Source organism: Anomaloglossus baeobatrachus, chromosome 7 (assembly GCF_048569485.1).
Source record: "Anomaloglossus baeobatrachus isolate aAnoBae1 chromosome 7, aAnoBae1.hap1, whole genome shotgun sequence".
Lineage (NCBI taxonomy): Eukaryota > Metazoa > Chordata > Amphibia > Anura > Aromobatidae > Anomaloglossus > Anomaloglossus baeobatrachus.
In genome coordinates this window covers 18,846,503-19,128,074 of record NC_134359.1, presented here as the reverse complement: position 1 = coordinate 19,128,074, position 281,572 = coordinate 18,846,503, and the positions used below count along the sequence as shown (strand labels likewise).

Genomic DNA, 281,572 nt, shown 5'->3' with positions numbered 1-281,572 from the left:
CCCACGGCTCACCTCAGTAGAGGCCTGACAGGTGGAGGACTCCTGCGGTTTTTTTTGGTTTTTTTTTAGGCCAAAAACGCTGCTCTTTGTGGTCAAAAAAAGAAAGATGCAGCGTGCGCACATAGCCTTACATTGTGTCTGCAGTCGCGGACCCTCAGCTGTGAGGAGTCTGGGTTTTCTGCGGTCGGTCGTCGTCCAGGCCGGGCGGTCGCAGCTTCTCGCTCTTCACCTTTTCTTACATTTTGTCTTTTATACTTTTTTTTTTTTCCTCTTGTTTTTAGATTCTACAGAAATGTTGAAAGCCGTTCTCCTGATCGGGGGCCCTCAGAAGGGTGAGTGCTTCATGTCCCCTGTAGTGTACTGCACCCCCATCACTTGCAGGGTGTGTCGACTTCTGCAACCATTTCACCCATGCATTGAAAATCAAACAATGAAGCCGCTCTATAAATGGTCCTGATGAAAAGTCCCTGAGCGTTTTGTGTATACAGCTCTGTGCACTCCAGTGTGTAACCATGGAAACGTCATCTTCTGCTGTAGACTCTTCTTTTTCTGCCCCAGACAGGTGTGGGGTATGGCACGACTGCAGGATCTGACTACACAGGAGCTTGTTTGTAGTCTGTAGTCATGGAGACACATTGGGCTGCATACACAAAACGGTAGAAACCTTTTTAATCAGGACTTACTAGCAAAGTTACTGAATTTTTTTTTTTCTTTTTTCTGATTCACAACTGTCTTATGACAGACAGTGCCTGGAGGGTCCGGTTATTTTTGGGGACAGACGCTAGGACCCTCATTGATTTTTAAGGCCGGTTTCACACATCCGGCATTTCCCCCACTGCTTTGCTGGATACGTCACACTCCAGTCCAGTGTATACAGTACAATGGCATCGCGGCATGCTCCGGTCACATGCTCCGGTCACATGACAGCATGTGACCGGAGCTTGCCGCGATGCCATTGTACTGTATACACTGTAATGGAGTGTGACGTATCCAGCAAAGCGGGGAAATGCCGGATGTGTGAAATCGGTCTAAGAATACTGTCCGAAGTTAGTAGTGCGCTAGTGTTTATGGGGAGGTCTCTTCTCTTGTTTTGCAGGTACCAGGTTTCGGCCTCTATCTTTTGAGGTTCCCAAGCCCCTGTTCCCCGTTGCCGGAGTCCCCATGTTACAGCATCACATCGAGGCGTGCAGCAAGGTAAGATCTGCAGGACGGGCGCAGTCTGCGCCGCTCACTATGGCATTCGGAGGCAGGCGGCACTGATGATGTCACTTCTGCCCGGACTGGTGAGGTCACGTGTGCACTTTCTGTGGATCGTGCATACAGACACCACGTGATCATTGAGCTGCACTGGATGAACCCTTTAGAGGTTTTCTAGGATTTCACATCTATGGATTAACCTGACGTTTGGTCACCGGTGTGTGACAGGTCGGGCTGGGGAGCGTCACTGCTGGGCGCACCGTCGTACCGTCCTCTTACATATGGCTGTGTCTGGTCGGGCTGGGGATCGTCACTGCTGGGCGCACCGTCGTACCGTCCTCTCACATATGGCGGTGTCTGGTCGGGCTGGGGAGCGTCACTGCTGGGCGCACCATCGTACCGTCCTCTTACATATGGCTGTGTCTGGTCGGGCTGGGGATCGTCACTGCTGGGCGCACCGTCGTACTGTCCTCTTACATATGGCTGTGTCTGGTCGGGCTGGGGAATGTCACTGCTGGGTGCACCGTCGTACCGTCCTCTTACATATGGCTGTGTCTGGTCGGGCTGGGGAATGTCACTGCTGGGCGCACCATCGTACCGTCCTCTTACATATGGCTGTGTCTGGTCGGGCTGGGGAATGTCACTGCTGGGTGCACCGTCGTACCGTCCTCTTACATATGGCTGTGTCTGGTCGGGCTGGGGAATGTCACTGCTGGGCGCACCGTCGTACCGTCCTCTTACATATGGCTGTGTCTGGTCGGGCTGGGGAATATCACTGCTGGGCGCACCGTCGTACCGTCCTCTTACATATGGCTGTGTCTGGTCGGGCTGGGGAATGTCACTGCTGGGCGCACCGTCCTCTTACATATGGCTGTGTCTGGTCGGGCTGGGGAATGTCACTGCTGGGCGTACCGTCCTCTTACATATGGCTGTGTCTGGTCGGGCTGGGGAGCGTCACTGCTGGGCGCACCGTCGTACCGTCCTCTTACATATGGCTGTGTCTGGTCGGGCTGGGGAGCGTCACTGCTGGGCGCACCGTCATACCGTCCTCTTACATATGGCTGTGTCTGGTCGGGCTGGGGAATATCACTGCTGGGCGCACCGTCGTACCGTCCTCTTACATATGGCTGTGTCTGGTCGGGCTGGGGATCGTCACTGCTGGGTGCACCGTCGTACCGTCCTCTCACATATGGCTGTGTCTGGTCGGGCTGGGGAGAGTCACTGCTGGGTGCACCGTCGTACCGTCCTCTTACATATGGCTGTGTCTGGTTGGGCTGGGGAGAGTCACTGCTGGGTGCACCGTCGTACCGTCCTCTCACATATGGCTGTGTCTGGTCGGGCTGGGGATTGTCACTGCTGGGTGCACCGTCGTACCGTCCTCTCACATATGGCTGTGTCTGGTCGGGCTGGGGATCGTCACTGCTGGGCGCACCGTCGTACCGTCCTCTTACATATGGCTGTGTCTGGTCGGGCTGGGGATCATCACTGCTGGGCGCACCGTCGTACCGTCCTCTTACATACGGCTGTGTCTGGTCGGGCTGGGGAGCGTCACTGCTGGGCGCACCGTCGTACCGTCCTCTTACATACGGCTGTGTCTGGTCGGGCTGGGGAGCGTCACTGCTGGGCGCACCGTCGTACCGTCCTCTTACATATGGCTGTGTCTGGTCGGGCTGGGGAATATCACTGCTGGGCGCACCGTCGTACCGTCCTCTTACATATGGCTGTGTCTGGTCGGGCTGGGGAGCGTCACTGCTGGGCGCACCGTCGTTCCGTCCTCTCACATATGGCTGTGTCTGGTCGGGCTGGGGAGCGTCACTGCTGGGCGCACCGTCGTACCGTCCTCTTACATATGGCTGTGTCTGGTCGGGCTGGGGAGCGTCACTGCTGGGTGCACCGTCGTACCGTCCTCTTACATATGGCTGTGTCTGGTCGGGCTGGGGAATGTCACTGCTGGGTGCACCGTCGTACCTTCCTCTTACATATGGCTGTGTCTGGTCGGGCTGGGGAGAGTCACTGCTGGGCGTACCGTCCTCTTACATATGGCTGTGTCTGGTCGGGCTGGGGATCGTCACTGCTGGGCGTACCGTCCTCTCACATATGGCTGTGTCTGGTCGGGCTGGGGAGCGTCACTGCTGGGCGCACCGTCGTACCGTCCTCTTACATATGGCTGTGTCTGGTCGGGCTGGGGAGCGTCACTGCTGGGCGCACCGTCATACCGTCCTCTTACATATGGCTGTGTCTGGTCGGGCTGGGGAATATCACTGCTGGGCGCACCGTCGTACCGTCCTCTTACATATGGCTGTGTCTGGTCGGGCTGGGGATCGTCACTGCTGGGTGCACCGTCGTACCGTCCTCTCACATATGGCTGTGTCTGGTCGGGCTGGGGAGAGTCACTGCTGGGTGCACCGTCGTACCGTCCTCTTACATATGGCTGTGTCTGGTCGGGCTGGGGAGAGTCACTGCTGGGTGCACCGTCGTACCGTCCTCTCACATATGGCTGTGTCTGGTCGGGCTGGGGATTGTCACTGCTGGGTGCACCGTCGTACCGTCCTCTCACATATGGCTGTGTCTGGTCGGGCTGGCGATCGTCACTGCTGGGCGCACCGTCGTACCGTCCTCTTACATATGGCTGTGTCTGGTCGGGCTGGGGATCGTCACTGCTGGGTGCACCGTCGTACCGTCCTCTCACATATGGCTGTGTCTGGTCGGGCTGGGGAGAGTCACTGCTGGGTGCACCGTCGTACCGTCCTCTTACATATGGCTGTGTCTGGTCGGGCTGGGGAGAGTCACTGCTGGGTGCACCGTCGTACCGTCCTCTCACATATGGCTGTGTCTGGTCGGGCTGGGGATTGTCACTGCTGGGTGCACCGTCGTACCGTCCTCTCACATATGGCTGTGTCTGGTCGGGCTGGCGATCGTCACTGCTGGGCGCACCGTCGTACCGTCCTCTTACATATGGCTGTGTCTGGTCGGGCTGGGGATCATCACTGCTGGGCGCACCGTCGTACCGTCCTCTTACATACGGCTGTGTCTGGTCGGGCTGGGGAGCGTCACTGCTGGGCGCACCGTCGTACCGTCCTCTTACATACGGCTGTGTCTGGTCGGGCTGGGGAGCGTCACTGCTGGGCGCACCGTCGTACCGTCCTCTTACATATGGCTGTGTCTGGTCGGGCTGGGGATCGTCACTGCTGGGCGCACCGTCGTACCGTCCTCTTACATATGGCTGTGTCTGGTCGGGCTGGGGAACATCACTGCTGGGCGCACCGTCGTACCGTCCTCTTACATATGGCTGTGTCTGGTCGGGCTGGGGAGCGTCACTGCTGGGCGCACCGTCGTACCGTCCTCTCACATATGGCTGTGTCTGGTCGGGCTGGGGAGCGTCACTGCTGGGCGCACCGTCGTACCGTCCTCTTACATATGGCTGTGTCTGGTCGGGCTGGGGAGCGTCACTGCTGGGCGCACCGTCGTACCGTCCTCTTACATATGGCTGTGTCTGGTCGGGCTGGGGATCGTCACTGCTGGGCGCACCGTCGTACCGTCCTCTCACATATGGCTGTGTCTGGTCGGGCTGGGGAGCGTCACTGCTGGGCGTACCGTCCTCTCACATATGGCTGTGTCTGGTCGGGCTGGGGAGCGTCACTGCTGGGCGCACCGTCGTACCGTCCTCTCACATATGGCTGTGTCTGGTCGGGCTGGGGAGCGTCACTGCTGGGCGTACCGTCCTCTTACATATGGCTGTGTCTGGTCGGGCTGGGGAATGTCACTGCTGGGCGCACCGTCGTACCGTCCTCTTACATATGGCTGTGTCTGGTCGGGCTGGGGATCGTCACTGCTGGGTGCACCGTCGTACCGTCCTCTTACATATGGCTGTGTCTGGTCGGGCTGGGGATCGTCACTGCTGGGCGCACCGTCGTACCGTCCTCTTACATATGGCTGTGTCTGGTCGGGCTGGGGATCGTCACTGCTGGGTGCACCGTCGTACCGTCCTTTTACATATGGCTGTGTCTGGTCGGGCTGGGGAATATCACTGCTGGGCGCACCGTCGTACCGTCCTTTTACATATGGCTGTGTCTGGTCGGGCTGGGGATCGTCACTGCTGGGCGCACCGTCGTACCGTCCTCTTACATATGGCTGTGTCTGGTCGGGCTGGGGAGAGTCACTGCTGGGCGCACCGTCGTACCGTCCTCTTACATATGGCTGTGTCTGGTCGGGCTGGGGAATATCACTGCTGGGCGCACCGTCGTACCGTCCTCTTACATATGGCTGTGTCTGGTTGGGCTGGGGAGAGTCACTGCTGGGCGCACCGTCGTACCGTCCTCTTACATATGGCTGTGTCTGGTCGGGCTGGGGATCGTCACTGCTGGGCGCACCGTCGTACCGTCCTCTTACATATGGCTGTGTCTGGTCGGGCTGGGGATCGTCACTGCTGGGTGCACCGTCGTACTGTCCTTTTACATATGGCTGTGTCTGGTCGGGCTGGGGAGAGTCACTGCTGGGCGCACCGTCGTACCGTCCTCTTACATATGGCTGTGTCTGGTCGGGCTGGGGATCGTCACTGCTGGGTGCACCGTCGTACCGTCCTTTTACATATGGCTGTGTCTGGTCGGGCTGGGGAATATCACTGCTGGGCGCACCGTCGTACCGTCCTTTTACATATGGCTGTGTCTGGTCGGGCTGGGGATCGTCACTGCTGGGCGCACCGTCGTACCGTCCTCTTACATATGGCTGTGTCTGGTCGGGCTGGGGAGAGTCACTGCTGGGCGCACCGTCGTACCGTCCTCTTACATATGGCTGTGTCTGGTCGGGCTGGGGAATATCACTGCTGGGCGCACCGTCGTACCGTCCTCTTACATATGGCTGTGTCTGGTTGGGCTGGGGAGAGTCACTGCTGGGCGCACCGTCGTACCGTCCTCTTACATATGGCTGTGTCTGGTCGGGCTGGGGATCGTCACTGCTGGGCGCACCGTCGTACCGTCCTCTTACATATGGCTGTGTCTGGTCGGGCTGGGGATCGTCACTGCTGGGTGCACCGTCGTACTGTCCTTTTACATATGGCTGTGTCTGGTCGGGCTGGGGAGAGTCACTGCTGGGCGCACCGTCGTACCGTCCTCTTACATATGGCTGTGTCTGGTCGGGCTGGGGATCGTCACTGCTGGGCGCACCGTCGTACCGTCCTCTTACATATGGCTGTGTCTGGTCGGGCTGGGGATCGTCACTGCTGGGTGCACCGTCGTACCGTCCTTTTACATATGGCTGTGTCTGGTCGGGCTGGGGAATATCACTGCTGGGCGCACCGTCGTACCGTCCTCTTACATATGGCTGTGTCTGGTCGGGCTGGGGATCGTCACTGCTGGGCGCACCGTCGTACCGTCCTCTTACATATGGCTGTGTCTGGTCGGGCTGGGGATCGTCACTGCTGGGCGCACCGTCATACCTTCCTCTTACATATGGCTGTGTCTGGTCGGGCTGGGGAGCGTCACTGCTGGGCGCACCGTCGTACCGTCCTTTTACATATGGCTGTGTCTGGTCGGGCTGGGGAATATCACTGCTGGGCGCACCGTCGTATCGTCCTTTTACATATGGCTGTGTCTGGTCGGGCTGGGGATCGTCACTGCTGGGCGCACCGTCCTCTTACATATGGCTGTGTCTGGTCGGGCTGGGGAATATCACTGCTGGGCGCACCGTTGTACCGTCCTCTTACATATGGCTGTGTCTGGTCGGGCTGGGGAGCGTCACTGCTGGGCGCACCGTCGTACCGTCCTTTTACATATGGCTGTGTCTGGTCGGGCTGGGGAATATCACTGCTGGGCGCACCGTCGTACCGTCCTCTTACATATGGCTGTGTCTGGTCGGGCTGGGGAATATCACTGCTGGGCGCACCGTTGTACCGTCCTCTCACATATGGCTGTGTCTGGTCGGGCTGGGGAATATCACTGCTGGGCGCACCGTCGTACCGTCCTCTCACATATGACTGTGTCTGGTCGGGCCGTGTTATTGCAGATGTGTATGTTTTTCACTGCAGTATTTCAGAAAAGGCAAACTCTGAAAACCGTCTGGGCCGGTGTCTCTGGTGGTCTGAGGCTGATAACTGCGCAGAGACCTGTCTGTCCAGGGCAGGGGTGGGCAAGTAATTTTCCCAAGGGGCCACTCGAGAGACGGGGACTGCTGTGGAGGCCGAACCAAAAAGCTGAAATTATTAATATTAATTGTATCACTTAATGTTGCGCAGAATGCATGCTGATGCCCCCCACATAGCCCCTCTGTATACAGCGCGAGCAGCCACACACAGGAAACCTCTCCAGATACCGGTTTCGGTACCGGTCCATGGCGCTCTGCTCCGACGTCCAGTGCACGGCCCTCCCTTCATACAGCAGACGCCTCATTATGACATCATTGCGTCTGATGACCTCACATGCTGATTGTAGAGGAACCCGGCCTTCCCTCCTCCACCGATGTATTCACCGCTATCCTCGTGATGCAGATGGCGGTGACATCGGGCTGCGGGCGGGAGGTGGAGGGCAGAGTGTCGCCTCCACTGGTTTCACTCCTCTTGGGGTTAGACTGTAACAGTCAGAGGGTCACCTGCGGGCTGCACTTCTCCCCACCTCGATACCCTAGACCAGGGCTGGGCAAAGACGCCGGGGCCCAGCTTATTGGCCTTGGCATCAGTCATGTCGTCCCCGGCTGACTTTTCAATTTATATATTCTCTAAAATGCCAGATGGTAAAATAGACAACTGCAATAACACGTCCGGAAATGTGCAGCGGGAATCAGCTGAAAGCTTCACATTAATGTCACTGACTTGCATGGAGCTGCACTACCAGGCACAGTCACATGGGTATAGGTGGCGCTGTTGTAGAGCACTACCCTGTTATACAGTGTCTTATCAGTGTCAGGTCTGGAAATCTTGGCTCTGTACAGACTCGTTCTGCTCTTTCCCTGATGAGTAACAAGGCAGGAACAATACACCCGAGGGCCTGGAGGTAAAGTGATGCAGAGACTTCACCTGTGTGGCTCCGTTGTACCCCTGCACTATAACCCTACTGGTAGTGACCCCTGCGCCGCACCCTTCCTGTCTTACAGGTGCCCAACCTGAAGGAAATCTTACTTATCGGATTTTATCAGCCCAATGAGGCCCTGAGCCGCTTCCTCGTCACAGCGCAGCAAGAGTTCAAAGTCGCCATCAGGTGAGACGATGGGCGGAAATGAGTGCAGCAGATACAGAGGATGCGGGGGGCTGGGGGAGCTGAGATGGTGGAGGAGGAAGCAGAATTTTGAATGCAGCTCTGGATGTGAGTGAAGCATGGTTTGACTTTTTGTACTGTGTTAGTTTGAGGAGTGGCGTTATATGGTATAGAGATCACACAGTCCTGTCCTCTCGGCAGATATCTGCAGGAATTCTCAGCCCTGGGCACTGGAGGGGGCATCTATCACTTCCGGGACCAGATCCTCTCTGGGGGGCCACAGGCGTTCTTTGTGATGAATGCAGATGTTTGCTGCGAGTTTCCTCTGCACCAGATGCTGGAGTTCCAGAAGCAACATGAAGAGACGCACCGATACATCATGCTGGGAACCACGGTAAGTGATGGACAGCGCATGCATCGCCGGCCAATCGCCCAGCCTGACGGACAGCTGCAGCTTGTGCTGAGCGGCGTGAGATCTCAGCAGGGAGGAGGGACACTGAGGGGCTGTCAGTCCGGCTAGGTGGGGATTTCTGACATGGGGTTTCACAGCAAGTACACCGGCCCCATCAGGTATGGGAGGTTTATTTAATAATGCATGCAGCCTTTATAGTCACAGAATCTCTGAGGGGTTCAAGATCTCTGCTTGCTGGACACCCTCTTGTTGCTATCTACGGACTGATCATCTTTCCTGGTATATTGAGCTGTAAGATGCCAGGATGGTTTTCAGCTTCTGGATGTACACCAGATGGAATTCATTTACTGGCAGCAAGCAGAGATCTTATATTGGTGCCGAACTGCAGGATAAAAGCGCTACAAAGAAATCCTTTTTCTTATGCTCTGATTAAAGGTGTCGGCCATTTTTGTTGCCAAATTTTGACACATTTCTATCTGCTTTGAATGCCTGCGCAGTGGTTGTATAATAATAATAATTAATTTATTCATTTATATAGCGCTATTAATTCCATAGCACTTTACATACATTGTGAGCCCCAATGGGGACAGTGTTACCAATCTAGATTCCCTATGAGTATGTTTTTGGAGTGTGGGAGGAAACCGGAGAACCCGGAGGAAACCCACGCAAACACGGGGAGAACATACAAACTCCTTGCAGATGGTGTCCTTGGTGGGAATTGAACCCAGGACCCCAGCGCTGCAAGACTGCAGTGCTAACCACTGAGCCACTACAAGACTGCAGTGCTAACCACTGAGCCACTACAAGACTGCAGTGCTAACCACTGAGCCACTACAAGACTGCAGTGCTAACCACTGAGCCACTACAAGACTGCAGTGCTAACCACTGAGCCACCACAAGACTGAAGTGCTAACCACCGAGCCGCCCGTGTATGAGTGAATCACTCGCCGCCGCCACCATCTTTATTGCTGAGGACAAGACATTGCCACCATCTATGTTTACTTCACAAAGCGGCAGGCAGCCGAGCGGTAGGGTGCGATATTATGGTCACTCGGGTCAGAAGATGGCGGTTTTGGGCATTGTAGGAAGTGGCAGATCCCTTTAAGCCTTATTTGCATATTTTTGCTTTCATTAAGGGCAATGATCACAGCTATCTACTGCGTATAATTAAGTACAGTTTCCTGTTTGCAGGCGAATAGGACTCAGTCTCTGAATTACGGCTGCATCGTGGCGAAAGCGGAAACCCAGGAGGTAATGTGGTGACGCTAGTAAGATATCGTGGGGTAATGGGGTGATTTCACGATGTGATCTTGGGTGAAGGAGCATATTCCCTGCAAATAAGAGGATCACCCAGTCCTGGAAGCCAGTGTTTGGGGACGGCAATCTGAGCCCAAAATCCAAAATGATTGCAGCCTCCTGCAGCTGCCACCAGATGGCGCTCCCAGCTCCTGTGCACATTGGGCTCCCCCTAGTGGTGACAGGCAGAGTCTCTCTCCATGGATTTTGTCTTCGGCAGGTTCTGCATTATGTGGAGAAGCCGAGTACGTTTGTCAGCGACATCATCAACTGCGGCATCTATCTCTTCTCGCCTTCCATATTCCAGCACATCGCCGAGGTTTTCCAGCGCAACCAGCAGGACGTGCAGCTGTGAGTCGCCCCCTCCTCTCGGGCATGGACACCCCCTCATCCCCTCTCTTCCGATGCTACGGTGTCTCCTTATTTTAGTTATCATTTCCTCATGTACACTCATTCATTCATTCATTCTTCTTTTTTTCCCCTCCTCTTCCTCTGTGCCTTGTGCTACCTGCATGTGCGGCCAGTTGTTCCTCCTGCATCAGGTGAGTGCTGTGTGTGGCACCGGCACATGGCATGGGCACCGCGGTGATGGCACTGTAGACGCACCTCATCTACGCACTCATCACCACCACTTCTTCTGCACCTCCTCCTCTTCCTCTTGTGTCGTTCATCTCTGACCTTTAAAGGGAATGTTTCTGCCAGAAATTGACACGACCTCTAGTTTTTGTCAGGCTTATTTGTTTAAGAAATTAGAGGGAACTTGTCAAGAGATTTTTTTTTTTCCTTTGCAAGCAATGCATTACATGACCTGCCCAGGGCAGAGGCAAGCGATTGCTGCATTAAAGTCTGTCTCTGCGGATGAGGCAGAAACCCTGCGCATGCGCAGCTGCCTAATACTTCTGGTACATGAGTAATTATACGCGGAGATTTGCACAACGCACCAATGAAGCAGGACAAATACAAATACTGCCCATACATTGCTATGCAGTTAAGCTAGTTCTTAAAGGGGCTATCCAGGATTACAATAACAGAAATAGCACCACTCCTGTATGCAGGTGGTGTCTGGTATTGCAGCTCAGCTCCACCCGTAGTGACAGACATGAAACTGGCCACGAGAGCTGGGTTTCTACTGATCTAATTGCCACGCCAGCCTCCATGGAGGCTCCTGATCACCCTGCTAGTGATGCTGCACCTATGGTGCCTGCTGCACACTCTCAGTATAATGTGCTGTTTGCACACAGAGCCAGCAGGTGGCAGCACTGAGATGTCAGGTGCTGCCAGAAAGCAGTGAACTCCTGAATGCTGCAAATATGGTGGAAGAAATGAACCTTGTATTACTTTGTGTTGCAGTGAGGAGAACTCGAGCTGGCAGCGGACGGAGGTGATCCGGCTGGAGCAGGATATCTTCACCGCGCTGGCCGGACGGGGGCAGCTGTATGTCTACAAGACCGACGGCTTCTGGAGTCAGATAAAGTCTGCGGGGTGAGTGTGCGCGGGCTGGGTGAGTGTGCACCGCTGCACAGGACAGAGCGCAGACACTGAGCGCTCATCTCACCTGTGTATTGTATCCTCGTCCTCCAGCTCTGCTATTTATGCCAGCCGCCTGTATCTGGACCAGTATCACATAACGCATCCCGAGAGACTGGCACACAACCAGGAGGGGGCGCCCATCATCCTGGGTACGGACTCACATTGTCTTTTTTTTTTTTTTTTATCTGCCGCGTGTTGAAACCCCTCCAGCCCCCTCCACTGCTGGCATCGTATACGGGGTTTATATATTCCTGACACTCCATAATAAGTATATCCTCTAAGGCTTCTTTACGTGTTTTTTTTTATTTCCCTGCAGGAAATGTGTACGTTCATCCCACAGCCAATGTGGATTCAACCGCGGTGGTGAGTAATTGTATCTGGCAAGATGAGCGCTCTACAAGGGGTTATTTACCAAGTTCACTATTGTCTCCATGGCCACAGACTACAAACAAACCCTGTGTAGTCTGCAGTTTTCACTCCGGTCCCTTCTCCTTAAACCAGTTGTCTCCTTTCATAGAACTTTCTGCCATAGAAGCAAAAAAAAAAAAAAAGAAAATTCTTATCAGGTTTAGCACCGGCTTTACATGGCCGCATCTGTAACATGACCGCTGCGGCCAAACTAATTGGGGCAACAGGGTAGAGACTGTGCTGAATCCGGGAAGAGTGAAAGATGAAAGGAGTTCTATTACTGAGGCCTAAAACACACTTCCGCAAAAAAAACGTACGTGTCTCACGGTCCGTTTTTCGGGACTGTGTTCCGTTTTTAGGGGCGTTTCTCCGGTACGTATGGCATCCGTGTGATGGCGTATGCGAGCCGTGTGTGCGTGTGGAATGTCCGTATTGACATAAAATACGTACGTGTGCTGTCCGTTTATAAAGGCCCGCATTCTTACCCAATTAACGTTGTTAATCATTCATCATGAGATCCTGGTGTTGTGGTTTGCTTTCAATTGACCTGATAGATTGGTAACAAGTGTTTCAGATTTTGTGATTAAAAACGCACACGCACGAAACGTGCTGAACACGGACATACTCCGTGTGCGGTCCGTGCATAGACTAAAGCGGGTCCGGGCCTGCGTGCTGCCGGCCAAAAAACGGACATGTCGTCCGTGTAGAAAAGCGCACACACGTACTTACCACACGGACACACGTTCCGTGTGATTTTATGTGCGTGTGCCATCTACCATTGAATAACATGTGTCTCCGGTACATGCAAATACGTACCGCACACGTACAAAAAAAACGGATGTGTGTTGCGGGTCTGAAAGATGGCGGTCTGGGCTAATACCTGCACGATTAGACTTAACGGGGTTTGTTTTTAGTACTCTGCACCTATGGAGACACCTAGGACTGCAGAAGTGCTGTATACACAGATTTATTTTTTAATTATTGCGATTTGCAAAAGTTTTTGATACAGATTAGATTTTGATAACTATAATATAACTACACTGTTGGTACATGTAGAAAAAACAAAAAGCAGCACCAAATGTGCACTTCAGCACTAAACATTCCAAACTGTACTTATTTTAAAAAATTTTTGAGATTTTTGGCAAAAAATTGCAATTTCTTGAGCTGCTTCGCCACGTCACGGCAAATCTCATTTGAAGCAGTCCTACACTAAAATATTTTTATAAAATGTGCCATACGGCCTCACATATGAATAGTAGAACTGCTCTTAGCAGCACTCACCTGGTCTATTTCAATCCCGTACCCATGACTGAGTCATGGCTGTGGGCGGGACAGGTCCAAGCAAATGCTGCATGAAGTAAATAGCCTATTTTGTGATTAAAAACGCACACGCACGAAACGTGCTGAACACGGACATACTCCGTGTGCGGTCCGTGCATAGACTAAAGCGGGTCCGGGCCTGCGTGCTGCCGGCCAAAAAACGGACATGTCGTCCGTGTAGAAAAGCGCACACACGTACTTACCACACGGACACACGTTCCGTGTGATTTTATGTGCGTGTGCCATCTACCATTGAATAACATGGGTCTCCGTGTCTCCGGTACGTGCAAATACGTACCGCACACGTACAAAAAAAACGGATGTGTGTTGCGGGTCTGAAAGATGGCGGTCTGGGCTAATACCTGCACGATTAGACTTAACGGGGTTTGTTTTTAGTACTCTGCACCTATGGAGACACCTAGGACTGCAGAAGTGCTGTATACACAGATTTATTTTTTAATTATTGCGATTTGCAAAAGTTTTTGATACAGATTAGATTTTGATAACTATAATATAACTACACTGTTGGTACATGTGTAACACATATTAAAATTAGTACAATCTTTGTTTCTTTTCTCCACTTGCCAGCTGGGTCCCAATGTGTCCATTGGTATGGGGGTGACAATCGGAGCCGGCGTCCGGGTGCGAGAATCTATCATTTTACATGGCGCCGTGCTGCAGGTAAGAAGCGGCGTCCGGCACGCCCCGAGAGCCGCACACCACCGCCTCACACTCTCTCGCTGGTTTGCTCTGTAGGATCACAGCTGCGTCTTAAACACCATAGTCGGCTGGGACAGCAGCATTGGCCGATGGGCTCGGGTGGAAGGGACACCCAGTGACCCCAATCCAAACGACCCTTACTCCAAAATAGACAGCGAAACCCTGTTCCGGGAAGGGAAGCTCACGCCTTCAATCACAATTCTGGGTAAGAAACTGATTAGAAATAAGAGATGGAAATTATTAATGGGGTCTCATTCTTCTCCGCAGCGTTCTACTGGCTCTAACGACGGACCCAGACCTGCTCTTCTAAGGGGTACTTTGCACGCTGCGACGTCACTAGCCGATGCTTGCGATGCCGAGCGCGATAGTCCCCGCCCTCGTCGCAGATGCGATATCTGCTGTAGCGAACATTATCGCCTCGGCAACTTCAGACGCACTTACCTGCCCTGTGATGTCGCTCTGGCCGGCGACCCACCTCCTTCCTAAGGGGGCGGGTCGTGCGGCGTCACAGCGACGTCACACGGCAGGTGGCCAATAGAAGTGGAGGGGCGGAGATGAGCGGGACGTAAACATCCCGCCCACCTCCTTCCTTCCTTCCGCATAGCCGGTGGAGGCAGGTGAGGAGATGTTTCTCGCTCCCGCGGCTTCATACACAGCGATGTGTGCTGCCGCAGGAACGAGGAACAACATCGTATTACCTATTGGTGCGACATTATGAAAATGACCGACGCTGCACAGATCGCCGGTTTACGACGCTTTTGCGATCGTTTATCGGCGCATCTAGGCTTTACACGTTGCGACGCCGTTACCGGCGCCGGATGTGCGTCACTTTCGATTTGACCCTGACAATATCGCAACGTGCAAAGTACCCCTTAGATTGCAGGCGCTTTAACCCGCATGACAAACATTTATAACACTTGTTCTCATAGTTTTATCTCCATAAGGATCAATATATGTTTGCATGAAAGTATAACAAAGCCCTTGTGGGGGAGGGAGGTATGAGTCTCCATCCAGATCAATGTCCACATCTACCCACATGTATAGGATTGTGGCTGATTTAGATCTGAGCCTAGTTTGATTCACTACAATCTGCATTTTCTGAAAGTCAAGTTTTCTTTGTAGTTTTGTATCCGGTGAGGGCGGCTGGCCGGGGGGACAACACTCGTCATAGTTGTATCCATTGTGTTCTGCATATTCTGACCCTTCTGCTTTCTCCGCAGGATGTAACGTCTCCATCCCTGCAGAAGTCGTAATCTTAAACTCCATCGTCCTCCCACACAAGGAGCTGAGTCGCAGCTTTAAGAATCAGATTATCCTGTAGTTTGGGGACATTGAGCTGCGCTCAGGGCATGGACTCATCTCTGTGTACGGCGGCTCCTCCAGCAAACAAGGATCTGAGGTCCAGGTCATCGCTGTAGATTCTGCTGCGGGGAAAAAAAAATGGCCTTGGAGCAGCCGGAGATCAGACATCGTCCTCCTTTCAGGCAGAGGGATCGGAGCAGAGACAGGACTAAACCCTGGCGGCCGCGTGCTGCAGCCCTCCGCCCCGGGGTGTGATTTCACTGTTATTTATATCACACATCCAGAACGTCTGCGGCCAGAGACACCGTCATCCCATCTCTGGTCATAAATTTATTAAAAGTTACATTGGGAGAAGTAATTTGTTCACTTTTTGTAAAATTTGTGTATTCTCTGCACAAAGATACATACGTCCATATTCATTCTTCTTAACCAGTGATTATTAAGGTTATTTAATCACAAAAATATTAAATTGGTGCATTTTCAGAATGTTCAGCTGCTACAAAAGAAAAGGGAGGGTACTGTGTGCTCCAATTAAGGCTAGTTTCACACTTGCGTTGAACGGCTTGCGTTGTGTGATGGATGCGTTGCATATAATGGCACAACGGATCGTACAAAAGAACAAAAAGCTTTTATTTTTTTTCTTTATTTTTTACAGTTTTAACGGCAGCAGACTATTGTGAACGATCAGCTGATCACCCTCAGCTCAGCTGATCGCTCTCGCATGCCGGCGGCCGGGCGCTCAGCTGATCGCTCTCGCATGCCGGCGGCCGGGCGCTCAGCTGATCGCTCTCGCATGCCGGCGGCCGGGCGCTCAGCTGATCGCTCTCGCATGCCGGCGGCCGGGCGCTCAGCTGATCGCTCTCGCATGCCGGCGGCCGGGCGCTCAGCTGATCGCTCTCGCATGCCGGGCGCTCAGCTGAACATTCTGCCACCAAGAGACAAAATAAAATTTTGTGATTTTTAAAAAAAAAAAAAAAAAAGCATGTGCAGTGAAAAAGAGGATTCTGCCGCTCAAAAAAACGTTACATGCTGCGTTCCTTCCGGCGGACGCAATGCAGCGTCGGCCAGCGGAAGCAACGCAGGTACTTTTGGTACAATCAGTCATCCATACAAGTCTATGGGAAACAGCGGAATCCGTTAACGGATTCTGCTGTTTTCCAAAAAGGCGGATTGTGACTGAAGGAAATTAACGCAAGTGTGAAAGTACCCTAAGGCACCAATAGATTTCACAGCACAATTCTCAAAATCCTCTTTTTTACTATCCCTTTATTGGGGGGGGGATGATACAGGAAGACCATGAAGCACTTCTGAGGATGGGAAAAAGGTAACAATTGGTAACATGAAGATATACCAACACTATCTTGAAGTTTATCTAACTACTGCTTGCATCACCTTTCTGTTTACACTGGGTATAGGTATGAACCCGGTAAAACTGAGATTGTGTGTACAGAATAGCAAGTAGCTGCCTCGCAAACCTGCAATGCAGAGGCCCGAGAAGCCTCCACTGACCGAGTGGAATCAGCCAACACCCTGGAGGGAAGAGTTCTGTTCTTGATCCGGTCAACTCAGAAATTGTGCAGCGAATCAAACGCGCAATGGTAGCCTTAAGTCTCTTCTACGTGCCTTCAGGAATGGTTAATAAGGAATCTGTGAGCTTAACGGAGTGGTGCTGAAAAGGTAGATGAGAATTATGGCTCTAAGGAGATCTAACCTGTTTAGAAATCATTCCAGAGGAGCTCAAGGAGCGGGACAAACTGAAGAACAAATATCATTACGGTGGAGGCTGAAACTAACTTGGGAAGAAAGGAAGGGACTGGCCACAAGAATACTTGATCCTGAGTAAGGAGGAGCAGCCCAAGCTCAAAAAACAATCTAATGAACATAATGGCTACTAGGAAAGTAAACTTCCAAGAGAGAAAGGACAGCGAGGTTGAAGAGATGTCATAGGGTGTCTAAACCAAAACGAGATCCCATGGTTCCCCTGAAGGTCGGTAGGGGGAACCATGTGAACCACGCACTGAAGAAAAGCCCAATTTTGAGGAGAGGCCAGAGTTTTCTAGTACAGAATTGGCAAAGCAGAGACTTAAACCTTGATGGAACGGAGGTCAAGACCAGATTCCTGACCTGACTGTAAGGAGGCCAAGAGATGGAAGCGAGGAAGACATGGAAGCGATGTGATTGGACTCACACCAATGGAAAGCCTTCCAAAGTAACATAGGGAAGAAGGGCATTTTGTTACTTACCGTAAATTCCTTTTCTTCTAGCTCCAATTGGGAGACCCAGACGATTGGGTGTATAGCTACTGCCTCCGGAGGCCACACAAAGCACTACACTAAAAAGTGTAAGGCCCCTCCCCTTCTGGCTATACACCCCCCGTGGGATCACGGGCTGCTCAGTTTTAGTGCTAAAGCAAGAAGGAGGAAAGCCAATAACTGGTTTAAACAAATTCAATCCGAAGTAACATCGGAGAACTGAAACCGTTCAACATGAACAACATGTGTACCCGAAAAAAACAAAAATCCCGAAGGAAACAGGGCGGGTGCTGGGTCTCCCAATTGGAGCTAGAAGAAAAGGAATTTACGGTAAGTAACAAAATTGCCTTCTTCTTCGGTGCTCCATTGGGAGACCCAGACGATTGGGACGTCCAAAAGCAGTCCCTGGGTGGGTAAATTAATACCTCAAGTTAGAGCTGCAAAACAGCCCTCCCCTACGAGGAGGCAACCGCCGCCTGCAGGACTCTTCTACCTAGGCTGGCGTCCGCCGAAGCGTAGGTATGCACCTGATAATGTTTGGTGAAAGTGTGCAGACTCGACCAGGTAGCTGCCTGGCACACCTGTTGAGCCGTAGCCTGGTGTCGTAATGCCCAGGACGCACCCACGGCTCTGGTAGAATGGGCCTTCAGCCCTGATGGAACCGGCAGCCCAGCAGAACGGTAGGCTTCAAGAATTGGTTCCTTGATCCATCGAGCCAGGGTGGATTTGGAAGCCTGCGATCCTTTGCGCTTACCAGCGACAAGGACAAAGAGTGCATCCGAGCGGCGCAGGGGCGCCGTGCGGGAAATGTAGATTCTGAGTGCTCTCACGAGATCCAACAAATGCAAATCCTTTTCAAACCGATGAACTGGATGAGGACAAAAGGAAGGTAAGGAGATATCCTGATTGAGATGAAAAGAGGATACCACCTTAGGGAGAAACTCCTGAATGGGGCGCAGCACTACCTTGTCCTGGTGAAAAACCAGGAAGGGAGCTTTGGATGACAGCGCTGCCAGCTCGGATACCCTCCGAAGAGACGTGACCGCTACCAGAAAGGCCACTTTCTGTGAGAGTCGAGAAAGTGAAACATCCCTCAGAGGCTCGAAGGGCGGCTTCTGGAGAGCAACTAGTACCCTGTTCAGATCCCATGGATCTAACGGCCGTTTGTACGGAGGGACGATGTGACAAACCCCCTGCAGGAACGTGCGTACCTGAGGAAGTCGTGCTAGACGCTTTTGAAAAAATACCGATAGCGCTGAGACTTGCCCTTTAAGGGAGCCGAGTGATAAGCCTTTTCTTTTTCGCTCCTAATTGGGAGACCCAGACAGTGGGTGTATAGCTACTGCCTCTGGAGGCCGCACAAAGAACTACACTTAAAAGTGTAAGGCCCCTCCCCTTCTGGCTATACACCCTCCCGTAGGAGTACGGATTCCTCAGTTTTAGCTTTGTGCGCAGGAGGTCAGACACGCACGCATAGCTCCATTGTTTTTAGTCAGCAGCAGCTGCTGACTATGTCGGATGGAAGAAAAGAGGGCCCATACAGGGCTCCCAGCATGCTCCCTTCTCACCCCACTGTATGTCGGAGGTGTTTGTAAGGTTGAGGTACCCATTGCGGGTACGGCGGCAGGAGCCCACATGCTGATTCCTTCCCCATCCCTTTTTACAGGGCTCTGGGTGAAGTGGGATTTACTGGTCTCCAGGCACTGAGACCGTGCTCCATCTACAGCCCCTGGAGAAGATGCTGGATGGAGCGGAGTACATCAGGGACATGGCCCTGCTTCCTCAAGGTACTCTGTGTCCCCGTGCATTTGGCGCTCACACCGCAGCATGCTGGGTGTTGTAGTGCGCCGGGGACATCAGCGCTGCGGCGCTTGTGCCATGGCCTCATTCAGCTTCGCTGAAGCAGGCACACTTCTGGGAATCGGTCGCGCCGGCCGCTGGGACTGCGGCGCGGCTGGCACTTGTGGTGCGCCGGGGACTTCAGCGCGGGCCGCGCTTTTACGGCGGCCGCGCTGATAACTCGAGTCCCCGGCTTTTGCGGCCTGCTTCCGTTCGTTCCCGCCCCCAGACCTGCCAGTCAGGAGAGGGGCGGGACGCTGGTCAGTGCATCAGCGCCGAGGGCTGGAGTCGTTTTTACATACTCCAGCCCTCACAATCGGCACAGAGGGGACACTGTTTCCCGCACTTTTGTTTAGGAACTCCCACGGACCGCCCCTCTCCACAGACGCCGGCAGCCATTCCTGCTGACACGCTGAGCTGCAGAGGGGAGCCGGGGAGACCCAGACAAGGAATTCTGCGCCTCTTACCCGCTATTCAGCGGGCGGTAAGCAGCCCTCAGGGCTCACCCCCTCTTGTGCCAGTAGTATTCTTAGTATTTTGTTTCTACAAATACTTTGTATTGCATAGCGCTGGTCGCCCTTTGGCTATAGACTCTCTCACATTGCAGAGAGCCAGCAGCATGTCGTCCGTAAAACGCAAGGGTGCCAAGGCACAGACATTATATGCTTCCTGCACCGCATGTGGGACTTTTCTACCGGCAGGCTCCACGGACCCCCATTGTGTGCAGTGCTCGGCCCCTGCGGCGCTTGCACAGTCGGGACCTCTGCTGGACGTGACCCAGGGTGTACCACCTGTGAATGCTGTCCAGGTGACAGGAACTGAGTTTGCAGCTTTTGCTGACAGAATGTCTCTCACTATGTCACAAATTCTTGACACATTGCGAGCTAGGCCTGTACTTCAGGCCACGGACACTGTGCAATCATTGCCCCCTGGTCCCCCTCAGCTGAGTTACCTCCAAGCTCCGGGACGGGCACATACACCTCAGGGTGAAGACTCTGACTCGGACGATGGCCCCGGGCAGCCTAAGCGGGCTCGCTATGACGGGCCTTCACATTCATCTCAATGGTCAGGATCCCAGCGAGATGAATCTATGGGTGATGAGGCGGACGTAACTGATCAAGATTCTGATCCTGGGACCGCTCTCAATCTAGATACACCAGATGGTGACGCCATAGTTAATGATCTTATATTTAACATCAATAAGATGTTAAATATTTCCCCACCAGCTCCTCTTGTAGAGGAGTCAGCTTCGCAGCACGAGAGAATCCATTTCAGATACCCTAAGCGTACATTAAGCACTTTTCTGGACCACGCTGACTTTAGAGACGCAATCCAGAAACCCCACGCTTATCCTGAAAGGCGTTTTTCTAAACGGCTTAAAGATACACGCTATCCTTTTCCCCCTGAGGTGGTCAAGGGTTGGACCCAGTGTCCAAAAGTGGATCCTCCAATTTCCAGGCTTGCAGCTAGATCCTTGGTTGCAGTTGAAGAGGGAGCGGCACTTAAAGATGCCACTGACAGGCAGATGGAGCTCTGGCTGAAATCCATCTATGAAGCGATTGGAGCGTCATTAGCGCCATCTTTTGCGGCCGTATGGGCACTCCAAGCTATCTCAGCCGGGCTTGCGCAAGTCGACTCAGTCACACGTGCATTTGCCCCGCAGGTAGCACCATTGACCTCGCAAATGGCGGCATTCGCGTCGTACGCGATTAATGCTGTTCTTGACGCTACAAGCCGCACGGCAGTGGCGTCAGCCAACTCCGTTGTTTTGCGTAGGGCCCTGTGGTTGAGACATTGGAAAGCAGATTCTCATTCCAAGAAGTGCTTAACCAATTTGCCTTTTTCTCGTGACCGATTGTTTGGATGAAATCATCAAACACTCCAAGGGTAAGGACTCATCCTTACCGCAACACAGACAAAACAAACCCCAACAGAGGAAGGGTCAGTCTGGTTATCGGTCCTTTCGAGGACCGGGCAGGTCCCAATTCGCCTCGTCAAAAAAGACTCAAAAAGACCAGAGACGCTCAGATTCTTGGAGGTCTCAGTCACGCCCAAAAAGGACAGCCGGAGGAACCGTTGCCAAGACGGCGTCCTCCTGACTTGCAGTCTCCGATTCCCACACCCGCGGTCGGTGGGAGGCTTTCCCACTTTGGCGACATTTGGCTGTCACGCGTCAAAGACCGTTGGGTGAGGGATATTCTGTCTCACGGGTACAGGATAGAGTTCAGTTCTCGTCCGCCAACTCGTTTCTTCAGAACTTCTCCACCACCAGACCGAGCCGATGCTCTGTTGCAGGCGGTGGCCGCTCTAAAGGCGGAAGGAGTGGTGACCTCCGTCCCTCTTCAGGAACAAGGTCACGGTTTTTACTCCAATCTGTTTGTGGTCCCAAAAAAGGACGGATCGTATCGAACCGTCCTGGATCTAAAGTTGCTCAACAGACACGTAAAAGTCAGGAGGTTCCGGATGGAATCCCTACGCTCCGTCATAGCCTCAATGTCTCAAGGAGATTTTCTAGCATCAATAGATATCAAAGATGCGTATCTCCACGTGCCGATTGCACCAGAGCATCAGCGTTTCCTACGCTTCGTCATACACGACGAACACCTGCAGTTCGTAGCGTTACCTTTCGGTCTGGCAACAGCCCCCCGGGTCTTCACCAAAGTCATGGCAGCAGTAGTAGCTGTTCTGCACTCGCAGGGTCACTCGGTCATCCCGTATCTAGACGACCTGCTTATAAAGGCACCCTCTCAAGAGGCATGCCAGCACAGTCTGAAGGTGGCACTAGACACTCTCCAGAGTTTCGGGTGGATTATCAACTTTCCAAAGTCTCATCTAACCCCGACCCAATCTCTGACTTATCTTGGCATGGAGTTTCATACTCTCTCAGCGATAGTGAAGCTTCCACTGGACAAGCAGTGCTCGCTACGGACTGGAGTGCAATCTCTCCTTCAGAGCCAGTCGCACTCACTGAGGCGCCTCATGCATTTCCTAGGAAAGATGGTAGCAGCAATGGAGGCAGTCCCGTTCGCGCAGTTTCATCTGCGCCCTCTACAATGGGACATTCTACGCCAATGGGATGGGAAATCGACGTCCCTCGACAGGACTGTCTCCCTCTCTCAGACTGCCAAGGACTCTCTGCGTTGGTGGCTTCTCCCCACCTCATTGTCACAGGGAAAGTCGTTCCTTCCCCCGTCCTGGGCAGTGGTCACGACGGATGCGAGCCTATCAGGGTGGGGAGCGGTGTTTCTCCACCACAGGGCTCAGGGGACGTGGACTCAGGAAGAGTCCACCCTGCAGATCAATGTTCTGGAAATCAGAGCAATCTATCTTGCCCTGCGAGCCTTCCAACAATGGCTGGAAGGCAAGCAGATTCGGATTCAGTCGGACAATTCCACGGCGGTGGCGTACATCAACCACCAAGGGGGAACACGCAGTCGCCAAGCTTTTCAAGAAGTCCAGCGGATTTTGACGTGGGTGGAAAGCAGAGCGTCCACCATATCCGCAGTTCACATCCCAGGCGTGGAAAACTGGGAAGCAGACTTTCTCAGTCGCCAGGGCATGGACGCAGGGGAATGGTCCCTTCACCCGGACGTGTTTCAGCAGATCTGTTGCCGCTGGGGGACGCCGGACGTCGATCTGATGGCGTCACGGCACAACAACAAGGTCCCAGTTTTCATGGCACGGTCTCACGATCACCGAGCACCGGCGGCAGACGCCTTGGTTCAGGATTGGTCGCAATTCCGACTCCCCTATGTGTTCCCACCTCTAGCATTGTTACCCAGAGTTCTCCGGAAAATCAGGTCCGACTGCCATCGAGCCATACTCGTCGCTCCAGATTGGCCAAGAAGGTCGTGGTACCCGGATCTGTGGCATCTCACGGTAGGCCAACCGTGGACACTACCAGACCGTCCAGATTTGCTGTCTCAAGGGCCGTTTTTCCATCTGAATTCTGCGGCCCTGAACCTGACTGTGTGGCCATTGAGTCCTGGATCCTAGCGGCCTCAGGTTTATCTCATGAAGTTGTTGCCACAATGAGACAGGCTAGAAAACCATCCTCAGCTAAGATCTATCACAGGACGTGGAAGATATTCTTAGCGTGGTGCTTGGCTCAAGGGTTTTCTCCCTGGCCATTTGCATTGCCAATTTTTCTTTCCTTCCTGCAGTCTGGGTTGGAAAAAGGTTTGTCGCTTAGCTCTCTTAAGGGTCAAGTCTCCGCGCTATCCGTATTCTTTCAGAAGCGCTTGGCACGGCTTTCTAAAGTACGCACGTTTCTCCAAGGAGTTTGTCATATCGTTCCTCCTTACAGACGGCCATTGGAACCCTGGGATCTGAACAAGGTTCTCATTGCTCTCCAGAAGCCGCCTTTCGAGCCTTTGAAAGAGGTTTCCCTTTCTCGGCTTTCACAAAAGGTAGTTTTTCTTGTGGCGGTCACGTCTCTTCGAAGAGTGTCCGAGCTAGCGGCGTTATCTTGCAAATCTCCCTTCCTGGTGTTTCACCAAGACAAGGTAGTACTGCGTCCAATTCCAGAGTTTTCTCCCAAGGTGGTTTCTTCCTTTCATCTCAATCAGGATATCACTTTGCCATCTTTGTGTCCGCATCCAGTTCACCAATTTGAAAAGGGTTTACATCTGTTGGACCTGGTGAGAGCACTCAGGATTTACATTTCTCGCACGGCGTCTCTACGCCGTTCTGATGCGTTCTTTGTCCTAGTCGCTGGTCAGCATAAGGGATCGCAAGCTTCCAAATCCACCCTGGCGCGGTGGATCAAGGAACCAATTCTTCACACATACCGTTCTGCTGGGCTTCCGATTCCATCTGGACTGAAGGCCCATTCTACCAGAGCCGTGGGTGCGTCCTGGGCATTGCGGCATCAGGCTACGGCTCAGCAAGTGTGCCAGGCGGCTACCTGGTCGAGTCTGCACACGTTTACCAAACACTATCAAGTGCATACCTACACTTCGGCAGATGCCAGCCTAGGTAGACAGGTCCTTCAGGCGGCGGTGGCCCACCTGTAGGAAGAGGCTGTCTGACAGCCCGTTCATGTGGTATCTTTTTACCCACCCAGGGACTGCTTTTGGACGTCCCACTGTCTGGGTCTCCCAATTAGGAGCGAAAAAGAAGAAGGGAATTTTGTTTACTTACCGTAAATTCCTTTTCTTCTAGCTCCAATTGGGAGACCCAGCACCCGCCCTATTTGTTCTTAGGGTTTCGTTTTTCGGGTGCACATGTTGTTCATGTTGTTTCTTAAGTTCTCCGATCTTGTTATCGGATTGAATTTGTTTTTGAAACTGTTATTGGCTTTCCTCCTTCTTGCTTTGGTACTAAAACTGAGGAATCCGTACTCCTACGGGAGGGTGTATAGCCAGAAGGGGAGGGGCCTTACACTTTTAAGTGTAGTTCTTTGTGCGGCCTCCAGAGGCAGTAGCTATACACCCACTGTCTGGGTCTCCCAATTGGAGCTAGAAGAAAAGGAATTTACGGTAAGTAAACAAAATTCCCTTCTTTCCAAACCAGATTGCAGGAAGGAAAGAAAAGTAGGCAATGCAAATGGCCAGGGGGACACTCCCTGTGCCGAGCACCAGGATAAGAAAATCTTCCACGTTCTGTGGTAGATCTTAGCAGACGTGGGCTTCCTAGCCTGTCTCATGGTGGCCACGACCCCTTGAGATAATCCTGAAGATGCTAGTATCCAGGACTCAATGGCCACACAGTCAGGTTCAGGGCCGTAGAATTCAGATGGAAAAACGGCCCTTGTGACAGTAAGTCTGGCCGGTCTGGTAGCGCCCACGGTTGGCCGACCGTGAGATGCCACAGATCCGGATACCACGACCTTCTCGGCCAGTCTGGGGCGACGAGCAGGACGCGGCGGCAATCGGACCTGATCTTGCGTAGCACTCTGGGCAAGAGTGCCAGAGGGGGAAACACATAGGGCAGCTGGAACTGCGACCAATCTTGCACTAAGGCGTCTGCCGCCAGAGCTCTGTGATCGCGAGACCGTGCCATGAAAATTGGGACCTTGTTGTTGTGCCGGGACGCCATTAGGTCGACATCCGGCCTTCCCCAGCGGCGACAGATTTCCTGAAACACGTCCGGGTGAAGGGACCATTCCCCTGCGTCCATACCCTGGCGACTGAGGAAGTCCGCTTCCCAGTTTTCTACGCCGGGGATGTGAACTGCGGATATGGTGGAGGCCGTGGCTTCCACCCACATCAGAATCCGCCGGACTTCCTGGAAGGCTTGCCGACTGCGTGTCCCGCCTTGGTGGTTGATGTATGCCACCGCTGTGGAGTTGTCCGACTGAATTCGGATCTGCTTTCCTTCCAGCCACTGCTGGAAGGCTTGTAGGGCAAGATACACTGCCCTGATTTCCAGAACATTGATCTGAAGGGTGGACTCCTGCTGAGTTCACGTACCCTGAGCCCTGTGGTGGAGAAAAACTGCTCCCCACCCTGACAGACTCGCGTCTGTCGTGACCACCGCCCAGGATGGGGGTAGGAAGGACCTTCCTTGTGATAATGAGGTGGGAAGAAGCCACCATTGAAGAGAGTCCTTGGCCGTCTGGGAAAGGGAGACTTTCCTGTCTAAGGACGTCGACTTCCCGTCCCATTGGCGGAGAATGTCCCATTGAAGTGGGCGCAGATGAAACTGCGCAAACGGGACTGCCTCCATTGCTGCCACCATCTTCCCCAGGAAGTGCATGAGGCGTCTTAAGGGGTGCGACTGGCCTTGAAGGAGAGAGTGCACCCCTGTCTGTAGTGAACGCTGCTTGTCCATCGGAAGCTTCACTATCGCTGAGAGAGTATGAAACTCCATGCCAAGATATGTTAGTGATTGGGTCGGTGACAGATTTGACTTTGAAAAGTTGATGATCCACCCGAAAGTCTGCAACGTTCAGGCTGTGTTGGCATGCCTCTTGAGAGGGTGCCTTGACAAGTAGATCGTCCAAGTAAGGGATCACCGAGTGTCCCTGAGAGTGCAAGACTGCTACCACTGCTGCCATGACCTTGGTGAAAACCCGTGGGGCTGTCGCCAGACCAAATGGCAGGGCTACGAACTGAAGGTGTTCGTCTCCTATAACGAAGCGTAGAAAACGCTGGTGCTCTGGAGCAATCGGCACGTGGAGATAAGCATCTTTGATGTCTATTGATGCTAGGAAATCTCCTTGAGACATCGAGGCAATGACGGAGCGGAGAGATTCCATCCGGAACCGCCTGGTTTTCACGTGCTTGTTGAGCAGTTTTAGATCCAGAACAGGACGGAAAGAGCCGTCCTTTTTTGGCACCACAAAGAGATTGGAGTAAAAACCTTGACCTCGTTCCTGAAGAGGAACAGGGATCACCACTCCTTCTGCCCTTAGAGAGCACACCGCCTGCAGAAGAGCATCGGCTCGGTCGGGATGTGGGGAAGTTCTGAAGAACCGAGGCGGAGGACGAGAACTGAACTCTATCCGGTACCCGTGAGACAAAATGTCTGTTACCCACCGGTCTTTGACCTGTGGCAGCCAAATGCCGCAAAAGCGGGAGAGCCTGCCACCGACCGAGGATGCGGAGAGAGGAGGCCGAAAGTCATGAGGCAGCCGGCTTGGAAGTGGTTCCTCTGGCTGCTTTCTTTGGGCGTGAGTGAGTCCGCCAGGAATCTGAGCTCCTCTGCTCCTTCTGAGTCCTTTTGGACGAGGAGAATTGGGCCCTGCCCGAACCTCGAAAGGACCGAAACCTCGACTGTCCCCTCCACTGTTGAGGTTTGCTTGATCTGGGCTGGGGTAAGGAAGAGTCCTTACCCTTGGACTGTTTAATGATTTCCGCCAATTGCTCACCAAACAGTCTGTCTTGAGATAATGGCAAACTGGTTAAGCATTTTTTGGAAGCAGAATCTGCTTTCCATTCCTTTAACCATAAGGCTCTGCGTAAAACCACAGAGTTGGCGGACGCCATTGACGTACGGCTGGTAGAGTCCAAGACCGCATTGATAGCGTAAGTCGCAAACGCAGACATTTGCGAGGTCAAGGACGCCACTTGCGGCACTGATGGACGTATGACAGAGTCCACCTGCGCCAGACCAGCTGAAATAGCTTGGAGTGCCCACACGGCTGCGAATGCTGGAGCAAACGACGCGCCGATAGCTTCATAGACAGATTTCAACCAAAAGGTCCATCTGTCTGTCATTGGCATCTTTAAGTGAAGCCCCATCTTCTACTGCAACTATGGATCTAGCCGCAAGCCTGGAGATTGGGGGTCCACCTTTGGACACTGGGTCCAGCGTTTGACCACGTCAGGGGGAAAGGGATAACGTGTATCCTTAAGACGTTTGGAGAAACGCTTATCTGGATAAGCATGGTGTTTCTGGACTGCTTCTCTGAAGTCAGCGTGGTCCAGGAAAGTACTCAATTTACGTTTGGGATACCTGAAATGGAATTTCTCCTGCTGTGCTGCTGCCTCCTCCGCTGGAGGAGAAATATCCAGCAGTCTATTGATGGCCGCTATAAGATCATTCACCATGGCGTCACCATCAGGGGTATCCCAGGTTGAGAGCAGTCTCAGGATTAGACTCCTGATCACCCTCCTCTGTCTCATCATACAGAGAATCCTCTCGCTGAGACCCTGACCAGCGTGATGACGCCGAGGGTCTCTCCCAGCGAGCTCGCTTAGGCTGCCTGGGACTGTCGTCCGAGTCAGAGCCTTCAGCCTGTGATGCCTGGGACCCCCTTGGAGCACGGATTAGTTCCAACTGAGGGGGACCGGGAACATTGAATCAGCAGTACCCATGGTCTGAGTGACCGGCCTGGACTGGCAAAGTTTCTAGAATTTTTGTCATAGTCACAGACATCTTATCAGCAAAAACTGCAAACTCTGTCCCCGTCACCGGGGCAGGGTTCACAGGCGTCTCTGCCTGGGCCACTACTAGCATAGACTCCGGCTGACGAAGTGGCACAGGGACCGAACATTGCACACAATGGGGTCAGTGGAACCTGCCGGTAGATCAGCCCCACATGCGGTACAGGCAGCATATGAAGCCCGTGCCTTGGCACCCTTGCTTTTTGCGGATGACATGCTGTTGTCTCCTCAGAGCAATATAGGGGTATAAGCCAAGAAGCGACCGTTACAGTGCAACCAGCTCTGTCCTCACCTATTGTACCATCACCCATTCCCTGTAGACTGTGAGCCCTCGCGGGCAGGGTCCTCTCTCCTCCTATACCAGTCTGTCTTGTACTGTTAATGATTGTTGTACATATACCCTCTTTCACTTGTAAGCGCCATGGAATAAATGGCGCTATAATAATAAATAATAATAATAATAATAATAATAATAATATATAGGTACAGACAAAAGTACACAAAACAACACTGTGGCACTAGTGGGGGTCAGCACCTAGGTGCTGCTTACCGCCCGCTTACAGCGGGTGTGTGGTCGCCAGAATCCCTTGTCTGGGTCTCCCAGGGCTATGTCCGTTCTCCCAGCTCAGACTGCGTGCAGGAATGGCTGCCGGCGTCCTGTGAAGAGGGGGCGGCCCGTGGGCGTGCTGCAGACAAAGAGCGGGAAACTGGCGTCCCACTTGTGCCCAGTGAGAGGGCTGGAGTATGTAAATAAGACTCCAGCCCTCGGCGCTGACTATTGTACAGCGTCTCTCCCCCTTCCCTGACTGACAGGGCTGGGGGCTGGGAACGAAGCGTAACTAGGCCGCAGAAGCCGGGGACTAGATTTATAAGCGCTGCCGTCGTAAAAAGCACGGTCGGCGCGAAGTCCCCGGCGCACCACAAGTCTCAGCCGCGCCGCAGTCTCCATGGCGGCCGGCGCGGTAGTTCCCCACACATAAACTCACTCAGCAAAGCTGCAGTGAGTATAACCCAAGCGCGCAGCGCTACTGTCCCCGGCGCACTAGAACCCCCAGCAACGCTGGAGTGTGTCTGTGCCTGTCTGTACGGGGACAGAGTACCTGAATGTTGCAGGGCCTTGTCCCTGACGGTACCCAGCTCCGTATCCAGCAGGATCTCCGGGTCTGTGGATGGAGCCCGGCCTCAGAGTCTGGAGGCCGGTAAGATCCCACTTCACCAGAGCCCTTCAGGGGGATGGGGAAGGAAAACAGCATGTGGGCTCCAGCCTCCGTACCCGCAATGGGTACCTCAACCTTAACAAACACCGCCGACAGAAAGTGGGGTGAGAAGGGAGCATGCTGGGGGCCCTAGTATGGGCCCTCTTTTCTTCCATCCGACATAGTCAGCAGCTACTGCTGACTAAACAGTGGAGCTATGCGTGGATGTCTGACCTCCTTCGCACAAAGCATAAAACTGAGCAGCCCGTGATCCCACGGGGGGTGTATAGCCAGAAGGGGAGGGGCCTTACACTTTTTAGTGTAGTGCTTTGTGTGGCCTCCGGAGGCAGTAGCTATACACCCAATCGTCTGGGTCTCCCAATGGAGCGCCGAAGAAGAAGGGAATTTTGTTACTTACCGTAAATTCCTTTTCTTCTAGCTCCAATTGGGAGACCCAGACGATTGGGTGTATAGCTACTGCCTCCGGAGGCCACACAAAGTATTACACTAAAAAGTGTAAGGCCCCTCCCCTTCTGCGTATACACGGTAAGTAACAAAATTCCCTTCTTCTTCGGCGCTCCATTGGGAGACCCAGACGATTGGGACGTCCAAAAGCAGTCCCTGGGTGGGTAAATTAATACCTCAAGTTTGGACTGTAAAAACAGCCCTTCCCTACATGGAGGCAACCGCCGCCTGCAGGACACTTCTACTTAGGCTGGCATCCGCCTAAGCGTAGGCATGCACCTGATAATGCTTGGTGAAGGCGTGCAGACTCGCCCAGGTAGCCGCCTGGCACACCTGCTGAGCCGAAGCCTGGTGCCGTAATGCCCAGGACACACCCACGGCTCTGGTAGAATGGGCCTTCAGCCCTGATGGAACCGGAAGCCCAGCAGAACGGTAGGCTTCAAGGATTGGTTCCTTGATCCATCGAGCCAGGGTGGATTTGGCAGCCTGCGACCCCTTGCGCTGACCAGTGACAAGGACAAAGAGTGCATCCGATCGGCGCAGGGTCGTCGTGCGGGAAATGTAGATTCTGAGTGCTCTTCACCAGATCCAACAATGCAAATCCATTTCATATCGATGAAATGGATAAGAACAAAAAGAAGGTAAGGAGATATCCTGATTGTGATGAAAAGGGGATACCACCTTAGGGAGAAACTCCGGAATCGGGCGCAGCACTACCTTGTCTTGGTGAAGCACCAGGAAGGGAGCTTTGGATGACCGCGCTGCTAGCTCGGACACTCTCCGAAGAGACGTGACCGCTACCAGAAAGGCCACTTTCTGTGAAAGTGGAGAAAGTGAAACATCCCTCAGAGGCCCGCAGGGCGGCTTCTGGAGAGCAATTAGTACCCTGTTCAGATCCCATGGGTCTAACGGCCTCAGTACGGAGGGACAATGTGACAAACCCCCTGCAGGGACGTGCGTACCTGAGGAAGTCGTGCTAGGCGCTTCTGAAAGAATACAGACAGCGCTGGAACTTGTCCTTTAAGGGAGCCGAGCAACAAACCTGTTTCCCAACCCGATTGCAGGAAGGAAGAAAAGTAGGCAATGCAAATGGCCAGGGAGACACTCCCTGAGCAGAGCCCTAAGGTAAGAATATCTTCCACGTACAGTGGTAGATCTTGGCAGACGTCGGCTTCCTAGCCCGTCACATGGTGGCAATGACGTCATGAGATAATCCTGAAGACGCTAGGATCCAGGACTCAATGGCCACCCAGTCAGGTTCAGGGCCGTAGGATTCAGATAGAAAAAACGGCCCTTGGGACAGTAAGTTTGGCCGGTCTGGTAGTGCCCACGGCTGGCCGACTGTGAGATGCCACAGATCCGGGTACCACGACCTCCTCTGCCAGTCTGGGGCGACGAGGATGGCGCGGCGGCAATCGGAGCTGATCTTGCGTAGCACTCTGGGCAACAGTGCCAGAGGGGGAAACACATAGGGTCGCTGGAACTGCGACCCATCCTGAACTAAGGCGCCTGCCGCCAGAGCTCGTTGATCGTAAGACCACACCATGAAACTCGTGACCTTGGTGTTGTGCCTAGACGCCATTAAGTCGACGTCCGGCCTCCCCCGAAGGCCCCAGATTTCCTAAAACCCGTCCGGGTGCAGAGACCATTCCCCTGCGTCCATACCCTGGCAACTGAGGAAGTCTGCTTCCCAGTTTTCTACGCCCGGGATGTGAACTGCGGATATGGTGGATGCTCTGTCTTCCACCCACATCAGAGTCCGCCGGCCTTCTTGGGAGGCTTGCCAACTGCGTATTCTGCCTTGGTGGTTGATGTATGCTACCGCTGTGGAGTTGTCCGACTGAACTCGGATCTGTTTGCATTCCAGCCGCTGCTGGAAGGCTTGCAGGGCAAGAGAACGTTGATCTGAAGGGTGGACTCCTGCTGAGTCCACGTACCCTGAGCCCTGTGGTGGAGAAAGACTATTCTCCACCCTGACAGACTCACGTCTGTCGTGACCACCGTCCAGGATGGGGGTAGGAAGGACCTTCCTTTTGACAATGAGGTGGGAAGAAGTCACCACTGAAGAGAGTCCTTGACCGTCTGAGAAAGGGAGACGTTACTGTCTAGGGACGTCGACTTCCCATCGCTTTGGCGGAGAATGTCCCATTGAAGTGGACGCAGATGAAACTGCGCGAAAGGGACTGCCTCCATTGCTGCTACCATCTTCGCTAGGAAGTGCATGAGGCGTCTTAAGGGGTGTGACTGGCCTTGAAGGAGAGACTGCACCCCCGTCTGTAGTGAACGCTGTTTGTCCAGCGGAAGCTTCACTATCGCTGAGAGAGTATAGAACTCTATGCCAAGATATGTCAGTGATTGGGTCGGTGTCAGATTTAACTTTGAAAAGTTGATGATCCACCCGAAACTCTGGAGAGTCTCCAGCGCAACGTTCAGGCTGCGTTGGCATGCCTCTTGAGAGGGTGCGTTGACAAGTAGATCGTCCAAGTAAGGGATCACAGAGTGACCCTGAGAGTGCAGGACTGCTACCACTGCAGCCATGACCTTGGTGAAAACCCGTGGGGCTGTCGCCAGACCTAAGGGCAGGTCTACGAACTGAAGATGCTCGTTTACTATAACGAATCGCAGCAAACGCTGGTGCTCTGGAGCAATCGGCACGTGGAGATAAGCATCCTGATGTCTCTTGATGCTAGGAAATCTCCTTGAGACCTTGAGGCAATGACAGAGCGGAGGGATTCCATCCGGAACCGCCTGGTTTACACTGCTTTTTGAGCAGTTTTAGGTCTAGAACGGAACGAAAGAGCCGTCCTTTTTTGGCACCACAACCAGATTGGAGTAAAAACCGTGATCTTGTTCCTGAATAGGAACAGGGATTATCACTCCTTCTGCCTGCAGAAGAGCATCGGCTCGGTCGAGAGGTGGGGAAGTTCTGAAGAATCGAGCCGGAGGACGAGAACAAAACTCTATCCTGTACACGTGAGACAAAATGTGTCTCACCCACCGGTCTTTGACCTGTGGCAGCTAAATGCCGCCAAGCGGGAGAGTCTGCCACCGACCGCGGATGCGGAGAGCGAGAGAGAGAGAGAGAGGGCTGAAAGTCATGAGGAAACCGCCTTGGTAGCGGTTCCTCCGGCTGCCTTCTTTGGTCGTGATTGAGCCCGCCAGGAGTCTGAGCCCCTCTGAGCCTTTTGAGTCCTTTTGGACTAGGAAAATTGGGACCAGCCCGAGCCTGGAAAGGACCGAAACGTCGACTGTCCTTCCTTGGGTTTTGTTTGATCTGGGCTGGTGTAAGGAAGAATCCTTACCCTTGGCCTGCTTAATGATTTCATCCAATCGCTCAGCCAACAGTCTGTCACCAGATAATGGCAAACTGGTTAAGCCCTTTTTGGAAGCAGGAGCTGCCTTCCATTCCCTTAACCCCAAGGGTCTGCGCAAAACCACGGAGTTGGCGTATGCCACCGGCGTACGGCTCGTAGAGTCCAGGACAGCATGAATAGCGTAAGTCGCAATGCATGCGAGGTTAAGGACGCCACCTGCGGCACAGATGTACGTGTGACAGTGTCTATCTGCGCAAGACCAGCTGAAATAGCTTGGAGTGCCCATACGGCTGCGAATGCCTGAGCAAACGACACGCCGATAGCTTCACAGACAGATTTCAACCAGAGGTCCATCTGTCTGTCAATGGCATCTTTAAGTGAAGTCCCATCTTCCACTGCAACTATGGAGGATGTCGCGGTGGAGGAAAGCTTGTCTGGATAAGCGTAGCGTTTCTGGACTGCTCCTCTGAGTCAGAGAGGCCCAAAAAGTACTGAATTTACGCTTGGGATACCTGAAATGGAATTTCTCCTGCTGAAGCTGCCTCCTCCTTGGAGGGGCTGAGGGAGAAATATCCACCAGTGTATTGATGGGCGCTATGAGATCATTCACCATGGCGTCCCATTAGGAGCATCCAGAATGAAAGCGGTCTCAGGATCAGAAACCTGACCAGCTACCTCATCATACAGAGAACCTCTCGCTGAGACCCTGACCAGTGTGTGAAGTCGAGGGTCTCTCCCAGCGAGCTCGCTTAGGCTGTCTGGGACTGTCGTCCGTGTCAGAGCCTTCAGTCTGGGATGTATGGGACCCCCTTCCAACTGAGGGAGACCGGGGATCCTTGATTCAACAATGCCCTTGGTCTGAGTCACCGCCTTGGACTGCAAAGTTGCTAGCATTTTGTTCATAGTCCAAGACATTTTATCAGCAAAAAAACTGCAAACTCTGTCCTCTGGACAGTTTCACAGGTGGCCCTCTCTGGGCCACCACTAGCAGAGACTCTACCCATTAGGGGTTAGTGGAACCTGTCGGTAAAACAGCCTCACGTGCGGTACAGACAGCATAGAAAACCTGTGCCTTGGCCCCCTTGCTCTATGCTGACGACATGCTGTTGTCTCCTCAGAGCTATCTAGGGGTATATCGCCAAGAAGCGACCGTACAGCCACAAGTCTCAGCCGCGCCGCAGCCTCCAGCGCGGCGGTTTCCCACCGATAAACTCACTCAGCTAAGCTGCAGTGAGTATAGTCCAAGCGCGCAGCGCTGTTGTCCTCGGCGCACTAACACGCCCAGCAATGCTGGCGTGTGTCTGTGTATGGTCTTGCAAATATAAGCACAAGAATAAAGTACACAAAAAAAACCACTGTGGCAATAGTGGGGTCAGCACCAAGGTGCTGCTTACCGCCCGCATAAGCGGGTAAGTGGTCGCCAGAATCCCTTTGCTGGGTCTCCCAGAGCCTGTGTCCGTTCTCCAGCTTAGATTGCCTGCAGGAATGGCTGCCGGCGTCCTGTGAAGAGGGGCGGGCCGTGGGCGTGCCCCAGACAAGAGCGGGAAACTGGCGTCCCCCTGTGCCCAGTGAGAGGGCTGGAGTATGTAAATAAGACTCCAGCCCTCGGCGCTGATCATTGTACAGCGTCTCGCCCCTTCCCTGACTGACAGGGCTGGGGGCGGGAACGAAACGTAACTAGGCCGCAGAAGCCGGGGACTAGATTTATAAGCGCTGCCGTCGTAAAAGCGCAGCAGCGCGAAAGTCCCCGGCGCACCACAAGTCTCAGCCGCGCCGCAGCTCCAGCAGCGGCTGGCGCGGTAGTTCCCGACACATAAACTCACTCAGCTAAGCTGCAGTGAGTAAAGCCCAAGCGCGCAGCGCTACTGTCCCCGGCGCACTAACACACCCAGCAACGCTGGAGTGTGTCTGTGCATAGACTGTACGGGGACACAGAATACCTTAACGTTGCAGGGCCTGTCCCTGACGATACTCCGCTCCATTCCAGCAGGATCTCCGGGTCTGTGGATGGAGCCCGGCCTCAGAGCCTGGAGGCCGGTAAGATCCCACTTCACCAGAGCCCTTCAGGGGGATGGGGAAGGAAAACAGCATGTGGGCTCCAGCCTCCGTACCCGCAATGGGTACCTCAACCTTAACAAACACCCGACAAAAGTGGGGTGAGAAGGGAGCATGCTGGGGGCCCTAGTATGGGCCCTCTTTTCTTCCATCCGACATAGTCAGCAGCTGCTGCTGACTAAAACAGTGGAGCTATGCGTGGATGTCTGACCTCCTTCGCACAAAGCATAAAACTGAAGCAGCCCGTGATCCCACGGGGGGTGTATACGCAGAAGGGGAGGGGCCTTACACTTTTTAGTGTAATACTTTGTGTGGCCTCCGGAGGCAGTAGCTATACACCCAATCGTCTGGGTCTCCCAATGGAGCGCCGAAGAAAGAAGGTTTTAGTGCTCTAATCATGGTCTAAATTACTTGAGAAATCAGAGGCCTTGAGAACCGCAGCTTCAATAGCCGTGCCTTTAAATGGAGAGACCGTGAATTCTGGTGGAAGAAGTGGCCCTGGTAAGGCAGGTCTGGACAATCTGGGAGTCTACACTGGATGTCTTGTGAGCAGGTTGACCAGCTCTGCTTAACATGACCACCTGGGGCAATCAGGATGACTGGAACAACTTCCACCTTGATGTTGATCAGCCTGGTTAATGGGGGAAGAGAAGGAAAGAGATGGGGGAGGCAAAACAGACCACGGGATTGCTAGTGAGTTGGCCGAGAATGGGTCGCGTAACCTAGACACGGATTAGGGAACCTAACCTCAGTCTACATGCTATCAGATTGATGTCCAGAGAGCCCCGCTGAAGTCAGATCTGCTTGAATATAGCTGGGTTTAGAGACCATTCTCCTGCGGTTAGACCTTTGCGATTTAGTTTGTGGCCCAATTGTCCACTCTCGCAATGTGGACCGCTAAAACGGCAGGAACTCTGTTCAGCCCAAGAGAGAAATCGAGAAGCTTCTGTCATGGCTGACCGGCTTCACGTACCTCCCTGGTGATTGATGGTACGCCATCGGTGTGGTGTTTGACTGAATGTAAACTCAGAGGCCCAAGAAAAGGTCCTGCCAATAAAAGGGACAGAAGAATGGCAGGATGTTGCAAGGATGTTGATGGGTTGAGAAGACTCCTATGTGCTCCACCGAACTTGCACTGTGAGGCGGCTGAAGAGAAGGATGGGGCTTTGATGAGAGTCTAGGTGGGGGATGATAGCGATTCATCTGGCTTGTAGTATAATATAATAATAGTATGGCCATTACCACCAGCCATCAACTACGGGAACACCCTGGGAGCAGTGGCCAGGCCAAAGGGGAGAGCTACAAACTGGAAATGATGCGGTTGACCTGTGAAGAGGAAAAACGTTAGGTGTCTCTAAAAAAAAAAAAAAATTATGAGAACATGAAGATCGGAGTCTTGAAGGTCCATGGAGCAGAAGAATATGTATGGATCCATGGAGGCTATCACAGAGAGAAGCGACTCCATTCTTAAATGAAAAAGACAAGAGTTCAGCAACTTGATCTAGGATGGGTCGAACCTTTATTTTGAAAATAAAAAAATAATAGACTAGAAACCCTTGGAGGGTTTGTGTAGAAACAGGAATAACACCTAGCGGAAGAGAAGAGATGGCCTTGAAAAAGTTTGGAATAAGAACTACAAGTTTCAGTGACTCCTACGTGAGGGGCTGCAGCGCAGAGAGTGAGGGGCTGCAGCGCAGAGAGTGAGGGGCTGCAGCGCAGAGAGTGAGGGGCTGCAGCGCAGAGAGTGAGGGGCTGCAGCGCAGAGAGTGAGGGGCTGCAGCGCAGAGAGTGAGGGGCTGCAGCGCAGAGAGTGAGGGGCTGCAGCGCAGAGAGTGAGGGGCTGCAGCGCAGAGTGTGAGGGGCTGCAGCGCAGAGTGTGAGGGGCTGCAGCGCAGAGTGTGAGGGGCTGCAGCGCAGAGTGTGAGGGGCTGCAGCGCAGAGTGTGAGGGGCTGCAGCGCAGAGTGTGAGGGGCTGCAGCGCAGAGTGTGGGGGGCTGCAGCGCAGAGTGTGGGGGGCTGCAGCGCAGAGTGTGGGGGGCTGCAGCGCAGAGTGTGGGGGGCTGCAGCGCAGAGTGTGGGGGGCTGCAGCGCAGAGTGTGGGGGGCTGCAGCGCAGAGTGTGGGGGGCTGCAGCGCAGAGTGTGGGGGGCTGCAGCGCAGAGAGTGAGGGGCTGCAGCGCAGAGAGTGAGGGGCTGCAGATAAGGGCATAGTAAACCTAACACAAGAGCACAGTTTGGTGTTTTCCATGGATTTTCTGCTTTTATCCGTACGGTTTATCCCCATTTAATCTGTGCTCCATGAACAATGCTAGGGACCAGGTGTGCATCTTGCAGGATGTATTCATGCCTTGAACAACTCTGTCAATATTTATATATTTGGAAGCCCAGGAAATAGATCTAAACATGCAACACTCAGGAGAACTGCAAACCTGGAGAAGAGTTTAGAGCTCACTGAGCAGCTCTGCATGAGGCCAGCGATCTGGAGAAGGGGGAAGGTTCGTGTCAGGGAGCCTAGTGCTGATCTGGTACAGCCTAGTAAATCTGCCCGTTTGGCTGATATCAGTGATGCAGGCCCAGGACTAGGATCACTACAGCGGGACGTTACTGCTAGCAACCGGGAAAATGGCTGCTGTAAGAAGGAAAAAAGATAGGAGAGCAGCAAAGGCCAGACAGATTCAAGTGGGGGACCCTATAAATAGGCAAACAGACAGGGTTATCTGCTGCCAAGACCATGAATGCCAAACAGTGTGTAATCTGCCGGGTGCTCAGGTTCGGCATATTGCGGATCGGATAGACAAGATTGCTGGGTGGCAAATGGTGCACATTGGTACTAATGACAAAGTTAGAGAGAGGTGGAAGGTCCTTAAACGATTACAGGGAACTAGGAGAGAAGCTGAAGTCCAGGACCTCCTCCAAGGTGGTGTTTTCAGAAATACTACCGGTGCCACGAGCGTCATTAGAAAGTCAGCGGGAGCTTAGTGAGATAAATACGTGGCTTAGAAATTGGTGCAGGAAGGAAGGGTTCGGGTTCATGGAGAACTGAGCCAACTTCTGTCGGCTACAGGCCCTATGGTAGGGACGGGTTGCACCTCAATGGGGAGGGGGGCAGCTGTGCTGGGGGAAAAATGGTAACACGGATGGAGGAGCTATTAAACTGGGATCTGGGGGGGTGGGTAGTTGTGCAAAAAAAGGGGATAGACAGAATACATAGAGACAGTGAAAGTTAAAGTTAATGAATATTTGGGGGGGCAGGGATATACAAGGAAAGTCGAGAGGCAAGGTGTGACAAATGTGTTAATAGTATTAAACGTCTACTGGCAAATGCAAGAAGTCATTCATTTTGTTTGCAGAGTTGGAGACTCATGTCAGCCATGGACCCATGTGTGGTGGAGACTACGGAAACCCGGCTGGACGAAAGCCATGACTGGGTGACAGATGTAGAGGGTTACACCACATTCGGAAACACTATATTCTGCCAATCGGTGGGGGTCTGACCCCTAGGATCCTGCACCAGTCAAGTTTAAATGGCAATAGGTGAAGAGGGGAGGGGGGGGGGGGAAGGCACCCGTTCATGGGATCCATTACTAGCCGCTTTAAATCTGCAAACTTTTTTTTTATTATTATTTCATATCCCACCACCACTTTTTGTTCCATCGATATAATAGTTTTAGGATTGTTGCTTTTTTGTGAGGCCAGTTGTTGTTTTGAATGAAACAATTCAATTTACAATGCAATTAGACAATGGGGGGGGGTGAGGGGGAGGGGGGGGGTGCAAGTGACAGTTGAACCCCTCCCCTTAAAAAAAAGAAAAAACCAAAAAAAGCCAGCACTTGCTAACAAATAAACTGGAAGACAAAAGGAGTGAAAATAGGGTCTTATCCGTGTGGAGTCAAGGAAAAACAACACTAAAGGGGGGGGGGTCACAACCACTAGATGCACATGTCACACCCCACGTGGTCCTGGATAAATCGCATAAGAAGGAGTTGCGCCGCTGAAACAAGAAGAAAGTCACTGAAAAAAAAAAAAAAAAAAAAAAAAAGAGTCCTCTGGATTGTTCCTTGCTTCAGCAGCGCAGCATTTACCCCATTCTTATGCAATTTATTTTATATATTATTTTTCTTTTTAGTGGGGGGAGGGGGGGAAATAAATTCAGAAATTTGTAAAAATATGAAAGAAAAAAAATTTGATTTCTGTTGAAATTCTGAGCTCCATCACGTTTTATTTAAAGTCCATTGAGCGGTGTGAGCGGACGCTGTTATTGATCTCCAGAAGTACTGACATGGGGGTCGTCAGTAAGACGCTGGTCCTCATGGCATCCCATGAGAACTCTGCCGTTGTGTAATGAGGTGAACGGAACGGCGCGTCACCGGACCTGGTACCTTAAAAGTCGCCATTAGGAGATTTTGGCAGGGTGGCACGGTGGCTCAGTGGTTAGCACTGCAGTCTTGTGGTGGCTCAGTGGTTAGCACTGCAGTCTTGTGGTGGCTCAGTGGTTAGCACTGCAGTCTTGTGGTGGCTCAGTGGTTAGCACGGCAGTCTTGTGGTGGCTCAGTGGTTAGCACGGCAGTCTTGCAGCGCTGGGGTCCTGGGTTCAAATCCCACCAAGGACACCATCTGCAAGGAGTTTGTATGTTCTCCCAGTGTTTGCGTGGGTTTCCTCCGGGTTCTCCGGTTTCCTCCCACACTCTAAAAAAAACATACTCATAGGGAACCTAGATTGTGAGCCCCAATGGGGACAGTGTTGCCAATGTATGTAAAGTGCTGTGGAATTAACAACGCTATATAAATGAATAAATATATTATATATTATATTTTGCCAGTAGCAGCCATCATACGCCCGGTATGGTGCATGCTCACCTCCTGAGCCCGCGCCCTGCTCCTAGTTCACTCCTAAGCTCTCTCTGATTCGTATTTTAAGGACGGACCCTTCGTCTTCTTACATCTAAGAAAGACAAATCGATTTCTTCTCTTTGAACAGTTGCCTTAAGTTCCACTTTAGGACGCTGCAAGAAATCACGTCCAGTCTCTAACATTTCTACAGGGAGAGCGATGGCGGAGAATATTCTACCCATCGTTCTACTGTTGACAGTGAAAAGGAAGAAACACCGAGCGTCACCTCTATAATTTATTTCCTATAAATATATATATATATAATATTCACAGCAGTAACACGTGTCGGGGGTCGTCAGCACAGACAGACATACACAAGTGACAATGTAAAGGAACAGAATACGTGCACAGTGAAAAAGTGACAAATCCGGTAACCACGTCATCAGGCGTTGGGAGAAGTGAAGAACCTTCCCGGCTTCTTCGGCAGCTCGCCTTTACTTGTAGATCCAGCTCTGTGAGTGACGAGAAGACAGGACACGGGGCTGAACGCATACAAGGTCTGAACGCATACAAGGTGTGAACGCATACAAGGTGTTAACGCATACAAGGTGTGAACGCATACAAGGTGTGAACGCATACAAGGTGTGAACGCATACAAGGTGTGAACGCATACAAGGTGTGAACGCATACAAGGTGTGAACGCATACAAGGTGTGAACGCATACAAGGTGTGAACGCATACAAGGTGTGAACGCATACAAGGTGTGAACGCATACAAGGTGTGAACGCATACAAGGTCTGAACGCATACAAGGTCTGAACGCATACAAGGTCTGAACGCATACAAGGTCTGAACGCATACAAGGTCTGAACGCATACAAGGTCTGAACGCATACAAGGTCTGAAAATCTGTGCCCCTCTCTATTGATTGAGCCAAGGGAGAGTGATAATAGGTGCAAAACAAATAGAAAGGAAGGGCCTGAACTACTCGCCCCTGTACAGAGGCCACGGAGCATTGTGCTAGGGCCCAACAGTCATGTTATACTCACAGGGAAGGTCCAACTTCACAAATATTGTTTCAATGCATCTGAAACTGGAAATTAAGGAAGCCTACCTGTGTGGTCTGCTCCGGCACTCTCACCTGCCCCCCCCCCTGCACTCTCCCCCTTGCCCCGGCACTCTCACCTGCCTCCCCCCCCCTGCACTCTCCCCCTTGCCCCGGCACTCTCACCTGCCCCGGCACTCTCCCCTGCCCTCCCCCGCAACTCTCCCCTTGCTCACGCACTCTCACCTGCCCCCCCCCGCACTCTCCCACATGCCCACGCACTCTCACCTGCCCTCCCCCTGCACTCTCCCACATTGCCCACGCACTCTCACCTGCCCCCCCTGCACTCTCCCCCTTGCCCCGGCACTCCCACTGCCCCCCCCCGCACTCTCACCTGCCCCCCCCACACACACTCTTCCACATGCCCACGCACTCTCACCTGCCCTCCACCTGCACTCTCCCACATGCCCATGCACTCTCACCTGCCCCCCCCCCCTGCACTCTCCCACATGCCCACGCACTCTCACCTGCCCCCCCCCCACACTTCCACATGCCCACGCACTCACCTGCCCCCCCCCGCACTCTCCCACATGCCCACGCACTCTCACCTGCCCTCCCCCTGCACTCTCCCACATGCCCACGCACTCTCACCTGCCCTCCCCCTGCACTCTCCCACATTGACCACGCACTCTCACCTGCCCCCCCTGCACTCTCCCCCTTGCCCCGGCACTCCCACTGCCCCCCCGCACTCTCCCACATGCCCACGCACTCTCACCTGCCCCCCCCCCACACACACTCTTCCACATGCCCACGCACTCTCACCTGCCCTCCACCTGCACTCTCCCACATGCCCATGCACTCTCACCTGCCCTCCACCTGCACTCTCCCACATGCCCATGCACTCTCACCTGCCCTCCACCTGCACTCTCCCACATGCCCACGCACTCTCACCTGCCCCCCCCCCACACTTCCACATGCCCACGCACCCTCACCTGCCCCCCCCCGCACTCCCCCACATGCCCACGCACTCTCACCTGCCCCCCCCTGCACTCTCTCCCTTGCCCCGGCACTCTCCCACATGCCCACGCACTCTCACCTGCCCCCCCCTGCACTCTCCCCCTTGCCCCGGCACTCCCACCTGCCCCCCCCTGCACTCTCCCACATGCCCACGCACTCTCACCTGCCCCCCCCCTGCACTCTTCCACATGCCCACGCACTCACCTGCCCCCCCCCTGCACTCCCCCACATGCCCACGCACTCTCACCTGCCCCCCCCTGCACTCTCTCCCTTGCCCCGGCACTCTCCCACATGCCCACGCACTCTCACCTGCCCCCCCCTGCACTCTCCCCCTTGCCCCGGCACTCCCACCTGCCCCCCCCTGCACTCTCCCACATGCCCACGCACTCTCACCTGCCCCCCCCCCTGCACTCTTCCACATGCCCACGCACTCACCTGCCCCCCCCCTGCACTCCCCCACATGCCCACGCACTCTCACCTGCCCCCCCCTGCACTCTCCCCCTTGCCCCGGCACTCCCACCTGCCCCCCCCTGCACTCTCCCCCTTGCCCCGGCACTCCCACCTGCCCCCCCCTGCACTCTCCCACATGCCCACGCACCCTCACCTGCCCTCCCCCTGCACTCTCCCACATGCCCACGCACTCTCACCTGCCCCCCCTGCACTCTTCCATATGCCCCTGCACTCTCCCCTTCAGCCATAGACCTCACTAACCTGATGAATAAATGTCACTAAAGGGTAAGTGAAGGAGATACTTACAAGTAAGGAGAGGGCCTTGTGGGCTTCAGGGGATGAGCGACGGTGCTGGTGATCTCCGGAGAGGTGAGAGGACGGAAGAGACGCTCTGTAGAGATTGGAGAAGACACTGTGGTCACTGGCATAACAGACCTGTACAGCACAGGAAAGTCAGGAATCTATGTTTGGACCCCAGAACCCTTCACCAGGCACAACTTGGAGACACTCGATAGGGGCAACAACTACTGAGATGCTAAATCATTTGTGTCCAGAAAGGATCTAAAAATGTGAAACTGGGGCCATACTCTGTGGTATTCCTATGGGAATCTGTCAGCGCTGTAATGGTGCCATATCCAAGCAGCGCTTACGGTGCCATATCCAAGCAGCGCTTACAGTGGAGCCCAGGACACGGGGTCAGTGATAATGTTACAGGGCAGCGAGTCCCATCCAAAGGATCAGAGGTCATAGGCTCCAATCTTCACAACTTGGCACAGCTCCCTCAGTGATGGACACCGCTCACCATACTGCAGATACATCCCGACCGCTACCAACGTCATGATACAAATCACAGTATGGAAGATTTCATACTGATCTGTACAAATGTCGGCAATTTCATTATTTCTCCTAATTTAATATGTCTCACCAATACCTTTAATTGAATAAGATTCCTGATCAATAAAAGAAAACCGCAAATTACATTAATGGCCTCATTCAGCGTCCCTGGCAAGATTACAGACTGACCACAGACATCGCACCAGAAATGATACATGTCCATCTCAAGCCACAGATGGGTATGATCTCCAAAAACTGCAGTCACTGTGCACATACATTACTGATCCTGAGTTACCTCCTGTATTATACTCCAGAGCTGCACTCACTATTCTGCTGGTGCAGTCACTGTGTACATACATTACTGATCCTGTATTATACCCCAGAGCTGCACTCACTATTCTGCTGGTGCAGTCACTGTGTACATACATTACATTACTGATCCTGAGTTACCTCCTGTATTATACTCCAGAGCTGCACTCACTATTCTGCTGGTGCAGTCACTGTGTACATACATTACTGATCCTGTATTATACCCCAGAGCTGCACTCACTATTCTGCTGGTGCAGTCACTGTGTACATACATTACATTACTGATCCTGAGTTACCTCCTGTATTATACTCCAGAGCTGCACTCACTATTCTGCTGGTGCAGTCACTGTGTACATACATTACTGATCCTGTATTATACCCCAGAGCTGCACTCACTATTCTGCTGGTGCAGTCACTGTGCACACACATTACATTACTGATCCTGAGTTACCTCCTGTATTATACTCCAGAGCTGCACTCACTATTCTGCTGGTGCAGTCACTGTGTACATACATTACTGATCCTGTATTATACCCCAGAGCTGCACTCACTATTCTGCTGGTGCAGTCACTGTGTACATACATTACATTACTGATCCTGAGTTACCTCCTGTATTATACTCCAGAGCTGCACTCACTATTCTGCTGGTGCAGTCACTGTGTACATACATTACTGATCCTGAGTTACAGCCTATAATATTTGCCAATCCTACTGTCTCGTGTAGGTTTTCAGTCTCTGGAAATCCTGAGCATTAGGACCCTTCATTTTGGCCACATTTTTGGGTCCCACCTCCCAGAACACATCAGAATGATATAAGTGCATGACCTCGCATTCGGACCCACCTTGTGCGGTGCTCACAGAATCACAGTTTTGATTTTCTTGGTTATTGGACAAGAACTGGTTCCAGAATCCGGACGGCAGCGAGAGCAGCAGAGACATCACCTGCGGAGAAGTCTCGGGGGTCAGCGATGTGACTACTGCAGGACACAACCTTCTGTCACTTCCATGAATCACTGACCTTGGCCTGCCGGGGGGTGTCCTGCATGATCACCAGAGGGCTGGGGTCTGGCACTGAATGACCGACGATCGTTGGACCGAACACTCGAGACAAGTTCATCTTGTCCATCTGACAATCAGGACTCCGCATCACCCTGTGGGGACACATGAAGGAGGGTCAGAAGTCTTAATAAGTGGAGACCCCCAAACAATCGCTGAAATAAAGGGGAAGACGTGCTCCGCTGAGTGCTGCGCCTACTTTTGGTTAATCCTTGAGAACTGAAGCAGAGAGGTATGGACGGTATACTTCCTATGGATCCTCTGCTCTGGTAACTCCGCCCCTGAGGATCAGCAAATTATGGAAGAAGGTGCTAAGCGATCAACTGAGCGCTTCTGCCTATTCCTTTCAGTCATTGATGGATTTCTGAATCACAACTTCCAACATGTCAGCTGTTTACTGAAGCCACAGGAAAGATTTGAAAACTATTTTTACATCCATCATTTAAGACAGACCCAAGTGATAATTGGTGACATCCGGCAAATCCAACACCGCCAAGTCCTGACACGGCATTCATTGCTTTGTAGCAATTTACAATTTTTCCTTGCTTTAGAAGAGAGGTGCGGGCTCTCACAGTAATATAGCCTGGATGTGAGGTCTGTGTGTCTCTCCCAGTAATATAGGCTGGATGTGAGCTCTGTGTGTCTCTCCCAGTAATATAGGCTGGATGTGAGCTCTGTGTGTATCTCTCCCAGTAATATAGGCTGGATGTGAGCTCTGTGTGTCTCTCCCAGTAATATAGGCTGGATGTGAGCTCTGTGTGTCTCCCAGTAATATAGGCTGGATGTGAGGTCTGTGTGTCTCTCCCAGTAATATAGGCTGGATGTGAGCTCTGTGTATCTCTCCCAGTAATATAGGCTGGATGTGAGCTCTGTGTGTATCTCTCCCAGTAATATAGGCTGGATGTGAGCTCTGTGTATCTCTCCCAGTAATATAGGCTGGATGTGAGGTCTGTGTGTCTCCCAGTAATATAGGCTGGATGTGAGGTCTGTGTGTCTCTCCAGTAATATAGGCTGGATGTGAGCTCTGTGTGTATCTCTCCCAGTAATATAGGCTGGATGTGAGCTCTGTGTATCTCTCCCAGTAATATAGGCTGGATGTGAGGTCTGTGTGTCTCTCCCAGTAATATAGGCTGGATGTGAGGTCTGTGTGTCTCTCCCAGTAATATAGGCTGGATGTGAGCTCTGTGTGTCTCTCCCAGTAATATAAGCTGGATGTGAGGTCTGTGTATCTCTCCCAGTAATATAAGCTGGATGTGAGGTCTGTGTATCTCTCCCAGTAATATAAGCTGGATGTGAGGTCTGTATCTCTCCCAGTAATATAGGCTGGATGTGAGCTCTGTGTGTCTCTCCAGTAATATAGGCTGGATGTGAGCTCTGTGTGTCTCTCCCAGTAATATAGGCTGGATGTGAGCTCTGTGTGTCTCTCCCAGTAATATAGGCTGGATGTGAGGTCTGTGTGTCTCTCCCAGTAAATATAGGCTGGATGTGAGCTCTGTGTGTCTCTCCAGTAATATTGGCTGGATGTGAGGTCTGTGTGTCTCTCCCAGTAATATAGGCTGGATGTGAAGTCTGTGTGTCTCTCCAAGTAATATAGGCTGGATGTGAAGTCTGTGTGTCTCTTCCAGTAATATAGGCTGGATGTGAGGTCTGTGTGTCTCTCCCAGTAATATAGGCTGGATGTGAGCTCTGTGTGTCTCTCCAGTAATATAGGCTGGATGTGAGGTCTGTGTCTCTCCCAGTAATATAGGCTAGATGTGAGGTCTGTGTCTCTCCCAGTAATATAGGCTGGATGTGAGCTCTGTGTGTCTCTCCCAGTAATATAGGCTGGATGTGAGCTCTCTGTGTCTCTCCCAGTAATATAGGCTGGATGTGAGCTCGGTGTGTCTCTCCAGTAATATTGGCTGGATGTGAGGTCTGTCTCTCCCAGTAATATAGGCTAGATGTGAGCTCCGTGTGTCTCTCCCAGTAATATAGGCTGGATGTGAAGTCTGTGTGTCTCTCCCAGTAATATAGGCTGGATGTGAGGTCTGTGTGTCTCTCCCAGTAATATAGGCTGGATGTGAGATCTGAGTGTCTCTCCCAGTAATATAGGCTGGAAGTGAAGTCTGTGTGTCTCTCCCAGTAATATAGGCTGGATGTGAAGTCTGTGTGTCTCTCCCAGTAATATAGGCTGGATGTGAGGTCTGTGTGTCTCTCCCAGTAATATAGGCTGGATGTGAGCTCTCTGTGTCTCTCCCAGTAATATAGGCTGGATGTGAGCTCCGTGTGTCTCTCCCAGTAATATAGGCTGGATGTGAGCTCCGTGTGTCTCTCCCAGTAATATAGGCTGGATGTGAGCTCTGAGTCTCTCCCAGTAATATAGGCTGGATGTGAGCTCTGTGTGTCTCTCCCAGTAATATAGGCTGGATGTGAGGTCTGTGTGTCTCTCCCAGTAATATAGGCTGGATGTGAGCTCTATGTGTCTCTCCCAGTAATATAGGCTGGATGTGAGGTCTGTATGTCTCTCCCAGTAATATAGGCTGGATGTGAGGTCTGTGTGTCTCTCCCAGTAATATAGGCTGGATGTGAGCTCTGTGTGTCTCTCCCAGTAATATAGGCTGGATGTGAGCTCGGTGTGTCTCTCCCAGTAATATAGCCTGGATGTGAGCTGTGTGTGTCTCTCCCAGTAATATAGACTGGATGGAAGCTCTGTGTGTCTCTCCCAGTAATATAGGCTGGATGTGAGGTCTGTGTGTCTCTCCCAGTAATATAGGCTGGATGTGAGCTGTGTGTCTCTCCCAGTAATATAGGCTGGATGTGAGCTCTGTGTGTCTCTCCCAGTAATATAGGCTGGATGTGTGGTCTGTGTCTCTCCCAGTAATATAGGCTGGATGTGAGGTCTGTGTGTCTCTCCCAGTAATATAGGCTGGATGTGAGCTCTGTGTGTTTCTCCCAGTAATATAGGCTGGATGTGAGCTCTGTGTGTCTCTCCCAGTAATATAGGCTGGATGTGAGCTCGGTGTGTCTCTCCAGTAATATTGGCTGGATGTGAGGTCTGTGTCTCTCCCAGTAATATAGGCTAGATGTGAGCTCTGTGTGTTTCTCCCAGTAATATAGGCTGGATGTAAACTGTGTGCTTCCAGGGTGCTGCTGTCTTTACTTGCTTTCATGTATCAGCACAGTTTCTAACCTGAACTTAATTCTTCTTCATTTGCTTTAAACCTTATCTGTAGAATGCTTTTAATGAATATTATTTAAAAAAATGGCTAAACTTTGCATTTAGGCACCACAATAGCAATTTTAAGGCTATGCACAACTAGTTGCCTGTATCAATTGGGAACACTATTTCTGTTTCAAGCAGCAGGACAATTCCATCACGAAACTTTTACATGGATTTTTTCCGTAGGAATATTTGCAGCTGAAGTCGGCAGCAGAAATACCAAGTTAACCTTTGGATTTCTGCAGCAGATTTCCACTTTGCAGATATGGAAATTCACTGCAGTTTCCGAATGGAATTGGCTTTGATTAAATCACAGGTAATTTTACATTTGCGTCAGAAAAACGTGGTGGTAGAATATGAACATACCCTGTTTCCCCGGAAATAAGACACGGTCTTATATATATTTTTTTTGCCCTGCAAAAAGCACTAGGTCTTATTTTCAGGGGGTGTCATTCTCGAGGAGACACGGTTGGGGGTAAGTTTAACCCCTTAACGACCGCGGGCCGTAAAATTACGTCCTAGCGGTCATAATGTTACTGCCCGCGGTCTGCCGGCGGCAGCATGCCGCGATCGGCGCACATCTCAGCTGATTTTCACAGCTGAGATGTGTGCCTGCTAGGCACGAGCAGAATCGTTATCTGCTCGTGCCGTTTAACCCCTTAAATGGCGCTGTCAATATGTGACAGCGCCATTATAAGCGCGATCGCGGTAAACTTTTACTTACCGCCCAGTACCGGAAGTCACGTGACGCAATCACATGACTTCCGATAGTTGTCATGGTAGCACAGGGTCATGTGATGACTCCTGTACTACACATGAATTGCTTTCACTTTCGCTGTGCCAGCAGCACAGCAAAAGAGAGAGCGTATCTGCTGTTTAGAGCTGTATAGCTGTGATCAGCAGATTGTGCAGAGCGATCGGTTTGCTGATCGCAATGACCCCCTAGGGGGGACTAGTAAAGTAAAAAAAGTTTTAAAAAATTTAAAAAAAAAAACAAAAAAAACCCCTAAAAGTTCAAATCACCCCCCCCCATTCGCCCCATTGAAAATTAAAGGGTTAAAAAAAAGAGAATTTTGTTTACTTACCGTAAATTCTTTTTCTTATAGTTCCGTATTGGGAGACCCAGACATTGGGTGTATAGCTTCTGCCTCCGGAGGACACACAAAGTACTACCTAAAAAGTGTAGCTCCTCCCTCTGAGCTTATACACCCCCTGGAGAACCAGATCTAGCCAGTTTAGTGCAAAAGCTGAAGGAGAATAGCCACCCACAAGTAAAAACAGAGCAAGAACCGGAACAACCGGAGACTCTGCCCACGACAACAGCCGGTGAAAACACACGGAACAAGAAAGTGCCAACAGGCAACAGGGAGGGAGCTGGGTCTCCCAATACGGATCTACAAGAAAAAGAATTTACGGTAAGTAACAAAATTCTCTTTTTCTTTATCGTTCCTATGGGAGACCCAGACCATGGGACGTCTCAAAGCAGTCCATGGGTGGGAATAAACAGAAAAACTAAGAAGTAGGCGGAGCCTAACTTCACAAATGGGCGACAGCCGCCTGAAGGATGCGTCTGCCCAAGCACTTGGTAGTGCTTTGAAAAGGTATGCAGGCTAGTCCAAGTGGCAGCCTGACAGACCTGCTGAGCCGTAGCCTGGTGCCTAAAAGCCCAAGAGGCACAGACAGCTCTGGTCGAGTGTGCCTTGATCCCCGGCGGGGGGGGCACCTGAGTACTCTGGTAGGCCTCTGAAATGGTCGATCTAATCCAACGGGCTAAGGTCGGCTTAGAAGCAGAGAGGCCCTTGCGCCGACCTGTGGTTAGCACAAAAAGAGAATGGTGCACCGCCTAAGAGCAGCGGTGCGAGACACATAGATCCGGAGCGCCCGCACCAGATCCAGAGTATGCAACGCTTTTTCAAAGCGATGAACAGGAGTTGGACAAAAGGAAGGTAGGGTAATGTCCTGGTTAAGGTGGAAAGGAGAAACCACCTTAGGGAGAAAGTCCGGAGTCGGACGGAGAACCCCCTTGTCTTGATGAAAAGAAGGGAATTTTGTTACTTACCGTAAATTCCTTTTCTTCTAGCTCCTATTGGGAGACCCAGACGATTGGGTGTATAGCACTGCCTCCGGAGGCCACACAAAGCAATTACACCAAAAAGTGTAAGGCCCCTCCCCTTCTGGCTATACACCCCCAGTGGGATCACTGGCTCACCAGTTTTAGTGCAAAAGCAAGAAGGAGGAAAGCCAATAACTGGTTTAAACAAATTCACTCCGAAGTAACGTCGGAGAACTGAAAACCATTCAACATGAACAACATGTGTACCCGAAAAACAACCAACAATCCCGAAGGACAACAGGGCGGGTGCTGGGTCTCCCAATAGGAGCTAGAAGAAAAGGAATTTACGGTAAGTAACAAAGAAGGGAATTTTGTTACTTACCGTAAATTCCTTTTCTTCTAGCTCCTATTGGGAGACCCAGACGATTGGGTGTATAGCTACTGCCTCCGGAGGCCACACAAAGCATTACACTAAAAAGTGTAAGGCCCCTCCCCTTCTGGCTATACACCCCCAGTGGGATCACTGGCTCACCAGTTTTAGTGCAAAAGCAAGAAGGAGGAAAGCCAATAACTTGGTTAAACAAATTCACTCCGAGTAACATCGGAGAACTGAAAAACCGTTCAACATGAACAACATGTGTACCCGAAAAAACCCAAAAATCCCGAAGGACAACAGGGCGGGTGCTGGGTCTCCCAATAGGAGCTAGAAGAAAAGGAATTTACGGTAAGTAACAAAATTCCCTTCTTCTTCGGCGCTCCATTGGGAGACCCAGACGATTGGGACGTCCAAAAGCTGTCCCTGGGTGGGTAAAGAAATACCTCCTGTTAGAGCTGCAAAGACAGCCCTCCCCTACGGGGAGGCAACTGCCGCCTGCAGGACTCTTCTACCTAGGCTGGCGTCCGCCGAAGCATAGGTATGCACCTGATAATGTTTGGTGAAAGTGTGCAGACTCGACCAGGTAGCTGCCTGGCACACCTGTTGAGCCGTAGCCTGGTGTCGCAATGCCCAGGACGCACCCACGGCTCTGGTAGAATGGGCCTTCAGCCCTGATGGAACCGGAAGCCCAGCAGAACGGTAGGCTTCAAGAATTGGTTCTTTGATCCATCGAGCCAGGGTGGCTTTGGAAGCCTGCGACCCTTTGCGCTTACCAGCGACAAGGACAAAGAGTGCATCGGAGCGGCGCAGGGGCGCCGTGCGGGAAATGTAGATTCTGAGTGCTCTCACCAGATCTAACAAATGTAAATTCTTCTCATACCGATGAACTGCATGAGGACAAAAAGAAGGCAGAGAGATATCCTGATTAAAATGAAAAGAGGATACCACCTTCGGGAGAAACTCCTGAATGGGGCGCAGCACTACCTTGTCCTGGTGGAAGACCAGGAAAGGAGCCTTGGATGACAGCGCTGCTAGCTCAGACACTCTCCGAAGAGATGTGATCGCTACCAGAAAAGCCACTTTCTGTGATAGTCTAGAAAGTGAAACCTCCCTCAGAGGCTCGAAGGGCGGCTTCTGGAGGGCAACTAGTACCCTGCTCAGATCCCATGGATCTAACGGCCGCTTGTACGGGGGTACGATATGACAAACCCCCTGCAGGAACGTGCGCACCTTAGGAAGGCGTGCCAAACGCCTCTGAAAAAAGACGGATAGCGCCGAGACTTGCCCTTTAAGGGAGCCGAGCGACAAACCTTTTTCTAACCCAGATTGCAGGAAAGAAAGAAAGGTAGGCAATGCAAAAGGCCAGGGAGACACTCCCTGAGCAGAGCACCAGGATAAGAATATGCTCCACGTTCTGTGGTAGATCTTAGCGGACGTGGGCTTCCTAGCCTGTCTCATGGTGGCAACGACCCCTTGGGATAATCCTGAAGACCCTAGGATCCAGGACTCAATGGCCACACAGTCAGGTTCAAGGCCGCAGAATTCCGATGGAAAAACGGCCCTTGGGACAGTAAGTCTGGTCGGTCTGGTAGTGCCGACGGTTGGCCGACCGTGAGATGCCACAGATCCGGATACCACGCCCTCCTTGGCCAGTCTGGGGCGACGAGTATGACGCGGCTGCAGTCGGATCTGATCTTGCGTAGCACTCTGGGCAAGAGTGCCAGAGGTGGAAACACATAAGGGAGCCGGAACGGCGACCAATCTTGCACTAAGGCGTCTGCCGCCAGAGCTCTGTGATCGCGAGACCGTGCTATGAAGGTTGGGACCTTGTTGTTGTGCCTGGACGCCATTAGGTCGACGTCCGGCCTTCCCCAGCGGCTACAGATATCCTGAAACACGTCCGGGTGAAGGGACCATTCCCCTGCGTCCATGCCCTGGCGGCTGAGGAAGTCTGCTTCCCAGTTTTCTACGCCGGGGATGTGAACTGCGGATACGGTGGAGGCCGTGGCTTCCACCCACATCAGAATCCGCCGGACTTCCTGGAAGGCTTGCCGACTGCGTGTCCCTCCTTGGAGATTGATGTATGCCACCGCTGTGGAGTTGTCCGACTGAAGTCGGATCTGCTTTCCTTCCAGCCACTGCTGGAAGGCTAGTAGGGCAAGATACCCTGCTCTGATTTCCAGAACATGGATCTGAAGGGTGGACTCCTGCTGAGTCCACGTACCCTGAGCCCTGTGGTGGAGAAAAACTGCTCCCCACCCTGACAGACTCGCGTCTGTCGTGACTACCGCCCAAGACGGTGGTAGGAAGGATCTTCCCTGTGATAATGAGGTGGGAAGAAGCCACCATTGCAGAGAGTCCTTCTGTGAAAAGGATACTTTCCTGTTCAGGGATGTTGACTTCCCGTCCCATTGGCGGAGAATGTCCCAATAGGAGGACGCAGATGAAACTGCGCAAACGGAACCGCCTCCATTGCCGCCACCAACTTCCCGAGGAAGTGCATGAGGCGCCTTAAGGAGTGCGACTGACCTTGACGGAGAGTCTGCACCCCAGTCTGTAGTGACCGCTGCTTGTCCAGCGGAAGCTTCACTAGCGCTGAGAGGGTATGAAACACCATGCCAAGATACGTTAGTGATTGGGTCGGTGACAGGTTTGACTTTGAGAAGTCGATGATCCACCCGAACGTCTGGAGAGTCTCCAGCGCAACATTTAGGCTGAGTTGGCATGCCTCTTGAGAGGGTGCCTTGACAAGTAGATCGTCCAAGTAAGGGATCACTCCCTGTGAGAGCAAGACTGCTACCACTGCCGCCATGACCTTGGTGAACACCCGTGGGGCTGTCGCCAGACCAAATGGCAGAGCTACGAACTGAAGATGGTCGTCTCCCATCACGAAACGTAGAAAACATTGGTGCTCTGTAGCAATCGGCACGTGGAGATAAGCATCTTTGATGTCTATTGATGCTAGGAAATATCCTTGAGACATTGAGGCAATGACGGAGCGGAGGGTTTCATCCGGAACCGCCTGGCCTCCACGTGCTTGTTGAGCAGTTTTAGGTCCAGAACGGAACGGAAAGAGCCATCCTTTTTTGGCACCACAACCAGATTGGAGGAAAACCGTGTCTTGTTCCTGAAGAGGAACAGGGATTACCACTCCTTCTGCCTGCAGAAGAGCATCGGCTCGGTGGGGACGTTCTGAAGAATCGAGTCGGAGGACGAGAACAGAACCCTGTCCTGTGCACGTGGGCACAATGTCCCTCACCCACCGGTCTGTGACCTGTGGCAGCTAAATGTCGCAAAGGCGAGCGAGTCTGCCATCAACCGCGGATGCGGAGAGATGAGAGAGCTGAGAGTCATGAGGAGACCGCCTTGGTAGCGGTTCCTCCGGCTGCCTTCCTTGGGCGTGATTGAGCCCCCGGAAACTGAGCCCCTCTGAGGCTTTTCAGCTCTTTTGGACGAGGACAATTGGGACCTGCCCGAGCTTGGGAAGGACCGAAACCTCGACTGTCCTTCCAGGACAGCATTAATAGGGTAAGTCGCAATGCAGACATTGCGAGGTTACGGACGCCCCTGCGGCACAAATGTACATATGCTCAAGACCAGCTGTGCAAGAACAGCTGAAAAGCTTAGGGTGCCCATACGGCTGTAAATGCCGGAGCAACCGACACGCCGATAGCCTCATAGACAGATTTCAACCAGAGTCCATCTGTCTGGCATCTTTAAGTGAAGTCCCATCTCCACTGCAACTATAGCTCTAGCCGCAAGCCTGGAGATTGGAGAATCCACCTTTGGACCCTGGGTCCCACGCTTGACCACGTCAGGGGGAAAAGGATAACGTGTATCCTTAATACGTTTGGAGAAAACGCTTATCTGGTAAGCGTGGTGTTCCTGGACTGCTTCTCTGAAGTCAGCGTGGCCAGAAAAATACTCAATCTACGTTTGAGCTACTGAAATGGGACTTCTCCTGCTGTGAAGCTGACTCCTCCGCTGGGGGAGCTGAGGGAGAAAGATCCAACATTCCATTGATGGACGCTATAGGATCATTCCTTATGGCGTCACCATCCGGTGTATCCGGATTGAGAGCGTTGTCAGGATCAAAGTCCTGATCAGCTACGTCTGCCTTATCATACAGAGAGCCTCCTGGGACCCCCCCCGGAGCACCGATTTTATTCCCAATGAGGGTGGCCAGGGAGCAATGATCCAGATTGCCCATGGCCTGTCCGGACTGCAAGTCTCTATCCCATTGCAACTCCATCCCTGTCCTTGGACAGGGTTGACAGGTGGTTCCTTTGGCCACGTCTAGTAGAGACCCCAGCTGACCAAGTGCTCCAGGGGAGCATTGCACACAATGGGGTTCAGTGCCGTGGAACAGTATCATATGCAGTAAAAACAGCATCGAAGAAGGGAATTTTGTTACTTACCGTAAATTCCTTTTCTTCTAGCTCTTATTGGGAGACCCAGACGATTGGGGTATAGCTACTGCCCTCCGGAGGCCACACAAAGCACTACACTAAAAAGTGCAAGGCCCCTCCCCTTCTGGCTATACCCCCCCCCGTGGTATCACGGGTTCTCCAGTTTTAGTGCCAAAGCAAGAAGGAGGAAGCCAATAACTGGTTTAAACAAATTAACTCCGAATAACGTCGGAGAACTGAAAAACCGTTCAACATGAACAACATGTGTACCCGCAAACAACAAAAAAATCCCGAAGGACAACAGGGCGGGTGCTGGGTCTCCCAATAAGAGCTAGAAGAAAAGGAATTTACGGTAAGTAACAAAATTCCCTTCTTCTTCAGCGCTCTATTGGGAGACCCAGACGATTGGGACGTCCAAAAGCTGTCCCTGGGTGGGTAAAGAGATACCTCATGTTAGAGCTGCAAAACAGCCCTCCCCTACGGGGGTGTCACTGCCGCCTGCAGGACTCTTCTACCTAAGCTGGCATCCGCCGAAGCATAGGTATGCACCTGATAATGCTTGGTGAAAGTGTGCAGACTCGACCAGGTAGCTGCCTGACACACTTGTTGAGCCGAAGCCTGGTGTCGTAATGCCCAGGACGCACCCACGGCTCTGGTTGAGTGGGCTTTTAGCCCTGAAGGAACCGGAAGCCCCGCAGAACGGTAGGCCTCTAGAATTGGTTCTTTGATCCATCGAGCCAGGGTGGCTTTAGAAGCCTGCAACCCCTTGCGCGAACCAGCGACAAGGACAAAAAGTGCATCGGAACGGCGCATGGGCGCCGTGCGGGAAATGTAGATTCTGAGTGCTCTCACCAGATCTAGCAAACGTAAGTCCTTTTCATACCGGTGAACCGGATGAGGACAAAAGGAAGGCAAGGATATATCCTGATTAAGATGAAACGAGGATACGACCTTAGGGAGAAACTCCGGAATGGGGCGCAGCACTACCTTGTCCTGGTGGAACACCAGGAAGGGAGCCTTGGATGACAGAGCTGCCAGCTCCGACACTCGCCGAAGCGATGTGATCGCAACAAGAAACGCCACTTTCTGTGACAGGCGACAAAAGGAAACTTCCTTCAGAGGCTCGAAAGGCGGCTTCTGGAGAGCAACTAGTACCCTGTTCAGATCCCATGGATCTAACGGCCGCCTGTACGGGGGCACAATATGACAGACCCCCTGCAGGAACGTGCGCACCTTAGGAAGACGTGCTAGACGCTTCTGAAAAAACACGGATAGTGCCGAGACTTGCCCTTTAAGGGAGCTGAGCGACAAGCCCTTTTCCAACCCCGATTGCAGGAAGGAAAGAAATTTGGGCAATGCAAATAGCCAAGGGGATACTCTCTGTGCAGAGCACCAGGATAAGAAAATCTTCCACGTTCTGTGGTAGATCTTAGCAGACGTTGACTTCCTAGCTTGTCTCATTGTGGCTACGACTCCTTGAGATAATCCTGCGGACGCTAGGATCCAGGACTCAATGGCCACACAGTCAGGTTCAGGGCCGCAGAATTCTGATGGAAAAACGGCCCTTGGGACAGTAAGTCTGGTCGGTCTGGCAGTGACCACGGTCGACCGACCGTGAGATGCCACAGATCCGGATACCACGACCTCCTCGGCCAGTCTGGGGCGACGAGTATGACGCGGCTGCAATCGGATCTGATCTTGCGTAACACTCTGGGCAAGAGTGCCAGAGGTGGGAAGACGTATGGGAGCCGGAACTGCGACCAATCTTGAACTAATGCGTCTGCCGCCAGAGCTCTTTGATCGCGCGACCTCGCCATGAATGCCGGGACCTTGTTGTTGTGCCGGGACGCCATTAGATCGACGTCCGGCACTCCCCATCGGCGACAGATTTCCTGAAACACGTCCGGGTGAAGGGACCACTCCCCTGCGTCCATGCCCTGGCGACTGAGGAAGTCTGCTTCCCAATTTTCTACGCCTGGGATGTGAACCGCGGATATGGTGGAGGCTGTGTCCTCCACCCACATTAGGATGCGCCGGACTTCTTGGAATGCTTGCCGACTGCGCGTCCCTCCTTGGTGGTTGATGTATGCCACCGCTGTGGAGTTGTCCGACTGGATTCGGATCTGCTTTCCTTCCAGCCACTGTTGGAAGGCCAGTAGGGCAAGATACACTGCCCTGATTTCCAGAACATTGATCTGAAGGGTGGACTCCTGCGGAGTCCACGTCCCCTGGGCCCTGTGGTGGAGAAACACTGCTCCCCACCCTGACAGACTCGCATCTGTCGTGACCACTGCCCAGGATGGGGGCAGGAAGGATCTTCCCTGAGACAATGAGGTGGGAAGGAGCCACCATTGTAGAGAGTCCTTGGCCGTCTGGGAAAGAGAGACTTTCCTGTCCAGGGACGTTGACTTCCCGTCCCATTGGCGGAGAATGTCCCATTGAAGTGGACGCAGATGAAACTGCGCAAAGGGAACTGCTTCCATGGCTGCCACCATCTTCCCGAGGAAGTGCATGAGGCGCCGTAAGGGGTGCGACTGGCCTTGAAGGAGGGATTGCACCCCTGTCTGTAGGGACCGCTGCTTGCTCAGCGGAAGCTTCACTCTCGCTGCTCGAGTATGAAACTCCATGCCAAGATACGTTAGCGACTGTGACGGTGACAGATTCGACTTTGGAAAGTTGATGATCCATCCGAACGTCTGTAGAGTCTCCAGCGTAGCATGTAGACTGAGTTGGCATGCCTCTTGAGAGGGCGCCTTGACAAGTAGATCGTCCAGGTAAGGGATCACCGAGTGTCCCTGAGAGTGCAAGACTGCTACCACCGCCGCCATGACCTTGGTGAAGACCCGGGGGGCTGTCGCCAGACCGAATGGCAGAGCTACGAACTGAAGATGGTCGTTTCCTATCACAAAACGTAGAAAACGTTGATGTTCTGTAGCAATTGGCACGTGGAGATAAGCATCTTTGATGTCTATTGAGGCAAGGAAGTCTCCTTGAGACATTGAGGCAACGACAGAGCGGAGGGTTTCCATCCGGAACCGTCTGGCGTGCACATGTTTGTTGAGCAGCTTTAGATCCAGAACAGGACGGAACGAGCCGTCCTTTTTTGGAACCACAAAGAGATTGGAGTAAAACCCTCGCCCTTGTTCCTGAGGCGGTACAGGAACCACTACTCCTTCCGCTCTTAGGGAGTCCACCGCCTGCAGCAGGGCATCTGCTCGGTCTGGATGTGGGGAGGTTCTGAAGAACCGAGCTGGAGGACGAGAACTGAACTCGATTCTGTACCCGCGAGACAAAATGTTTGTCACCCACCGGTCTTTGACCTGTGACATCCAAATGTCGGAAAAGCGGGAGAGCCTGCCCCCAACCGGAGATGCGGAGGGGGGGGGCTGGAAGTCATGAGGTAGCCGCTTTGGAAGCGGTTCCACCATTTGCTTTCTTGGGGCGTGCGTGAGCCCGCCAGGAATCTGAGACTCTTTGCGTCCTCTGAGTCCCTTTGGACGAGGAGAATTGTGTCTTGCCCGAACCTCGAAAGGACTGAAACCTCTGCTGCCATTTTTTCTGCTGAGGTTTGTTTGATCTGGGCTGGGGTAAGGAAGAGTCTTTACCCTTGGACTGTTTAATGATGTCAGCCAATGGCTCGCCAAACAGTCTATCTCTAGATAAAGGCAAGCTGGTTAAACATTTTTTGGAACCAGCATCTGCTTTCCAGTCCTTTAACCACAAGGCTCTGCGCAAAACTACCGAATTGGCGGACGCCATTGAGGTGCGGCTGGTAGATTCTAGGACCGCATTGATAGCGTAAGACGCAAACGCAGACATCTGCGAGGTAAGGGACGCCACTTGCGGCGCCGCTGGATGTATGATAGCATCCACTTTTGCTAAACCAGCTGAAATAGCTTGGAGTGCCCATACGGCTGCGAATGCTGGAGCAAACGACGCGCCGATAGCTTCATAGACAGATTTTAACCAAAGGTCCATCTGTCTGTCATTGGCATCCTTAAGTGAAGCGCCATCCTCCACTGCAACTATGGATCTAGCTGCAAGTTTGGAAATCGGGGGGTCTACTTTTGGACACTGGGTCCAGCGCTTGACCACATCAGGGGGGAAAGGAAAACGTGTATCCTTAGAACGTTTAGAGAAACGCCTTTCTGGATGAGCGTCGTGTTTCTGGATTGATTCTCTGAAGTCAGAGTGATCCAAGAAAGCACTCAATTTACGCTTGGGATAGAGGAAACGAAACTTCTCCTGCTCTGCAGCTGCCTCCTCTGCAGAAGGGGCTGGGGGAGAAATATCCAACAGCCTATTGATGGCTGAGATAAGATCGTTTACCATGGCGTCCCCATCCGGGGTATCCAGATTGAGAGGGGTTCCAGGATAAGACTCCTGATCACTCTCTTCAGACGCATCACAGGGCGACTGATTGCGCTGAGACCCTGAGCAGTGTGATGACGTTGAGGGTCTTTCCCAGCGAGCTCGCTTAGGGTGGCTGGGGCTATCATCTGAGTCATAATACTCAGCTTGGGAAGCCGGGGACCCCCTTGCAGTCTGGACTAATTCCAACTGAGGGGGATTAGAGGACAGAGACCTCGCCGTGTCCATAGACTGAGCCCCAGTCATGGATTGCAAAGTTTCAAGGATTTTTGCCATAGTCACAGACATTCCATCAGCAAAAGCTGCAAAGTCTGTCCCTGACACCGGGGCAGGACTTACAAGCGTCTCAGCCTGGGTCACTACCCCTCCGGACTCCGGCTGGCGAAGCAGCACCGGATCTGAGCATTGCACACAATGTGGGTCTTTGGAACCTGCTGGTAGAGCAGCCCCACATGCAGCACACGCAGTGTACACAGCCCTAGCCTTGGCAGCCTTGCGTTTTGTGGATGACATGTTGCTGCCTCCTCAGAGCGATCTGGGGTATCCAGCCAGGAAGCGACCTCACAGTGCAAGAAATCACTAAATATATATATCTGGTGACACAGTACACCAATACACAGTGAGGCACTAGAGGGGCCAGCTGAAATGCCGCTTACCGCCCGCTTAAGAGCGGGTGTGTGGTATCCAAAAGCCCCCTAGTCCAGGTCTCCCAGAGCCTTGCGTCCTTCCTCCAGCCAGACTGCATGTAATGGCTGCCGGCGTTCTGAGAGAGGAGGGGGGCGGGCCCTGGGCGTTCCTGGCTAAGAGCGGGAAGCCTGCTTCCCTCTGTGCCTAGTGAGAGGGCTGGAGCATGTAAATCAGGCTCCAGCCCTCGTCGCTGCGGTGAAACAGCGTCTCTCCCCTACCCTGATTGACAGGGTGGGGGCGGGAACGAAGCGGAGCTAGGCCGCAAAAGCCGGGGACTGGATTTATAAACGCCGCCGCCGTAAAAGCGCGGTCGGCGTGTCCCCGGCGCACCACAAGTCACAGCAGCGCCGCCCGGTCCAGTGGGGGTCGGCGCTGCGTTCCCACACTACAAAGTCCCCCAGTAAACTGTAGGGACACTAACTCCCACGTCACGGTCCCCGGCGCACTACAACACCCAGCCAGCCCGGAGTGTGTCTGTGCCTGCCGGGGACACAGAGTACCTGTATGATGCAGGGCCATGTCCCTGATTGTACTCATGCTCCGAATCCATCAGGTTCTATGGGTCTGTGGATGGAGCCCGGCGTCAGAGCTTAGAGGCCGGCAGGATCCCACTTCCACAGAGCCCTACAAGGGGATGTGGAAGGAAAACAGCATGTGGGGCTCCAGCCCCTGTACCAGCAATAGGTACCTCAACCTTACAACACCATCCACGGGTGAGAAGGGAGCATGCTGGGGGCCCTATATGGGCCCTCTTTTCTTCCATCCGAAATAGTCAGCAGCTACTGCTGACTAAAATCTGTGGAGCTATGCGTGGATGTCTGACCTCCTTCGCACAAAGCTTGAAAACTGGAGAACCCGTGATACCACGGGGGGGGGTATAGCCAGAAGGGGAGGGGCCTTGCACTTTTTAGTGTAGTGCTTTGTGTGGCCTCCGGAGGGCAGTAGCTATACCCCAATCGTCTGGGTCTCCCAATAGAGCGCTGAAGAAAGCCCGAGTTGCTTATATGCTGCTGCCGACTAGCCATCTAGGACATAGCCAAGAATGGCGACCGTACAATGTAATGTATAGCATACAAGCATAAAGTACAATGAACACTGCAGCACATGCAATACAAGCAGCATAGAAAGCCTGTGCCTTGACACCCCTGCTTTTCTGCTCCTGTAGACTAGCCATCTAGGGGAATATAGCCCAGAATATCGACCATACAGTGCAATGTATAGCATACAAGCATAAGTACAAATGAACACTGCAACCCCTGCAATACAAGCAGCATAGAAAAAACCTGTGCCTCAGCACCCCTGCTTTTCTGCTGCTGTAGTCTAGTCATTCTAGGCGAAAATAGCCCAGACTAGCGACTGTACAGTGCAGTGTATAGCATACAAGCATAAATACACATGAACACTTCAGTACATACAAGCAGCATAGAAAGCCTGTGCCTTAGCACCCCTGCTTTCGTGCTGCTGATGTGTCGCCATCTAAGAGGGCATATAGCCAAAAATAGCGACCTATGCAGTGTAAGCATAAAAATACAAATGGACAACTGCGGTATTTAGTGGGGTCAGCACTTCAGGTGCCGCTTACCGCCCGCCTATAAGCGGGTGTGTGGTCGCCCTAGTCCTGTGCCTGGTCGCCCAGAGTCCGATCTCTCAGCTCGGACTGCAGGAATGGCTGCCGGCGTCCTTCTCCCGCTCGTGTGAGTAGGGGCGGGCCGTGGGCGTGCCCCCAAGTCAGAGCGGGAAACCGGCGTCCCACAGTGTCCAGTGAGAGGGCTGGAGCATGTAAATAAGGCTCCAGCCCTCGGCGCTGCTGATTGTACAGCGTCTCTCCCCTACCCTGATTGACAGGGTGGGGGCGGGAACGAAGCGGAGCTAGGCCGCAAAAGCCGGGGACTGGATTTATAAGCGCCGCCGCCGTAAAAGCGCGGTCGGCGCTAAGTCCCCGGCGCACTACAAGTCCCAGCCGCGCCGCCGCTCCCGGAGCGTCCGGCGCGGTAGTTCCCCATACATAAAGTCACTCAGCTAGGCTGTAGTGACTGTAACCCTTTACTGTCCCCGGCGCACTAGCACACCCAGCAAGTCTGGAGTGTGCTGTGCCTGTGTGTACGGGGACACAGAGTACCTGAATGGTGCAGGGCCATGTCCCTGAACGGTACCCAGCTCCGTATCCAGCAGGTTCAATGGGTCTGTGGATGGAGCCCGGCCTCAGGGCTTTGGGGCCGGTAAGATCCCACTTCCTCAGAGCCCCTCAGGGGGATGTGGAAGGAAAACAGCATGTGGGCTCCAGCCGCCGTACCAGCAATAGGTACCTCAACCTTACAAACCACAAGTGGGGTGAGAAGGGAGCATGCTGGGGGCCCTAGTATGGGCCCTCTTTTCTTCCATCCGATATAGCCAGCAGCTACTGCTGACTAAACAGTGGAGCTATGCGTGGATGTCTGACCTCCTTCGCACAAAGCAGAAAACTGGTGAGCCAGTGATCCCACTGGGGGTGTATAGCCAGAAGGGGAGGGGCCTTACACTTTTTAGTGTAATGCTTTGTGTGGCCTCCGGAGGCAGTAGCTATACACCCAATCGTCTGGGTCTCCCAATGGAGCGCCGAAGAAATTCCCTTCTTCTTCGGCGCTCCATTGGGAGACCCAGACGATTGGGACGTCCAAAAGCTGTCCCTGGGTGGGTAAAGAAATACCTCATGTTAGAGCTGCAAAGACAGCCCTCCCCTACGGGGAGGCAACTGCCGCCTGCAGGACTCTTCTACCTAGGCTGGCGTCCGCCGAAGCATAGGTATGCACCTGATAATGTTTGGTGAAAGTGTGCAGACTCGACCAGGTAGCTGCCTTGCACACCTGCTGAGCCGTAGCCTGGTGTCGTAATGCCCAGGACGCACCCACGGCTCTGGTAGAATGGGCCTTCAGCCCTGATGGAACCGGAAGCCCAGCAGAACGGTAGGCTTCAAGAATTGGTTCTTTGATCCATCGAGCCAGGGTGGCCTTGGAAGCCTGCGACCCTTTGCGCTTACCAGCGACAAGGACAAAGAGTGCATCCGAACGGCGCAGGGGCGCCGTGCGGGAAATGTAGATTCTGAGTGCTCTCACCAGATCTAACAAATGTAAATCCTTCTCATAGCGATGAACTGCATGAGGACAAAAAGAAGGCAAAGAGATATCCTGATTAAGATGAAAAGAGGATACCACCTTCGGGAGAAACTCCTGAATGGGTCGCAGCACTACCTTGTCCTGGTGGAAGACCAGGAAGGGAGCCTTGGATGACAGCGCTGCTAGCTCAGACACTCTCCGAAGAGATGTGATCGCTACCAGAAAAGCCACTTTCTGTGATAGTCTAGAAAGTGAAACCTCCCTCAGAGGCTCGAAGGGCGGCTTCTGGAGGGCAACCAGTACCCTGTTCAGATCCCATGGATCTAACGGCCGCTTGTACGGGGGTACGATATGACAAACCCCCTGCAGGAACGTGCGTACCTTAGAAAGTCGTGCTAGACGCTTCTGAAAAAAGACGGATAGCGCCGAGACTTGCCCTTTAAGGGAGCCGAGCGACAAACCTTTTTCTAACCCAGATTGCAGGAAAGAAAGAAATGTAGGCAATGCAAATGGCCAGGGAGACACTCCCTGAGCAGAGCACCAGGATAAGAATATCCTCCACGTTCTGTGGTAGATCTTAGCGGACGTGGGCTTCCTAGCCTGTCTCATGGTGGCAACGACCCCTTGGGATAATCCTGAAGACGCTAGGATCCAGGACTCAATGGCCACACAGTCAGGTTCAGGGCCGCAGAATTCCGATGGAAAAACGGCCCTTGGGACAGTAAGTCTGGTCGGTCTGGTAGTGCCCACGGATGGCCGACCGTGAGATGCCACAGATCCGGATACCACGCCCTCCTTGGCCAGTCTGGGGCGACGAGTATGACGCGGCTGCAGTCGGATCTGATCTTGCGTAGCACCCTGGGCAAGAGTGCCAGAGGTGGAAACACATAAGGGAGCCGGAACTGCGACCAATCTTGCACTAAGGCGTCTGCCGCCAGAGCTCTGTGATCGCGAGACCGTGCCATGAAGGTTGGGACCTTGTTGTTGTGCCGGGACGCCATTAAGTCGACGTCCGGCCTTCCCCAGCGGCGACAGATTTCCTGAAACACGTCCGGGTGAAGGGACCATTCCCCTGCGTCCATGCCCTGGCGACTGAGGAAGTCTGCTTCCCAGTTTTCTACGCCGGGGATGTGAACTGCGGATATGGTGGAGGCCGTGGCTTCCACCCACATCAGAATCCGCCGGACTTCCTGGAAGGCTTGCCGACTGCGTGTCCCCCCTTGGTGGTTGATGTATGCCACCGCTGTGGAGTTGTCCGACTGAATTCGGATCTGCCTTCCTTCCAGCCACTGCTGGAAGGCTAGTAGGGCAAGATACACTGCTCTGATTTCCAGAACATTGATCTGAAGGGTGGACTCCTGTTGGGTCCACGTACCCTGAGCCCTGTGGTGGAGAAAAACTGCTCCCCACCCTGACAGACTCGCGTCTGTCGTGACCACCGCCCAGGATGGTGGTAGGAAGGATCTTCCCTGTGATAATGAGGTGGGAATAAGCCACCACTGCAGAGAGTCCTTGGCCGTCTGGGAAAGGGAGACGTTCCTGTCCAGGGATGTTGACTTCCCGTCCCATTGGCGGAGAATGTCCCATTGAAGTGGGCGCAGATGAAACTGCGCAAACGGAACCGCCTCCATTGCCGCCACCATCTTCCCGAGGAAGTGCATGAGGCGTCTTAAGGAGTGCGACTGACTTTGAAGGAGAGCCTGCACCCCAGTCTGTAGTGACCGCTGCTTGTCCAGCGGAAGTTTCACTATCGCTGAGAGAGTATGAAACTCCATGCCAAGATACGTCAGTGATTGGGTCGGTAACAGATTTGACTTTGAGAAGTTGATGATCCACCCGAACGTCTGGAGAGTCTCCAGTGCAACGTTCAGGCTGAGTTGGCATGCCTCCTGAGAGGGTGCCTTGACAAGTAGATCGTCCAAGTAAGGGATCACAGAGTGTCCCTGAGAGTGCAAGACTGCTACCACTGCCGCCATGACCTTGGTGAACACCCGTGGGGCTGTCGCCAGACCAAATGGCAGAGCTACGAACTGAAGATGGTCGTCTCCTATCACGAAGCGTAGAAAGCGTTGGTGCTCTGTAGCAATCGGCACGTGGAGATAAGCATCTTTGATGTCTATTGATGCTAGGAAATCTCCTTGAGACATTGAGGCAATGACTGAGCGGAGGGATTCCATCCGGAACCGCCTGGCGTTCACATGCTTGTTGAGCAGTTTTAGGTCCAGAACAGGACGGAATGAGCCGTCCTTTTTTGGCACCACAAAGAGATTGGAGTAAAAACCTTGTCCTTGTTCCCGAAGAGGAACAGGGACCACCACTCCTTCTGCTCTTAGAGAATGCACCGCCTGCAGAAGGGCATCTGCTCGGTCGGGATGTGGGGAAGTTCTGAAGAACCGAGGCGGAGGACGAGAACTGAACTCTATCCTGTATCCGTGAGACAAAATGTCTGCTACCCACCGGTCTTTGACCTGTGGCAGCCAAATGTCGCAAAAGCGGGAGAGCCTGCCACCGACCGAGGATGCGGAGGGAGGCGGCCGAAAGTCATGAGGCAGCCGCCTTGGAAGCGGTACCTCCGGTTGCTTTCTTGGGGCGTGAGTGAGCCCGCCAGGAATCAGAGCTCCTTTGCTCTTTCTGAGTCCCTTTGGACGAGGAGAATTGGGGCTTGCCCGAGCCTCGAAAGGACCGAAACTTTGACTGCCACTTCCTCTGTTGAGGTTTGCTTGATCTGGGCTGGGGTAAGGAAGAGTCCTTACCTTTGGACTGTTTAATGATTTCCGCCAATTGCTCACCAAACAGTCTGTCTCCAGATAATGGCAAGCTGGTTAAACATTTTTTAGAAGCAGAATCTGCTTTCCATTCTTTTAACCACAAGGCTCTGCGCAAAACTACAGAGTTGGCGGATGCCATTGAGGTACGGCTCGTAGAGTCTAGTACCGCATTGATAGCGTAGGTCGCAAACGCAGTCATTTGCGTAGTTAAGGACGCCACTTGCGGCACTGCTGGACTTAAGAAAGAGTCCACCTGTGCCAGACCAGCTGAAATAGCTTGGAGCGCCCACACGGCCGCGAATGCTGGAGCAAACGACGCGCCAATAGCTTCATAGACAGATTTCAACCAAAGGTCCATCTGTCTGTCATTGGCATCTTTAAGTGAAGCCCCATCCTCCACTGCAACTATGGATCTAGCTGCAAGCCTGGATATTGGAGGGTCCACTTTTGGACACTGGGTCCAGCGTTTGACCACGTCAGGGGGAAAGGGATAACGTGTATCCTTCATACGTTTGGAAAAACGCTTGTCCGGATAAGCATGGTGTTTCTGGATTGATTCCCTGAAGTCAGAGTGGTCCAGAAAAGTACTCAATTTTCGCTTGGGATACAGGAAATGGAATTTCTCCTGCTGTGCTGCTGCCTCCTCTGCTGAAGGGGCTGGTGGAGAAATATCCAACAGCCTATTGATGGCCGCTATAAGGTCATTTACCATGGCGTCACCATCTGGCGTATCCAAATTGAGTGCGGTGTCAGGACCAGACTCCTGATCACCCACCTCTGTCTCATCATATAGAGACCCTTCTCGCTGAGACCCTGACCCGCGTGACGACGTGGAGGGTCTCTCCCAGCGAGCTCGCTTAGGCGGCCTGGGACTGTCATCAGAGTCAGAGCCCTCAGCCTGTGATGCCTGGGACCCCCTTGAAGTACGGATTAGTTCCAACTGAGGGGGACCTGGGAACATAGCCACAGCAGTGTCCATGGTCTGAGCAACTGGCCTGGACTGCAAGGTCTCCAGGATTTTTGTCATAGTCACAGACATTTTATCAGCAAAGACTGCAAATTCTGTCCCCGTCACCGGGGCAGGGTTCACAGGCGTCTCTGCCTGGGCTACCACCACAGTAGGCTCTGGCTGACGAAGTGCCACTGGGACTGAACATTGCACACAATGAGAGTCGGTGGAGCCTGCTGGTAGATTAGCCCCACATGCTGTACAAGCAGTGTATACAGCCCGTGCCTTGGCACCCTTGCGTTTTGTGGATGACATGTTGCTGTCTCCTCAGAGCAATATAGGGGTATACAGCCAAGAAGCGACCGTACAGTGCAGTATATATATATATCTGGTACAGGAAAAAGTACACCAATACACACTGTGGCACTAGTGGGGCCAGCACTAATGTGCTGCTTACCGCCCGCTAAACGCGGGTGTGTGGTCGCCAGAAATCCCTAGTCTGGGTCTCCCAGAGCCTGTGTCCGTCCTCCAGCCAGACTGCATGCAGGAATGGCTGCCGGCGTCCTGTGGAGGGGGGGGCGGGCCCTGGGCGTGCTCAGACCAAAAGCGGGAAACCTGCGTCCCACTGTGCCTAGTGAGAGGGCTGGAGCTTGTAAATAAGGCTCCAGCCCTCGGCGCTGACGATTGCACAGCGTCTGTCCCATTCCCTGATTGACAGGGAGGGGGCGGGAACGAAGCGGAGCTAGGCCGCAAAAGCCGGGGACTAAATTTATAAGCGCCGCCGCCGTAAAAGCGCGGTCGGCGCTAAGTCCCCGGCGCACTACAAGTCCCAGCCGCGCCGCCGCTCCGAGAGTGGCCGGCGCGGTAGTTCCCAGCACATGAATCCACACAGCTAAGCTGCTGTGACTCAAACCCCAGCGTGGAGCGCTACTGTCCCCGGCGCACTAACACACCCAGCAAGTCTGGCGTGTGCGTGCCTGTCTGTACGGGGACACAGAGTACCTGAAAGTTGCAGGGCCTTGTCCTTGAACGGTACCCAGCTCCGTATCCAGCAGGTTCACTGGGTCTGTGGATGGAGCCCGGCCTCAGGGCTTGGAGGCCGGTAAGATCCCACTTCCTCAGAGCCCCTCAGGGGGATGGGGAAGGAAAACAGCATGTGGGCTCCAGCCTCTGTACCCGCAATGGGTACCTCAACCTTACAAACCACAAGTGGGGTGAGAAGGGAGCATGCTGGGGGCCCTAGTATGGGCCCTCTTTTCTTCCATCCGACATAGTCAGCAGCTACTGCTGACTAAACAGTGGAGCTATGCGTGGATGTCTGACCTCCTTCGCACAAAGCAGAAAACTGGTGAGCCAGTGATCCCACTGGGGGTGTATAGCCAGAAGGGGAGGGGCCTTACACTTTTTGGTGTAATTGCTTTGTGTGGCCTCCGGAGGCAGTGCTATACACCCAATCGTCTGGGTCTCCCAATGGAGCGCCGAAGAAAACAAAATAGGTGACTCCGAAGAGAGCGCAGCCAAATCAAAGACTCTCCTGAGGGAAGTTATGGCAACTAGAAAGACCACTTTCTGTGAAAGACGAAACAAAGAAACCTCCCTAAGAGGCTCAAAGGGGGGTTTCTGCAAAAACGTGAGAACCAAATTGAGGTCCCAGGGATCCAAGGGCCACCGGTAAGGCGGAATGATGTGAGACGCACCTTGCATGAAGGTGCGGACCTGAGCCAGCCGGGCGATACGCCGCTGGAACAGCACTGAGAGCCGAGACTTGTCCCTTGAGAGAGTTGAGGGACAGGCCTAGCTGCAGACCGGACTGTAGAAAAGACAGAAGGGTCGGCAAGGAAAAAGGCCAAGGAGGATGGCCGGAAGAGCGACACCAGGACAGGAAAATTCTCCAAGTCCTGTGATAGATCTTGACGGAGGAAGACTTACGGGCCCGAGTCATAGTGGAGATGACTTCAGGAGGAATACCAGAAGCTGTCAAGATCCAGGACTCAAGAGCCATGCCGTCAATCAAGAGCCGCAGAATTCTGGCGGAAAAACGCACCTGTGAGAGAAGGTCTGGACGTTCCGGAAGATGCCACGGCACCTCTACGGACAGATGGAGCAGGTCTGGGTACCAAGCTCGCCTGGGCCAGTCCGGAGCAATGAGGATGACTCGACGGCCCTCCATTCTGATCTTGCGCAGAACTCTGGGCAAGAGAGCTAGAGGGGGAAACACGTAGGACAGACGAAACTGGGACCAGTCTTGAACCAGAGCGTCCGCGGCGAATGCCTGAGGATCGTGGGAGCGAGCCATGTAAACCGGAACCTTGTTGTTGTGACGGGATGCCATTAGGTCCACGTCCGGAGTGCCCCACTTGCGGCAGATTGACTGAAACACTGCCGGATGCAGGGACCACTCGCCACTGTCCACGGTTTGACGGCTGAGATAATCTGCCTCCCAGTTTTCTACGCCTGGGATGTGGACTGCGGATATGGTGGACTTGGAGTCCTCCGCCCATTGAAGGATGCGTTGTACCTCCAACATTGCCAGGCGGCTGCGTGTCCCGCCTTGGTGATTGATGTAGGCAACCGCTGTCGCGTTGTCTGACTGGACTCGAATGTGCTTGCCCGCCAACAGGTGGTGAAAAGCTAGGAGAGCTAGAAGCACAGCTCCGGTTTCCAGCACATTGATCGAGAGGGCTGACTCGGACGGAGTCCAAGTGCCCTGCGCTCGGTGGTGGAGACATACCGCTCCCCAGCCGTAGAGACTGGCATCCGTGGTGAGAATCACCCAGGATGGGGCCAGGAAGGAGCGCCCTTGGGACAGGGAGAGGGGTCGAAGCCACCACTGAAGAGAGCTCCTGGTCTGTGGCGACAGAGCCACTAACCTGTGCAAGGAGGAAGGCCGCTTGTCCCAACAGCGGAGAATGTCCAGCTGCAGAGGACGCAGATGGAACTGGGCAAAGGGAACAGCCTCCATTGACGCCACCATCTGACCCAGCACCTGCATCAGGCGCCTGAGGGAATAACGGCGGGGTCTCAGCAGAGAGCGCACCGCCAGTTGGAGGGACTGCTGTTTAATTAAGGGCAACTTGACAAGTGCCGGCAGAGTCTCGAACTGCATCCCTAGGTACGTGAGACTCTGGGTCGGAGTCAGAGTGGACTTGGGAAGATTGACAAGCCACCCGAATTGGGCTAGAGTGGCGAGAGTGAGCGAGACACTCCGCTGACAGTCTGCGCTGGATGAGGCCTTGACTAGAAGGTCATCCAGGTAAGGAATCACTGCCAACCCCTGGAGGTGCAGAACCACAACCACTGCTGCCATGACCTTGGTGAATACCCGAGGGGCCGTGGCTAACCCGAAGGGGAGAGCCACGAATTGGAAATGTTCCTCTCCGATTGCAAAACGTAGCCAACGCTGGTGTGAAACTGCAATTGGCACATGTACATAGGCATCTCTGATGTCGATGGATGCCAGGAAATCTCCTTGGGTCATTAAGGCAATGACTGATCGCAGAGACTCCATGCGAAAATGCCGCACCTGAACATGCTTGTTGAGAAGCTTGAGATCTAGGATGGGCCGGAAGGAACCGTCCTTTTTGGGGACTAGGAAGAGATTTGAGTAGAAACCTCTGAACCGTTCCCGGGCGGGAACCGGTACAATTACTCCGTTGGCCTGCAAGGATGCCACGGCCTGAGAGAAGGCGGCGGCCTTGGAGCAGGTGGGAGTTGACAGAAAAAATCTGTTTGGCGGGCTGGAAGAGAACTCTATCCTGTAGCCGTGGGAGATGATATCCCGCACCCACTGATCGGAGACGTGTTGGAACCAAGCGTCGCCAAAGTGGGAGAGCCTGCCACCGACTAAGGACGTTGCTGGCTCGGCCAGATAGTCACGAGGAGGCTGCCTTAGTGGCAGCAGCTCCTGCGGTCTTCTGTGGACGTGCTTTTGTGCGCCAGTTGGATTTTTGGTCCTTGGCTGAGTTAGTGGACGAGGCCGAGGGCTTAGAGGATGACCAGTTAGAGGAACGAAAGGAACGAAACCTCGACTGGTTCCTGCCCTGGACAGGTTTCCTGGTTTTAGTTTGTGGCAAGGAAGTACTCTTCCCGCCAGTAACTTCCTTAATAATTTCATCCAGTTGTTCACCGAACAGCCTGGACCCAGCAAAAGGGAGCCCAGCAAGGAACTTCTTAGAAGAAGCGTCTGCCTTCCACTCTCGAAGCCACAAAATCCTGCGGATAGCGAGGGAATTAGCCGAAGCCACCGCAGTGCGGTGAGAAGCCTCCAGCATGGCAGACATGGCGTAGGCTGAAAAGGCTGAAGCTTGGGAAGTTAAGGTAACCATCTCAGGCATAGATTCCCTGGTGAGGGAATGCATCTCCTCTAGAGAAGCAGAGATGGCTTTGAGAGCCCACACTGCTGCAAAAGATGGGGAGAACGAGGCCCCTGCCGCCTCATATACAGATTTGGCCAGAAGATCAACCTGGCGGTCAGTGGAATCCTTAAGAGAGGTGCCATCAGCCACTGATACAACGGTCCGGGCTGAGAGTCTAGACACCGGGGGGGTCTACCTTTGGGGAATGAGCCCACTCCTTGACCACCTCAGGTGGAAAGGGAAAACGGTCATCAGAACCACGCTTTGGGAAGCGTTTGTCAGGACAAGCCCTGGGTTTGGTCACAGCGGTCTGAAAACTGGAGTGGTTAAAGAACACACTCTTTGTCCTCTTAGGCGAGGTAAACTGGTGCTTTTCTGCCAGAGAGGGTTGCTCCTCTGACACTGGCGGATTGAGGTCCAGAACAGAATTAATGGACGCAATCAAATCACTAACATCTGAGTCACTTTCGGACAGATCAATGGGGCACATGGAGTTAGCCTCCGAGCCCCCTATAAAGGCATCCTCCTCGTCCCGCGAGTCAGCTTCTGAAACAGAGCCGCGGGACGAGGAAGGAGAGGGAGGCCCTGCGTCTCCTCTTAGGAGGACGGGGTCTGAGACCAGATTATGAATCCTCTGTGAGCTCCGCTGAGAGAGCCCTAGCAGCAGAGGCGCCCTGAGAAGGGGGCTGATGCATGTTCAGCAAAGTCCGGGACAGCTGTCCCATGGAGTCGGCAAAAGACTGGGAGATAGACCTAGATAAGGATTCTACCCAAGCCGGGGGTTCAGCCACAGGAGCCGGAGCAGCCGGAGAGACCACTGGGGGTGCGATTCCAGGCTGAGGCATTGTCAGGTTAGAGCAAGCAACACAATGTGGATAGGTGCTCGGCTCAGGCAGCACGAGCTTACATGCAGTGCATATTGAGTACAGCCTTGGAGCCTTGCTCCTCGTGTGAGACATGCTGCTGAAGTGGGGGCTCTGAGCCAGAAAGACCCCCAGAGAGTATATACAGAGGTCCACAACCAGAGGTTGTGGCTTACCAGACCGCTGGAGCGGTGTTGTGTGCCCTCCAGATCCCGAAGCCCGGAGCCCCAAGCACCTCAGCAGGGATGCTGCAGCCAGTACTGATCGCAGAAAAACCGCTGAGCAAATGGCGCCGGAGCGAAGAGAGCAGAGCTGGGCGGAGCCGCGCTGTCCCTCTGCATTAATTACATGCGAGGGCAGTGAAACCGAAAGTAGGCCTCCGGCGAAGCCGGGGCCTAAATTTGAGTGGTGCGGCCGGCGCGCAGGCACCATCGGCGCGGTTCTCGGGCGACAGCCAGAGAACCCGCCGGAAATGTCAGAAAAATCACTCAGCACACTCTCCCACAACAATAAAGTACAGGGACCCCCAATATATAAACGTCTCAGGTACTTAGCTTGCTGAGACGCAGGGTTCCAAGTCCCTGGGGATGAGTGCTCCGGTCCAGCAGGATCCTGAAGGGCTGCGGATGGAGACCGGTCTCCTGCCAAGCATGGAGACCGTGCTGGCTCCCACTTCAAGCCAGAGCCCAGGAGGGATGGTGAAGGAGCACGGCATGTAAGGCTCCAGCCTTGGAATCAACCTTAACAGCACCGCCGACACAGTGGGGTAAGAAGGGACATGCCGGGGGTCCAGGCTGGGACCCACTTTTCTTCAAACTCTTTCCAAAAATGAAAAATCAGATGAGAATGCATGTGTGGATGTCTGCCTCCTGAACACAAAGCGATAAACTGGCTAGATCTGGTTCTCCAGGGGGTGTATAAGCTCAGAGGGAGGAGCTACACTTTTGAGTGTAGTACTTTGTGTGTCCTCCGGAGGCAGAAGCTATACACCCAATGTCTGGGTCTCCCATAGGAACGATAAAGAAGAAGGGAATTTTGTTACTTACCGTAAATTCCTTTTCTTCTAGCTCCTATTGGGAGACCCAGACGATTGGGTGTATAGCACTGCCTCCGGAGGCCACACAAAGCAATTACACTAAAAAGTGTAAGGCCCCTCCCCTTCTGGCTATACACCCCCAGTGGGATCACTGGCTCACCAGTTTTAGTGCAAAAGCAAGAAGGAGGAAAGCCAATAACTGGTTTAAACAAATTCACTCCGAAGTAACATCGGAGAACTGAAAAACCATTCAACATGAACAACAACATGTGTACCCGAAAAACCACCAAAAATCCCGAAGGACAACAGGGCGGGTGCTGGGTCTCCCAATAGGAGCTAGAAGAAAAGGAATTTACGGTAAGTAACAAAATTCCCTTCTTCTTCGGCGCTCCATTGGGAGACCCAGACGATTGGGACGTCCAAAAGCTGTCCCTGGGTGGGTACAGAATACCTCATGTTAGAGCTGCAAAGACAGCCCTCCCCTACGGGGAGGCAACTGCCGCCTGCAGGACTCTTCTACCTAGGCTGGCGTCCGCCGAAGCATAGGTATGCACCTGATAATGTTTGGTGAAAGTGTGCAGACTCGACCAGGTAGCTGCCTGGCACACCTGTTGAGCCGTAGCCTGGTGTCGTAATGCCCAGGACGCACCCACGGCTCTGGTAGAATGGGCCTTCAGCCCTGATGGAACCGGAAGCCCAGCAGAACGGTAGGCTTCAAGAATTGGTTCTTTGATCCATCGAGCCAGGGTGGCTTTGGAAGCCTGCGACCCCTTGCGCTGGCCAGCGACAAGGACAAAGAGTGCATCAGAGCGGCGCAGGGGCGCCGTGCGGGAAATGTAGATTCTGAGTGCTCTCACCAGATCTAACAAATGTAAATCCTTTTCATACCGGTGAACCGGATGAGGACAAAAAGAAGGTAAGGAGATATCCTGATTAATATGAAACGAGGATACTACCTTAGGGAGAAACTCCTGAATGGGGCGCAGCACTACCTTGTCCTGGTGGACCACCAGGAAGGGAGCCTTGGATGACAGCGCTGCTAGCTCAGACACTCTCCAAAGAGACGTGATCGCTACCAGAAAGGCCACTTTCCGTGATAGTCGAGAGAGTGAAACATCCGTCAGAGACTCGAAAGGCGGCTTCTGGAGAGCAACTAGTACCCTGTTCAGATCCCATGGATCTAACGGCCGCTCGTACGGGGGGACGATATGACCAAACCCCCTGCAGGAACGTGCGTACCTGCGGACGTCGTGCTAGACGCTTCTGAAAAAAACACCAATAGCGCCGAGACTTGCCCTTTAAGGGAGCCGAGCGACAAGCCCTTTTCCAACCCAGATTGCAGGAAGGAAAGAAAAGTAGGCAATGCCAATGGCCAGGGGGACACTCCTTGTACAGAGCACCAGTAAAAGAAAATCTTCCACTTCCGTGGTAGATCTTAGCAGACGTGGGCTTCATAGCCTGTCTCATGGTGGCAACGACCCCGTGGGATAATCCTGAGGACACTAGGATCTAGGACGCAATGGCCACACAGTAGGTTCAGGGCCGTAGAATTCAGATGGAAAAACGGCCCTTGGGACAGTAAGTCTGGCCGGTCTGGTAGTGCCCACGGTTGACCGACCGTGAGATGCCTGTCGCCAGAGCTCTTTGATCGTCATGAAAACCGGGACCTTGCTGTTGTGCCGATTCGTGAAACCCGTCCGGGTGCAGAGACCATTCTCCTGCGTCCACGCCCTGGTGACTGAGGAAGTCTGCTTCCCAGTTTTCTACGCCCGGGATGTGAACTGCGGATATGGTGTATGCTCTGTTTTCCACCCCTAGCAGAATCCGGCGGACCTCCTGGGAGGCTCGCCGACTGCGTAGTCCGCCTTGGTGGTTGATGTATGCCACCGCTGTGGATTGTCCGACTGAATTCGGATCTGTTTGCCTTCCAGCCACTGCAGGAAGTCTTGCAGGGCCATATGCACTGCCCAGAGCTCCAGACAATTGATCTGAAGAGTGGACTCCTCTGAAGAGAGTCCTTGATCGTCTGAGAAAGGGGGACGTTCCTGTGTAGGGACATCGACTTCCCCTCTCATTAGCGAAGAATGTTCTATTGAAGTGGACGCAGATGAAACTGCGTGAAAGGGACTGCCTCTGGATGAGGTGTCTCCTTGAAGGAGAGACTGCACCCCCGTCTGTAGTGACCGCTGTTTGTCCAGTGGAAGCTTCACCATCGCTGAGAGAGTGTGAAACCCCAAGCTAAGATATGCCAGCGATTGGGTTTAACTTTGAAAAGTTGAGGACCCACCCGAAACTCTGGGAAGTCTCCAGCGCCATGTTCAGGCTGTGTTGGCATGCCTCTTAAAAGAGTGCCTTGACAAGTAGATGGTCTAAGTAAGGGATCACAGGGTGACCCTGAGAGTGCGGGAGTGGTCCCACTGCTGCCATGAACTTGGTGAAAACCCGTGGGGCTGTCGCCAGACCGAAGGGTAGGGCTACGAACCGAAGATGCTCGTCTTCAATAACGAATCGTAGCAAACGCCGGTGCTCTGGAGCAATCGGCACGTGGAGATAAGCATCCTGATGTCTATTGATGCTAGGAAATCTCCTTGAGACATTGAGGCAATGACGGAGTGGAGGGATTCCATCCGGAACCGCCTGGTTTTCACGTGCTTGTTGAGCAGTTTAAGGTCCAGAACGGAACGGAAGGAGTCGTCCTATTTTGTCACCCCGACCAGATCGGAGTAAAAAGTGTCTCTTGTTCCTGAGGAGGAACCGGGACTACGACTCCTACTGCCTGCAGAAGAGCCTCGGCTCGGCCGGTGAGGAAGTTGTTGCGACAAACTGTCTCTCACCCACCGGCCATTGACCTGTGGCAGTTAAATGTCGCTAAAGCGGGGGAGTCTGCCACCGACCGCGGACGCGGAGAGAGAGGGCTGAAAGTCATGAGGAAACCGCCTTGGTAGCGGTTCCTCCGGCTGCCTTCTCCGGGCGTGATTGAGCCCGCCAGGAACCTGCGCCCCTCTGAGCCTTTTGAGTCCTGTTGGACGAGGGCAATTGGGACGTGCCCGAGCCTGGGAAGGACCGAAACCTCGACTGTCCCTTCTCCTGATGGGTCTTGTTTGATAGCTGGGGTAAGGAAGAATCCGTACCCTTGGACAGTTGAATGATTTAATCCAACCGCTCACGAAACAGTCTGTCACCAGATAAAGGCAATCTGGTTAAGCACTTTTGTGGAAGCAGCATCTGCTCCAATCCCTTAACACTAGGAGCGTAACAACACGGAGTTGGCGGACGCCACTGACGTACGGCTCGTAGAGTCCAGGACAGCATAAACAGCTTGAGTCGTAATGCCGACATTGCGAGGTGAAGGACGCTACTGCGGCCAAGATGTACATGTGACCGCGTCCCTCTGCGCAATACTAGCTGAAATAGCTTGGAGTGCCTCTATGGCTGCGAATGCCGGGGCAACCGACCCGCCGATAGGGCTGTCTGTCAATGGCATCTTTAAGTGAAGTCCCATCTTCCACTGCAACTATAGATCTAGCCGCAAGCCTGGAGATTGGGGGATCCACCCTTGGAGCGCTTGAGCACGTCAGGGGGGAAGAGACAACGCGTATCTTCAATACGGTTGGAGAAACGCTTATCGGGATAAGCGTGGTGTTCCTGGACTGCTTCTCTGGAGTCAGAGTGACCAGAAAGAAGGGAATTTTGTTACTTACCGTAAATTCCTTTTCTTCTAGCTCTTATTGGGAGACCCAGACGATTGGGTGTATAGCACTGCCTCCGGAGGCCACACAAAGCAATTACACTAAAAAGTGTAAGGCCCCTCCCCTTCTGGCTATACACCCCCAGTGGGATCACTGGCTCACCAGTTTTAGTGCAAAAGCAAGAAGGAGGAAAGCCAATAACTGGTTTAAACAAATTCTCTCCGAGTAACAACGGAGAACTGAAAACCGTTCAACATGAACAACATGTGTACCCGCAAACAAACCAAAAATCCCGAAGGACAACAGGGCGGGTGCTGGGTCTCCCAATAAGAGCTAGAAGAAAAGGAATTTACGGTAAGTAACAAAGAAGGGAATTTTGTTTACTTACCGTAAATTCCTTTTCTTCTAGCTCCAATTGGGAGACCCAGACAGTGGGTGTATAGCTACTGCCTCTGGAGGCCGCACAAAGAACTACACTTAAAAGTGTAAGGCCCCTCCCCTTCTGGCTATACACCCTCCCGTAGGAGTACAGATTCCTCAGTTTTAGTACCAAAGCAAGAAGGAGGAAAGCCAATAACAGTTTCAAAAACAAATTCAATCCGATAACTAGATCGGAGAACTTAAGAAACAACGTGAACAACATGTGCACCCGAAAAAACGAAACCCTAAAAACAGATAGGGCGGGTGCTGGGTCTCCCAATTGGAGCTAGAAGAAAAGGAATTTACGGTAAGTAAACAAAATTCCCTTCTTCTTTTTCGCTCCTAATTGGGAGACCCAGACAGTGGGACGTCCAAAAGCAGTCCCTGGGTGGGTAAAAAGATACCACATGAACGGGCTGTCATACAGCCTCTTCCTACAGGTGGGCCACCGCCGCCTGAAGGACCTGTCTACCTAGGCTGGCGTCTGCCGAAGCGTAGGTATGCACTTGATAGTGTTTGGTAAACGTGTGCAGACTCGACCAGGTAGCCGCCTGGCACACTTGCTGAGCCGTAGCCTGATGCCTCAACGCCCAGGACGCACCAACGGCTCTGGTAGAATGGGCCTTCAGTCCAGATGGAATCTGAAGCCCAGCAGAACGGTATGTGTGAAGAATTGGTTCCTTGATCCACCGCGCCAGGGTGGATTTGGAAGCTTGCGATCCCTTATGCTGACCAGCGACTAGGACAAAGAGCGCATCCGAACGGCGTAGAGGCGCCGTGCGAGAAATGTAAATCCTGAGTGCTCTCACCAGGTCCAACAGATGTAAACCCTTTTCAAATTGGTGAACTGGATGCGGACACAAAGATGGCAAAGTGATATCCTGATTGAGATGAAAGGAAGAAACCACCTTGGGAGAAAACTCTGGAATTGGACGCAGTACTACCTTGTCTTGGTGAAATACCAGGAAGGGAGATTTGCAAGATAACGCCGCCAGCTCGGACACTCTTCGAAGAGACGTGACCGCTACAAGAAAAACTACCTTTTGTGAAAGCCGAGAAAGGGGAACCTCTTTCAAAGGCTCGAAAGGCGGCTTTTGAAGAGCAAGGAGAACCTTGTTCAGATCCCAGGGTTCCAATGGCCGTCTGTAAGGAGGAACGATATGACAAACTCCTTGGAGAAACGTGCGTACTTTAGAAAGCTGTGCCAAGCGCTTCTGAAAGAATACGGATAACGCGGAGACTTGACCCTTAAGCGAGCTAAGGGACAAACCTTTTTCCAACCCAGACTGCAGGAAGGAAAGAAAAATTGGCAATGCAAATGGCCAGGGAGAAAACCCTTGAGCCAAGCACCACGCTAAGAATATCTTCCACGTCCTGTGATAGATCTTAGCTGAGGATGGTTTTCTAGCCTGTCTCATTGTGGCAACCACTCCCTGAGATAAACCTGAGGCCGCTAGGATCCAGGACTCAATGGCCACACAGTCAGGTTCAGGGCCGCAGAATTCAGATGGAAAAACGGCCCTTGAGACAGCAGATCTGGACGGTCTGGTAGTGCCCACGGTTGGCCTACCGTGAGATGCCACAGATCCGGGTACCACGACCTTCTTGGCCAATTTGGAGCGACGAGTATGGCTCGCTGGCAGTCGGACTTGATTTTCCGGAGAACTCTGGGTAACAATGCTAGAGGTGGGAACACATAGGGGAGTCGGAATTGCGACCAATCCTGAACCAAGGCGTCTGCCGCCAGCGCTCGGTGATCGTGAGACCGTGCCATGAAAACTGGGACCTTGTTGTTGTGCCGTGACGCCATCAGATCGACGTCCGGCGACCCCCAGCGGCAACAGATCTGTTGAAACACGTCCGGGTGAAGGGACCATTCTCCTGCGTCCATGCCCTGGCGACTGAGAAAGTCTGCTTCCCAGTTTTCCACGCCTGGGATGTGAACTGCAGATATGGTGGACGCTCTGCTTTCCACCCACGTCAAAATCCGCTGGACTTCTTGAAAAGCTTGGCGACTGCGTGTTCCCCCTTGGTGGTTGATGTACGCCACCGCCGTGGAATTGTCCGACTGAATCCGAATCTGCTTGCCTTCCAGCCATTGTTGGAAGGCTCGCAGGGCAAGATAGATTGCTCTGATTTCCAGAACATTGATCTGCAAGGTGGACTCTTCCTGAGTCCACGTCCCCTGAGCCCTGTGGTGGAGAAACACCGCTCCCCACCCTGATAGGCTCGCATCTGTCGTGACCACTGCCCAGGACGGGGGAAGGAACGACTTTCCCTGTGACAATGAGTTGGGGAGAAGCCACCAACGTAGAGAGTCCTTGGCAGTCTGAGAGAGGGAGACAGTCCTGTCGAGGGACGTCGATTTCCCATCCCATTGGCGCAGAATGTCCCATTGGAGAGGGCGCAGATGAAACTGCGCGAACGGGACTGCCTCCATTGCTGCTACCATCTTTCCTAGGAAATGCATGAGGCGCCTCAGTGAGTGCGACTGGCTCTGAAGGAGAGATTGCACTCCAGTCCGTAGCGAGCACTGCTTGTCCAGTGGAAGCCTCACTATCGCTGATAGAGTATGAAACTCCATGCCAAGATAAGTCAGAGATTGGGTCGGGGTTAGATGAGACTTTGGAAAGTTGATAATCCACCCGAAAGTCTGGAGAGTGTCTAGCGCCACCTTCAGACTGTGTTGGCATGCTTCTTGAGAGGATGCCTTTATAAGCAGGTCGTCTAGGTACGGGATGACCGAGTGACCCTGCGAGTGCAGAACAGCTACTACTGCTGCCATGACTTTGGTGAAGACCCGGGGGGCTGTTGCCAGACCGAAGGGTAACGCTACGAACTGTAGGTGCTCGTCGTGTATGACGAAACGTAGGAAACGCTGATGCTCTGGTGCAATCGGCACGTGGAGATACGCATCTTTGATGTCTATTGATGCTAGAAAATCTCAATGAGACATTGAGGCTATGACGGAGCGTAGGGATTCCATCCGGAACCTCCTGACTTTTACGTGTCTGTTGAGCAACTTCAGATCCAGGACGGGACGATACGATCCGTCCTTTTTTGGGACCACAAACAGATTGGAGTAAAAACCGTGACCCTGTTCCTGAAGAGGGACGGAGGTCACCACTCCTTCCGTCTTTAGAGCGGCCACCGCCTGCAACAGAGCATCGGCTCGGTCTGGTGGTGGAGAAGTTCTGAAGAAACGAGTTGGCGGACGAGAACCGAACTCTATCCTGTACCCGTGAGATAGAATATCTCTCACCCAACGGTCTTTGACATTTGCTAGCCAAATGTCGCCAAAGTGGGACAGCCTCCCACCGACCGCGGGTGTGGGCATCGGAGACCGCAAGTCAGGAGGACGTCGTTTTGGCAACGGTTCCTCCGGCTGGTCTTTTTGGGCGTGACTGAGACCTCCAAGAATTTGAACGTCTCTGGTCCTTTTGAGTCTTTTTTGACGAGGCGAATTGGGACCTGCCCTGTCCTCGAAAGGACCGATAACCAGACTGACCCCTCCTCTGTTGGGGCTTGTTTTGTCTGTGTTGCGGTAAGGAAGAGTCCTTACCCTTGGAGTGTTTGATGATTTCATCCAAACGCTCTCCAAACAATCGGTCACGAGAAAAAGGCAAATTGGTTAAGCACTTCTTGGAATGAGAATCTGCTTTCCAATGTCTCAACCACAGAGCCCTACGCAAAACAACTGAGTTGGCTGACGCCACTGCCGTGCGGCTTGTAGCGTCAAGAACAGCATTAATCGCGTACGACGCGAATGCCGCCATTTGCGAGGTCAATGGTGCTACCTGCGGGGCAAATGCACGTGTGACTGAGTCGACTCGCGCAAGCCCGGCCGTGATAGCTTGGAGTGCCCATACGGCCGCAAAAGAAGGCGCTAATGACGCTCCAATCGCTTCATAGATGGATTTCAGCCAGAGCTCCATCTGCCTGTCAGTGGCATCTTTAAGTGCCGCTCCATCTTCAACAGCAACCAAGGATCTGGCTGCAAGCCTGGAAATTGGAGGATCCACTTTTGGACACTGGGTCCAACCCTTGACCACTTCAGAGGGAAAAGGGTAGCGTGTATCTTTAAGTCGTTTAGGAAAACGCCTTTCAGGATAAGCGTGGGGTTTCTGGATTGCGTCTCTGAAGTCAGCGTGGTCCAGAAAAGTGCTTAATGTACGCTTAGGGTATCTGAAATGGATTCTCTCGTGCTGCGAAGCTGACTCCTCTACAGGAGGAGCTGGTGGGGAAATATTCAACATCTTATTGATGTTAAATATAAGATCATTAACTATTGCGTCACCATCTGGTGTATCTAGATTGAGAGCGGTCCCAGGATCAGAATCCTGATCAGTTAAGTCCGCCTCATCACCCATAGATTCATCCCGCTGGGATCCAGACCATTGAGATGAATGTGAAGGCCCGTCATAACGAGCCCGCTTAGGCTGCCCGGGGCCGTCGTCCGAGTCAGAGTCTTCACCCTGAGGTGTAGATGCCCGTCCCGGAGCTAGGAGCTGAGGGGGACCAGGGGGCAATACATGCACAGTGTCCGTGGTCTGAAGTACAGGCCTAGCTCGCAATGTGTCAAGAATTTGTGACATAGTGAGAGACATTCTGTCAGCAAAAGCTGCAAACTCAGTTCCTGTCACCTGGACAGCATTCACAGGTGGTACACCCTGGGACACGTCCAGCAGAGGTCCCGACTGTGCAAGCGCCGCAGGGGCCGAGCACTGCACACAATGGGGGTCCGTGGAGCCTGCCGGTAGAAAAGTCCCACATGCGGTGCAGGAAGCATACAATGTCTGTGCCTTGGCACCCTTGCGTTTTACGGGCGACATGCTGCTGGCTCTCTGCATGTGAGAGAGTCTATAGCCAAAGGGCGACCAGCGCTATGTAATACCAAGTATTTGTAGCAACAAAATACTAAGAATACTACGAGCACAAGAGGGGGTGAGCCCTGAGGGCTGCTTACCGCCCGCTGAACAGCGGGTAAGAGGCTGCAGAATGCCTTGTCTGGGTCTCCCCGGCTCCCCTCTGCAGCTCAGCGTGTCAGCAAGAATGGCTGCCGGCTTCTGTGGAGAGGGGCGGTCCGTGGGAGTTCCCAAACAAAAGTGCGGGAACAGTGTCCCCTCTGTGCTGACTGTGAGGGCTGGAGTATGTAAAAACGACTCCAGCCCTCAGCGCTGATGCACTGGCCAGCGTCCCGCCCCTCTCCTGACTGGCAGGTCTGTGGGCGGGAACGAACGAAAGCAGGCCGCAAAAGCCGGGGACTCGAGTTATCAGCGCGGCCGCCGTAAAAGCGCGGGCCGCGCTGAAGTCCCCGGCGCACCGCAAGTGCCAGCCGCGCCGCTGTTCGAGCGGCCGGCGCGACCGAGTTCTAGACGTGGGCAGCGTCCCGCCCCTCTCCTGACTGGCAGGTCTGGGGGCGGGAACGAAAGGAAGCAGGCCGCAAAAGCCGGGGACTGTAGTTATCAGCGCGGCCGCCGTAAAAGCGCAGGCCGCGCTGAAGTCCCCGGCGCACTACAAGTGCCAGCCGCGCCGCAGTCCCAGCGGCCGGCGCGGCCTATTCCCATAAATGTGCCTGCTTCAGCAAAGCTGAATGAGGCCATGGCACAGGCGCCGCAGCGCTGATGTCCCCCGGCGCACTACAACACCCAGCATGCTGCGGTGTGAGCGCCAGATACACGGGGACACAGAGTACCTTGAGGAAGCAGGGCCATGTCCCTGATGTACTCCGCTCCATCCAGCATCTTCTCCAGGGGCTGTAGATGGAGCACGGTCTCTGTGCCTGGAGACCGGTAAATCCCACTTCACCCAGAGCCCTGTAAAAAGGGATGGGGAAGGAATCAGCATGTGGGCTCCTGCCGCCGTACCCGCAATGGGTACCTCAACCTTACAAACACCTCCGACATAAGTGGGGTGAGAAGGGAGCATGCTGGGAGTCTGTATAGACCCTCTTTTCTTCCATCCGACATAGTCAGCAGCTGCTGCTGACTAAAAACAATGGAGCTATGCGTGCGTGTCTGACCTCCTTGCGCACAAAGCTAAAACTGAGGAATCTGTACTCCTACGGGAGGGTGTATAGCCAGAAGGGGAGGGGCCTTACACTTTTAAGTGTAGTTCTTTGTGCGGCCTCCAGAGGCAGTAGCTATACACCCACTGTCTGGGTCTCCCAATTAGGAGCGAAAAAGAAATTCCCTTCTTCAGCGCTCTATTGGGAGACCCAGACGATTGGGACGTCCAAAAGCTGTCCCTGGGTGGGTAAAGAAATACCTCATGTTAGAGCTGCAAGACAGCCCTCCCCTACGGGGAGGCAACTGCCGCCTGCAGGACTCTTCTACCTAGGCTGGCGTCCGCCGAAGCATAGGTATGCACCTGATAATGTTTGGTGAAAGTGTGCAGACTCGACCAGGTAGCTGCCTGGCACACCTGTTGAGCCGTAGCCTGGTGTCGTAATGCCCAGGATGCACCCACGGCTCTGGTAGAATGGGCCTTCAGCCCTGAAGGAACCGGAAGCCCAGCAGAACGGTAGGCTTCAAGAATTGGTTCTTTGATCCATCGAGCCAGGGTGGCCTTAGAAGCCTGCGACCCTTTGCGCTGACCAGCGACAAGGACAAAGAGTGCATCCGAACGGCGCAAGGGCGCCGTGCGGGAAATGTAGATTCTGAGTGCTCTCACCAGATCTAACAAATGTAAATCTTTCTCATACCGATGAACTGCATGAGGACAAAACGAAGGCAAAGAGATATCCTGATTAAGATGAAAAGAGGATACCACCTTCGGGAGAAACTCCTGAATGGGGCGCAGCACAACCTTGTCCTGGTGGAAGACCAGGAAGGGAGCCTTGGATGATAGTGCTGCTAGCTCAGACACTCTCCGAAGAGATGTGATCGCTACCAGAAAAGCCACTTTCTGTGATAGTCTAGAAAGTGAAACCTCCCTCAGAGGCTCGAAGGGCGGCTTCTGGAGGGCAACTAGTACCCTGTTCAGATCCCATGGATCTAACGGCCGCTTGTACGGGGGTACAATATGACAAACCCCCTGCAGGAACGTGCGCACCTTAGGAAGGCGTGCCAAACGCCTCTGAAAAAAGACGGATAGCGCCGAGACCTGACCTTTAAGGGAGCTGAGCGACAAACCTTTTTCTAACCCAGATTGCAGGAAAGAAAGAAAGGTAGGCAATGCAAATGGCCAGGGAGACACTCCCTGAGCAGAGGACCAGGATAAGAATATCCTCCACGTTCTGTGGTAGATCTTAGCGGACGTGGGCTTCCTAGCCTGTCTCATGGTGGCAACGACCCCTTGGGACAATCCTGAAGACGCTAGGATCCAGGACTCAATGGCCACACAGTCAGGTTCAGGGCCGCAGAATTCCGATGGAAAAACGGCCCTTGGGACAGTAAGTCTGGTCGGTCTGGTAGTGCCCACGGTTGGCCGACCGTGAGCTGCCACAGATCCGGATACCACGCCCTCCTCGGCCAGTCTGGGGCGACAAGTATGATGCGGCTGCAATCGGATCTGATCTTGCGTAGCACTCTGGGCAAGAGTGCCAGAGGTGGAAACACATAAGGGAGCCGGAACTGCGACCAATCTTGCACTAGGGCGTCTGCCGCCAGCGCTCTTTGATCGCGAGACCGTGCCATGAAGGTTGGAACCTTGTTGTTGTGCCGTGACGCCATTAGGTCGACGTCCGGCACCCCCCAGCGGCGACAGATTTCCTGAAACACGTCTGGGTGAAGGGACCATTCCCCTGCGTCCATGCCCTGGCGACTGAGGAAGTCTGCTTCCCAGTTTTCTACGCCGGGGATGTGAACTGCGGATATGGTGGAGGCTGTGGCTTCCACCCACATCAGAATCCGCCGGACTTCCTGGAAGGCTTGCCGACTGCGTGTCCCCCCTTGGTGGTTGATGTATGCCACCGCTGTGGAGTTGTCCGACTGAATTCGGATCTGCTTTCCCTCCAGCCACTGCTGGAAGGCTAGTAGGGCAAGATACACTGCTCTGATTTCCAGAACATTGATCTGAAGGGTGGACTCCTGCCGAGTCCACGTACCCTGAGCCCTGTGGTGGAGAAAAACTGCTCCCCACCCTGACAGACTCGCGTCTGTCGTGACCACCGCCCAAGACGGTGGTAGGAAGGATCTTCCCTGTGATAATGAGGTGGGAAGAAGCCACCACTGCAGAGAGTCCTTGGCCGTCTGGGAAAGGGAGACTTTCCTGTCTAGGGATGTTGACTTCCCGTCCCATTGGCGGAGAATGTCCCATTGAAGTGGACGCAGATGAAACTGCGCAAACGGAACCGCCTCTATTGCCGCCACCATCTTCCCGAGGAAGTGCATGAGGCGTCTTAAGGAGTGTGACTGACTTTGAAGGAGAGCCTGCACCCCAGTCTGTAGAGACCGCTGCTTGTCCAGCGGAAGCTTCACTATCGCTGAGAGAGTATGAAACTCCATGCCAAGATACGTTAGTGATTGGGTCGGTGACAGATTTGACTTCGGGAAGTTGATGATCCACCCGAACGCCTGGAGAGTCTCCAGTGCAACATTCAGGCTGAGTTGGCATGCCTCTTGAGAGGGTGCCTTGACCAGTAGATCGTCCAAGTAAGGGATCACAGAGTGTCCGTGAGAGTGCAAGACTGCTACCACTGCCGCCATGATCTTGGTGAACACCCGAGGGGCTGTCGCCAGACCAAATGGCAGAGCTACGAACTGAAGATGGTCGTCTCCTATCACGAAGCGTAGAAAGCGTTGGTGCTCTGTAGCAATCGGCACGTGGAGATAAGCATCTTTGATGTCTATTGATGCTATGAAATCTCCTTGAGACATTGAGGCAATGACTGAGCGGAGGGATTCCATCCGGAACCGCCTGGCGTTCACATGCTTGTTGAGCAGTTTTAGGTCCAGAACAGGACGGAAGGAGCCGTCCTTTTTTGGCACCACAAAGAGATTGGAGTAAAATCCTCGCCCTCGTTCCTGAGGGGGGACAGGGATCACGACTCCTTCTGCTCTTAGAGAGTCCACCGCCTGCAGCAGGGCATCTGCTCGGTTGGGGTGTGGGGAGGTTCTGAAGAACCGAAGTGGAGGTCGAGAACTGAACTCGATTCTGTACCCGCGAGACAAAATGTCTGTTACCCACCGGTCCTTGACCTGTGACAGCCAAATGTCGCAAAAGCGGGAGAGCCTGCCACCGACCGAGGATGCGGAGGGAGGAGGCCGAAAGTCATGAGGTAGCCGCTTTGGAAGCGGTTCCTCCATTTGCTTTCCTGGGGCGTGAGTGAGCCCGCCAGGAATCTGAGCTCCCTTGTTCTTTCTGAGTCCTTTTGGACGAGGAGAATTGGGCCTTGCCCGAGCCTCGAAAGGACCGAAACCTCGACTGCCACTTTTTCTGATGAGGTTTACTTGCTCTGGGCTGTGGTAAGGAAGAGTCCTTACCCTTGGACTGTTTTATGATTTCAGCCAATGGCTCACCAAACAGTCTGTCTCTGGATAATGGCAGGCTGGTTAAGCATTTTTTGGAACCAGCATCTGCTTTCCAGTCCTTTAACCACAAGGCTCTGCGCAAAACCACAGAGTTGGCGGACGCCATAGCGGTACGGCTCGTAGATTCTAGGACAGCATTGATAGCATAGGTCGCAAACGCAGACATTTGCGAAGTTAGGGACGCCACCTGCGGCACTGCTGGATGTATGATAGCATCCACCTGTGCTAAACCAGCTGAAATAGCTTGGAGTGCCCACACGGCCGCGAATGCTGGAGCAAACGACGCGCCGATAGCTTCATAGACAGATTTCAACCAAAGGTCCATCTGTCTGTCGTTGGCATCTTTAAGTGAAGCGCCATCCTCTACTGCGACTATGGATCTAGCCGCAAGCTTGGAAATTGGGGGATCCACCTTTGGACACTGGGTCCAGCGTTTGGTCACCTCAGCAGGAAGAAGGGAATTTTGTTACTTACCGTAAATTCCTTTTCTTCTAGCTCTTATTGGGAGACCCAGACGATTGGGGTATAGCTACTGCCCTCCGGAGGCCACACAAAGCACTACACCAAAAGTGCAAGGCCCCTCCCCTTCTGGCTATACCCCCCCGTGGTATCACGGGTACTCCAGTTTTAGTGCCAAAGCAAGAAGGAGGAAGCCAACAACTGGTTTAAACAAATTAACTCCGATTAACATCGGAGAACTGAAAAACCGTTCAACATGAACAACATGTGTACCCGCAAACAGCAAAAACAAACCCGAAGGACAACAGGGCGGGTGCTGGGTCTCCCAATAAGAGCTAGAAGAAAAGGAATTTACGGTAAGTAACAAAATTCCCTTCTTCTTCAGCGCTCTATTGGGAGACCCAGACGATTGGGACGTCCAAAAGCTGTCCCTGGGTGGGTAACGAAATACCTCATGTTAGAGCTGCAAAACAGCCCTCCCCTACGGGGATGTCACTGCCGCCTGCAGGACTCTTCTACCTAAGCTGGCATCCGCCGAAGCATAGGTATGCACCTGATAATGTTTGGTGAAAGTGTGCAGACTCGACCAGGTAGCTGCCTGACACACCTGTTGAGCCGAAGCCTGGTGCCGTAATGCCCAGGACGCACCCACGGCTCTGGTTGAGTGGGCTTTTAGCCCTGAAGGAACCGGAAGCCCAGCAGAACGGTAGGCCTCTATAATTGGTTCTTTGATCCATCGAGCCAAGGTGGCTTTAGAAGCCTGCAACCCCTTGCGCGGACCGGCGACAAGGACAAAAAGTGCATCGGAACGGCGCATGGGCGCCGTGCGGGAAATGTAGATCCTGAGAGCTCTCACCAGATCTAGCAAACGCAAGTCCTTTTCATACCGGTGAACCGGATGAGGATAAAAGGAAGGCAAGGATATATCCTGATTAAGATGAAACGAGGATACGACCTTAGGGAGAAACTCCGGAATGGGGCGCAGCACTACTTTGTCCTGGTGGAACACCAAGAAGGGAGCCTTGGATGACAGAGCTGCCAGCTCAGACACTCGCCGAAGCGATGTGATCGCAACAAGAAACGCCACTTTCTGTGACAGGCGAGAAAAAGAAACTTCTTTGAGAGGCTCGAAAGGCGGCTTCTGGAGAGCAACTAGTACTCTGTTCAGATCCCATGGATCCAACGGCCGCTTGTACGGGGGCACAATATGACAGACCCCCTGCAGGAACGTGCGCACCTTAGGAAGACGTGCTAGACGCTTCTGAAAAAACACGGATAGTGCCGAGACTTGCCCTTTAAGGGAGCTGAGCGACAAGCCCTTTTCCAACCCTGATTGCAGGAAAGACAGAAAAGTGGGCAATGCAAATGGCCAGGGAGACACTCCCTGAGCAGAGCACCAGGTTAAGAAAATCTTCCACGTTCTGTGGTAGATCTTAGCAGAAGTTGACTTCCTAGCTTGTCTCATTGTGGCTACCACTCCCTGGGATAAGCCTGTTGACGATAGGATCCAGGACTCAATGGCCACACAGTCAGGTTCAGGGCCGCAGAATTCTGATGGAAAAACGGCCCTTGAGACAGCAGGTCTGGACGGTCTGGAAGTGACCACGGTCGGCCGACCGTGAGATGCCACAGATCCGGATACCACGATCTCCTCGGCCAGTCTGGGGCGACGAGTATGATGCGGCTGCAATTGGATCTGATCTTGCGTAATACTCTGGGCAAGAGTGCCAGAGGCGGGAATACATATGGGAGGCGGAACTGCGACCAATCTTGCACCAAGGCGTCTGCCGCCAGAGCTCTTTGATCGCGCGACCGCGCCATGAATGCCGGGACCTTGTTGTTGTGCCGAGACGCCATTAGGTCGACGTCCGGCACCCCCCAGCGGCGACAGATTTCTTGAAACACGTCCGGGTGAAGGGACCATTCCCCTGCGTCCATACCCTGGCGACTGAGGAAGTCTGCTTCCCAGTTTTCTACGCCTGGGATGTGAACCGCGGAGATGGTGGATGCTGTGTCCTCCACCCAATTCAGAATGCGCCGGACTTCCTGAAAGGCTTGCCGGCTGCGCGTCCCTCCTTGGTGGTTGATGTATGCCACCGCTGTGGAGTTGTCCGACTGGATTCGGATCTGCTTTCCTTCCAGCCACTGTTGAAAGGCTAGTAGGGCAAGATACACTGCCCTGATTTCCAGAACATTGATCTGAAGGGTGGACTCTTGCGGAGTCCACGTCCCCTGAGCCCTGTGGTGTAGAAACACTGCTCCCCACCCTGACAGACTCGCATCTGTCGTGACCACTGCCCAGGATGGGGGCAGGAAGGATCTTCCCTGAGACAATGAGGTGGGAAGGAGCCACCATTGTAGAGAGTCCTTGGCCGTCTGGGAAAGAGAGACCTTCCGGTCTAGGGAAGTTGTCTTCCCGTCCCATTGGCGGAGAATGTCCCATTGAAGTGGACGCAGATGAAACTGCGCAAAGGGAACTGCTTCCATTGCTGCCACCATCTTCCCTAGGAAGTGCATGAGGCGCCGCAAGGGGTGCGACTGGCCCTGAAGGAGAGATTGCACCCCTGTCTGTAAGGACCGCTGCTTGTTTAGCGGAAGCTTCACTCTCGCTGCTCGAGTATGGAACTCCATGCCAAGATACGTTAGTGACTGTGTCGGTGACAGATTTGACTTTGGAAAGTTGATGATCCATCCAAAAGTCTGGAGAGTCTCCAGCGTAGCATGTAGACTGAGTTGGCATGCCTCTTGAGAGGGCGCCTTGACAAGTAGATCGTCTAGGTAAGGGATCACCGAGTGTCCCTGAGAGTGCAAGACTGCTACCACCGCCGCCATGACCTTGGTGAAGACCCGGGGGGCTGTCGCCAGACCGAATGGCAGAGCTACGAACTGAAGATGGTCGTCTCCTATCACAAAACGTAGAAAACGTTGATGTTCTGTAGCAATTGGCACGTGGAGATAAGCATCTTTGATGTCTATTGAGGCAAGGAAGTCTCCTTGAGACATTGAGGCAATGACAGAACGGAGGGTTTCCATCCGGAACCGTCTGGCGTGCACATGTTTGTTGAGCAGTTTTAGGTCCAGAACAGGACGGAACGAGCCGTCCTTTTTTGGCACCACAAAGAGATTGGAGTAAAACCCTCTCCCTTGTTCCTGAGACGGTACAGGAACCACTACTCCTTCCGCTCTTAGGGAGTCCACCGCCTGCCGCAGGACATCTACACGGTCTGGATGTGGGGAGGTTCTGAAGAACCGAGCTGGAGGACGAGAACTGAACTCGATTCTGTACCCGCGAGACAAAATGTCTGTCACCCACCGGTCTTTGACCTGTGACATCCAAGTGTCGTAAAAGCGGGAGAGCCTGCCCCCGACCGGAGATGCGGAGGGAGGGGACTGGAAGTCATGAGGTAGCCGCTTTGGAAGCGGTTCCTCCATTTGCTTTCTTGGGGCGTGAGTGAGCCCGCCAGGAATCTGAGTTTCTTTGCGTCCTCTGAGTCCCTTTGGACGAGGAGAATTGTGTTTTGCCCGAACCTCGAAAGGACTGAAACTTCTGCTGCCACTTTCTCTGCTGAGGTTTGCTTGATCTGGGCTGGGGTAAAGAGGAGTCTTTACCCTTGGACTGTTTAATGATGTCAGCCAATGGCTCGCCAAACAGTCTATCTCTAGATAAAGGCAAGCTGGTTAAACATTTTTTTGGAACCAGCATCTGCTTTCCAGTCCTTTAACCACAATGCCCTGCGCAAAACTACCGAATTGGCAGACGCCATTGAGGTGCGGCTGGTAGATTCTAGGACCGCATTGATAGCGTAAGAGGCAAACGCAGACATCTGCGAGGTAAGGTGCGCCACTTGCGGCACCGCTGGATGTATGATAGCATCCACTTTTGCTAAACCAGCTGAAATAGCTTGGAGTGCCCATACGGCTGCGAATGCTGGAGCAAACGACGCGCCGATAGCTTCATAGACAGATTTTAACCAAAGGTCCATCTGTCTGTCATTGGCATCCTTAAGTGAAGCGCCATCCTCCACTGCAACTATGGATCTAGCTGCAAGTTTGGAAATCGGGGGGTCTACTTTTGGACACTGGGTCCAGCGCTTGACCACATCAGGTGGGAAAGGATAACGTGTATCCTTAGAACGTTTAGAGAAACGCTTTTCTGGATGAGCGTCGTGTTTCTGGATTGATTCTCTGAAGTCAGAGTGATCCAACAGAGCACTTAATTTACGCTTGGGATAGAGGAAACGAAACTTCTCCTGCTCTGCCGCTGCCTCTTCTGCTGAAGGGGCTGGGGGAGAAATATCTAACAGCCTATTGATGGCTGAGATAAGCTCGTTTACCATGGCGTCCCCATCCGGGGTATCCAGATTGAGAGGGGTTCCAGGATTAGACTCCTGATCACTCTCTTCAGACACATCACAGGGAGACTGATTGCGCTGAGACCCTGAGCAGTGTGATGACGTTGAGGGTCTTTCCCAGCGAGCCCGCTTGGGGTGGCTGGGGCAATCATCTGAGTCATTATACTCATCCTGAGAAGCCGGGGACCCCCTTGCAGTCTGGATTAAATCCAACTGCGGAGGATTAGAGGACATAGACCTCGCCGTGTCCATAGACTGAGCCCCAGGCATGGATTGCAAAGTTTCCAGGATTTTTGCCATAGCCACAGACATATTATCCGCAAAAACTGCAAAGTCTGTCCCTGACACCGGGGCAGGACTTACAAGCGTCTTAGCCTGGGTCACTACCTCTCCGGACTCCGGCTGGCGAAGCAGCACCGGATCTGAGCATTGCACACAATGGGGGTCATTGGAGCCTGCTGGTAGAGCAGCCCCACATGCAGCACACGCAGTGCACACAGCCCTAGCCTTGGCAGCCTTGCGTCTTGTGGATGACATGTTGCTGCCTCCTCAGAGCGATCTGGGAGATGCAGCCAGAAGCGACCTCACAGTGCAAGAAATCAATAAATATCTATGTCCAGTGACACAGTACACTAATACACAGTAAGGCACTAGAGGGGCCAGCTGAAAAGCCGCTTACCGCCCGCTTAAGAGCGGGTGTGTGGTCCCCCAAAGCCCCTCAGTCTAGGTCTCCCAGAGCCTTGCGTCCTTCCTCCAGCCAGACATGCATGTAATGGCTGCCGGCGTCCTGAGAGAGGAAGGGGGGCGGGCCCTGGGCGTTCCTGACCAAGAGCGGGAAGCCTGCTTCCCTCTGTGCCTAGTGAGAGGGCTGGAGCATGTAAATCAGGCTCCAGCCCTCGTCGCTGCCGTGAAACAGCGTCTCTCCCCTACCCTGATTGACAGGGTGGGGGCGGGAACGATCGGAGCTGCCGGCGTCCTAGGCCCAAAAGCCGGGGACTAGAGTTATAAACGCCCCCGCCGTAAAAGCGCGGTCGGCGTATCCCCGGCGCACCACAAGTCACAGCAGCGCCGCCGGTCCAGTGAGGGTCGGCGCTGCGTTCCCAGAACACAAAGTCCCCCAGATAACTGTAGGAACACCAGCTCAGTGTACGGGGACACAGAGTACCTGTATGATGCAGGGCCCGGTCCCTGATGGTACTCCTGCTCGGCATCCACCAGGTTCAACTGGGTCTGTGGATGGAGCCCGGCGTCAGAGCTTTGAGGCCGGCAGGATCCCACTTCCACAGAGCCCCCAAGGGGATGTGGAAGGAAAACAGCATGTGAGGCTCCAGCCCTGTACCAGCAATAGGTACCTCAACCTTACAACACCATCCAGGGGTGAGAAGGGAGCATGCTGGGGGCCCTATATGGGCCCTCTTTTCTTCCATCCGAAATAGTCAGCAGCTACTGCTGACTAAAATCTGTGGAGCTATGCATGGAATGTCTGACCTCCTTCGCACACAAAGCTAAAACTGGAGTACCCGTGATACCACGGGGGGGTATAGCCAGAAGGGGAGGGGCCTTGCACTTTTGGTGTAGTGCTTTGTGTGGCCTCCGGAGGGCAGTAGCTATACCCCAATCGTCTGGGTCTCCCAATAGAGCGCTGAAGAAAAGGGTAACGGGTATCCTTAGAACGTTTAGAGAAACGCTTATCTGGATGAGCGTCGTGTTTCTGGATCGATTCTCTGAAGTCAGAGTGGTCCAAAAAAGCACTTAATTTACGCTTGGGATACAGGAAATGGAACTTCTCCTGCTGTGCCGCTGCCTCCTCTTCAGAAGGGGCTGGGGGAGAAATATCCAACAGTCTATTAATCGCCGATATAAGGTCATTAACCATGGCGTCACCATCAGGGGCATCCAGATTGAAAGGAGCCTCAGGATTAGAATCCTGATCACCGTCCTCAGTCTCATCACAGAGAGACTCTTCTCGCTGAGACCCTGAGCAGTGTGAGGACGTGGAGGGTCTTTCCCAGCGAGCTCGCTTAGGCTGCCTGGGACTGTCATCTGAGTCAGAGACTTCAGCCTGTGATGCTTGAGACCCCCTTGAAGTACGGATTAGTTCCAACTGAGGGGGACCGGAGAGCATAGACACAGCAGTGTCCATGGTCTGAGTAACTGGCCTGGACTGCAAGGTCTCCAGGATTTTTAACATAGTCACAGACATTTTGTCAGCAAAAACTGTAAAGTCTGTCCCCGTCACCGGGGCAGGGTTCACAGGCGTCTCTGCCTGGGCTACCACCACATTAGGCTCTGGCTGACGGAGTGCCACTGGGACTGAACATTGCATACAATGTGAGTCTTTGGAGCCTGCCGGTAGATCAGCCCCACATGCAGTACAAACAGTGTACACAGCCTGTGCCTTGGCACCCTTGCGTTTTGCGGATGACATGTTGCTGCCTCCTCAGAGCAGTACAGGGTGTCCAGCCAAGAAGCGACCTTACAGTGCAACTATATATATATATGGTACTAAGAAAAAAGTACACTAATATAACACTGAGGCACAAGTGGGGCCAGCACTAAAGTGCAGCTTACCGCCCGCTTAGGAGCGGGTGTGTGGTCGCCGAAATCCCTTTAGTCTGGGTCTCCCAGAGCCTGCTGCCTCTCCCCAGCCAGACCGCATGTGTAATGGCTGCCGGCGTCCTTGTGGAGAGGGGGGGCGGGCCCTGGGCGTATACAGACGAAGAGCGGGAAGCCTGCTTCCCACTGTGCCTAGTGAGAGGGCTGGAGCATGTAAATAAAGCTCCAGCCCTCGGCGCTGCCAATTGAGCAGCGTCTCTCCCCTACCCTGATTGACAGGGTGGGGGCGGGAACGAAGCGGCGCTAGGCCGCAGAAGCCGGGGGCTAAAGTTAGAAGCGCCGCCGCCGTAAAAGCGCGGTCGGCGCAAAGTCCCCGGCGCACCACAAGTCGCAGCTGCGCCGCCGCTCCAGCAGCGGTCGGCCCAGTAGTTCCCAACATGTAACGTCACTCAGCAAAGCTGCAGTGACCTAACCCCAGCGCACAGCGCTACTGTCCCCGGCGCACTATAACGCTCAGCAAGCCTTGAGAGTGTCCGTGCCTGCCGGGGACACAGAGTACCTGAAAGTTGCAGGGCCTTGTCCCTGAACGGCACTCCCGCTCCAAATCCAGCAGGTTCTCTGGGTCTGTGGATGGAGCCCGGCCTCAGGGCTTGGAGGCCGGTAAGATCCCACTTCCACAGAGCCCTAAGGGGATGTGGAAGGAAAACAGCATGTGGGCTCCAGCCTCTGTACCAGCAATAGGTACCTCAACCTTACAAGCACCACCGCGGGTGAGAAGGGAGCATGCTGGGGGCCCCATATGGGCCCTCTTTTCTTCCATCCGATATAGCCAGCAGCTACTGCTGACTACAAACAGTGGAGCTATGCGTGGATGTCTGACCTCCTTCGCACAAAGCAGAAAACTGGTGAGCCAGTGATCCCACTGGGGGTGTATAGCCAGAAGGGGAGGGGCCTTACACTTTTTAGTGTAATTGCTTTGTGTGGCCTCCGGAGGCAGTGCTATACACCCAATCGTCTGGGTCTCCCAATAGAGCGCTGAAGAAAGTACTCAATATACGCTTGAGATACCGAAATAGGGATTTCTTCTGCTGTGAAGCTGACCCCTCCACTGGAGGAGTTGAGGGAGAAATACCCAACCTTCCATTGATGGACGCTATAAGATTATTCACTATAGCGTCACCATCCGGTGTCCGGATTGAGAGCGGTCTCAGGATCAGAGTCCTGAACAGCTACGTCTGCCTCATCATACAGAGAGTACTGTGATGAAGTCGAGGGCCGTTCTTAGGGAGCTCGCTTAGGCCGTCTGGGACTGTCGTCCGTGTCAGAGCCTGCACCCTGGGATGCATGGGACCCTCCTGGAGCCATGATTTGTTTCGAAATCAGGGTGGCCAGGGGCATTGAATCAACATTGCCCAAGGTCTGTCTGGACTGCAAAGTCTGTAAGATGTTAGTCATAGCCACAGACAATATATCAGCGGAAACTGCAACTCCGTCCCTGTCCCTGGACAGGGATCACAGGTGGTTCTTTTGGCCACCTGTAGCAGAGACCCCGTTGAGTAATTGCACACACTGGGGGTCCTGGAACAGTCGCATGCAGTACAAGCAGCATAGAAAGCCTGCGCCTTGGCACCCATGCTTTTTTTTTTTTTTTTTCTTTTTTTTGCTGTTGCTGTCTAGCCATCTAGGAGCATTAGCCAAGAATAGCGACCGTACAGTGCAATGTATAGCATACAAGCATGAAGTACAATAAACACTTCAGCACATGCAGTACAAGGAGCATAGAAAGCCTGTGCCTTGGCACCTTTGCTTTTCTGCTGCCGTTGTCTAGTTATTCAGGAGCATTAGCCAGAAAAAGCTACATACAGTGAATGTATAGCATACAAGCATGAAAATAACCACTGCAGCACATGCAATCCAAGCAGCATTGAAAGCTTGTGCCTTAGCACCCTTGCTTTTCTGCTGCTGTTGTCTAGTCATCAAGGAGCATTAGCCAAGAATAGCGACATGCAGTGAATGTACAAGCATGAAAATAAACTCTGCAGTACATGCAATCCAAGCAGCATTGAAAGCTTGTGCCTTAGCACCATTGCTGTTTGCTGCCGCTGTCTAGCCATCTAGGCGGGTAGACAGCCAAGAATAGCCCTTACAGTGCAATGTAAAGCATACAAGCATAAAGGACACATGACACTGCAGCACATGCAAGACAAGCAGCATATAGAGTCTGTGCTTTAGCACCCCTGATCTTTTGCTGCTGTTTCTAGGTCTGCATCCTGAATAGCGACCGTACAAAAGTACAACAGGACACTTCGGCATTAGTGGGTCAGCACTTTAGTTGCCGCTTACCGCCCGCACAAAAGCGGGTGTGTGGCGCCGGAATCCTGTGCTGGTAGCTCAGTGTCTCCGTTTTCCCGCTCTGCGTGCCGGAATGGCTGCCGGCGTCCAGAGGAGAGGGGCGGGCCGAGGGCGTGCCCGAGACAAGAGCGGGAACCCGGCGCCCACTGTGTCTAGTAAAGGGGGCTGGAGAATGCAAATAAGGCTCCAGCCCTCGGCGCTGCTATAGAACAGCGTCTCTCCCTGTCCCTGAGTGACAGGGTGGGGGCGGGAACGAAGCGGCGCTAGGCCGCAAAAGCCGGGGACTAAAGTTAGAAGCGCCGCCGCCGTAAAAGCGCGGTCGGCGCGTCCCCGGCGCACTACAAGTCGCAGCTGCGCCGCCGCTCCAGGGGCGGTCGGCGCGGCGGTCCCCACACGTAAAGTCCCCCAGTAATCTGCAGGGACTATAAGCCCAGCGCACAGCGCTACAGTCCCCAGGGCACTAGCACACCCAGCAAGCCTGGAGTGTGCGTGGCCTGCCATACGGGGACACAGAGTACCTGAAAGTTGCAGGGCCTTGTCCCTGAACGGCACTCCCGCTCCACATCCAGCAGGTTCTATGGGTCTGTGGATGGAGCCCGGCCTCAGGGCTTGGTGGCCGGAAAGATCCCACTTCCTCAGAGCCCCTCAGGGGGATGGGGAAGGAAAACAGCATGTGGGCTCCAGCCTCCGTACCAGCAATAGGTACCTCAACCTTACAAACCACAAGTGGGGTGAGAAGGGAGCATGCTGGGGGCCCTAGTATGGGCCCTCTTTTCTTCCATCCGATATAGTCAGCAGCTACTGCTGACTGAACAGTGGAGCTTATGCATGGATGTCTGACCTCCTTCGCACAAAGCAGAAAACTGGTGAGCCAGTGATCCCACTGGGGGTGTATAGCCAGAAGGGGAGGGGCCTTACACTTTTTAGTGTAATTGCTTTGTGTGGCCTCCGGAGGCAGTGCTATACACCCAATCGTCTGGGTCTCCCAATGGAGCGCCGAAGAAATAAAAAATATACACACATTTGGTATCGCCGCGTTCAGAAACGCCCGATCTATCAAAATGTAAAATCAATTAATCTGAGCAGTATACAGCGTAGCGGCAAAAAAATTCCAAACGCCAAAACGATGTTTTTTGTTGCCACAACGTTTGCGCAAAATGCTATAAAAGGCGATCAAAACGTAGCATCTGCGCAAAAATGGTACCGTTAAAAACGTCAGCTCGAGATGCAAAAAATAAGCCATCACTGAGCCATAGATCCCGAAAAATGAGAACGCTACGGGTCACGGAATATGGCGTAAAACGTGCGCCACTTTTTTCGGTCAAACGTCCGATTTTTTTTTTAACCCCTTATATAAAAGTAAACCTATACATGTTTGGTGTCTACGAACTCGCACTGACCTGAGGCATCACACCCACACATCAGTTTTATCATATAGTGAACACCGTGAATAAAATATCTCAAAAACAACAGTGCTATTGCACTTTTTTTGCAATTTTTGTGCATTTGGAATTTTTTTGCCGTTTTCCAGTACAATATATGGTAAAACTAACGGTTTCATTTAAAAGTGCAGCTCGTCCCGCAAAGAATGAGCCCTCACATGACCATATTGACTGAAAAATAAAAAGTTATGTCTCTCAGAAAGAATGGCGAAAAAAAAAAAACAGAAAGCGAAAAATCGGCCGGTCGTGAAGGGGTTAAATATGAGAGGTGTTATATTTAAGACTCCCTGAAAACTCCTGCTAGCTCGTATTTTCGGGGGAGGTCTTATTTTCGGGAACACACGGTAGGTTTCTACTTGGAGAATATGGTAGTGACTGGTTGTAGTGAGGGGGCCATTACCTGTACAGGTGCAGGATGAGGAAGGCCAGCGTGTCCCTGTTAGCCGGGGGAAGCTCCTGGATTGTCTGACAGATCTCACTCTTACTATCATGTTCATTGAGAATATCTAGACAAAGGAAAGAGACCAAAAAAAAAAAAAAAAAAACGTAAAATCAGCGATTTATAATTTTGCTAATTTTTATCTCCTCTCCCGAATTTACCGGCAGCGTCCAGGAACTGGGAGTGCAGCGAGAAGGTCAGGAGCGGCTCGCTCAGGTTTCGTAGGAAATCCTTTAAGACTCCGCACACGGCGTGAATATCTTCCTTCGCGAGTAGCTGAGACTTAACTTTCCCATAGAGCAGCTTGTGTTTTAGTTCTTTCACCTGTCGCTCGCCTCCGGAAATTCGATAGAGACCCCTCTGGTGACAAAAAAAAAAAAAAAGAAGAGCTGATTGATATCCATGTTGGATGCCAGGGAAATTAAAATACTTGCAATACACTGTATGTATTATCGCTTGGGTTGCTACATAACGTTTCCAGATGGCCGTCATAAAAACAACCCTTAGGAAATAAAAGGGACAACCCTGACGGCGGTCAGCGTTCTGCACAGGAGAACTACCCCGATTGTGGTCAGCGTTCTGCACGTGAGAACTACCCCGATGGTGGTCAGCGCCCTGCACGGGAGAACTACCCCGACGGCGGTCAGCGTTCTGCACGGGAGAACTACCCCGATGGTGGTCAGCGCCCTGCACGGGAGAACTACCCCGACGGCGGTCAGCGTTCTGCACGGGAGAACTACCCCGATGGTGGTCAGCGTTCTGCACGGGAGAACTACCCCGACGGTGGTCAGCGCCCTGCACGGGAGAACTACCCCGACGGTGGTCAGCGCCCTGCACGGGAGAACTACCCCGACGGTGGTCAGCGCCCTGCACGGGAGAACTACCCCGATGGTGGTCAGCGCCCTGCACGGGAGAACTACCTCGACGGTGGTCAGCGCCCTGCACGGGAGAACTACCCCGATGGTGGTCAGCGCCCTGCACGGGAGAACTACCCCGATGGTGGTCAGCACCCCACACGGGATAAACTACCCCAATTATGGTCAGCGCCCCGCACGGGAGAAACTACCCCAACGGTGGTCAGCGCCTCGCACGGCAGAAACTACCCTGGCGGCGGTCAGTGTTCTGCACAGGAGAAACTACCCCGATGGCGGTCAGCGCCCCGCAGAGGAGAAACTACCCTAACAGTGGTCAGCGCCCCGCATGGGATAAACTACCCGACGGTAGTTAGCGCCCCGCATGGGAGAAACTACCCCAAGGGTCTTCAGCGCCCCGCAAAGGACAAACTACCCCAATGGTCTTCAGCGCCCCGCAAAGGACAAACTACCCCGACGGCCTTCAGCGCCCCGCACGGGTGACGACTCTATTGGCGGTCAGCGCCCCGCACTGGAAACTACCCCAGTTGTGGTTGGCTCTCCGTATGCATTTTCCATAAAGCAAGCATGGGATGAAGAAAATCCACAGTGGATTTTGTTGTGACGCACAAGTAACATAGAAGTGTAAATTTAATTTCCACTGCAAAATTGAAACCGGGAAAACGCACAAAATGTCTAATTGAATTTTACATGTGAATGTGTTATGGAAAATCTCATCCACTTTCCAGTCGTCTGTCCAGTTCTGGATTTTACCTAGAAAAGTCTGCAGATAAAATTCACAGCAAATAATTCCTATGGACCTACTCACAGGAGACGCTCGCAGCCACCACTAGGAGGCGCACAATGCACATGGATTCATATAGAGATCAATGAATGTAAGCTGTGGACATTCTCAATAGACGCCTATGATCCCCTACCTCAATCAGACCCCTCTTCTCGATTTCATTTACACACTGAATGAGCAGACTGGGCACCATGGGAGGAGCGGCCGGGGCAAAGTCCGACAGCAGCACCTGCAACCAGGACAAGTCAGACACCAAACACGTCACACACCTAAAAAGCTAAAGCGGATCATCGGCCGCACCCCACGGGTCACCTGAGCCTTTTTTGGTGCAGAGTTGTGAGATGGCAGAGACGTGGACGTGCAGAGCGTGGAGCAGACGACACGGCACTCCGGATGTATCAGAATCCGACAGTTCCTGCACTTCAAAGACATTTTACCAAACCGCGTCTTCTGTCCACAAACGGAGCATTGCTCAGCGCGGATCATCTGCAGAGAAATCAAGAAAAGGGGAGCATAAAATATCATCTGCGATTGCCACAAAATAAAATGTACTTACCCACAAAACACCAGAATACAGAAAATATAATTAATGAATCCACAGGGAAAAAAATAAAAAACTAAGAGCATTTACATTACTTGTCCAGCACCAATCCCGTATTATACTTCAGAGCTGCACTCACTGTTCTGCTGGTGCTGTCACTATGTACATACAATACATTACTGATCCTGTACTGATCCTAAGTTACCTCCTGTATTATACTCCAGAGCTGCACTCACTATTCTGCTGGTGCAGTCACTGTGTACATACATTACGGATCCTGAGTTACCTCCTGTATTATACTCCAGAGCTGCACTCACTATTCTGCTGGTGCAGTCACTGTGTACATACAATACATTACTGATCCTGAGTTACTTCCTGTATTATCCTCCATAGCTGCACTCACTATTCTGCTGGTGCAGACACTGTGTACATACATCAGAGAAGAGTATAAATTGTTATATCTCATGCATTACACCTTACGCTGGTCGGACGTCTCACGTTTCGCTACATGGTTCTTGTTTTTTACTATACCATAATCAGATTATTTTTTGGCTCTCACAGTTTTGGAGAGGAAGACGTGCGCTTGGGCCGGGTTGTTGGATTTCGTAACTTCTGGTACAGTTTCTTGCTCGTCCTCATGAATTTTGGGGAGCACAACATTCTGGTCTGAAAAGAAATACACAGCCTCTTTATCCGGCTGACAATAACGGACACATCTTTCAGATCTGACAATTCAAAGGCTTAAAAAAAAAAAAAAAAAAAGGGAATTTTGTTTACTTACCGTAAATTCCTTTTCTTCTAGCTCCTATTGGGAGACCCAGACAATTGGGTGTATAGCTTCTGCCTCCGGAGGCCACACAAAGTATTACACTTTAAAAAGTGTAACCCCTCCCCTCTGCCTATACACCCTCCCGTGCATCACGGGCCCTCAGTTTTGGTGCCAAAGCAGGAAGGAGGAAACTTATAAATTGGTCTAAGGTAAATTCAATCCGAAGGATGTTCAGAGAACTGAAACCATGAACCAAAGAACAATTCAACATGAACAACATGTGTACACAAAAGAACAACAGCCCGAAGGGAACAGGGGCGGGTGCTGGGTCTCCCAATAGGAGCTAGAAGAAAAGGAATTTACGGTAAGTAAACAAAATTCCCTTCTTCTTTGTCGCTCCATTGGGAGACCCAGACAATTGGGACGTCCAAAAGCAGTCTCTGGGTGGGTAAAAGAATACCTCGGTAAAAGAGCCGAAAAACGGCCTCTTCTTACAGGTGGGCAACCGCCGCCTGAAGGACTCGCCTACCTAGGCTGGCATCTGCCGAAGCATAGGCATGCACCTGATAGTGTTTCGTGAAAGTGTGCAGACTAGACCAGGTAGCTGCCTGACACACCTGCTGAGCCGTAGCCTGGTGCCGCAATGCCCAGGATGCACCTACGGCTCTGGTAGAATGGGCTTTCAGCCCTGAAGGAATCGGAAGCCCAGACGAACGGTAGGCTTCAAGAATCGGTTCCTTGATCCACCGAGCCAAGGTTGACTTGGAGGCCTGCGACCTGCGGAAGCCTGGCTAGACGCTTTTGAAAAAACACGGAAAGCGCCGATACTTGTCCCTTGAGAGAGCCGAGAGACAAACCCTTGTCCATTCCGGATTGAAGGAAAGAAAGAAAAGTGGGCAAGGCAAACGGCCAGGGAGTAAAACCCTGATCAGAGCACCAGGATTAGAAGATCCTCCAAGTCCTGTGGTAGATCTTGGCGGACGTTGGTTTCCTGGCCTGTCTCATGGTGGCAATGACATCTTGAGATAACCCTGAGGACGCTAGGAGCCAGGACTCAATGGCCACACAGTCAGGTTGAGGGCCGCAGAATTCAGATGGAAAAATGGCCCTTGAGACAGCAAGTCTGGTCGGTCTGGGAGTGCCCACGGTTGACCCACCGTGAGGTGCCACAGATCCGGGTACCACGACCTCCTCGGCCAGTCTGGAGCGATGAGGATGGCGCGGCGGCAGTCGGACCTGATCTTGCGTAACACTCTGGGCAGCAGTGCCAGAGGAGGAAATACATAAGGCAGTCGAAACTGCGACCAATCCTGAACTAATGCGTCTGCCGCCAGAGCTCTGTGATCTTGAGACCGTGCCATGAATGCCGGGACTTCCACAGCCCAGGATGGGGGCAGGAAGGATTTTCCCTTCGACAAAGAAGTGGGAAGAAGCCACCACTGAAGAGAGGTTTTGGCTGCCCGTGAAAGGGAGACGTTCCTGTCTAGGGACGTCGACCTCCTGTCCCATTTGCGGAGAATGTCCCATTGAAGTGGACGCAGATGAAACTGCGCAAAGGGAACTGCCTCCATTGCTGCCACCATCTTCCCTAGGAAGTGCATGAGGCGCCTCAAGGGGTGTGACTGGGCTCGAAGGAGAGAGTGCACCCCTGTCTGTAGTGAACGCTGTTTGTCCAGCGGCAGCTTCACTATCGCTGAGAGAGTATGAAACTCCATCCTGAGGTAAGTCAGCGATTGGGTCGGTGTCAATTTTGACTTTGGGAAATTGATGATCCACCCCGAACCTCTGGAGAGTCTCCAGAGCAATGGTCAGGCTGTGTTGGCATGCCACCCGGGAGGGTGCCTTGACTAGAAGATAGTCTAAGTAAGGGATCACCGAGTGGCCCTGAGAGTGTAGGACCGCCACTACTGCTGCCATGACCTTGGTGAAGACCCGTGGGGCTGTCGCCAGGCCGAAAGGCAGTGCTACGAACTGAAGGAGTTCGTCTTTGATGGCGAAACGCAGGAAGCGCTGATGCTCTGGTGCAATCGGCAGATGGAGATAAGCATCCCTGATGTCGATTGATGCTAGGAAGTCTCCTTGGGACATCGAGGCGATGACAGAGCGGAGAGATTCCATCCGGAACCGTCTGGTTCTCACGTGTCTGTTGAGCAGTTTGAGGTCCAGAACGGGACGGAATGATCCGTCCTTTTTTGGCACCACGAACAAGTTGGAGTAAAAACCGCGACCACATTCTTGAAGGGGAACGGGGATCACCACTCCTTCTGCCTTCAGAGTGTTCACCGCCTGAAAAAGTGCATCGGCTCGCTCGGGGGGCGGAGATGTTCTGAAGAAACGAGTCGGAGGACGAGAACTGAGCTCTATCCTGTAACCGTGAGACAGAATGTCTCTCACCCATCGGTCTTGGACATGTGGCCACCAGGCGTCGCAAAAGCGGGAGAGCCTGCCACCGACCGAGGATGCGGTTTGGGGAGGCCGAAAGTCATGAGGAGGCCGCCTTGGGGGCGGTTCCTCCGGCGGTCTTTTTAGGACGTGACTTAGACCGCCATGCAGAAGAGTTCCTCTGGCCCTTCTCTGACTTGTTGGACGTGGAGGAATGGGACCTGGCTGAGGGCCGAAAAGACCGAAACCTCGGTTGTATCTTTCGCTGCTGAGGTCTGTCTGGTTTGGACTGGGGTAAGGACGAGTCCTTTCCCTTGGATTGTTTAATAATTTCGTCCAATTGCTCGCCAAACGGTCGCCAGAAAATGGCAAACCGGTTAAGAACTTCTTGGAAGCAGAGTCTGCCTTCCATTCGCGTAGCCACATGGCCCTGCGGACTGCCACCGAATTGGCGGATGCTACCGCTGTACGGCTCGCAGAGTCCAGGACGGCGTTCATGGCGTAGGACGAAAAAGCAGACGCCTGAGAAGTCAAAGACACAACCTGCGGAGTAGAGGTACGTGTGACCGCATTAATCTCAGACAGACAAGCTGAGATAGCTTGGAGTGCCCACACGGCTGCGAATGCCGGAGCAAAGGACGCGCCTATAGCTTCATAGATGGATTTCATCAGGAGCTCTATTTGCCTGTCAGTGGCATCCTTGAGCGATGAACCATCTGCCACTGATACTACGGATCTAGCCGCCAGTCTAGAGACTGGAGGATCCACCTTGGGACACTGAGCCCAACCCTTGACTACGTCAGGGGGGAAGGGGTAACGTGTGTCATTAAGGCGCTTAGTAAAGCGCTTGTCCGGAAATGCTCGGTGCTTCTGGACAGCATCTCTGAAGTTAGAGTGATCGAAAAACGCACTCCGTGTACGTTTGGGAAACCTAAACTGGTGTTTCTCCTGCTGCGAAGCCGACTCCTCTATAGGTGGAGTTGGAGGAGAAAGTTCTAGCACCTGGTTGATTGACGCTATAAGGTCATTTACTATGGCGTCCCCTTCAGGTGTATCAAGATTGAGAGCAACGTCAGGGTCAGAGCCCTGAGCTGCGACCTCCGCTTCATCCTCCAGAGAGTCCTCATGCTGAGACCCTGAGCAGTGTGATGAAGTCGAGGGAAGTTCCCAGCGAGCCCGCTTAGCCGGTCTGGCACTGCGGTCCGTGTCGGAGTCCTCACCGTGGGACCTAGGTGTCACCCCAGGAGCACTTTGCTGCGCCGACCGAGGGGGGCCTGGGGGCGATGAACTCACAGTGCCCTGGGCCTGTGTTACCGGTCTGGACTGCAAGGCTTCTAGTATTTTAGCAGACCATTTGTCCATAGACTGAGCCATGGATTGTGAAAGCGACTCAGAGTTTCTCAGCCAAAACTGCAAACTCTGTCCCTGCCACCTGGACAGTGGCAGCCGGTGGTTCTACCTGAGCCGAGGGTCCCACCAGTGCCTGAGGCTCCGGCTGAGTGAGTGCCACAGGGGCCGAGCATTGCACACAATGAGGGTAGGTGGAACCTGCAGGTAACATAGCCGCACAAGAGGTACAGGTTGCAAAATAAGCCTGTGCCTTGGCACCCTTGCTCTTTGCGGACGACATGCTGTTGTCTCCTCTTAGAGTAATCAGTGAGGGTATATAGCCAAAGGCAAATAATGCGGCCGAACAGAGAAAATGTATACAATATATATATATATATATATACACTTCGGCACCCAAGGGGGCCAGCACCTGGTAACCGGTGCGGCTTACCGACCGCCCAAAGCGGTTGTGTGTCCACCAGATTCCCTGCCTGGGCCTCCCAGCGCTGCAGAGCTCGTTCTGAATTCCTCCACCGGCAGAAGTGATTATAACAATGGCTGCCAGCGTTCTCAGAGGAGGAGGGAGCCGTGGGCGTGACTAATAAAGTGCGGGAATCTGGTGCCCCACAGTGCTCAGTGAGGGGGGAGGAGGATACCTAAGTATGCTCCAGCCCTCACTGCCGACGTCCAGTCGAGCGTCCCGCCCTTACCCCTGACTGGCAGGCCCGGGGGCGGGAGTTATGGTACTAGGCCCCAGAAGCCGGGGACTAAATTTAATAACGCGGCCGGCAAACAGGCGCGGTAGTCCCGGCGTCACAAAAACACACAGCAGCCGCTGCAGCGTCTGTTACACAGGCGCTCCATGCGCCGTCCCCAAGGGGACACAGAGTACCTCTTAGAAGCAGGGCCTGTCCCTGATGATATCCAGTCTCCTGTCCGTCAGATTCCCCCAGGGGCTGCGGAGGGAGCCCGGTCCCAGTGCATGGTGACCGGTTAGGATCCCACTTCTCCCAGAGCCTCTAAGGGATGGGGAAGGAAAACGGCATGTGGCTCCAGCCTTTGTACCCGCAATGGGTACCTCAACCTTAACAGCACCGCCGACATTAGTGGGGTGAGAAGGGAGCATGCCGGGGGCCCTGTGGGGGCCCTCTTTTCTTCCATCCGATACAATCAGCAGCTGCTGCTGACTAAAATGTGGAGCTTGCGTGAATGTGTGCCTCCTTCAACACAAAGCATAAAACTGATGGGCCCGTGATGCACGGGAGGGTGTATAGGCAGAGGGGAGGGGTTACACTTTTTAAAGTGTAATACTTTGTGTGGCCTCCGGAGGCAGAAGCTATACACCCAATTGTCTGGGTCTCCCAATGGAGCGACAAAGAAAAAAAAAAATTATATATATATATAATTTTTTTGTTATATATATAACTTTGCCAGGTGAAGCAGTCACCACACGTCGAGGTGAGGGGTGAATGGGGAGGTTTTGGAGCAGAACTTTCATATCTGCATTACGTCAATGTTACGTATTTCGCCCTTTGCAAAGCATCCATGGAAATCTGGAGCAAATTTCTTTCCATGTGGAATTAGCATTGTTCGCAATAAAATCTGCAGGCAGATTCTGGGCAGAAATGTCTGTTGCAGACCTGCCATGTGTGGACGTGTGAGGCGGGGATTGCCATGTAGGAGATCACCCAACACAACCTCACATGTGCTGCTCCTATGTTCCTGGGTCCGTGTACAATCCCTCCGGACTGTCAGGTGACTCCTCATTAACCCATTAGGGACAAAACATCATAACTGTTTTCCACATCGGCATTCCAGAACATAGGTTGTTATTGTTGCCAGTATGGATGCTTGCAAATTAGTTGGGTGTTTTTTTCCATTCAAGAGGCATCTTGGCGGAAACTTTAAATTTGCATTTAATCTTTGCTATTTTAACCTCTTATTGCAATATATGACATATGGGTGTGACACTCTGTGGAGAGGGCCCAGGAGCTGTGTGTGCACATGGTTGAGGTATTGTCAACATCTGTGTCAAACAGCAGTGACCGGAGCAGAGCTCTGATCGCTGCAGTGAACCGGTTAGACGTTGCCATCAATGTCTGACCGCAGAGAATAAATGGGCCGCTGGCACACAACGGCTTCCTTTGTCACCAGGTCAGCTGGAGGCCTGCTGAAAGCCTCGCTTGCTGCCATCCAGGTCTCCATCATGGGTCAACTACACAGGGGACCGATATTTTCACTATACACAAATCCTGTGGTATTGCATTATAACCTTGCTGCAGTCCTTTCCCAGAAAAATCTATGGGAAATCCAAAATGTTGCGCACACACACTGCGTTCTTTTTTTCCCTACAGGTTTTGCTGCAGAATTTCTGCAACAAAAAGCAGCAGCCAGTCCCTTCTTTTCTGCAGATACCTGCGTTTTTTGCCATAGATAATGGTTAAAAACCGCATGGACCAATCCGCGGAAAAACCGCACCAAACAGCATGCGGATTCCGGGTGCGTTTTTGATGCGGTTTTTCCCACGGGAGCGGAATTCTGCCGGAGGGTGCGGATTTTTCTTAAGAAACACAAATTTCCCAGTGCGCACAGACCCTAAAGGGTTTAAAATGACCCATAAGTGTTGGTGAGATGAAACTTCCAGATTCTGGTGAAGTAAAGGAATCCGCGTTCACCATGCAGATGCCCACCGTGCATGGCTGAGAGTCCCCGGCTTTTGCGCGATCGCCGTCGTGGGACAGACTCGATGCTGGCCGTGGCCTGGATGGGACCGGAGTCTGTGATCAACATGGTGGTTTTTGCAATAATCGCTTCCTTGATCTGCAAAAAACAAAAGAGAAACATCACAATTATGAATATTAGCAGTTTTGCCGCAAACGCGCAATACCTTCATACCGGGAAGAGGTAGGTTAGCTCCATGTCATTAGTTTAAGGAAATGGTCACGGGTGCACGTGGTCAGAGTAAGAGAAAGTCCAAATCCAATCTAACAAGAGAGAAAGAGCCATGGCACAGTCCAACCAGTATTCCAAAGTGCATTTGGTGCAAGTAAAAATAGCAGGGAAAGAGTCGGGTGCAGGCCCTTAGTGGGCGACGGCCGTTTCGCACCTCTTTGTGCTTCAACGGGACCCTTTGAAGCACAAGGAGGTGCGAAACGGCCAGGGGAGAGAGCCGGGTGCAGGCTTCCAGTGGACGATGGCCGTTTCACAGCTCCTTGTGCTTCAACGGGACCCTTTGAAGCACAAGGAGATGCGAAATGGCCGTCACCCACTGGGCACCTGCACCCAGCTCTCTCCCCTGGCCATTTCGCACCTCCTTGTTATTCAACGGGTCCCATTGAAGCACAAGGAGGTGCGAAACGGCCGTCGCCCACTGGGGGCCTGCACCCAGCTCTCTCCCCTGGCCGTTTCGCACCTCCTTGTTATTCAACGGGTCCCGTTGAAGCACAAGGAGGTGAAAAACGGCCGTCGCCCACTGGGGGCCTGCACCCAGCTCTCTCCCCAGGCCGTTTCGCACCACCTTGTTATTCAACGGGGCCCGTTGGACCCGTTGAAGCACAAGGAGGTGCAAAACGGCCGTCGTCCACTAAGGGCCTGCACCCGGCTCTTTCCCTGCACCGAATGAAGTAAATAAAGCACTTTGGAATACTGGATGGATTGTGCTGTGGATTTATCGTTTTATCATGCAGTCACAGGCTACTTAACCCCACTTATGCCCCTTTTTCTTGATTACCCTAAATGTAAACAGTCTGTAACATAGATTTGCACAGGGCCTGTATACACAAAACGGTAGGAGGTTTTAATATCATTACTTGCGAGAGGCTTGTGTGTGGAGAATAAAATCCGAGTGTAACGCGGGCCTAATGAGGAGCATGCAGTCTGTGTACAGCGCCTCATTTACATTATGCTGAGCCCCTCAGCCGCCCCCTCGATAAACCTCCTCCGCAGCGCCCGCACCGACTTTTACTTTGAAGTTGCAAATCAATTTCTTCGTCTTTCAAAACACATTTCATCACCATTTTAAAAAAAAAAAAAAAAAAAAGGGAAAGGAAAAAAGAAAATAAAAAAAATCTTGTTGCCGACACGCCGCCGCTCTACGAGACTGGAGAACCAATGGGAGGCAGCGACGAGGAGCGGGATACAGGTCAAATCCTTTTATCTTGCCAACCCGCGGCTTACTGACCTGTAATAGAGGATTACAACAACCAACATCCCTTCTTTATCCCTTCTCCACACGTTGTTATTCACAGCGCGCCTCGGCATTCACCGTGCCGGCAGAACAGCGCACGCAGCTCCGGAGCTCGCTACTGTGAGATGGGACAAAGTGGATTTCTTTTTTTTATGACATTTACCCCTTATCCTGCAGTCTGCGCTCCTTAGGTCCTGAGCGGGCGTCCAGAGATGTCCCTGGCCTGGGTGTGAATGACTGCCCATCTCTAATTTGGGGGTCCAGAGATACCTTACACTTTCATTTTTTTAACTCTTTGCAGTCAAGAGCGTGACCACTGATGATTAATCTTAAAAAAATGGCGGCCTTAACCAGCAATGTCAATGAAAAAAAAAAAAAAAAAAAAGTAAAAAAAGTTGTGGCGGCTTAAGAGGCGAACGTGGTGCATCATTAAAGGGGTGCCGTGGGATGTTTCAAAAAGCAATCCCCAAAAAGCTTGCGCTGATGTGTACGCAACATGAGACCGCTGATGATTAATCTTAAAAAATGGCGGCCTCAACCAGCAACGTCAATGAAAAACAAAAACAAAAAAAAAAAGTCGCGGCTTAAAAGGTGAACATGGTGCATCATTAAAAGGGTGCCGTGGGATGTTCCAAAAAGCAATCCCGAAAAAGCTTGCGCTGAAGTGTACGCAACATGAGACCGCTGAGGTCAGTCACTGGCTGCAGCGGTCATGTGAACGACAGACGTCATCACAGCAGGACGGGCACGGAGCTCCAGAGCTGGGCGACAGGCGTGGGGCCGGCTGTGATGACGACTACAATGGCGGAAGCAGAACTGACTACACATTTCTGGGGTCCCTATGAATAGGGGGTGGAGGGGGAAGTGGGGGGGTCAGTATCACAGAGGAACATATGTCCTCATGCAGCAGGGTCCCCTCTAGATCCGGGGGCCTGCTGAGACTGCAATATCTTTACATCACCAGTAAATAAGGGGGGGAACAACACCATGATGGAAATTGGCAGTCTCTTCCACTATTTACCAGTAGATGGCGCCCTCAGTCTTCGGCAGGCAGAGGACGGTCGCTCCACAGGCACGTACGCTGTAAATTGCGCTGCGATGTATATCAAGGATTAGTCACTTGGAATTTTAGCAGTGAATAGATTGTGGACTGCAGCAACTACAGAGCTGTAACTGGACAGATGACAAAATCCGGAGCGGCCAAATGACTGTGGTGTATGACAAAGCGCGAGCGTCTAATAGGAAAAGTAATGGCCAAAAAGGCGATAAGTTACAGAAATAATGCATCATGCAAATGACTGAATGTCACGTCTGCAAGAAGTCACATTTATAAAATAAGGAGATTATGAATTTGCATCTGCAGCCAAAGCTGCGAGGGCCAAGCTCCAGTATATACAGCCACCTACAGGGTATATTATTGTATACCGGGGGTGCGGAACATTTTTGCAACCATTTGGATATTTATAACCTCATCCGTGACTTTACAAAATTGTCAAATATAATTTATCCTGATTTATTTGGACAAACATTAAAATTCTCTTGCACCCCCTGAGCTCGCCCTAATGTGGTGTCTGGAGCCGCTTCTCTATGGGGAGACGTGGGATGTCAGGTGGGATCAGGATGGTAATATTTCCCTGCTCCGGGCTGGAGCGCAGGAGAAGCTTTCAGATAAGTATTGTACAGAACTCGCAGCAGTGAGTTGTAAGCACAGATGTATATTACACTGCAGCTCTCCTCACAGCGGGACATTCATCCCGCAGGAGGCTGCTGTCTACACGCATCCCGCAGGAGGCTGCTGTCTACACGCATCCCGCAGGAGGCTGCTGTCTACACGCATCCCGCAGGAGGCTGCTGTCTACACGCATCCCGCAGGAGACTGCTGTCTACACGCATCCCGCAGGAGACTGCTGTCTACACGCATCCCGCAGGAGACTGCTGTCTACACGCATCCCGCAGGAGACTGCTGTCTACACGCATCCCGCAGGAGACTGCTGTCTACACGCATCCCGCAGGAGACTGCTGTCTACACGCATCCCGCAGGAGACTGCTGTCTACACGCATCCCGCAGGAGACTGCTGTCTACACGCATCCCGCAGGAGACTGCTGTCTACACGCATCCCGCAGGAGACTGCTGTCTACACGCATCCCGCAGGAGACTGCTGTCTACACGCATCCCGCAGGAGACTGCTGTCTACACGCATCCCGCAGGAGACTGCTGTCTACACGCATCCCGCAGGAGACTGCTGTCTACACGCATCCCGCAGGAGACTGCTGTCTACACGCATCCCGCAGGAGACTGCTGTCTACACGCATCCCGCAGGAGACTGCTGTCTACACGCATCCCGCAGGAGACTGCTGTCTACACGCATCCCGCAGGAGACTGCTGTCTACACGCATCCCGCAGGAGACTGCTGTCTACACGCATCCCGCAGGAGACTGCTGTCTACACGCATCCCGCAGGAGACTGCTGTCTACACGCATCCCGCAGGAGACTGCTGTCTACACGCATCCCGCAGGAGACTGCTGTCTACACGCATCCCGCAGGAGACTGCTGTCTACACGCATCCCGCAGGAGACTGCTGTCTACACGCATCCCGCAGGAGACTGCTGTCTACACGCATCCCGCAGGAGACTGCTGTCTACACGCATCCCGCAGGAGACTGCTGTCTACACGCATCCCGCAGGAGACTGCTGTCTACACGCATCCCGCAGGAGACTGCTGTCTACACGCATCCCGCAGGAGACTGCTGTCTACACGCATCCCGCAGGAGACTGCTGTCTACACGCATCCCGCAGGAGACTGCTGTCTACACGCATCCCGCAGGAGACTGCTGTCTACACGCATCCCGCAGGAGACTGCTGTCTACACGCATCCCGCAGGAGACTGCTGTCTACACGCATCCCGCAGGAGACTGCTGTCTATACGCATCCCGCAGGAGACTGCTGTCTATACACATCCCGCAGGAGACTGCTGTCTATACGCATCCCGCAGGAGACTGCTGTCTATACGCATCCCGCAGGAGACTGCTGTCTATACAGCAGACAGCGACAACATACATACAGCTTCACGCTACAATGCTAACAATAAATAAGAGAACTCTGGTATTGCATTACTGCTATAGGAATATTTGAAAGAAAAAAAAAAAATTTAGCTTATGTATTGGCCAATGCATGTGAGCTCGGTCACCACGGCAAGGTAATCTCTGTATGCTGGAAACCTAACTTGAAATGACACTATCTGGGTTAAAAACCTCAATGTCTGGGCAGCTAGATGCTCAGTCTGAAAAAGCTGCACTATAAATATATCAAAAAGACTGAGCCTCACATCCAACATCCCTGCCGTGGTGACTGGGCTCACATGCATTGGCCAATACATAAGCTAAAAAAAGAGAATTTTGTTACTTACCATAAATTCTTTTTCTTATAGTTCCGTAATGGGAGACCCAGACCATGGGTGTTTAGCTTCTGCCTCCGGAGGACACACAAAGTACTACACTTAAAAGTGTAGCTCCTCCCTCTGAGCTTATACACCCCCTGGTAGCCAGTCCTAGCCAGTTTAGTGCAAAAGCTGAAGGAGAATAGCCACCCACAAGTAGAACCGAGTAAGAACCGGAACAACCGGAGACTCTGTCCATGACAACAGCCGGTGATAACACACGGAACAAGAAAATTGGCAACAGGGAGGGAGCTGGGTCTCCCTATACGGAACTATAAGAAAAAGAATTTACGGTAAGTAACAAAATTCTTTTTCTTTATCGTTCCTTTGGGAGACCCAGACCATGGGACGTTCCAAAGCTGTCCCTGGGTGGGAATAAACAGAAAACTAAGAAGTAGGCAGAACCTAACTTCACAAGTGGGCGACAGCCGCCTGAAGGATGCGTCTGCCCAAGCTCGCATCTGCCGAAGCATGAGCATGCACTTGGTAGTGCTTCGAAAAGGTATGCAGGCTAGTCCAAGTGGCAGCCTGACAGACTTGCTGAGCCGTAGCCTGGTGCCTGAAAGCCCAAGAGGCACAGCTCTGGTCGAGTGTGCTTTGATCCCCGGCGGGGGAGGCACCTGAGAACATTGATAGGCGTCCGAAATGGTCGATCTAATCCAACGAGCTAAGGTCGGCTTAGAAGCAGACAGGCCCTTGCGCCGACCTGTGGTTAGCACAAAAAGAGAGGTGCACCGCCTAAGCGCAGCGGTGCGAGACACATAAATCCGGAGAGCACGCACCAGATCTAGAGTATGCAGCGCTTTCTCAAAGCGATGAACAGGGGCCGGACAAAAGGAAGGCAAGGAAATATCCTGGTTAAGGTGGAAGGGAGAGACCACCTTAGAAAGAAAGTCCGGGGTCGGACGGAGAACTACCTTGTCTTGGTGAAAAAACAAAAAAAGGTGACTCCGAGGAGAGCGCAGCCAAATCAGAGACTCTCCTGAGAGAAGTTATGGCAACTAGAAAGGCCACCTTTTGAGAAAGACGATACAAAGAAACCTCCCTAAGAGGCTCAAAGGGGGGTTTCTGCAATACCGTGAGGACCAAGTTAAGGTCCCAGGGATCCAAGGGCCGCCGATAAGGCGGAATGATGTGAGACGCGCCTTGCATGAAGGTGCGGATCTGAGCCAGCCGGGCGAGATGCCGCTGGAACAGAACTGATAGAGCTGAGACTTGTCCCTTGAGAGAGTTGAGGGACAGTCCCAGCTGCAGACCGGACTGTAGAAAAGACAGAAGGGTCGGCAACGAGAATGGCCAAGAAGAATGGCCGGAAGAGCGACACCAGGACAGGAAAATTTTCCAAGTCCTATGATAGATCTTGACGGAGGAAGACTTACGGGCCCGAGTCATAGTGGAGATGACTTCAGGAAGAATACCAGAAGCCGTCAAAATCCAGGACTCAAGAGCCACGCCGTCAATTTGAGTGCCGCAGAATTCGGGCGGAAAAACGGACCTTGCGAGAGCAGGTCTGGACGGTCCGGAAGATGCCACGGCATCTCCACGGACAGTTGGAGCAGGTCCGGATACCAAGCTCGCCTGGGCCAGTCCGGTGCAATGAGGATGACTCGACGGCCCTCCATTCTGCTCTTGCGCAGGACTCTGGGCAAGAGAGCTAGAGGGGGAAACACGTAGGACAGACGAAACTGGCACCAGTCTTGAACCAGAGCGTCCGCGGCGAAGGCCTGAGGATCGTGGGAGCGAGCCACGTAAACCGGAACCTTGTTGTTGTGACGGGATGCTATTAGGTCCACGTCCGGAGTGCCCCATTTGCGGCAGATTGACTGAAACACTGCCGGGTGCAGAGACCACTCGCCACCGTCCACGGATTGACGGCTGAGATAATCTGCCTCCCAGTTTTCTACGCCAGGGATGTGGACTGCAGATATGGTGGACTTGGAGTCCTCCGCCCATTGAAGAATGCGTTGGACCTCCAACATTGCCAGGCGGCTGCGTGTCCCGCCTTGGTGATTGATGTAGGCAACCGCTGTCGCGTTGTCTGACTGGACTCTGATGTGCCTGCCCGCCAACAGGTGGTGAAAGGCTAGGAGAGCTAGAAGCACAGCTCTGGTTTCCAGCACATTGATTGAAAGGGCTGACTCGGACGGAGTCCAAGTGCCCTGAGCTCTGTGGTGGAGATGTACCGCTCCCCAGCCGGATAGGCTGGCATCCGTGGTGAGAATCACCCAGGACGGAGCCAGAAAGGAGCGCCCTTGGGACAGGGAGAGGGGTCGAAGCCACCACTGAAGAGAGGTCTTGGTCCGTGGCGGCAGAGCCACTAACCTCTGTAAGGAGGAAGGCCGCTTGTCCCAACAGCGGAGAATGTCCAGCTGCAGAGGACGCAGATGGAACTGGGCAAAGGGAACCGCCTCCATGGAAGCCACCATTTGACCCAGCACCTGCATCAGGCGCCAGAAGGAATAACGGCGGGGCCTCAGGAGAGAGCGAACCGCTAGCCGGAGAGACTGCTGTTTGATTAAGGGCAATTTCACAAGTGCCGGCAAAGTCTCGAACTGCATCCCTAGGTACGTGAGACTCTGGGTCGGAGTCAGGGTGGACTTGGGAAGATTGACAATCCACCCGAATTGGGCTAGGGTGGCGAGAGTGAGCGAAACATTCCGCTGACAGTCTGCGCTGGATGGACCCTTGACCAGAATGTCGTCCAGATAAGGAAGCACTGCTAACCCCTGGAGGTGCAGGACCGCAATCACTGCCGCCATGACCTTGGTGAATACCCGAGGGGCCGTGGCTAACCCGAAGGGGAGAGCCACGAATTGGAAATGATCCTCTCCTGTCGCAAAACGTAACCAACGCTGGTGTGAAACTGCAATTGGCACATGCAGATAGGCATCTCTGATGTCGATGGACGCCAGGAACTCCCCTTGGGTCATTGAGGCAATGACTGATCGCAGAGACTCCATGCGAAAATGCCGCACCTGAACATGCTTGTTGAGAAGCTTGAGATCCAGGATGGGCCGGAAGGAACCGTCCTTTTTTGGAACTAGGAAGAGATTTGAGTAAAAACCTCTGAACCGTTCCTGAGCGGGAACTGGGACAATCACTCCGTTTGCCTGCAAGGACGCCACGGCCTGCGAGAAGCAGGGCTGTGGAGTCGGAGTCGGAGTCGTGGAGTCGGAGTCGGAGCTCATTTTGGTGGAGTCGGAGTCGGAGTCGGTATAAAATGCACCGACTCCGACTCCTAAAATATATAATAAATTGGGGACAGGAGTGCAATGCAGAATGTGCTGAATATTTTACTAAATAATAACATTTAGTATAATGCTTATATTTAAGTGAAAAATTTATTGTAGTACAATGTGAACATCAGACATTTAATTGTTTTTATGATACAATAATCAAGATATTTGGATAGAACATAAAATATTTATTGGAATACAACTTTAGAACACAAAAAACTAATAAATTGTAAATATGTAAAATATATATATATATATATATATATATATATATATATATATATATATATATATATATATATATATATATATATATATATATATATATATACAGTGTATATACACACACAAGATATATATGTAATCTACTGTATATTACAGTGTATTACATATTTACAATTTATTACAGTTTTTTGTGTTCTAAAGTTGTATTCCAATAAATATATTTTATGTTCTATCCAAATATCTTGATTATTGTATCATAAAAATTATTAAATGTCTGATGTTCACATACACATATTCATGTACTACAATAAATTTTTCACCTAACTATAAGCAATATATGTAGGAGTCGGAGCCGGAGTCGGAGTCGGAGCCGGAGTCGGAGTCGGTGCAAGAGAATTTGAGGAGTCGGAGTCGGAGTCGAAGGTTTGGCTTACCGACTCCACAGCCCTGGCGAGAAGGCGGCGGGCTTGGAGCAGGGGGGAGTTGAGAGAAAAAATCTGTTTGGAGGGCTGGAAGAGAATTCTATCCTGTAGCCGTGAGATATGATGTCTCTCACCCACTGATCGGAGACTTGCTTTAACCAAGCGTCGCCAAAGTGGGAGAGCCTGCCACCGACTAAGGACGTGGCTGGAGCGGGCCGAGAGTCATGAGGAAGCCGCCTTAGTGGCAGAACCTCCTGCGGTCTCCTGCGGACGCGCTTTTGGGCGCCAGTTGGATTTCTGGTCCTTAGCGGAGTTAGTGGACGAGGCGGAAGGCTTAGAGGACGACCAGTTGGAGGAACGAAAGGAACGAAACCTCGATTGATTCCTACCCTGGGCGGGTTTCCTGGTCTTAGTTTGTGGCATGGAAGTACTCTTCCCGCCAGTAGCTTCTTTAATGATTTCATCCAGCTGTTCACCAAACAGCCGTGAACCAGCAAAAGGAAGCCCAGCAAGAAACTTCTTGGAAGAAGCATCTGCCTTCCACTCTCGAAGCCACAAAATCCTGCGGATAGCGAGGGAATTAGCCGAAGCCACCGCAGTGCGGTGAGCAGCCTCCAGCATGGCATAGGATGAAAAAGCTGAAGCCTGAGCAGTTAAGGCAACCATCTCAGGCATAGATTCCCTGGCGAGGGAATGCATCTCCTCTAGAGAAGCAGAGATGGCTTTGAGAGCCCACACTGCTGCAAAAGTCGGGGAAAACGCGGCCCCCACAGCTTCATACACAGATTTGGCCAGAAGGTCAATCTGACGGTCAGTGGAATCCTTAAGTGAGGTGCCGTCAGCCACCGACACAACGGTCCGGGCTGATAGCCTAGACACCGGAGGGTCTACCTTTGGGGAGTGAGACCACTCCTTGACCACCTCAGGTGGAAAGGGAAACCGGTCATCAGAACCACGCTTTAGAAAGCGTTTGTCAGGACAGGCCCTGGGTTTGGTCACAGCGGTCTGAAAACTGGAGTGGTTAAAGAACACACTCTTCACTCTCTTAGGCGAGGTAAACTGATGTTTTTCTGCCAAAGAGAGTTGCTCCTCTGACACTGGCGGATTGAGATCCAGCACAGAATTAATAGAAGCAATCAAATCACTAAGATCTGAGTCACCCTCAGAGAAATCGATGGGATACATAGCCTCCGAGCCCCCAGTGAGAGCATCCTCCTCATCTTGAGAGTCAGCTCTTGAGACAGAGCCGTGGGATGGGGAGGGGGAGGAAACCCTGCGCCTTCTCTTAGAAGGACGGGGTCTGGGATCAGATGATGAATCCTCTGTGAGCTCTGATGGACGGAGGTCAGAGGATAGGAGTCCTCTGTCAAGAGTATTAGAGGCACCCTGTGAGGGGGGCTGATGCATATTCAAAGTCCTGGACAAAAGTCCCATGGACTCAGCAAATGACTGGGATATGGACCTAGAGAAGGACTCTACCCAGGCCGGGGGTTCAGCCACAGGTGCAGCAGCAGCCTGAGAGACCACTGGGGGTGAGACTCCAGGCTGTGGCACCGCCAAGTTAGAGCAACCATCACAGTGTGGATAAATGCTCGGTTCATGCAGCGGGAGCTTACATGCAGTGCATGCAGAATAAAGCTCTGGAGCCTGCTCCTTGTGTGAGACATGCTGCTGGAGTGGGGGCTTTGCAGAGAATGAACCCCAGGGAGAATATACAGAGGTCCACAACCGGAGACCGGCTGTGGCTTACCAGACCGCTGAGCGCGGTGTTGTGTGCCCTCCAGATCCCGAAGCCCGGTCCCCCAGAGCGCAGCACCTCAGCAGAGATGCAGAATGCAGGATGTCCCAGGGCAGAGTGAACTCTGCCTGAGAAATAGCCCCCGGAGCGAAGAGAGGGGGCGGGACTAGGGGCGTTCCTATAAAAGAGCGGGAACTGGAGGGCTATGGAGACCTGCCGGGAAGGAGGGACACCCCAGCAGTGGGGAGTGTTCCTCCCCTGTGTAGAACGGCCGCCGGGAGGAGCCGAACCTGTCCCTCTGCATGAGTGACATGCGAGGGCAGGAAAACGAAACTAGGCCTCCGGCGAAGCCGGGGCCTAAAGTTAAGCGGCGAGGCCGACAAGCAGGCACCATCGGCGCGGTTCTCAGGCAAAAGCTGGAGAACCCGCCGGAAAAGTTAAAAACAATCACATACAGCATACTCTCCCCTTACAATAAAGAACCGGGGCCCCCAACATAAACGTCTCAGGTACTTAGCTGCTGAGACGCAGGGCCATGTCCCTGGGGATGAGTGCTCCGGTCCAACAGAATCCTCAAGGGGCTGTGGATGGAGACCGGACTCCTGCCAGGCATGGAGACCGTGCTGGCTCCCACTTCAAGCCAGAGCCCAGAAGGGATGGTGAAGGAGCGCGGCATGTAAGGCTGCAGCCTTGGAAATCAACCTTAACAACACCGCCGACACAGTGGGGTGAGAAGGGACATGCCGGAAGTCCAGACATGGACCCGCTTTTCTTCAAACTCTTTCCAAAAGTCAAACAATCAGATGAGAATGCATGTGTGGATGTATGACCTCCTGACACAAAGCGATAAACTGGCTAGGACTGGCTACCAGGGGGGGTGTATAAGCTCAGAGGGAGGAGCTACACTTTTAAGTGTAGTACTTTGTGTGTCCTCCGGAGGCAGAAGCTAAACACCCATGGTCTGAATCTCCCAAAGGAACGATAAAGAAAAATCTTTTTTTGAAATATTCTTATAGCAGTAATGCAATGCCAGAGATCCCTTCATTTATTGTTAGCATTTTAGAGTGCAGCTGTATGTATTTTGTAGTTGTGCGGTTTCAGCTAGCACCTGTTCACACCTGTTGGATGTGCGTCTGTTGATATATTTATAGGAGATAGTGAGACTGCTGTATACATCACAGACAGCGAGACTGCAGTATGCACAAACAATAGCAGACAATTGGATATACACAACATAGGAGACTGTAAAACTGCTGTATATACATCATACAAGAGACAAGTCTGATGTATATACATCACATAGGAAACAGACTGCTGTAGATACATCTCATAGACCCAGAGTCTGTTGTAGATACATCACAGACCCAGAGACTGCTGTATACACACACACTGCTGTATACACATCACATAGGAGACAGACTGCTGTACACTGGCAAGCAAAAGGGTAACAATGTTTTGATTTTTCACCATCCACTACAGCTTAGTACTTTACCATCATTTTATAGATAATCTGGGCCATAACACAAATTTTACTTTCTGCTATTTAGCATATAATTAGTTATGCAGATTCTCGTCATGTCACTGCAATTGTTACTGTTTTGCTCTTGGTTGTGAAAAAATATTTTTCTTAATGTATACTACAAATTACAACCTGTTCTCGCATTCCCTAATAATAGCTCAGTGTGTTATTAGGTTGATTCCCAAGTGAAAGGCACTAGTTCGAACAGAGGAGCCGCCGTGAAGAAGATTTCCCAAGAAAAGAGAATCCGCATCATCCAGCTCATGGATTGCGATCTCTCGAGCAAGAAAATTGCCAAACTGCATCATATGAGGCCATGACAGTTGGAAGAATAAGAAATAAAGTCCATCCATCCATTCAGAAGCCAAGAGGAGACATCTAGGCAAGATATCGGAGTCAACAAGTCGTCTCATCACAAGGTCTATCAGATCTGGTGACACCCGGCAGTGGAGGCGGCTCGTCTGCTCCATAATAGTGACATCACAGACGTCCATGCAAACACCGAGCGACGCGCGTCACACAAGTCTGGAATGGTGGCCCGAAAAAAGAGAATTTTGTTTACTTACCGTAAATTCTTTGTCTTATAGTTCCGACATGGGAGACCCAGACCATGGGTGTATAGCTTCTGCCTCCGGAGAACACACAAAGTACTACACTAAAAGTGTAGCTCCTCCCTCCGAGCATATACACCCCCTGGATGACAAATCTAACCAGTTTAGTGCAAAAGCTGAAGGAGGACATCCACCCACAAGTAGAGATAGAGTAAAACCCGGAATAACCGGAACCTCTGTCTACAACAACAGCCAGTGAAAAACACACGGAGCAAGAACTGCCAACAGGCAACAGGGAGGGAGCTGGGTCTCCCATGTCGGAACTATAAGAAAAAGAATTTACGGTAAGTAAACAAAATGCTCTTTCTTCATCGTTACTTATGGGAGACCCAGACCATGGGACGTCTCAAAGCAGTCCATGGGTGGGAAATAAACAGAAACTGAGAAGTAGGCAAAACCTAACTTCACAAATGGGCAACAGCCGCCTGAAGGATGCGTCTGCCCAAGCTCGCATCTGCCGAAGCATGAGCATGCACTTGGTAGTGCTTCGAAAAGGTTGTGCAGACTAGACCAAGTGGCAGCCTGACAGACTTGCTGAGCCGTAGGCTGGTGCCTGAAAGCCCAAGAGGCACCGACCGCTCTGGTCGAGTGCGCCTTAATCCCTGGCGGTGGAGGCACCCGAGAACATTGGTAGGCATCGGATATGGCCGACCTAATCCAACGAGCTAGGGTCGGTTTAGAAGCCGAGAGACCCTTGCGCTGACCCGTGGTTAGCACAAAAAGAGAGGTGCACCGCCTAAGAGCGGCGGTGCGTGACACATAGATCCGGAGCGCCCGCACCAAATCCAAGGTATGCAACGCTTTCTCAAAGCGACGTACAGGGGCCGGACAAAGGGAAGGCAATGAAATGTCCTGGTTAAGGTGGAAAGGAGACACCACCTTAGGGAGAAAGTCCGGAGTCGGACAGAGAACCACCTTGTCTTGGTGAAAAACCAAAAAGGGTGACTCCGAAGAAAGCGCAGCCAAATCAGAGACTCTCCTGAGAGAAGTTATGGCCACCAGAAAGACCACTTTCTGTGAAAGTCGAAACAAAGAAACCTCCCTGAGAGGCTCAAAGGGGGGTTTCTGTAAGGCCATGAGGACCAGATTAAGGTCCCAGGGATCCAAAGGCCGCCGGTAAGGAGGAATGATATGAGATGCGCCCTGCATGAAGGTGCGCACCTGAGCCAGTCGGGCGATACGCCGCTGGAACAACACTGACAGAGCCGAGACCTGTCCCTTGAGGGAATTGAGGGATAGTCCTAGCTGCAGACCGGACTGTAGAAAGGACAGGATGGTTGGCAAAGAAAACGGCCAAGGAGCATGGCCGGAAGAGCGACACCAGGACAGGAAAATCCTCCAAGTCCTGTGGTAAATCCTGGCCGAGGAAGACTTCCGAGCCTGAGTCATAGTGGAGATGACCTCGGAAGGAATGCCTGAAGCCGTCAGGATCCAGGACTCAAGAGCCACGCCGTCAATCTGAGAGCCGCAGAATTCTGGCGGAAAAACGGACCTTGAGAGAGAAGGTCTGGGCGGTCCGGGAGATGCCACGGCATTTCTACGGACAGACGGAGCAGGTCTGGGTACCAAGCTCGCCTGGGCCAGTCTGGAGCAATGATTATGACCCGACGGCCCTCCATTCGGATCTTGCGCAGGACCCTGGGCAAGAGAGCTAGAGGGGGAAACACGTAGGCCAGACGGAACTGGAACCAATCCTGAACCAGCGCGTCCGCTGCCAAGGCCTGAGGATCGTGGGAGCGAGCCACGTAAACCAGGACCTTGTTGTTGTGCCGGGATGCCATTAGATCCACTTCTGGAGTGCCCCACTTGCGGCAGATTGACCGGAACACTGCCGGATGCAGGGCCCACTCGCCGCTGTCCACGGTTTGACGGCTGAGATAATCGGCCTCCCAGTTTTCTACGCCTGGGATGTGGACTGCGGATATGGTGGACCTGGAGTCCTCCGTCCACTGAAGGATGCGTTGAACCTACAACATCGCCAGGCGGCTGCGAGTCCCGCCCTGGTGATTGATGTAGGCAACTGCTGTCGCGTTGTCCGACTGGACTCGAATGTGCTTGCCCGCCAACAGGTGGTGAAAGGCTACGAGAGCTAGGAGTACAGCCCTGATTTCCAGCACATTGATCGAGAGGGCTGATTCGGACGGAGTCCAAGTGCCCTGTGCTCGGTGGTGAAGAAATACTGCTCCCCAGCCGGAGAGACTGGCGTCCGTGGTGAGGATCACCCAGGACGGAGTCAGGAAGGAGCGTCCCTGAGACAGAGAGAGGGGCCGAAGCCACCACTGAAGAGAGCTCCTGGTCTGTGGCGACAGAGCCACTAGCCTGTGCAAAGAAGAGGTCCGCTTGTCCCAAAAGCGGAGAATGTCCAGCTGCAGAGGACGCAGATGGAACTGAGCAAAGGGAACAGCCTCCATTGACGCCACCATCTGACCCAGCACCTGCATGAGGTGCCTGATGGAATGACGGCGGGGCTTCAACAGAGAACGCACCGCCAGAAGAAGGGACTGCTGTTTGACTAAGGGCAGCTTCACAAGTGCCGGCAGAGTCTCGAATTGCATCCCTAGGTACGTAAGTTTCTGGGTCGGGGTCAGAGTGGACTTGGGCAGATTGACAAGCCACCCGAAATAAACAAGCGTGGCGAGAGTGAGCGAGACACTCCGCTGACAGTCTGCACTGGATGAGGCCTTGACTAGAAGGTCGTCCAGGTAAGGGATTACTGCCAACCCCTGGAGATGCAGAACCGCAACCACTGCTGCCATGACCTTGGTGAATACACAAGGGGCCGTGGCTAACCCGAAGGGGAGAGCCACGAATTGGAAATGTTCCTCTCCGATTGCAAAACGTAGCCAACGCTGGTGTGAAACTGCAATTGGCACATGCAGATAGGCATCTCTGATGTCGATGGATGCTAGAAAATCTCCTTGGGTCATTGAGGCAATGACCGATCGCAGAGATTCCATGCGAAAGTGCCGCACCTGAACATGCTTGTTGAGAAGCTTGAGATCCAGGATGGGTCGGAAGGAACCGTCCTTCTTGGGGACTAGGAAGAGGTTTGAGTAGAAACCTCTGAACCGTTCCCGGGCGGGAACCGGAACGATTACTCCGTTGGCCTGCAAGGATGCCACGGCCTGTGAGAAGGCGGCGGCTTTGGAGCAGGGGGGACTGGACAGAAAAAATCTGTTTGGCGGGCTGGAAGAAAATTCTATCCTGTAGCCGTGGGAGATGATATCCCGCACCCACTGATCGGAGACGTGTTGAAACCACACGTCGCCAAAGTGGGAGAGCCTGCCACCGACAAAGGACGTTGCTGGTGCAGCCAGATAGTCAAGAGGAGGCTGCCTTAGTGGCAACGGCTCCTCCGTTCTTCTGAGGACGCGGCTTTGCGCGCCAGCTGGGTTTTCGATCCTTGGCTGAGTTAGTGGACGAAGCTGAGGGCTTAGAGGATGACCAGTTAGAGGAACGAAAGGAACGAAACCTCGACTGGTTCCTGCCCTGGACAGGCTTCCTGGTTTTAGTTTGTGGCAAGGAAGTACTCTTCCCGCCAGTAGCTTCCTTAATAATTTCATCCAGTTGTTCACCGAACAGCCGGGACCCAGCAAAGGGGAGCCCAGCAAGGTACTTCTTGGAAGAAGCGTCTGCTTTCCATTCTCGAAGCCACAAGATCCTGCGGATCGCGAGTGAATTAGCGGAAGCCACCGCCGTGCGGTGAGAAGCCTCCAGAATGGCAGACATGGCATAGGATGAAAAAGCCGAAGCCTGGGAAGTTAAGGCAACCATCTCGGGTATAGAGTCCCTGGCGAGGGAATGTATCTCCGCCAGCGAAGCAGAGACTGCCTTAAGAGCCCACACTGCTGCAAAGGACGGGGAGAACGAAGCCCCTGCCGCCTCATATAAAGATTTGGCCAGGTCAACCTGGCGGTCAGTGGGATCCTTAAGTGAGGTGCCATCGGCCACAGATACAACTGTCCGGGCTGAGATTCTAGACACCGGAGGATCCACCTTTGGTGACTGAGCCCACTCCTTGACCACTTCTGGTGGAAAGGGAAAACGGTCATCAGAACTACGCTTTGGGAAGTGTTTGTCAGGACAGGCCCTGGGCTTGGTCACAGTGGCCTGAAAACTGGAGTGGTTAAAGAACATACTCCTTGCTCTCTTAGGTGAGGTAAACTGGTGTTTTTCTACCAGAGAGGCTTGGTCCTCTGACACTGGTGGATTGAGGTTCAGTACGGAGTTAATGGACGCAATCAAGTCACTAACATCCGCATCACCCTCGGATAGATCAATGGGGTACATAGAGGTAGCGTCCGAGCCCACAGTAAAGGCATCCTCCTCGCCCTGCAATTCAGCTCGTGAATCAGAGCCGTGGGACGAGGAGGGAGAAGAGTCCCTGCGTCTCAGTTTAGGAGGACGGGGTCCGGGAACAGATAAAAAATCCTCTGTGAGCTCTGCAGAGCGAGTAGGAACAGCAGAGGCGCCCTGAGAAGGGGGCTGATGCATGGTCAGCAGAGTCCGGGACAACTGTCCCATGGAGTCGGCAAAGGACTGTGAGATAGCTTTAGAAAACGATGCTACCCAAGCCGGGGGTTCAGCCACCGGGGCTGGAGCAGCCGGAGAGACCCCTGGGGAGGCTCCAGGCTGAGGCACCACCATGTTAGAGCAGGCATCACAATGTGGATATGTGCTCGGTTCAGGCAGTATGAGCTTACATGCAGTGCATATAGAGTAAAGCCTTGCAGCCTTGCTCCTAGTGAGAGACATGCTGCTGAGGTGGAGGTTCTGCAGTAAAGAACACACTCCTTCAGAATGACCCCCAGAGAGTACAAGAAAGTCCACAACCAGAGGTTGTGGCTTACCAGACCGCTTTTTGTGTGCCCTCCGGATTCCACAGCTCGGACCCCAGCAGATGCAGAAGCTGCAGCAGCCAGCGCCGATCAGTGTGTGAACGCTGATAAAATGGCGCCGGAGTGAGGAGGGGGGGCGGGGTTTAGTCCAGGAGCGGGAACCGGAGGGCCAAGGAGAAATACAGGGGAGGGGAACATCTCCTCAGAGAGGAGTGTCCTCCCCTCTGCTGAACGGCCGGTGGGCGGCGCCGCACTGTTCCCCTGCATGACTGACATGCAGGGGCACTGAAAACGAAACTAGGCCGCATCTGAAGCCGGGGCCTAGATTTTTCCATGCGGCCGACGAGCAGGCACCCTCGGCGCGGTTCTCAGGAAAAAACCAGAGAACCGGCCATAAATCACAGCAAAGTGAACAAAACATACTCTCCCCTCAATACATGTACAAGGGACCCCTGAATAACGTCTCAATACTTAGCTTAGGAGACGCAGGGCCAGGTCCCTGGGGGGTGAGCGCTCCGTCCGGCAGGAACCTGAAAGGGCTGCGGATGGAGACCGGTCTCCTGCAAAGCAGTGAGAACCGTGATGGCTCCCACTTCAAGCCAGAGCCTCAGGGGATGGTGAAGGAGCGCGGCATGTGAAGGCTCCAGCCTTGTAAAATCAACCTTAACAGCACCGCCGACACAGTGGGGTGAGAAGGGACATGCCGGGAGTCCAGATTGGACCCGCTTTTCTTCCAAATCTTTGAAATCAAAAATCAAAATTCAGATGAGAGTGCATGTGTGTGTGTGACCTCCTGAACACAAAGCATTGAACTGGTTAGATTTGTCATCCAGGGGGTGTATATGCTCGGAGGGAGGAGCTACACTTTTAGTGTAGTACTTTGTGTGTCCTCCGGAGGCAGAAGCTATACACCCATGGTCTGGGTCTCCCATAAGGAACGATGAAGAAAAAGGTGAAGAAGCCGAGACTTCAAAAGAGTCGGCTCGAGTTTGCAAAAAACTACAGAAAGTGGAAGATTGGAGACGGGAGATTTGGAACGATGAGATGAAAGTCAATAGATGGCTCTGATGGGGGAAATGGGTCTAGAAGAAACAAGGCTCTTCCAAGAAGAAAATAAGATCGAGAAATGGAAGGAACTGTCCAGTTCGGTGGAGGAACCATGATGACATTGGGGGTTTACAGCCAAAGTTGTTGGATACTTGACCAGGATGGATGGTGGTCTCATTGCTGAGCTATATGGGAGTATCCTACAAGACGAGTTACTTCATACACTCGAGTACTATGGGTATGAAAAGGACGACAGTGTTCTAGCAGGACAACGACCCGAAGCATACAGCGAGATTGAGGAACACATGGGTCAATGACAATGAAGTAGAGGAGCTGCATTGTCCCCACAGTCCCCAGACCTCAACCCAATCCAACACTTGTGTGTAGAGGTGAAGAAAAAGCTGTACACATCCCCAAGAGAGCGACCAGTATACACCAACACTGGGAACATGGAGAAGAGACCAGTATACACCAACACTAGGAACGTGGAGAAAAGAGATCTGACCAGTATACACCAACACTGGGAACATGGAGAAGAGACCTGACCAGTATACACCAACACTGGGAACGTGGAGAAAAGAGATCTGACCAGTATACACCAACACTGGGAACGTGGAGAAGAGACCTGACCAGTATACATCAACACTGGGAACGTGGAGAAGAGAACTGACCAGTATACACCAACACTGGGAACGTGGAGAAGAGACCTGACCAGTATACACCAACACTAAAAACATGGAGAAGAGACTGGACCAGTATACACCAACACTGGGAACGTGGAGAAGAGGCCTGACCAGTATACACCAACACTGGGAACGTGGAGAAGAGACCTGACCAGTATACACCAACACTGGGAACGTGGAGAAGAGACCTGACCAGTATACACCAACAATGGGAACGTGGAGAAGAGACCTGGCCAGTATACACCAACAATGGGAACGTGGAGAAGAGACCTGGCCAGTATACACCAACACTGGGAACATGGAGAAGAGACCTGACCAGTATACACCAACACTGGGAACGTGGAGAAGAGACCTGACCAGTATACACCAACACTGGGAACGTGGAGAAGAGACCTGACCAGTATACACCAACACTGGGAACATGGAGAAGAGACCTGACCAGTATACACCAACACTGGGAACGTGGAGAAAAGAGATCTGACCAGTATACACCAACACTGGGAATGTGGAGAAGAGACGTGACCAGTATACACCAACACTGGGAACGTGGAGAAGAGACGTGACCAGTATACATCAACACTGGGAACATGGAGAAGAGAGCTGACCAGTATACACCAACACTGGGAACGTGGAGAAGAGACCTGACCAGTATACACCAACACTGGGAACGTGGAGAAGAGACCTGACCAGTATACACCAACACTGGGAACATGGAGAAGAGACCTGACCAGTATACACCAACACTGGGAACGTGGAGAAAAGAGATCTGACCAGTATACACCAACACTGGGAACGTGGAGAAAAGAGATCTGACCAGTATACACCAACACTGGGAACGTGGAGAAGAGACGTGACCAGTATACACCAACACTGGGAACGTGTAGAAGAGACCTGACCAGTATACACCAACACTGGGAACGTGGAGAAGAGACCTGACCAGTATACACCAACACTGGGAACGTGGAGAAGAGAGCTGACCAGTATACACCAACACTGGGAACGTGGAGAAGAGACCTGACCAGTATACACCAACACTGGAAACGTGGAGAAGAGACCTGACCAGTATACACCAACACTGGGAACGTGGAGAAGAGAGCTGACCAGTATACACCAACACTGGGAACGTGGAGAAGAGACCTGACCAGTATACACCAACACTGGGAACGTGGAGAAGAGACGTGACCAGTATACACCAACACTGGGAACGTGTAGAAGAGACCTGACCAGTATACACCAACACTGGGAACGTGGAGAAGAGACCTGACCAGTATACATCAACACTGGGAACATGGAGAAGAGAGCTGACCAGTATACACCAACACTGGGAACGTGGAGAAGAGACCTGACCAGTATACACCAACACTGGGAACGTGGAGAAGAGACGTGACCAGTATACATCAACACTGGGAACATGGAGAAGAGAGCTGACCAGTATACACCAACACTGGGAACGTGGAGAAGAGACCTGACCAGTATACACCAACACTGGGAACATGGAGAAGAGACCTGACCAGTATACACCAACACTGGGAACGTGGAAAAAAAAGATCTGACCAGTATACACCAACACTGGGAACGTGGAGAAGAGACGTGACCAGTATACATCAACACTGGGAACATGGAGAAGAGAGCTGACCAGTATACACCAACACTGGGAACGTGGAGAAGAGACCTGACCAGTATACACCAACACTGGGAACGTGGAGAAGAGACCTGACCAGTATACACCAACACTGGGAACATGGAGAAGAGACCTGACCAGTATACACCAACACTGGGAACGTGGAGAAAAGAGATCTGACCAGTATACACCAACACTGGGAACGTGGAGAAGAGACGTGACCAGTATACACCAACACTGGGAACGTGTAGAAGAGACCTGACCAGTATACACCAACACTGGGAACGTGGAGAAGAGACCTGACCAGTATACATCAACACTGGGAACATGGAGAAGAGAGCTGACCAGTATACACCAACACTGGGAACGTGGAGAAGAGACCTGACCAGTATACACCAACACTGGGAACGTGGAGAAAAGAGATCTGACCAGTATACACCAACACTGGGAACGTGGAGAAGAGACGTGACCAGTATACATCAACACTGGGAACGTGGAGAAGAGACCTGACCAGTATACACCAACACTGGGAACGTGGAGAAGAGAACTGACCAGTATACACCAACACTGGGAACGTGGAGAAGAGGCCTGACCAGTATACACCAACACTGGGAACGTGGAGAAGAGACCTGACCAGTATACACCAACACTGGGAACGTGGAGAAGAGACCTGACCAGTATACACCAACAATGGGAACGTGGAGAAGAGACCTGGCCAGTATACACCAACAATGGGAACGTGGAGAAGAGACCTGGCCAGTATACACCAACACTGGGAACGTGGAGAAGAGACCTGACCAGTATACACCAACACTGGGAACGTGGAGAAGAGACCTGACCAGTATACACCAACACTGGGAACGTGGAGAAGAGACCTGACCAGTATACACCAACAATGGGAACGTGGAGAAGAGACCTGACCAGTATACACCAACAATGGGAACGTGGAGAAGAGACCTGGCCAGTATACACCAACACTGGGAACATGGAGAAGAGACCTGACCAGTATACACCAACACTGGGAACGTGGTGAAGAGACCTGACCAGTATACACCAACACTGGGAACGTGGAGAAGAGACCTGACCAGTATACACCAACACTGGGAACATGGAGAAGAGACCTGACCAGTATACACCAACACTGGGAACGTGGAGAAGAGAGCTGGGAGCAGATATCAGTGGGGACATGCTGGAATCTTATGGAGACAGAAGGATTCAGGCAGTGCTGAAAGGAGAATTTACAAAATATTCTAAAAAGAAGGGAATTTTGTTACTTACCGTAAATTCCTTTTCTTCTAGCTCCTATTGGGAGACCCAGACGATTGGGTGTATAGCTACTGCCTCCGGAGGCCACACAAAGTATTACACTAAAAAGTGTAAGGCCCCTCCCCTTCTGGCTATACACCCCCAGTGGGATCACTGGCTCACCAGTTTTAGTGCAAAAGCAAGAAGGAGGAAAGCCAATAACTTGGTTAAACAAATTCACTCCGAGTAACATCGGAGAACTGAAAAACCGTTCAACATGAACAACATGTGTACCCGAAAAAACCCAAAAATCCCGAAGGACAACAGGGCGGGTGCTGGGTCTCCCAATAGGAGCTAGAAGAAAAGGAATTTACGGTAAGTAACAAAATTCCCTTCTTCTTCGGCGCTCCATTGGGAGACCCAGACGATTGGGACGTCCAAAAGCTGTCCCTGGGTGGGTAAAGAAATACCATATGTTAGAGCTGCGAAGACAGCCCTCCCCTACGGGGAGGCAACTGCCGCCTGCAGGACTCTTCTACCTAGGCTGGCGTCCGCCGAAGCATAGGTATGCACCTGATAATGTTTGGTGAAAGTGTGCAGACTCGACCAGGTAGCTGCCTGGCACACCTGTTGAGCCGTAGCCTGGTGTTGCAATGCCCAGGACGCACCCACGGCTCTGGTAGAATGGGCCTTCAGCCCTGATGGAACCGGAAGCCCAGCAGAACGGTAGGCTTCAAGAATTGGTTCTTTGATCCATCGAGCCAGGGTGACTTTGGAAGCCTGCGACCCTTTGCGCTTACCAGCGACAAAGACAAAGAGTGCATCGGAGCGGCGCAGGGGCGCCGTGCGGGAAATGTAGATTCTGAGTGCTCTCACCAGATCTAACAAATGTAAATTCTTCTCATACCGATGAACTGCATGAGGACGAAAAGAAGGCAAAGAGATATCCTGATTAAGACGAAAAGAGGATACCACCTTCGGGAGAAACTCCTGAATGGGGCGCAGCACTACCTTGTCCTGGTGGAAGACCAGGAAGGGAGCCTTGGATGACAGCGCTGCTAGCTCAGACACTCTCCGAAGAGATGTGATCGCTACCAGAAAAGCCACTTTCTGTGACAGTCTAGAAAGTGAAACCTCCCTCAGAGGCTCGAAGGGCGGCTTCTGGAGGGCAACTAGTACCCTGTTCAGATCCCATGGATCTAACGGCCGCTTGTACGGGGGTACAATATGACAAACCCCCTGCAGGAACGTGCGCACCTTAGGAAGTCGTGCTAGACGCTTTTGAAAAAAGACGGATAGCGCCGAGACTTGCCCTTTAAGGGAGCCGAGCGACAAACCTTTTTCTAACCCGGATTGCAGGAAAGAGAGAAAGGTAGGCAAAGCAAAAGGCCAGGGAGACACTCCCTGAGCAGAGCACCAGGATAAGAATATCCTCCACGTTCTGTGGTAGATCTCAGCGGACGTGGGCTTCCTAGCCTGTATCATGGTGGCAACGACCCCTTGGGATAATCCTGAAGACCCTAGGATCCAGGACTCAATGGCCACACAGTCAGGTTCAAGGCCGCAGAATTCCGATGGAAAAAACGGCCCTTGGGACAGTAAGTCTGGTCGGTCTGGTAGTGTCGACGGTTGGCCGACCGTGAGATGCCACAGATCCGGATACCACGCCCTCCTTGGCCAGTCTGGGGCGACGAGTATGACGCGGCTGCAGTCGGATCTGATCTTGCGTAGCACTCTGGGCAAGAGTGCCAGAGGTGGAAACACATAAGGGAGCCGGAACTGCGACCAATCTTGCACTAAGGCGTCTGCCGCCAGAGCTCTGTGATCGCGAGACCGTGCTATGAAGGTTGGGACCTTGTTGTTGTGCCTGGACGCCATTAGGTCGACGTCCGGCCTTCCCCAGCGGCTACAGATTTCCTGAAACACGTCCGGGTGAAGGGACCATTCCCCTGCGTCCATGCCCTGGCGGCTGAGGAAGTCTGCTTCCCAGTTTTCTACGCCGGGGATGTGAACTGCGGATATGGTGGAGGCCGTGGCTTCCACCCACATCAGAATCCGCCGGACTTCCTGGAAGGCTTGCCGACTGCGTGTCCCTCCTTGGTGATTGATGTATGCCACCGCTGTGGAGTTGTCCGACTGAATTCGGATCTGCTTTCCTTCCAGCCACTGCTGGAAGGCTAGTAGGGCAAGATACACTGCCCTGATTTCCAGAACATGGATCTGAAGGGTGGATTCCTGCTGAGTCCACGTACCCTGAGCCCTGTGGTGGAGAAAAACTGCTCCCCACCCTGACAGACTCGCGTCTGTCGTGACTACCGCCCAAGACGGTGGTAGGAAGGATCTTCCCTGTGATAATGAGGTGGGAAGAAGCCACCATTGCAGAGAGTCCTTCTGTGAAAAGGATACTTTCCTGTTCAGGGATGTTGACTTCCTGTCCCATTGGCGGAGAATGTCCCAATAAGAGGACGCAGATGAAACTGCGCAAACGGAACCGCCTCCATTGCCGCCACCATCTTCCCGAGGAAGTGCATGAGGCGTCTTAAGGAGTGCGACTGACCTTGACGGAGAGTCTGCACCCCAGTCTGTAGTGACCGCTGCTTGTCCAGCGGAAGCTTCACTAGCGCTGAGAGGGTATGAAACTCCATGCCAAGATACGTTAGTGATTGGGTCGGTGACAGGTTTGACTTTGAGAAGTCGATGATCCACCCGAACGTCTGGAGAGTCTCCAGCGCAACATTCAGGCTGAGTTGGCATGCCTCTTGAGAGGGTGCCTTGACAAGTAGATCGTCCAAGTAAGGGATCACAGAGTGTCCCTGTGAGTGCAAGACTGCTACCACTGCCGCCATGACCTTGGTGAACACCCGTGGGGCTGTCGCCAGACCGAATGGCAGAGCTACGAACTGAAGATGGTCGTCTCCCATCACGAAACGTAGAAAACATTGGTGCTCTGTAGCAATCGGCACGTGGAGATAAGCATCTTTGATGTCTATTGATGCTAGGAAATATCCTTGAGACAGTGAGGCAATGACGGAGCGGAGGGTTTCATCCGGAACCGCCTGGCCTCCACGTGCTTGTTGAGCAGTTTTAGGTCCAGAACGGAAAGAGCCCCCTTTTTTGGCACCACAACCAGATTGGAGGAAAACCGTGTCTTGTTCCTGAAGAGGAACAGGGATTACCACTCCTTCTGCCTGCAGAAGAGCATCGGCTCGGTGGGGAGGTGGGGACGTTCTGAAGAATCGAGTCGGAGGACGAGAACAGAACCCTGTCCTGTGCACGTGGGCACAATGTCCCTCACCCACCGGTCTGTGACCTGTGGCAGCTAAATGTCGCCAAAGGCGAGCGAGTCTCCCATCCACCGCGGATGCGGAGAGATGAGAGAGCTGAGAGTCATGAGGAGACCGCCTTGGTAGCGGTTCCTCCGGCTGCCTTCCTTGGGCGTGATTGAGCCCCCGGAAACTGAGCCCCTCTGAGGCTTTTCAGCTCTTTTGGACGAGGACAATTGGGACCTGCCCGAGATTGGGAAGGACCGAAACCTCGACTGTCCTTCCAGGACAGCATTAATAGGGTAAGTCGCAATGCAGACATTGCGAGGTTACGGACGCCCCTGCGGCACAAATGTACATATGCTCAAGACCAGCTGTGCAAGAACAGCTGAAAAGCTTAGGGTGCCCATACGGCTGTAAATGCCGGAGCAACCGACACGCCGATAGCCTCATAGACAGATTTCAACCAGAGTCCATCTGTCTGGCATCTTTAAGTGAAGTCCCATCTCCACTGCAACTATAGCTCTAGCCGCAAGCCTGGAGATTGGAGAATCCCCCTTTGGACCCTGGGTCCCGCGCTTGACCACGTCAGGGGGAAAAGGATAACGTGTATCCTTAATACGTTTGGAGAAAACGCTTATCTGGTAAGCGTGGTGTTCCTGGACTGCTTCTCTGAAGTCAGCGTGGCCAGAAAAAATACTCAATATACGTTTGAGCTACTGAAATGGGACTTCTCCTGCTGTGAAGCTGACTCCTCCGCTGGGGGAGCTGAGGGAGAAAGATCCAACATTCCATTGATGGACGCTATAGGATCATTCCTTATGGCGTCACCATCCGGTGTATCCGGATTGAGAGCGTTGTCAGGATCAAAGTCCTGATGAGCTACGTCTGCCTCATCCTACAGAGAGCCTCCTGGGACCCCCCCCCGGAGCACCGATTTTATTCCCAATGAGGGTGGCCAGGGAGCAATGATCCAGATTGCCCATGGCCTGTCCGGACTGCAAGTCTCTATCCCATTGCAACTCCATCCCTGTCCTTGGACAGGGTTGACAGGTGGTTCCTTTGGCCACGTCTAGTAGAGACCCCGGCTGACCAAGTGCTCCAGGGGAGCATTGCACACAATGGGGTTCAGTGCCGTGGAACAGTATCACATGCAGCAAAAACAGCATCGAAAGCCTGTGTTGCTTATATGCTGCTGCCGACTAGCCATCTAGGACATAGAGCCAAGAATGGCGACCGTACAATGCAATGTATAGCATACAAGCATAAAGTACAATGAACACTGCAGCACATGCAATACAAGCAGCATAGAAAGCCTGTGCCTTGGCACCCCTGCTTTTCTGCTGCTGTAGACTAGCCATCTAGGGGAATATAGCCCAGAATATCGACCATACAGTGCAATGTATAGCATACAAGCATAAGTACAAATGAACACTGCAACCCCTGCAATACAAGCAGCATAGAAAAAACCTGTGCCTCAGCACCCCTGCTTTTCTGCTGCTGTAGTCTAGTCATTCTAGGCGAAAATAGCCCAGACTAGCGACTGTACAGTGCAGTGTATAGCATACAAGCATAAATACACATGAACACTTCAGTACATACAAGCAGCATAGAAAGCCTGTGCCTTAGCACCCCTGCTTTCCTGCTGCTGATGTGTCGCCATCTAAGAGGGCATATAGCCAAAAATAGCGACCTATGCAGTGTAAGCATAAAAATACAAATGGACAACTGCGGTATTTAGTGGGGTCAGCACTTCAGGTGCCGCTTACCGCCCGCCTATAAGCGGGTGTGTGGTCGCCCTAGTCCTGTGCCTGGTCGCCCAGAGTCCGATCTCTCAGCTCGGACTGCAGGAATGGCTGCCGGCGTCCTTCTCCAGCTCGTGTGAGTAGGGGCGGGCCGTGGGCGTGCCCCAAGTCAGAGCGGGAAACCGGCGTCCCACAGTGTCCAGTGAGAGGGCTGGAGCATGTAAATAAGGCTCCAGCCCTCGGCGCTGCTGATTGACAGGGTGGGGGCGGGAACGAAGCGGAGCTAGGCCGCAAAAGCCGGGGACTGGATTTATAAGCGCCGCCGCCGTAAAAGCGCGGTCGACGCTAAGTCCCCGGCGCACTACAAGTCCCAGCCGCGCCGCCGCTCCCGGAGCGTCCGGCGCGGTAGTTCCCCATACATAAAGTCACTCAGCTAGGCTGCAGTGACTGTAACCCTTTACTGTCCCCGGCGCACTAGCACACCCAGCAAGTCTGGAGTGTGCTGTGCCTGTGTGTACGGGGACACAGAGTACCTGAATGGTGCAGGGCCATGTCCCTGAACGGTACCCAGCTCCGTATCCAGCAGGTTCAATGGGTCTGTGGATGGAGCCCGGCCTCAGGGCTTTGGGGCCGGTAAGATCCCACTTCCTCAGAGCCCCTCAGGGGGATGTGGAAGGAAAACAGCATGTGGGCTCCAGCCTCCGTACCCGCAATGGGTACCTCAACCTTACAAACCACAAGTGGGGTAAGAAGGGAGCATGCTGGGGGCCCTAGTATGGGCCCTCTTTTCTTCCATCCGATATAGTCAGCAGCTACTGCTGACTAAACAGTGGAGCTATGCGTGGATGTCTGACCTCCTTCGCACAAAGCAGAAAACTGGTGAGCCAGTGATCCCACTGGGGGTGTATAGCCAGAAGGGGAGGGGCCTTACACTTTTTAGTGTAATACTTTGTGTGGCCTCCGGAGGCAGTAGCTATACACCCAATCGTCTGGGTCTCCCAATGGAGCGCCGAAGAAAATAAAATTTAGATTTTTAGGAGCAAAACAGTAACAATGCAGTGAGATGATAAAAATCTGCAGAACTAATAATCTGCTAAATAAATACAAGTCACATTTATGTATTAGATAGGCAAGATGATTGTCTATAAAATGAAGGTCGTGTCACGCTCAGAGCTGTAGAGGATGGAGACTGAAAGGAAAAAGTGCAAAGAAGGGAATTTTGTTACTTACCGTAAATTCCTTTTCTTCTAGCTCCTATTGGGAGACCCAGACGATTGGGTGTATAGCACTGCCTCCGGAGGCCACACAAAGCATTACACTAAAAAGTGTAAGGACCCTCCCCTTCTGGCTATACACCCCCAGTGGGATCACTGGCTCACCAGTTTTAGTGCAAAAGCAAGAAGGAGGAAAGCCAAGAACTGGTTTAAACAAATTCACTCCGAAGTAACATCGGAGAACTGAAAACCATTCAACATGAACAACATGTGTACCCGAAAAACAACCAAAAATCCCGAAGGACAACAGGGCGGGTGCTGGGTCTCCCAATAGGAGCTAGAAGAAAAGGAATTTACGGTAAGTAACAAAATTCCCTTCTTCTTCGGCGCTCCATTGGGAGACCCAGACGATTGGGACGTCCAAAAGCTGTCCCTGGGTGGGTAAAGAAATACCTCATGTTAGAGCTGCAAAGACAGCCCTCCCCTACGGGGAGGCAACTGCCGCCTGCAGGACTCTTCTACCTAGGCTGGCGTCCGCCGAAGCATAGGTATGCACCTGATAATGTTTGGTGAAAGTGTGCAGACTCGACCAGGTAGCTGCCTGGCACACCTGTTGAGCCGTAGCCTGGTGTCGTAATGCCCAGGACGCACCCACGGCTCTGGTAGAATGGGCCTTCAGCCCTGATGGAACCGGAAGCCCAGCAGAACGGTAGGCTTCAAGAATTGGTTCTTTGATCCATCGAGCTAGGGTGGCTTTGGAAGCCTGCGACCCTTTGCGCTTACCAGCGACAAGGACAAAGAGTGCATCCGAGCGGCGCAGGGGCGCCGTGCGGGAAATGTAGATTCTGAGTGCTCTCACCAGATCCAACAAATGTAAATCCTTTTCATACCGATGAACTGCATGCGGATAAAAGGAAGGCAAGGAGATATCCTGATTAAGATGAAAAGAGGATACCACCTTAGGGAGAAACTCCTGAATGGGGCGCAGCACTACCTTGTCCTGGTGGAACACCAGGAAAGGAGCTTTGGATGACAGCGCTGCTAGTTCAGACACTCTCCGAAGAGACGTGACCGCTACCAGAAAGGCCACTTTCTGTGAGAGTCGAGAAAGTGACACATCCCTCAGAGGCTCGAAGGGCGGCTTCTGGAGAGTAACAAGGACCTTGTTTAGATCCCACGGATCTAACGGCCGCCTGTACGGAGGTACGATATGACAAACCCCCTGCAGGAACGTGCGCACCTGAGAAAGTCGTGCTAGACGCTTCTGAAAAAACACAGATAGTGCCGAGACTTGCCCTTTAAGGGAGCCGAGCGACAAGCCCTTTTCCAACCCAGATTGCAGGAAGGAAAGAAAAACAGGTAACGCGAATGGCCAGGGAGATACTCCTTGTGCAGAGCACCAGGATAAGAAAATCTTCCACGTTCTGTGGTAGATCTTAGCAGAAGTGGACTTCCTAGCCTGTCTCATGGTGGCAACGACCCCTTGGGATAATCCTGAGGACGCTAGGATCCAGGACTCAATGGCCACACAGTCAGGTTCAGGGCCGCAGAATTCCGATGGAAAAACGGCCCTTGGGACAGTAAGTCTGGACGGTCTGGTAGTGCCCACGGTTGGCCGACCGTGAGATGCCACAGATCCGGGTACCACGACCTCCTCGGCCAGTCTGGGGCGACGAGTATGACGCGGCCGCAATCGGATCTGATCTTGCGTAACACTCTGGGCAAGAGTGCCAGAGGTGGAAACACATAAGGGAGCCGGAACTGCGACCAATCTTGCACTAAGGCGTCTGCCGCCAGAGCTCTTTGATCGCGAGACCGCGCTATGAAGGTCGGGACCTTGTTGTTGTGCCGAGACGCCATTAGGTCGACGTCCGGCATCCCCCAGCGGCGGCAGATTTCCTGAAACACGTCCGGATGAAGGGACCATTCCCCTGCGTCCATGCCCTGGCGACTGAGGAAGTCTGCTTCCCAGTTTTCTACGCCCGGGATGTGAACCGCTGATATGGTGGAAGCTCTTTCCTCTACCCACATGAGAATTCGCCTGACTTCCTGGAAGGCTTGCCGACTGCGTGTCCCTCCTTGGTGGTTGATGTATGCCACCGCTGTGGAGTTGTCCGACTGAATTCGGATCTGCTTTCCTTCCAGCCACTGCTGGAAGGCTAATAGGGCAAGATACACTGCCCTGATTTCCAGAACATTGATCTGAAGGGTGGACTCCTGCTGAGTCCACGTCCCTTGAGCCCTGTGGTGGAGAAAAACTGCTCCCCACCCTGACAGACTCGCGTCTGTCGTGACCACTGCCCAGGATGGGGGCAGGAATGATCTTCCCTGCGTTAATGAGGTGGGAAGGAGCCACCATAGCAGAGAATCCTTGGCCGTCTGAGAAAGGGAGACTTTCCTGTCTAGGGAAGTTGTCTTCCCGTCCCACTGGCGGAGAATGTCCCATTGAAGTGGACGCAGATGAAACTGCGCGAACGGGACTGCCTCCATTGCTGCCACCATCTTCCCTAGGAAGTGCATGAGGCGCCTTAAGGGGTGCGACTGACCCTGAAGGAGAGACTGCACCCCTGTCCGTAGAGACCGCTGCTTGTCCAGCGGAAGCTTCACTATCGCTGAGAGAGTATGAAACTCCATGCCAAGATACGTTAGTGATTGAGTCGGTGCCAGGTTTGACTTTGAAAAGTTGATGATCCACCCGAAAGTCTGGAGAGTCTCCAGCGCAACATTCAGGCTGTGTTGGCATGCCTCTTGAGAGGGTGCTTTGACAAGTAGATCGTCCAAGTAAGGGATCACCGAATGTCCCTGAGAATGCAAGACTGCTACCACTGCCGCCATGACCTTGGTGAAAACCCGTGGGGCTGTCGCCAGACCAAATGGCAGAGCTACGAACTGGAGATGGTCGTCTCCTATCACGAAACGTAGAAAACGTTGGTGCTCTGTAGCAATCGGCACGTGGAGATAAGCATCTTTGATGTCTATTGATGCAAGGAAATCTCCTTGAGACATTGAGGCAATGACAGAGCGGAGGGATTCCATCCGGAACCGCCTGGCGTTCACATGCTTGTTGAGCAGCTTTAGGTCCAGAACAGGACGGAACGAGCCGTCCTTTTTTGGAACCACGAAGAGATTGGAGTAAAAACCTTGCCCTTGTTCCTGCAGAGGAACAGGGATCACCACTCCTTCTGCTTTTAGTGAGCACACCGCCTGCAGAAGGGCATCTGCTCGGTCGGGATGTGGGGAGGTTCTGAAGAACCGAGGCGGAGGACGAGAACTGAATTCTATCCTGTACCCGTGAGACAAAATGTCTGCTACCCACCGGTCTTTGACCTGTGGCAGCCAAATGTCGCAAAAGCGGGAGAGCCTGCCACCGACCGAGGATGCGGAGGGCTGAGGCCGAAAGTCATAAGGCAGCCGCCTTGGAAGCGGTTCCTCCGGTTGCTTTCTTGGGGCGTGACTGAGCCCGCCAGGAATCTGAGCTCCTTTGCTCCTTCTGAGTCCCTTTGGACGAGGAGAATTGGGTCTTGCTGGAGCCTCGAAAGGACCGAAACCTCGACTGCCACTTCCTCTGTTGAGGTTTGCTTGATCTGGGCTGGGGTAAGGAGGAGTCCTTACCCTTGGATTGCTTAATGATTTCAGCCAATTGTTCACCAAACAGTCTGTCTCCAGATAGCGGCAAGCTGGTTAAACATTTTTTGGAAGCAGAATCCGCTTTCCATTCCTTTAACCACAAGGCTCTGCGCAAGACAACAGAGTTGGCAGACGCAATTGAGGTACGGCTTGTAGAGTCCAGGACAGCGTTGATAGCGTAAGTCGCAAACGCAGACATTTGCGAGGTTAGGGACGCTACTCGCGGCACTGCTGGACATATGATAGAGTCCACCTGTGCCAGGCCAGCTGAAATAGCTTGGAGTGCCCACACGGCCGCGAATGCTGGAGCAAACAACTCGCCGATAGCTTCATAGACAGACTTTAACCAAAGGTCCATCTGTCTGTCATTGGCATCTTTAAGTGAAGCCCCATCTTCCACTGCAACTATGGATCTAGCTGCAAGCCTGGAGATTGGGGGATCCACCTTTGGACACTGGGTCCAGCGTTTGACCACGTCAGGGGGAAAGGTGGAGAAACGCTTATCTGGGTAGGCATGGTGTTTCTGGACTGCTTCTCTGAAGTCAGCGTGGTCCAGAAAAGTACTCAGTTTAGGCTTGGGATACCTGAAATGGAACTTCTCCTGCTGTGCAGCTGCCTCCTCTGCAGAAGGGGCAGGGGGAGAAATTTCCAATAGACTATTGATGGCCCCTATAAGGTCATTTACCATGGCGTCACCATCAGGAGTATCCAGATTGAGAGCGGTTTCAGGATTAGACTCCTGATCCCCCTCCTCTGTCTCATCATGTAGAGACTCTTCTCGTTGAGACCCTGATCCGCGTGATGACGTGGAGGGTCTCTCCCAGCGAGCACGCTTAGGCTGCCTGGGACTGTCATCTGAATCAGAGCCGTCAGGCTGAGATGCCTGGGACCCCCTTGAAGCACGGATTAACTCCAACTGAGGGGGACCGGGGAACATTGCCGCAGCAGTGTCCATGGACTGAGTAACTGGCCTGGCCTGCAAGGTCTCTAGGATTTTTGTCATAGTGACAGACATCCTGTCAGCAAAAACCGCAAACTCTGTCCCCGTCACCGGGACAGGGTTCACCGGCGACTCTGCCTGGGCCACTACCACCATAGGCTCCGGCTGACGAAGTGGCACAGGGACCGAACATTGCACACAATGGGGGTCATTGTAACCTGCCGGTAGATTAGCCCCACAAGCAGCACAAGCAGCGTTCACAGCCTGTGTCTTGGCACCCTTGCGTTTTGCAGATGACATGTAGTCGTCTCCTCAGAGCAATAGGGGTATACAGCCAAGAAGCGACCTTACAGTGCAAAATATATATATATATGGTACAGTGAAAAAAGTACACAAATATCACACTGTGGCACTAGTGGGGCCAGCACTTAAGTGCTGCTTACCGCCCGCTAAACGCGGGTGTGTGGTCGCCAGAAATCCCTTGTCTGGGTCTCCCAGAGCCTGTGTCCGTTCTCCAGCCAGACTGCATGTAGGAATGGCTGCCGGCGTCCTGTGGAGAGGGGCGGGCCCTGGGCGTGTGCAGACAACGAGCGGGAAACCTGCGTCCCACTGTGCTCAGTGAGAGGGCTGGAGCATGTAAATAAGGCTCCAGCCCTCGGCGCTGAATAAACGTACAGCGTCTCTCCCTTGCCCTGAGTGACAGGGTGGGGGCGGGAACGAAGCGGAGCTAGGCCGCAAAAGCCGGGGACTAGATTTATAAGCGCCGCCGTCGTAAAAGCACGGTCGGCGCTAAGTCCCCGGCGCACTACAAGTTGCAGCCGCGCCGCCGCTCCAGGGGCGGTCGGCGCGGCAGTCCCCAACACATAAAGGCACTCAGACAAACTGTAGTGACTGAAACCCCAGCGCGCAGCGCTACTGTCCCCGGCGCACTAGCACACCCAGCAAGCCTGGAGTGTGCGCGGCCTGTACAAGCGGGGACACAGAGTACCTTCATGTCGCAGGGCCTTGTCCCTGAACGGTACCCAGCTCCGTATCCAGCAGGTTCCATGGGTCTGTGGATGGAGCCCGGCCTCAGGGCTTGGGGGCCGGTAAGATCCCACTTCCTCAGAGCCCCTCAGGGGGATGGGGAAGGAAAGCAGCATGTGGGCTCCAGCCTCCGTACCCGCAATGGGTACCTCAACCTTAACAAACACCGCCGACATAAAGTGGGGTGAGAAGGGAGCATGCTGGGGGCCCTAGTATGGGCCCTCTTTTCTTCCATCCGACATAGTCAGCAGCTGCTGCTGACTAAACAGTGGAGCTATGCGTGGATGTCTGACCTCCTTCGCACAAAGCAGAAAACTGGTGAGCCAGTGATCCCACTGGGGGTGTATAGCCAGAAGGGGAGGGGCCTTACACTTTTTAGTGTAATGCTTTGTGTGGCCTCCGGAGGCAGTGCTATACACCCAATCGTCTGAGTCTCCCAATGGAGCGCCGAAGAAACATTGTTACCCTTTTGCTCATCAGTGCATATACATCATATAGGAGACAGATTGCTGTATAGACACATCACAGACAATGCTGCATAGATACATTACATAGGAAAATACAATACAGAATACACACACACACACCTACCTACAGGAGACAGTGAGGCTGCTGTATATCCATTATATAGGAGACACAGACTGCTGTATACACATTCTATAAGACACACTGGAGTATAGCCGTAACATAGGAAACACAGGCTGCGGCATGCATTTCATAGCAGACAACCACTGTTGAGCAAAAAAAAAAAAAAAGGGGGAGGGGGGGGAGGGGGTGCAGGTAGCCAAGACCGCCCCTACAGAATCAATGTCCATGGGCCAGAAGATTACCCCCGCGGTGTACACAGACATCTTAGCAATAGCTCATCACTTTATAACATGGCAGAAAGCCTTTAGGCGGCAGACATAAGACAAGTGGCTGGCAGGGACTGGTGGACAGTTTATCAATCATAACCAAGCTGCCAGACAATATAGGGTAATATGGAAGGGCATGTGCACTTTTGCAACTTGCAATTTTTTACGGCTCTTATAAATACATCTTCATTGAATGAATTAAAAATAAAAAAACAAATAAACAACTTTTTCTGCAGCTCTTGCACTGCTTTGTCTCCATGGTAACAGACTACAAACACACCCCGTGTAGTCTGATCGTGCATGTGTTGCCCCGGCCCTGTGCACAGCTCTGCTGTAGAAACCCGGTCACTCACGTTCTCATTTACCAGAGCGTTGGTTAAACTCTGACGAGGCTTCTTCATAAATGGAGCAAACAGAGGAGCGAGAGAGGAGCGCTGCGGAGACAGAAAACATACGTCAGTACCTGACTCGTGGTCACGACTCCCAGTGCACCAAGAAACACTGTGCAAACTACTGCTCGGTGGTGAAAGGTATTGTGTCTGCAATTATGCAAAGTGCACTCAGCTAGGATATGCAATGCCTTAAAGTCTTGATGAAGTGTTTAGTTTAATTTCGGCATTTCTTAGCTCTCCGTAATGTGTGTACAGAGTGTGCAATAAAATACTTACTCATTGTTGTCATCTGCTGTTTCCAGCGCTGCTCCAGTTCTCACTCATTGTCGCCTGCTGTTTCCAGCGTCGCTCCGGTTCTCACTCGTCGCCTGCTGTTTCCAGCGCCACTCCGGTTCTCACTCGTTATCTGCTGTTTCCAGCGCCGCTCTGCTTCTCACTCATTGTTGTCGTCTGCTGTTTCCAGCGCTGCTCCGGTTCTCACTCATTGTCATCTGCGGTTTCCAGCGCTGCTCCGGTTCTCACTCATTGTTGTCGTCTGCTGTTTCCAGCGCTGCTCCGGTTCTCATTTATTGTCGCCATCTGCGGTTTCCAGCGCCGCTCCGGTTCTCACTCATTGTTGTCATCTGCTGTTTCCAGCGCTGCTCCGGTTCTCACTCATTGTTGTCGTCTGCTGTTTCCAGCGCCGCTCCGGTTCTCACTCATTGTTGTCGTCTGCTGTTTCCAGCGCTGCTCCGGTTCTCACTCATTGTTGTCATCTGCGGTTTCCAGCGCCGCTCCGGTTCTCACTCATTGTTGTCGTCTGCTGTTTCCAGCGCCGCTCCGGTTCTCACTCATTGTTGTCGTCTGCTGTTTCCAGCGCCGCTCCGGTTCTCACTCATTGTTGTCGTCTGCTGTTTCCAGCGCCGCTCCGGTTCTCACTCATTGTTGTCGTCTGCTGTTTCCAGCGCCGCTCCGGTTCTCACTCATTGTTGTCGTCTGCTGTTTCCAGCGCCGCTCCAATCATCACCTGGATCATGTGGCAGCAGTTGGGACCAGCCGGCTCACAATAGAGATTCTGTGTGGACCAGAACCACTTCCTCAGTGTAAGTCTGAGTAGTAGAACAAGGCTCTCATGGAAAGACATTAGGAAAGGAACAGTCGGCCATGTGAGCTGGCGAGAAACTGCTGCTGACACATGATGAAGATGACTGGAGCAGCGCTGAAAACGGCACAAAACAGTGTCCGATAAGTATTTTTACACGACTGCTAACTAATGCTAAAATAATATTAAAATAATAAAAAGGAAGCTTTGCTGTGCAGCTCTGTGTAAGCCAATGGGACTGGCTGCTGTTACCTGTGTAGAGAGCTGCACCCCTTTTTTCTTAGGATCAGTGGGGGTCCCATGGGTTGGATCCACAGCAATCATTAAAGGGTTTGTCTTACACATCTTCTCAGGGGTGCGTGGCTTTATTGCCTCAGTTTCCTGCTAGCCAGGGGGTGATCGATGCGTTTGACAGTCTGGACCACTGGCATTGTCATGTAGCTGCTCCCACACTGTGCGCTCTGCAATGCAGTGATATAAGGCAACTTTGTGTGGAATCAGAAGAGCGCAGTAGCTATGACGTTTGCTTGATTGGGAGCTAACAGCAGCACTTACAAGCTCTGCTGGAAAAAGCTTGTAAGCACTGTGGAATAACCCTCTGGGTGTTGCACATCCTAGTGATATTCCATCATTTGCCGAGAAGGTGGAGAGAACAACTTGTTTTTATGTAGTATCCAGGTCCTGGTGAGGTCACCTGTACCATTCATTATCCATGAACCTGAGCAAATTTGCACCCATCACTTTGCAAAAAGCAAATTACCCGCATGCAAAGGGAAAAAGCGTTTTATTCTCCATTATGCATTCACAACGTATATAAACAAGTATTTATTCTCCCCTCCACTAAATCACCAGCTGGTGGAGAAAACTCATCATCCGTGGAGCAGTAGTACTGTGCCCACTACCAGTGCTGGCCAGTAGGAGGCGCCTGCACACAGGGCAGGGGAGCGGCACCAATACCTGCTCCATGATTTATGAAACATTTCTGCCAAACCTGCAGGAGCCGGGCCTCCAAATAATGAACCTTCTATTGATCCCGGGCAAATTGCTGACAAATGAAGTCAGTTTGTCTTGTCTTTGGCATAAATAAAATCTGACCCGTCGTGTCCGAGAGGGAGGAGGACCGGCGAGGGGAGCCAATATTTACATTGTGTAATTGATATTATATAGAACATGTAAATTCATTTAACTCCTTCCTGTCCTGCAGTATACCAATATGGCAAAGCGATTGTGCGGGTAAATGAGAAATGTCTCCGTAGCATCACTTAGGGGGTGCTGGCTGCACTGTACAGCCAGCACCCCAGCTCTATGGCCAAATTCATGTATCAGTGTGGCTCGGTCCGTACACAGACAGGCCGATCGTCTCCTGACCCTGAACTCGACAACCTGAAATGTGCCCATGAGGCTGTAGATTTTGGGATCATGAGCGGTCCATGCTTGGACTGCAACACTTAATGATGCAAGTGCAGCCAGGGACCAGGAGAAAACGTTGCACCTGGTAGAAGTCATGGTTAATACCAAATTGGTGCCCCTAAGGAGAGTAAATAGGCTCCATGGTTCATATTTTGTCCTAGAGACCGGCTGGGGATGTTGCACTGAGCCTCGGTCCGGAAGGCATGCAGCGGACAACCCCATTAAGGCTTATAGGGAACCTGTCACATGGAAAAAGCTCTATTAATCTGCAGATATGGGGTTAATCTGCAGGTTAATATAGTTTGGAACCCGCCTGACACTGGCACTTTGAACCCTGCTGCTGGGAGGAAAAGAAGGTTATTCCTCCCGGGTTCAGTCCCAGCTCTGTCTATATAGAGAAGCGTCTGTAACAATGCCCTCTGCCCTGACTGACAGCCGCTCAGCATTACAACCAGCTGTCAGTCACTGTCAGGGGCAGTTACTATACACAGAGCAGTGACTGAACCCACATCACCCCTGTGAGTGAAATCCGAACACTACTGGGAGGAATAAACTTCGGTGTGTCGGCGCTGGGCAGGTTCCAAACGCTATTAACCTGCAGATTAACTCCATATCTGCAGGTTAATAGCACTTTTTCCCATGTGACAGGTTCCCTTTAAACTCATGTCCTCAAGGTGCTCTCTGGCCACTATAAGTAAAGAATCAGAGTCATAAAAAGTAACATAAAACACGTCAAAAATCCAATTGCAAAACAATTGCCACCACTGTAATCTGGGTTTTAGTCACAGCAATTTACTACACGCTCATGTTTTTGGTTGTGAACCAAAGGGGGCTTTACACGCAGCGATATCGCTAAAGAGACGTCGTTGGGGGTCACGGAATTCGGGACGCACATCCGGCCTCGTTAGCGACGTCGTTGCGTGTAAAATGTACGAGCGACTGCTAACGATCAAAATTACTCACCTAATCGTTGATTGTTGACATGTCGTTCTAATCCCAAATATCGTTGCTGGTGTTGGACGCAGGTTGTTGGTCGTTCCTGAGGCAGCACACATCGCTACGTGTGACACCGCAGGAACGACGAACAACCCCGTACCTGCGTCCTCCGGTAACGAGGTGGGCGTGTCTGTCATGCGGCTGTTCTCCGCCCCTCCGCTTTTATTGGACGCCTGCTGTGTGAGGTCACTGTGACACCGCACACACCGCCCCCTTAGAAAAGAGGTTGTTCGCCGCCCACAGCGACGTCGCTAGGCAGGCAAGTATGTGTGACGGGGCCTAGTGATAATGTGCGCCACGGGCAGCGATTTGCCCGTAACGCACAAACGACGGGTGCGTGTGCGATCGGCAGCGACATCGCTAGTGATGTCGCTGCGTGTAAAGCGCCCTTTAGGTTATGTGCGCACCTAACCATTTTTTGTGGCATCAAAAACGCTGCGTTTATGGCTGCTAAAAATGCACAAAAACGCAATCGCGGCAAAAACGCTGCGCTTTTGTTGCATTTCGCGGCGTTTTTCCAATGCATTTGATGGGTGCAAAAATGTGGCAAAAAGCAGAAAAGAATTGACATGTCCATTTTTTTTTTTCGCTTCAAAAACGCAGCTTTAAAAAGAAGCTGTGAGCGGACAAGCAAAAAGGAAAAGTCATAGACTTTGCTGGGAAAGCAAAGTCAACCACTTTTGAGTCCAAAAACGCAACGCAAAAAAGCGCGGTAAAAAAACGCCTAGTGCGCACATACCCTAAATTGCAGTTCTCTTCCAGAAACAAGTGCCGGATTAACAAACTTTCTGGATTATCTGATGCCGGATTGACAAGCGTTTCGCTATACATACACATGCTCTTTAGGCTTCATACCTACCCTGCGCTCCCGTGGCTTCAGCTTTACCGGTCTTCCCGATATCTCCTCCAGATCCTGAGGGGAATAAGAATCCAAAAATTAAAGACGTGAGACAAAACATTTCCGGAAAATGGAACTCTGACGACACTGGTAACAATGTAGCAACAGGTCAACATGGACTCTAATCAGAGAAGTTAAAAGCTACATAAAATAGTTAAATACTTCTAAAAACAAGAAGAAATGCATGTACTATATCATAGGGGGAGATGGTGCAATGATCATGGACCTAATTCAGAGAACCCGCCAGACTGGGGAGAGAGCCATCACTGCTGCAAAGCATCATGGTCCTGACCAGGTAGAGGGGGGCAACTGCAATGCATGATGGGCTTAATGCAGAAAACCCATCTAAGGTAAGACTTTCACATGCTATTACCACTGCAAAGCAGCACGATCTCAATACAGAAGACATACCCGGGCTAGTAGAGGTCTACAAACTATTACCGCTGCAAAGCATCATGGTACCAACCAGGTAAATGGATGACTGCTGCAATGCATCATGGTCCTAATTCAAGGGACCCGCCAAATGCTAATAGTGTACATCCTAAACCTACTGCAAAGCATCATGGTTCTGAACAGGTAAAGGAGCGTTTACACCAATGCATCATGGTCCTAACATACCCACCGAGGCTTGACATCTGCATGGTATTACTGCTGCAAAGGTTCATGGTACCACCTAGGTGAAGGGGTGACTACTGCAATGCATCATGGCCCTATTTTTGGATAACGCCCAAATAAAAGGAGCATCTAGACAATGCATCCTGTGGCTGATGCACAAGACCCGCCCCCGCTTAAGGAACAGTCTGAATGCACAGTGCAAAGCATCATGGTCCATTTAATAGTTTGTACAAACTTTTTACTGAAATCCCTTGAAGAGTTCATTGAACCATGTAAAGGGGGTTTCTTATCGAATGGACCTCCCCCCACCAAATTTAGCATGGTCTATCCCCTGTGCAGTGGCCACATACTGTGCAGGGATCTGCATGCAGGGAATGATGTGGGCTGCAGTTCCCTGTATAGCGCTGCTGTGCGGGATAGCCCCACATCCCGCTGTGGAGGCCTGACCACTTACAAGATGGGGACATCCCTTTAATACTAGAAACATAGAAAGATGCCCATTACGCCCAGTGCAGTGATCTGCTGGGAGGAAACTCCTCTGTTCCTTTCTTCTTCCGTGCATTTTACAGTACTGGGCCCTTCCATTATGATGCTACTTAATAGGAGCGTTTTAGAGAGTCTTGCTGTTCCATAAATGAGAACTATTCACAACCCAAAGTAGCTCTCGGCTGCTCGGTGGGGAAGAAATTCATCTTTTACAATTTCCCTTCCTGTGCAACATTTACTATAGTGAACACCCACGCCATGTAAAAAGCAGCACCTTATTGCACTGAAGTCCTAGGAGAGGGTGGAGACGGCTAAACAGAGCCTGAAACTGTTTGCACAAGTCAAGTTGTCGGCCGGTGCGGACTTTCCTCCGGATAGATACAGTACGTAGCAGCCCTGGATGTGCGACACCACCCAAAACTCCCAAGTGCACGAAGCAGCAGAGCCATCCAGCCAGCTAAATATTTATGCCGCCTCTGGGAGACACCGCAGGCAGCTCTGGACGGTTCAAAAGCATTAAGGAAAGCAAATTACAAACAGGATGTATTCTCAGGAGCACAGTGTGCGAGCGGGGAGGGAGAGCTAAACAGGGCGGCGGGGGGAGAAGGCTCCCTACAGGGACCTTTCTCGGCTGAACGCTCAGCGAAAGACTCCCGGTTACACCGAAAGGGACAGAAATTAGCATTTAAATTGGATGGAATGAGATTTTGTGGTTTTATTTTATTAATAAATATAAACCAGTTGTCAGAAGAGTGAAGAGCACAAGGGCATGGTGTTGGTAAGAGAAACAAAACGGATTTACATGGGTCCTATAACCCATCCAAAACACATGGCGGAGTGGAGAGGAAGGGGGGGAGGAAGGCTCACCAGGTCGTCCTCAGTCTGGTCGTAGCTGATGTCCGACAGGAAGGAACCGCAAGACTCGTCCACCATCGATAATCTGAGAAAGAAAAAAAATATTTAACATATTTCTTGTATTAAAAAGTAGTGGTGAGCGGAACCGGACTGGAAAAATAAGGATACGGAACCGCCCCGGAATTCCGGGTGCACGATCCGGATTCGGCAATATAATTATATATATATATATATATATATATATATATATATATATATATATATATATATATATATATATATATATATAATAAAGAGCTCTACACATTTCTGTACCATTCATTTGCTTAATCAAAAGAGTGGCGGACCACCCCTCAAGACCTCCCCGAACAGAGAGCGGCTCATGCTATGGCAGTAGAGTTGGGCAAAGTGATTGCAGGACCCCGGTTAATAGCCCGTGACAGTTGAACCACAGCCGGGGAACCTCCTTCTACCTGTGGAATCATTAAGTTTCACAGCAAGATATCAACAACGTCACTTTGGTCTACTCATCAGAGGGGGCGTCGGGCGGCCACAGGTAGAATGAGGTTCGCAGGGTTCTGGACTGATCGGTATGGAGTAGTATTTCTATATAGCAAACCTAGCTTTACACGGTCGTCCATACTTCTGGCTTCTAAGCTTTAGACCTGCAAAAGTGGTGCCGGGCAGCTGCTCATCTCCATCACTCTGAACTGGAAAGATTGGTGTGTAGGAAGTCATTAGACACTGAACGTTTAATTACTGACACAGCTTTCCTCCTGAAGGATCGGAAAGGTAAACATTCATCTGGTCAAATTCAGGGATGGGATCAGTGGGGGCAGATATGAGGGCGTATATCGTTTCATAAACATAAAATGGTTAGTAGACACCATCAAAACAAGAGGCACATAAAAAAATAAAATTCTGATTTAGAATAATCATATTATAATATATTGTAATAAGTGCATCACCCACCCCGACGTGCTTTTCGGTGTGCCTTTTTCAGGGGATGAGTGTTTACACTCACCGCCACTAGAAGGCACGCCGAAACGCACATCCGGGTGGGTGATGCACGACTCTGTAGGACATTTAATTCAACAGGTATTTAAATGCTGTCAATATATATTTTCTTTACCTAAATTAGTACCATTGCGGCTATTAACCAGGGATTATGTTTACATTGCACCTGTCACTTTCCTGAATACACTATCTTGCTGCTCAATAATCCCTGTCATTCATTGTGAAAGGGGATTGCCACACCAAGCTTGCTTTTTTTGAGCACTAGGAACTTCTCAATTTTGAGACATACCTTTCTACCAATTGCTGCTATATAGATATATTTAACCCTAGCCTTACCTTAAGCACTAGTTGTTTATATAGAGTACACATGGGAGATATTATTATTATTCATACTGCATAAAAAAAAACGCATTTTTTTTCACATGCGTTTTTCCATGCTTTATTTTTAGTCATGGCGATTGCGGGGGTTCAGGCGCTGTACCCCCGCGATCGCTGCCAGGTCTCCGGCTTCTGTTACAGCCAGGACCCGGATCTCACTGCTAGGAATGGTGCTCGCGCTGCTCCCGGCTGTTTAAGCCCCTGGATCAGGAGGCAGGGAGAGGGATCGATTACCTCTCCCTGACGATCGGGTCCCTTTAATGCAATCACAGGGACACAATCGCTGCCATGGCAAACCTGGGTTGTCACCATGATGACCCCAGGTTACTGAGCTATGCAAAGCCTCACAGACCATGCTGTATGCTTGGTGTGTGAGGCGATCTGTCAGGGCTATAATCAACTGCAGTGGATTATAGAAACGCACAAAAAAAAAAAAAAGCAGAGAATTGACATGCTGCAAGGAAAAAAGAAGTAGCGTGTGCACAGCAAGTCAGGATTCTCAGACACTTTGCTGGCATGCATTTTTCCTTGCAGTGTTGATTAAAATCTGCAAGAAAAAAATGCATGACAAAAAATATAAAAAAAGCAACGTACGCACGTAGCCTAATAGTGCAAACAATTCAAAACAGTCCTTCTGTAGGATGTCTGTTTGCTGCCCGTACGTATACCATACCTGTTTCCGACTCCGTGGACTGCGGCATTGGATCGTCTTCCCCCAAAGATGGCCAGGACAGAGTCGCTCAGGGGCCCCGCACTCTGACCGTCACTCTGGATAAGTTCCCCAATCAGATGCATCTGCCGCTCCTGTTGTAAAACACATTATTAGTGACTGCAGATTCAGAGACTTCCGCATCCAGATCTGCCGCTAATGATGAAGGGAGTGCAGCCATCACCAGTGGGAGAACTGCGCACCAGCAGCCGCCCTCCTGCAGGAATGGCCGGGATCAGGTGCTATTAACACAAAGCCATATCATAGTGCCGCAAGGAAGCCTGCTCAGTGGTTACCACCGTCTGCAGATCGGTCTCCGCTCTCTGGCGTCTCTTCATCTCCACGTCCACCTGGTTGCGGGCGTGCTTCAGCTTCACCTGCAGCGCCGAGCGCTCGATCTCGCACCGCAGCAGAGTCTCGCGTTTGTCCCTCAGCTCCTTCTCCGACTGCAGCCATCGCTTTCTCGACGACTCAAAACTCTGGGCAACCTGGATAAAATCTGAGGATGGGAAGAAAACAACAGAACAAAACACATAGAAAATGAACACGGACACATTATGTCTAGGGGGTCGTCCAGGACTTAGTGTCGGATGTTAGACCCCCGTAGATTTGTTACTTGATGACTCGTTATTCAAGAGGTCACCAACGTCTCAGCCCGAGGCAACCACTTTAAAGATGGAGCAAATCACTGTCATGAGTTTTGTAGACTTCCCCTTTAAAGAAGGCCCATCACTTGGCATAAATAAATATGTAATGATAATGTTGTGGACGGGGGCCAGCCCGCTGCAGGGGGTGCTCGGAGACGGGCTCGTTACTGTGGCTCGAGTGGCGGCCGGACCCGGGCTCGTGCAGCTGTCCATCCTCACAACCGTAGGAAGGGAGTATTTACAGGGGAATAGTTTGTCAGTGACGCCACCTGTGGGTTGCGGTGAGAGTTGGTAGCACCGCCGCATCCTGGTGATGGGACGCCCGGGGCTGTTAGAGCGGGGCAGTAGGATGGAATCCCCTCCACGGGTAGGGGAGGTGTCGTCCCGGGGCCCAGGTGAACGGGAGTAATGGCTGCGGAGAGTGTCATGCAGGGTTGGACTGGGGATGGATAGTAACTCAGTTCCCAAGAATTGCACACAGAGTCCAGTGGTAAACCAAAATTGCCAGTGACCGGTTGCCTCCGGCGGGTGTATTCGGGACCCACACGTAGCAAACAGGGGTCCCTTCCTCCTGCACTCAGTGTTTGTGTCTTCAATGGGACAACTCCGCTTGAAACGGGGAAGTCCACTCCCGGTACTTTGTATGTTGGGAGCTGTGGCCCGCGAAATCTGACCCTTGGGATCTGTGGGTTCTGGCGGACACCCTATCCCCCGCATTGGGCTTCCGTTTCGCTCTCTGGGCTCACTGTGGACCAAGGTCTGGAACCTTGTCCCCGGGCTGGTTAATTGACAAAGGGCTTGAAACCTTCCTCGCCCTAAGGTCCAGGCACCTCGATTATGCATGGCCTCCGAACCGGATTCCCGCTGTCGGCACCGGTGGGCTACAACCCTGCCCCGGTCCACTTAAAGTCTCCCGCGACCAGATTTCCGACGCCTGTGGTCCTGCTTACCATCTGCCACCTAGTCAGTAGTCTGGTAGTCCAGGGGCCACAACCCCTGACTCCGCTGTCACTCCGCACTCAACTGTCAGTACTGTTCTGCTCCAGACACTTGTGCTCCCTCCCAGAACACCTCATGACCCCTAGGTGGGCGCTCCCATCCGCCTGGTCCCGCCCACTGGTGTCCCTATTGCCATGGGGGGTGACTAGGCTTTACTGGCTGGTGTTGTGCACCTGGGTGTGGGTTTTGTGTTGGTATGCCAAGGAGGATGAAGTCTTGCACCTAAAAGATTTGTGCAACCTCTGTCACAACCTGGTTTTGCCAGGGCGTCACAATAGCGGTGTAAATGCTGCCATTTTCCTGAATTCGGTAATGTTTTTTCTTTTGTCCCTGCGCCTCTCCATTCTCGAGATACGGCCCCTTCTCTCCCCTATATAAATCTGGTCTTTTTTGTCAAGTGGGTGTGGTTTACAGACAAGAGTTGAGGACCACTCCCATTTGTTCAACAAGACTAGATTTCTATGCAGGTAAGAAGGGACCTTATCTCAGGAACGGAGAGGCGCAGAAACCAAAGAAAAACATCCCCGGATTCAGGAGAACAGAGGCATTTACACCAGGTGTAACATTTTTACAAGTTTTTTGGTACATGACTGGTCCTCTTTTTTTTTTTTTTTTAAATGGAAATTTTCCCCATTTACCTTCCTCTGCAGCAACGTTGAACTCTATGAGCTTCATTAAGCGGTCGACGTAGGACTGAAACGCTCGCTTCTGTGACTCCCCCATCCTGTTCCATAAAAAATAAATAAAAACATTATACTATACAGTTAGGTCCAGAAATAATTGAACACAAGTTTTGGTATTTTAGCTTTTACCAAAACATATTCAGGGTACAGTTATATAATCAATCTGGGCTTAAAGTTTAGGAATTACAGCTCTTTATTATGTCGCTGCCTCTTTCAAGAGACCAAAATCAATTGGGACAATTATCTCAGAAGATCATTAATGGGTGTTCATGGGTGATTCCCCCGATTAATCCATCATCAATTAAGCAGGTAAAAGGTCTGGAGCTGATTCCAGGTGCATGAATCCACAACATGCGGTCACAGGAGCGCTCAATGGAACAGAAAGACTATCATTAGGCTACAAAAAAAAAAAAAAAAAAAGGGAAGACATCAGAGAGCAGAAATGTTAGAACGGCCAGATCAACAGTCTGGTTAATTGTGCAAACAAAAAAAAAAACGCACACTGGTGAGACAGCTCAAAAAGGCCTGCACGACCCCAATGGTGGATGATCACACAATCCTTTCCAGGGTGAGGAAAAATCACAACATCCCTCAAAGTGAAGACCACTCGCCAGGAAGTCAGTGTTTCAGTATCTAAGTCCACCATAAAGAGAAGACTTCATGAGAGCAAATACAGAGGGGGGGGGGGGGGTGTCACCCTGAGGTGCAAATACAGAGGGGGGGGTCACCCTGAGGTGCAAATACAGAGGGGGGGGGGGGGTCACCCTGAGGTGCAAATACAGAGGGGGGGGGGGTGTCACCCTGAGGTGCAAATACAGAGGGGGGGGGGGTGTCACCCCCCAAAAAAGGTGCAAATACAGGGGGGGGGGGGTCACCCCCAAGGTGCAAATACAGAGGGGTCACCCCCAAGGTGCAAATACAGAGGGGGTCACCCCCAAGGTGCAAATACAGAGGGGGTCACCCCCAAGGTGCAAATACAGAGGGGGTCACCCCCAAGGTGCAAATACAGAGGGGGTCACCCCCAAGGTGCAAATACAGAGGGGGTCACCCCCAAGGTGCAAATACAGAGGGGGTCACCCCCAAGGTGCAAATACAGAGGGGGTCACCCCCAAGGTGCAAATACAGAGGGGGTCACCCCCAAGGTGCAAATACAGAGGGGGTCACCCCCAAGGTGCAAATACAGAGGGGGTCACCCCCAAGGTGCAAATACAGAGGGGGTCACCCCCAAGGTGCAAATACAGAGGGGGTCACCCCCAAGGTGCAAATACAGAGGGGGTCACCCCCAAGGTGCAAATACAGAGGGGGTCACCCCCAAGGTGCAAATACAGAGGGGGTCACCCCCAAGGTGCAAATACAGAGGGGGTCACCCCCAAGGTGCAAATACAGAGGGGGTCACCCCAAGGGGAAAATACAGAGGGCGTCACCCCAAGGGGAAAATACAGAGGGCGTCACCCCAAGGGGAAAATACAGAGGGGTCACCCCTAGGGGCAAATACAGAGGGGTCACCCCTAGGGGCAAATACAGAGGGGTCACCCCTAGGGGCAAATACAGAGGGGGGGGTGTCACCCCCAGGTGCAAATACAGAGGGGAGGGGGTGTCACCCCAAGGTGCAAATAAAGAGAGGGGGGGGGTGTCACCCTGAGGTGCAAATACAGAGGAGGGGGGGGGGGGTCACCCCCCAAGGTGCAAATACAGGAGGGGGGGGGGGGTCGCCCTGAGGTGCAAATACAGAGGGGGCCACCCCAAGGTGCAAATGCAGAGGGGGCCACCCCAAGGTGCAAATGCAGAGGGGTCACCCCCAAGGTACAAATACAGAGGGGGTCACCCCAAGGTGCAAATACAGAGGGGGTCACCCCAAGGTGCAAATACAGAGGGGGTCACCCCAAGGTGCAAATACAGAGGGGGTCACCCCAAGGTGCAAATACAGAGGCATCACCCCAAGGGGAAAATACAGAGGGGTCACCCCCCAAGGTGCAAATACAGGGGGGGGGGGTGGGGGGGTCGTCCTGAGGTGCAAATACAGAGGGGGCCACCCCCAAGGTGCAAATACAGAGGGGGCCACCCCCAAGGTGCAAATACAGAGGGGGCCACCCCCAAGGGGCAAATACAGAGGGGTCACCCCAAGGGGCAAATACAGAGGGGTCACCCCAAGGGGCAAATACAGAGGGGGGGGGGGGTCACCCCAAGGAGGAGCAAATACAGGTGTGGTTACCACAAGGAGCAAACCAGTAATCAGCCTAAAAATAGAAAGGCCGGATTAGACTTTACCAAAAAAGCATCTACAGAAGCCGCACAGTTCTAGAAAAGCAGCAGAGGACGGATGAGACCAAGATCAACCTGTACCAGAATGATGGAAGAAGAAAGTCTGGGGAAGGCTTGTAGTGGCTCCTGGTCCGGAGCACAGCACCTCCTCTGTAACACATGGCGGAGGCGGTGTGATGGCCGGGCATGCAGGGCTAACAATGGCCCTGGGGCACTAGTGGTTATTGATGATGTGACTGAAGACAGAAGCAGCCGGATGAATTCTGCAGTGCACAGGGCGAGACTTTCTGCTCAGATTCAATCAAATGCAGCAAAGTTGGTAGGACAACACTTCACAGACAGATGGACAATGACCCAAAACATCCTGAAAAGGCAAAGAAGTGGAATATTCTGCAATGGCCGAGTCCTCACCAGATCTCACCCAATCGAGCTACAATTCAAATGAAGATAAAAAGTTAAGGAGAAAGAGCCACAAAAAAAAGAAACAACTGAAGTCACCGCAGTAAAAGCAGCAAAGAATCACATCAGAGGAGACCAGCGATGGAGACGTCCATGGACAAAAGACTTCAGGCCACCATTGCTGTAAAGGATTTTCTACAAAGGGTTAAAAATTAACATTTTATTTATGGTAAAGTTACCGTACTTTGCCCATTTACTTTTGAGCCCCTGAAATGAGGAAGCGTTGTAGAACAATGGCTGCAATTCCTGAACGTATTTATGTGCAAACCTGAAAGTCTCCACTTCAATTTCATTTCAGTGGTTTCATTTTAAATAAAAGACAGTGGCCTGCAGAGCTGAAATCACGAAGATTCAGTCACTGGCCAAATGTTTCTGGACCTAACTGTTTCAGAATAATAGCAGCATATTTTCACTCCCGAGACTTTACACACGGGAGACACGGCGTAATAATGCCCAGAATATAATGTGTTGGGTGGCACTGCGGTGCGGCGCTATATGAGGTGTATACGGTCTTATTACAGAATATAAGAGCATTTCCCACCTCAGCAGGAGTCACTCGGCTCCGAGACGATTCAGCATGTGGATTTTTATCAACAGGTGTGAAGAAACCACGACAAATGTTCCTCTGGATTGGATTCCTTAATAACAGAACAGTGCGGAACGCTTTGTTTTCATTTCATCATTTTTCTCTTTTTAAACAGAGGAACTAAACTCCAAAGACCCCAAAATTCATAGAAACCTCCACCTGACAGCCGCACTTACACCCCGGCTCTATACAGGAACACTGCCCTGTAATGGGAAGGCACGGACCTGACGAGCCAGTGCGGGGAGGGTTCTCATGCAGATGGCTACTATAAAGCGATCATTAAAGTAGAGGGTGGGAACGCGTCCTCCTGCGGGAGCCGCGATATTCTGAGTACATACATAGGGGGCTAATGTACTTTTGGCAGGGGGTAGAAATGTTCACAGTAGCCGACGTGGCTCCTAGAGGCGCAGCAAACAGATCAGCAATCACTGATCACACTCGTCACTTAACCCCTTAATGAACAGGTCAGTTTGGGCTTAATGAAGCACTGCTGTATTTTTTCGTATTTTAATTAACTTGGTCGTCTGTAACCTTGTTTTATGCCCGCATATATATGTATATATATATTTAATTCAGGCTATAAAAAAAAAAATAAATAAAAAAACAAAACAATATAATTAATTATTATTATAATAATAATCAATATATATATATATATATATATATATATATATAATATATATATATATATATATATATAATTATTATTCACACATACATATATGTGTGTAATATATGTGTGTAATATATATATATATATATATATATATATATATATATATATATATATATATATATGTATATATACATACATACATACATACATGTGTAGAATATATATATTATATACATACACACTAATATATATACACACTAATATATATATATATATATACACACATATATACACACACACACACACACACACACACACATTCATACATATATACAGTCATATGACAAAGTTTGGGCACCCCTATTAATGTTAACCTTTTTTCTTTATAACAATTTGGGTTTTTGCTATTTCAGTTTCATATATCTAATAACTGATGGACTGAGTAATATTTCTGGATTGAAATGAGGTTTATTGTACTAACAGAAAATGTGCAATCCGCATTTAAACAAAATTGGACCGCTGCAAAAGTATTATTAATTTCTTGATTTGAACCCTCCTAACTACTTGTTACTGACTTACTAAAGCACTAAATTGGTTTTGTAACCTCATTGAGCTTTGAACTTCATAGGCAGGTGTATCCAATCATGAGAAAAGGTATTTAAGGTGGCCACTTGCAAGTTGTTCTCCTATTTGAATCTCCTATGAAGAGTGGCATCATGGGCTCCTCAAAACAACTCTCAAATGATCTGAAAACAAAGATTATTCAACATAGTTGTTCAGGGGAAGGTACAAAAAGTTGTGTCAGAGATTTAAAGTGTCAGTTTCCACTGTGAGGAACATAGTAAGGAAATGGAAGAACACAGGTACAGTTCTTGTTAAGCCCAGAAGTGGCAGGCCAAGAAAAATATCAGAAAGGCAGAGAAGAAGAATGGTGAGAACAGTCAAGGACAATCCACAGACCACCTCCAAAGACCTGCAGCATCATCTTGCTGCAGATGGTGTCAATGTGCATCAGTCAACAATACAGCGCACGTTGCACAAGGAGAAGCTGTATGGGAGAGTGATGCGAAAGAAGCAGTTTCTGCAAGCACGCCACAAACAGAGTCGCCTGAGGTATGCAAAAGCACATTTGGACAAGCCAGTTACATTTTGGAAGAAGGTCCTGTGGACTGATGAAACAAAGATTGAGTTGTTTGGTCATACAAAAAGGCGTTATGCATGGAGGCAAAAAAAACACGGCATTCCAAGAAAAGCACTTGCCACCCACAGTAAAATTTGGTGGAGGTTCCATCATGCTTTGGGGCTGTGTGGCCAATACCGGCACCGGGAATCTTGTAAAAGTTGAGGGTTGCATGGATTCAACTCAGTATCAGCAGATTCTTGACAATAATGTGCAAGAATCAGTGACGAAGTTGAAGTTACGCAGGGGATAGATATTCCAGCAAGACAATGATCCAAAACACCGCTCCAAATCTACTCAGGCATTCATGCTGAGGGACAATTACAATGTTCTGGAATGGCCATCACAGTCCCCAGACCTGAATATCATTGAAAATCTGTGGGATGATGTGAAGCGGCTGTCCATGCTCGGCGACCATCAAACTTAACTGAACTGGAATTGTTTTGTAAACAGGAATGGTCAAATTTACCTTCATCCAGGATCCAGGAAGCGACTAGAGGCTGTGATTTTTGCAAGAGTAAGATCTACAAAATATTAATGTCACTTTTATGTTGAGGTGCCCATACTTTTGCAGCGGTCAAATTTTGCTTAAATGCGGATTGCACATTTTCTGTTAGTACAATAAACCTCATTTCAATCCAGAAATATTACTCAGTCCATCAGTTATTAGATATATGAAACTGAAATAGCAAAAACCCAAATTGTTATACAGAAAAAAGGTTAACATTAATAGGGGTGCCCAAACTTTTTCATATGACTGAATATATATATATACACACACACACACACACACACACACACACACACACAAATATATGGTATATACACACACTCATATGGTATATACACACACTGAACAAAAATCTAAATACATTTTCACTATTTTTGCTCCCATTTTTCATGAGCTGGACTCAAACATGTAAGACTTTTTCTATGTACAGAAAAGACCTTTTTCTCTCAAATATCGTTCACAAACTTTTCTGAATCTGTGTTAGTGACACTTCTCCTTTGCTGAGATAACCATCCACCTCACAGGTGCGGCATATCAAGATGCTGATAAGACAGCAGGATTATTGCACAGGTGCGCCGTAAGGCCCTGTCTCACACACAGATAAATCTGCGGCAGATCTGTGGTTGCAGTGAAATTGTGGACAATCAGTGCCAGGTTTGTGGCTGTGTACAAATGGAACAATATGTCCATGATTTCACTGCAACCACAGATCTGCCAAAGATTTCTCTGTGTGTGGCGGGGCCTTTAGGCTGGCCACAATAAAAGGCCACTCTAAAATGTGCAGTTTTATCACACACCACAAAGCCATAGATGTCACAAGTTTTGAGGGATATAAAAGCTAAGTAACAAAAAGAGGAATTAAATTTTACCCAAAAAATACAAGAACCAAACACAGCAAAAAACAGCAATAGTACCGTATTTAACTGCCAAGGTCGAAGTCACTAATGCATTAATAGGACGCAGAATATACGTATAGGGCACTGCTCACACATGTAGGTGCACTATGAAACCAAACTCTCTAACCCAAGGGGATCACACCATGATCACCCCCCGTAAAAAGCAAAACTGAGACACGTTCTGCGCCATGACAGTGTTCACCTCCAGCGACACTGAGCCACCAGGGATCATACTTTTATCACCAATTGTATGGCCATGCGGCAGATGATGTTCATGAACATTTTCGTCACAGACTTAGGCTATGTGTGCACGTTGCGTTCTGTCCCTGCAGAAATTTCTGCAGCGATTTGAACAGCACACGTGCGCTTCAAATCGCTGCAGCAACACTGCGTACTGAAAAGCTGATTTCATGCGCTCTGGATGCAGCCCCTCCCATAGACAGAGCGGGGACTGCATGCAGAGCGCATGAAAGAAGTGACATGTTGCTTTTTAGAACGCAGCGATTTGGCAGCCTGCAAATCGCTGCGTTCTAAAACGCAACGTGCGCATGGATAATGCACAATCTTCATAGAGATTGTGCTGGGGACGCAGGACGCATGCAGTTATGCTGCAGTGCAGAATGCAGCGTAACTGCATGCAAATACGCAACGTGGGCACAGAGCCTTATGGTGCACGCCTTTGAGCAGAGTTCGCTTCATAAAAGGCAGGTGCCGCCTGTGTAACACAGCCAGAATCTGCAGTGACTATAGCTAGCGCCAATCACTGCCAGAGAAGGACGGCTGCATTAAATGGAAGTATAATAAAAAATCCAGCTCACCACTGAGTGTCCACCTTCTGTTCAGAGCTGGGAAAAGGGCTCCGCCATGCCCTGAATACACCATACACAAGTGAAACCTTCCAGCTCAATGTACAGGTTCTTTATTTCTTGAATATTCATACATGGGACAAAAAACGTTATGATCGCATCTGCATCCACGCGTTTCAGGTGTGTAACCAACCTTAGTCATGATCTAAGGGTAGCTTACGCACCTGAAATGCATAAATGTAAATACAATCATAGCATTTTTACAAATTAATGTAATGTCCCATGTATGAATATTCAAGAAATAAGGGATGAGATTGATGGAAAACCAGCAGGTGTATATTTAAATTATCAGCCCTGCCAATGATGCACAAGCAATGGTACGTGGTGAGAACAGTCATCCTGTGCGACAAAGGGGTTATCTCAAGATTTAGCCTGAGGAGCGCACCTCTCCAGGCTTCTTCTTGCTTTGCGTTCCTTTAGTTTGACAGTTGAGACCCGCCATCATGGTCGCGCTCCTGGTCCGAGCTGTACGCTCTCCTATTCTGCTAGTACACAGCGTTGTCTCTGCAGCGTGGGGGAAGCTCTGCGGGACTGATGCTGCACGGATCCAGTGATCTGCCCATCTTCAGAGTGGCAGGACATGATGTATGGTGGTCTATAGAGTATGGACGCTCCTCGTCTATGTAACCGGCCAGGCAGTGACTGCAGGGAGGCCGGTAAGGCTATGTTCACACATCAGATTTTTGGCATCAGGCACAATCCGGCGTGTGCCTGATGCAACAGATCCAGCGCAGCATATGCAAAAACGGATGCACCTGATCCTTTTTTTTTGATGGATCCGGTATACATGATCCGTCAAAAATGGGATCCTGGAGCATGCTCAGTTTAAAAAAAATGGATCCGGCGGCCGCATCAGTTTTTTGCCGCATTGCGCTGGATCCGGTGTCCATAGGCTTCCATTGCACATCATGCCGTATCCGGAGACAAAAAACGTTCAATGAGACATTCCATCCGGACGCCGCATTGAGTAATTACACCGGATCCAACGCAAGGCCATCAGGCACAATCCGGCGCTAATACAAGTCAATGGGGATAATACGGATCCGGAGCCGGATCCGTTCTATACTTTTTTTTTCTGGATTGTGCCTGATGGAAAAAAACTGGGACGTACACTATGAAATTAAAAATCCCTCTGTTCTTGAGAACAGAGAGGATATTTAATTAGCACAGATTGCAAAAATTGCACAAGCAATCTTAGGCTGCTTTCACACATCCGGTTTTTCCTGTGCGGCACAATCCAGCGCTTTGCAGAAAAACCGCAACCGTTTTGTTTTTTTACGCCAGTTGCGGGTTTTTTGCATACACTTACATTAGTGCCGTATTGTGCCGCATGGGCTTGCGTTCGGTCCGGTTTTTGCCGCATGTGGTAGATTTAGCCAATGCGACTGCCGGATGGAACGTTGCCTGGCACGTTTTTTTGTCCGGCAAAAAAGACCGCATCGCGCCGCGATTTGCAATGCATGCCAAAAATGAATGCATGCATGCATGCGGCGTCCTGCGGCAAACACCGCATCCGGCCGCCGCATGCATTTTTTCCACTGCGCATGCTCAGTAGCGTGCCGCAAGCGGCAAAAACCGGACGGGCCGCATGTCAAAAGCTTATGCAAAGGATGCGGTTTTGTCGCCGCATCCGTTGCATAGGTTTTAGAGCCGGATTGGCCGGCTCTGCTAAAACCGGATGTGTGAAAGCAGCCTAACCCATTTAAGAACTTGTGATAACCCCTTTGGGAGAGTTAAAGGGATATTCCGATAGATGCATTTATCATCCATAATCTGGACAGTTGGTAAATGCTGGACCCCGGTCACCTGACTCCACCCCGCTCCAACAAAAAGGATGAGGAGAGGGAAATGTATCGCATCTCGACTGTATACAAAAAGGTAATTAGTCCCCTTCCTTCATCTTTGCCTGTAATCTGTCCCGAGAGAGCAAATACGCCTGCACTATTATGCCCTGTGTCGGGAAAGGGTTAAAGGGGTAATCCGGCTCCGCTCCCTTCACCATCAGGTGTGAGGAGCCAGTGATGATCTCTACAGATATCCACGGTGTCATCGGTACCTCAATCACAAAGTGATGGCTTATCCCAGCAGTATGGGACCCCATTATAGAGTAGGAGTACCCCTTTACAGCGATGCTTGCTCACCGCCATGTCGGCCGGCTTTTATCCCGTGTGTGGCCAGCGTAACATTAATCCTAACCGTCCAGAAATGCATCAGCGACCGGAAAATCCGCCGCGCTCCACCTGCATACAAAGTGCACCAAGCCCTATACTTTGAATGTCAGTCTGCATTTGGGTAATTGGCCGGTGCAGGGACGCTATGTGGCTGCTTGATTGACGATACAGCGAGTCGGTTTAACCATTTAGCTGCTGAACAATAGGCCGCGATATCCAGGAGAGGCAGGACCTCCCCCATATCTGGCTGTGCGATAAACAGAGCCTGGAATAGATGGTTAATGCGCAGCTCCTATCTTCTCCGCTCCCCGAGTAATTTCATTCTGGATTTGCTTCCACAAAATGCAGTTAAAGCGCATTCATTACAGGCAGTTAAGATGAAATTGGACAAGTTCCTTGAGGAAAGCCGCAGGTGGAGTTATTGGATTCTGCTGATATATTAATGTACTAGATGAATAGTTTATCCAACGTTTCAAACTTTCTGATTTTGGCTGACTCCAAGTTAAAAAAAAAAAAAAACAACAAAAAACGTGTTTCACGCTCGGCTGATTTATCAACACACGGAGTATGCGGGAGCGTAAAATACGAGCCGCTGGGAACGCTAGGGGGGCCATATGCACCTCCCTTCGATCCATGAAATACAGCTGCCAACGATTTTGACAGGGGCACGTATACACAGGGCACGTATACACCAGCATAAATACATACGCTGCGGTACTTACATCACGCTGCTGGCTCTATTGGTATTTCTCAGGCAGTGTCTATAATCTGCCATCCATGTGGCCCCCCCCCCCCCCCCCAAGAAAAGGTTGCAGGTAGATGCAGTTGCACAATTTTTTTTTTTATCATTACAGCATTACTGCCATGTACTAACAATACGGCACAATCCCCTTCAAGTTATCTGCAGAGGCTAAAAGTCTACACATCTCTACATCAAAATGGCCCCCTTTCTGGAAATGTAGAAAATATTTTTTCACCACAAATGGATACTAGGTGGCGATATAGAGCACTTGTGACAACAGGAAGTATTCACTAGAGGAGAATTATGCTCCCTAAGGCCGTGTGTCCACGGGAGAATGTATCTGCGGATTTTTCTGCATCAAAATCCGCAGCTTTCCCGCAAAATCCGCACCTTTTCAAAAGGTGCGGATTTGCCGCAGATTTACCGCGGATTTTGGTGCGGATTTTTTTCCCCCCCCCCCCAATTTTAAAGCCAAAATCCGGATGAAAATCTGCAACAATAATTGACATGTTGCAGATTTTTCCGGATCAAAATCCGCAGGAAATCCGCTGCGGAAAAATCCGCAGCGTGGGCACAGCATTTCCAAAATGCCATAGAAATGGCTGGGAAGTGCCTGAGCTGCAGATTTTCGGGAAATCCGCGGCTTTTCCACGAGAAATCCGCGGCAAAATCCGCGCATTTTCCGCAGCGTGGGCACATAGCCTAAAGACAGCGGTCTGTGGCGTCTTAGCTTCCCTGATGAAACTTTGGACACAAGTTTACAGGGGGCTGCCACTATTATTTTTAAACATTCTTAAAAAAATGGCAAAGTTCAGTAAACTCACATTACTGACCCTGTTATTCCTTTATATAGGCTGCCCAGGTTTCCCAAACTCTGTACTTCCTGTTCCAGCTGGACAGCCATGTGATCGCTGCAGCCAATCAATGACTAACATGTCACCAGTGCAGCCAGTGATCGGCTGCAGCCATCAGCCCTGTCTAGAGCAGGTTGCACCGCATGTCTGAACCTTCTGCAGAGTAATAGGAGTACTAATCACTGGCTGCAGCGGACATGCTGTGATGGGCAAGGGACTCGGCAGCCACAAAATAAAATCAATAACGCAAGTCTAGTTTATTATTTTTAAAGAGTAACTACACTGAGGGTTTTTAGTTTTGTTTAGGTTTTTCCAGCACTGCAGATCATTGGGGGCTGGCTCCGGAGACCTCCACCAATTGCTCAAAAGACTACTAAGTGCGCAGCTCTGGAGGTGGAAGCACAAACTCCTGCCCGAGTGAGAACAGATCCAATAGAAATCCTAAGACACTAGTGAATCTGTATCTATGTGCGCTGCTGCCTCCTGTCCCGGACACTTCTTAATGGTCTTCTGACTGATTAGGAGGGGGGGGGGGGGGGATATCTGGATTCGAATCCCCATCGATATGCAGACAATTAAAGTAACTATTATACAATTTTACAAATATAGATAACTAGGTGGCACAGATTTTAGAGCCCTTGGTTTGCAGCGCTTCGGTCTTGTGTTCATATCTCAATAAAGACAACATCTGTAAGCAGTTTGTATGTTCTCCCAGTGTTTGCGTGCATTCCTCCCACACTCCAAAACTGATAGGGAATTTAAACTGAGTCCAGATGGGGACAGTGATGATCACATCTGTAAAATGCTGCAAAATATGATAGCACTGTATAAGCCGGATGCTGAGAACCCCACAGATTGCACAAGAAAAGAGCGCAATTCTCGGTGTATGGACGTGGTCCCAAATCATTCTTACCTTGAGAGACTCATTCAGAGCACACACCCCACAGTAGTGAAATCCAGGTCCTGCCCTTCCCACAGTACTGACCTCGGGAACAGCCATTACTAGGATGAGAGCCAAAGCCTCCCCATTGAAATCCCACCTTTGGTATTTTTGCTTCATGCAACCCCAACACACTATCACATCCAGCTTCCGCCATCTCCTCTGACTGGCAGTGGCTTCCTACACCAATGCCAGTATATGCTCCTCCAGATCTGCTCTCTTGTGCAGGGCTACTCAACAGTCACCGCATGGAAATGGTGTTCGGGATCAACAGTCTATAGGTCCGTGCGCTGCTCTGTGACAGGGACTGCACAGAACCATAGACTTACCATTGAGTCGGCGGTGTTTTGTGCAATCGGTGGGGGCTCAGAACCAGAGCTGCACAAATCAGCAATAAATTATTGCATAATAGTTACATTTTAAAAAGGATGCCAGTAAAAACGACTTATTACAGATCCATAGCGTAGGTGATAACTTATTGGTTGCGTCCTGAGCGCTGGGGCTGCAGCACCCGACAGAGCAGGGCGCTCTTAATGCCAGTATACTGCAGAAGACGTGTGAGCTCCGCTCCATTCATTCTCTATGGGGCTAAAAGAACAAGAGAAGCGCAGAACTCACTCAGCTGCCTCATAGAGAGTGAATGGAGTGGAGCTCACATGTGTTCTGCAGTGTACTGGAGATAATAGCACCCTGCTCTGCCAGGTGCTGCAGCCCCCACGCTCAGAGCCCCCTCATGTGTCAGCTTGCACTGCACAGATCACCGCCCAACTGTCAGCTCTCACCAAGATGACAGCCCCTTTAACCATCGCCCTGATTGGGCCAATCACCCACATGCCCCTATAGCCTGTATGGACGCCCCTCGATGGGGAAAACCCCTATACTGATGTACACCGGCCCAAAAGAGACAGAAGACCCCTCCGCCAGGAAACCGGAGGCACAAAAATAAAAGACGCAGCGTGAAAGAGGCTGAGGCCAAAAGTGGCCCAAAAAGAAGGCGTCGGGGACCTGACAGGACCAAACACAGGCTCTGTGGAACAACAGCAAAAAGTCTTTTTGGGGTTTGTTTGTTTTTCCACCATCCTGTAATTTCCCACATTTTCACCTTCTACTGATAAATCTCACAGGAAACACCGAGTGCAGCAGGTAATGTCCTCCACATAGCACAAAACTGACACCAGAGGGGCCGAGGGCTGCTCGTGTACCGGGAAAACCGACAAACGGCCCCGCTCTTACCTGCTGCCCTCACGGACGCACCCGAACATGGCTGCCCCAACTCCCACAATCCCCCGCAGGGGCCGGTTGTGAGAGATCACGTGACCTCCGCACACGTGATACGCGTCTTGCGCAGAGATACGCAAGGAGCCCGCTGCTGACGTCACCACGCACAGAGGGAGCTGAGACTCTTCTCAGGTCAGTTCGAGATACGTGTCCCCGCGACCAACACTGCACACGACGGTCAGACGGGAGCGCGCACCCATAGCAACCAATCAAAACAGTGCTTATACCGTGATGATAGAAGCTGGAGTCTGATTGGTCGTGAGTCGTGACATATAAGATCAGTAATGTATGTACACAATGACTGCACCAGCAGAATAGTGAGTGCAGCTCTGGAGTATAATACAGATGGTAACTCAGGATCAGTAATGTAATGTATGTACACAGTGACTGCACCAGCAGAATAGTGAGTGCAGCTCTGGAGTATAATACAGATGGTAACTCAGGATCAGTAATGTAATGTATGTACACAGTGACTGCACCAGCAGAATAGTGAGTGCAGCTCTGGAGTATAATACAGATGGTAACTCAGGATCAGTAATGTAATGTATGTACACAGTGACTGCACCAGCAGAATAGTGAGTGCAGCTCTGGAGAATAATACAGGAGGTAACTCAGGATCAGTAATGTAATGTATGTACACAGTGACTGCACCAGCAGAATAGTGAGTGCAGCTCTGGAGTATAATACAGGAGGTAACTCAGGATCAGTAATGTAATGTATGTACACAGTGACTGCACCAGCAGAATAGTGAGTGCAGCTCTGGAGTATAATACAGGAGGTAACTCAGGATCAGTAATGTAATGTATGTACACAGTGATTTGCACCAGCAGAATAGTGAGTGCAGCTCTGGAGTATAATACAGGAGGTAACTCAGGATCAGTAATGTAATGTATGTACACAGTGATTTGCACCAGCAGAATAGTGAGTGCAGCTCTGGAGTATAATACAGGATGTAACTCAGGATCAGTAATGTAATGTGTGTACACAGTGACTGCACCAGCAGAATAGTGAGTGCAGCTCTGGAGTATAATACAGGAGGTAACTCAGGATCAGTAATGTATGTACACAGTGACTGCACCAGCATAATAGCGAGTGCAGCTCTGGAGAATAATACAGGAGGTAACTCAGGATCAGTAATGTAATGTATGTACACAATGACTGCACCAGCAGAATAGTGAGTGCAGCTCTGGAGAATAATACAGGATGTAACTCAGGATCAGTAATGTAATGTGTGTACACAGTGACTGCACCAGCAGAATAGTGAGTACAGCTCTGGAGAATAATACAGGAGGTAACTCAGGATCAGTAATGTAATGTACACAGTGACTGCACCAGCAGAATAGTGAGTGCAGCTCTGGAGTATAATACAGGAGGTAACTCAGGATCAGTAATGTATGTACACAGTGACTGCACCAGCAGAATAGTGAGTGCAGCTCTGGAGTATAATACAGGAGGTAACTTAGGATAAGTAATGTAATGTATGTACACAGTAACTGCACCAGCAGAATAGTGAGTGCAGCTCTGGAGTGTAATACAGCAGGTAATTCAGGATCAGTAATGTAATGTATATACACAGTGACTCACCAGCAGAATAGTGAGTGCAGCTCTGGAGTATAATACAGGAGGTAACTCAGGATCAGTAATGTATGTACATAGTGACTCCACCAGCAGAATAGTGAGTGCAGCTCTGGAGTATAATACAGGAGATAACTCAGGATCAGTAATGTATGTACATAGTGACTCCACCAGCAGAATAGTGAGTGCAGCTCTGGAGTATTATACAGGAGATAACTCAGGATCAGTAATGTAATGTATGTACACAGTGACTGCACCAGCAGAATAGTGAGTGCAGCTCTGGAGTATTATACAGGAGATAACTCAGGATCAGTAATGTAATGTATGTACACAGTGACTGCACCAGCAGAATAGTGAGTGCAGCTCTGGAGTATAACACAGGATGTAACTCAGGATTAGCAATGTAATGTATGTACGCAGTGACTGCACCAGCAGAATAGCGAGTGCAGCTCTGGAGTATAATACAGGATGTAACTCAGGATCAGTAATGTAATGTAATGTATGTACGCAGTGACTGCACCAGCAGAACAGTGAGTACAGCTCTGGAGTATAATACAGGAGGTAACTCAGGATCAGTACAGGATCAGTAATGTAATGTATGTACACAGTGACTGCACCAGCAGAATAGTGAGTGCAGCTCTGGAGTATAATACAGGAGGTAACTCAGGATCAGTAATGTATGTACACAGTGACTGCACCAGCATAATAGCGAGTGCAGCTCTGGAGAATAATACAGGAGGTAACTCAGGATCAGTAATGTAATGTATGTACACAATGACTGCACCAGCAGAATAGTGAGTGCAGCTCTGGAGAATAATACAGGATGTAACTCAGGATCAGTAATGTAATGTGTGTACACAGTGACTGCACCAGCAGAATAGTGAGTACAGCTCTGGAGAATAATACAGGAGGTAACTCAGGATCAGTAATGTAATGTACACAGTGACTGCACCAGCAGAATAGTGAGTGCAGCTCTGGAGTATAATACAGGAGGTAACTCAGGATCAGTAATGTATGTACACAGTGACTGCACCAGCAGAATAGTGAGTGCAGCTCTGGAGTATAATACAGGAGGTAACTTAGGATAAGTAATGTAATGTATGTGCACAGTAACTCCACCAGCAGAATAGTGAGTGCAGCTCTGGAGTATAATACAGGATGTAACTCAGGATTAGCAATGTAATGTACTGTACGTACGCAGTGACTGCACCAGCAGAATAGTGAGTGCAGCTCTGGACTATAATACAGGAGGTAACTCAGGATCAGTAATGTAATGTATGTACACAGTGACTGCACCAGCAGAATAGCGAGTGCAGCTCTGTAGTATAATACAGGATGTAACTCAGGATCAGTAATGTAATGTAATGTACGTACGCAGTGACTGCACCAGCAGAACAATGAGTGCAGCTCTGGAGTATAATACAGGAGGCATCTCAGGATCAGTACAGGATCAGTAATGTAATGTATGTACACAGTGACTGCACCAGCAGAATAGTGAGTGCAGCTCTGTAGTATAATACAGGATGTAACTCAGGATCAGTAATGTAATGTAATGTACGTACGCAGTGACTGCACCAGCAGAACAGTGAGTGCAGCTCTGGAGTATAATACAGGAGGTAACTCAGGATCAGTACAGGATCAGTAATGTAATGTATGTACACAGTGACTGCACCAGCAGAATAGTGAGTGCAGCTCTGGGGTATAATACAGGAGGTAACTCAGGATCAGTACAGGATCAGTAATGTAATGTATGTACACAGTGACTGCTCCAGCAGAACAGTGAGTGCAGCTCTGGAGTATAATACACAAGGTAACTCAATGTAAATGTGGCTGCACTTTCTGCCTGTGTTTGGGGAAGTGGAGATATCTGGGGTGAGTCACGTGGGGTCTTATGAGTAGTGGTCTCCGCTCCCATGGTTGCTCCGTGTCCTCATTATACCAGTTGAGCTTCACCTCCTGTGACTCGGGCTCTCGGAGCGTCGCTCGGGGGCTGCTCTTTGATCCGTCACTATCACTCTATGACTCTTGACATTAAAAAATCTGATTGTGGTTTATTATGGCATAGGGCAAACGTAACGGCAAGAAAAGGGTTAATGATGGGTCTTCAGCAGAGTTGCTGCAGCTTCTCCAGAGCAGGCGGCATCTCATGGCCTCCAGGCTGTATCCAGGAATCTTCCTGTATAATATTCGGGCGAGGCGGTGACTTCAGAGCCTGTGTGTAGCAGAGCGGAGTGCGTCAGGGAACACAGCACATCCAAAGTCACATTTTATCACTGATTTCCCATAGAACTGCCCCACCCCTTTATATAGGACGCCGCCCCTTTAATCTAATTTTAATCTTATATTATTACTGGTATTTGTTGCATTTGTCCACAGACATTTCGAGATCGTTGGGCCGTGTACAGACCTCAGAATAGATTCCTGCCTCCACCATATACAGTCCTCAGTCTGCGGGATCAGACTACACGGGAATGTCTTGTAGTCTGTTACCATGGTAACACATCGCTCTGTATAGGAGCTGTGTACACAAAACAGGATGTCAAAATCTGAACCTAATGCAAAGTTACTTTACTTTTTATGTTCGATTTGAGGGGATTGTGACGGCTTCCAGCAGACTCCATGACGATATATCACAAGCCTCCATCTTGTACACCGCGGCTGGGACAGCCCACCCTCACTACACGCTACCGCTCCATGCACTGTATATTAGGGGTGGTGGTTGCACACGCTCATTACCGCTCCATGCACTGTATATGGGGGTGGTGGTTGCATGCTCATTACAGCTCCATGCACTGTATAGAGAGGTAGTGGTCACACACACTCATTACAGCTCCATGCACTTTATATAAGGGTGCTCCATGCACTGTATAGAGAGGTAGTGATCATACACGCTCACTACCACTCCATACACTGTATATAGGGGTGGTGGTCGCACATGTTCATTACTGCTGTATATAGGCGTAGTGGTCACTCCATGCACTGTATATAGGGATGGTGGTTGTATGCTCATTACCACTCCATGCACTGTATATATGGGAGTGGTGGTCGCTCCATGCACTGTATATATGGGATGGTGGTCGCTCCATGCACTGTATATGGGGTGGTGGTCGCTCCATGCACTGTATATATGGGATGGTGGTCGCTCCATGCACTGTATATGGGGTGGTGGTTGTATGCTCATTACCACTCCATGCACTGTATATATGGGATGGTGGTCGCTCCATGCACTGTATATGGGGTGGTGGTCGCTCCATGTACTGTATATATGGGATGGTGGTCGCTCCATGCACTGTATATGGGGTGGTGGTCGCTCCATGCACTGTATGTAGGGATGGTGGTCGCTCCATGCACTGTATATAGGGGTGGTGGTCGCACATGTTCATTACTGCTGTATATAGGCGTAGTGGTCACTCCATGCACTGTATATAGGGATGGTGGTTGTATGCTCATTACCACTCCATGCACTGTATATATGGGAGTGGTGGTCGCTCCATGCACTGTATATATGGGAGTGGTGGTCGCTCCATGCACTGTATATATGGGAGTGGTGGTCGCTCCATGCACTGTATATATGGGAGTGGTGGTCGCTCCATGCACTGTATATATGGGAGTGGTGGTCGCTCCATGCACTGTATATATGGGATGGTGGTCGCTCCATGCACTGTATATGGGGTGGTGGTTGTATGCTCATTACCACTCCATGCACTGTATATATGGGATGGTGGTCGCTCCATGCACTGTATATATGGGATGGTGGTCGTTCCATGCACTGTATATGGGGTGGTGGTCGCTCCATGTACTGTATATATGGGATGGTGGTCGCTCCATGCACTGTATATGGGGTGGTGGTCGCTCCATGTACTGTATATATGGGATGGTGGTCGCTCCATGCACTGTATATGGGGTGGTGGTCGCTCCATGCACTGTATATGTGGTGGTGGTCGCTCCATGCACTGTATGTAGGGATGGTGGTCGCTCCATGCACTGTATATGGGGGTGGTGGTCGCTCCATGCACTGTATATGGGAGTGGTGGTCGCTCCATGCACTGTATATGGGGGGGTGGTTGCTCCATGCACTGTATATGGGGTGGTGGTCACTCCATGCACTGTATATGGGGGTGGTGGTCGCTCCATGCACTGTATATGGGGGTGGTGGTCGCTCCATGCACTGTATATGGGAGTGGTGGTCGCTCCGTGCACTGTATATGGGAGTGGTGGTCGCTCCATGCACTGTATATGGGGGTGGTGGTCGCTCCATTCACTGTATATGGGGGTGGTGGTCGCTCCATGCACTGTATATGGGGGGGGGGTCGCTCCATTCACTGTATATGGGGGGGGTGGTCGCTCCATGCACTGTATATGGGAGTGGTGGTCGCTCCATGCACTGTATATGGGGGGGTGGTCACTCCATGCACTGTATATGGGGGGGGGGTCGCTCCATGCACTGTATATGGGGGGGTGGTTGCTCCATGCACTGTATATGGGGTGGTGGTCACTCCATGCACTGTATATGGGGGTGGTGGTCGCTCCATGCACTGTATATGGCGGTGTTGGTCGCTCCATGCACTGTATATGGGGGTGATGGTTGCTCCATGCATTGTATATGGGGGTGGTGGTCGCTCTATGCACTGTATATGGGGTGGTGGTCGCTCCATGCACTGTAAATGGGGGGGTGGTTGCTCCATGCACTGTATATGGGGGTGGTGGTCGCTCCATGCACTGTATATGGGGGTGATGGTTGCTCCATGCATTGTATATGGGGGTGGTGGTCGCTCTATGCACTGTATATGGGGTGGTGGTCGCTCCATGCACTGTAAATGGGGGGTGGTTGCTCCATGCACTGTATATGGGGTGGTGGTCGCTCCATGCACTGTATATGGGGGGGGGGTCGCTCCATGCACTGTATATGGGGGGGGGTCGCTCCATGCACTGTATATGGGGGGGGGGTCGCTGCATGCACTGTATATGGGGGGGAGGTCGCTCCATGCACTGTATATGGGGTGGTGGTCGCTCCATGCACTGTATATGGGGGTGATGGTTGCTCCATGCATTGTATATGGGGGTGGTGGTCGCTCCATGCACTGTAAATGGGGGGGTGGTTGCTCCATGCACTGTATATGGGGGTGGTGGTCGCTCCATGCACTGTATATGGGGGTGATGGTTGCTCCATGCATTGTATATGGGGTGGTGGTCGCTCCATGCACTGTAAATGGGGGGTGGTTGCTCCATGCACTGTATATGGGGTGGTGGTCGCTCCATGCACTGTATATGGGGGGGGGGTCGCTCCATGCACTGTATATGGGGGGGGGGGTCGCTCCATGCACTGTATATGGGGGGGGGTCGCTGCATGCACTGTATATGGGGGGGAGGTCGCTCCATGCACTGTATATGGGGTGGTGGTCGCTCCATGCACTGTATATGGGGGGGGTCGCTCCATGCACTGTATATGGGGGTGGTGGTCGCTCCATGCACTGTATATGGGGGGGGGGGTCGCTGCATGCACTGTATATGGGGGGGGGGTCGCTCTATGCACTGTATATGGGGTGGTGGTCGCTCCATGCACTGTATATGGGGGTGATGGTTGCTCCATGCATTGTATATGGGGGTGGTGGTCGCTCCATGTACTGTATATGGGGTGGTGGTCGCTTCATGCACTGTATATGGGGGGGGGTCGCTCCATGCACTGTATATGGGGTGGTGGTCGCTCCATGCACTGTATATGGGGGGGTGGTCGCTCCATGCACTGTATATGGGGGTGGTGGTCGCTCCATGCACTGTATATGGGGGTGATGGTTGCTCCATGCACTGTATATGGGGTGGTGGTCGCTCCATGCATTGTATATGGGGGTGGTGGTCGCTCCATGTACTGTATATGGGGTGGTGGTCGCTCCATGCACTGTATATGGGGGGGGGGTCGCTCCATGCACTGTATATGGGGGGGTGGTCGCTCCATGCACTGTATATGGGGGTGGTGGTCGCTCCATGCACTGTATATGGGGGTGATGGTTGCTCCATGCATTGTATATGGGGGTGGTGGTCGCTCCATGTACTGTATATGGGGGTGATGGTTGCTCCATGTACTGTATATGGGGTGGTGGTCGCTCCATGCACTGTATATGGGGGTGATGGTTGCTCCATGCACTGTATATGGGGGGGGTCGCTGCATGCACTGTATATGGGGGGGGTCGCTCCATGCACTGTATATGGGGGTGATGGTTGCTCCATGCACTGTATATGGGGGTGGTGGTCGCTCCATGTACTGTATATGGGGTGGTGGTCGCTCCATGCACTGTATATGGGGGTGGTGGTCGCTCCATGTACTGTATATGGGGTGGTGGTCGCTCCATGCACTGTATATGGAGCTGGTGGTCGCTGCATGACTGTTGTAGGTGGTTTATGGGACACCCCTTTAATAGAGACACATTTGCTCACACCTGCAGCCGCCATCTTGGTCCTCGTTGTTCCGCTCCTTCTTTGTGACACAATATTCGCTCGTGTTTGCAACATTTTAATAAAATAAAAAAGAATAATTGCCTGCGTCTTGTTTTCACCTGAGGCTCCACAAATTGTAGGGTTGGGATTACAAGGCAATTAACCTCACATGGAGACGCTCGCTGCCGCTTTCCCTGTTTTCTCCTTCTTTTTGCCACAGGATGATGATTTTGCAGTATAATATGTGGTTGGGGGCCGGACAGCAGGGGCTCCGGGGTCTGTGTTTGCTCCGCGACCCCCTGATTGTATCTGATGTGCAGAGGACGGATCATAACGAAAATATTCTCACTTTCTAATGTAACGGTGAATTAATATGTATATATATTTAACTAGAAGGTGGCCGGATTCTACGCATCGGGTATTCTAGAATTTACGTATTGTGTAGTTAATGTATGATTTTTGTTATATATATATATACAGATGTTGTTGTGTGTAGTTACCAAGTGTTTGTGTAGGCGCTGTACATGTTCTGGGTGTTGTCTGGGTGTGGCGGGGGGTGAGAGCGGTGTTGTTTGTGTGTTGCGTTGTTTGTAGAGCGCTGTGTGTCTGTAGCGTTGTGTGTGTGTGTTGCGCGGTTTGTGTGGGTGTGGGGTGCGTGTGTGTTTTGGGGGGAGGTATGTTTTGTGCAATGTGTGTGTTGTGCGGTATGTGCGTATATTTGTGTGTGCCGCAGTGTTTGTGTGTTGGGTGTTGTGTGTGTGCGGCGTTGTCTGTGTAGGGCAGTGTTTGTGGTTCCCAGTGTGTGGTGTGTTGTGTGTGTGGTGTGTTGTGCAGTGCGTGTGTGGCGGGGTGTGTGTGTGTGTGTCTGTGTGTGTGTGTTTTGGGGGGAGGTGTGCACCCCCCATCGTGCTCCATCCCCCATGCTGTGCACCCCCCATCGTGCTCCATCCCCCATGCTGCGCACCCCCCATCGTGCTCCATCCCCCATGCTGCGCACTCCCCATCGTGCTCCATCCCCCATGCTGCGCACTCCCCATCGTGCTCCATCCCCCATGCTGCGCACCCTCCATCGTGCTCCATCCCCCATGCTGCGCACCCTCCATCGTGCTCCATCCCCCATGCTGCGCACCCTCCATCGTGCTCCATCCCCCATGCTGCGCACCCCCCATTGTGCTCCATCCCCCATGCTGCGCACTCCCCATTGTGCTCCATCCCCCATGCTGCGCATTCCCCATCGTGCTCCATCCCCCATGCTGCGCACTCCCAAACGTGCTCCATCCCCCATGCTCCGCACTCCCCATCGTGCTCCATCCCCTATGCTGCGCATTCCCCATCGTGCTCTATCCCCATGCTGCGCACTCCCCATCGTTCTCTATCCCCCATGCTGCGCACTCCCCATCGTTCTCTATCCCCCATGCTGCGCACTCCCCATCGTGCTCCATCCCCCATGCTGCGCACCCCCCATCGTGCGCCATCCCTCATGTTGCACACTCCCCATCGTGCTCTATCCCCCATGCTGCGCACTCCCCATCGTGCTCTATCCCCCATGCTGCGCACTCCCCATCGTGCTCTATCCCCCATGCTGCGCACTCCCCATCGTGCTCCATCCCCCATGCTGCGCACTCCCCATCGTGCTCCATCCCCCATGCTGCGCACCCCCCATCGTGCTCCATCCCCCATGCTGCGCACCCCCCATCGTGCTCCATCCCCCATGCTGCGCACTCTCCATCGTGCTCCATCCCCCATGCTGCGCACTCTCCATCGTGCTCCATCCCCCATGCTGTGCACCCCCCATCGTGCTCCACAGTCACACATCAGACAGTATACACGCACATATCTGATCGCATACACTCACACACACACCCCACTTCTCCCTGTGCCCACCGGTGGGCGGTCCCAGCAGCTGTGCTGCACGCCGTGCTCCTCTGCCGACACTCACACATCCGATCGCATACACGCACACACACACTGACGATATTGCACATATGCGCTCACACGATCACAACATCCGGAGATACCACATGCTTCTGGCCATGTGATCCTCCGGCAGGTCCTGGAAGGTCACTGCACAGTATCGCCACCGAGAAGCAAGCGATATCCCAGGATATTGTGAGTGTGTGGATGCGATGTGTGAGGTGTGTGTGAGAGTGAGTGTGATCTGATGTGTGTGTGTCTGTTCTTATGTGTGTGCGTGTGTGTGTGTTCCGCCGCTGCAGGACCTTGATGCGCTCACCTGGGAGCCGGTGTACGCTGGTAACCATGCTACAATATTACTCGATGTGTTCCATGGTTACCAGCGTACCCCGCTCGAACGGGAGCCCACACCAGCGTACGCCAATCCGTGCGAGGGGGCGGAGCCGAGGCGAGCGGCCAATCCGTGCGGGGGGCGGGGCCATGGCGAGCCCAGCGGCCAATCCGCTGTTTGTCACCGTAAGGACACAATTTTGGAGCAAGACAGAAAGACAGACAGACAGACAGACAGACAGAATAAGGCAATTATATATATAGATTAATTTTCTTTAGCAATGTGAAAATCGTGCAAAAAAACCCTTTTTATTAAGGGGATGTGATCTTCTATCTTCAAGAGTACACCGTTCCCTGGCCTACCTGCTTCCTGCTTGCCGGGGGGTGATGCGCTCCTGGTTGATTGGTGGTTTGGACCAGGGGATGGTGGTGCCGCCGGCCCGTCTGTTTTTCTCATGCTGCTATATGCAGCAGCTTGGTCTCTGCAGCATCGGAGGAGCACAGGACAGCGAGATCCGGCAGCTTCAGAGCTGCGCTCTCAGTCAGTAAAGCATAGAACCTGCAAGTGTTGCACACTTCTAACTGTCCGCTCTCTTTGACTGCAGAGGTGGCTGGTAACCTAGGTAACAAGCTGTACACTATAGTATTAAAAAGTCCTTTATATTTGAGAATGGAGCAGATTTTTTATAAGAGGTAAATTACAAAGTTGCTGTTTTTACAAGCACTTTGCAATTTTTGCCCCATAATTGAAGATGAGACAACCCTTTGAAGGAGTGTTCCCATATTGTACATCCATAATCTATGATGGATACAGAAACCCTCAGGAATGGGGTCCTCCATCCTGGAAAGGGGATGCCCTTGTCCTATGTATTTGTGCTATATCCTGTGGTTATGCCATAAATATGTGAGACGGGGTCACCCCTTTATAATCGGTAGATATGGGAGATAATCGGCTGTTGGAGGGGTCTGCCAGTGCTTTATCCTGATACCTCCATTGAGAGTATGGGGATGGCGGGACAGATTGTGACTATTTGGCCAACTGCTTATCCACATGGCCATAGGGCGGCCATATTTTTCCAGTCCCTGTTTCGGGCACCATTCCTGGCTCGGCCCCTGGTCCCCGGACCTGCACTGACAGCATCGTAGGCTTATAACAAGCTGGTTTTCTGAATCCGGAGTCCTGGAATTGTGGCGAAAACAAAAAAAGCGTAAAATACGACCGCCATACAGTCATATGATGCAGCCCTAAGGTGTATGTGCATCGGAGGTAAGGTGCACATACGCTACGGAAGATGATGGTGCGGTATAAGCAGGGAAGCTGTCCACACGGTATTACACATCGCAGTATTGATAATGGCGTTTTTGTTTGTAAATAATCAATGTGCAGAGATCTAGGATAGAACCATATGCAAATCAGAGTGGAAGAGCAATGGGGCGTGTCAATGCACTGACACGCCCACAGTGCGTGAAACATGACCAGAGATATTGGCCAGACCAGGAACAGATTTTGCTGTTCCTGGGTTTTTGCTCCTCATCAGTCCACAGTGGGGTTCTGGTTGGATGAGAGAGATCCTGTGATGATTGTTCTCTTTGCGGAGACTCGGCAGGTGCAGAATGACTTACACTGGGGAAAAAGTCATTATTCAGCCCCCAATTGTGCACGTTCTCCCCCTTATAAAGATGAGGTCGGCCTGTAATTGGCATCAGAGGTGACCACATCTAAGAGAGACAAAATGAGAAAACAAATCCAGAAATTTTTTTTTTGCAAATTCTGGTGGAAAATAAGTATTTGGTCAATAACTAAAGTCCATCTCAATATTTTGTTATATCCTTTGTTGGCAATGACAGAGGTGAAACATTTTCTGTCTTCAGAAAGTTGGCACACACTGTTGGTGTTATGTTGGCACATTCCTCCGGTTGGCACACACTGTTGGTGATATGTTGGCACATTCCTCCGGTTGGCACACACTGTTGGTGTTATGTTGGCCCATTCCTCCGGTTGGCACACACTGTTGGTGCTATGTTGGCACATTCCTCCGGTTGGCACACACTGTTGGTGATATGTTGGCCCATTCCTCCGGTTGGCACACACTGTTGGTGATATGTTGGCACATTCCTCCGGTTGGCACACACTGTTGGTGATATGTTGGCACATTCCTCCGGTTGGCACACACTGTTGGTGGTATGTTGGCCCATTCCTCCGGTTGGCACACACTGTTGGTGGTATGTTGGCCCATTCCTCCGGTTGGCACACACTGTTGGTGGTATGTTGGCCTATTCCTCCGGTTGGCACACACTGTTGGTGGTATGTTGGCCTATTCCTCCGGTTGGCACACACTGTTGGTGATATGTTGGCCCATTCCTCCGGTTGGCACACACTGTTGGTGATATGTTGGCCCATTCCTCCGGTTGGCACACACTGTTGGTGATATGTTGGCCCATTCCTCCGGTTGGCACACACTGTTGGTGATATGTTGGCCCATTCCTCCGGTTGGCACACACTGTTGGTGGTATGTTGGCCCATTCCTCCGGTTTGCACACACTGTTGGTGGTATGTTGGCCCATTCCTCCGGTTGGCACACACTGTTGGTGGTATGTTGGCCCATTCCTCCGGTTGGCACACACTGTTGGTGGTATGTTGGCCCATTCCTCCGGTTGGCACACACTGTTGGTGGTATGTTGGCCTATTCCTCCGGTTGGCACACACTGTTGGTGATATGTTGGCCCATTCCTCCGGTTGGCACACACTGTTGGTGATATGTTGGCCCATTCCTCCGGTTGGCACACACTGTTGGTGATATGTTGGCCCATTCCTCCGGTTGGCACACACTGTTGGTGATATGTTGGCCCATTCCTCCGGTTGGCACACACTGTTGGTGGTATGTTGGCCCATTCCTCCGGTTTGCACACACTGTTGGTGGTATGTTGGCCCATTCCTCCGGTTGGCACACACTGTTGGTGGTATGTTGGCCCATTCCTCCGGTTGGCACACACTGTTGGTGGTATGTTGGCCCATTCCTCCGGTTGGCACACACTGTTGGTGGTATGTTGGCCCATTCCTCCGGTTGGCACACACTGTTGGTGGTATGTTGGCCCATTCCTCCATGCAGATCTCCTCTAGAGCAGTGATGTTTTGGGCCTGTCGCTGGGCAGCAAGGACTTTCAACTCCCTCCAAAGGTTTTCTATGGGGTTGAGGTCTGGAGACTGGCTAGGCCACTCCAGGACCTTCATATGCTTCTAATAAAGCCACTACTTTGTTGCCCTGGCGGTATGCTTGGGATCATTATCATGCTGAAAAACCCAGCCACTTTTCATCTTCAATGCCCTTGCTGATGGAAGGAGGTTTGCACTCAAAATCTCACGATACATGGCCCCATTCATTCTTTCTTGTACACGGATCAGTCCTCCTGGTCCCTTGGCAGAGAAACAGTCTCAAAGCATGATGTTGCCACAGCCATGCTTCACAGTAGGTATGGTGTTCTTTGGATGCAACTCAGCATTCTGTCTCCTCCAAATATGATGAGTTGTGTCCACGAAACAGTTCTCCTTTGGTTTCATCAGACCATATGATATTCTCCCAATACTCTTCTGGATAATCTAAATGCTCTCTAGCAAACTTCAGACGGGCCCGGACATGTACTGGCTTAAGCAGGGGAACACGTCTGGCACTGCAGGATCCGAGTCCCTGTCAGCGTATTGTATTACTGATGGTAGCCTTTGTTACGGTGGTCCCAGCTCTATGCAGGTCGTTCACTAGGTCCCCCCGTGTGGTTCTGGGATTTTTGCTCACCGTTCTTGTGATGATTTTGACCCCACGGGGTGAGATATTGCATGGAGCCCCACATAGAGGGAGATTATCAGTGGTCTTTTATGTCTTCCATTTTCTTATTATTGCTCCCACAGTTGATTTCATCGCACCAAGCTGCTTGCCTATCGCAGATTCAGTCTTCCCAGCCTGGTGCAGGGCTACAAGTTTGTTTCTGGTGTCCTTCGACAGCTCTTTGGTCTTCACCTTAGTGGAGTTTGGAGTGTGACTGTTTGAGGTTGTGGACAGGTGTCTTTTATACTGATAACCAGTTCAAACAGCAGATGTTATTACTACAGGTAATGAGTGGAGGACAGAGGAGCCTCTTACAGAAGAAGTTACAGGTCTATGAGAGCCAGAAATCTTGCATATTTTTAGGTGACTAAATACTTATTTTCAACCATAATTTGCAAAAAAAATCTTCCCAAATCAGAGGCGGTGATTTTCTGGATTTGTTTCCTCATTTTGTCTCTTATAGTTGTGGTCACCTCTGAAGTCAATTACAGGCAAATCTCATCTTTATAAGGGGGAGAACTTACACAATTGGGGACAGACTAAATACTTTTTTTCCCACTGTATATAAAAAAAAGATGCAAATGAGCTCTCCTCCAGAAGGAAGCTGTCGCTCCAGTGCAGCCCAGAGCTGGTGTCTGATCCATCAGGATAAAGGTATGATCACTGGGACCCCCAACCACTGCTGTGAATGTTTGGTGGGGGTCAGCTGCCTATAGTTGGCACTAGAGAGTGATTTATTCCTTCTGGTGAGGAGCTAATTTGCATACACTTTCCCAGAAAGCATTGCCTGTGCCATCTGGATCTGCACAAGGAGGACCAGCACCGTCCGCACACATCACATATAGGATTTTTGCCCAAAACTTGGGAAACTTGTGCAGCGGTGACTCCGGGATTGTGGATTGGGGGCGGCTGAGGTCGTCCTCGCTGAGCCGCCTGCGAGCGCTGGAATATTCATCGTCCGCTGCGGCCAAGAAGGGGCTTTTCATTGCTCGTCTGTGAAATGAGCTGCTGATTTCACCATCTTTTTATTCGTTTTTTTTTTCCCCCTGCGATTCTTGGCGGAGCATAAATAGAAGCTGTGACACGAGCCCGTCCAGCGCCCGCAGCCATTTGGCTATATTCAAGAGAAATGGGCTGATTAGCACCAGCCATAGCAGCGGTCCCCGGCTCCAGTCATTACCGGGTGCTAATCCGCACACACTGATAAAGGCAGCAGATTGGGAGACATGGCAGCTCCGGGAATAGCCTCTCGGGGGGCGGCGGAGGGAGAGCAAGGACTGACATTCTGAGGGTCTTTCCACCGCACGGCTGCGGACGGTGCGTAAAGCAATAGGAAAGGAAAGCGGGTCCAGGTGTAAGTCGGGGTCCGGCCTCTGGACCCCTCACATCACACGTCCCCTATGTGAATGGGGCGCTAATGAGCATGTGCAGCCCCTGCTCTGTGCATAACACAAGCCCAATACCGCTCCCAGCCACACACCGGACTGGGGGTCTCCATTCTCAGGACCAGGGGGTCTCAGAATCTGGACCCCGAGTGATTTTACATTTATCATCTAACCTGTGATGGCATAAATCTGAAAATCGCTTTATTTAATAATTGTATTGTTCCATCTGGAACCTGCTGCTTCCTGCCTGATAAGTATAATCCATCCATCAGCACAGACACAAAGACTGCGTACAGGAAGTGGAGGCGGGGCTTTATCTACAGGAAGTGGGGGTGGGGCTTTATATATACGGGAAGTGGGGGCGGGGTCTTATCTAGAGGAAGTGGGGGCTGGGCTTTATCTACAGGAAGTGGGGGCGGGGCTTTAGCTACAGGAAGTGGGGGCGTGGCTTTATCTACAGGAGGTGGGTGCAGGCCTTATCTACAGGAAGTGGGGGCGGGGCTTTATAGGAAGTGGGGGTGTGGCTTTATATATACAGGAAGTGGGGGCGGGGCTTTATATATATACACACACAGGAAGTGGGGGTGGGGCTTTATCTACAAGAAGTGGGGGCGGGGCTTTTTCTACAGGAAGTGAGGCAGGGCTTTATATATACAGGAAGTGGGGGCGTGGCTTTATCTACAGGAGGTGGGTGCAGGCTTTATCTACAGGAAGTGGGGGCGGGGCTTTATCTACAGGAAGTGGGGGCGGGGCTTTATATATACAGGAAGTGGGGGCGGGGTCTTATCTAGAGGAAGTGGGGGCGGGCCTTATCTACAGGAAGTGGGGGCGGAGCTTTACATATACAGGAAGTGGGGGCGGGGCTTTATCTATCTATATATATATATATATATATATATATATATATATATAGGAAGTTGGGGTGGGGCTTTTCTACAGGAAGTGAGGCAGGGCTTTATTATATATACAGGAAGTGGAGCAGGGCTTTATCTACAGGAAGTGGGGGCGGGGCTTTATATATACAGGAAGTGGGGGCGGGGCTTTATCTACAGGATGTTGGGGCGGGGCTTTATATAGACAGGAAGTGGGGGCGGGGCTTTATATATACAGGAAGTGGGGGCAGGGCTTTATATATACAGGAAGTGGGGTTGAGGCGTTATATATACAGGAAGTGGGAGCGGGGCTTTATATATACAGGAAGTGGGGGTGGAGCTTTATCTTCAGGAAGTGGGGGTGAGCTTTATCTGTGGGTGAGGCTTTCTCTGTATAAGAAATGGGTGAGGGTCTTTGTCGCTCTATGGGAATATGCGTTGGGGAGAAATGTATCCTTATTGTCTATTTCTTAGCAAAAATTTAAGCCCAGTGCGTTTTAAGTCTTTCCAGCCAATCACAGTGCTTCGTGCAGTTTGATAAATCTGGTATATTTTTCAATTCTAGACTAACACATGCGGCACCAATTGGTTGGGGTTTTTTTTCAGTGTTTTCCCCGAAAAACTACAGCCAGAGGATGGGGGGGTTTGGAACCCTTTTAAGGACTTTTTTCCCTGGGTTGATGATCCTTCCCTGTAGGATTTCCTACCAATACTCCGCACGACACCGGCCCTGTCAGTGAAGCATGTGAAGTGAAGAAAATCGCTGCTGATCTTTGTTGTTAATCCGGGTTGTGGATCATTTTGGGTACAGGGACCCTTTCCTTAGCGGCACACGAGGTGTTTGGCAGCTGCTTATCACCCGCTGCTTCATGAAAATAACATTGACAAACTAAACCCGCGTGTTATGTCGGGAACTGTGCACGGGGGGGAGCTGCGTGAGGCGGGTGGAGGAAGAGCTGCGCGCGGGGGGGCGGAGGAGGAGCTGCGCGCGGGAGGGCGGTGGAGGAGCTGCGGGTGGGAGGGCAGAGGAGGAGCTGCGGGTGGGAGGGCAGAGGAGGAGCTGCGGGCGGGAGGGCAGAGGAGGAGCTGCGGGCGGGAGGGCAGAGGAGGAGCTGCGGGCGGGAGGGCAGAGGAGGAGCTGCGGGCGGGAGGGCAGAGGAGGAGCTGCGGGCGGAAGGGCAGAGGAGGAGCTGCGGGCGGGAGGGCAGAGGAGGAGCTGCGGGCGGGAGGGCAGAGGAGGAGCTGCGGGCGGGAGGGCAGAGGAGGAGCTGCGGGCGGGAGGGCAGAGGAGGAGCTGCGGGCGGAAGGGCAGAGGAGGAGCTGCGGGCGGGAGGGCAGAGTAGGAGGAGGAGCTGCGGGCGGGAGGGCAGAGGAGGAGCTGTGCGTGGGGAGGGGAAGCTGCGCGTGGGGGGGCAGAGGAGGAGCTGCGCGCGGTGGGCGGAAGGGAAGCTGCGGGCAGAGGGAGAGCTGCACGCAGCGGGCGGAGGGAGAGCTGCAGCGGCGGGCGGAGTGGGTCCATCAATAAGATTTCTATTATCTCCATCGCGGTTTTTACATCTTTTCTGCTAATTATTGTTCTGTAGCGAGATCCTGTTCCACTAATTACGTCGCTTTTGTGAGACAAAGAGAAGGATGAGAGGCAGCGAGCGGCTGAATCATTTACCTCTGTGTGTGTGTGACACTCCGAACACTCGCAGCGTTATCACTCATCACAGCGTCGCTCCAGGTTTATTTATAACCGCCCCGCGTGTAGATCTACGGCGCCAGCGTACATCTGTTATATCAGCCATCAGGAAGGGACAAGTGCTGCCCGGATAACATCTGCAGGTGCGGAGTTATTGCCCGGTAGTAGCTGTGCCGCCTCTCCTCTGTATACCATGCAGACAATCCGCCAGCGGCTTCACCCTAGAAGCTGCTCGCCGCGGCCTGTGCAGATTAGATCCCACAGACGATCAGTCAGATTGGAGGGGTGCACCGGGTGTGTGCAGTTATTAGGGTGGGGGTCCGTCTCACACTCACGTGATGCCAGGATCTGAGGTTAGCATATCGCCCATCACACCGCTATGCCAGCTCGTCTGCATCCCATACTGTGTCCTGGCACCATCTCTCCTCCAGGTAAGAGCCCATCCATTTCTGGTGCTCATTTGCCCATTACAGCTGCTTTTAGCAGTTGACAGGTCAACAATATTACCGAGATCAGGCTACAGCACAAGCTATGATTGTCTGCGGGTTCTGGCATCACAAACAGTAATTTTTTTCTATAGCTACTTATTTTGGGATTGGATCAAGCAGATGCTCCTCATGTGTATCAATGGGGCTCGAATGACTGTAACCCAGTCATCGTTTCTTTTTTCTTTGGACCACATTGATACTAACTATGGTTTACCAGGAATGCATCACAAGACCAGCCATATTCTGGGAGCACCCCCTCAAGACCTGCCATATACTGGGAACACTCCCTCAAGATCTGCCATATACTGGGAACACCCCCTCAAGACCAGCCATATACTGGGAACACACCCTCAAGACCAGCCATATACTGGGAGCATCACCTCAAGACCAGCCATATATTGGGAGCACCACCTCAAGACCAGCCATATACTGGGAACACCCCCTCAAGACCAGCCATATACTGGGAACACCCCCTCAAGACCTGTCATATATTGGGAACACTCCCTCAAGACCTGCCATATAGTGGGAACACCCCCTCAAGACCAGCCATATACTGGGAACACCCCCTCAAGACCTGCCATATACTGGGAACACTCCCTCAAGATCTGCCATATACTGGGAACACCCCCTCAAGACCAGCCATATACTGGGAACACCCCCTCAAGACCAGCCATATACTGGGAGCACCACCTCAAGACCTGCCATATACTGGGAACACTCCCTCAAGACCAGCCATATACTGGGAACACCCCCTCAAGACCAGCCATATACTGGGAACACTCCCTCAAGACCAGCCATATACTGGGAACACCCCCTCAAGACCAGCCATATACTGGGAACACTCCCTCAAGACCAGCTATATACTGGGAACACCCCCTCAAGACCAGCCATATACTGGGAACACCCCCTCAAGACCAGCCATATACTGGGAACACCCCCTCAAGACCAGCCATATACTGGGAACACCCCCTCAAGACCAGCCATATACTGGGAACACCCCCTCAAGACCTGCCATATATTGGGAACACTCCCTCAAGACCAGCCATATACTGGGAACACTCCCTCAAGACCAGCCATATACTGGGAACACCCCCTCAAGACCAGCCATATACTGGGAACACTCCCTCAAGACCAGACATATACTGGGAACACTCCCTCAAGACCAGCCATATACTGGGAACACCCCCTCAAGACCAGCCATATACTGGGAACACTCCCTCAAGACCAGCCATATACTGGGAACACCCCCTCAAGACCAGCCATATACTGGGAACACCCCCTCAAGACCAGCCATATACTGTGAACACCCCCTCAAGACCTGCCATACACTGGGAACACCCTGTCAAGACCAGCCATATACTGGGAACTCCCCCTCAAGACCAGCCATATACTGGGAACACCCCCTCAAGACCAGCCATATACTGGGAACACCCCCTCAAGACCAGCCATATACTGGGAACACCCCCTCAAGACCTGCCATATACTGGGAACACCCCACAACACCTGCCATTTACTGGGAACACCCCACAAGACCTGCCATATACTGGGAACACCCCCTCAAGACCAGCCATATACTGGGAACACCCCCTCAAGACCAGCCATATACTGGGAACACCCCCTCAAGACCTGTCATATACTGGGAACACCCCCTCAAGACCAGCTATATACTGCGAACACCCCCTCAAGACCTGCCATATACTGGGAACACCCCCTCAAGACCTGCCATATACTGGGAACACCCCCTCAAGACCAGCCATACACTGGGAACACCCCGTCAAGACCAGCCATATACTGGGAACTCCCCCTCAAGACCAGCCATATACTGGGAACTCCCCCTCAAGACCAGCCATATACTGTGAACACCCCCTCAAGACCTGCCATACACTGGGAACACCCCGTCAAGACCAACTATATACTGGGAACACCCCCTCAAGACCAGCCATATACTGGGAACACCCCCTCAAGACCAGCCATATACTGGGAACACCCCCTCAAGACCAGCCATATACTGGGAACACCCCCTCAAGACCAGCCATATACTGGGAACACCCCCTCAAGACCAGTCATATACTGTGAACACCCCCTCAAGACCAGCCATATACTGGGAACACCCCCTCAAGACCTGCCATATACTGGGAACACCCCACAAGACCTGCCATTTACTGGGAACATCACACAACACCAAGCACACACTGGGGACGCCCCACAAGACCCTCCGTATACCGAGGACACCCCACAGGACCCTCCGTATACCGAGGACACCCCACAGGACCCTCCGTATACCGTGGACACCCCACAAGACCCTCTGTATACCGTGGACACCCCACAAGACCCTCTGTATACCGTGGACACCCCACAAGACCCTCTGTATACCGTGGACACCCCACAAGACCCTCTGTATACCGTGGACACCCCACAAGACCCTCTGTATACCGTGGACACCCCACAAGACCCTCTGTATACCGTGGACACCCCACAAGACCCTCTGTATACCGTGGACACCCCACAAGACCCTCTGTATACCGTGGACACCCCACAAGACCCTCTGTATACCGTGGACACCCCACAAGACCCTCTGTATACCGTGGACACCCCACAAGACCCTCTGTATACCGTGGACACCCCACAAGACCCTCTGTATACCGTGGACACCCCACAAGACCCTCTGTATACCGTGGACACCCCACAAGACCCTCTGTATACCGTGGACACCCCACAAGACCCTCTGTATACCGTGGACACCCCACAAGACCCTCTGTATACCGTGGACACCCCACAAGACCCTCTGTATACCGTGGACACCCCACAAGACCCTCTGTATACCGTGGACACCCCACAAGACCCTCTGTATACCGTGGACACCCCACAAGACCCTCTGTATACCGTGGACACCCCACAAGACCCTCTGTATACCGTGGACACCCCACAAGACCCTCTGTGTACTGCGACAGCCCACAAGACCCTCTGTGTACTGCGACAGCCCACAAGACCCTCTGTATACCAAAGACAGCCCACAAGACCCTCTGTATACCGTGGACACCCCACAAGACCCTCTGTATACCGTGGACACCCCACAAGACCCTCTGTATACCGTGGACACCCCACAAGACCCTCTGTATACCGTGGACACCCCACAAGACCCTCTGTATACCGACGACACCCCACAAGACCCTCTGTGTACTGCGACAGCCCACAAGACCCTCTGTGTACTGCGACAGCCCACAAGACCCTCTGTGTACTGCGACAGCCCACAAGACCCTCTGTATACCAAAGACAGCCCACAAGACCCTCTGTATACCGAGGACAGCCCACAAGACCCTCTGTATATCAAAGACAGCCCACAAGACCCTCCGTATACCAAGAACACTCCACAAGACCCACCTATACCGAGAACAGCCCACAAGACCTTGTGTGTGCCAGGAACACCTTACAAGACCCGCTGTATATCAGGAACACCCCACAAGACTGGCAATATACTGAGGAAGCCCCACAAGACTTGCCGTATTCCAGGAACACCCCACAAGACCCGCTGTATACCGATAATTCCCCACCAGACCCGCTGTATACCGATAATTCCCCACCAGACCCGCTGTATACCGATAATTCCCCACAAGACCCACCATATACCGATAATTCCCCACAAGACCCACCGTATACCGATAATTCCCCACAAGACCCACCGTATACCGATAATTCCCCACAAGACCCGCCGTTTACCAATAATTCCCCACAAGACCTGCCGTGTGCCGGGAACACTGGCCATATACCAGGTACACCCCACAAATTCGGCCGTACACCAGGAAAGCCTCACAAGCCCGGCCGTGTTTCGGGGCCATTGCACAAGTTCTGCTGTTTTGGGGACGCCCTGACCCCGGCATCCAGACGTCACGGTTTGGACCTCGTCCGTTGTTCTGGTTTTACACTTGCACATCCTTCCTGATTTCTACACGCAACTTCGGGAGTGAACTGTCCACTTACCCCTGATGTATCGCCCCCGACAGGCGCCATTACCGGCAGATCACCCGTGCTATTCGCCCCCCCCGGTCATTGGTCTCCTGTTGTGGCGGATTGCTGTAGATTTCCGCTGACAGCTTCTCTTTCCATCAGTCATGCACCACGTGCCTGTAATTCCTCACACTTCCCGGGCATTTGTGCCCCGTAATTCTGTTACTTTGTATTTCTGACCTCAGGCCTTCGCGTTTCGCACTTTCCCTGCACTCGGGTATTTACCTGAATCGTTGGTAATTGTATTTACATGGCCGTGAGCGCAGGCTAAACCTGGTTACTGCGGCTCGTCTTTTCTGCAAATCACTCTCCATTGAATCGGCTCCATCCCATATTGCAGAGGTAATTGCTTGTCTTGTGGGGTCGCCGGAATAATTCTAAAAAAAAGCGAAAAAGTAGACGCGCGGCCTGCGACGCGGCAGATAAGCGGTTAACATGGAATGAATCAGAAATAATGACATGAATACGAGGCGGTCATTACATTGACTTTGCGAGGTCGTCCGCGCTCTGGATCCCTTCCCACCAGCCTTTATTCCTGCAGCGTCTCGTACATTCGGAGGCCCCCGGCTCCGCACGCTCTGCGCTCGCCCTCCCCGTTTTTGTTCTGCTTTATACGGCTGAGTTTAACTAAATCAGTGGTGGGTAACCTAATTTAATCAGAAAGCTACAGGCATGTCCCTAAAGTACCCTCCAGGACCCTCCGCGTCACATGACAAGGGGACCGCCGCGCAAAACTCGGAAGAACACAGCCAGGCAATGTTATTACTGCATCTGCCATGTCGGACACCTCCCTATAGACACAAGGAGAGCGGAAAAGCAACATTTTAAAGGGGCATCGTGATGTTTTAGTTAATTTTCTAAGTATAAAACAAAAAACAAACAAAAAAAGCTATAACTTTTTAAAATCATTTTTGAGCTTTTGTTTTTTTTCCTCTCCTTCTTCCAAGAGCCTTCCTCCATTTTCTTTTTTTTTTTTGTTTTATTTTACCAGCAATATCGCCAGACGAGGGCAGAACAAGTTGTACTTTTGAATTACGCCATTTATTTCACTGTATAATATAGGGAGAATTTTGAACAAAATAAATAAATAGTTGGGGCAAAAAAGAAAAAAAATAATCAGCTATTTTTTATTTATTTATTTATTTATTTATTGCGATTTGTTTTTACAGCATTTACGTTGCAGTAAAAATAATTTAGCAGCACAATTCTCCAGGTTCATATGGTGTGCAGCGATGCCAAACTTGTATAGCTTTTTTTTTTGTTTATATTTTACAGGTGAAAAAAAAACCAAATCTGAACCCTGTAAAAAAACCAAAAAAAAGCAACTTGTTTTTTTTTTGTTTTGTGTTCCCTTTTTTATTTTATCAAAATTTTCATTAAATAGGCCGTATGATGGCTTTGATTTTTGCCTTGCGGGCTGTTGTTTTCATTGGTACCATTTCGGGGTGTATACGACATTTCGATATCTTTTTAAAGCATTTTTTTGGGGGGAGGTGACCAGAACAACAGCAATTCTGCGGTTTTAATTTGTCCTTTTTTTTCCCACCATTTATCTTTTATGAGTTATTTTATTTTGATAGATTAGACTTTTGTAGATGCGACACCAAATATGCTTTTTTTTTCTTTATTGGACTGGGAAAATAAGGTGACTTAATCATATGTATGTATATATATATATATATATATATATAGATATATAGATATAAAGTGTGCATGTATGTATGTATGTAATTTTATATATATAATATATATAACTGTAGTACCCGGCTTTGCCCGGGATAGTAACTGTCTCTCTGTCTCCCAGTTTCTGTCTGTGTCTGTCTGTCTGTGTCCATCTGTCTCTGTCTGTGTGTCTCTGTCTCTGTGTGTCTGTTTCTGTGTGTCTCTGTCTCTGTGTGTCTGTCTGTCCCTTTCCCTGTCTGTCTGTGTGTCTGTCTCTATCCATGTCTGTCTGTTTGTCTGTGTCTATCTCTCTGTTTGTCTCTGTATCAGTTTCTCTGTCTGTCTCTCTTTATCTCTCTGTCTCTCTCTATCTCTGTATCTGTCTGTCTGTCAGTCAGTCTCTTTCCCCGTCTGTCTCTTTCCCCATCTGTCTCTTTCCCCGTCTGTCTCTTTCCCCGTCTGTCTCTTTCCCCGTCTGTCTCTTTCCCCGTCTGTCTCTTTCCCCGTCTGTCTCTTTCCCCGTCTGTCTCTTTCCCCGTCTGTCTCTTTCCCCTTCTGTCTCTTTCCCCGTCTGTCTCTTTCCCCGTCTGTCTCTTTCCTTGTCTGTCTCTTTCCTTGTCTGTCTCGTTCCCCGTCTGTCTCGTTCCCCGTCTGTCTCTGTCTCTTTCCCTGTATCTTTCCTTGTCTGTCTCTTTACCTATCTTTTTCCTTGTATCTGTCTCTTTCCCTGTTTTTGTCTCTTTCCCTGTCTCTGTCTCTTTCCCTGTCTCTTTCCCCATCTGTATTTTCCCCCGTCTCTCTGTCTCTTTCCCTGTCTTTTTTCTTGTCTCTGTCTCTTTCCCTGTTTTTGTGTCTTTCCTTGTGTCTTTCCTTGTCTCTTTCCTTGTGTCTTTCCTTGTCTCTTTCCTTGTCTCTTTCCTTGTCTCTTTCCTTGTCTCTTTCCTTGTCTCTTGCCTTGTCTCTTGCCTTGTCTCTTGCCTTGTCTCTTGCCTTGTCTCTTGCCTTGTCTCTTTCCTTGTCTCCGTCTCTTTCCCTTTCTGTCTCTGTGTCTCTTTGTTTGTCTCTTTTCCTGTCTGCCTGCCTCTTTCCCCGTCTGTCTCTTTCCCTATCTCCCTCTCTCTGTCTCTCTCTCTGTCTGTCTGTCTCTTTTTGTCTGTCTCTATCCGTCTCTCCACCGACATCTTATTACCTCACACATAAGCTTCTTATACTAACAATTTATTTTGTTCCTATAGCAACCACTGACAATTGCTATTAATAGCCTGTAGATACCACCTCCATTCAGTTTAATGGAGGCAGGTTTTTTGAAGAGTAACTAATGCGCGGGGTTAAATTTTCCTGTCAAAACATAGTCTATGACATTCCCTGAGTCACATGGGGCGTCTGTGCAAAATTTCATGATTGTAAATGCGACAGTGCGGATTCCTTTGGTGGACATACACACACACACACACACACACTCAGCTTTATATATTATATATAGAGTAGAGTCCGAGCATGGCCACCTCTGCTCCGTCCGGCAGCACCATAGTGCAGAGTCCGAGCATGGCCACCTCTGCTCCGTCCGGCGGCACCATAGAGCAGAGTCCAAGCATGCGCACCTCTGCTCCATTGAAGACGAAGCTCTGCAGAAACCGGGAACATGGGCTTCGCTCTCACCAGTCGGTAAGATATCTCCGATCCTATAAATTGGGAATAACACAAAAGGCCTTGATTTTTATTCCGCATTGTTTCCCTTTTATACCCCCCATACATCCCATACTGGCCGGCTACATCGCTGCTCTCAGAGGGAAGGATTGGTTCCCTCTTGACTTCCTTTCAAAAAATAAGAAACCCCTGCAGTAAGCAAGGGGCGAAGAATTATACCAGAAAGACAGTAAGTGAATTTGAGAGCCCCTTTTGCTCTTTGCCGTGGACCCCCCAATCCTCTGTGTCTACCCATGATTTCTTGTGGATAGGTGTCAGTCTTCACTACTGACTTAGCTTTACATTCCTGAACTAGGCAGCTCAGGATGAGCGGCATGACGGGCCGTGCCAGCGTACAATAGTGTAGGAGAGTGAGACTTTTGCTTTCTCGTTGGCGGCGGGGGGGATATAGATGTGGAGTGTTATTACCGCACACACGCAGGGTATATACCTCCAATCCAGCAGCCGCTCTATAAACCCTTTCATTGCACAGTGAGTAATTACAGTATAAGAGGGAAATGTAAATTAGCGCGCGGCTTCATCGTGACATTTTGACCAAACAGTATACAAATTCACCGCAGGAGGAGCGTCCCCCCGGCCCCCGCCGCCTCCGAGCTCCACAAAGGTCATTTTTTCAAATAGTCGGATTAAGGTGTTTTAAAATTACATAGTTTTTTGTTATCATTATTATATGTATATAAAAAAAAATAGTACCGCCACCCGGCCCCTCTCCTGGGCATCCGGCTACATTTTACCGTCGTGTTGACCCCATTATTTCACACTCGCCTTGTAATGAGCTCTGTGTACACAAAGCCACAAGCAATCTCGCTCTGGGATTTTATCCATTAACCCCTGGGGGTTTTTTTTCCTTTACAGGACGGACCTTGTTCTGCGGCGCAATGTTCTGCAGGGATCAGCAAGGATCAATCCAAGTCTCCGGCCCGACCCGGTGTCTGAGCCCTTACAGGGGCGCATTATGTATGGGGGGAATCATAACCCAGAACCTGCCCGTTTTACTGCCCTTCATTGTTTATACAGTGTGTCCACCCATATCCTGTCCACCGCCATTAACTTGAGAACGGTGGCAGCTATAAGCATAGAAGTGGTGTCTAGGTATAGTAAAGTAGCTATGCACTATGCAATGAAACCACCTATAGCGCCACCTGGTGGAAAACAACGGAGTTAGCATTTTTATCTTGAAAACGGAACAAGATAGAGAAAAAAAGTGAATTACAAAGTTGCAGGGCCTCATCAATTCAATACGAATCGACACCTTGCATATAGAAATGCTATGATTAGAACGTGTAAAACTCACAAGGCTGCGGACATGAAGCGACACCTCATGGAGACCTTCCTACAAGTCATTGGGTATGGTGGCTGTGTGGAGTGGCCTCCGCTCACCTGACCTGACCCCATTGCACTTCTTTCTGTGAGATCACATCAAACAGCAGGTGTATGCGACCCCTCCACCAACATTGCAGGATCTACGACCACGTATCACAGATGCTTGTGCAAACGTGTCACCTGCCATATTACACAACGTGCAGCAAGATACAGTATGCTGTGCAGAGGCCAGATGTGCATTACAGCAAGATACAGTATGCTGTGCAGAGGCCAGATGTGCATTGCAGCAAGATACAGTATGCTGTGCAGAGGCCAGATGTGCATTGCAGCAAGATACAGTATGCTGTGCAGAGGCCAGATGTGCATTGCAGCCAGATACAGTATGCTGTGCAGAGCCCAGATGTGCATTGCAGCCAGATACAGTATGCTGTGCAGAGGCCAGATGTGCATTGCAGCAGGATACAGTATGCTGTGCAGAGGCCAGATGTGCATTGCAGCAAGATACAGTATGCTGTGCAGAGTCCAGATGTGCATTGCAGCCAGATACAGTATGCTGTGCAGAGTCCAGATGTGCATTGCAGCAAGATACAGTATGCTGTGCAGAGGCCAGATGTGCATTGCAGCAAGATACAGTATGCTGTGCAGAGGCCAGATGTGCATTGCAGCCAGATACAGTATGCTGTGCAGAGGCCAGATGTGCATTACAGCAGGATACAGTATGCTGTGCAGAGTCCAGATGTGCATTGCAGCAAGATACAGTATGCTGTGCAGAGTCCAGATGTGCATTGCAGCAAGATACAGTATGCTGTGCAGAGGCCAGATGTGCATTGCAGCTGACGGGGGCCACTAATGAGCGCCATATGCGTGACCAGCATTCAATGTTTTGGGGGGTCATGGGTTTCATATCATAGTATTTCTGTATGCAAGGTGTCGATTCGTATTGAATTGATGATGCCCTACAATTTTTTTAATTCACTTTTTTTCTCTATCTCGTTCCGTTTTCAAAATAAAAATGCTAACTCCGTTGTTTTCCAGCAGGTGGCGCTATAGGTAGTTTCATTGCGTAGCGCATGGCTACTTTACTATACCTAGACACCACCTCTATATCTATAGCTGCTGCCGTTTTCAAGTTAATAGCGGTGGACAGGATATGAGTGGATATACTGTATACTATACGGGGTGTGTGTGTGTGTGTGTGTTTGTGTGTGTTTATTTACATATGGTATATATATATATATATATATATATATAGGGTGGCCCAAAAGTAGGGGGACAGAATGTGTAATAGGGTTATCAAACATGGTGTAAAGTGAAACTGACTCAGTTGCCCTTAGCAACCAATCAGATTCCACCTTTCATTTTCCAAAGAGTCTGTGAAGAATGAAAAGTGGAATCTGATTGGTTGCTAAGAGCAACTGAGTCAGTTTCACTTTACAGCATGTTTGATAACCCTATTACACATTCTGTCCACCTACTTTTGGACCACCCTGTATATATATATATATATATATATTCAGAATAGAGTATTCCGTATATATATATATATATATATATATATATATATAATGGCAGGGATGTGGCTGCAGAGTGGGATTGAACGTGACACATCACCACGGATAGAAGATCCACGTCCTCATCCAGTTAAAGGACCTTTCTCATTATCATAAATGGGTAACATTTTCAGAACCACACTGATCCCTGCTGAATACAGGAGGGCATATGAGGGGTGCACTGCTGAAAACCGGAGATGAGACCCCTTTAAGAGCAATAGTCTACATCCTGCAGCCCCCCCAGCTGTTGGCAAACTACAACTCCCCAGCCAAAGGTTGCAAACCACTGAAATTCCATTAATCCAGTATCCATTAGACTGGACAGTCTCATTAATAGGCAGAAAATCCATTTACAATGGTATGCAAATTGCTTACTTGGAGTCATGTGGGCGGAGCTAGAGAGGCAAGGAGTCATGTTGCTCCTGCCCTTAACATACCTATATCTTCCTGATTGACATCTCACCAGTTCTATTGCTTTCACCTTCCACATTGTGACAGTTTAGTCCTGCTGGTGTTTTTTGGTGCATGCGCATTGCATTGGATGAATGACACATGCACGAGATTTAACCCAGCCAGCGATGACGGGAAGTCAGTCATAGAGATGAGATCAGGAATTCCATGGACTCCCGGGATCCCCAGCGCGGCCTCCAAGGATCACAGCGCATGCGCCGTAGAAGTTTGATTGTATTAATATGGATGAAAAATTGATAATTTGCAGAGCAATATAGAACAAACCTGCAACCAGCAGAGGATCCCCTCCACCTGAAAATACAGTCATGGCCAAAAGTTTTGAGAATGCTACAAATATTAATTTTTACAAAGTCTACTGCTTAAGTTTTTCTAATGGCAATTTGCATATACTCCAGAATGTCATAAAGAGTGATCAGCTTAACAGCAATTACTTGCAAAGTCAATAGTGGCTAAGAAAATGAACTTCAACCCCCAAAACACATTTCAACATCATTGCATTCCTGCCTTAAAAGGAGCAGCTAACATTGTTGTAGTGATTGTTCCAGTAACACAGGTGTGGGTGTTGATGAGGACAGGGCTGGCGATCAATCAGTCATGATTAAGTAAGAATGACACCACTGGACACTTTAAAAGGAGGCTGGTGCTTGGTATCATTGTTTCTCTTCAGTTAACCATAGTTATCTCTAAAGAAACACGTGCAGCCATCATTGCTCTGCACAAAAATGGCCTAACAGGGAAGAGTATCGCAGCTACAAAGATTGCACCTCAGTCACCAATCTATCGCATCATCAAGAACTTCAAGGAGAGAGCTTCCATTGTTGCCAAAAAGGCTCCAGGGCGCCCAAGAAGGAGCAGCAAACGCCAGGACCGTATCTTAAGACTGTTTCAGCTGCGGGATGGGACTACCAGCAGTGGCGAGCTAGCTCAGCAATGGCAGCAGGCGGGTGTGAGTGCTTCTGCACGCACTGTGAGGCGGAGACTGCTGGAGCAAGGCCTGGTTTCAAGGAGGGCAGCAAAGAAGCCACTTCTCTCCAGAAAAAACATCAGGGACGACTGATATTCTGCAGAAGGTGCAGGGAGTGGACTGCTGAGGACTGGGGGAAAGTCATTTTCTCAGATGAATCCCCTTTTCGATTGTTTGGGACATCTGGAAAACAGCTTATTAGGAGAAGAAGAGGTGAGCGCTAGCACCAGACTTGTCTCATGCCAACTGTTAAGCATCCTGAAACCATTCATGTGTGGGGTTGCTTCTCAGCCAAGGGAATCGCACCACTCACAGTCTGGCCTAAAAACACCGCCATGAATAAAGAATGGGACCAGAATGTCCTCCAAGAGCAACTTCTCCCAACTGGCCAAGAGCAGTTTGGCCCCAACAATGCCTTTTCCAGCATGATGGAGCACCTTGCCATAAAGCAAAGGTGATCACTAAATGGCTCATGGAACAAAACATAGAGATTTTGGGTCCATGGCCTGGAAACTCCCCAGATCTTAATCCCATTGAGAACTTGTGGCCAATCAAGAGACGGGTGGACAAACAAAAACCAACAAATTCTGGCAAAATGCAAGCATTGCTTATGCAAGAATGGACAGCGATCAGCCAGGATTTGCTCCAGAAGATGATTGAGAGCTGCCCGGGAGAATTGCAGAGGTCCTGAAGAAGAAGGGGCAACACTGCAAATATTCACTTGCTGCATTAACTCATTCTAACTGTCAATAGAACCTTCTGGTGTCATAATATGATTGCAATTATATTTCTGTATGTGATGTAAACATCAGACAAACAATTAAAAACCAGAGGGAACAGATCATGTGAAAATATAAGTTTGGTGTCATTCTCAACACTTTTGGCCATGACTGTACAGAATAATGCGCGCCTGCATCAGGCTCATGGGCCCCCCCCCCCCCCCCGGTCCATGTGGATCAGGTAACGTATGGCTGCACTTGTCGCCTCCATCCAAACTTTTGCGCGGATTTTGGTGCTTGCATTCTCTCTGTTTTCCTGTGACGGGAGGACGTCGTGAGCGCAGCGGCTAATTCCTATAGTCTCCTGCAGCGAGGCCTTATCTCTGGGAACATATTGCCTGCGCTCGTAGATTATATGCTGTGGGGTCGCCACTTCCCCTTCTCTCAGGAGACACTTTAGATAGATTTATGCACTGAAGAAAAGACAGATTAAAGTGTTAATCTCAGTGCAAAACTTTCACATTCTGTTCAGATGAAAAGAAAACAGAAACATTCATCTTATCTTTTTTTTTTATTTTTTAACTCCTTACTAGAGATGGGTGGACCCGGACTGTAAAAGTCCAGATCCGCGCAGTTTCAAAGTTGTCCGAGTGCCGGACTCGGGATTCCAGGTGTAGGATCCGGCACTCGAGAGGTTAAAAAAAAATAAAGGAAAAATAAAGAATATAAGAATGAAGTGAGCTCTTTATACTTAACAAGGCTCCGCTGCGGCTGTGGCTGCTCCCGCGGCCTCCGCTCATCATTGCTCATGCATATTCACTGCTTTCCCCACTCACCGGCCTGGCCTCTGTGATTGGTTGCAGTCAGACATGCCCCCAGCCTGTGTGACAACGTCTGATTAAACACAAACTTGACACCGTTTTACCGGCCAAGGATGAAGTGAATTAATACAATATCATCAATGAAAAAATGTATTTTATTATTAAAAAACTCACAAATATACACTTTCAAACAAGAGAGCCACCTGGGGGGCACATGGTTCCAGATTATCTACATATCATATCATTCCTATACATATATATATCATATCAAGGTTAACTCCAAGAAACTGGATAATTGCACTCAATATTTATACATAAATACTTATTCAAATTTAAGAGTCACATCCAGAGTCTGTTTACATTAACCTACAGTGTATAACAAAGATTGATTGCAAGCAGTCCTCAATTACTCATTCAGACATATGTGACTACTTTTACACATCATGGCCAGCTCATGAAGCAGGACTCTCAGGGTGAGCAGAGGAGGCCACATCGTGGTCAGCTCATGAAGCAGGCCGCTCAGGCTGAGCAGAGGAGGACACATCATGGCCAGCTCATGAAGCAGGACTCTCAGGGTGAGCAGAGGAGGACACATCGTGGTCAGCTCATGAAGCAGGCCGCTCAGGCTGAGCAGAGGAGGACACATCATGGCCAGCTCATGAAGCAGGCCGCTCAGGCTGAGCAGAGGAGGACACATCATGGTCAGCTCATGAAGCAGGCCGCTCAGACTGAGCAGAGGAGGACACATCATGGTCAGCTCATGAAGCAGGCCGCTCAGGCTGAGCAGAGGAGGACACATCATGGCCAGCTCATGAAGCAGGCCGCTCAGGCTGAGCAGAGGACACATCACGGCCCGCTGATGAAGCAGGCCACTCTGGCTGAGCAGAGGAGGACACATTGTGGGCGCAGAGATTTTCTCATCCCTCTCCCCCCATCTAGGGGTCTTACCCCCAGAACCCAGTTTTTATTATAAACAACTCCATACGCACATGGACATAGAAAAAGATTGTGTATTCTGAACCTGGCTGCATTTTGAACACTTCCCCATCACGTAACGAATTATATCATACCTGGAAGGAGCCTGTACATTCTAGCATCTATCTTTACTTTTCGTGCACGATCTAGATGCACGCAGCCCCGGTGGTGAATGTGTGACCTGGAAGCAGTACCGCCATGACACGGAGCTTCGGTGAGTGCAGCGTGCGCTCCTATCACCCCATCCCTTCCACCAACATTTTTAATCCACGGATTCTGGTTTCCATAGACTTATATGGGCCCCGGATTCCAGAGTGGAACCGTATTTTTTTTAAAAATGAGCGGGTCCCGTTTTTTTGCGAGTCCGCCCAGCTCTACTCCTGACTATTGTTAAGATCTCTGCTGCCTGTCAGTGAATGGGAACATTTTTAGTTATAGGACTATAACTTGCCGGTGCGTGTCGCCTCCCACGTGGGCGATGGACCCCACATCAGGCAGAAAGCGGAGGTGGAGGGTAACCGCTGCCATGACCGTCTACTTTTATAGGCAAATCTCCATAATAATGTCCATCATTAACAAAAAAAAAGTAAACTTTCAGGTTTTACTGATCGCGCAGCTTTAGCCCAGATGTCATTGCCTGATACTTCTCACAGCTGAGGGTTTGTTACAGTTGTATCCAGCATAGACAATCCTCTGCAGGATCTGGACTTTATACTGTTACATTTTATCTCCACTGATACATTGTAGCAAACTATCAGCACAGGGAAGACTCGCACTGCTGATTTCAACTCACACAGCATCTTTTGTTTTTTTGACAACTGTAGCAAACCCCCAGCTGTGATAAGTTTACAGCCCGTATTGTCAGCTTCTCCTAAGTGTTTGTTCTGGGGTCCCTTCTTACGCTCTATACAGCCCCTGTTGCGCAGACCCTCGGCATATTTGGCTTCTCTGTGCTGATGACAGCCTATTATGTGCTTTATCTCGTGGAATCCCCCCACATTAATACGCAACATTCAGATCAGTCCGTCCATTGTCTATCATCATGTCCCCCTCTTACTGAAACTGATCGTCTTGTGTTTCTTCTTCCTCCTTACCTATCTATGCATCTCCTTACCTAGCACACTTCCCTGCCCTCCATATATCCAGTCACACGCTCATGTCATTTCCACCTCCGAAACATCTGTGATCTGCCCTTTTCTTACCATCAAAACTGCAGAAACTCCTATTGTCTCTAATTCATTTTCTGAACAACTGACACCGACTGCTGATCTGTCTTCCACTCACTAATCTCTCCCCTCTCTAATATTTCCTGAGTACAGGAATCAGGCTCCTAATTCTGTCCAGCTGTTACACAGATGCCCCCACGCTGTGTCAGTCATTGCACTGGTTGTCCGTTCACTATATAACACAACCTAAACTTATCACACTGACAAAAAAAAAACCTCTCCACAGTGCTGAACCACCATTCATCTCATTATCTCTGTCTACCACCCTACCCGTCCTCTCCACAGTGCTGCACATCTCTACATCTCCTCATCTCTGTCTACCACCCTACCCATCACATCCACAGTGCTGCACTGCCCTACATATCCTCATCTGTTTCTACAATTTTACCCGTCCTCTCCACTGTGCTGCACCACCCTACATCATCTTCTCATCTCTGTCTACCATCCTACCCATCCTCTCCACAGTGCTGCACATCTCTACATATCCTCATCTCTACTAATTACTGAGCATGTCCTCTTCACTGTGCTGTACCACTCTTCCTAGTCTGTCTGCCTGTCCCCTCCACTGTGCTGCACCGCCCTAAATCTCCTTCTAACCTTTCTACCTGTACTCTCCACAGTGCTGCACATCTCTACATCTCCTCCTCATCTATTACCCTGCATGTCCTCTCCACTGTGCTGCACCGCCCTACATCTCCTTCTAATCTTTCTACCTGTCCTCTCCACAGTGCTGCACATCTCTACATCTCCTCCTCATCTCTATTACCCTGCATGTCCTCTCCACTGTGCTGCACTGCCCTACATCTCCTAATCTGTCTACCTGTCCTCTCCACTGTGCTGCACCGCCCTACATCTCCTAATCTGTCTACCTGTCCTCTCCACTGTGCTGCACCGCCCTACATCTCCTAATCTGTCTACCTGTCCTCTCCACTGTGCTGCACCGCCCTACATCTCCTAATCTGTCTACCTGTCCTCTCCACTGTGCTGCACCGCCCTACATCTTCTAATCTGTGTACCTATCCTCTCCACTGTGCTGCACCACCCTACATCTCCTAATCTGTCTACTTGTTCTCTCCACTGTGCTGCACCGCCCTACATCTCCTAATCTGTGTACCTATCCTCTCCACAGTGCTGCACCGTCCTACATCTTCTCATCTTTGTCCTCTCCACAGTGCTGCACCGCCCTACATCTCCTAATCTGTCTATCCTCTCCACTGTGCTGCACCGTCCTACATCTCCTAATCTGTCTACCTATCCTTTCCATAGTGCTGCACAGTCCTACATCTCCTAATCTGTCTACCTATCCTCTCCACAGTGCTGCACCACCCTACATCTCCTAATCTGTCTACCTGTCTCCTCCACAGTGCTGCATGTCTTACATCTCCTAATCTGTCTACCTGTCCCCTCCACAGTGCTGCACGTCTTACATCTTCTAATCTGTCTACCTGTCCTCTCCACAGTGCTGCACGTCTTACATCTCCTAATCTGTGTACCTATCCTCTCCACTGTGCTGCACTTCCCTACATCTCCTATTCTGTCTACCTGTCCTCTCCACAGTGCTGCACCGCCCTACATCTCCCTTATTTCTGTCATCTACCCTGCCTGTGCTCTCCTGCTAATAATCTATGACTTATAGCCTCTATAATCGAACCTCCCACTCCTGACTCACTGACTTTTCTCATGCTGCACGAGTTCTCTGGAATGCACTACCTCACATAATCCAGTTCATTCCCAATGTCCACATATTTAGGCGTGCCATGATAATACCAATGTTTAGACAGTCCTTCCACTCCTATGTGATGTGTGAGTGCATATCCGATGGCCAGACCATTATACTTGCATTTGTACCCCTATTCCCTGTTACCCCGGATTGTAAGTTCTTGTGAGCAGAGTCCTGACTCCTTGTGTATGATTAGTTGATTTGGTTTGTTTCTCTGTAACATCTGATTTTCTTTATACTTCTGTTCTGTTTACCCTAAATAAAGCTTATCTGCAGCGCCATGTATGCGCCACTAGGTGGCGGTGTATTCCAAGCACTGGGGGCTTTATATAAAGTCACTTGTATTCTTGAAGTCTGTGATGGGGAAGGTGCAAGAACGACTGGAACCTGCTTTCCCCAAATTACCTCTGGCTGCTCCCAGGCACAGATATTGCTGTACTCTGGGCTCTGTGCGGAGCAGGTACTATGTACTGACCCGTGCAGCCATCGCAGTACTGGCTGATGGTTATGATGGCATTCGTCCTTTACATAGACGGATCTGATGAGTGACATGCTGCCGTTACTGTAGTGGGGGCCATCGTTAGGTCCCAAAGCCTTAAAGGGGTCTCCCATCTTATTAACTGGATAATATTGACAAGCCTTTGTAAAAACAAGCAACTTTGCAATTTGCCTTAGTTCTTAAGGAGGGATTTCCAATCTGTATCATTTACTGCACATTGCCTGGATTATCCCCGACCACCTCTGCAGTCTCAAAGGTGGACGGTTGCCTAGGTAAGGACTGCAGCGCTTTCATCATTGAGGGCTTGCAGCGGTCTCCTTGCGCTCAGTTTATTCCAGCAGCAGCACCACACCGCCTATCCGAGCTGTCAATCTTCAGGAGCCCACCATGAAGACGGGAGGTAGAGGAGCGGTGCGCTCCTGAACAATGATGATGATACAAACCCTATCTGGAAATTCTGAGAATTGCAACAACAAAAATTTTTCGAACCGAGCTTCTCTTCCGTAGCTGTGCTAAACATTTATTTTGCATTATTTAGCACCTACCGGTAATTTGATTTTGGCACATTACGAGAGCAAAGAGAGCACCATGGAGAAATGGATAATTACTCCTAAACTGTGTGTCACGGCTGACAGACAGTCATGTGGTTTCTGGCAATAGAAGGTCACAGTGTTTGGCTGCACAGAATGCTCCCTGACTTTCCATTGTTCCCGTTGTCAGTATTCATTGGTATAGGTAACGTTCCTGCTGGATTAATCTCTCCCCCTTTTGGATCCAGCAGGAGCTCGCCTTCCACCCAGCTGCTCATCATAAGTATTCCCTTGGTGCGTCTATACCCCTTCCTTCCTTGAACTGGTGCTGGTGATATTTTCAGTTCCTTCAAGCCTTGGTTGCAAGCAGGTGGCTTGTACTCCTCTGTTGTATAGTTGCTGACAACTCTGCTGAACTTCTACCTGAGTCATTTGTGAATAAGTAGATCATGCATTTTCCCCCATGTGTCTTCCTTTAGCATTTAGTGGGCTTGATGAAGAGCTCATCCCATCCATTCCCTATTTAGGGTCCAGCACAAGGGATAGGGTCAGGTATCCGGCTCGGCGCATAGGTGCAGAAACTATCTAGGGTGGTGAGGGAAACCCAGGGACCAGCGGTAGGTTTGGTCAGGGATCACTATCTCCCCCCCCTCCCTAGACACAGGGTTTCCCTTCCCTTTCGCAGGGCACTTGGTACTTCTCCGTACCTAGCGTGACACTACGACCACCTCACCCTCTATACTGGCCAGAGAGAAGAGCCACTGCAAAACTCATCTGTAAGGGGAAGCCAGGACCAGCACCGTTTTGTGTATGCAGCTCCTGCGCAGATCTATGTGTCTCCATAGTTAGAGATAAAGCCTCGTGTCTCCCTCCTTGTAGCCTGCATGATGCAAGTTAGAGAATAAAATAAGTGTGCACAGAAGCTGTATACACAAAACGGCGGGAGGCTTTTTAATCAGGAATTATTGGCTTAATTTTCCCCTTTATTTTCCAGGCATTAGAGCAATGGTTGCGGAGATAGGCGCTGCCTTTCTGCCTTAGGATTTCTTTCTCTTGTTTCCCTCTATCTGCCATAAAGACTTGAACTTGGAGCTTTACAATTCGTTCAATAGCTAATCCCGGCAGAAACCACTCAGGGAAAGGCTTTGTGGCTCGACGAGCTGAATGAATGGCGCTTTAATACCAAAGAGAAGAGCGGTTCAAAAGTTATAACCTGATATTCTTTACAAGGGTGGCGGTATTATTTATTATGCAGTTCCTGATTTGTCCACTTGGGGCACTGCCGCATTGCAATCTGTTGAGCTTATCCCCAGGATCTTTTTATTGCTCCGTTCTGCCATTTTTGCTTCATTTTGGCTGATATATCGGCACGACGTACTGGTGAAGGGCATCTATGTTATCTCAGATGGAGTTATAACCAGCAGGTTCAACATATAATTTGATCTGTTCTGCACATCCATATTCACATAGACATTTTACTCCCTATGGCTGAGAGGCACTAGGTACTTAAGGCATCTTCCCCTTATGGGAGGTGCCTGGGCAACTTGGTCACTTGCAGTCAATTTATGTCAATCTGCCTGTGTTTTCAGCCTTCACTGTAGTCCTGTCATTATATTCACAAACCAGGAGGCTCTGGATGAACAGTAGGTTGATCCCAGATGTAGGATTTCTGCAATCTTAAGAAATATAAGTAGTATTCCTAGGATTTACTATCACTTAAAGACCTGTCACTTCATAAATACGTATTTTTTACCTATTGAAAATTCCACTGTTCTCCTGAATTCAACGATGTTTTTCTTTTGTTCCTGCGCCTCTCCGTTCCTGAGATACGGCCCTCTCTTCCCGGTATATAATTTAGTCTTTTTAGCTGAGTGGGTGTGGTCTTCAACTGTTCCTCATGGGCGTGATCTTATTGACCACGCCCAGTTGGTTAGATAGACTGGATTTATAGGCAGGGAATAGTAGGTCCTATCTCGGGAATTGAGAGGCTCAGAAACAATTGAAAAATATCACCGGATTCAGGAGAACGAAGGCAATCACACCAGGTAAGAAAAATTACATATTTCTGGCAAGTGACAGGACCTCTTAATGATCATTGGTGGTCCGATGTCTGATTCAGGGAATGAAGGGGACAAGTACAGCGTCCCCTGAACAGATTTTACTCTGTGCTGGTAGCAACGAATTGCAGCATAACGCTACCAAAGTGAATGGGGTCGTCTGCACAGCTGCAGCTAAAGCGCTGAAGTGAGGAGCGCTGCTCTGCAGGTTAATTCCAAAAGTGGGAACTCCGGCTTGGTAGGAGAATGTTTGTCAACCTACAGTAAATTTGATAAGTTTATGATAGGATGGGGGGTTTCGGATGTCAGACTGATGGGCCATACCTGGGATGGGGCGCCCCTTTAAATGTTTCGGGGATCTCCGCAGCTGTGACTCCGGCTCCATAGAGGTAGCTTTTTCTCATGAAGCCCCTTTGCAGGTCGCAGGGAAACGAAATCTCTAATCCAGAAATGAATGTGCGGCTGTAAACGCTGCGGTGTCCCCGCGTCGCCGACTCCTCGCACAAAAGTGATAAGTTTCCTTTTTTATGGCCCTAGCTCCATATGTAGAGTTATGTATCGCACTTTCCAGCTCGCGGCCGTAATCGGAAGACGTCTTCAGGGAGGCCGAGAAGTTAAAAGGCGAATAAAGAAAATGACTGAGTCTAAATCTGAGGTGCGGATGTAACCCTGCGCCTCCCGGGGCCGCGCCTCGCTGCTGCAGAGTATGGGGAGGGGGATCAGGGGGGAACATGAGCTGAGAAAGGGGCCACTTACCTGCCTTCTCCCCAAAAACAGCGCTCACACCTGTACAGCTGTAATGTCAGACACAGCCATGGAACAGCGCTGTTTCTGGAAAACATTCATCATGGTTGTGCCTATAGGGTTACCCCAATAAATCCCATTGTACTGGAGTGCATTGTAGGCGTGTCCGTGTGCTGGAGTGCATTGTAGGCGTGTCCATGGAGTGCATTAGAGGCATGTCCCTGGAGTGCATTGTAGGCGTGTCCATGTGCTGGAGTGCATTGTAGGCGTGTCCATGTACTGGAGTGCATTGTAGGCGTGTCCCTGGAGTGCATTGTAGGCGTGTCCGTGTGCTGGAGTGCATTGTAGGCGTGTCCGTGTACTGGAGTGCATTATAGGCGTGTCCATGTACTGGAGTGCATTGTAGGCGTGTCCGTGTGCTGGAGTGCATTGTAGGCGTGTCCCTGGAGTGCATTGTAGGCGTGTCCTTGGAATGCATTAGAGGCATGTCCCTGGAGTGCATTTTAGGCGTGTCCCTGGAGTGCATTGTAGGCGTGTCCTTGGAATGCATTGTAGGCGTGTCCTTGGAGTGCATTGTAGGCGTGTCCCTGGAGTGCATTGTAGGCGTGTCCTTGGAGTGCATTGTAGGCGTGTCCTTGGAGTGCATTGTAGGCGTATCTTTGGAGTGCATTGTAGGCGTGTCCTTGGAGTGCATTGTAGACGTATCCTTGGAGTGCATTGTAGGCATGTCCTTGCAGTGCATTGTAGACGTATCCTTGGAGTGCATTGTAGGCGTATCCTTGGAGTGCATTGTAGGCGTATCCTTGGAGTGCATTGTAGGCGTGTCCTTGGAGTGTATTGTAGACGTGTCCTTGGAGTGCATTGTAGACGTATCCTTGGAGTGCTTTGTAGGCGTGTCCTTGCAGTGCATTGTAGACGTATCCTTGGAGTGCATTGTAGGCGTGTCCCTGGAGTGCATTGTAGGCGTGTCCTTGGAGTGCATTGTAGATGTATCCTTGGAGTGCATTGTAGGCATGTCCTTGGAGTGCATTGTAGGCGTGTCCCTGGAGTGCATTGTAGGCGTGTCCCTGGAGTGCATTGTAGGCGTCTCCTTGGAGTGCATTGTAGGCGTGTCCTTGGAGTGCATTGTAGGCGTGTCCCTGGAGTGCATTGTAGGCGTGTCCCTGGAGTGCATTGTAGGCGTGTCCCTGGAGTGCACTGTAGGCGTGTCCTTGGAGTGCACTGTAGGCGTGTCCTTGTAGTGCATTGTAGGCGTGTCCCTGGAGTGCATTGTAGGCGTGTCCCTGGAGTGCATTGTAGGCGTGTCCCTGGAGTGCACTGTAGGCGTGTCCTTGGAGTGCATTGTAGGCGTGTCCTTGGAGTGCATTGTAGGCGTGTCCCTGGAGTGCATTGTAGGCGTGTCCCTGGAGTGCATTGTAGGCGTGTCCCTGGAGTGCATTGTAGGCGTGTCCCTGGAGTGCATTGTAGGAATGTCTATGTACTGCAGTGCATTGTAGGCATGTCCTTGGAGTGCATTGTAGGCGTGTCCTTGGAGTGCATTGCAGGCGTGTCCTTGGAGTGCATTGTAGGCGTGTCCTTGGAGTGCATTGTAGGCGTGTCCTTGGAGTGCATTGTAGGCGTGTCCTTGGAGTGCATTGTAGGCGTGTCTTTGGAGTGCATTGTAGGCATGTCCTTGGAGTGTATTGTAGGCGTGTCCTTGGAGTGCATTGTAGGCGTGTCCTTGGAGTGCATTGTAGGCGTGTCCTTGGAGTGCATTGTAGGCGTGTCCTTGGAGTGCATTGATGCCCCCAATTTTTTTGTAAACAATTTAGTTAAACCGTGCACCTCCCCATAAACCGTGCACCTCGCCATAAACCGTGCACCTCCCCATAAACCGTGCACCTTGCCATAAACCATGCACCTCGCCATAAACCGTGCACCTCCCCATAAACCGTGCACCTCCCCATAAACCGTGCACCTCCCCATAAACCATGCCTCTCGCCATAAACCGCGCACCTCGCCATAAACCGTGCACCTCTCCATAAACCGCGCACCTCCCCATAAACCGTGCACCTCGCATAAACCATGCACCTCGCCATAAACCAAGCACCTCCCCATAAACCGTGCACCTCCCTATAAACCGTGCACCTCGCCATAAACCATGCCCCTTGCCATAAACCGTGCACCTCCCCATAAACCGCGCACCTCGCCATAAACCAAGCACCTCCCCATAAACCGTGCACCTCCCCATAAACCGTGCACCTCGCCATAAACCATGCCCCTTGCCATAAACCGTGCACCTCCCCATAAACCGTGCACCTCGCCATAAACCGTGCCCCTCGCCATAAACCGTGCACCTCCCCATAAACCGTGCACCTCGCCATAAACCGTGCCCCTCGCCATAAACCGTGCACCTCGCCATAAACCGTGCACCTCTCCATAAACCGCGCACCTCGCCATAAACCGTGCACCTCTCCATAAACAGTGCACCTCTCCATAAACCGTGTACCTCGCCATAAACCGTGCCCCTCTCCATAAACCGTGCACCTTGCCATAAACCATGCCCCTCGCCATAAACCGTGCCCCTCGCCATAAACCGTGCACCTCTCCATAAACCGTGCACCTCTCCATAAACCGTGCACCTCGCCATAAACCGTGCACCTCGCCATAAACCGTGCACCTCGCCATGAATCGTGCACCTTGCCATAAACCGTGCACCCCGCCATAAACCGTGCACCTCGCCATAAACCGTGCACCTCGCCATAAACCGTGCACCTCGCCATGAATCGTGCACCTCGCCATAAACCACGCACCCCGCCATAAACCGTGCACCTCTCCATAAACCGTGCATCTCGCATTAACCATGCACCTCGCTATAAACCGTGCGCCTCTCCATAAACCGTGCTCCTCGCCATAAACCGTACCCCTCGCCATAAACCGTGCACCTCTCCATAAACCATGCCCCTCGCCTTAAACCGTGCACCTCGCCATAAACCACGCACCCTGCCATAAACCGTGCACCTCTCCATAAACCGTGCACCTCTCCATAAACCGTGCACCTCTCCATAAACCATGCACCTTGCATAAACCGTGCACCTCTCCATAAACCGTGCACCTCTCCATAAACCGTGCCCCTCGCCATAAACCGCGCACCTCGCCATAAACCGTCCATCTCTCCATAAACCGTGCACCTCGCCATAAACCGTGCACCTCTCCATAAACCGTGCACCTCTCCATAAACCGTGCACCTCTCCATAAACCGTGCACCTCGCCATAAACCGTGCACCTCACCATGACTAGGATGGGGGATACGTTGCTCGTTGCTGGGGGCCGACTTTTGGCACCTCCATCAGTTCTGAGAACCACTCAAATCGCTGCGATACCAAAACTAAGAAAGTGGGCTCACTATAACAAGCATGTGTCCCCCTAAACTAATAAGGGGGTCCCATCACTAAAATTAAAGGGCAGCTCCTCTGTCGTTATTGCACGGCTGTATTAGGCTCCAGGACGCGATTCCGCCATCAGTAAATGACATCTTTGCACGCGGAGACGGATGCCTTCTCCGAAGATTAGATTTCACAGCCTCGGTTTTGCTCAATTAGCTCCGTCCATTTAATCTTTCTTCCTGTGATAATATTTATTGTGGGTGATTCAGTCCCGGATCCGTCGTCCACAATATCGTGCGGTTCCAGGTAATGCCCTATCTGCTCCGCCGCTGTCTAATCACCGCCGCTTCCCCTAAATGCAAGCTGCACCTTAATACCGTTATTACAGAGCTAAAAATGTAAAGTGCGGGGTCACCGTCAGAGGCGGGAGGGTCATTAATCACCCACTTTCTGGCCTGTCATACTGAGCTGCACAAAGCGCCGCAGAATTCATCAATAAGTGGATAATTGTATTTTTTTTTGTTTAGAAATTTGTTTTTGGCAATCTTCGAGCGGCTCGTCCAGACTTTAATAAATTTCCCCGTACAGGTGGATCCGTGCAGAATGCGCCAATTGGACAGAGGGGACATTGAGGGATGAAGGAGCAAGAAAAAAAAAAAACATGAAGCGACACCGTGAAGAGCAAAGGTTTGATTTCTGCAGTTTTTACTTAAAAAGTCGCAATTTACTGGATAATTGTTGGAGGCTCTATAGACTAAAGGAACAGACTTTTGTAATTGCTGTAACGGCCGTGCACACGCCACACAGAATATTTTTTTTATTGTTCATTTGCTTCAAAAAGAAGTAATTTTTTAAATAGTCTTCATTAATTTTTTTGTACCTTTTTAGAGACACACAGAGCTCACATCCAGCCTATATTACTGCGAAAGACACACAGAGCTCACATCCAGCCTATATTACTGGGAGAGACACACAGAGCTCACATCCAGCCTATATTACTGGGAGAGACACACAGAGCTCACATCCAGCCTATATTACTGGGAGAGACACACAGTGCTCACATCCAGCCTATATTACTGCGAAAGACACACAGAGCCCACATCCAGCCTATATTACTGGGAGAGACACACAGACCTCACATCCAGCCTATATTACTGGGAGAGACACACAGAGCTCACATCCAGCCTATATTACTGGGAGAGACACACAGAGCTCACATCCAGCCTATATTACTGGGAGAGACACACAGACCTCACATCCAGCCTATATTACTGCGAAAGACACACAGAGCTCACATCCAGCCTATATTACTGGGAGAGACACACAGACCTCACATCCAGCCTATATTACTGGGAGAGACACACAGATCTCACATCCAGCCTATATTACTGGGAGAGACACACAGACCTCTCATCCAGCCTATATTACTGGGAGAGACACACAGACCTCACATCCAGTCTATATTACTGGGAGAGACACACAGACCTCACATCCAGCCTATATTACTGGGAGAGACACACAGAGCTCACATCCAGCCTATATTACTGGGAGAGACACACAGATCTCACATCCAGCCTATATTACTGGGAGAGACACACAGATCTCACATCCAGCCTATATTACTGGGAGAGACACACAGAGCTCTCATCCAGCCTATATTACTGGGAGAGACACACAGATCTCACATCCAGCCTATATTACTGGGAGAGACACACGGAGCTCACATCCAGCCTATATTACTGGGAGAGACACACAGAGCTCACATCCAGCCTATATTACTGGGAGAGACACACAGAGCTCACATCCAGCCTATATTACTGGGAGAGACACACAGATCTCACATCCAGCCTATATTACTGGGAGCGACACACACAGACCTCACATCCAGCCTATATTACTGCGAAAGACACACAGACCTCTCATCCAGCCTATATTACTGGGAAAGACACACAGGTCACATCCAGCCTATATTACTGGAGAGACACACAGAGCTCACATCCAGCCTATATTACTGGGAGAGACACACAGAGCTCACATCCAGCCTATATTACTGAGAGAGACACAGACCTTACATCCAGCCTATATTACTGGAAGACACACAGACCTCACATCCAGCTTATATTACTGGGAGAGACACACAGATCTCACATCCAGCCTATATTACTGGGAGAGACACACAGATCTCACATCCAGCCTATATTACTGGGAGAGACACACAGAGCTCTCATCCAGCCTATATTACTGGGAGAGACACACAGAGCTCACATCCAGCCTATATTACTGGGAGAGACACACATAGCTCACATCCAGCCTATATTACTGGGAGAGACACACAGAGCTCACATCCAGCCTATATTACTGGGAGAGACACACAGAGCTCACATCCAGCCTATATTACTGGGAGAGACACACAGAGCTCACATCCAGCCTATATTACTGGGAGACACACACAGAGCTCACATCCAGCCTATATTACTGGGAGAGACACATAGACCTCACATCCAGCCTATATTACTGGGAGACACACACAGAGCTCACATCCAGCCTATATTACTGGGAGAGACACACAGAGCTCACATCCAGCCTATATTACTGGGAGAGACACACAGAGCTCACATCCAGCCTATATTACTGGGAGAGACACACAGAGCTCACATCCAGCCTATATTACTGGGAGAGACACACAGATCTCACATCCAGCCTATATTACTGGGAGCGACACACACAGACCTCACATCCAGCCTATATTACTGGGAGAGACACACAGAGCTCACATCCAGCCTATATTACTGGGAAAGACACACAGGTCACATCAAGCCTATATTACTGGAGAGACACACAGAGCTCACATCCAGCCTATATTACTGGGAGAGACACACAGAGCTCACATCCAGCCTATATTACTGGGAGAGACACACAGAGCTCACATCCAGCCTATATTACTGAGAGAGACACAGACCTTACATCCAGCCTATATTACTGGAAGACACACAGACCTCACATCCAGCTTATATTACTGGGAGAGACACACAGAGCTCACATACAGCCTATATTACTGGGAGAGACACACAGACCTCACATCGAGCCTATATTACTGGAGAGACACAGACCTTACATCCAGCCTATATTACTGGGAGACACACAGAGCTCACATCCAGCCTATATTACTGGGAGAGACACACAGAGCTCACATCCAGCCTATATTACTGGGAGAGACACACAGACCTCACATCCAGCCTATATTACTGGGAGAGACACACAGACCTCACATCCAGCCTATATTACTGGGAGAGACACACAGAGCTCACATCCAGCCTATATTACTGGGAGAGACACACAGAGCTCACATCCAGCCTATATTACTGGGAGAGACACACAGAGCTCACATCCAGCCTATATTACTGGGAGAGACACACAGAGCTCACATCCAGCCTATATTACTGGAAGATACACAGACCTCACATCCAGCCTATATTACTGGAGGAGACACACAGAGCTCACATCCAGCCTATATTACTGGGAGAGACACACAGAGCTCACATCCAGCCTATATTACTGGGAGAGACACACAGACCTCACATCCAGCCTATATTACTGGGAGAGACACACAGACCTCACATCCAGCCTATATTACTGGGAGAGACACACAGAGCTCACATCCAGCCTATATTACTGGGAGAGACACACAGACCTCACATCCAATATTGGGCATTTTTGCACCATATTCTGCAGCTTGTATTATCCCTGCATGTGATTTGCGGTTCACTTTAAGAGCCTGCCGTCTTCTGCTGTCATCCCTTGAGACTCACCATTGTTCTTGAGTGTGCAGTCGTCTCCCGCAGCCGGTTCTGCCGTTGCTTTGCGCAGCGGACAGATGTTGCTGTCATATCACTTAGTTTGCGTCTCTCAGAAGAGGACGTGGCTCGTAACCTCTGCGAGGAACGTGATGATGTACAATGCGGCGGCTGGTTATATACACAGCACTTCAGATGCGGCTTTGTTGTTACATGGTTGGGCTCCTCCCGGGGGTCCGGTGCCGGCGGGCAGAACTAATTGCTGCCGGCATCTGACTTTTTGGAGTTATTTCTATTGATGTCAGTGGATTTACATCTTATCCTTAGTAAATTCTGCTGGTTCCTGATATATAGTGGTCTCAAAGCTGCGGCTCCAGGTAATACAAAACTACAGCGCTCAGCCTGCTGTATGTCAGTGAATGAAACTTATCCCGAAACGCAACTCGATCCATACTCAGTGGAGGACTTGCTTCACTTCTATCCAGTCCAGACTGATACATTTTACGAGCACTGATACATTGTAACAACTTATAAGAGCAAGTGACAAAAATGTACAGGATATGATTTTGTAAGAAATATTTGGCCTATGTAGTGTGATGCTAGACACTACGAGCAGTATGAATAGAAGGGTAGTCAGACAAGCTGGGATTACAAGCCAGAAGGTAACGTATAAGGTTCAGGGAGCAGACAGAGACGTGGTCAGGAAGAGGTCCGAGGTCAGAAGCCGAGAGGTAATGTATAAGGTTCAGAGAGCAGACAGAGACGTGGTCAGGAAGAAGTCCGAGGTCAGAAGCTGGGAGGTAACGTATAAGATTGATGGAGCACACAGAGATGTGGTCAGGAAGAGGTCCGAAGTCAGAAGCCTGGAAGTAATTTATAAGGTTCAGAGAGCAGACAGAGACGTGGTCAGGAAGAGGTCCGGGATCAGAAGCTCGGAGGTAACGTATAAGGTTCAGGGAGCAGACAGAGACGTGGTCAGGAAGAGGTCCGGGATCAGAAGTCCGGAGGTAACGTATAAGGTTCAGGGAGCAGACAGAGAAATGGTCAGGAAGAGGTCTGGGATCAGAAGCCAAGATCAGAACACTTACACCAGACAGGAGCCAAGAGCACACTGAGCAAAGAGGAAACACGACTGACAAAGTTCAGACTCTGCAAGGCCAGTAAAGAAACAGAGCAATCACCAGGAACAAGGCGCATCTGTTAAGGCATCTCCTAAAACCAGTGTGGACCCTAGTCCTGAAAGATAACCTGTCAGCAAGTGTACAAGACACATAGCAGAGCATTTACAAATGCAAAATGCTCTGCACAGCAGAGCCATGACAAAAGCATTCCAAATGTAAAATGCTCCGCACAGTGGAACCGTTACATGCAGCTTCCTAATGTCATGTTAGGTATGGGGAGGTAAAACGCGTACGGCAACAGGGAAGGAAAACGTTTACGGAAGGGGGAGAGGGTGACCCCCCCGACCAGGCCTTCTGCTGGCCTCTGGCTCCCCTGACCACCCTAGGTAGGTTCTGCCCCTATGTGCCGAGCAGGATACCTGGCCCTGGCTCACCCTGAACTGTGCCCCTGGTAAGGAACGGATGGGATGAGCCCTAAGTCAACCCCACTAAGCTCTAAGGAAGACACAGGGAGCACAAACAGGGGGAAAGCACATGAACATCTTATCTCTAAGGAGACTCAGGGAGAGGAACAGCAACAAACAACAATGTTTCTTCAGATGGATACAAGCCGACTGCTCGCATCCAAGGACTGTATAGGGCTATAACTCTATCACCAGCAAACACCAAGGGGAAATGTGGGTATTTAAGAACACAAAAGGGAAGTGATGATGATTAACAGCTGAAACAAGGGGATGGCCACAGAGTCCTAATGGGAAAGGGATTAACCCCAAGCACAGAAGATACATATGATACCATTTACACCACAGCAGAAAGAATAGAAGGTCAGGGAGCAGTTTGTGCAGCCAAACGCTGCGACTTTCTACAGCCGGACACCACAGGACCTTCTGTCAACTGTGACACACACGTGATACTTAAAGGGGTTTTCAACTTTAAAGAAAGTGGACCCCAAAACGCTCTGAAATACCTAAAATTAACCTTAGTCCAGTGCCGACTTCCACCATCGCTCAGGTCTTGGAGTTTTTGCTGCTGAAGTGGCGTCACGTCAACAATGCATCCCCGCTAAGATGCACCGCGATGAGCCGGCGCCTGATCAGCACAATTCCGGCAGACGGCGGTTCATTCGGAGGAACGAGCCGCCTCCATTGTGCGGGGTGCAGCTTTGTTTCCATGTTTTCTCCTTTAAAATTAGTGCGCTTTTTTTTTGTTCTCCTGGCGTGTTTACGAAATTTTATTCCCACAGGCCCGAGCAGGACTTCTATCAAATTCTGGAGATTTTATGTTTTGTTATGCTCTTTCATATATGAGCACTTCTGATGTATTTATGAAGTTATTGCTTTCCAGCTTACAGCGCCGCGTTCTGTGTCCTGATCCAAGTCTGAAAACCAGAAGCTTTGTGATAACAGAAAGTTACTCATCTTCAGAGAGAAAAGCTGTACGTCAAGTATATATCCACCGAATAATGCACTTAGCAAGGGAGACGCCAAACTCTACTAGATCATTCCTTCTGATTAGGTGTTATTCTGTTGTACATAGAAGACAGTATTATAGTAGTTATATTCTTGTACATAGGGGCAGTATTATAGTAGTTATATTCTTGTACATAGGGGCAGTATTATAGTAGTTATATTCTTGTACATAGAAGACAGTATTATAGTAGTTATATTCTTGTACATAGGGGCAGTATTATATAGTTATATACTTGCACATAGGGGGCAGTATTATAGTAGTTATATTCTTGTACATAGAAGACAGTATTATAGTAGTTATATTCTTGTACATAGGGGCAGTATTATAGTAGTTATATACTTGCACATAGGGGGCAGTATTATAGTAGTTATATTCTTGTACATAGAAGACAGTATTATAGTAGTTATATTCTTGTACATAGGGGCAGTATTATAGTAGTTATATACTTGCACATAGGGGGCAGTATTATAGTAGTTATATTCTTGTACATAGGGGCAGTATTATAGTAGTTATATTCTTGTACATAGAGGGCAGTATTATAGTAGTTATATTCTTGTACATAGGGGGCAGTATTATAGTAGTTATATTCTTGTACATAGGGGGCAGTATTATAGTAGTTATATTCTTGTACATAGGGGCAGTATTATAGTAGTTATATTCTTGTACATAGGAGCAGTATTATAGTAGTTATATTCTTGTACATAGGGGGCAGTATTATAGTAGTTATATTCTTGTACATAGGAGCAGTATTATAGTAGTTATATTCTTGTACATAGGGGCAGTATTATAGTAGTTATATTCTTGTACATAGAGGGCAGTATTATAGTAGTTATATTCTTGTACATAGGAGCAGTATTATAGTAGTTATATTCTTGTACATAGGGGGCAGTATTATAGTAGTTATATTCTTGTATATAGGGGGCAGTATTATAGTAGTTATATTCTTGTACATAGGAGCAGTATTATAGTAGTTATATTCTTGTACATAGGAGCAGTATTATAGTAGTTATATTCTTGTACATAGGGGCAGTATTATAGTAGCTATATTCTCGTACTTAGGAGCAGTATTATAGTAGTTATATTCTTGTATATAGGGGCAGTATTATAGTAGCTATATTCTCGTACTTAGGAGCAGTATTATAGTAGTTATATTCTTGTACATAGGGGCAGTATTATAGTAGTTATATTCTTGTACACAGGGGCAGTATTATAGTATTTATATTCTTGTACATAGGGGCAGTATTATAGTATTTATATTCTTGTACATAGGGGCAGTATTATAGTAGTTATATTCTTGTACATAGGGGCAGTATTATAGTAGTTATATTCTTGTACATAGGGGCAGTATTATAGTAGGTATATTCTTGTACATAGGAGCAGCATTCAGCATTCAGTAGTTATATTTCTGTATATAGGGAGCAGTACTATATATAGGAAAAAGTCATGGAATGATGGTATAGGATGCATAGACATGTTAATGATCTGAAAATGTTAAAAACATTACAACAAATTTTTCACAATATTTGCATTTATTCACTCTGGAATACTAGTTAGGTGCAGAAATCCCAGCACTTCCAGCTTCAGCTGCTATGAATGAGGTTAGTAATGGTCGTGTGAGGAAGGATCTGCCGCTAAATGCACTTGTGAACATCATCAAGATCCTCTGCTGGCAGCTCCTGTGCAATCACCGACCAATGACGTCCCAGATGTGCTCGATGGAGACAAGTCTGGAGACACTGCAGCCACGGGAGACAAGTCTGGAGACGCTGCAGCCACGGGAGACAAGTCTGGAGACACTGCAGCCACGGGAGACAAGTCTGGAGACGCTGCAGGCAGGGGAGACAAGTCCGGAGACGCTGCAGCCACGGGAGACAAGTCCGGAGACGCTGCAGCCACGGTAGATAAGTCTGCAGATGCTGCAGCCATGGGAGACAAGTCTGGAGACGCTGCAGCTACGGGAGACAAGTCTGGAGACGCTGCAGCCACGGGAGACAAGTCTGGAGACGCTGCAGCCACGGGAGACAAGTCTGGAGACGCTGCAGCCAGGGGAGACAAGTCTGGAGACGCTGCAGCCACGGGAGACCCATCTGGAGACGCTGCAGCCACGGGAGACCCGTCTGGAGAAGCTGCAGCCACGGGAGACACGTCTGGAGACGCTGCAGCCAGAGGAGACAAGTCTGGAGACGCTGCAGCCAGAGGAGACAAGTCTGGAGACGCTGCAGCCAGAGGAGACAAGTCTGGAGACGCTGCAGCCAGAGGAGACAAGTCTGGAGACGCTGCAGCCACGGAAGACAAGTCTGGAGACGCTGCAGCCACGGGAGACAAGTCTGGAGATGCTGCAGCCAGGGGAGACAAGTCTGGAGATGCTGCAGCCAGGGGAGACAAGTCTGGAGACACTGCAGCCAGAGGAGACAAGTCTGGAGACGCTGCAGCCAGAGGAGACAAGTCTGGAGACGCTGCAGCCAGAGGAGACAAGTCTGGAGACGCTGCAGCCACGGGAGACAAGTCTGGAGATGCTGCAGCCATGGGAGACAAGTCTGGAGACGCTGCAGCCAGAGGAGACAAGTCTGGAGACGCTGCAGCCACGGGAGACAAGTCTGGAGATGCTGCAGCCAGAGGAGACAAGTCTGGAGACACTGCAGCCGGTGGGAGCATGTTTTGTCATACACAGGAGCACGAGTGACAGGTGACCTGACTTTGTCATGTTGAAAAATGGCTCTTTGGAGAAATGGACTTATTATCACTGGTTCTTTGACCACATCGGTGTAATGCTGAGCTTTGTAGTGCTCCTGGAATATAGACTGGAGGGTTCTGGCTACCATACCGGCCACGCACACCATAAAACAAAAAGTTGCCCTGTTGTGAAGGGGTTAAATGAGTGTATTTGAGCCTTTTCCCTCCGGTATTGAATGATGGGATCGCTGCAGCTGTAAGTATTATGCATTTATTCTGGATGGCCGCACGCGCCCTATATTTTCTGGGTGTAGTAAGTGCGCAGCCATTGTTTCCTTAGAATTTAAGGAATATTTATGGAGTTGATCCGGTCCCCCAGTAATGTAACAAGGATGAGTGCAAGACGCGTCCGTCCGACTCAAGGACACGGAGACAAAAATTGGTGTAAATGCGCTCGGCTGTCATTACAAGAGGGGAAGATATATAGGCGCGTCCTGATACATAGTGTATGAGCGATGCTCACTGCGCGCCATTGGAATCAGTCATCCCATTACAGGATGTAAATATATGTGTATTTCATGCATGCATTACCATAAAGTGGGCACCGCGCAGATTCCGCACTGCAGTCCCGTACGCTGCGCGATGCGGGGACGGGACATAATCTATGAATAAAAGATATAGGTGCGAGTGATCATCCTTTATTACAGACCCAGGACAGTCAGCGAGCTCCTCCTGATGCGCTGGATTCCAGGAGGATCCCATAGATTACATTGCTGCAGTGGAGCACGCCGAATGGCCACATTATTAGAGACACCGGCCCTTTCACCATGGGAGCTTCCCTCTATGTGTCACGGGTGTGCCACGTGTGACAGTCATGTGGTTTCTGGCTATAGAAGGTCACAGTGTTTGGCTGCACAGAATGCTCCCTGACTTTCTATTGTTCCTGCTGTCAGTATTCATTGGTATAGGGAGCTTTCCTGCTGGATTCATCTCTCCCCCTTTTGGACCCAGCAGAGCTCGCCTTCCACCCAGCTGCTGATCATCACTGTTGCTGAGTTGTTCTGATGAAAGAATCAAAGGAGAATGTGATGAATCGTTCTGGTAAAAGGATCAAAGGAGGATATGAAGAATCATTATGATTAAATGACTCAGAGATGGGAACAATCCTTCTGATGAAAGGACCATAAGAGGCTTTGAAGAATTGTTTTGATGAAATGGGTCAGAGGAATCTGTAAAGAATCGTTCTGATTAGAGGATCTGAGGAGTAAAGAATTATCCTCATGAAAGCATCAGAAGTGGATGTGCAGAATCGTTTGGATTAAATTGGTCAGAGGAATCTGTTAAGAATCATTTTCTTTAGAGGATCTGTAAAGAATCATTCTGATTAGTAGATCTGAGGAGTTTGTGAAGAATTATCATCATGAAAGCATCAGAAGAGGATGTGAAGAATCATTTGGATGAAATGGGTCAGAGGAATCTGTTAAGAATCATTTTCATTATTGGATCTGTAAAGAATCATTCTGATTAGTGGATCTGAGGAGTTTGTGAAGAATTATCGTCATGAAAGCATCAGAAGAGGATGTGAAGAATCGTTTGGATGAAATGGGTCAGAGGAATCTGTTAAGAACCATTTTCTTTAGAGAATCTGTAAAGAATCATTCTGATTAGTAGATCTGAGGAGTTTGTGAAGAATTATTCTAATGAAAGCATCAGAAGAGGATATGAAGAATCGTTTGGATAAAATGGGTCAGAGGAATCTGTTAAGAATCATTTTCATTTTTGGATCTGTAAAGAATCATTCTGATTAGTGGATCTGAGGAGTTTGTGAAGAATTATTCTAATGAAAGCATCAGAAGAAGATGTGAAGAATCGTTTGGATGAAATGGGTCAGAGGAATCTGTTAAGAACCATTTTCTTTAGAGAATCTGTAAAGAATCATTCTGATTAGTGGATGAGGAGTTTGTGAAGAATTATCGTCATGAAAGCATCAGAAGAGGATGTGAAGAATCGTTTGGATTAATTTGGTCAGAGGAATCTGTTAAGAATCATTTTCTTTAGAGGAGCTGTAAAGAATCATTCTGATTAGTGGATCTGAGGAGTTTGTGAAGAATTATTCTCATGAAAGCATCAAAAGAGGATGTGAAGAATCGTTTGTATGAAATGGGTCAGAGGAATCTGTTAAGAACCATTTTCTTTAGAGGATCTGTAAAGAATCGTTCTGATTAGTGGATCTGAGGAGTTTGTGAAGAATTATCCTCATGAAAACATCAGAAGAGGATGTGAAGAATCGTTTGGATGAAATGGGTCAGAGGAATCTGTTAAGAACCATTTTCTTTAGAGAATCCGTAAAGAATCGTTTTGATCAAATGCATCTGAGGAGGAAGTGAAAAATCATACTGTTTATAGAATCAGAGGATGATATGAAGTCCACGTTGGCAGACCCTTGACCTGTAATGGCTGTGCATGGATGACCCCTTACAGTCAGGCTGGTGGAGGTGTCGTAATAATGTGGGTGTCGTTTTCTTGCCGCCGTCTCCTGTGATACAATAGTAGTAACATTTTTGGGGAAGTTTGCACCCCCACTTGCTCTGGTCACCCATTTTCAGAAATCCTCAATTATCATGTGTCTCAACTTAAGATACGAATGTCTGGAGATTTGTATGCCCCTGGCTGATAAGAACAAGCAGTGTTCATCCTGATCCTCCTGATTCATAATTACAGAGCTATGCTATTAAGGATCTAGTATACGTTTTGTGACACGCACCATTTATTAAACTCCTATTTGTGTCTTTCACATTTTTAGAGGAAAACTCCAGGGAAAAATGTTCTACTGAAGCGTCCGGAGATGATACCAAGGAGAGGGTTTCATTGTCATGCGCTGCCCCCAAACCATATATTAACTGTCAGTATCAGATTTTCCCAGATTATTCATTTAAAGGGATTTTCCAAAGAATAAAAATTAGTCTGATTTAAAGGAATCAATATCCCGCCTCTCTGATCCCCCACTTATCCCCGATCGGACGCTTACCGGGGCTCTCTAGCATCTAGTTTCTGGTTCTGTCTTCACACACTGAAAATAACAGGAAGTGCTGGTTCAGCCAATGAAAGACTGGGGCGGACCACTGCTCTGGCCACTGATTGGCTGAGTAGGCACTTCCTGTCAATGCCAGTGTTTCAGGAAGTAGGAAGAGAAACCAGGTAAGCCGCAGAGTAAAACCGGCGGGGGATCCGCGAGGGTAAGCATCACATCTTATATTTTATTATATACCGATCTGACCCTTTTTTTACAAATACTTTTTATTTTTCGAAAACCCCCTTTAAGAAATGGCGTTCCGAAAACTTCAGAGACCTGAAAGCAGCCGTCTAAGCATCGCTCCGCCAGGAATACAAGATGAAATGATGAAGCTGCGCAGGAAAAAAGCTGAGGCCGCGGAAAGAGGAAGACAAATATTAGCGTTTGTGGCAGTTTCTGTGTTTGGTTTTATGACTGATTTGTTTCACGCGCGCAGCGTGATCTGTTATAGACGGGAGGAGAACCTCGCGGCTGATGTTTGCCCGGCAAATTACGCCCCAGTTACCAGTATGAAAGACGCCGCCCGCGCCTCGTGTAGCGGCTGGGGAAGTGTAACTGCAGCCGCCGCGCACGCCGAGGACGATATCTACCAGATACAGGAGGAGATGCGCAGAGCGCACCGAATGTCCGCACCAGTCATCCTCTGGTGGAAAAATCAAAACAAAAATGTAATTAAAATGCGGCTCGGGGCGAGGGCTGATTTATATCAGATGCTAATTAATTGGAGGGGATCGGGCGACGCACGAGTGGTGGAGGAACTGATAATAACTAAACTGCAAGATATTACTACGGTATTATTATGTAAGCAGAGTATAGCAGCATTATCTAAGCACCACATGGCAATACGTAGGCATTGTATAGCAGTATAATCAACACTGTATACAGAAATATTATATAGTTTGTGTATATCCCCATTACCATATGTAAGCACTTTATAGCACTGTTATACACTCTCAATATGGTACTATTATGTGGGCACTGTATGGTTATATTATGGAAGCACTTGTAGGTACAGTGTAGCACTATTATGTGGGCACTGTATGGTAATATTATGGAGATACTTGTAGTTACTGTGTAGCACTATTATGTGGGCACTATATGGTAATATTATGGAGGCAATTGTAGGTACTGTGTAGCACTATTATGTGGGCACTGTATGGTAATATTATGGAGGCAATTGTAGGTACTGTGTAGCACTATTATGTGGGCACTGTATGGTAATATTATGGAGGCAATTGTAGGTACTGTGTAGCACTATTATGTGGGCACTGTATGGTAATATTATGGAAGCACTTGTAGGTACTGTGTAGCACTATTATGTGGGCACCGTATGGTAATATTATGGAGGCACTTGTAGGTACTGTGTAGCACTATTATGTGGGCACTGTCTGGTAATATTATGGAGGCACTTGTAGGCACTGTGTAGCACTATTATGTGGGCACTGTATGGTAATATCATGGAGACACTTGTAGGTACAGTATAGCACTATTATGTGGACACTGTATGGTAATATTATGGAGATACTTGTAGTTACTGTGTAGCACTATTATGTGGGCACTGTATGGTAATATTATGGAAGCACTTGTAGGTACTGTGTAGCACTATTATGTGGGCACTGTCTGGTAATATTATGGAGATACTTGTAGGTACAGTGTAGCACTATTATGTGGGCACTGTCTGGTAATATTATGGAGACACTTGTAGGTACAGTGTAGCACTATTATGTGGGCACTGTCTGGTAATATTAGGGAGGCACTTATAGGTACTGTGTAGCACTATTATGTTAGCACTGTATGGTAATATTATGGAGACACTTGTAGTTACTGTGTAGCACTATTATGTGGGCACTGTATGGTAATATTATGGAAGCACTTGTAGGTACTGTGTAGCACTATTATGTGGGCACTGTATGGTAATATTATGGAAGCACTTGTAGGTACTGTGTAGCACTATTATGTGGGCACCGTATGGTAATATTATGGAAGCACTTGTAGGTACTGTGTAGCACTATTATATAGGCACTGTATGGTAATATTATGGGGGCACTTGTAGGCACTGTGTAGCACTATTGTGGGCACTGTATGGTAATATTATGAAGGCACTTGTAGGTACTGTGTAGCACTATTATGGGGGCACTGTATGGTAATATTATGAAGGCACTTGTAGGTACTGTGTAACACTATTATATGTTAGCACTGTATGGTAATATTATGGAAGCACTTGTAGTTACTGTGTAGCACTATTATGTGGGCACTGTATGGTAATATTATGGAGGCACTTGTAGACACTGTGTAGCACTATGTGGGCACTGTATAGTAATATTATGGAAGCACTTGTAGTTACTGTGTAGCACTATTATGCGGGCACTGTATGGTTATATTATGGAAGCACTTGTAGTTACTGTGTAGCACTATTATGTGGGCACTGTATGGTTATATTATGGAAGCACTTGTAGTTACTGTGTAGCACTATTATGTTGGCACTGTATGGTAATATTATGGAGGCACTTGTAGACACTGTGTAGCACTATTATGTGGGCACTGTATAGTAATATTATGGAAGCACTTGTAGTTACTGTGTAGCACTATTATGCGGGCACTGTATGGTAATATTATGGAGATACTTGTAGGTACTGTGTAGCACTATTATCTGGGCACTGTCTGGTAATATTATGGCGGCACTTGAAGGTACTGTGTAGCACTATTATGTGGGCACTGTATGGTAATATTATGAAGGCACTTGTAGGTACAGTGTAGCACTATTATGCGGGCACTGTATGGTAATATTATGGGGGCACTTGTAGTTACTGTGGAGCACTATTGTGGGCACTGTATGGTAATATTATGAAGGCACTTGTAGGTACTGTGTAGCACTATTATGTGGGCACTGTATGGTAATATTATGAAGGCACTTGTAGGTACTGTGTAACAATATTATATGTTAGCACTGTATGGTAATATTATGGAGACACTTGTAGGTACAGTGTAGCACTATTATGTGGGCACTGTATGGTAATATTATGGCGGCACTTGTAGGCACTGTGTAGCACTATTATGTGGGCACTGTATGGTAATATTATGGCGGCACTTGTAGGCACTGTGTAGCACTGTTATCTGGGCACTGTATGGTAATATGCGGCACTTGTAGGCACTGTGTAGCACTATTATGTTGGCACTGTATGGTAATATTATGGAGACACTTGTAGGTACTGTGTAGCACTATTATGTGGGCACTGTATGGTAATATTATGGCGGCACTTGTAGGCACTGTGTAGCACTATTATGTGGGCACTGTATGGTAATATTATGGAAGCACTTGTAGTTACTGTGTAGCACTATTATGTGGGCACTGTATGGTAATATTATGGCTGCACTTGTAAGCACTGTGTAGCACTATTATGTGGGCACTGTATGGTAATATTATGGGGGCACTTGTAGGTACTGTGTAGCACTATTATGTGGGCACTGTATGGTAATATTATGGGGGCACTTGTAGGCACTGTGTAGCACTATTATGTGGGCACTGTATGGTAATATTATGGGGGCACTTGTAGGCACTGTGTAGCACTATTATGTGGGCACTGTATGGTAATATTATGGGGGCACTTGTAGGCACTGTGTAACACTATTATGTGGGCACTGTAATGCTCTATTATGTAATGGTGTGGAGCATTATGTGAGCACCGTGTTATACAGGGGCATATCTATAGTGGGTGCAGAGGTTGCAGTTGCACCCAATCCCTGGAGCCTATGGGGACACAAAAAGTCCTTTTGGTCCATATCAGAAGACCAGTGCAACTAAAGAGCCGTGATAGGTGGGGGTCCTGTTAGAGATTTTGCATTAAGGCCCATGAACTTCACATTGCGCCATTGTTGGTATCACGGTATTATTTAGGTACTGAACAGAAATGTATTATAGTGTCACATGGTGTAATGGGTTAACAGGGGACCAGGGCTCCTAAACTGGCCCTAGCTGTCCCTAATCCCAGAGATACTTCTAATGGTGAAGATGTCTGTGCCGCCTTTCTTGTCCTGCTCCTGGCCAGCACTGATCTAATACCCCCTCTCCCATACTACAGTAGAGGACCGGGACAGGAGTTGATGAACCCACAGAGAAATACAACGGGGAAAACAAAAACTGTATCACACAGCTAGCACACACGGAGGTATAAGACGAATACATGATAAGGATGAAATAAAGAGCAGGGAGGAAATAACCAGATGTCGAGAGGGTTTCCACAGCACACAAAGCAGCAAGCAATAAATCACCAGCTACAGGAACATAATAGCACATGGGCTGGTTTAGCAAAAGCTATAGTCAGCATGGGAAGACAGGCTCCACCATCTTAAACAAAAGCAGTGAGGAACTGTGATAGGTCTCCCACAATGTGTGATCCAATAGATCACACTAGGTACAGGGAAGTACTGATAGACAGCAGCTGACAGGCTGAGGAAATCCACAGGGTCCTAAAGGGAAGGAGATGAAAACCAAGCAGAAATAATAGAACGTCAGGGAGCAGTTTGCGCAGCCAAACACTGTGACCTTCTATAGCCAGACACCACAGGACTGTCTGTCACCTGTGACACACCGGGACACTAGCAGAGATTAACTCCTGCTAGTCTGATCACTATTGAGCACACAGCTGGTCGATGCCTGAGCCTGTCTGTGCAACTCAGAAGCACAATTGAAGGTATAGTTTGGTGTGTGATATTCTGCAGTGTGAACAGCGTCAGATCCCATCAAACTCTGTGAGTTTAGAGCCAGTATGACATATAGTTATTGTATGACCCTATTATAAAAGCACACGATAGCAATCTTTTAGCCTTAATATTGCACAAATGTAGACAGGCACTGTATAGCAGTGATATTTACTGTGTACCGTATGGCACCCATATGCCTTCACTGGGATTCATTATGATGTAATAGTATATGTCATTATTATGTAGTCGCTGTGATATTGCAGTATTGCTTAAGTTATATACAGTATTATGCCCCATTATATAACACAATATAGCGCCGTGATGTAGCCCTGTGTTATTCTGATACAATGTATGCACATTGTGTTTCTGTATAACCCCATTATATTGGTATTCTAGCTGTACTACCCGGCTTCGCCCGGGTTAATAACCTGTTGTTAACAAAATAGAATGTATTAACATTCCCGGGATAGAATGTATAAATAGAATGTATTAACGCCCAGGGTAGTAACTGTCTCTCTGTTTCTCTCCCATTCTCTGTCTGTCTCCCCCTCTGTATATATCTCTCTGTCTCTCTCTCTATCTCTTTGTCTGTCTGTCTCTGATTGTCTCTGTCTCTTTCTCCGTCTATCTCAATCTCTTTCCCTGTCTGTCTATCTATCTCTGTCACTTTCCCTGTCTGTCTCTTTCCCTGTCTGTCTCTTTCCCTCTTTCCCTGTCTGTCTCTTTCCCTGTGTCTGTTTCTTTGCCTGTCTCTTTACCTGTCTTTGTCTGTCTCTTACCCTGTCTCTCTCCCTGTCTGTCTGTATCCCTGTGTCTGTCTCTGTCTCTTTGTCTGTGTCTGTCTCTTTACCTGTCTCTCTGTTTCTCTCCCATTCTCTGTCTGTCTCTTCCTCTGTATATATATATCTGTCTCTCGCTCTCTCTTTGTCTGTCTCTTTCCCTGTCTGTCTCTTTCTCCGTCTGTCTCTATCTCTTTCCCTGTCTGTCTATCTCTGTCACTTTCCCTGTCTGTCTCTTTCCCTGTCTGTCTCTTTCCCTCTCTTTCCCTGTCTTTCTCTTTCCCTATTTCCCTCTGTCTCTTTCCCTGTGTCTGTCTCTTTGGCTGTCTCTTTACCTGTCTTTGTCTGTCTCTTACCCTGTCTGTCTCTTTCCCTTTCTTTTCCTGTCTGTCTGTTTCCCTGTGTTTGTCTCTGTCTCTTTGTCTGTGTCTGTCTCTTTCCCTGTCAGTCTGTCTCTTTGTCTGTGTCTGTCTCTTTGTGTCTGTTTCTTACCCTGTCTATGTCTGTTTCTTTCCCTGTCTGTGTCTGCCTCTTTCCCTGTCTGTGTCTGTCTCTTTCCCTGGCTGCATTGTGACACGCCAGAATTCCATATAAGGGCGTGGCTGCGCATTCTTCTGAAGTTCTGGCTGCACTGTGGCTCCCAGCTCCATTCGCTTTAATGGAGGCAGGTTTTTTGGCGAATAACTGTAAAGCGCAGGGTTAAAATTTCCCCTCAAAACATAGCCTATGACGCTCTCGGGGTCCAGATGTGTGAGTGTGCAAAATTTTGTGTCTGTAGCTGCGACGGTGTAGATGCCAATCCCGGACACACACACACATTCAGCTTTATATATTAGATTTTAGCAATATTAGGTAGACTATATGGCGCTGCTATGTTGGCAAGGTATAGCAGTAGTATATTGGTATTATGTAGCACTGTTTGGGAAGTACTGTAAAGCACTAATATGTAAGCTGTATATCCCTTGTTATGTAGCACTATATGGCAGTAGTATATGAATGTTATATGGCAGTATTATATGAATGTTTTATGTCAGTAGTATATGAATGTTATATTGCAGTATTATTTTTGCATTATTTTGTCGTTATTACTTATATTATGTTCCATTTTCCCTAAAATCTTCACAAACCGTGATCCCGCTGTGAGATTTAAGATGCTTTTTGTTGACCGCTCCCTTTTTTGTGAAAAACAAAACAGATTTGACCGGTAATAACTGGTGACGGTGCCCAGATGAGGAGGAATCAGGAGTGGTGCAGGTGCCAGCGTCCTCTATTGTCCCTGGGAAGTAGATAATTAGGCTGGGGGTCTCGATGTGCGCCCACTCGGACTTTGCTGCATTTTTCGGTAACACGCCAAGTAATGTCTTACCATACAGCGTCACTTCTATAGAGTCGACCAACGATATTCTCCTTTTTCCCGTCTTCTATCACCATAATGAAATGTCACCGGTTATCGGCCCGGCAGTAATTCCATCCAATCTTTATCACGTCCTCACACTCTTGATGGAAATATCTGAAGTCAGACAAGCAGAGTGAATTGCGCAAGGAAATAAAAAAAAAAAGCAAAAAATATATCGTATGAGACAAAATCCTGCAGTTGTGTCCCCCGCGGTCAGGGAGATTGGGTTGGAAGCAGCTTTACTTCTCAGAGAGCAAATCTCCCCGGGACTGCGGCTCCCGCGGCGGCGGCCATAATCCTCCAGCTACGCCATACTCATGCACACAAAGCCGCCTCTCACATGTTAGCCCTTATTCCAATGCCACCGGCCGGATCTGCCGTGCTGGAATCACCGGCCACCAGAGAGAGGACAGGATTTACATACACAGTGTATCATCCGCGGTTCAGAATATACCGGAGATCACAGCAATCCGTGACTACAGGAGACGCCGGGGTATTACAATATACCGGGGTATTAGAATATGCAGCATCGGAAGACAAAGAGTTCTGCAACTTTCAAAAACAATTTGTCTATAAATTCTTTACCTCTTGGAAGATATCTGCTTGCTGTCAGTGAATAGAAATATTCTCGTTTGCATTCAGCATTTTTTGCTAAACTGAAAAGGCTTCAAAGAAATCTCTGCAACGGGCAGTGCACCCATGTGAGCAGGAGGAGGGAGGAATCATGGGGCCCCATAGCAGAACTTCTAATTGGGCTCCCCTCGAAATAAATAATATTCTCCTGGGTCACATTAAAACATACCGTATTTTCCGGATTATAAGACATGCTTTTCCTTCCAAAAACTTGGGAGGAAAATGATGGGTGCGTCTTATAATCCGAATGTACCTTACTAGGGGTGGTGGAGAGGAGTCACAGGAAGCAGGGGAGATGCTGGGCGCTGTGCAGCGGGCTTACTGTGGGCGGTGCTGGGCGCCGTGCTGCTGGCGGTATTGGGTGCTGTGTTGCAGGATGTGCTGCTGGCGGTGCTAGGTGCTGTGCTGTGGACTTACTGCGGGCGGTGGGCTGTGCTGCGGGTGGTGCTTGGCGCTGTGCTGCGGGTGGCGGGCTTTACTGCGGGCAGTGGGCTGTGCTGAGCGCTGTGATGCGGACTTACTGTCGGCGGCGGACTGTGCTGCAGGTGGTGCTAGGCGCTGTGCTGCAGGTGGCGGGCTATGCTGCGGGCAGCGGGCTGTGCTGGGCGCTGTTCTGCAGGCGGTGGGCTGTGCTGTGAGCAGCTGGCTGTGCTGGGTGCTGTACTGCAGGCGGTGAGCTGTGCTGTGAGCTGTGCTGGGCGGTGAGGCAGGAGCCGCCATTCTGAAAATGACGGCAGTCCGGGCTTCAAATAATGGCACCCAGAGTTGGCACATGCGCAGATGATAGAATCTTGCCTCAAGATCTCATCTGTGCACGCACCGCCTTTGGCCCATTGATTCCCTGAAGCGACCTTAAGGAATGTGGCGTCCAGAGGTGGTGCGGGTGCAGATGAGATCTCACCTTTTCACTGAGCCCAGAGCTCCATCTGCACATGCGCCGACTCCGGGCACCAAGCCTGCACCGCCGTTAGCTTCTGGATTTTCCTCCTGCCTTACAGTGCCCTCAGCAAGCATCTGGGACACCCGCTGCACCGCCCGCGGGCATCGCCCTATTCCACCACCGCCCCTGCCTCCTGTGACCCTGCTACACCGCTGCCGCCACCTTCCAGTAAGACAGCACTGGATTATAAGACAGACCCCATATTTTTTCCCTTTTTTCTCTAAATTTGGGGTGTGTCTTAAAAATAAAATGAAAAGTACGGTATCTCACAACTCTACAAGTACAAAGTAATTTTCCTCCTACTGAAGCCCCTAGACTCTCCTTTTCATTGCACCCATAAAGTGTGATGCCAACAAAAGTGTCCCCCAAACACTGTATGATTGTCTGATCCCCCCCCCTCTTCATAGCTATGATCTCTCCTGTCTTGATAGTTTGTTGCATTCTGCCTGCACTTATACAATGTATCAGCCCAGAGTTCAGCAGAATTGATACAAAAATAGCAAACGGTCAGATGTAAGAAGCAATAATCGTGCTTCATTAGAAGAGTTCCCAGAATCTAAACTAATGACTAAGTTAATATGTACCTGTCAGTGCAGGTGACTTCAGAATAAGCCGCCTTGTGTGTACATGACAATTAACACTATTTCTGGCCATTATGTGACTTATGTCATGCAGTTTTCAAGTTTTCCCTTCTGCAAGCTTTTGTTCTAATTTTTAGTTGTCTGAGCTAATGGATGGAGACTGGGAACAATGATGTCTCCCATACACAGCACACACTGACATGAAGGATCCTGCTCTCCTGTCTCTTTGTAGAACATGCTCAGAATCAGCAGCATGGTGGACATTATATAGTGGCATGGAGGACATTATACAGTGACATGGAGGACATTACAACACCATGGAGGACATTATACAACAGTGTGGAGGACATTATACAGCAGCATAAAGGACATTACACAGCAGCATGGAGGACATTACACAGCAGCATGGAGGACATTACACAGCAGCATGGAGGACATTACGCAGCAGCATGAGGGACTTCTCCCCCATCTATAGACAATCTATCATGCTGTCTGGCTGAATTTTAAGAAACTTTAACCCATGAGAGTCCATGTTGTCACATTCCTCCCCCTTCTTAATATTAGCCAGACATGATAGGCTTCCGATCATCCTTCTCCTCTTGACGGCATTGTCCTTTTTAATGGTGAGGTCAGCAACAGAGGCTTGCATCTATACACCTCCCCCTGATTACCTCCCCCAAGTTGAGCAGCCATATTGTGGACAAGCACTAAGATGGGGTCCATGAGTTGGGCCTGCACAAATCTCCCACTATCAATCCCTCCCCAGTCAATAGCCACAGTGTGGTTAGGCTTACTCACGGTTCTTGGCTCAGAAGTGGATGATGGAGACCGGGAATGCAAACCATCCCTGGAAAAGATGTTAGAAAGATCCACATCAGGGTCCTGCTTGGCTTGGAGGTGGGTGATGGCTGCTTCAAACTGACTGGATAGTCCTTTTCCTAGGTCATTCTCCAAAATGACTGGTGTGAGCAGGTAATTCACAAGCCCCACTTTCACTTCCCTTTGAGTGGTATCCGAAACAACAGGCTTGGTGGGGCCATCTATGAACCCCACTTCAACTTCCTCCTGGCTAGTCCCCGAAACAACAGGTGTGGGGAGGCTGTCCATAAACTCCATATGGACCTCTTCCTGGTCAGACCCCAAAGTAACTGGTGTGGGGACGGTGTCCATAAGCTCCACATCAGCCTTGCTCTGATTAGTCTCCACAATGACAGGTGTGGGGAGGCTGTTCACAAGTCTCACATGAACCTCTCCCTGGTCCTTTCCCGAAATAACTGGTGTGGGGACGGTGTCCATAAGCTCCACATCAGCCTTGCTCTGGTCAGTCTCCACAATGTCAGGTATGGGAAGGCTGTTCACAATCTCCACCTCGACCTCTCCCTGGTCGGTCCTTAGGTCCAACTGCACACATGCCAGAGGAATGTCTGAGTGCTGGCCCTCAGCCAGGGAGATGGATAACTGGGAATCTGGTACAGGGTCTTCTGGGGAAACAATAACTGGGCTTACCAGAGTGATGGAAGATCCAATGTCTCGAAGTCCCTGAGCCTGTATATCACCGACCTTGACCGTCTGGATGTGGGGATGGAGGTTGGCTAGTGTATGGTGTCCGGCCTGCCGTAGGGTGTGGACTGGATAAACCAATTCCTAAACTATTGGTGTTTCTTGGGAGTAGCATTCCTCAAATCTCGTTGGTTCATCTCGGCATATGTTGACTGGTTGGAGTGTCAGACGGGCTCCAAGCATGCGGCCTTGGTTTTGGAGACAATCTTTATCTATATGTCCATGGCGTCCACATGTATAACAGTGCCATAGATTGGGCGAGTCACAGGCCCTGTTTGTAGTCCTTTGTTTTGGCGCAGCTTCTGCTGGGTAGCGGGACCATCCTTCTCGACCGGCTGGTGTTAGCAGTACTGCAGCTGGAATCCCATAAACATTCCATAACATAAGCCCTCTCTTCTCTTGAGGATCTAGGCCCCAATGCATCCAACAACGCTGTGGCTTGGGCCATTTTGGACAAAGTTGATTCCCGATTGTCACTTGATCCATGATGTGGCACATAGTTTAAATCCTCTGGGTCAATATCGGCGGGATCCTCATCGTCCTCTGCATCATTCTGGGCATCCCAACGGACTAATTTCTGGATCAAGGCTGACCGAGTCTCAGCGTTCCAGTAGATAATCTTTCGCCTCTGGCACAGATCCTGTAGCATCCATTTACTGCAGCGGTCGTAACTCCTCTCTTGTCCTTGTCCCATGGCTGAGCTGGTGGGGTTGGACATGGCAGCGTCCAAAACCTGAATGCCTCCCCTATGGCCTGCTGGGTATGCTTATGTGCTTCCCTGGTTGTTGAGCCCTGGACGGTGTCCGAAAACACCAGTCCGCTGCAGCTCCCCTGGGTAAACCAGGCTGAGTAGTATCCCACTGCTGCCACCAATTGTGGAGACACGGGGCTCAGTGGGTGCTCTTGTCCACTTGAACCCGCCACCTTTAGAAACACAGCGTGGCTCAGGGCTCATCCCAACTGAACGCCGGCCTCCTTAACCGTGGGCATAACACTACTCAGACAACACAGGATGAGGGAACCACAATAATTAGACTTTATTGGATCCCCAAACAATTAACGGCACATAACACATAACCAGCAAAACACACAAATGTAACAGGCAACAGAGTCTCACCCTTCCGCTGGCTCACCAGGGATTTAGAATGTCCATGCCTCACAGGTTCCAAGCTGTCTGAGATCTGCAAAGTCTGTAACAGGTGACTGAACTGTCCCAACCTGAGTGTCCTCCTTAGGTAGTCCTGGTTTGATGTTAAAATCCTGGCAGCCGGAGTCGAAATCCCTAGGCTGTGGATATGGTCTCCAACCGGGACCGGAGTCCCTAGATTGAAGCCATAAGATATCCTGATCCTCTAGTCAGCTCCTGAGAGCTTAGACTGGATCCATCAACCTTCATCAGCCTTCAACAACCCTGGTGGCTTAAAGAAGTCCCTTTTATAGCCATAACCTTCCCTTAGGATACACTGCGTCCTCATCGATTGGTTGGACAAGATTGCTTCTCCCATTGGATGAATTTCAAGCTGCATGGATAATGTTCATTTAAATGATGTGCATAGAAAGACTCAGTATATCTACATGGAGTCGGCAAGTCACAGACTCAACAATGGCTACTAAGGTAATTACATTATCAATACACAACTACAATACAATGGTTACTGGAAATGTCTGGAGAACAATACGTCTGGCTTTCAGTGGCCAACACAATTACATTGAGTCAACAAGAGTCTTGTAAAAACAATGAGGGACTTCTCCCCCGTCTATAGACAATCTATCATGGTATCTGGCTGGATTTTAAGAAACTTTAACCCATGAGAGTCCATGTCGTCACAGAGGACATTATACAGCAACATGGAGGACATTATACAGCAGCATAGAGGACATTACACAGCAGCATGGAGGACATTATACCGCAGCATGGAGGACATTATACTGCGGCATGGAGAACATTATACAGCTGCACGGAGAACATTATACAGCAGCACGAAGGACATTACACAGCAGCACGGAGGACATTACACAGCAGCACAGAGGGCATTATACCACAGGATGGAGAACATTACACAACAGCATGGAGAACATTATACAGCAGTATGGGGTACGTTATACAGCAGCATGGAGGATATTGTACAGCAGCATGGAGGATATTGTACAGCAGCATGAAGGACATTATACAGCAGCATGGAGGACATTACACTGCAGCATGGAGGACATTACACAGCAGAATGGAGGACATTGTACAACAGCATGGGGGACATTATACAGCAGCATGGAGGACATTATACAGCAGCATGGAGGACATTATTCAGCAGCATGGGGGACATTGTACAGCAGCATGGAGGATATTGTACAGCAGCATGAAGGACATTATACAGCAGCATGGAGGACATTACACTGCAGCATGGAGGACATTACACAGCAGAATGGAGGACATTGTACAACAGCATGGGGGACATTATACAGCAGCATGGAGGACATTATACAGCAGCATGGAGGACATTATTCAGCAGCATGGGGGACATTGTACAGAGGCATGGAGGACATTGCACAGCAGTATGGCGAATATTATACAACAGCATGGGGGACATTATACAGCAGCATGGAGGACAATACACAGCAACATGGAGGACATTATACAGCAGCATGGAGGACATTATACAGCAGCATGAAGGACAATACACAGCAGCATGGAGGACATTATACAGCAGCATGGAGGACATTATACAGCAGCATGGAGGACATTATACAGCAGCATGGAGAACAATACACAGCAGCATGGAGGACAATACACAGCAGCATGGAGGATAATACACAGCAGCATGGGGGACATTATACAGTAGCATGGGGATATTATACAGCAGCATAGAAGACATTGTACAGCAGCATGAAGGACATTGTACAGCATCATGGAGGACATTGCACAGCCGTATGGAGGACATTATTCAGCAGCATGGGGGACATTATTCAGCAGCATGGGGGACATTATACAGTAGCATGGGGATATTATACAGCAGCATAGAAGACATTGTACAGCAGCATGAAGGACATTGTACAGCATCATGGAGGACATTGCACAGCCGTATGGAGGACATTATACAGCAGTATGGAGGACATTGTGTAGTAGCATGGAGGACATTATACAGCAGCATGGAGGATATTATACAGCAGCATGGAGGACAATACACAGCAGCATGGAGGACATTATACAGCAGCACGGAGGACATTACACAGCAGCACGAAGGACATTACACAGCAGCACGGAGGACATTATACAGCAGCACAGAGGGCATTATACCACAGGATGGAGAACATTATACAGCAGCATGGGGTACATTATACAGCAGCATGGAGGATATTGTACAGCAGCATGAAGGATGTTATACAGCAGCATGGAGGACATTACACAGCAGCATGGAGGACATTATACAGCAGCATGGAGGACATTGTACAGCATCATGAGGACATTACACAGCAGCATGGAGGACATTACACAGCAGCATGGAGGACATTATTCAGCAGCATGGGGGACATTGTACAGCAGCATGGAGGACATTGCACAGCAGTATGGCGGATATTATACAATATCATGGGGGACATTATACAGCAGCATGGAGGACAATACACAGCAACATGGAGGACATTATACAGCAGCATGGAGGACATTATACAGTAGCATGGGTGATATTAAACAGCAGCATAGAGGACATTGTACAGCAGCATGAAGGACATTGTACAGCATCATGGAGGACATTACACAGCAGCATGGAGGACATTACACAGCGGCATGGAGGACATTATACAGCAGCATGGAGGACATTATGCAGCAGCATGAAGGACATTATACAGCAGCATGGAGGACATTATACAGCAGCATGGAGGACATTATTCAGCAGCATGGGGGACATTGTACAGCAGAATGGAGGACATTGTACAACAGCATGGGGGACATTATACAGCAGCATGGGGGACATTATACAGCAGCATGGAGGACATTATACAGCAGCATGGAGGACATTATTCAGCAGCATGGAGGACATTGTACAGCATCATGAGGACATTACACAGTAGCATGGAGGACATTACACAGCAGCATGGAGGACATTATTCAGCAGCATGGGGGACATTGTACAGCAGCATGGGGGACATTATACAGCAGCATGGAGAATATTATACAGCAGCAGGGAGGAAATTGTACAGCAGCAGGGAGGACATTGTACAGCAGCATGGAGGACATTGCACAGCAGTATGGCGGATATTATACAACATGGGGGACATTATACAGCAGCATGGAGGACATTGTACAGCAGCATGAAGGACATTGTACAGCATCATGGAGGACATTGCACAGCAGCATGGAGGACATTGCACAGCAGTATGGAGGACATTATACAGCAGCATGGAGGACATTATGCAGCAGCATGAAGGACATTATACAGCAGCATGGAGAATATTATACAGCAGCAGGGAGGACATTATACAGCAGCATGGAGGACACTGTGCAGCAGCATGGAGGACATTAAAAACTGTACTGAGCAGTGTATTTGTGAATCCAGCACTGTGTTGAGAAAATCAGCAGTAAGCAGGTCTGATTGTGTCTGTGTTTTGCTCTCTGACTTTTCTTCTCTTTCCTTTTCCGCAGCTGTTATCTGATCTCTCGGAGCGCTGTAAATCCATTTTGTTTTGGGCAGGATGAATTGTAAAAGATTTTCAGAGTGAATGATGAGTTCAAGAGGCAGGGGTGCGAGAAAGCAGCAGATTTATCTCATAAGATATATTACAAAGTTTCTTTACTAGGACTATTGATTTATGCAAAATTTGTTGTATTTATGTTTCATGTGCAGAAGACTGGACGACCCCTTTAAGAATGAGTTTCAAGTGACAAATGAATGACTTATCCATGTCTGTGCATAATTAGCCATACGCAGCTAATAAAGGTCTGTTAGTTGTACAACAGAAGTTGAAATGAAGACACTTTCTGCAGAGACTGGGACATTAGAAAGTACGAGGAGATCAGGAAAAGATGAATTTACTTCTTTTGTGTCAGATTAATAAAGTAATTTAGGATCGCACCGATATCTTGTCTCCATATTGGAGAATTCTTCGCGGCGCGGACCGATGATCGGCCATCGTGCGGCTTCCGTACGCTCAATGTACGCGTATTATTTCTGTAGGTTCCATTGAAGGGAATTATTTGCTTGGTTTTCTCCATTTCGGAGGACGGCTGCGAGCCATTGGACGTTATTTCCAGGCGTTTCGTCCATTTTCGCTCTTTTATGCTTAGATGTGATTTACGATAGGAGAATAAAGCCGAAATATCCATATTCAGAACAAGGCTCCCGCTATAAAGTTATTGTAATACATTCAATGGGAACTCCTCAGACGACGGAAAAAAGATCCAGCCTGAATAATAAGGTAACGTTGTAGCTGTCTAATCACCCTGCATATATTCCTGAAGATACGGGCATGCTTCTACCGATGTCAGCCTGGAATAGCGTGGACGGTGCCGAGACCTTAAGTGTAGAAGAAGACGTAAAAGAGCCAAAGAGGCGAAAGCCCAATGAAGTAAAGGCACGCGCTCTATATAAACCAGCAGAAAAGCCGAATAGAAACCATTATGGCCGTGACGCCGTGTTATGCATTGAATACATCCCTGCATTATTGGTTGCTCAGTGTCATCTCTATTCATTATACCTGTGCGCTGATGTCACTGTATTTATCATTCTTCTACATCGTGGTGTGCAATATACCTGTACTGTGACATTGTAACACCCATACCGGCGTCACCGCGCTGTCCTGCCCTCCTCCCCTAGCGGGGACGTTGGTTCTCTGACCTGCCCGGCCATCCTGCAGTGGCTGCCCCGTCCCCAGTCCATGCTGCCGTGTCCCAGAGACTGTGTACACCTCACAGGCTTCCTGGTCCTGCCCGAAAGGTGTGCACGTGGCCACGCCCATTTTCTTAAAGGATCAGTGCACCCCGACCCGGAAGTGCCTCTCAGGTCAGCTGAGAGGTTGGAGGTATATAGGGCATCTTCACCTTAAGGGAGGTGCCTGAGCAACGAGTTCTTAATGTTTCTCAGGACCCTTTGTGCTGCTGCTGTCATTGTGCTGAGTGCTGCAGATGACGTTTATCTATATTTCAGTGCTGTGCCAGTTTGCTGATCTGCTGCTACCGCTACCATCCACGACAGCTAGTTACCCACCACTGCAAGTATCCACACTGTTATCACTGTGTGCATTATCCCAGTACTGTGACATCGCTGTGTGCATTATCCCTGTACTGTGACATCACTGTGTGCATAATCCCTGTACTGTGACATTACTGTGTGCATTATCCCTGTACTGTGACATCGCTGTGTGCATTATCCCTGTACTGTGACATCACTGTGTGCATTATTCCTGTACCGTGACATCACTGTGTGCATTATCCCTGTACTGTGACATCGCTGTGTGTATTATCCCTGTACTGTGACATCACTGTGTGCATTATCCCAGTACTGTGACATCGCTGTGTGCATTATCCCTGTACTGTGACATCACTGTGTGCATAATCCCTGTACTGTGACATTACTGTGTGCATTATCCCTGTACTGTGACATCCCTGTGTGTATTATCCCTGTACTGTGACATCGCTGTGTGTATTATCCCTGTACTGTGACATCACTGTGTGCATTATCCCTGTACTGTGACATCACTGTGTGTATTATCCCTGTACTGTGACATCACTGTGTGTATTATCCCTATACTGTGACATCACTGTGTGTATTATCCCTGTACTGTGACATCACTGTGTGTATTACCCCTGTACAGTGACATCGCTGTGTGTATTATCCCTGTACTGTGACATCACTGTGTGTATTATCCCTGTGCTGTGACATCACTGTGTGTATTACGCCTGTGCTGTAACATCACTGTGTATATACATGAAGTTTCCTTTTCTGATGCCCATCATTGAATCGGACCCCCTGACTGCACACTCTTTGGTGGAACACGTCCTAATGGTGCAAGTCTTCTGGGATTTGGTTGTCACCTCACTAGTAGGACACCATTTTCGGGCACATGAATGGGGGGTACAATCTATTACTGTGTTTTCTGTTTTGTAATAAAACCTGAAATGCAACATTAAAATCCGGCATCAGCCTAAGTGCGCGGAGTGTCCGTATTCCCTACAACACATGCTTTATGACAGCTCTATATATTTTCGTCTGCGGAAATTGCATTATAGATCACTTCAGTGTTGACTTCTCGAGTTGCCGGAGACCCTATAAATGACTCTATGGGGGGCGCTCGCCGGGGATGGGTCGCACTTGCCACGTTACATTGCAACTCTCCAGATTCCGCCATATAGTCCATGACCCTCATCATTGTTTAGTTTTGTGTCTGATCTTACATAGAAGCCATGGGCGAGGAAGAATGGGTGGGACATTGGGAATTCAGCGCAGCAGCCTCTCCGGTGATTTTTGGATGTTTGATGTATCGGGGGAACTTGTGAGCAGATGCTGCATCTTCTGGAGATGGACTCGGGGAGGCGGCGGTGGCGGGCGGTGCCCACTCCGGCCATCTGGATGGGAAATCCGGAGAGGACTGAACGATGGAAGCTCAGGAGCTGCTGAACAGGCAACTTGCATGCCAATCGTCAGGGGGACGCTGCATGTGATGGGAACATGTTGGGGAGGGAGGAGAATTGTCCTCCTACAGGTATATACCTAACCTACCAGAGAGGGATCTCCTGTGGGAGCCAAGACTTTTCTTTTTTTAACCCATTCATTTATAGCAAGACTGGAATTTGGTGCCTGTGAGGTTAGAACATTCTGCAGGAGGGGTGCAGATTTCGGGGTTAAATTGTGCAATTCTGAGTTATTCATGGAGAGGCATCGGTGCATTAAAGAAGGTAATTGCATTGATGGGAAAGGCAAAAACCTCTTGGCAGAATGAAGGAGATGTGCTAGGCATGCATTAAATTGGAGGCCCCTGCAGATTTCCTCATTTCTTAACTTGCTGTTAGGCGCAAAACAGATTATGCTTTAGTGTAAATCCTTCAGGTGGCCGGAATGGTTTTTCTTAAATATCTGAATTGGGCTAATGACTTGGTAGGACGGAGAATCTGCCGCGAAGAAGACGGAAGAGTTCACATTGGGATTGGGCAATCTGCTTCTCTTCTAAAACCAGAACAATCATCAGATCGGTGAAGCGAGAAGAACATGTACCGCTATACTACTGTCTGTAAGGTATAGGAATTCAGGAAAATCATTCTACATATGCCTCGTTAGCTGAAGTGGACCCGCTGGACCTCAGGGAGACCCCGGTCCTACCCTTATATGGGGCAAAGTCCAGGACTGTGGCAGCTGACCCCAGAACAGGGGCAGACACAGGGGCATACAGGACTGAGACTAAAGTGTGGATAGGGACCACCAGGGAGACAGCACAGGCGGGACGGAGAGGCAGTGTCTATAGCATCAACAGGGCAGGATGGACTGGGACCACGTATAGACAGGGAGAGGACTGAAACCAGGTGCCAACAGGCAGGACTGGCAGGACTGATAGGGCAGACAGGACGGGCATGTGACCTGAAAACTAACTAGACAGAAAAAAACTGACTAACAGAACTGAGGGTGGTGAACAGGGCCCTCCCCTAGTGGGAGTGTGCCTGAAATACCCATTGCCTCTCGATAGGCTGAGAGGGACTTCCTAGGAGTGGGCGGCGGTGCATGTGCACGCCTTAGGAGTTCTCCTGGAGGCCCTGTGCCGCGTGCACAGGCCTCGAGTGGCAAAAGCACCCATGTTTCATGGACGCTGTTGCAGCCAGGGGGTCTGCCGCGGCCTCCTCTGGCTACCAGGCAACATACAGGCCTTCTGGGAGTGCCCATAGAGTGTGCCCCTTTCTTACAGGGCCGGCGTCCCATTACCCAGAAGTGATCCTCAAGGTCAGCTATTATCCTGAAGGTACTTAAGCCTACCTCCACTTAGGGAAGGCGCCTGAGCAATGTTGCCTATCCTTAGTGTGTTGCTAGTTCTCATTTCCCATACCCACTACTGTGTCTAGTTCAGTTTTTTGTGTTCTAGTACCAGTGTCTTGTTCCGCTAACCTGTGTCTCTTCTTAAAGCCACTTTACACGCTGCGACATTGCTAACGAGATGTCGTTAGGGTCATGGAATTCGTGATGAACATCCGGTCTTGTTAGTGACATTGTAGCTTGTGACAGCTACGAACGACCGTTAACGATCAAAATTACTTCCCTTATCGTTGCTCGTTGACATGTCGTTAAAATCCCAAATATCGTTGCTGTTGCAGGACGCAGGTTGTTGGTCGTTCCTACGGCAGCACACATCGCTATGCGTGACACCTCGGGAACGAGCAATATCACCGTACCTGCCGCCGCCCGCAATGAAGAAGGTGGGCGAGATGTTCGTCCCGCTCATCTCCAACCCTCCGCTTCTTCTGGGTGGCCGCTTAGTGACGCCGCTGTGACGCCGAATGAACCGCCCCCTTAGAAAGGAGGCGGAAAGAGTTCTGCCCAGCGCAAGGAGGAGAAATACGTCAGTAAATTTCCAGGTGCTTTATTTTACTTGGTTTCCAATAAAACGATCATATAAACATATGAACAGTTAAGACATAGTCCTCCGTGGATATTGACACAACTTGACAAAGGCTACACTCCAGTAGCCGAAACGCGTCGCTGTTGTGTCAATATCCACGGAGGACTATGTCTTAACTGTTCATATGTTTATATGATCGTTTTATTGGAAACCAAGTAAAATAAAGCACCTGGAAATTTACTGACGTATTTCTCCTCCTTGCGCTGGGCAGAACTCTTTCCTCTTCATTATACTCAGGTAGCTGTAAAAAATACTCTTGGCCAATGAACAATGAATTCTCTTTCCGTGAGTTGAAGAATGTAGAACTTTTCTGTGGCTGAAACTTCTCAAACTTGACCTTCCAGGGCCATTACTCCACAATTACCTTTTTCGGGGGAACAAATCTATTGACTCAGGATCTGGAATCCTATTTACCTCCTTTTTGTGGTTACACAGTATCTGATTATGAGGATGCTCTGGCGGCTAATGATGTCTATTAATAACCTGGATGAGAGCTGGAGAGCGGTGCCGCAGCCGCACCTGACCGCATGTTTCCATTCCCGGAAAAGCACTTTGCATAGAGGCATGAGCACAAAGTCCTGGAACTCAGACACCACTTACTCCCACGAGCCGCGCCACTTTACTGGGCCTCTCTACACACGCTCTGTAAAATGTGTCTCATAATGAGCCCATTAAAGGATTTTATTTCCTGTCATTTACATTTACCAACTTATTGTCTTATGCACATGGCTGTGTTTGTGATCTTTTTTGCAAATATCTATAATGCGACACTCGTATAGTTGTGGTCACCATTATTGTCAACCCTGAATATTAGAGCACCACTCCAATGGGGTTTTTTATTGCAATGCTGGAGTGGTGCCCATGTCAAGGGAGAATTTAGGTAAGACTGCTAATGGAGGCTTTGTTTAGGGCAGGTCCAGAGGCAGGGGGCCAAATTAGCTATCTGCACAGATATAATTTATAACTCAGAAACAATGAGACTGTTCACTCTTTGAGTCAGTATAGGCGAGTGACACGTGTAATGAATAGTTCAGATATCAGTATAACAGTTCAACCTTCAGACATGTACAAAGTATCAAAATCTGTCTTTTCTCATACATGGAAGGCATATAGGGAGATTTGGGGACCTGCATAGGAACAAAGAAACACACATTTCATCCCACAGATAACACATTCCTCCTTTGTGTGAAACCAGTGATAAGACGTTTACTCATCATTATGAATGCCTTCACTGTTTATTGTTTGTACATTTGTTCACTGTCCCTGGTTAACCCCCTCTTGAACATACAGCTTAGAATCATATTATGGCATCTGTGCGATTGTCATATAGACACGCAGATAATCTTATTACATCTGAACAAACGACCTATAGCCCAGGCTACCTTCACACCGATACTCGCCTTCAAATGGCTTTACCTTCTAACACCGCTGCTCCAGTCGGTGTCGACGATTTGTGACTTCCCAGTAGGCTCCAGTGATTCATGGAACGCGCTGGAGGTCACAAATCAATGCAACTCTATGAGAGCCTTGCTGTGGCTCTCATATACCAAATATCAAGTTTGAGGATTATTCTGAGAGATAATTTGAGACTTATGACAGGTTAGTAAGTTGTAACTGTGCATCCACCCAACCCCGTACCCTGCAGCCAGGAGACGTCCTGCTCTGCTCCAGGGCCAACTGGTGGAGGTGACATATCCAATTAGGACAGTTCCTGAGAGAAGCACGCTCCCTGCTGGGTGAAGTGTCCTGCTCAGGAGGTAGGCGGAGAACTTCAGGATTTACAAGTTTATGACCGAGCCTCATAGGAACGATAAGGCCAGTCTGAACAGAGCCGTTGAAAGGGTTACAATATTGGGGAGTGTGTTGCTCCCAGAAATAAGATAGGCATATTTTCAGATTCCTGACAGCACGTTGCACGTCCCATATATTTCCACTAAACTGTGAGACATACGTAGACATGAATATTTAATAACTCTCTGAAGGAAGCCCACAGACCCCTTGAATTTCTTATCTATAGATAGATAAAATCGTCACTGAAAAAATAATATTCATATCTTCCGTGGGGGATGCTCAGGTGCGGAGATATGCGGGTAAACTGAAATCCGTATTTTCCCTGGAAGGGAGGAGGCACGCCCATGGCCAGCCCAGTCTTAGGTCACAAGGGGGATGGGACATAAGGGGGAACATAGGTTCTTAAAAACCAGGGCGGACATCTTGTGGGCGTTCTTCTCTGGGTGGCCTTGTGCGATAAGGAAACTTGTGGATCCACAGAGCCCCCTTGTGCAAACCAGCACCAGTCAAATTCATAAGAAACAAGGTAACATCCATCTGTATATCTGTTTGTAACCACGTCTTATCTGTAACTGGACTTCTGTCATAATATCTGTAACTTCCATCTTGTATATAGTGTATTATCTAGTGTGCCCTTAAGGCAATTAAATATATAATTTAATCTTGAGCTGTTGCTTTTATATCGATCTTCGAATCCCATGTCTTTCAGCTTGGCTTAATTTTACATGCTACCTGGGCTGGTTTCTGGCCCGAGATAGTCCAGCTAACAGACTAGGCCTGTATCTAACGAGGAACTGGTGGCAGCAGTCTACCACACTGTACCGGACCGGAAGAATTGTGTTACACTCGGACTAGTGGTAAGTTCCGGTCGGGGTTGTGGGAAAGCTGGGTGCGCTGCCGGAGGTTGTTCAGCCTACTCAGTTCCCCTTCCCGTGCCTCCCTGTGCCCACGGGGACAGGAGGTGTCAGTGGTGCATTGTACCAAGCGGACGGATAGATGGACAGACACAAATCAGAAGATTGGAGCTGGACATGGGGCAAGTTCTCAAGGAACAGATGGTGCAAGACTCGGTGTTGCGGATTTTCTTGACCTCGTTGACCCCACTAGGAGGACCACAGTGTTACATTGAAACCCGCAGTATAATATTTACAGAAAACCATCAGCAATACAATAACATGAATATTTTACGATGTGAAATGTGCCAGGTTTCGGTGCATTATTAAGCAGAAATGGGCACATCTGTTATTGCTTTCGGTTGCAGGCCTGTCTGAGCACAGCTTCGTGATGATTTTTATCCTGTTAGTTGAAATGTTTTAATTATGTAATTGCAATTATCCCGACTCTGCAGGAGGCTGCTGCTGTGTAAATCATGGAGTTATTTTATGCACAACACAGCGCTGTCAGACATTACAGCTCCGCAACTATACTGTATCACCAGAACTGTGCACGCTAGATCGCCTGCAGACGCCGAAATATCCGGAGATACAGTGTGCAAAATGTACTGTGTTTCAACAAATAGAAAGATATTGCAGTATATTGTTCAAATCAGGCTCAGCTTCACAGGAGTACCAACATGGCAGTGATGGAGGACCTACACTTTGCATGGGGACCAATATATTAGGAGGTCAAACTCCGAAGAAGTACAGAATTTCAGGTATAACAAAATGTAACCAGATCACCAAGGATTCAAATGTTCATATCTAAAAGAATATACTCTACTGTAATACTGCCCTCTATGTACAAGAATATAACTACTAGAATACTGCCCCTATGTACAAGAATATAACTACTATAATACTGCTCCCTATGTACAAGAATATAACTACTATAATACTGCCCCTATATACAAGAATATAACTACTATAATACTGCCCCATGTACAAGAATATAACTACTATAATACTGCCCCTATATACAAGAATATAACTACTATAATACTGCCCCTATATACAAGAATATAACTACTATAATACTGCCCCTATATACAAGAATATAACTACTAGAATACTGCCCCTATGTACAAGAATATAACTACTATAATACTGCCCCTATGTACAAGAATATATCTACTATAATACTGCCCCTATATACAAGAATATAACTACTATAATACTGCTCCTATGTACAAGAATATAACTACTATAATACTGCCCCATGTACAAGAATATAACTACTATAATACTGCCCCCTATGTACAAAAATATAACTACTATAATACTGCCCCCTATGTACAAGAATATAACTACTATAATATTGCTCCCTATGTACAAGAATATAACTACTATAATACTGCCCCTATGTATAACAATATAACTACTATAATACTGCCCCCATGTACAAGAACATAACTACTATAATATTGCTCCTATGTACAAGAATATAACTACTATAATATTGCTCCTAAGTACAAGAATATAACTGCTATAATACTGCCCCTATGTACAAGAATATAACTATTATAATATTGCCCCTATGTATAACAATATAACTACTATAATACTGCCCCCATGTACAAGAACATAACTACTATAATACTGCCCCCTATGTACAAGAATATAACTACTATAATATTGCTCCTAAGTACAAGAATATAACTACTATAATACTGTCCCTATGTACAAGAATATAACTGCTATAATACTGCCCCTATGTACAAGAATATAACTACTATAATACTGCCCCTATGTACAAGAATATAACTACTATAATACTGCTCCTATGAACAAGAATATAACTACTATAATACTGCCCCTATGTACAAGAATATAACTACTATAATACTGCCCCTATGTACAAGAATATAACTACTATAATACTGCTCCTATGTACAAGAATATAACTACTATAATACTGCTCCTATGTACAAGAATATAACTACTATAATACTGCCCCCTAGTTTTATAGATAAGGTATTGTAGGGACGTGCTTGCCTCTATACAATCACAAGGAGCGCAATGTTTGGAGTCTGATCTTTGCACTTATTGTCTATGTAAATTGACAGCTTTGAAAATTTATTATCACAGTTTGTAGATTAAAAAAACTCTTCGTGGCACAGAGTGTTATTTCTTCTGGCAGTTTCCTTTGAGAGTGTGGACTGTGCTGCTCCTCTGGGCAGAGCCGCCATCCTCTGTCCTCTTCTCCATCTCTGTCCCCCCCCCCCCCCATGCTTTCCTCTTTGGCTGCTGCAATCAGTGGAGAAATGCCAGCTCCTGACCTTTACAGATTCTGGATTAGCCTTTTCTAAACAGTGTAAAAGTGTTTGACCAGGTACAATTACAGCCCCTATTGAGTGATCTCAGATGAATTAATGGAGTTGTGGGGGGAGAGGCGGCGCCCCGGGGGGCGAATGGGTGGAAAGCGAAGGAAACATTTCTGATCATGGATAATTACTGATTTTTGTGCAGTGTATCAATATTGTTACATAACATCCTAACTCCGGTGCTACAATGTGCCTCGGCGTGATGTTCTGTGCGCAGCTCTGGGCTGTGCCCCCCCCCCCTGGGTTCATATTCCTGAGGGGTGCTAAGAGCAACATGGGGGGGGTCATAATAATGTATACCCTAGACAGAACGTTTTTCAATATCTGGAGGGACTGTCACGTGGAACCTGTGCAAAATTTGCGAATCTGATACCAGCTACTATCAGGACCTATGAGGGACACTGCTATCTTAGTACATAGGAAGGGTACTGCTACTTAAGAGGGGCACTGCTACCTGAGGATCTAGGAAAGGCACTGCTTTCATAGGACCTAGTAGGGGCACTGCTACCTTAAGACCTAGGAGGGGCACTGCTACCTTAAGACCTAGGAGGGGCACTGCTATCATGGGTCCTAGGAGAGGCACTGTTATATTAATACAAATGAGAGGCACTGCTATTTTAGGACCTTGGAGGGCACTGTTATCTTAGGAGCAAAGAGGGGCACTGCTGTTATAGTACCTAGGAGGGGCACTGCTAGCTACACCTAGAAGAGGGTCTGCTACCTTAGAGAGGCACTGCTATTTTAGGACCTGGGAGGGGCACTGCTATCATAGGTCCTAGGAGGGGCACTGCTATCTTAATACCAAAAGTACCAAGGAGGGGCAATGCTATATTAGGACCTAGTAGGGGGTGTACTGTTATATTAGGACCTAGTAGGGGGGGGTACTGCTATCTTAGGACCAACGAGGGACACTGCTTTCATAAAACCTAGGAGATGTACTGCTATCTTAGGACCTAGGAGAGGCACTGCTATTTTAGATCCAAGAGAGGTACTGCTACCTTAGGACTTAGGAGGGGCACTGCAATCTGAGGACCTAGTAGAGGCACTACTAAGAACTTTTTATGTGATGTTGACACTTTAAATGATGACATTTATAGGATGCTCATACAGACTTTCACCCATACCGGCCACCAGATCTCGAGCAGGTGATGCCAGAGCACAGGTGTGATGCTTCCAAAACACACTTGTGGGAGGGTCATTGAGCGGAAAACCTTGTTATTCAGGAAAATGTCATAAACGTCTGATGCGGATCCCACCTTTGTAACCTCATTAATCTTGACAAGCTGGCCCACTGTTGGCTGCGGTTTGGGGGGTGCCGGGCGTGGGCAACTGTCTCCATTCACTTCAATAGGAGGGTTTTTTAAATTCCAGAGCATAATAGAAACCACATAATACATTGTATCAACAGTTTTGATTTTGCCCGGACAATGTTACAATGTGGACTTCAAAAGAGGAGGAAATTAATCTAAGCGCCACCCAAAGTCTACATATTATTATATCATTAATAGGAGCTGTAATTCGTGAGACACACACAGACAGAGACAGAAAGACCGAGACATACACAGACAGAGGCAGACAGGGAAAAAGACCGACAGAGAAGACAGGCACAGGGAAAGAGACAGACATACAGGGAAAGAGACAGAGACAGAAAGACAGAGACATACACAGAAAGAGACAGACAGAGAGACAGGCACAGGGAAATAGACAGACATACAGGGAAAGAGACAGAGACATACACAGAAAGAGACAGACAGAGAGACAGGCACAGGGAAAGAGACAGACAGGGAAAGAGACAGAAAAAAAGACAGACAGAGGCATACACAGAAAGAGAGAGACAGGCACAGGGAAAGAGACAGACACAGACAAGAAAAGAGACAGACAGACACAGAAAGACAGAGACATACACAAACAGAGGCAGACAGGGAAAGAGACAGAAAGACAGACAGACAGGGAAAGAGACAGACAGACAGAGACAGAAACACAGAGACATACACAGACAGAGGCAGACATGGAAAGAGACAGAAATACAGGCACAGGGAAAGAGACAGACAGGGAAAGAGACAGACAGACACAGAAAGACAGAGACATACACAAACAGAGGCAGACAGGGAAAGAGACAGACAGAGAAAGACAGGGAAAGAGACAGACAGGGAAAGAGACAGACAGAAAGACAGAGACATACACAGACAGAGGCAGACACGGAAAGAGACAGAGAAAGACAGGCACAGGGAAAGAGACAGACAGATACAGACAGGGAAAGAGACAGACAGAGACAGAAAGACAGAGACATAGACAGAGGCAGACATGGAAAGAGACAGACAGAGAAAGACAGGCACAGGGAAAGAGACCGACAGGGAAAGAGACAGAAAGACAGAGACATACACAGACAGAGGCAGACAGGGAAAGAGACAGACAGAGAGATAGAGACACAGAGAGACCACTTAGTTACTATCCCGGGCAATGCCGGGTGCTACATAAAGGTAATATCACCATATAGTTAACATCTCACTTATTCTGCGTGTTGAACGTCACAAAAACAAACCCCCCAAAAAGCTTAGGAAATTACGGAGCTGTTACTTTTTCAGAAACCTCCGAAAATAAAAATGACAGAAAGTGATGTAGCCCTGATGATCCTCCGTCAATGTGTCCGGAGGTTTCTAGATCTCCTCCTCCTCCTCCTCGCTGTTTTGCAGTTTTTACTTCTTCTCACCACAGCGCCGAGAACAAACAAAACTTTTCGTGTTCTTTTGAGCGTTAGGAAGAGTTCTCCATCCATCCCAATATTAATAATAGATCCCAATCAATACTCGCCTCGGCCGCCCTCCTCTGCATGAATATTTAATATCCCCAGATATAGCATTAGTGATTGTCAGGGTGCTGCTGATTGCTTGTTCTTCGCCCTTCGTAGGAATAGGAGATATGACTTGTGCATTGATTTGTTGCTAATTCTTCATTTGCCGGCTTTGTTTGCCCCGTCATGCTAAACCCGGAGGATCAGTGATGGGGAATCTATGAGCGGGGACGGCTTTCTACAGATAATAGCATCCAGATAGGCTATGTGCACACGGTGCGTTTTTCTCGGCGTTTTTGCGCGTTTTTCGGGTGCGTTTTTGGCCTCAAAACTGCATGACTTTGCTTCCCCAGCAAAGTCTATGAGTTTTCATTTTTGCTGTCCCCACACAGCGTTTTTTTTCAGCTGCGTTTTTGTGGTGACCACAAAAACGCAGCATGTCAATTATTCCCGCGTTTTTCACTGCGCTTTTCATCCATTGAGTTCAATGGGATGTTGAAAGACGCAATGAGAAACGCAAATAGCTGCGTTTTGGTGCGCGCAGCTATAAGCGCAGGAGGTGGGTAGTAAAGTGACGTGTACAGGAAGAGGATTCCTTCTGTCAGTATATACAGAAGCGTGAATCCTCCCGGTACCGTCACCGCCGCGTCCACCTCCCGTCCTGTGCATGTCTGCTGCCGTGCGGCGCCATGTACAGGCAGGAGGTGGAAGCGGCTGCGAAAACAAAAGTTAACAGTAGAATAAAAAAAAAAAAAGTTATACTCACCTGTCTGCAGCCTCGCGGTGCCATGCCCGCTCCCAGCTCCTGTCACGGTATCGCCGCTCCCGCTCCGGCTGTGTGCAGTCTCCCCGGGGCAGGACCTTGCTTGCAGGACCTGGCGATGGATCACCTGATGCAGTCACCTGACGCATCAGCTGATCGAGTCTCGGGCTGACGCGGGCGCCCGGCCGGTATCAGCGGATGCGTCAGGAGACTTCATCCCTGATTACCGGCAGCTGCTGCAGCGATCGGATGGGATCAGACTCCTCCAATCGCTCCAGGAGCTGCCGGTAATTCAGCACATAAGTGAGTATTATTTTTTTTTTTTTTCTACTGATGCATCAGCTGATTGTATAATCGGCTTTTATACAATCAGCTGATGTGTGATGGGATTCACGTAGTTTAACCTGACACATCATCTGATCGCTTTGCCTTACAGCAAACCGATCAGATGATATTGGATCCTGATTGGACGGCGCGGGACCCTGACCCAGGATTACTGCGGAGGGGGGTTTATTTCAATAAAGATGGAGTCACTAATTGTGTTGTGTTTTATTTCTAATAAAAATATTTTTCTGTGTTGTGTTTTTTTTTTATCTTTACTAGAAATTCATGGTGGCCATGTCTAATATTGGCGTGACACCATGAATTTCGGGCTTAGGGCTAGCTATACAGCTAGCCCTAACCCCATTATTACCTAGCTAGCCACCCGGCATCAGGGCAGCTAGAAGAGTTGGATACAGCGCCAGAAGATGGCGCTTCTATGAAAGCGCCATTTTCTGGGGTGGCTGCGGGACTGCAATTCACAGCGGGGGTGCCCAGAAAGCATGGGCACCCTGCACTGTGGATTCCAATCCCCAGCTGCCTAGTTGTACCCGGCTGGACTCAAAAATGGGGCGAAGCTCACATCATTTTTTTTTTTAAATTATTTCATGAAATTCATGAAATAATTTAAAAAAAAAGGGCTTCCCTATATTTTTGGTTCCCAGCCGGGTACAAATAGGCAGCTGGGGGTTGGGGGCAGCCCGTACCTGCCTGCTGTACCCGGCTAGCATACAAAAATATGGCGAAGCCCACGTCATTTTTTTTTTTGGGGGGGCAAAGAAATCCTGCATACAGTCCTGGAAGGAGGATGCTGAGCCTTGTAGTTCGACAGCTGCTGTCTGCTCTCCTGCATACACTATTGGATGGAGGATGCTGAGCCTTGTAGTTCGACAGCTGCTGTCTGCTGTCCTGCATACACTATTGGATCGAGGATGCTGAGCCTTGTAGTTCTGCAGCTGTCTGCTCTTCTGCATACACTAGTGGAGAATGAAGAACACATTGAAGAAGGAAATGACATCAGACCTTTTTTTTTTTGTTCACTGATAAAAAACGCAGTGAGCAAAAACGCAGCAAAACGCAGCAAAAAAACGCACCAAATCGCGGCAAAACGCGTGCGTTTTTTGCCGTGTTTTTTCGACGCAGGTGCGTTTTTGTGCGTTTTTAGCGGCCAAAAACGCACAAAAACGCAGCGTCAAAAAAACGCAGCGTGTGCACATAGCCATAATGTGCTGAAGTGGTGGATAGAACGGCCCCCTCTAAATGCCCCCCGCCTCCATGAACTGTCCTGTATAGCAGGGCTCTTTGTTTATTATGATCATGCTCCCAATTTTGCAGAAACAATCTTTCATACTGGATCTCAAAAAGACAGAGGTGTAAAACCGCAGCCAAACGTATCCTGGTGGGAACTGAAAAGTCGTATTTTTGGATTTCAATTTTTCTCTTGAAAAATTTTGTCTGCTTCCAGCAACCACTAGAGGGAGCACAATGCCATGGATTTGTATGCTGTGAGCTCTTTGGCGCTCCTTAGTGGTCACCCCTGCAGTGAGGGTCTCAGCAGGTACACTCATTGGTTCCCTTGCAGTGGGGGTCTCAGCTTCTAGACTTGGTTCCCCTGAAGTGGGAGTCTCAGCAGCTAGACTCGTTGGTTCCTCTGCAGTGGGGGTCTCAGCAGCTAGACTCGTTGGTTCCCCTGAAGTGGGGGTCTCAGCAGCTAGACTTGTTGGTTCCCTTGCAGTGGGGGTCTCAGCAGCTAGACTCGTTGATTCCCCTGCAGTGGGGGTCTCAGCAGCTAGACTCGTTGGTTCCCCTGCAGTGGGGGTCTCAGCAGCTAGACTCGTTGGTTCCTCTGCAGTGGGGGTCTCAGCAGCTAGACTCGTTGGTTCCCCTGAAGTGGGGGTCTCAGCAGCTAGACTTGTTGGTTCCCTTGCAGTGGGGGTCTCACCAGCTAGACTCGTTGGTTCCCTTGCAGTGGGGGTCTCAGCTGCTAGACTCCTTGGTCCCCCTGCAGTAGGGGTCTCAGCAGCTAGACTCATTGGTTCCCCTGCAGTGGGGGTCTCAGCAGCTACACTCGTTGGTTCCCCTGCAGTGGGGGTCTCACCAGCTAGACTTGTTGGTTCCCTTGCAGTGGGGGTCTCAGCAGGTAGACTCGTTGATTCCCCTGCAGTGGGGGTCTCAGCAGCTAGACTCGTTGGTTCCCCTGCAGTGGGGGTCTCAGCAGCTAGACTCGGTTCCCTTGCAGTGGGGGTCTCAGCAGCTAGACTCGGTTCCCTTGCAGTGGGGGTCTCAGCAGCTAGACTCGGTTCCCCTGCAGTGGGGGTCTCAGGAGCTAGACTCGATGGTTTCCCTGCAGTGGGGGTCTCAGCAGCTAGACTCGTTGGTTCCCCTGCAGTGGTGGTCTCAGCAGCTACACTCGGTTCCCCTGCAGTGGGGGTCTCACCAGCTAGACTCGGTTCCCCTGCAGTGGGGGTCTCAGCTGCTAGACTCCTTGGTCCCCTTGCAGTGGGGGGGTCTCAGCAGCTAAACTCGATGGTTCCCCTTCAGTGGGGGGGGGGTCTCAGCAGCTAGATTCGATGGTTCCCTTGAAGTGGGGGTCTCAGCAGCTAGACTTGTTGGTTCCCTTGTAGTGGGGGTCTCAGCAGCTAGATTTGTTGGTTCCCTTGAAGTGGGGGTCTCAGCAGCTAGGCCCGTTGGTTCCCCTGCAGTGGGGATCTCAGCAGCTAGGCCCGTTGGTTCCCCTGCAGTGGGGGTCTCAGGAGCTAGACTCATTGGTTCCCCTGCAGTGGGGGTCTCAGGAGCTAGACTTGATGGTTCCCTTGAAGTGGGGGTCTCAGCAGCTAGGCCCGTTGGTTCCCCTGCAGTGGGGGTCTCAGCAGCTAGACTCGTTGGTTCCCCTGCAGTGGGGGTCTCAGCAGCTAGACTCGATGGTTCCCTTGAAGTGGGGGTCTCAGCAGCTAGGCCCGTTGGTTCCCCTGCAGTGGGGGTCTCAGCAGCTAGACTCGATGGTTCCCCTGTAGTGGGGGTCTCAGCAGCTAGACTCGATGGTTCCCCTGTAGTGGGGGTCTCAGCAGCTAGACTCGATGGTTCCCCTGTAGTGGGGGTCTCAGCAGCTAGACTCGTTGGTTCCCTTGAAGTGGGGGTCTCAGCAGCTAGACTTGTTGGTTCCCTTGCAGTGGGGGTCTCAGCAGCTAGACTTGTTGTTTCCCTGCAGTTGGGGGGTCTCAGCAGCTAGACTCGATGGTTCCCCTGCAGTGGGGGTCTCAGCAGCTAGACCCATTGGTTCCCCTGCAATGGGGGTCTCAGCAGCTAGACTCGATCGTTACCTTGAAGTGGGGGTCTCAGCAGCTAGGCCCGTTGGTTCCCCTGCAGTGGGGGTCTCAGCAGCTAGACTCGATGGTTCCCCTGTAGTGGGGGTCTCAGCAGCTAGACTCGATGGTTCCCCTGTAGTGGGGGTCTCAGCAGCTAGACTTGTTGGTTCCCTTGCAGTGGGGGGGTCTCAGCAGCTAGACTCGATGGTTCCCCTGAAGTGGGGGTCTCAGCAGCTAGACTCATTGGTTCCCCTGCAGTGGGGGTCTCAGCAGCTAGACTCGATGGTTCCCTTGAAGTGGGGGTCTCAGCAGCTAGATTCGTTGATTCCCCTGCAGTGGGGGTCTCATCAGCTATACTCGTTGGTTCCCCTGCAGTGGGGGTCTCAGCAGCTAGACCCATTGGTTCCCCTGCAGTGGGGGTCTCGGCAGCTAGACTCAATGGTTCCCTTGAAGTGGGGGTCTCAGCAGCTAGACTTGTTGGTTCCCCTGCAGTGGGGGTCTCAGCAGCTAGACTCGTTGGTTCCCTTGAAGTGGGGGTCTCAGCAGCTAGACTCATTGGTTCCCCTGCAGTGGGGGTCTCAGCAGCTAGATTCGTTGGTTCCCCTGTAGTGGGGGTCTCAGCAGCTAGACTCGTTGGTTCCCCTGCAGTGGGGGTCTCAGCAGCTAGACTCGATGGTTCCCCTGCAGTGGGGGTCTCAGCAGCTAGACTCGATGGTTCCCCTGCAGTGGGGGTCTCAGCAGCTAGACTCGTTGGTTCCCCTGCAGTGGGGGTCTCAGCAGCTAGACTCGATGGTTCCCCTGCAGTGGGGGGGGGGTCTCAGCTGCTAGACTTGTGGTTAGCCATGTGAGCTTACACTCTAAATGTTCAGGTCCCCGCTGCAATAAAGGACATATAGTTCATATACAAAACCCCTTCATTAAGTTGCCGGCAGCCGGGTCATATTTGCTTTGCGCAGAGCGGAGAGTGGTCATTACCGCGCTGGATATTTGTGTTTCCTTAAATATCAGACATGCCTTTGCATAGCATTAGCGTTTAATTAAATATCGAGCGTCTCCTCTCCTGGCAGCCGCTGATGGGTTGTGAAAATCTCGCACATGGTTCACGGACATTGTTATTCAGGGGCAGCAGCTTTCCAAACATGCATTTAGTGAAGGCTCGGAGTGACGCCTCTGTGGCTCTCACATACGGCTCCTGTCTCCCAGCATCTGCCGCGGCCGGAGACAACATCAAATCTGAGGACGAAGCGGGAAAACCTGGAAAGTCCTTGTATTGTCCTCGCCGTCCACATGTTACAAAGTGTATATGATGGCTTCAAAGATATATCTGCTTCTAGGAAAGATGGGTGGCAATCACTGTGCCCCTCCCGGCTTGTCACCCTACTTTCCTGGACTCCTGCATGGTAAATGTGGCCAAGAATGCAGTCATACACCCCTCTGTACCAGCCGCAATTCAATGCATGGTAGCCATAATCCCCACTGTTCCAGCCACATTGCTCCATATGCCAGCCAAAATGCCATCATGTGCCGCCACAGGACGCACATTCCAGCCACAGTGCACCCCATAAGTCACAATTCCCACCAGCGGATAGAAACAGAAAAGGGCCCCTGTGCAGGAACAATATATGGGCCTAAGAACTCACCAAAACACATAATTCCTCAGTTGCTGCGTGGAGCTGACAGGAGCGGCGGTGTCTTCTGCAGCTCCTGTCACCTCCATGTAGCAGAGCTGGATGCGACGCTGGAGGTCCGTGGATTACGCCGGACATGGAGGGCTTTTTGGGGCTTATTAAAGTGGTGAACCAGGGTATATGTTTGTGTTTTTTATTTCTAATAAAGGATTTTTCAGGTGTGTGTGTGTGTGTTTATTTACTGTCACTTACAGATTAATCATGGAAGGTATCTCGGGGAGACGCCTGACATGATTAATCTAGGATTTAGTGGCAGCTATGGGCTGCCATTAACTCCTTATTATCCCGATTTGCCAACGCTCCAGGGCAAATCGGGAAGAGCCGGGTACAGTCCCAGAACTGTCGCATCTAATGTATGCGGCAATTCTGGGCGGCTGCTGGCTGATATTGTTAGGCTGGGGGGCTCCCCATAACGTGGAGCTCCCCATCCTGAGAATACCAGCCTTCAGCCGTATGGCTTTATCTGGCTGGTTTTAAAATTGGGGGGGACCGCACGCCTTTTTTTTAATTATTTATTTCACTGCACAGTATAGACACGCCCACCGGCTGCTGTGATTGGGTGCAGTGAGACAGCTGTCACTCAGCGTGGGGGCGTGTCTGACTGCAACCAATCACAGGCATCTGTGGGTGGGGAAAGCAGGGAATACGAGATTGATTAATGGGCGGCCGGCTTTTTCAAAATAGTAAAAGCCGCCGGAGCAGTGTGAATGCCGTGCAGCGCCGGAGATCGGGGATCGGTGTGTTTGAGAGAGGGCTGCTCAATTCAGTTACTCAGGAGTTTAGCGGTCACCGGTGAGTCCTTCACAGGTGACCGCTAATCAGGATGCGACACAGACAGAGCCGCAGCATGACAATGAAGTCGGGTGAAGTTAACCCGAGTTCATTCTGATCGTGTGGCTCTGTCTGTGTCTGCTGTCATCTGCCATTCAGCTCTGCTACATGGCTGTCTGTGTCTGCTGTCATTGCCATTCAGCTCTGCTACATGGCTGTCTGTGTCTGCTGTCATCTGCCATTCAGCTCTGCTACATGGCTGTCTGTGTCTGCTGTCATTGCCATTCAGCTCTGCTACATGGCTGTCTGTGTCTGCTGTCATTGCCATTCAGCTCTGCTACATGGCTGTCTGTGTCTGCTGTCATCTGCCATTCAGCTCTGCTACATGGCTCTGTCTGTGTCTGCTGTCATCTGCCATTCAGCTCTGCTACATGGCTGTCTGTGTCTGCTGTTAGCGGCCATGTAGCAGAGCTGAATGGCAGATGACATAGTAAAAACACATCCCTACACATTACACACGCTTGGCAAGTCAATAAATAAAAAAAAAAAAATGGGTTCCCAATGCATACGTCACAGAACACATGATCTAAAGGATCGCACACAAAATTGATCAATTTAACATAGACTACTAACGCACGTGTGACAGCAAATGAACGACCTACGTGCAATCTCATTAAATCGCATATGCGACCTGGGCGTGTCACATCGCATACGAGATCGCACACCTAATTGTAAGGTGTAAAGCAGGCTTAAGGAAAAAATCAAGAGAAGGAAAAGGACAATAAGGGTTACCACCAAAGCTACTCACAGAAAAAAAGTACTACAACCACCCGTAAGTGTGGATTACAACATCTCACCAGATCAGTATAGAGAGGCTATACCTGGCATTAAAGGAATTGTCCAGCCAGCATATATAGGAGGGAAGTGAATGTGACTGGCTCCCCCACAACATGTGATCAAAGGCGACTAACAAGCAGCCCCACAGGGATTAACTCTTGCTACCCTGACTATGAACTACAAGTCTGTGGGTCAACACCTGAGTCTGCCTACACTAATCACAGACATCAGTCAGCAGCAAGAGTGCCAGAATCTGTAGTCTCCACAGACCCTGACACCACCATTATAGTCAGCGATGTTTGTAAAAAGCTCCTTGTGACACCCATATGAGCCACAATGCCTAGTTGCCCCTTATTTCAGGAGCATGCCAGCCACAATGCCCCTGTACTAGTCACAATGCCCCCTGTGGTAGCCTCAATGCCCCCTGTGGTAGTCACAATGCCCCCTGTGGTAGCCTCAGTGCCCCCTGTGGTAGTCATAATGCCCCTGTGCTAGTCATAATGCCCCCTGTGGTAGCCTCAATGCCCCCTGTGGTAGTCATAATGCCCCCTGTGGTAGCCTCAGTGCCACCTGTGGTAGTCATAATGCCCCCTGTGGTAGCCTCAATGTCCTCTGTGGTAGCCTCAATGCCCCCTGTGGTAGTCATAATGCCCCCTGTGGTAGCCACAATGCTCCTGTGGTAACCTCAATGCCCCCTGTGGTAGTCATAATGCCCCCTGTGGTAGTCATAATGCCCCCTGTGGTAGCCTCAGTACCACCTGTGGTAGTCATAATGCCCCCTGTGGTAGCCTCAGTGCCACCTGTGGTAGTCATAATGCCCCCTGTGGTAGCCTCAATGCCCCCTGTGGTAGCCTCAATGCCCCCTGTGGTAGTCATAATGCCCCCTGTGGTAGTCACAATTCTCAAAAACTCTCCCTATTTTTTCATTCATTCCCAGAAATGTCAGTCCTGTCCTTGGCTGAAGGGGACAGAGTTTCCATAGATTTTGCACAAAAGTAAGTCAGACTGGGGAGCGACCTAATTACCCCTATGTTACAAACACCAGTGATGGTGGCAATGATGGCTGCGTTGAGCTTCTTGTCTGAATTATGCCCAGTTTTACCAGACATGGGGTGATAGGGGTCTTCTGTGCTCTGCACACATTAGTCTCCTGACTCTGGTTGTGGGGTCCTCCGTGACTGCCCCTATGTGTACATAGTATATATACCGTACCTGTGCGCAGGAGACCCCGTCCAGAGTGTGGGGTCCTCGGTGACTGCCCCTATGTGCACATATAGTATATATGCCATACCTGTGCGCAGAAGACCCTGTGCAGAGATTCGGTGCAGAGTGTGGGGTCCTCGGTGACCGCCCCTATGTGCACATACTGTATAGTATATATACCGTACCTGTGCGCAGGAGATCCCGTGCAGAGAGTCGGTGCAGAGTGTGTTGTCCTCGGTGACTGCCCCTATGTGCACATACTGTATAGTATATATACTGTACCTGTGCGCAGGAGATCCCGTGCAGAGATTCGGTGCAGAGTGTTGGGTCCTCGGTGACCGCCCCTATGTGCACATACTGTATAGTATATATACCATACCTGTGCGCAGAAGACCCTGTGCAGAGATTCGGTGTAGAGTGTGGGGTCCTCGGTGACTGCCCCTATGTGCACATATAGTATATATACCGTATCTGTGCGCAGGAGACCCCGTGCAGAGATTCAGTGCAGAGTGTGGGGTCCTCGGTGACTGCCCCTATGTGCACATATAGTATACTAGCTGTACTACCTGGCTTCGCCCGGGTTAATAACTGTTGTTAACAAAATAGAATGTATTAACATTCCCGGGATAGAATGTATTAATAGAATGTAATAACGCCCGGGATAGTAACTGTCTCTTTGTTTCTCTCCCATTCTCTGTCTGTCTCCCGCTCTGTATATATCTCTCTGTCTCTCTCTCTATCTCTTTGTCTGTCTGTCTCTTTCCCTGTCTGTCTCTGACTGTCTCTGTCTCTTTCTCCGTCTGTCTCAATCTCTTTCCCTGTCTGTCTATCTATATCTTTCCCTGTCTGTCTATCTGTCTCTTTCCCTGTCTGTCTCTTTCCCTCTCTTTCCCTGTCTGTCTCTTTCCCTGTCTGTCACTTTCCCTCTTTCCCTCTGTCTCTTTCCCTGTGTCTGTCTCTTTACCTGTCTTTGTCTGTCTCTTAGCCTGTCTGTCTCTTTCCCTGTCTGTCTGTTTCCCTGTGTCTGTCTCTTTGTCTCTTTACCTATCTGTGTCTGTCTCTTAACCTGTCTCTCTCTTACCCTCTCTTTCCCTGTCTGTCTCTTTCCCTGTCAATCTGTCTCTTTGTCTGTCTCTTTGTGTCTGTCTCTTACCCTGTCTGTCTCTTTCCCTGTGTCTGTCTCTTTGTCTGTGTCTGTCTCTTTACCTGTCTGTGTCTGTCTCTTAACCTGTCTCTCTTTCCCTCTCTTTCCCTGTCTGTCTCTTACCCTGTCAGTCTGTCTCTTTGTCTGTGTCTGTCTCTTTGTGTCTGTCTCTTACCCTGTCTATGTCTGTTTCTTACCCTGTCTGTGTCTGCCTCTTTCCCTGTCTGTGTCTGTCTCTTTCCCTGGCTGCATTGTGACACGCCAACATTCCATATAAGGGCGTGGCTGCGCATTCTTCTGAAGTTCTGGCTGCACTGTGGCTCCCAGCTCCATTCGCTTTAATGGAGGCAGGTTTTTTAGTGAATAACTGTAAAGTGCGGGGTTAAAATTTCCCCTCAAAACATAGTCTATTACGCTATCTGGGTCCAGACGTGTGAATGTGCAAAATTTTGTGGCTGTAGCTGCGACGGTGCAGATGCCAATCCCGGACACACACACACACACACACATTCAGCTTTATATATTAGATATACCGTACCTGTGCGCAGGAGACCTGGTGAAGAGACTTTTGCTCCTCCACTTTAGCGTGGCTGTAAATGTCGGCCATTAATCGTAGTCTTCGCAATCACTTAGTGGCATCTATTTGCGTTGCAGTCGCTCGGCCGTGTAATAGTTTCCCCGACATTATAATTGTGGCTCCTGTGTTTTGTCATTAAATATATGTTTGGTGAATTAAGTCCCGGAGACTGGCGGCACAAAACGGCATATAGATTATCCATAAAATGGGCCATAAGTCACATTACAGAGGGGAGACCCTACAGGGGACCTTCATTTACAGGGGCCGGAAGATGTGATGTGGCAGCGCGGAGCCATATGGTAATATACAGATCATTAGGTGCAACAGGGGGCGGTATTTATAGTCCTGAAAAAGTCACTGTAATATAAACCTCATGTCCCTGCTCTGTGTCCCGCCATACAGGGAGATGTCAGGGCTCAATGGTGAGGATCACACACTGGATGTGCAGCACGGACCGGAGGTGATGGTGCAACAGAGTAATGGAAACTGAAAGGCAGCTGGAAGAATGGAGGCTGTACTGGACCCAGGGAAGCCGGAGACTAAGCAAAGGAGCAGAAACCGGTGGAAAAGCAGAGCTGGGTGTGTCAGGAATCTTTCTAGTGAAGTAGCAGAACCCTGCAGAGCTGAGTATGTCAGGAGATTTTGTTGTGATAACCCAGGAGAGTAGAGTATATCAAGAAGCTTCCTTGTAGTGAAGTAGAAGGACCCAACAGAACGGCAGAGCTGGAGATGTCAGTAAACTCCCTTGTAGTGATGTAGCAAAACAAGAAAGTTGGGTATGTCAGGAGTCTCCATTTGTCACGCTCCCCGGGTCCCCTGCCCTGCTCCCCGGCTCACCTGCCACGCTCCCCGGCGTCTCTGCTTCTCTCCCCGGTCTCCAGCCTCCATTGCCCACGGTCTCCAGGCGCCCCGGTCCCCGCTCCCGGCGTTCATCGGTTACACAGCCCCAGCTCGGCTCTCCTGCTTCTTCCTCACCGCTCCCTGCCCTGGCTTCTGGCACCCGGGCCGCGCGCATGCGCATTAGGGCGCGCGCGCGGTCATTGACCCTTTCTTAAAGGGCCAGCGTCCACTGACAGGAAATTAAGCACACAGGTACAGGGTTTAAAGGGGATTAGTGTCCAAGTGGGCGGGGCCTGTTCTTCGTGTTTCCCAAGCTAGGAGTCAGGTCTCCTTGTGTTCCTGTGAGATACTCACCTCTCTCTCTTCTAGAGCCGTTCCTGCCTCGCCATCCGGTCCTGCCGAATCCAGAACCCCGAACGCTGACTATCTGCCATCCTGTCAGTCCGTACCACCTCTGATCCCTGCGGTGACCCGTCCTCTCGCTCCATCGGTTCCGGACTCCGCCTGACAACATCTCGGCCTCCGAACCTGAGCTCCGTCACCCGGACTACCATCTCTGACTCCGTGGTCCCAAGGACTTCACCGTTCTACTCTTGTACACGGACTGTCCTGCTACCCGTAGTGCTCCGGCTACCGGACCCCTTGCCTTCATCAAGGAGTTCGGCCCAGTGGATCCACCTCCTGGGTCTGCCCGTCCACCTGGCCCTAACAGTAAGAACAGGCCATGGATCCCGCCGAAGCACTAGCAGCCTTGCAGGAGGAACTCACACGCCAGCGTGAGACTCAGACCCGCATGCTGCAATTCATGTCTTCTGTGGACGCCCGCCTGAACACGCTACAAGCGTCGGTTACATCTTCAGCATCTCGGGCTTCCACTAGACAATCCACGGCTCCAGCCCCCGTGTCAGCCTCTCCGGATGCTTCCAGACTTCGTTTGGCCTCACCACCCCGGTACGCCGGAGATCCCAAGACCTGCAGGGGATTCATAAACCAATGCTCCCTCCATTTCACGCAGCTGCCGCATTTGTTTGCCTCCGACCAAGCCAAGGTCGCATTCATCATGTCCCATCTAGAGGGTGAGGCACTGGCGTGGATGAACCCCTTGTGGGAAAAGGAGGATCCTGTGACCACGAACATCCAGGAGTTCCTGCAGGCATTTCGTGGCACCTTTGACGAGCCCAGACGCGCCTCCGCGTCTGCCTCGTCTCTTCTCCGGTTACGTCAGGGAACTCTGACGGTGGGTCAATACGCCATCCGTTTTCGCACCTTGGCTTCGGAACTCGGGTGGAACAACGAGGCTCTAACCGCCGCCTTCTGGGAAGGTCTCTCGGGTCGAATTAAAGATGAGCTGGCTGGCCGTGACGTACCGACCACCCTGGACGCCCTGATTACCCTAGCGACTCGAGTGGACATTCGCTTTCAGGAGCGATCCAAAGAAGTGTCCCGTGAGAGACGTCCGATACGGCATTCCTCTCCTCCGCAGAAGCCCGCCGTACTTCAGTCCACGGCATCTGGTGTCTCCGTCCACGAGCCCATGCAGATCGACCGTGTGCGGCAGTCTGAATAACGCCGAGCAGAGCGGCTCGCCAAGGGCCTCTGCTTCTACTGCGGAGAGGGCACACACCTTCTACGCTCCTGTCCAGAGAGGCCGGGAAACTCCAAAGCCTAGGGTTGGTAGGAGAGGCCACCCTAGGTGCTGGGACTCTCTCAGACCCGGTTATGTGGACTGTTCAAGTGGCAACGGGAGAGACGCGGTTCACTGCCGAGGCGTACCTCGATTCTGGGGCAGCAGGCAATTTCATCCAGCAGGCCACGGTGGACAAGTACCAAGTGCCTGTTACTCCACTCGAAAAACCCCTCGTGATTGCCTCTGTGGATGGGAGACCCCTCTCTGACACCATCTCCTGGATCACCAGGCCGGTCGAACTGCGTATCGGTGCCCTGCACACCGAGAACATCGCTCTCTACGTCCTCCCACACATGTCCCATCACATCCTGCTGGGACTCCCCTGGTTATGGACACACGAACCGTCAGTCAGCTGGGGCACTGGTGAAATCACCCGATGGGGCTCCTCTTGCCACGAGAGATGTCTGAAGAGCATACAACCCATCCGACGGCCTCCGGTTCCAGAGTCCCTACCAGGACTGCCCTCGGCCTATTGGTCCTTCGCGGACGTCTTTGACAAAAAGGAATCTGAGGTACTTCCGCCACATCGTCCTTACGATTGTGCTATTGACCTGCTCCCGGGAACTACACCACCTCGAGGACGGATATATCCGCTGTCTCCTGCCGAAACAAGGGCCATGTCTACCTACATCACGGAGAACCTGGCAAGGGGATTCATTCGGAGATCCTCCTCTCCTGCTGGAGCAGGCTTCTTCTTCGTTAAGAAGAAAGAAGGCGACCTACGCCCATGCATAGACTACCGGGGATTGAACCAAATCACCGTGAAAAATAAGTACCCCCTGCCGCTCATCCCCGAATTGTTTGATCGGCTTAGAGGAGCTCGTGTGTTCACCAAGTTGGATCTTCGGGGTGCCTACAACCTGGTCCGCATCCGCTCTGGGGACGAATGGAAGACCGCGTTCAATACTCGCGATGGGCACTATGAATACTGTGTGATGCCCTTCGGCCTGTGTAATGCACCAGCAGTCTTTCAGGAATTGGTGAATGACGTGTTCCGGGACCTTCTCTACATCTGTGTGGTGGTGTATCTTGATGACATCTTGATCTTCTCTCCGGACCTCCAGACCCACAGAGAGAATGTGCAGTTGGTTCTACAACGACTAAGGGAAAATCGGCTGTACGCCAAGTACGAGAAGTGTGTCTTCGAGCAGTCTTCTCTTCCCTTCCTGGGTTACTTTATCTCCGATACCGGACTGCAGATGGATCCGAAGAAGGTCTCTTCCATTCTTAACTGGCCCCCTCCTTCTGGACTGAAGGCAATCCAACGCTTTCTGGGATTCGCAAACTACTACCGCCAGTTCATCCCTCACTTCTCGGCTCTAACTGCTCCTCTCTCCGCCTTGACCAAGAAGGGGGCTAATCCAAAGGACTGGTCACCTGCGGCCGACGCCGCGTTTGGCTCTCTGAAGCGGGCATTTGCCTCCTCCCCTGTGCTCCACCGTCCGGAGTTAAACCGACAGTTCACCTTGGAGGTGGATGCCTCCTCTTCGGGAGCCGGAGCAGTGCTCATGCAGAAGTCCTCCTCCGGGAAGATGGTGACTTGCGGTTTCTTCTCCAAGAGCTTCTCAGCCCCTGAACGCAACTACACCATCGGGGACCGAGAGCTATTGGCAGTCAAACTGGCTCTGGAGGAATGGCGCTACCTTCTGGAAGGAGCAGTGTACCCCGTAATCATTTACACGGACCACAAGAACCTGGAATACCTGCGGTCCGCTCAGCGACTGAACCCACGGCAAGCCAGGTGGTCCTTGTTCTTTGCCAGGTTCGACTTCCAGCTCCATTTCCGACCTGCGGACAAGAATGTACGCGCAGATGCCTTGTCCAGATCATTCCTGCCAATGGAACAGGAGGAGGAGTCATTCCAGCCCATCATCTGTCCTAGTAAAATCATTCCGGTGGCCCCTGTCACCCTGGCCCAGATACCGCCCGGGAAGACCTATGTCTCTGAGACCGACAGGCAAAAAGTGTTGCATTGGGGCCATGCCTCGAAAACAGCCGGCCATGCTGGTCAGAAGAGAACATGGAGTACGATTGTACGTCATTACTGGTGGCCATCCCTGCGCACGGACGTCGCTTCTTTTGTCTCAGCCTGCTCCTCTTGTGCCAGGAACAAGACGCCCAAACATCTGCCATATGGCCGTCTTCTGCCTCTGCCTATACCCTCCGTTCCGTGGCAACACATTGCAATGGACTTTATTACGGACTTGCCCCTGTCCTCCGGACACACAGTCATATGGGTCGTGGTGGATCGGTTCTCCAAAATGGCTCATTTCGTCCCTATGGCTGGACTGCCCTCTGCCCAGGAACTCGCGGACGCCTATATACAACACATCTTCCGCTTGCATGGTTTTCCATCACACATTGTGTCTGACAGAGGAACTCAGTTCACCTCCCGTTTCTGGAGGGCTCTCTGCAAACATCTGGGAGTGACTATGGACTTTTCTTCAGCCTACCATCCTCAGTCGAATGGCCAAGTGGAACGAGTCAATCAGATCTTGACCTCCTTCTTACGTCACTACGTCAACGCCCATCATGACGACTGGTCCACGCTTCTTCCTTGGGCTGAATTCTCCCATAACCACCACGTCAGTGAGTCCTCCTCCAGCTCTCCCTTCCATGTCGTTTACGGACTTCAGCCTTCCGTCCCATTACCTGTATCCTCTTCCTCGGATGTCCCTGCTGCTGATGCTGTAGCCCGTGACTTTGCTACCATTTGGGACTCTGTCAAGGCATCCCTTGGACGTGCTTCCCTGCGGATGAAGAGACACGCAGACAAGAGGCGTCTGGACCCTCCGTGTTTCTCTCCAGGAGATCTCGTCTGGCTTGCTTCCAAGTACGTCCGATTGAAGCTACCATCCTACAAGTTGGGTCCTCGCTACATCGGGCCGTTTAAAGTCCTCAGCAAGATCAATGAGGTCTCCTACAAGCTGCAGCTCCCGGTCACGATGAGCATACCCAACTCCTTCCACGTCTCTCTGCTCAAGCTGGTTGTCCTTGGTCCCTTCTCTGCTGCTGCCAGTTCGGCTCCTCCTCCAATTGCCGATGATGACATCTATGCGGTAAGGGATATCGTGGCCATGAAAACCGTACGGGGCCGACAGTTCTTCCTGGTGGACTGGGCAGGGTATGGTCCTGAGGATAGGTCCTGGGAGCCCCGGGAGAATGTGGGTACTTCTCTGATCCGTGCCTTCCTGTCCCGGTTGCGGGGAGGGGGGCGTGGGGGGGGGGTACTGTCACGCTCCCCGGGTCCCCTGCCCTGCTCCCCGGCTCACCTGCCACGCTCCCCGGCGTCTCTGCTTCTCTCCCCGGTCTCCAGCCTCCATTGCCCACGGTCTCCAGGCGCCCCGGTCCCCGCTCCCGGCGTTCGTCGGTTACACAGCCCCAGCTCGGCTCTCCTGCTTCTTCCTCACCGCTCCCTGCCCTGGCTTCTGGCACCCGGGCCGCGCGCATGCGCATTAGGGCGCGCGCGCTGTCATTGACCCTTTCTTAAAGGGCCAGCGTCCACTGACAGGAAATTAAGCACACAGGTACAGGGTATAAAGGGGATTAGTGTCCAAGTGGGCAGGGCCTGTTCTTCGTGTTTCCCAAGCTAGGAATCAGGTCTCCTTGTGTTCCTGTGAGATACTCACCTCTCTCTCTTCTAGAGCCGTTCCTACCTCGCCATCCGGTCCTGCCGAATCCAGAACCCCGAACGCTGACTATCTGCCATCCTGTCAGTCCGTACCACCTCTGATCCCTGCGGTGACCCGTCCTCTCGCTCCATCGGTTCCGGACTCCGCCTGACAACATCTCGGCCTCCGAACCTGAGCTCCGTCACCCGGACTACCATCTCTGACTCCGTGGTCCCAGGGACTTCACCGTTCTACTCTTGTACACGGACTGTCCTGCTACCCGTAGTGCTCCGGCTACCGGACCCCTTGCCTTCATCAAGGAGTTCGGCCCAGTGGATCCACCTCCTGGGTCTGCCCGTCCACCTGGCCCTAACACCATTGCAGTGATGTAGCAATACCTAGCGAAGAGCAGAGCTGGGTATGTCAGGAGTCTCCCTTGTAGTGATGTAGCAGAACAAGAAAGTTGGGTATGTCAGGAGTCTCCATTGCAGTGATGTAGCAGAACAAGAAAGTTGGGTATGTCAGGAGTCTCCATTGCAGTGATGTAGCAATACCTAGCGAAGAGCAGAGCTGGGTATGTCAGGAGTCTCCCTTGTAGTGATGTAGCAGAACAAGAAAGTTGGGTATGTCAGGAGTCTCCCTTGTAGTGATGTAGCAGAACAAGAAAGTTGGGTATGTCAGGAGTCTCCATTGCAGTGATGTAGCAGAACAAGAAAGCTGGGTATGTCAGGAGTCTCCATTGTAGTGATGTAGCAATACCTAGCGGAAGAGCAGAGCTGGGTATGTCAGGAGACTCCCTATTATTGATGTAGCAGAACAGCAAAGCTGGGTATGTCAGTTGTAGTGATGTAGCAGAACAGCAAAGCTCGGTATGTCAGCAGACTCCCTTGTAGTGATGTAGCAGAACAGCAAAGCTGGGTATGTCAGCAGACTCCCTTGTAGTGATGTAGCAGAACAGCAGAGCTGTGTATGTCAGTTGTAGTGATGTAGCAGAACAGCAGAGCTGGGTATGTCAGTAGACTCCCTTGTAGTGATGTAGCAGAAAAGCAGAGCTGGGTATGTCAGGAGACTCCCTTGTAGTGATGTAGCAGAACAGCAGAGCTGTGTATGTCAGTTGTAGTGATGTAGCAGAACAGCAAAGCTCGGTATGTCAGTAGACTCCCTTGTAGTGATGTAGCAGAACAGCAGAGCTGGGTATGTCAGGAAACTCCCTTGTAATGATGTAGCAGAACAGCAGAGCTGGGCATGTCCTCTGCTTGATTTTCATCCCTTTCCCTTTAGGACCCTATGGAGTTCCTCACCCTCTCAGCTGTTTTCATCAGCACTTTGCTTTGTATCCTTAAATTCTCTCATTCCCTTCTGGTCTGTGCTGGTGATAGCTCTAACTCCCTACAGATCCTGAGTGCAAGCAGGCGGCTTGCATTCATGTGTAGTAACTTTGTTGCGTGTTGCAGTCCTACTCTCTGAATCTTTTTGGAGATAAGTTGTTTGTTATTTTCCGTTGTTGGTTATCCCTGTGTGTCCTAGTCTGGTTGGCAAAGCTTTCATCCCATCCGTTCCCTACCTAGAGCCCAGATGAGGGTCAGGCTAGGGTCAGATATCCTGCACGGCGCATAGGTGCGGAACCTATCTAGGTCAATGAGGGAAGCCATGGCCCAGCGGAAGGCTTGGTCAGGGGTCACCATCACCCCTTCCCCTAGACACAGGGTTCCCCTTCCCTTTTACCATTTGCTGGATACTTACCCGTTCCTAACATGACACAGAGAACCCTTACGAAGAGCGTCTGTCAGTTTGGAGGACTCTTATGTGTCCACACCTCACCCGGACCGTCCATTCATTTCACTGAGAACAGTGTAATACCTTGCTTCTCCTGTAGAGGCGCTGCAGGGACATTAAACACTTGAGCTACAGATTGCTGGAGGTCTGCACACCATCAGCTTATTTTCCAGGAACTATCTAAAGTGGAGGACCCCTTTAATATTAATATAAGGCATTGAGCAGCACAGAAGTGAGCTGCAGGGTAGAATATGCTTGTAATAATGTATGTGCATACAATATTCCAGAACTCGGCATTTATTTGGCTGGCACGCTATGATCCCCAGTTAAAGGGCCGGCGTCCCTGGCTTGTGCCGACTCATCGCAGACTCTTCTGCTCTTAATGAGCCGGCGCCCCTCGTCGTGTGATGTAAGCGTTCTGTACATGCCACGCACAGACATTTCAGGCTCCCCCTGGGGCTGAGCTCAAGACTTTGTAGAACAATTTGCTAACAAAAAAAAAAAATTCTCTTGTCCTAATTGGGGCACGCTGACCTTACCCCGTGGTCCTAATTTGGAAAAGAAGAAAAAAAAAAACGAAGATACAGCTGATTCTGGATAAAAATGCTGTAATTTACATATCAATTACCAGCGCCCAGTATACAAGAGCCCGGAGCCGGCACTAAAATAGATAGGATTGTGGGAGCCGAGGACGACTGCGAGGGAGCCCCGAAACTGGCACAAAGTCACTGAGGCTTGTGTATTTAAAGGGCACCTACCCAATTTGTATGATAAATCCATGTGGAATTATGATACTTTGTAACATTCTATTACAGTTACATTGTGTCTTTCCCACTTTTCAGCAGTTTGTTAGTTCTCCTTTATCGGCAGAATCAGAAAACTCACATTAAGGGTTACTGTCACTTTAAAGAAAAAGTCCTGATATATTGTAAGTGTTGCTCAGTGGTGGTCCTGGTAATGAGACCCCCCCATAACTAATACAAAGGGGCAGAAGACCCCCGTGGTGCTCCATCTTTTCTGATTGACTGTTTAGGTATATAGCTTGATAGACATTTTATACCGTTCACCCAGGGCCATTCACCCAGAGGTATACAGCTCTGGGGGAAGGGGTATACAGCTCTGGGGTGTATACAGCACAGGGGTGGAGGGGACATGCAGCTCTGGGGGGTATACAGCACTGGGGTGGAGGGGACATGCAGCTCTGGGTGGTATACAGCACAGGGGTGGAGGGGACATGCAGCTCTGGGGTGTATACAGCACTGGGGTGGAGGGGACATGCAGCTCTGGGTGGTATACAGCACAGGGGTGGAGGGGACATGCAGCTCTGGGGGGTATACAGCACAGGGATGGAGGGGACATGCAGCTCTGGGGGGTATACAGCACTGGGGTGGAGGGGACATACAGCTCTGGGGGGTATACAGCACAGGGGTGGAGGGGACATGCAGCTCTGGGGGGTATACAGCACTGGGGTGGAGGGGACATGAAGCTCTGGGTGGTATACAGCACAGGGGTGGAGGGGACATGCAGCTCTGGGGGGTATACAGCACTGGGGTGGAGGGGACATACAGCTCTGGGGGGTATACAGCACAGGGGTGGAGGGGACATACAGTTTGGCGCAGGCAGGATGCTGGCAGTGCTACAGTTCCTCTCTCTCTTTAGCTGTGGGACTGGAGCACATTGGACACTAGCTCCACCCACAGATGAACTTTCATGTCCCTGCACTCAGCGTTCAGCAGTGAACGCTGGGTGCGGCTGTCGACCCGAGCACTGCGGTCCCCAGAAATCGGCCCGGGGGCCGCAGAATACACATCACTGTCCCTACCAACTGTGCAGTGTGCCCCCCTACCAGTCCAGTGCCCAAGTGCACTGAGTGCTGACGCCGGCCCTGCGTTCACCGCTCACTCCGCTTTCTAAGTGTCACGAGGGTCTCCTGTCCTTGGGAGACGTGTGACAGGCTTGGGATCTAGGTCCCACATTGCCTTGTGAGACTCTGGATATTAAATGTATTTGTTTTCTTTTAGTGCAACAAGGGTTAAGGACTCTTTCCTTGCTGGTAGTTCCTTGTTAGTTTGTCTCAGGTGCAGCCAGTTTATGACTACTCTCCTGTCCTTTAATTTGTCACATGTACCATCCCCTGATGCCAGGTATAGAAATCATTCTGAACTGACCGCTATGGAGAGAAGAAGCATTTGGAAGCTATTGAGGTTGTGCCGCTCGCACCTCTGGTGTTTGGCTGCAGCTTTGGAGTTGGAGTTTATCGATGTTCCCCTGTCTGTCTTCCTTCCCTGTGTCTTATTACTGGGGGATAAGGACCTGCTTAGAAACGTCAGGGGAGCTCAAGGAGCATCTACAGGTTAGTGTCAGGTGGTGACCTGTCTCCCCGTTCCCTACCATAAGGGCTTCCTATTCCCTTTACATCTCTTGTTGTACCTCTGTGTTGCACCGTGTGCCGGACTTCCCCTTGTCGGTGTGTGAGACTAAGGAAAGATGATCAGAAATCAAGGGGCACGTGGTTCAGCTCAGCTCGGCAACCGTATTGGGTCTCTGCAACCGTATCAATCAAAATTTGTCACTATGAGATTTTCAGAAGTTTTTATTTCTTTTTTTAATGTTATTGTGACGAAACCGCACCTCAAAGCCCCATCCAGGGCTGTGAGGTGCGGTTTTATCACAGATTGGTAGCAGCAGTGTCATGTCTACATGAACCAACCCCCAGGCTGTTCTTGATAGTTATCCTTTAAGTACGTCACAGTGTAGAAGAGGATGAAACTGTATTATCTCTTTCTCGGTATATCTGGTAAAGTTCATATGAGAGGGGAGATGGAGCTGCAGGAGAGATTGAGCACACAGCGCAGAACTGACCTCACATCAGAAATACCCCGCCCACTCAGTAGGCATGGGGAACAGAACATGGGTGCAAGCAAAAGGAAAGGAAAAGTTCCCAAATCTCTAGGATACTCACCCCTCTACCCATCCATCAAAGATCCAGCTCTGGGCATAACAAAGTAAGAATTTAGAGACCTGAGAAGTGAAGGAAGACAACCAGATCTTCATAAAGATTTATAAAACAAAATGTTACAGTGATCAGAGATCTATATTCTGATACAAAGCTCCAAATCCCCTGCATTCATAGATTCAATGAAAAAAAAATATCAGTCTGGCTACCGGATGTCACCACAAGGGGGAGCTCACTGCATAGTGTTCTGTTTATTACATTATTGTATGCACCATTTGCATTAAGCGCCACCTAGTGATGGCTGCGGGTACCACATATCATTTCTATAAGGTTTTAATACTTTTGTATCGACTCTGATGCTACATAATGCCAGATTTTATAAACAAAAAGAATAGGGCTATTAAATTGTATTATGAACTGGGGATACATAAAATTATGTTCCACAGGTCAGATACAGACTTCAGAATAATAATTCAACACAGGAGAACAAGAAGTAATAATAATAGTATCAAAGATAAAGAGTTTAGAAAAATATGATTTTTTTTATTAATACAAAAAAGTGCACAAGAAATGCATTATATAGGTAATACAGCAAAAGAAAAAGGAAAAAAAGAAAGGATGGTTACAACAGTGTAGGGGTACATAACAACCACGGAACAAGGAAGAGATGGAAAGTGTACGTCCTCCACAAATTAGCCAAGGGTTTAACTAGGACATATAATAATAAATATACAGACAACTCTGAAAAAAATTGCTACAAAGTTAATTTATATAAATTAAAAAAAAAAGTGATTATATATATATATATATATATATATATATATATATATATATCTCAAAAAATAAAGGGAACACTGAAACAAGGATTTTGTATTTTGGTGTTTCCTTTATTTTCTTGAGCAGTATAGATTTTATATATATATATATATATATATATATACACGGTATGTACATAGTACAGACCAAACGTTTAGACACACCTTCTCATTCAATGAGTTTTCTTTATTTTTATGACTCTGAAAATTGTAGATTCACATTGAAGACATCAAAACTATGAATTAGCACATGTGGAATGAAAAAAATTAACAAAAAAGTGTGAAACAACTGAAAATATGTCTTATATTCTAGGTTCTTCACAGTAGCCACCTTTTGCTGTGATTACTGCTTTGCACACTCAGGTTTAATAAGTGGGATTTCTTGCCTTATAAATGGGGTTGGCACCATCAGTTGTGTTGTGCAGACGTCTGGTGGATACACAGCGGATAGTCCTACTGAATAGACTGTTAGAATTTGTATTATGGCAAGAAAGAAACAGCTAAGTAAAGAAAAACGAGCGGCCATCAATAGTTTAAGAAATGAAGGTCAGTCAGTCCGAAAAATTGGGAAAACTTTGAAAGTGTCCCCAAGTCCAGAGGGAAAAACCATCAAAAGCTACAAAGAAACTGGCTCACATGAGGACCGCCCCAGGAAAGGAAGACCAAGAGTCACCTCTGCTGCGGAGGATAAGTTTATCCGAGTCACCATTCTCAGAAATCGCAGGTTAACAGCAGCTCAGATTAGAGACCAGGTCAATGCCACACAGAGTACTAGCAGCAGACACATCTCTAGAACAGCTGTTAAGAGGAGACTTTGTGCAGCAGCCTTCATGGTAAAATAGCTGCTAGGAAACCACTGCTAAGGACAGGCAACAAGCAGAAGAGACTTGTTTGGGCTAAAGAACACAAGGAATGGACATTAGACCAGTGGAAATCTGTGCTTTGATCTGATGAGTCCAAATTTGAGATCTTTGGATCCAACCACCGTGTCTTTGTAGAAAAGGTGAATGGATGGACTCTACATGGCTGGTTCCCACCGTGAAGCATGGAGGAGGAGGTGTGATGGTGTGGGGGGGCTTTGCTGGTGACACTGTTGGGGATTTATTCAAACTTGAAGGCATACAGAACCAGCATGACTACCACAGCATCTTGCAGCGGCGTGCTATTCCATCCGGTTTGCATTTAGTTGGACCATCATTTATTTTTCAACAGGACAATGACCCCAAAGACACCTCCAGGCTGTGTACGGGCTATTTGACTAAGAAGGAGAGTGATGGGGTGCTATGCCAGATGACCTGGCCTCCACAGTAACCAGACCTGAACCCAATCGAGATGGTTTGGGGTGAGCTGGACCGCAGAGTGAAGGCAAAAGGGCCAACAAGTGCTAAGCATCTCTGGGAACTCCTTCAAGACTGTTGGAAAACCATTTCCAGTGACTACCTCTTGAAGCTCATCAAGAGAATGCCAAGAGTTTGCAAAGCAGTAATCAAAGCAAAAGGCGGCGACTGTGAAGAACCTAGAATATAAGACAAATTTTCAGTTGTTTCACACTTTTTTGTTAAGTATTTCATACCACATGTAATAATTCATAGTTTTGATGCCTTCAATGTGAATCTACAATTTTCAGAGTCATGAAGATAAAGAAAACTCTTTGAATGAGAAGGTGTGTCCAAACTTTTGGTCTATACTGTATATATATATCTGATAGAATCTACATTACCTCTGTGGGGATGTCCCAACGTATGTTTCACTGTAATAGCAGCTTTTTACAACGGGTAGTAGGTACCTGTATTTTTCACCTGTTTCCTCCTTTGTGGACTATAACTTGAATTTTCAGTTGTCTCTACTGGGTGTAAATCTGCTGGGATGTCTCCCGTACACAGCACATACAAACAAAAGGGATTCCTGCGCTCCTGCCTCTATGTAACACACATTCAGAAGCAGCATGACGGATGTTATACAAGAGTTCTGAGCAGTGTGAGTGTGGACCCAGCAATGGGGAGACATAAAACACCTACTAGAAAGCAGCAGCAGTATGGAGGACATTATAGAGCAGTACTGAGAAGTGTGGCTGTGATTCAATTACTTCGATGCAATAAAACACTTAATTGAAGAGGCAGCATGGAGGACATTATACAGGAGTACTGAGCAATGTGATTGTGAATGCAGCACTGGGGTGAGATAACACCCAAGAAAACAGCAGCAGTATGGAGGACATTATACAGCAGTACTGAGCAGTGTGGGTGTAAATCTAGCACTGGGGTGACATACAACGCAAGAATTCAGGACCAGAGAGGACATTATGCAACAGTATTGAGCAGTGTGGTTGTGAATCTGGCAATGGAGTGACATAAAACACAGTGGAAAGAAGCAGCAGCATGGAGGACATTATACAGCAGTATGGAGGACATTATACAGCAGCATGGAGGACATTATACAGCAGCATGGAGGGCATTGTACAGCAGCATGGAGGGTATTGTACAGCAGCATGGACGACATTGTACAGCAGCATGGAGGACATTATACAGCAGCATGGAGGACATTATACAGCATTACTGAGCAGTGTGGGTGTGAATCCAGCTTTGGAGTAGCATAAAACACTTAGTAGAAAGCAGCAGTATGAAGGATATTATATAGAAATACTAAACAGTGTGGCCGTGCTGCAACTACTAGGATGAAATAAATCACTTATTAGAAAGCAGCAGCACATCTGTTTCTTTGCCTCCAGACCCTCATCCCCTCCTCATCCCCTCCTCATCCCCTCTTCCCATTGCCCTTCCCCATAGATTCTATCTGATCCCTCTTGGAGTTGGCAGTCTAAGAATTTTACCTGTTTTTCAGAGTGAACAATGAACTCAGGAGGCAGGTGAATGAGGCAGAAGAGGCTCATAAGTGGGGAAAAATGTCACATTTCTCCGACGAGATACATTACAAAACATTTCTCATATACATTTGTACTACTGATTTTTGCAATGATTTTGGGAAGCACAGTGACCACCTGAGTGTATGGCACTAGTCAACATTTGGTTGCACAGCCGGTAAGTCGGGAGGCTGAATGCAGACGCTCACACGCTGGTCCTTTAAGAAGAAGTTGCAATAAATCACGATTCTGCAGAGCAGCCTCGCACTAATTGCTCCGTCTACATGCAGCTTCTGCAGCGGAGTTCTCCCATATGTAAATATAAGATTTATAGCCTATTACACCCGAGTCAGCATGTTAGAGCCGGCCCGGGCCTCCTGTGCCCATTATTCCCCATCGGAGTCACGGGAAAGCGATGACCTCACTTAACTGTTTATTTATCATTGTTTATGCCATGAATAAGATATGTGATGACACCGCAGACGCACTGTGCCTTCTGCAGCCGCCGCCGCAGACCGCGTCACCCCGGATGATGCACTGCGCTAAGTGCTACTCTATAACCAGAGGATGGAGGGAGACCGGGTGCAATATCCTCCAGGAGGTGGAGGGAGATGGATAATGTAGGGGCCTGTTCACATTACATCTTTGAATTTTATGGTTGACGGATGATGTCACTGGACACCATCTTTTCAACAGCTTGTTGTGATGTCATCATGGCTTAAAGGGAATCATCAGATTCTTGCTGCCCGATCCACGAGTAGCAGCAGCTCTCCTCAGTAGGAAGACCGCTGATTGGCTGCAGTGGTCAGAAAAACACTCAATGATGCACTATTCACTGCAGCAGCTCTCTTCAGCAGGAGGACCGCTGATTGGCTGCAGTGGTCAGAAAAACATCCAATGATGCACTGCTTTTGGTAGCGGCGGCTCTCCTCAGCAGGAGGACCGCTGATTGGCTGCAGTAGTCAGAAAAACATCCAATGATGCGCTGCTCACAGTAGCAGAAGCTTTCCTCAGCAGGAGGACCGCTGATTGCATGCAGCGGTCAGAAAAATATTCAATGATGCGCTGCTCACAGTAGCAGCAGCTCTCTTCAGAAGGAGGACCGCTGATTGGCTGCAGTGGTCAGAAAAACATCCAATGATGTGCTGCTCACAATAACAGAAGCTTTCCTCAGGAGAAAGACTGCTGATTGGCTGCAGTGGTCAGACAAACATCCAATGATGAGCTGTTCACGGCAGCGGGTCTCTTCAGCAGGAGGATCACTGATTGGCTGCAGTGGTCAGAAAAACATCCAATGACGAGCTGTTCACGGCAGCAGGTCTCTTCAGTAAGAGGACCACTGACTGGCTGAAGTGGTCAGAAAAACATCCAACGATGTGCTGCTCATAGTAATAGCAGCTCTCCTCTGGAGGAGGACCGCTGATTGGCTGCAGTGGTCAGAAAAACACCCAATAATGCGCTGCTCATATCATTTGACTGCTGCAGACAATCACAAGCTGCAGTGGTTCTGTGGCTGCAGTAATAATGACTGCAGTAGATACCAATCAGTATCACTCCAAATCCCTGGAGACTTTTTTCTTTTTGCCTTGACATACCCTTTAATATATGAGATAAGGACTGGGACAAACACGATCACACATTTATGGAACAGCCCCTTTAAGACAATTATGGAATAATATAAAATTCTTTATATTTCTTCATTTTGGGGTGTAAAAAGGGGCGACAGTGATGATTAAATACAGGAAACGTAAAAAAAACTTTGATCCTTTATTACATGTTTTTAAAATCCAAAGTCCTAACAAAAAGGCAGAAATCCTATGTTAAAAAAGATGGAAAATTCAAAAAGATGTATCCAAAAATTAAAAAAGATGTAGCCATAATAACCTAGGAGTTTAGAATCTACGATTTCGGCAGGTTATTGATCATGGCATGGCCTGTTTCCTCTCCCTTCTCAATAACTTGTGCACACGCTCATTAGATGCTTCATTGCGGCTCATGTGCATGTGCATTTCCTAAAACAACAGGAAGTTAGAGTCTTAAAAAAGCCCCAGTGGCCAATTTGAGATTTGCAAGATTTCTATTAATAAAGATATGAAAATAATAAAAAATATACATGTAACAAAACCTGATTTAAACAACAAGTGATTTTCTGATGATAAATACACGGCGGCAGCTGTGCTCACAAGCAGAGATCTGATTGGCTGCTGGAAGCCGCCTCTCGGCTATAACACTGTTTTCACCCATTAGGCTCCATTTCCGATCTTCTGATTTAAAAGTCAAGACAGACATAATAGTGACGTCCTGGCTTTATTTATTATGACTTGTCAATTTATTTATTTTTTTGCAGAAACTGTCTTCCCGCGAACGATTTCCTAGTAATAATCATGTCTTTATCTGTCAGGTTATAGCACGAGACGTTGGATGCGGAGGAGCCGCTATTGACGTTTATTAATACGAGCGGACGCCCATTGTGCTCCCTGTTCTCATTAACAGCCGGCGACTTCCATAGAACAGCGGCAAATTATCATAAAAATGGCGAAGAAGCGGAAAAAGCGGCAGTAAGTGAATAAGGCGGCGGTGAGATATTAATACTGCGCTCGCAGGGCGGAGGCGGCTCAGACCCGGCACTGGTATTAGGATCCTAGGACGCTGCATGTAGCATGAGCAGCCCCGACCATAGTGGGCTAGCAGGGCTGAGCGGGGGGCTACCACCTACCCACCGCCACCTAAAAAAAGCGATGACGGCAATGATGGGCAGACCTGGTTCCCAATGTGGTTCCCTTTTTTCACATGGGTCAACTAAATGTATAAAAAGGGACAGAGGAGAAGACGAGCAGCGCTGAGAATGTCAATCATGTCCAGGGGGGCGTGATCGCAGCAAGTGAGGCCAGACCCGTCTGAGCAGATGCCCCCGAACTAGGATTAATCTGCAGATGATAAGCGGCAATCTATAACCTGATTCTGCACAAATACCTACATTTGTTGTATGGAACATCATGGTGGCTCAGTGGATAGCACTCAACGGTGCCTCAGTGGTTATCACTCTACGGTGGCTCAGTGGTTAGCACTATATGGTGCCTCAATGGTTAGTACTGTACGGTGGCTCAGTGGTTAGCACTGTACAGTTGCTCTCTGGTTTGCGCTGTACGGTTGCTCAGTGGTTTGCACTGAACAGTGGTTCAGTGGTTAGCACTATATGGTGGCTCAGTGGTTATCACAGTACACTCGCTCAGTGGTTAGCACTGTATGGTGGATCAGTGGTTACCAGTGTATGGTGTCTCAATGGTTAGCACTGTACTGTGGCTCAGTGGTTTGCACTGTGCAGTGGCTCAGTGGTTAGCACTGTATGGTGGCTCAGTGGTTAGCACTATATGGTGGCTCAGTGGTTAGTGTTCAGTGGCTCAATGGTTAGCACTGTACTGTGGCTCAGTGGTTACCACTGTATGTTGGCTCAGTGGTTAGCACTGTATGGTGGCTCAGTGATTGGTACTGTACAGTGGCTCAGTGGTTAGTACTATATGAGGGCTCAGTCGTTAGCACTGTAAAGTGGCTCAGTGATTAGCACAGTACACTGGCTCAGTTTTTAGCACTATACGGTGGCTCAGTGGTTAGCACTATATGGTGGCTCAGTGATTAGTACTGTACAGTGGCTCAGTAGTTAGCACTATATGGTGGCTCACTGGTTAGCACTGTACGGCAGCAAAGTGGTTAGCACTATATAGTAGCTCACTGGTTAGCACTATATAGTGGCTCAGTGGTTAGCACTATATAGTGGCTCAGTGGTTAGCCCTGTTGCTTTGCATCGCTGGGGTCCTGGGTTCCATTCCCACCAAGAACAACATCTGCAAGGAGTCTGTATGTTCTCCCCGTGTTACGTGGGTTTCCTCTGGTTTTGTCCCACACTCCCAAGACAGACTGATAGGGAATATAGATTGTGAGCCCCAATGGGGACAGTGATGGCGTCTGTAAAGCGCTGCGGAGCTATATAAATATTACATAATAAATATACAAATAACATCAAACACCTTATTTCAATGCAGGAATAAAAGTCTAAGACATAAAGCATTCGGTGCCCGAGAGGTTCATTGTGCAAAAGATCAATGACGTTCATAGAGCTCAATGGAAAACTGGTAATGAGGCGTTCATCACAGACCACGTAACACGCTCCTTATTATGGGGCACCTCTGCACCCACCATAGCTAGGACCCCATCTACAGGTAACAGCCCTGCTGGGGAAATGAATGCAGTAAGGTACAAGAGGGGTGATAACGGACTTAAATAGGGAGATTCAGGGGTCCTGACCATGTGCCCATATGGGGGTCCTAATTGCAAGTCCACTCATGGAACAACTCCATACCCCCAAAATATCCAGTAGAGGGGACCCAATGCCAGGTCTTCTTCCTAGGTGATCGCTTTACTGCTGGGGCAAAAAGGTCGGGGCCAAAGTTTCATGCGTTCATGCGTTCCTCCCCCAAACTTGTTGCATATCGTCAGCGTTTTGGGGGAATGTCCTTTACGCAGCTGAGGTGTCCTGAATGGCGGCCATAATTAGAGATTAGAGATGGCAAGGAAATCGGTGAAGTACCCACAATAGGGTGCCAGGCATACTGCTTCCACTGATTCTGTCATTGCGCTACCTACAGCCACCACTGGAGGGAGCTCACTGCACAGTCATTACTTGCTGTATAAATTACTATGTAGTTAGCTCCCCCTAGTGGTGTCTGCAGGAATCCACAATTGTATCATTTCCCAGCTGCTTTACACACAATGGGGCTCAGTGACTGTCTTTATCCCGTCCTTTTCTTGCCTGAGGTTTTCTTAAACTAAAAGTGTTGCATTGATACAGTCATAAGAAAAACTACCCATCACATAAACATCTGGAGCATAAAGCAAAGTACTCCCTGCGATTGCCTCCTCCCGAGTAACCCTCGTATTCAGATCGCTCCTTATGTCTCTTGGCAGAAAGAAGATTAAGTCAAAAACTAAGAAATAGTCTTCAGATGATGGGTTATTCCCGGCGCGGCCTCCACACGGCACAGTAATGGCAGAACATTCGGCCTCCGCTCCTCGTCTGACCTCTGACCTTGGATGTGACCCAGAGGACGGCTCCCTGCCAAATGGTGCTGGAGCTGATCCAGAACACAGAAGAAATGGAGGAGGGCTTTGTTCCTAAATGAGGTGTTAATTACCATAATCTGGTAATTGAGTACAATTAAATTATGCAGAACTAATGGATTTACAGTGATACCACAGGATTGTGATTGGGGCGGGGGAGGGGGGATAATCAAGGGTGGGAACGAGGAGAGGAAACCGCATCAGCAAAAGCCTCCCCTCTATCTGTATCCGAAGGAAAGCAAACAAGGCTGGCTACAGCACAGAGCAGATACACAACCCGTATACATGTACATAGGGGCAGTATTATAGCAGTTATATCCTTGTACATAGGAGCAGTATTATAGTAGTTATATGCTTGTACATAGGGGCAGTATTATAGTAGATATATTCTTGTACATAGGGGCAGTATTATAGTAGTTATATTCTTGTACATAGGGGCAGTATTATAGCAGTTATATCCTTGTACATAGGAGCAGTATTATAGTAGTTATATGCTTGTACATAGGGGCAGTATTATAGTAGATATATTCTTGTACATAGGGGCAGTATTATAGTAGTTATATTCTTGTACATAGGGGCAGTATTATAGTAGTTATATTCTTGTACATAGGGGCAGTATTATAGTAGTTATATTCTTGTACATAGGGGCAGTATTATAGTAGATATATTCTTGTACATAGGGGCAGTATTATAGTAGTTATATTCTTGTACATAGGGGCAGTATTATAGTAGTTATATTCTTGTACATAGGGGCAGTATTATAGTAGTTATATTCTTGTACATAGGGGCAGTATTATAGTTGTTATATTCTTGTACATAGAGGCAGTATTATAGTAGTTATATTCTTGTACACAGGGGCAATATTATAGTAGTTATATTCTTGTACATAGGGGGCAGTATTATAGTAGTTATATTCTTGTACATAGGAGCAGTATTATAGTAGTTATATTCTTGTACATAGGGGCAGTATTATAGTAGTTATATTCTTGTACATAGGGGCAGTATTATAGTAGTTATATTCTTGTACATAGGGGGCAGTATTATAGTAGTTATATTCTTGTACATAGGGGGCAGTATTATAGTAGTTATATTCTTGTACATAGGGGCAGTATTATAGTAGTTATATTCTTGTACATAGGGGCAGTATTATAGTTGTTATATTCTTGTACATAGAGGCAGTATTATAGTAGTTATATTCTTGTACATAGGGGCAGTATTATAGTTGTTATATTCTTGTATATAGGGGCAGTATTATAGTAGTTATATTCTTGTACATAGGGGCAGTATTATAGTAGTTATATTCTTGTACAGAGGGACAGTATTATAGCAGTTATATTCTTGTATATAGGAGCAGTATTATAGTAGTTATATTCTTGTACACAGGGGCAATATTATAGTAGGTATATTCTTGTATATAGGAGCAGTATTATAG

At 50.4% G+C, this 281,572-nt stretch overlaps 2 protein-coding genes across 5 annotated transcripts; one reads left to right on the top strand and one right to left on the bottom strand.

The window, feature by feature from the left end:
• Positions 1-279: 279 nt before the first annotated feature.
• On the top strand, positions 280-15,723 carry GMPPA (GDP-mannose pyrophosphorylase A). Of its 2 annotated transcripts, XM_075318791.1 has the most exons (13): positions 280-332; positions 1,097-1,194; positions 8,281-8,384; positions 8,583-8,775; positions 9,985-10,044; positions 10,310-10,440; positions 10,614-10,631; positions 11,440-11,571; positions 11,671-11,768; positions 11,936-11,982; positions 13,936-14,028; positions 14,104-14,272; positions 15,288-15,723. In XM_075318791.1, the coding sequence occupies exons 1-13, from the start codon at positions 293-295 to the stop codon at positions 15,386-15,388; spliced, it is 1,284 nt and encodes a 427-aa protein (XP_075174906.1). In that variant the 5' UTR covers positions 280-292; the 3' UTR covers positions 15,389-15,723. The 2 variants fall into 2 exon arrangements, with proteins under 2 accessions (XP_075174906.1, XP_075174907.1); XM_075318792.1 differs by lacking the exon at positions 10,614-10,631.
• A 24,716-nt stretch (positions 15,724-40,439) lies between these two features.
• Positions 40,440-166,904, bottom strand: LOC142245819 (rac GTPase-activating protein 1-like). 3 transcript variants are annotated; one of them, XM_075318788.1, is made up of 17 exons: positions 166,835-166,904; positions 153,474-153,559; positions 151,486-151,688; positions 151,154-151,284; positions 149,098-149,170; positions 147,091-147,144; positions 142,706-142,786; positions 107,567-107,696; positions 100,956-101,062; positions 100,168-100,341; positions 99,989-100,084; positions 98,361-98,559; positions 98,161-98,266; positions 44,822-44,954; positions 44,646-44,745; positions 42,967-43,051; positions 40,440-40,662 (listed from the first exon to the last, which is right to left on the bottom strand). In XM_075318788.1, exons 1-17 carry the CDS (start codon positions 166,861-166,863, stop codon positions 40,593-40,595), a joined length of 1,857 nt encoding a protein of 618 aa, XP_075174903.1. In that variant the 5' UTR covers positions 166,864-166,904; the 3' UTR covers positions 40,440-40,592. The 3 variants fall into 3 exon arrangements, with proteins under 3 accessions (XP_075174903.1, XP_075174904.1, XP_075174905.1); XM_075318789.1 differs by having other exon boundaries at positions 142,718-142,786; XM_075318790.1 differs by lacking the exon at positions 166,835-166,904 and adding an exon at positions 166,704-166,766.
• Between the last annotated feature and the right edge of the window lie 114,668 nt (positions 166,905-281,572).

Coding starts and splice junctions, on each gene's coding strand:
- GMPPA (XM_075318791.1), top strand. CDS start 293: ATGTTGAAAGCCGTTCTCCTGATCGGGGGCCCTCAGAAGG. Junction 10,045..10,309: donor CGAAAGCGGAAACCCAGGAG/GTAATGTGGTGA, acceptor TGTCTTCGGCAG/GTTCTGCATTATGTGGAGAA. Junction 14,273..15,287: donor GCCTTCAATCACAATTCTGG/GTAAGAAACTGA, acceptor CTTTCTCCGCAG/GATGTAACGTCTCCATCCCT.
- LOC142245819 (XM_075318788.1), bottom strand. CDS start 166,863: ATGTTCGGGTGCGTCCGTGAGGGCAGCAG. Junction 151,285..151,485: donor AGACCGATCTGCAGACGGTG/GTAACCACTGAG, acceptor GTTTTACAACAG/GAGCGGCAGATGCATCTGAT. Junction 44,746..44,821: donor ACACCCCCCGGCAGGCCAAG/GTCAGTGATTCA, acceptor ACTTCTCCGCAG/GTGATGTCTCTGCTGCTCTC.